General features: G+C 40.7%; 15 protein-coding genes across 19 annotated transcripts; 10 read left to right on the plus strand and 5 right to left on the minus strand.

Moving 5' to 3' along the window:
- Positions 1-216: 216 nt before the first annotated feature.
- Positions 217-8,040, minus strand: LOC119726706 (glycerate kinase-like). Its single transcript, XM_038198510.1, has 7 exons — positions 7,936-8,040; positions 6,499-6,750; positions 5,794-5,940; positions 4,442-4,590; positions 3,848-3,999; positions 2,677-2,852; positions 217-1,597 (listed from the first exon to the last, which is right to left on the minus strand). The coding sequence occupies exons 2-7, from the start codon at positions 6,619-6,621 to the stop codon at positions 671-673; spliced, it is 1,674 nt and encodes a 557-aa protein (XP_038054438.1). The 5' UTR covers positions 6,622-6,750; positions 7,936-8,040; the 3' UTR covers positions 217-670.
- Positions 8,041-8,164: 124 nt separating this feature from the next.
- LOC119726707 (WD repeat-containing protein 82-like) lies at positions 8,165-22,623 on the plus strand. Of its 2 annotated transcripts, XR_005270853.1 has the most exons (9): positions 8,165-8,539; positions 10,946-11,110; positions 12,411-12,510; positions 13,698-13,814; positions 16,813-16,968; positions 17,722-17,791; positions 18,546-18,691; positions 19,620-19,789; positions 19,938-22,623. XR_005270853.1 is itself a non-coding variant. In XM_038198511.1 (8 exons), exons 1-8 carry the CDS (start codon positions 8,376-8,378, stop codon positions 19,647-19,649), a joined length of 948 nt encoding a protein of 315 aa, XP_038054439.1. In that variant the 5' UTR covers positions 8,165-8,375; the 3' UTR covers positions 19,650-22,623. The 2 variants fall into 2 exon arrangements, 1 of the variants encoding a protein (XP_038054439.1); XM_038198511.1 differs by having other exon boundaries at positions 19,620-22,623.
- Positions 22,624-28,260: 5,637 nt separating this feature from the next.
- LOC119726708 (protein phosphatase 1H-like) lies at positions 28,261-42,667 on the minus strand. The gene is made up of 8 exons (XM_038198513.1): positions 41,746-42,667; positions 41,007-41,127; positions 39,972-40,238; positions 38,911-39,023; positions 35,487-35,690; positions 33,664-33,835; positions 31,580-31,731; positions 28,261-30,801 (listed from the first exon to the last, which is right to left on the minus strand). Exons 1-8 carry the CDS (start codon positions 41,997-41,999, stop codon positions 30,594-30,596), a joined length of 1,491 nt encoding a protein of 496 aa, XP_038054441.1. The 5' UTR covers positions 42,000-42,667; the 3' UTR covers positions 28,261-30,593.
- Positions 42,668-49,855: 7,188 nt separating this feature from the next.
- On the plus strand, positions 49,856-52,093 carry LOC119726413. Its single transcript, XM_038198068.1, has 2 exons — positions 49,856-50,716; positions 51,434-52,093. Exons 1-2 carry the CDS (start codon positions 49,856-49,858, stop codon positions 52,091-52,093), a joined length of 1,521 nt encoding a protein of 506 aa, XP_038053996.1.
- Positions 52,094-52,559: 466 nt separating this feature from the next.
- On the plus strand, positions 52,560-68,754 carry LOC119726709 (histone deacetylase 11-like). Of its 2 annotated transcripts, XM_038198514.1 has the most exons (11): positions 52,560-52,688; positions 54,041-54,294; positions 55,302-55,402; positions 57,751-57,777; positions 62,141-62,257; positions 63,300-63,419; positions 64,170-64,329; positions 65,019-65,088; positions 65,441-65,549; positions 66,443-66,632; positions 67,405-68,754. In XM_038198514.1, exons 1-11 carry the CDS (start codon positions 52,618-52,620, stop codon positions 67,506-67,508), a joined length of 1,323 nt encoding a protein of 440 aa, XP_038054442.1. In that variant the 5' UTR covers positions 52,560-52,617; the 3' UTR covers positions 67,509-68,754. The 2 variants fall into 2 exon arrangements, with proteins under 2 accessions (XP_038054442.1, XP_038054443.1); XM_038198515.1 differs by lacking the exon at positions 57,751-57,777 and having other exon boundaries at positions 67,405-68,753.
- Positions 68,755-74,097: 5,343 nt separating this feature from the next.
- LOC119726711 (RIB43A-like with coiled-coils protein 2) lies at positions 74,098-76,747 on the minus strand. Its single transcript, XM_038198518.1, has 5 exons — positions 76,492-76,747; positions 75,991-76,072; positions 75,394-75,857; positions 74,650-75,044; positions 74,098-74,185 (listed from the first exon to the last, which is right to left on the minus strand). Exons 1-5 carry the CDS (start codon positions 76,606-76,608, stop codon positions 74,104-74,106), a joined length of 1,140 nt encoding a protein of 379 aa, XP_038054446.1. The 5' UTR covers positions 76,609-76,747; the 3' UTR covers positions 74,098-74,103.
- A 185-nt stretch (positions 76,748-76,932) lies between these two features.
- Positions 76,933-97,022, plus strand: LOC119726710 (Bardet-Biedl syndrome 2 protein homolog). Of its 2 annotated transcripts, XM_038198517.1 has the most exons (19): positions 76,934-77,114; positions 78,041-78,211; positions 78,994-79,218; positions 80,231-80,356; positions 81,444-81,584; positions 81,895-81,999; positions 82,810-82,896; positions 83,537-83,672; positions 84,347-84,486; positions 84,917-85,039; positions 85,398-85,495; positions 86,474-86,581; positions 87,861-87,987; positions 89,621-89,749; positions 91,628-91,765; positions 92,425-92,537; positions 93,515-93,663; positions 94,602-94,715; positions 95,032-97,022. In XM_038198517.1, exons 2-18 carry the CDS (start codon positions 78,095-78,097, stop codon positions 94,700-94,702), a joined length of 2,163 nt encoding a protein of 720 aa, XP_038054445.1. In that variant the 5' UTR covers positions 76,934-77,114; positions 78,041-78,094; the 3' UTR covers positions 94,703-94,715; positions 95,032-97,022. The 2 variants fall into 2 exon arrangements, with proteins under 2 accessions (XP_038054444.1, XP_038054445.1); XM_038198516.1 differs by having other exon boundaries at positions 76,933-77,114; positions 94,602-97,022.
- Positions 97,023-98,188: 1,166 nt separating this feature from the next.
- On the plus strand, positions 98,189-104,889 carry LOC119726414 (bone morphogenetic protein 1-like). The gene is made up of 6 exons (XM_038198069.1): positions 98,189-98,703; positions 99,732-99,906; positions 100,810-101,378; positions 101,877-102,080; positions 104,465-104,602; positions 104,861-104,889. The coding sequence occupies exons 1-6, from the start codon at positions 98,604-98,606 to the stop codon at positions 104,887-104,889; spliced, it is 1,215 nt and encodes a 404-aa protein (XP_038053997.1). The 5' UTR covers positions 98,189-98,603.
- Positions 104,890-105,051: 162 nt separating this feature from the next.
- Positions 105,052-116,548, plus strand: LOC119726712. The gene is made up of 7 exons (XM_038198519.1): positions 105,052-105,166; positions 105,573-105,761; positions 108,129-108,278; positions 109,102-109,455; positions 109,806-110,597; positions 113,772-114,125; positions 114,474-116,548. Exons 1-7 carry the CDS (start codon positions 105,067-105,069, stop codon positions 115,295-115,297), a joined length of 2,763 nt encoding a protein of 920 aa, XP_038054447.1. The 5' UTR covers positions 105,052-105,066; the 3' UTR covers positions 115,298-116,548.
- An 877-nt stretch (positions 116,549-117,425) lies between these two features.
- Positions 117,426-132,513, minus strand: LOC119726714 (U3 small nucleolar RNA-interacting protein 2-like). 2 transcript variants are annotated; one of them, XM_038198520.1, is made up of 12 exons: positions 132,350-132,513; positions 127,505-127,620; positions 127,203-127,324; positions 126,074-126,141; positions 125,105-125,273; positions 123,051-123,268; positions 122,102-122,202; positions 121,160-121,294; positions 119,987-120,049; positions 119,643-119,824; positions 118,786-118,868; positions 117,426-117,918 (listed from the first exon to the last, which is right to left on the minus strand). In XM_038198520.1, the coding sequence occupies exons 1-12, from the start codon at positions 132,404-132,406 to the stop codon at positions 117,760-117,762; spliced, it is 1,473 nt and encodes a 490-aa protein (XP_038054448.1). In that variant the 5' UTR covers positions 132,407-132,513; the 3' UTR covers positions 117,426-117,759. The 2 variants fall into 2 exon arrangements, with proteins under 2 accessions (XP_038054448.1, XP_038054449.1); XM_038198521.1 differs by having other exon boundaries at positions 117,427-117,918; positions 118,786-118,865.
- A 16,766-nt stretch (positions 132,514-149,279) lies between these two features.
- On the plus strand, positions 149,280-150,074 carry LOC119726415 (angiopoietin-related protein 1-like). Its single transcript, XM_038198070.1, has 2 exons — positions 149,280-149,432; positions 149,595-150,074. The coding sequence occupies exons 1-2, from the start codon at positions 149,280-149,282 to the stop codon at positions 150,072-150,074; spliced, it is 633 nt and encodes a 210-aa protein (XP_038053998.1).
- Positions 150,075-166,714: 16,640 nt separating this feature from the next.
- LOC119726417 lies at positions 166,715-185,771 on the minus strand. The gene is made up of 2 exons (XM_038198071.1): positions 185,081-185,771; positions 166,715-167,710 (listed from the first exon to the last, which is right to left on the minus strand). The coding sequence occupies exons 1-2, from the start codon at positions 185,769-185,771 to the stop codon at positions 166,743-166,745; spliced, it is 1,659 nt and encodes a 552-aa protein (XP_038053999.1). The 3' UTR covers positions 166,715-166,742.
- A 19,116-nt stretch (positions 185,772-204,887) lies between these two features.
- Positions 204,888-206,224, plus strand: LOC119726773 (microfibril-associated glycoprotein 4-like). The gene has a single exon (XM_038198616.1). The coding sequence runs from the start codon at positions 205,145-205,147 to the stop codon at positions 206,189-206,191; it is 1,047 nt and encodes a 348-aa protein (XP_038054544.1). The 5' UTR covers positions 204,888-205,144; the 3' UTR covers positions 206,192-206,224.
- A 12,572-nt stretch (positions 206,225-218,796) lies between these two features.
- LOC119726418 (ficolin-2-like) lies at positions 218,797-219,636 on the plus strand. The gene is made up of 2 exons (XM_038198072.1): positions 218,797-218,963; positions 219,111-219,636. Exons 1-2 carry the CDS (start codon positions 218,797-218,799, stop codon positions 219,634-219,636), a joined length of 693 nt encoding a protein of 230 aa, XP_038054000.1.
- Positions 219,637-224,068: 4,432 nt separating this feature from the next.
- LOC119726717 lies at positions 224,069-225,754 on the plus strand. Its single transcript, XM_038198525.1, has 3 exons — positions 224,069-224,417; positions 225,113-225,300; positions 225,459-225,754. Exons 1-3 carry the CDS (start codon positions 224,174-224,176, stop codon positions 225,540-225,542), a joined length of 516 nt encoding a protein of 171 aa, XP_038054453.1. The 5' UTR covers positions 224,069-224,173; the 3' UTR covers positions 225,543-225,754.
- Positions 225,755-234,212: the final 8,458 nt, after the last annotated feature.

Consider the following 234,212-nt stretch of genomic DNA (forward strand, 5'->3'; position numbering starts at 1 on the left):
GAAAATGCAAAAATCTATGGGCCTTGAAGAGCCTTGACTCAAAATTGCAAGGCCCTGAACCCTCAAGGCCAAGGCCAAGGCCAAGGCTTTTGCCCTCAAGCCTCGAGGCCAAGGCCAAGGCCCTAAAATCCAGCCTTAAGGCAGCCTTAAGGCCAAGGCCCAGCATCAAGGCACTACATCACTGGCACACAGTTTGAAATGTCGAGTTAAAACAACTGGTTCTTCTCAGAACCACACAACTCAAAAGAGATATCATTCACATCGCGTTACCGCAAACTTTCCATTCAATGTTTCACTTACCATTCTGTCACAGTGTTGTGGTAAGATGAACAGTCCTTTTCATTTGCATTTCTTTTGACGAGAGATTCAAAAAAAATTTGCCTCAATATATCGTCATTGTTTGACAAAGTGACGCATCTGTGCACACAGCTGCCACCTTCTGAACATCCGTGTGCCTCACTGAATTAACCATTGACTGAAGAGTGTAATGAGGATTTACAAAGAAGCAATTTCCAAATTTATTGTTGCACCACAGCGAGACTTATCATGGATAGTTGCTGCAACATGAAGTAACTTCTCCTATGCACCAAGTCCGTAGACAATCTCTCACTTTTTGGTGTGTCAAACAATCATATCTGTTACTTCATGATGTACGTGAAAAATATGTTACCTATTTTTTAATTTGGTCAGGAGGGAGCACGAGCAGCACTTGGATATCCATCACATTTGTTCCCGTCAGACCAGTTTTTAGCAAATCCGTCCCATCATTCAGTCGACTGTAGAAAGAATAGGAGTTGTTATTCCGAAGGAAAGACTCGGCATCGATTCCTGATTGGCTGGCCAGAGTCACCTGACTTGGGTGGGCCAATGCGCCGGCGGCATCGGTCGGCCCATCTTGCCCATCGGTTCCTGCACTCAGGAACACAACATGATAGCCACCGTGAAGGAATCTGTTGAGATCTGATTGAGTTTTCATTGCCATGGCGGCAGCCAATGACATCTCTTGATTCCTTCCGCCCTTGCCTTTGCCTGTCACAGTCACCGTGGTTTCACCGGCACCAATCAAACAAATTGGGGCTTTGTTCTCGTATGCGGTGCCTACAACCGTTCTAATTTCTTCAAGAGTTTGTACTTTAAGCCCATGCAGCGTGACTAAATCTTGCCCAAGCTTTGATGCATTATGGTCTTCGCAAGTACTTTGCCTGGCATTGTACAATTCACAGGCATAAGCTGCGATGACAACAAACAACTCCCCTACTTTTCGAGCTTCGCCAGACAGCTCAGTCGAGAGCAACACGGCCGCATAGCCCAAGTCCTCTGCATGCTTTTTGGCCTGCTCCGCGGCCATTTGGTTGTGTCCGATGCAAACATTCAGCACATGGTCACATGCCGTGGGTTCTGTAGTCTCATTGGCTGTCTCCGTGTCAACCTTCTCTTGGAAGAAGTTGAGGGCTGATGTGGGGACGGAGTCCGTTGCTCCGAGATGTGAAATGATATCCAGGCAATCTTGCGGCGTGGTGTCGTCTCGTATGGTGGGCCCGCTGGCAATCATGTCTAGCTGGTTACCGATGATGTCAGACAAGATAAGACTGATCACCTGGATATAAAAATAAAAGCAAGGTTGTTTTGCACTTGAATTATAAGCGAAGCATAGTGTATTACAAATGTGTTTTTTGCAGTTACAATGGTTGAACAATGGAAAATTATATCTTCAGACCCCCTAAAAGGACTTGGTCCTACTTTGACGCACTCGCATTCAATTTGCAAGCGTTACCTGTGCCGATTATGGTGACTCGAGGATACTCAAGCTTTCTCAATTATTTTTTAGCTTTTTGTAAATTGATGATGATGACACAAACTAATTAAGCCCATTCAGAAGATGGAAAGAATGTTGCATCTTGACGCCACTTTTTACATTATCTCAATGGAGGTCAGTCGTTGCAAAAATGTTGAAAAGACATAAATCTGGGACTGAGAAACATTTCCAATTTTCTTGGAAAATACTTTGAAAATGTACTGGACTCTCCATAGACTTTGTACACAACCAAAGAAATGGCATCTGGATACTATACTCTTTCCCAGAAGACATTCACTGTCAATGGAGGTTGCCTATAACTAACAGACTAACAGATCCCGACGGCTTTGACAATCCTTATACAGCAAGAAGGCTACTAGGGGAGTTCACCAAGCAGTGCCTTTGTCTCTGGTTCTTGTCCCAGCTTCATGATTTTTGGCCTCTGTCTGCAGGGGGGGGGGGGGGGCAATTTCAGCTCAACCCAAGTCCGTTTTCTGCTTCAGAAATGTCCAAGTTTATAATATGGGAGAATCATTTCCATTGGCTTTGATGTATTTCAAGGTTTCTGAATGAGACAAAGTTGAAACTGAAACCAGTCACAAAGCAATACATTTGGGTATTAAATTCCCTCAAATTGACAACAGAGTCTTTTTATTGCGTGAAATCACAAAGAGACTGGCCATATTCCGTAGCCAGTAGGATACTATGGCTTAAAGTGTTTCTCTGGAGTCCAAATGGGTCCCATCAAAAGTAAATTACAAGTCAAGTAACAAGTAACAGGGGATGAACAATAACATAGTAATGCTTTTGTCAAGCTTGAGACTCGATATGAGGCAGAAGGACTTGTGACAGATAGACCAGACAACAACACAGCTGCCCACCTGTGCAGGATAGGCAAGCTTAGCCAGCCCGCCGCCTTTCAGCAGCGACAGGTGTTTCCTAACGGTGTTCAGCTCGGCGATAGTGGACCCATGTCTGGCCAGAGTCCTTGACACCTCGTATATGTCCTGTAGGGCGATTGGCGGAGTGGGTGCAGGGAGAAGGGCCGAACCTCCACCTGTATGAATGGAAATATCGGTCCAATTTTAATTATGGAGTTATTGCTATCCAAATTTCCTATTTTCAGGGATGTGATTTCTCCGTTTTTTCCAGAAATCCGTTTTTTTGCAGCTCGACAATAATACAGTTTAGCATGGTACACTGTTTCTCACTCTTTTATCGGGTTCGATAGTTTAGTGACTGGAAATCAGTCTACTAGGAAAGTGTGCACAAGTAACCTAAAATAAAATCCATTTTTCCCCCCAGAAAATTGCAGATACCCAAAACAGGGGGAAAAGGCAAAATTGCATCGCATGACCGCCATTTTGTTTTACGTTTTAACACATTTCGAGCTGAGATCCGACGACTCTTTGTTGAATATCAGACGAGTATTTACAGTACGCTGACTAAATACATAAAACAGTCACCGAGTTGTGCTATAAATACACCTACGACACGTCGCACTTACGACGTGTTTTGTGAAATGGACCGCAGGACGCGTCGCAGCTGCGACGCATCATAGGGTTACGACGGGTCGCAGTGCTGCGATGCGTCATAAGTTACGATGAGTTTCATGAAATCGGGTTCAGGACAATTAGTAAGTCCCCCTTCCCTAGCCCCTGGGTCAGCTCTGTGATCCTCTTGGCTGCTCACCCAACCACCCCATAAGCCGACCCCTGACCCCTCACCTGAGACCAGGACAATCAGTAAGTCCCCTCCCCTAGCCCCTGGGTCAGCTCTGTGATCCTCTTGGCTGCTCACCCAACCATCCCATAAGCTGACCCCTGACCCCTCACCTGAGACCAGGACAATTAGTAAGTCCCCCTCCCCTAGCCCCTGGGTCAGCTCTGTGATCCTCTTGGCTGCTCACCCAACCACCCCATAAGCCGACCCCTGACCCCTCACCTGAGACCAGGGCAATCAGTAAGTCCCCTCCCCTAGCCCCTGGGTCAGCTCTGTGATCCTCTTGGCTGCTCACCCAACCAACCCATAAGCCGACCCCTGACCCCTCACCTGAGACCAGGACAATCAGTACGTCCCCCTCCCCTAGCCCCTGGGTCAGCTCTGTGATCCTCTCGGCTGCTCTCTGGGAGTCTTCATCTGGAAGGTTGTTCTTGGCTCCCTCCAGGATGGAAACTTTGGAAGCATCGGAGGGTAGTAGATAACTGGAAAAGAGGTAACACATACACTTGCTGTGTTATTAGTGAATCCATTACAGGTCCCTCGCAAGACCCATTCAAATCGTTTCTTTTTCATCGTCTGATGAGAAGTTACTAAGTAATGTTAAAAGTTGGTTACGGGTACCCGATCCCATAATCTGGAACCGGTTTCTGACATTAGCGGTCGTGTACTCGGGTATCCAGGTACCGGGTTCCGATGCACACTCCTAGGTTCAAGGAGAAGACAGGGAGGGATATTCCAGTGCATTGCTGAGGACGCCCGACACTCATGCGAAGATGCCACAGGTTTGTGCACACTTGGAATAAAATAGGTCGTGCATACTTCGCGTCATGAAAAATCACCACTCTTAAAACTATAAAGCAAGGATCCACTTGCAGTGTTTTAATAAATTAGAAAGTCAAGTCAATGGGAACAATCCCTACATACCTTCTGCCAGCCTTCCTGAGGGCATCTTGTATACCGAAGGGAACACTGGCAATGCCGCGTTGGACATGTTCCCCAAGGATATCATCCACAGCTCCCACCATGCCAATGACTGCTTTGCCAAAGCCTACCACTGAGACATTGTGGTCAACCTGTAGAAAAATGAGTACAGTCGACTCTCGTTATTATACAAACACTGTAAATACAAATTCTTCAACATAATGTCTTTGTCCCAACGTGCATTTGAACGGCACTCCAAAATTCCGATGTAACAAACATTTTTGCTAGGTCCGGCTGAGTTTGTATTAACGAGAGTCGGCTGTATAATCAAATACCGTATGCAGTAATAAGCTGCTAATAACTGCTTACTGTCTTGGCTGGTTTTCATGACTGTGCTTACCACTAGCCAAAATATCGCCACTAATTGTGGCAGAAAATTACACGCTTACGGTTAGCATATTTCACAGGTTAGCAAGGAATTTTGGCTTGAGAGCATGCGTGCATCCCGTAACTAAGGATTCATTGCTTACAGGATTAGCACAGAATTTTTCTGTTGGCGCTGTTAGCACAGAATGGTGACCATACGCGTGGAGTGCTGTGGCCTCGTGGTCTGGAGCATTGAATTCGTGGTCAAGTTGATAATTCTGCTGGTTGTGGGTTCGAGTCCAGCCTGGGGCTATGGTGCGTGTGCCCTTGGGCAAGACACTTAGTCACTCATTGCTTCTCCCCACCCAGGAGTAAATTGGGTACCTGTGAGGGCAGAGCTAGATGGTTATTGTGGTTGATTTTAGCTGCTTTGCGCCGAAATGGCAGCATCAAGCTGTATACTCCCCAGGGAGCTGAGATGGTATTTGCAGATTTCAAATATTCGGTCAAGGGCAGTTTCGAATAATCGAATACTAAATTAAACAAAATTGGACAGCCCTAACAATGCATATTCACAGGGGCGGGTGATGGATTAAACCATCAAGCTTTTCGCGAGTCTCTGGAGGTGGACGTGTGTACATGTCAGTGGTTCCCATTAGTTTTGTACACACCGTGTGTTGAACTTAAACTTGGCCTGTACACGGCCTGTTGTTGCAGCATACATCGCTCCATGGCGGGGCCTCGGGGTGTTGCAAAATATGAAGTTACGGTGAGAAGTATCGTACAAATATTGTAGAAGTCACTCTCAAGTGTCAGTATTTGTGGTGTTTGACTTAATTTTATAATTTTGCTGATATATTTTGTGTTTTAAAAAAATGGTGTTTTTCGGCCAAAATAAAAATCCCATCATCAAGTGGTTTAGAAACCAATGCACTTTGAAATCACGCAGATTTTGATTTTACGTTTTGTAACATTTATGTCGATATTACCTTATACTGTTTCCCGCTGACGGTCAGGCAGTTGCCATGGTAACAGAGGGCCTTGGCAACCATGCGATGAGGCAACACAGCATCCACACCGGCAGCAAAGATGCTTTTTGCATCTTGCTTCAGTTTGTCTGTAGGCCTACTGGTATCCTAGGGAAAGAAAACCAGGAAGCAACTCTGATAAGACACTTTGGTAAATGATATTTAATGCTAAAAACAAAACTCCCACTCTTCTAAGTTCTAGTTCGACTCAATCAAAGCAATTACAATTTGACAACAGAGTAAGACTTGTTCTCAAATCATATTTTTTTAACTCATTATTTCTGTTTTATCCTTCTTTTTTGGGGGGGGGGTTAAGAATTATTTCAAATAATTTTATGTTGCTCTTTTATTTATTTTAGGCCTACTTATTCAAATTGATTTTTTTTGTTTTACCCTTTTTATTTTAATATTTGTATTATTTATTCGACCCAAACGACATTATAAAATTACAACATAACACATAAAGGGAAAACACTGAAGCATAAACACTCAAATAAAAAAAAAACCCAGAAAACAAAACAAACTTAATTATACAAAAAAGATAAAACAAATAACATTTTGTACTACCTTCCTCAAACCTATGAAATCTTCCAAAACCTCTTGGTAGAATTTGTAAGAATGAGTGGGTTAGCCTAGGGATGCAAGTCCCCAGGTTAGTTACTTTACCATGTTTAGTTTGTTGCTTGTGCTGAGATTCCGTGACATGGAAGTCATGTTTCGGTACGAGAACAAATCGTTCAGTGCTGTCCTTCTAAGATGGATTCCTGAGATGAAACGCAGGGTTGCCATTTATTCCCCAACGTAGGTCCTCTTGAAATGCTTTGTCCATCCATGGAGGAAGGAACATCGAACGGGGCAAGGGGATGCCTCTGTCCTCAGCATCAGAAACTTTGTTTTACTGTTTGGCAGATAGTGTACCTGTTTTTGAAAAAAGAAGAAGTTTGTTTTCAGAAAAAGCAGCTGCACATTACACTTCTGTTAACTCCGATTAAATTCGCTCCTCCTTATGTTCAGTTTAGCCATGGAGGAAGGCCCCTCCATGGTTTAGCGAAGTGACATTTTAATTTATATGTAATATAGTAATATATAAATATGAAATATAATTATTTGTGACCAGGTTCCCAACTGCCAAAGAACCAGGGTTTCCACAAATTTTACCAAAGTGACACATCTGTTAACCTTGATTAGAGTTCAACATATCAGAGTTCAACAAATTTAGAGTTATGTAATCTGAACAAAACAAAAGACTGCTTGAGGCTTCAAAAGTCAGTTGGGAAAAAAATGTTGCAACCTGACGCCACTTTCTTCTTTATATATCATCTCCATAAGGTCATTCATTGCAAAAATGATGATAAGACATGAACTGGGACTGAAAAAATAATTCCAATTTTGTTAGGAAATACTTCGAACATTTTCTTGACTCTCCAAAGACTTTGTAAACAATCGCAGAAGTGGTGTCAGGTTGCAACGTTTTTTTCCGTCATTTTAGAATTGACATATTTTCCTTTGCAAAAGTCATTTTCGAGCAAAACTTGTAAAAAACAGGTGTCCTAAACTAGTTTTACCAAAATAAAACAAAAACACATTCCAAAACTAAATAGGGGGGGGGGGGGGCCTAAATATTCTATCCCGAGTCATCATAATTGGCGCAGGTAACGCTTGCATTGTGCGCGCGTTGTCCAATGCAAATTGAATGCGAACGCGGCAAAATAGGACGTCATCGTTTCAGGGAGTCCGACGATATGCAAATATGCATTTGCCAAATTGTATTTTATGATGGAATATCCACCATATCCCCACCCCACTATATGGTTCATGCACTAATCAATATGCAGCAATGTAACCTCACCCAGCCAGCCACAGCAGTGGCACAGAACAATAACATTTATGTCTTATTTTCTTTTAATAATATGTGTAGCCGGCTGCCTCAGGCTATCTGCCCTAATGAAGTGAAACCCTCCTGCCCCTCCCCCTATACTATCATAGCCTTGTACTTTGTAGTAATTTGGAACGATTTATTATTGTTCACTACTGGCTGGCACTGCCAGTGCCATCGATGACTGCTACATTATTAAACTAGAACAGGCATTATGATCTTATTACTTCAACCATGGAGGAATAAACAAACACATGACATGTATGATGTAGGAATCGGCATGGTGAGTACGACCTGTGAAATGTTCGTAAAAATGTAAATTAACGACGTACGCGTACACGTACATGTACAGTACATGTACACGTGGATGGGAACAATGCAACGAAGTCTAGGATCCAGGCCATCTCCATTTTAGAACCAGACTAAACGTATTTCCTGTGAGGGCGCTCTTTGACACACATGGGTACAAATTTTCATTTACCCGAAAAGGTTTGGTGCTCAACATGTACGCGGAGTTGCTGCAGGATCAATAAGCAAATTTAATGGAAATTTGGCACGAATGTGGATCATCTTTTCAACGTATTTACCCGTAAATAGGCAGGTGCTTTACCGAGGATAGCTTGAGGTAGCAACTTTGTGGTCGACGGGGTCTACAAGAGGGGGGAAAATGAAGCTTTCGGACTCGGTGATGCGAAGTTTTCGCGTGGCAAAATTATACAAGGATCAAAACACCGAACGCATAAACAGCATTGACTTTTCGCACAATGGAGAGACGATGATATCGAGCAGTGAAGATGATTCCATCGTCATTTATGACTGCTTGGAGGGAAAGTATGTCTTTGTGTGGAAGGATTGGATGCTATTTTGTTGCAAGTCGTGGTCTAAACTTCGTAGTGCAGCAGGGAAGCTTATTTAACATGCACTGCAGTTGAACTAATGAACTATAAAATTATTCATTTATTGGCATTCAATTTTTGGACATGTACATGTATTGTTGAAGTTCCCTTGATATTGAAACAAGGGTTGGAGTTTCCCCTAGCTACAATTGTACTGATTTTTCTCAGTCTTATGCAATGAACAGTCATTGCAAATCTTTTGGAAATAATCTTTAACGATTACGAAGTGGCTATCGATACGGCAGCATTTTCATTACTTTCATGTTTTTAATCAAATCTTTCTTTTTATTTAAGTAGATTTCATGATTTCATTTTTTTCGTAATCCATGGCTTTGGAGGATTTTTTTTAAAAAGGGAAATAAAGTCAGAGAACCATTTGGTTGAATGATAGTCTGGTTTCAAATAGTCCGAGTAAGTAGGAGTAGGACTCTACGGATCGCCTTTTTTAACATTTGGACATGGTCGGGAGATAGTACTATCGCCCAACCATGTCCAAATTAAAAAAAAAAAAAACGATCCATAGAGTCCTAGTCACTCGGACTAGGTTCCAACAGCCAAAGATCCTGACGTTGAATACTATTAGGTCAGGGAACCAGACGGTTCCATATCGATAGCAGTTGAAAATCACATTATGGCTGCCTTATTGATAGCCACTGCGAATCATGAATACAGCTCAGATACTTCTAGAACTGGAAGTAGAAGGCATCTGGATTTCCATCGAAAATATAAAGAAAAAGATGAGCAATCTGTTAACCGAAGGCATTCACCCTTCACCAACTGATTTACATATTGTAGCCGTGTGAGGTCGCTGTTCGCACTTCAGGCAGTGTATAGCGCGCAGCTAGTGCTGTTGGCAGCCAGATACCACTATGGACACCATCTATTGACAAACGCCTTGACCAAGGCTAGCAATTGCATTGAGCTTATACACGCTCTATCGTTTGCAGAAGCACTGTTCAATCGTGCAAGCGTGGGTCGATCGTGCAGGGGCAAAGTTTGTGCAACCTTCTAATCTCACAACCTGAATGGCCAATCTTGCAGCGCTTAAAGGGAATATACATCATTTGCTTTTGCTGTAATTTTCAGAAATGGATGGAATTGGGGGGTTGGAAATATAAAGCAAATATAGTAACACTGACTTTTTTGAGGTTTTGGGTTCGAAAATGCTATAAAAACCAAGAAAAACGATCATTTTCCTGTAGTCTGGTTCCCTGACTCCATATCAGAAGAAACAGAGCAGTTTACATACATTGTAAGGTCAGGGAACCAGTCTAGCTGGCTCGTACCCGTTCATAGGTTTGTAATCGATTGCAAACAAGTGCAATGGTCAATTGGGGCCAGTATTTGAAAAAAAGCCAGTTATTTCCAACGCTGATCGGCCGATCAGCGTTGGAAATTGATACAAAAATACCACTTTTCTTGAAAATGACAGTATACCAGGTGCCATAATTTTACAGGATGCTTTAGACTGTCATTTACCAACATCCTATTAAGGTATTTCGCAAAAACTTGGTAGTTTTATTTTTCGATGTTTGCAAATGTTGTATATTCCCTTTAACTATCATGATTGGACAATAGAGCATGAATGTGTTTGAGCAATCTACCTGATCTTGTGTGATCAACCTATCTATGTTGAAAACCCGTTTCAGGGTTTTCACCAGACTGGGACCTCGAGTGCAAAAAAAAACTACACAAACAAAATCGGGCTAACATTACTCGCTCTTTTAGCCGACAAATATCTCCAAAACTTGCATGAGGCAAAGACATGGTCCTCAGTATTTCACCAGCCAAGTTTGAGGTCTCACATCAATTTTTGAAGGAGACCTTTCTTCAACATTTTGCACCTGAGAGCGATGCAAAGTGATTTCAATTTGAAGCCTGAGACTAGCCGGGAACATATCCAATATTTTGAAAATATGGACCCTTCAGTAGTCTGGTAGCAGACTATGGAGAGAATGTGTAGAATGGTGACTATGTACGTTGTACCAGATGTTTCTTTTGACACAGTTGATTGATGCAGTACTGAAGGGGTGTTGGACTGGTATACTGGTTGTTTCATGTGCCAGTCTATTTTCTAGTGAACATTGCATGTATTCAATACATGTTTTGGGACTCGCCTACACAGCACTGAGTCCCAAACATGCCAAATGTTTGGACTAAGTTTTCATCATAGATTGATCACACAAAGTTGTTTTGTTTGTTTGTTTGTATTTTACTTCTTGTTTTACTGTCTCAAGGAGGAAAGAGATGAATAGATGTCTGAATCATTTTTTTTGTTTTCTCACGCATATTTCAGACAGATATGTTCAGGATATATACCTCTGTGTCCTTAATTCCACAGGCCAAAGAAAACACTCTACAGTAAGAAGTATGGTGTGGATATGATCCGGTTTACCCACGCAGTCAACACGGTCATCTATACCTCTAATAAGATGGATGACAACATCCGATATCTCTCCCTGCATGACAATAAGTACATCCGGTATTTCTCCGGCCACACCAAAAAGTAAGTCTGAAATGTCTCATACTCTTTAACCCAAACTCTCCAGGCTGGATCGTTGGCATAGAAACCCTTCCCAGTGCAACAATATGCAACACTTGACCAGCCTGCCCAGTGTAAAAAAGACCAACAGTTCAAAATTCCTAAGGCCAAAGTGCCTCAGAGTCTGGTTGCCAACTGGAGCAGGATACAACTGTGGCATTGTTCAATGGGACTAGCTCGCATGGTTTCGGAATTGGCTGTTTGTGCACTGGTGTTGATGGCCAATGCAGCAAGGTCCCACAGACTTCTACACGTGATGCACCATGCTGCGTCTGGCAGGGTTAGGATGGAAATGGTCTCGTTTGTGGACCCTTGCTCCAGACAGGGCTCTGGAGTGCTCTGAACGTGCAAAACTAAATCATGCCAACTTTACTCACTCTTTAGCCAGCAAATTTCTCCAAAAATTCCATTGGGCAAAGAAAAGGTCCTCAGTATTTCACCAACCAAATTTGCAGACTCGATTCAATTTTTACAGGAGACTTTTCTTCAATATTTTGCACATGAGAGGGCAGGCAAGTGATTTCAAAATGAGGCTAAAGACTAGACTTGTACATGTCCAACCATTGTCCAACTATTTGAAAAGACTGACCTCTTCATTTAGTGTCATTAGTCTGGTGGCTGACTATGGAGAAATGTGGAGTAAATGGAGACTAGTTCCCAGTTCATGCCACATGTTTCTTAAATTCTTTTGGCGTGGTTGATTGATGCAAAACTGAAGCGTTGGACTGGTGGTTTCAGGTGCCAGTCTATTTTCTTGTTTTGCATGTTCTCAATACCTTAAGTTTTGGGACTCTCATACAGAGTATTGAGAGTCCCACATTTTCGGACTACCCTTGCTCTATTACACCCTCCAAAACGCCTCATTACTTGCTTTCAGAAAAGGCCTCTTTATAAGCATTACTACCGAGTTGAGCAGCCAGAACATCCAGAAATACTAAGCCAATCCTCAGATTATTAAAATGAGCACCCTCCAAATCACTCCATTGAGATTGGAGTTTAAAAATAACTCTTTAGTAAAAGTGCAAAGTCTTTTAAGTAATAATCCTTTAGCATTTGGAATAAATTTTATAACATTATAATTACTCCTCTGTGAATTCATTAAACCATAGAGTGTGGGGCGGTTTGGGGCAGTACAAGGGCTAAAGAGATGTAATTATGATTGATAAATTATCGTGTTTATAACAATCTTAATGTTCAATCTTAATATTCTAATCTTACTAGAGAGCTCATCTGCCATAAAAAAAACCACTTTTCATCTTTTCAGAGTCGTCAGTTTAAGTATGTCACCGATTGATGATAGTTTCCTGTCGGGTTCATTGGATAAGACGGTCAGATTGTGGGATCTTAGGTCACCAAATTGTCAGGTAAAACTTACAGACTAACACCAAAAAACTGATGTCGAATGCAAGTTATTTTTTGATGTTTTAATTCATTCATTGTTTTGTATTTTTGCCTTTTTAATCATCCATTCCCGGTTTAGTCATTTTATGTGTTTTTTAATCTCGATAATCTCCCTCAATTTTTGGGTTCATGTTTAAATTCATTGTTTTTTTCTCTGTCAGTGTCTTGTCTTATGAACGTTTTAGTGCATGTTTAATGTACTTGCTTTTTTATGTATTAATATGCTTTTTATAAAGCTTTTTATTTATTTGTTATCTATAATAGAGCTCTTGTTTTATCGGTGCAGCAGGTCCTCGGACCACGGTACTTGTACTTTTGCTGTTCCTTGCCTTTCTTTATAATGTTGTGAGAATAGCTAAAGAAATAAATAATAATAATAATAATAATAATAAGTAGGAATAAAAAATGTGTCTTTCCGACCATTGTACAAAGCTAGTATTAATCCTATTCCCGCCCTCCCTGAACATTTAAAAAAAAAAAATTTATTCAAGTATCTGTAAACCTAACCCTCCAAGATGTTTCAAAATCAACCCCGGCGGAAGGAGGATTTCTGTTTAAAACGCTTCAGGATTTAGGGTTAATCTAGCAAAATCAAACTGCTGTGAAACACTGCATTGTAGTGCACACCCACTCCCACCGGTGCTAAGAAACATATTGTGGGGAGACTACCATATACTCATTTAGTATGAATGATCTTTTCTTTGCATTTGTACTTTTAACAGACTCCATGCATCAACAGATGGCCCTTTGTCACTATTTACCAGAGCTGCAGTTGGGGAGACATATGGCATGTTTGCCCTAGATCCTGTATGCTTGACTAATTATATTCTGAAAACGCACAAACCCCAATCATTATCAGGTGGGATGGGAAATGCGTTCAAGAGTTCCTCCCAATGGTCCTTCCCAACTTTCTCTTAGGAACCGTTGAGGGGGGTACTTTTGTGCGAAGTCCATGCAGCATTCATCAACTTCAGTTTAAAAGAAAACCCTTTTTTTTCCTTCAGAATACTTTTTGTTCCGACACTTGCTTCTTTCTTGAGTCACCAATGCAATCTCTAAACATTTTCCTTATTTATAAGCACCAACTTCTTTACTTTTTGTGACACCTCTTTCTTGAAAACCTTCATTATTCTCCCCCCCCCCCCCCCAGGGTCTAATGCATTTACAAGGGAGGCCTGTTGCTTCATTTGACCCGGAGGGTCTCATCTTTGCATGTGGCGTCAACTCAGAGCTCATCAAGCTTTACGACTTAAGATCCTTTGACAAGGTACGTGTCCATACTCCAGACTTGTTGCATTATCAGATACAGTAGAATGCAGCCACAGTGATCACTACTGTACAAAACGTTCAGCTGTGATAAACATCCGTTTTGGCTCTCAAATTTTAGGTACAGTTATTTAGTGTTGGTTGATAAAAAAATCAGTGTTATGGATGACCATTAATACCGAATAGTCTTTTTGTATTTTTTTTGGGTTGAATATTGAGAATGAATTCTGGAGATTTGAGAATACAGGGTGCCACAAAGCCTTTGTGCCCAGAGGCTACTATTCAATTTCACGGTTGATTTCCTGTCTGTGTTGTCCTATAGTTAATAAACCTTTATTGTTTGTGTGCAATATTACACACACACGCACACGTGTGTTCACCGTCGATCATGGACGTCGTAATGTCCCTCTTTTGTTTGTACTTTTTAGAAAGACTTCCATAGGTTTAGTACACAACCCCAATCGCGGACGATTGCTGGGAATCGTGGACGATATTGTTCTCTTTTGTTCTCTGGTACATGTTTTTTTTCGTCCACAGTTTGAAAATATGAACACGTGCACACACAGTAGCCTCATAAATGAGGAAAAAAAACTAGTGCAAAATAAATACAGTTCAGCAATGTCTACCAACATATGTTGACATTTTCCATTGATCCAGTTATGCGTTTGCTGCTTTGTGAATTGCTGGAATTTGAAGCCTGTGGACACTTGTGCCCTTAAGCAAGGCACTTAACCATTATTGCTTCGTTCTTCAGATGGGACATAAAGCTGTAGGTCCCATGTGTTGTGTAATGCACACGTAAAAGAACCCAGTAACACTTATCCCTAAGAGAAAGGGTTTGCCCTGGTGTTTCTGGCCTGTTTAAACTCCCACGCGGAGTATTTAGGAGAAGAATCAACCAAGGCACGCTCTGGTTAAAGGCATACAGAATCATTTGAATTTATCCCAAAAGTACCCTATTGAATTATTATAAAGAAGCATACTTGGATTGAAGATCATACTGGTATCTAAACACCCCCTGAAATTATTCTGTCTGGCTTGCTGTCATTTAGAAGAATCAAGAAATGTAGGTGATACAACGTTCAGTCAATGGTCTGAATTTTTGGATATACAGTAAAGAGTTCCATTGACGAAATAGTGTTTTCTGATCAAAAGGTTGTGCATGTTTTTTAACTGCTTTCTCAAAACATGTAATAGCCACTGAGCTTCATTTTGAACATTCATCTTGGGATTTTGAGTGGTTTTATTATCGGAAACTAACAAAATGCATGAAAAGCAAATGTGGCTCTAACAGTGGTCTGTGCTCAGTGACTGTTGTTGTGCTTTCAAGCACATGAATAAGAAATTTGCTGCAGATTTTCATGATATCACTTCTCTCCATACTAACATAGTAACATGTATTAGGCCTACTTCCTTCAGAAAAGAAAGGAAAAATGACTTTCACTTCCGTTTTCTTTTCTTCATTTCCTGTACTTTCTGGGGGTGAAACATAAGGCCAGCATTGTACACTATGAATGATGTTTCTCTTTGATGGAAGGTTAAATGTCACAGTTTTCTAAAAAAAAAATGGGGATTTTTTTTAACCCTCCTGCTATTTAAACAGTCTCAGACCAGTTTCACTTTCACTTCCCCTGCTATACTTATAACAAAGACTTATAGTCGCCGGCTGTCAGAGCATATGTCAAGCAGGCACTGTGACTTGTCAAACGGGGTCAACAGACAAAGCAGGCGAGTTGTGGTCCCAGCTGTTTTATCACTCAACGGGAGTCAAAGCATAGCTGTATCAAGTTACTTAAACAGTCCCAGCCAGTCAATCTTGCGTTATGTACATGTAGGCTGGGAATTCGTACCTGTTGAAAACAGTCACTTGATTGATTGATTTGGACTGAAATGACTACTTGACACAAAATGTATGTTTGCATAGGAGGGTATATGATTTTTTTTGGGGGGGGGAGAGTACAGGTTGATATTTATAAAGGGATGAGGCGGAATCCGTCTTTCTCTTTTATGCACATCACTGCCACACATTGTTTTGTTTTCTGTGAGAGTTTTTCTGCTGAAATTTGTTGCACATTTTGACACAAGTCTTAAAAAATCTGCTCTCCCTGTTGTGAGGGGTAAAACAAACATCTATCACTTTTAGGGTAAAGATGGTTATGTGGCCAATTCCAGTGTTATGTAATGTCCGTGACAGAGCTTTCAAGAGCTCAGTGAATAAACCTGAAAATATATTATTTTTTTTCAAATCTTAGGCCTATACGTCTGAATCATTAACCCTAGGATGCAACCTCAATCCTGCAAAATCCTCCAACTGCCTCCATGTAAAAAGAGCATACAGCCTCCATCCTCCCAAATCCTCCGTAATTTCTTGAATGTGGTCCTTGGAGGGGTGACCACTGCCTCAATCCTGCAAAATCCTCCAGCAATCACTGTCAATATGCTGAGGCAGAGCCAGTGACATCCTGGAGCAGTGCGGAGGATTTCAAATTCATGCAATAGCTGAGCATAAACAACACAAGGTCCAGCCCAAGACCTTGATCCAGTGCATCCTCCAAAATCAGCCACACATTTTTGCCATGTAGCCTGTAAAATCCCCCAGTTTGCAAAGAGGATTATGGAGGATTTGGAAAAGTTAGGGTTAACAAGATGTTATGGTTAATTGGATTTGTCACAAACATTGCACTTCCTCTCATAAGGCTAGAATTGCCCATACCGGTCTTTGAATTTGTCTATTGTCCATTTCCTTTTTTGCTCAAAAAATTTGCCCTTTGGCATTATCGATTTTTGCCTGCAGCTCAAAGATCAATGTTTTTAACAGTTGTGCCTGTTGGGGATTGATTTCACCCACAACCTCTAAATGTAAATTTGTCGAGAACTTCCAAAAGGGACTGTGTATTTTGGTCAGTGGAGACAAGGGGATGCAAGCACGTCAAAAAGTGACGACCGCAGAGCTGTTCCTGTTGTTTCTCTCATGTTTCGTCTCTGTATTCTCCATTCAGGGTCCGTTTACAACCTTCAGACTACAGCAGGACCGCGACTGCGACTGGACGTCGCTCAAGTTCAGCGCCGACGGCAAGTTGATCCTTATATCCACCAACGGCGCGGTCATCCGGTTGGTGGATGCGTTCAGCGGACAACCCAAGCAGACCTTCATGGTGAGTGAGCTTCAAGCTGACAGTCCTTCTGATTTGAAAATCACAGGTGTGTGGAAAAAAGCACACCTGGATTTTTTTAGGCGTGTGATTTTTCTAGGCGTGTGATTTTCTAGGTGAGTGATTTTTCTAGGTGTGTGATTCTATGGTCCAAGTTGGGATATTATTTCATAATATATTCATCTTGGTTTATAATAAAGCCGTTTTCTCTTCACTGACGTAATTTATTTTTCACAAATTATGAAGTAAAATTATGTCGTAAATGTATGCCGAGGTGTGCGGTACTGAGGGATTCAGGCGTGCGATTATTCGCACTTCTCAGGAAGCTTTTAGGTGTGTGATGGCGTGGGGGTGTGATCACACGCCTCAAAACAGAAGGACTGAAGCAGTTCTTGTAGAAGTCGAAGAAGCAGGGTGGAAAATCCCAACATCTTCACTTAAGTGCGACTAAGAAGAATCTTTTGATTTGTACCATTGGAAAGCAATTGCTGCCAAAGTAGTTTGATCAATACCGCTATGTGTGAGTAAATTTTCTGAATTAATATGCACATTAAGTGCAAATCGCAAGGCATATAATGAATTTTTCTGAAGACTGTGAAACAACACGATGCTTCATAAACGGTTAAGTAATCATTATTTTTGCCAGCAGGTAGTTACTGTTTCCCCCTTCCCCTTTTTTATTTAAAGTGACTTGAGAAGTTATTGACTTTCAGACCTTTATATTTATTAATTGATTTCTTAATTTTGCCCTCACAGGGTCATCTCAATCAGAAGGGTTTGTTATTAGAGTCTTCGTTCAGTCCAGATGCAAAGTATGTCCTGTCAGGTAAGAACTTCAGATCAATGAATGCTTTGGCCCAGGGATGTATTCGAGTCCAGTCACAAGTATCAGTAGATGAACAATAAAAAAGGAATGCCTTTGTTACAACTTGTTGGAATTCCCAGTGTCTCTCAGGGGATCTTCCCCCCACACACAAATTTTTTCAAAATTTTCAACTTGCCCAGTAATTGTCTCTTTTACAGGAAATTCACCAAAAGGGGAATGTAGAAGAAAAGTTTTTAACTTGATGCTAATTCCCTTCACCCTTTCACTGTATGAAATATTAATATGAATAAAGAGATAAGAAAACTGTCAACCACTAGCATCAAATGAGGTCAAGCCCCTCCCCCCTCCCCTCCCCCACTGTGAAAGGCCCCCCCCCCACCCTCCCCTCCCCCACTGTGATAAGCTGGTGCCCCCCCCCCCATACCCACTGAAAGAAAGTCCTGGCTACGCCACCGTTTGAGTTGGATCTGGAGGACTTGTGATTCACTCGACTACATCCTGCTTTGGCCAGGACGACTTTATAACAAGCCTCTCATCCATTCTTTGTCCTGGTTGGCTAAATACGGTCACTCAGTGGTCACTATCATAGGCTTGTATGGACAGTAAAAAAAATTTAAAAAAATAATAATGGTAGCCAGGCGAGTCAACTCTGCTGCATACAGACGTGTGGACTACATGCAGTGCCCATGCATGTGATGTGTACTTGCATTTGTATTTAACATTAACTCTAGTTTCTTATTGTTTTCATTCTCAGGATCGCAGGATGGCAAAGTGCACGTGTGGAATGCAGAGAACGGCACCAAGACGGCCGTCTTAGAATCCAAGCATTGTGAATCACCCATGCACTGCGTCCAATTCAACCCCAAATTCATGATGCTGGCCACGGCAGCACAACACATGGTATGTATGCCGGCCACTGTCGTAACCAAACACTAAAACAGACATTTCCTGCCTCATCTACTACCAAGGGACCCCGCTGGAAATAAGTCAGAAGACTTTCACGGGCTGTCCTGGCCGATTACCAGAAAATAGTCATAATTACCTGAGACAGTTAACCCATTCCTATTGGCTGCGAGCCCGTCCCGTGGTTAGTTTTGAACCGCCGATAAAATAGTGATCAGTGATTAAACAGCGATGTTTAAAACCAGTCGCAAGCATGTGCTCTCCGTGCCACCATGTGCTCTCCGCGCCACCTGAGTGCAATGCGCGCTCCGCCAACTTGAGAGCCATTGAAATGATCTCCATATAAGGAGAGGTGTCTGCACGCGCTGCCCACACCATAGAAAAGTCCCGGACACGGAGTAAAATGGTAGAACAAAACCTGTCGAAGTTTATCAACTTTATGAATGGGTAAAATAGTGTGATGGAGCAGTTATAAACGTGATGTGTAAAACCGGCTAGGGGCTTGGTTCTAACCAGTTTTTTAAACCACACGTTTGTAACTGCTCCAGAAAAGAATGTTGCATCCTGACACCACTTCAGCAGTTGTGTAGTTATGGAGAGTCAAGACAATTTTGAAGTATTTCCTAACAAAATCGGAAATGTTTCTCAGTCCCAGATTCATGTCTTTTCAACATTTCTGCAATGACTGACCTTAATTGAGATGATATATTAAGAACAAAGTGGTGTCAGGTTGCAACATTCTTTCCCTGCTCCATTGCCCTATTATCCCCTTAATAAATAACAAGTGATCTTCACTGTTTGCTGACATCTTGAAGATTTGAGGGCCAATCAAAGAGCAATCTGTATTTCTCATCCGTAGTAGATTTTGCAGGATCTGGGAAGCCTTTTTGGTGAACATGTGTTTTTGTGTGTATTTGTTCTGCAGGCATTCTGGTTACCAAGCATAGATGAATGAAGACACCCGAGCCTGACCGAGACCCAGTAGTAGTCCAAGACAGAGCAATTGCTGCAGTGTGCTGACTGACCGAAGTGTGTTGAAAAAAGCTGTGCCGTGGTCCTTGCTATGTAGAGCCTGAATGCTATGGTGGTAGAGCTATGGAGTACCGAAGTGAATATGTCACGCGCACAAAATGCATGTAAAAGACATTAGCGCGTGAATCAGCCTGTGAACCAACACTCGCGCGTACTCCATTCGCTTGCTCTACACTTTCTGGTTCTAAATGACGTCACACTTCGGTACTCCATAAAGCAATTGCATGACACCTCGCGATGTTGGACAAGACAAAGAATGGTGTACAGACAAAGCAGAGTCATAGAGTTATACAGTTGACTCTCGTTAATACAAACACTGTTAATACCAATTCTGGTTATAACAAACATAGACCCTTGGCCCCGGCTGTGCTTTATGTGCACAACAAATGGGACCGGCACTTCACTTAATACAAAATTCTGATATAACAAACATTTTGGCTAGGTCTGACTGAGTTTGTATTAATGAGAGTCGACTGTATTTAACCAAGAGATTGCACTCGCTGTACGCACACGTGCCGACGTGGACGCGCAGCTGCCATTCTTTAGGTGGACAATTTTTGAATTCTTTCCAAATGTAGCTCTCTGTGCATGCGTGCATACGTACGTACGTACTTGTATGCGGAGACTGAGTGCACACACAGAATCACGATGTTGCTCAGATGAAGGCAAACATTGATGTCTAATGATCTTTATTCTCATCCAAATAAATAGTCAATGAATATTGTTTAAAAAAAGCAGATTGGATTAACAAAACTGCCGGTGGTTTCTGCCACTGTTAACTGAAAGTGGGCACATCCTGGTACTTTACAATCGTGCCATGTTCTGATTATTACTCTCTTGAGGTTTTTATTCCCCTAAACAATGGCGGCCGCACGTCCATTTCGGCACGTGCGCGTAGTATAGCGAGTGCGCTTTCTAGTTAAAAAAAAAATATAACTCTTGTGGTGAAACTAGACACGAAAACTGCATTTAAGTACGAACCAACCCTTAGGTTATGCGAGGCATGTGTCAAGAAATTCTGGAACCAAACAACCTGCCTTTGCAACGGAAAAGTTTTCTCTGTTGGGCAACTGTAACCCCATCCATGAACTGAACTGTATTAAATGAACCGGTTAAAATTGCTTACTTCAGCTGAGGTGATGTCCGAGTTGTCGTGTCCTCACTCTCAAGTCGGTCACAAGACATCCAGTCTCAAGTCAAGTCACAATCTGAGCTGCTGTATTGAAATAACTTGTTCATTCTCGGTTCCTTCTTCCTGGACTTGACCACTACTCTTGGTGATGTACACATGGGTGATGTACTCGTGCGTTGATGTCGTTAGTAAGTCAGGCGTGATGTAAATAATGTAAAGTGTAGTCTAGAGATAACTAAAGTGAAACCGTTTTAGTAAGCACAGGATGGCAGTATGCACAAAAAAAGGAGGCCATGCTCTGTTGAATATAATGAGCTCGATTGTGACACCCCATGCCAAATGCCTGCATTCCCTCTAATTTCTACGTATGAAGTGTTCCATTCTGAAATGTTTCCAAGACTGTTTGTTGATTGTATGACTGTTTACATACGCAAGACAAATGGGTTACGATGCCACTTTTTATTGGTTTGTATTTTTTTTATTACTTAAATTTTTGGGATGGGGCAGGAAGTATTTTGTATCGGCATGGGGTGTCGCCGTTTGTTTTTGTGACGTGATGTATTTTAGTGATAGAATGTGATATATTATCTGAGCATCAGTGACAAAGTAACAGAAATCATCGATAGATATCTCCCCCCCCCCCCCCCTTTTTACTATCAAAATGTAAATTATATTAGAATCAGATATTGATTGGACAGGTATTATAGACCCGCATGCATTGGTAACATTTCGTGTTTCGCTATTAGTTCCAATTGAATAATCACAGTGAAAAACAGGCTCCATTCAATTTCTGTTGTTGCCATTACAATTTTCTGGGAGATTTTTTTTAAAAGAGCTTTTCAGCTTCCACACCAAAGCCCTATTGTTGCATCTCTGCCATTCACAGGTAAATTGCTTTCCCTTAAAGCTACAGTCCATCATTTGCAGCTATCCAAAAAGTAACTGACGTAATTATTGTTGCAAAACATACTTGGTTGCACTCCCTCTGAAATTAGTCTTTCTGGCAAGCTGTCATTTTAAAGAATTCAATGAAAGAAGGCCTTTCCAACTTTGTTTTTTTTTTATTCGGCGAAGTTAGTTACAACGCACATGTGTGCGCGCGGTTGTTATAATTCGTCAGTTCAGTGCGCGACATTGCGTACCTGCAATCGGCTCAGTGAGAACGTGTCTCGGACGCTGAATTCAGGTCCAATTAAAAACACGACTCGGCAACTTTCGATTTGAAATCGAGATCCTAGAATATTGTTTTCTCAGAATATACAGCATTAACTGAGCTGAAACTTCGTCATGTTAGTTTTTAAGCACCCTTCTTTAGATTTTGAGCATTTTTGTTGCTTCAAACGAACATAATGCACAAATTACAAATGATGGACTGTACCTTTAATGGCGGGCGCGGACTTCCAGGGATTGGCTTATCTAGCCCCAAGAACTCAATGGTTCTCGAGTCTGGAGTGCTGAATGGTAACACATAGCAACCGATTATAAACCCACATGCTGAGGAAAAGATGTTTTCATCGGCTCGGCTGATTATGAATAATGCCGCCCACGCTTATATACAGAAGGTTATTGGAAAAAGGACATGGATTTCTATTTTTTAGTCTTTCGGTGCAAGTAACAAAATAATATTATCACTTTTTTTTTTTTCATTGAAATGCAATCCAATCCACATTTTTTTACATGTAAATAAATACACTGTCTCTTTTGTATTTAGAATGTCTTGTCTGGTGACTTTTGTAAAATAAAGACATTGAAACCTGAGAAGAGAGTTTGTGATGATGTGTCCGAATTCGTTGTAGACCACTTGATCTGTAGCTTCATTAATTACATTAATTAGTAAAACAACTGTCCCACGTTACCTTGTAAGAAAAACACAAAAGGAAAACCAGAGAAAACATCGCAGGGAAGTAAACTGGAACAAAAAAAACATAGACAAAACCCTGGACTCAAAATTTTGTAATGTAAATTTCAATCCATTTTTTTGGTTGGCCCAAGTTTTTTTGATTTTTTTTTTTACAATATGGTAGGTCTTAAATATTGCCAGATCATCCTTTTCGCCTATTTAGAAGTTCAAATACATTGTTGTTTTTTTAACTCACTATACACTATGTATTATAATTATGTTTTCTCAGTGCTTTATTCCATGCAAGCGTTTTTTTTTTAATGACATATTTGGGTCTTCTTCAGTTTGTTCACACACAAAAAACCTGGAAACTATATTTCTACAAGGAAAAAGAAATCTGCAAAAAAGCACTTCATTTTGAGCATCGTTTGCATCTTTATTTTGAACTAATGTCCGACTGTACAAAGTACGTTTTTTTTATTTTTAAATTTTAAATCAATGATTTCAAATATTTCCTTTGGCAAAGTGAGGAAAAAAGAAAGAAAAAAAAAGTGTTTTTAATACAATTTTTAAAAGACATACAAATTAAAAATAGTGAAACAGATTTTACTCTGAGTACTTTCAGTACTAGAAACTGGTAATTACGATTAGTGAGTGATTAGGCTTTTAAGGCTTTGAATTATAATATTACAAAATATAATCAGATGAAATATGGCAAAAATTGTCAAAAACTAACAATTGAATATGTAAATTAAATACACATTTAAACATATTTTCTAAGAATCTGTGCAAGTACCTACAGGCTATATTGCTACTGTATTGCAATTCACAAAAATTCCACATAGTTTGTACTGTTCCGTGGCGAACCTAAATTCAAAAGTCCAATAAACGAATATATTCATTCTTTGAAAAAAAAATAATCCATACATAGAACCTTTACAAATGTACCCACCGATTCGTGGACATTAAAGAGTCCAATAAAATTTCACGAAGACTTGCGATCTTTGATTGGAATTTATTTTCCACAAAGCTGTTTAAAATAAACCTTTCCCTTGACTTCCGAAACTTTCTCCATTTGCACCTCATATCTGAAATAAAAGTTTTCTGGTTCTAGCTAGCTATTAGCATGGAAACCCCATCATTGAACTTACTTATAAAATTCATTACACAAAAATTTCAATAATAATTTAATGACAGAAATTCCGTACGCAGTTAGAGAGAAATTCATTAAGCTGTTTAACAGCCAAGGTTTGAGATTTTCAACCCGATTTAGATCTTCAATTGTGTGGGCTCTGTGCACAATTACCCCCTCAACGGTAAGGAAGGGAGAGTTGGGGGAGGCATTGCCGATGATGCCTGACGCTCACACGAAGGTTTGAGCAATATTCAGAATAAAATAAGTCGTGCGTACTTCGCGTGTGAACCAGTACGCGCATGCTGTGTGTCTCATCCAAGGCTCTTAAAAGGGGTAAAAATGCGCCCTCTCTTGTTTGTGCACGGAATCCATACCAACTTATCACTACCCAGGCAACATACTTATCCCCCATTTGGAAGCAATTGTGGCAAAGTATCTTGCTTATAGACACAAGCAACACGATCCCAAGGTTGGGTTCAAACCTAGTCTTGATCAGACTGCAACATTTCATGGGAGCAATTGCGGCAAAGTATCTTGCTTACAGACACAAGCAACACGATCCCAAGGTTGGGTTCAAACCTAGTCTTGATCAGACTGCAACATTTCATGGAAGCAATTGCGGCAAAGTATCTTGCTTACAGACACAAGCAACACGATCCCAAGGTTGGGTTCAAACGTAGTCTTGATCAGACTGCAACATTTCATGGAAGCAATTGCGGCCATGAAAGCAATTTACGATAAATGCCTTGTTAACAGACACAAGTGTCACAATCCTTGGAAACTGATAATCCCACATTTGTGTACAGGAACCACACAGTTCGAAAAAGACTGAACCACTACAGTAATGCATCAAATGGCAAAAAAAAAAACCAAAAAAAAACCAGAGAGTAAAAATGCAGCTGCTTACAAATGAGTTGTAGTTGTAGGCCTAGTTGAATTCTGTTCACACTGGCAAGCAGTAAGGGACAGAGTTGTGGTAATCATTATTTCCTTAATTTAATGAAATTGATATCATGCACCAAAAATATATGTTGCTTCCAAGGAACGGTAGTACTTTTTCATGTACTTGTTCTCATCAAATGTACTGAAAAACACAAGAGGTATACATGTAGTCATATTGATGTTCAATGGAGTACCGAAGTGTGACGTCATTTAAAACCAGGAAGTGTAGGGCAAACGAATGGAGCACGCGCGCTTGATGGTTCACAGGCTGAATCACGCGCGTTTTGTGCGCGTGACGTACATGTATTTACTTCGGTACTCCATATTCTTTACTCAGGGACCAAACCCATACACTGGTAAAACTCTTTGTTCGTGCTCATAACAAAATTCATAATTGATGTACTACTGTTTGTACCATGCGTTTGGGCGTACAAAGTAACCATTGTTGATCCAGTGTGATTTAAATTCAATATTAGATAAGGTTTTGCCCTTCATGGTTTTTTTTTTTGAATTTTGGAATGTTCAATTATCCACAGGATATGAAAGCCAAAACAACACCAGGAAGCCCATGTCGAAATACACTCAACCAAAAAAGAAAGTCCCCCCTTCAAATACTTTTTGTCTAACTCAAAAACTACTGAGCACCTCTAGCTCAAATAACGACTAATCAGTACAACAAATCCTTAGCAATCCAGCCATACTCTTTATTTGGCCCAAAACAGTGATAATGTGTATGAATTTATGCAATTTATGACAAATGGTACCCAAAACAGTTGCACTTTGTATACGTGCAAGTTGTGGTTCACACTCACCTTGCACGTATACAAAAGTGCAACTTTTTTTCAGAACCATTTCTCATAAATTGCATAATGAATTTCTGCACTGATCAGTCATAATTTGAGCAAGATGTGCCCAGTAGTTTTTGAGTTAGACAAAAAAGTATTAAGGGGGACTTTCTTTTTTGGTTGAGTGTACTTTCCCAAAATATTTATTCAATAAGCTATAAGTACTAAATCATACATACATATGCATGAAGTATTTATTTATACCAGTACATTTACACCATGCCGATGCATTAAGTGTAATCATGCGTAAAGTAAGCAAATGCTTACTTAAAACACCTGTTCTTAATAATTTTATTCCCAACAGAATGTTCACATGTCCAGTCGTCATTCATTATGTATGTGAATACATCAGCAATCCCTGATCATCCCTAAGACTCCAGTCAAAGCAAAACATATTTGACTAGCCTGTATTAAAATGTTGACAATATCATTTGGCCCTCTTTTTTTAAACTCATTACGTCTCCTTTTTATTAATGGCAAGGTGAATCCTTTTTTTTTTCCAATGGCAACAATTGATTCCCATACATTTCCCACATTAATCACTGCTCACTAAAAGCCTATTGCAAAATAGTGCACAAAAAGAACTCTTATAACACATTTAGGTAAAGATCCTACCTTTTAACTACTTGGTAGTGGATTTTAAATATTTCTTTTCCTATAACATAGTATAATATTGCCTACTGAATTTATATGTTTTTGGTTGAGAATAACTTTGGAATACAGTGAACATATTGTAACATTCCAGTTACTTTAACCAGTTAATGCCGTGGGTCGTGTAAACACGATCCGGCAATGTACATTCCCATCGGAGGGTGAGGGGTTAAATCTCCGGCGGTAGACATGTATACACGGCAGTGGTTCCCATTGGTTTTGTACACACCATGTTTTGAACTTGAGCTTGGCCGCTATACACGGCCTGTCATCCTAGCAAATATTGCTTCGTGGCCGGGCCTTGGAGTGTTGCAAAATATGAAGTTACGGTGAGAAGTATCGTACAAATATTGTACACATGTCTCACAAGAGTCAGTATTTGTGATGTTTGACTTAACTTTAAAATTTAGCTGACATATCTTGTCTTTTTTTCAAAAATGGTGTTTTTCAGTCAAAAATAATCCCAGCATCAAGTGATTAAAACCGTCCTAAGCAAACATACATTCTGTACAAAGTTGTCCAATAAAGTCAAAATCGATCAAGTGACTGTTTTAACAGTTAAGAGCTCCCAGCCTACATACAGCAGGATTGACTGGCCGTGACTGTTTATGTAGCTTGATATAGCTATACTTTGACTGTAGGTGATCGATAAGCCAACTGTGCCTACCACTTGCCTGCTTTTGTCTGTTGACTGAATTTGACTAGTCACAGTGCTTGCTTGAATTGTGATCTGACTGTTGGTGACAAGCTTGTGTAAAAGGCACGGCAGGGGAACAGGATCGACTTTTTGGACTGTCTGTGGTTGTTCAGATCAGTGGGGGTTATAGGGGGAGGGGGGGCTAGGGGGTGCTTTAGCCCCCCCAAAATGTTGTCTTGCCCCCCAAAAAATAAATTCCATAAAAAAAAATGCACTAGAAAAATGTAACAATTTGACGTACATGGGAACGGTCTGCCCCTAAATGAGAAGGGTGCATTTGTTCACTTTTAGTTATATAAAGAGTGCCTGATTGTAGGATTTTATCAGCGCTCCCCATTGAAAATAGGGCACGAGGGAGAGGTAGTTTCAGAAATGAGAGGGCTAAATTAAAATGGAATATTGACTGAGTACGACACTTGTTTTCACTTATTTGCAGCATGCTCTGCTGATATACATGTAGCACGCCGACAACTGCATTTTGTTTTCAGATTTCAATATTTATCAAGGTCATTTTTTTTATTCATAATTACTGGAATACATACAATACGGCAGATAGGTGATGAGATTGTGCCTTTAATGATACAAGCATGGAATTTGGCGCACAGTCAGAGTATGTCATGAGAAAGATATTTGGCTACAGGGCCATCGCAGAGTTGTCCTTTGAAAAAAAATATACCTAGAACAACAAGCAATGGCAGCCATTTTGACAATTTTGAAAGTTATTCTACCGATATTTTCAAAGGACAAATCTGCGATGGCCCTATAGCCCAATATCTTTCTTAAAACATACTTTGACTATGTGCCGAATTACATGCTTGTATCTTCAAAGGCACAATTCCCCTAATATTTTCCCTATCTGCCGACGAACAATGCCCACTTAAGTGACTGATTGGCTGAAGTGATGATCCACCTATAGACTATATGCGTACAGCAGCCATCTTGAGGTTATTTATTTGACTATCAATGAATTCACAAGAGGTCTATTTAATTGCGTATCCAGCATTGTAAAGGATATATCCACACGCTTGTGTTTCCGACTCTGGTGAACAGACATATCTGTCTAACAACAATTGACCAATCGCCGTTTGCGAGTTTCCACGCCCCTGAGGCCCGGTTCATACTCTGCGCGAAAGCAAAAGCGAATGCGAATTTGTGACGTCGTGGCAAGTATTCGCGCTGCGAATTCGTAAAAGTTAAACATATTTCAACTCGGGCAAATTTCGCAGAGAATGTTTTAAGACGTCAAATTCGCTTCGCATTCGCTTTCGCATGAAGTATGAACCGGGCTTTAGACAACCCTATGAAATTTTTGTACGCTAGCTTTCGCATCCATTTGTTTATCATATAATTAGACATTATTTCACAAGCTGCGTTGACGCAATTCTAACGCGATTCTACTGCGACAGGTCAATTCACTACAGTCAGGCATGAGGCACGGGCTAATAGTGATCCTCATACACGTACCGGTACGTGCCGTTAAAAACAAAAAAGAATATACTGGCCAATGGGCATGTCATATTCACCAAGACAACGGGGCCCATTTTCGTGGAGCTCCTAATGTGTGCTTAGCAAAAATCGGCAGGGAACCAGTCCCATCAATATACTCTGCATGGGTTGAACCGGTAACCCAATCTCGCTTAGCGAATATTTTCTAAGCTTAGCAAGTTCCTGAGCTACGAGAAAATGACCCCAGAACTTGAAAGAGTGGTGAAGCCCTGTCTTTATGAAGGAATACGGACTTCATATGTGGGTACCCGCTCACAAAAAGATTATCGGTACTGAAGGTCACTTGTGAGCCACTGACACTATTCGCTCACACTCACTTGCTCTATCACCTCGCGCAAAAACGCCACAGCTTAGTATGCACACTGCAGTTGAACATTGGATAACAGTACCTCCGCACTGCACACACACACACACATGTACAAGTGTGTGCACAATTTTTATTATTAATTAGAAGTCACCTCTATAACGAGGTTAAAGCCACTCAGGGTTCAGAGACTTAAAAGCATTGAAACACAAACAGAGACGCAGGTACATATTTACAAAGGTGGCATCATAATGTCAATGCTGAGGTAAGCAACCACCTCACTGAACACAGACAGTACTGCTTAGGAAGGATTCAATATCTTAGTATTTCTAACGTATTATGGGCTCTTTAACTACCACAGACAAAACGCCTTTTCACACTATGAACGCCTGATCTGTGTCAAAATCTACGTGGTTCCAACCCGTGTCGACCTCTTAAAATTTCAGCACGGTTCAATTTCACTTCGTTTTAACACTACTCAACGCAACACCAGCATTTGTGCCACACATGTTATGTTTTGACCCATGTATTGTGCGATCGTTTTATACTACACACACGGCCGGCCGCCTCACACGGATCTGTATAAAGCTTCAATAGCCAGCAATGCCTACACCTCCTACTCACTAGCACTCCATGTGGGTCTTTTTTTCTGACCTCTGGCCGTTTTTCTCGGACATGTCGCGTCGGACGAAGAACGCGCGAAAAAGCAGGCGAGGGCGTAGCCGTGGCAGGGCAGCAGGTCAAAGGTTATTCGTTTGTTCGTTGCTAACAACTACAGTGTGTGATGCTGCTGTGCACTGGTCCGATCCGTGGTTACACGGGGCGAACTTAACCCAGAAGTGTTCATACTACGGCTTTCAACACGTGTCGGACGTCTCCACACGGATCGAGAGTTCTCAACCCACCTCCCGAGCAGTGTTAGTTTTGACACGGATCGAGCGCTCTACACGGTTCAGTGCCGTGTTAAATTTTGTAGTGTGAAAAGGTCAGTCTAGTTTACACGTGTCGGACCTGTGTACAACACAGAGATTTTTTGTAGTGTGAAAGTGCCTATAAACCTAGACCTGACGTGTGCCTTAACTCTCTAACCATGAATTTGAACGCATCAACGTGCAATACAGCAGTCTCATGATGCGAGGCATAGATAATAGTACGACATTCGCACAACATGATAAAATTACAGGACGCAGCGTTTTGTGGCAGGAAACACACGACATCCATGCACAGATAACCTGAGCATGGGCGTTTCACACATTGTCATAGTATCTACAGTTCATGCACGGAGCTTTCAGCAATAACCCAATCCTAAACACAGACAACCACTGTAGACTATATTATGCACAACTCTGACAGCCAGTGGTTAGACAAAAATGGTTGAAAGCCCCGTTAGGTGCAGGCAACTTAGCACCAAGTTTTCCATATCGCACCACTGCATAAGTGCGCCCTTATAATACAAACACTACCGGAGAAATAGCGCACGTGCTGTATGCATTGTGTGCCGTTCACCACATATGTAGAGTTTAACTTTCATGCCAACACTGTCAAGAAAGCGCCCTCATTTGGCTCATGTGAGTAAGGCACACACCGCCCTCTACTGTCCCTCCACATACCCTTTAATAAGCCAATTTGGCAACAACGAGCGTTTTCACTTTTACTGGACTTTATTCCGATTACTCTGTGCATTGTAATCTTCAACTTGATTTCCCACATTTTGCGATTAGACTGCTTAACAATTACAGGCTGTACTGATTTCTAACTTTTACAGGCACACCTGAATTTTTTTGTTTCGGCTCACCGTGAAAATATTCCCAGAATTCACTGCGGACTGTCAGAGCAGAGGCCCGAGGTTTCCTGGGATTCCGTCCAGCTGTTCTGGGGTGACACGCCGACGTGATGACACAGGGGGACTATAAACACGGAGATATCGTCGCCAGAGCCCTGTCGGCCATCTTTGGTCCGCCAGCCGTTGGCTTTGAGGATGCCTCTGGCAGCCATGATCAGCTCCTGGGCTGCAGAGGCGTACCTGACAAAACAAATAAATAAAAATTGATAACAACGCATTTTATTTATCTCCAAGCCATGTCACAGATCCTGTGCAAGTACTTCCTGCTAAACAGGTGCTATATCAGCTCAGAAAGCGCAGCAAGAAATAGCAGTGAAAACAGAAAATCTTGACGTTTCGCTGACGGCGGTGCTACGTGTATTAAACTAACACGGAAACTTCAGTTCCAACACTGGTTTTGGGCTTTATTTTGATAAGATCCTTCTTCAAAATGCAAAGAAACATGACCTCTCTAGAATGTGGATCGATGCTTCGATGAAATCGAGCTTTCCATCCAATTGTAAGATTGTCAATCTGCTCTAACTTTGCGAGAGTCACTCATTCATCGCACGCACCATTGACGCCGCCATGTTTGTTTGCGTTATATGCCTTTCTTTAGTTTTCAAGATGGCGTACCCAGAGAAACGTCTAATGCACTGAACAAAATTCAACTGCATGGGACTTTCAACAGTTCCAGCCAGAGAGCCCATAGCAGTCTAACTTGAAAGCCCGGAGAAGCCAGCTTACAGAAGACAAGCAAGAAAACAGGGGCCGATTTCACAAAGCTGCTAAGCGCAGAAAATATTCGCTTAGCAGAAACAGGTTACCAGCTAAAATGTCACACAACATATATTGCCTATGACTGGTTCTCAAATGTGTTTTGCTTAGTACACAAATTAACTAAGCAGATATTTTCTGTGCTTAGCCAATTTCTGCGTTTAGCAGTTCCACAAAATTGGCCAAAAACATTTTTTGTTACCTTTTGTAATCTCCTGGAGGGAAGCTAAGCATAACCTCCATGACAATCTCCAGCACCTTCTCATTGCTGAGGATGTCCCATAAGCCGTCTGTGGCCATGACTAAGACGTCGTTCTCGTTGTGTTCCTGGTCAAACAGGTTGTACACTTTGACCTGTAGGGAGTAAAAAGAAATTATACCGTGTGAAAAAAAATTATATCTTTCTTTGGCTATGGATGTTCAGTTTGGGGTTCCAATGCCAAAAATGTATGTACAAATCTCGTATGAGGTATTAAGCTGCCAATATATATGCCAGTTCGGTATTTCAATTGCGTATTCGCACACTGATATGGGTCAAAGGTCATTCGGGATAATCATGTGCTCATCAAAGGTGCATGAACACGCAAGGAGACAGTCGCATGAGGCTTGTGCGTTGATTACGAGCAGAATCACGTAACATTGCGTAACATCGTGTCTGCGATTTTATCCCGAATGACTTTTGACCTGAACTACTTGATCGAGATACCCAACTGGCTTATTCAACTGGTATCAAAGAAAGCCTGCAAGTTTTTCCTTTTATTACAGGATGAAGTTAAAGGATTTACCTTCATTAAAATCCTGGAAAACTCTACTATTGGAATTTAAAGCTACAGTCCATCATTTGCAGCTTTCCAAAAAGTATCTGATGTAATTATTGTTGAAAGGGGACTAAACTCCCTGTGAAATTATTCTTTCTGGCAAGCTGTCATTTTGAAGAAATCAACGAAAGAAGGCCTTTTCAATGGTGTATCTAAAGACGCACCGTTGGAAATTTCCATTAGTAGTTTGTTTTTTTTTATATTTGGCACATCGCACACGCGTGCGCGGTTGCTATAATTTGTCGGATCAGTGCGCGACATCGCGTAGCTGCAATCGGCTCAGTGAGAACGTATCTCGGACACTGAATTCAGGCCCAATTCAAAACATGATTCAGCAACTTTTGATTTAAAATCGAGATCCTAGAATGCTGTTTTTCTTGGAATATACAGCTGAAGCTGAGCTGAAACTTCATCAGGTTTGTTGTTCAGTATCCTTCTTTAGATTTTGAGCACCTTTGTTGCTTCAAATGAACAAAATGCACAAATTACAAATGATGGACTGTACCTTTAAAGGACCTAAGATTTTGAGGTTATGTAAAGAGCTACAATTGCTATAGCTACGCTCTATGAACAAGGAAGTCCTTTCCGAAAAACCAAGATCTGCAACAAGATATCTAAACTCATATCTAAAATCAATTATTTCCTTTAATTCAATAACCAGCATAAGTGGCAACAATGCAAAACCATGCAAACCCGTACGTAATTCTATAACCAGAGAATGCCAATATATCATCTCTTGTAATTTGACTATGGAGGCGAGGTCTTGGTACAAAGTCATTATCAGAGATGTAAAACCACCATTAAATCATTCAACAATGACACAAATAGCAATCTTAAGAAGTTCAGATGTTTAAAAGACTGCCTTGCGCTATTAACACACCACCAAGCCTGTATACAACCCCCCCCCCCCCTCCCAAGGGGAAGGGGGGAGGGAAGATGGATTCCAAGAATGATTCATAGAGCTATCGCTAATGCTATATCCATTTCAAGCAGTAAGCGTCATGCTTGGTAGACTCCAGTGCAATCAACACACATCTATTATTGATGTTGTTATGATGCCATATAAACCATCAGCTTGGTGTTTGGTCAGTATCAAATGAGGGGAATAATGCTCATTGTGATTCTGGTAACGTATGCATCCCAGTAGTTGGAAAATATGTGATAGCATTGCAGCGGGGGCAGCTTTTTCGGTGCTATCACTTTTTTTTTAAATGACAGTCAAAACATGCTTGTCACCACATATAATTAATCTGGTAACAAGCATATTGGCGGCCATTTTGAAAAAAAAATTAAAAGTTATAACACCAAAAAAAACTGCCACCGCTCACACTGCAAAGCTGTCACACATTTTCCAACTCTAGATGTGCATACCTTGCCAAAAAATGCTATGAGCGTTGCTCCTTTCGATCGTTTGATACTGGCGGCCCAATTTTTGGACCGAAGCTGATAGTCTAATACATTGTCTAACCTCTGGCACGGCCGTCAGGAAGGGCTTGATGGCAATATCAGTGCCGTGGACTTTGAGGTCGTGGTCTCCGAACCCTCTGGTCACCCCGATCGTGGCCAATAGGCGTGCCTTCTTGCCCTCGCCGACCACGAGGGGGAACTTCAGGTCCTCTTCTGTCACCAGTTTGTACGTCCTGGCAAAGAAACATTAATGTATTTAATAGTAAGAAATGTACTGACTTCAGTGAGCTTCAAAGATGAGACTGCTGTGATTAAAACACTACAGACTAACAGTTGCACTAACTGTAAAAAGTTGGAAAGGATGCTGAAGAATGTGCTTCTTCAGAAGTGTTATGTTAGAAATTTTATTTTAAAAAATTTATAAACAGAAGTATGAGTGACCACTGATAAAAATAACTGAAAACAGCTGAAAAAGGTGTAAAAAGCTAACTTTGGAAATCTCCTATTCTTATGTACACAGCAAGTGAGGGAAAAAAGCTGAAATCAAAAAAAAAAAAAGAGCTGAAATCAGCTTTAAAGCTGATATTTCACACCCCTGATAAAGCATGACGATCCACCAGAATTGGTGCTCAAGGCACTGCATCATTATTACCCTTGCTCATTGGGCCTGTCAAACATTCCAAAGACCAAGTGTTCACTATGTTTTATACAGGGAATCTGTTTTTTTTTCTCTTAAATATTTCACCTCCTTTGGAGACAAGAATTCAAATGGTTGAAGTTTTGAAATGCTGCAATACAAGGATGTTTACTCTCCGGAACTGGGAAACGTGCGAATGCCTCTTTAAAGGTAACGAATAGCATTTTGAGAAAGAATGTGTTACTTTGATGTAGTTTAAAAAATATCACAAATTATCAACTAATTGTGAGTGATATAAGAGTAACAAAATATGCCATGCTCTTTGCACCTCAACCTAAAATGACATTACAAACTTCGAAACAAATCTATGAATCTGCTTAGAATCAAGACACATTCATCAAGATAAGTATTACAGAACAGAATGAATTTAATTATCTTTTAAACGTGAATTATTACAATAATTCCCACATTAATTTATGGTATAAATAAAAAGAAAAGAAATGGATGGGTTGGGCAGATAGCTAGCGCAAATTGCATAGACCTGCTATGGTGTAATTCGCCGAACAAAATTAGGAGCCATTTTCGAGGGTGCACTACTTTTGCGCATGCGCATGCTGCACGCATTCTTAAAGACAAGGCGTGTGTGCATTTTGGTCAAACGAGTGCATGCATATTACCTGATGAGCGCAACTCGCGCGAACCTGGTGCCAACGCAGAAAATGGCTGTCGCTATTAAATTAGTCTATAACTGCAGAAAATATTGCTTATGTATGTGCTTAACAGAAGTGCTGCTGAGAAGCAGTGAAAGCAATGTCTATTGATGACATTTTGGCTGGTAACCTTTTTGTGCTAAGTCGAAAGTTCTCTCTGCTTAGAACATTTCTGTGCTCAGAATCTCCATGAAATGGAGATAACTAATGTTACTTATGTTTTTAGTGTAAACCTGCCCACAATTCAGCCTTCGGGCTGCGACGGGAGAGTTAAATAAACCATTTAATAAATAAAATAAAAATAAGAAATCTGCAAAATGAGATCCAATTTGAGAACACATGTACATGTATGATAGACCATTATCATGTTGCGGCCATCTTGATTTTTTCCCATTCAAATCAACATAACCAAAGCAAGGCTGGAAGGAAAAATAGTCTGGTTCCTTTTTGCACGAAAAATTATCATCATTCAGTATTGATATTGGGTACAGGGAACATGACTGAAATGGTGGCAGCACGATAAAGGTCTATACTCACCATCCTGTCATGGTGCAATCCCTGTACATCACTTTCTTGCCCAGGTCTTTCCGGTGGACCCGCTTCTGGAATTCCAAGGAGGAGAACTCACCGCCCAGCAGCTCTGGTTTCACAGACGCTAAATATTGCACTCTCTGTCTCTCGGTTACCGGGTTGAAGTCGGTCGTCATGGGAATGACCTCTGACCCCTTACATATGATGGCCCTGATGGGGGATTTGGGAAAAGTGCAGAAAGAGTGGCAATGTTTGATTAATGATAAAAATCAAATAAATAAAACCTTTAAACCATTATTCAAGGGGCCGTAAAAGCTGAAGTTGAAGGTTGCAGTGTACAAACAACCTAAGTTGACCTAAGGTTCTCAGATTGTTGATAGGTGTATGATACATATAGGACTTAGACCCAAAGTGCAGAAAAAAAACATGCAAAACAAACCTGGCCAACTTTACTTACTCATTTTTTGGCAAACAATATTCTCAAAAGTTTCCGCAAAAAAGAGATAAAATTTCATGAGTCAAATTGAGACACTGAGGTAATTCAAACAGTAAAGGAGTCCTTTTCTGTCAATCTTTTTGTACAAGAGAGTATTAAAAGCTAAGTTATTTTAAGTTGCAGCCTAAGACTCGACTTGTTCATGTCAATCTTTTGCAAAAGATGGAACACTAACAGTGGTATTACTGTGGTAAAATTATATAGGTACCGGTACCAGATTTTTTTGTTGTTGACATACTTTACTCAGTTACTATTAAAGATGTGTTGGACTGGATGTTTCATGTGCCAGTCTATATCTTCTTGTTTTGCAAGTTTTCCCCACAGCACTGTAAGTCCAACAGAATACATTATGTGGCTTGTAATCATTTGGCCTTTTTTAATAATCATATGAACATCTACATTGTAGTCCAAAAATTTGGGACTCTCGATACTGTGTGTGAGAATCGAAACGTTAGGTATTGAAAACATGCAACACAAGAAAAGAGACTGGCACCTGAAACAACCAGTCCAACACCCCCTTTAGTAATGCATCAATCAACTGTGTCAAAAGAATTGTCTGGTACCTACATGTAGCTCTATTTCTACACATCTCTCTATAGTCTGCCTCCAGGCCACTAAAGGGTGGTTTTCAAACAGTTGAACATGTGCCAGTCTAGTCTTAGGCTTCAAATTGAAATCACTTGGCTTCACTCTCAGGTGCAAAATATTAAAGAAAAGTCTCCTTTACAAATTGAATTGAGACTTCAAACTTGGCTGGTGAAATACTGAGGACCTTGTCTTTGCCTCAAGAAAAATTTGGAGAATTTTGTTGGCTAAAGAGTGAGTAACGTCGGCCTAAATTGGTTTTGCATGTTATTCTGATAAACATCCACGATGTCACTTGTAAACATGAACATAACCTATATTATGTATGATCACATACATAATGTATGTATGTGATCACATACATAATGTATGTGATCATACATAATGTATGTAACTATGATCACATAGACCTGGAGCTAATTGTTCTCAGATTTTTTTCGCCACTGTACATAAATTAGCAGAACAGGAACTGTAAAAATTTGTTTTTGTGAGGTTATTAGTGTTACATTGTAGGTTTACCATATAGAGTTATATTAAATTACTAGAGTATTGTATAATGCTCTCCCCTGTGGAGATACTTTGAAGCCGTCCTGGTGTGTGTTCGTAGAGCATAATGAAATCAGATGAAATGAATTTTCGAATAATGTACTCTAAATGCAACACATTTTTGTTTGTGCAGAGCAAAATGAAAGGCTCATTTGCTGATTGTGTGTTTTGGTTTCGGGCGTCTCGGCCTCGCAGATCAAATAGCCGTGCTAAAACTGTACTAATTATCAAGTTTCCCATAGGTTTGTGCACAAACATAGATGCGCTTAGCAGGCTTCACTTTAATATAGCTCTATGTGGTTTACATGTACCTACATGTACATGAATTGTTATGTGAGCACGTCTGTTGTATGCACATTTGGATGCACTTGAACTTTGCTTCATTGGAATGAAGGGCACATTTATTATCACCACTGATGTTATCAACTACATACTTATGAAATTACAAGCTGATATTGGTGCAAACAGAGTAAATATCTCACTGTAATGGCAAGAGTAACTAGACAAGTTACAGTTGGGGAAAAACCCAAATTTGTTTTGGGGTAAAAATATACTCCATGGTGGAAAAACCCAGAGTTTGTATCCAATGTTAAGGTATTTTGGCAAAGCTCATTTCAAAATAGTTATTTATGCTAAGATAAAAAAAATAAAAAAATAATTTTACTATGGTTGTCACCCTTGACAAATGTATGTTTTATAGCCATTGTCACAATGATATATTGGAAAAACCTTTTTAACATTTTAGACACTGTAGTGCTCAAAACCGCCCCGCCTTTTACTCACTGTAGCGCCCGAAACCGCCTGAACATGCACTCTATGGTTGTATAGATTCTTCAATGAATTAAACACAATGTAATACATTGGTTTTTTCCCCACCAAGGAGTGTATTTTTACCCAAAAACAAATTGGGGTTTTTCCCCAAACTGTAACATATGTAGTTACTCTTGCCATTACAATGTATTACAATGTAATACAATGTACAATGTAATACAATGTACTAGTGCAGGTGCTTGTTGTTAATTCTATGACTGCACTAACATTTGCCAAACAGTTGTGATAGAAACCACAAGCAATTCCTCACACTTTATTTTGGTTATTGTGTAGACTGTTTTGGTTTCATACTAGTTTTTTTATTGCACAGTTAAAATCACTACTCCAAACCCACCTGAAACCCTGAAAGTACATTCCATTTAAAAAAAAAAGAAAAAAACATTTTCAAGGTTGTCGTTAATGTACTACTCAAACATGTGTGTTGTATTTTGGAGCAGAGTATTTTGAAAAAGTTTAATGCAGTAACACATTTTGAATTCTTCAAACCAGACAATTTGGTTGTTGCTATGTACACTTGTTGGAAATCTTGAGAGAAGAAATTCCTTCACAACATTTAAACAAATTAATACTCCTATTTTTTCAATAATTCTTTTCAAACTTCTCATTGTCTGACAAGTTTCAGTGCACACACTAAGAACAACCAATTGTCAAAGAATGCTCATACTACAACGCGTCAAACTCCCAGTTCCACTTCAACTAAGGAATTCCTAAATTATGTCAACATTCTGCAGTAGTGCTAAATTCTTAGCCTTTAATAACCGTTTCCAAATCAGCTGGCTAGTGGCTACGACTTCAGGTTTTACTATTGATACTGCTACTCAGGGTATCCATAGCCACAGGGCAAAAGGTGAAATGGCTAATAATAACCGTTTCCAAATCAGCTGGCTAGTGACTACGGCTTCAGGTTTTACTATTGATACTGCTACTCAGGGTATCCATAGCCACAGGGCAGAAGGTGAAATGGCTAAATACCTGCTATCTCCTGCATTGGCTATGTACAGTTTTCCCAGGAGGAATAAAGCCACTAGTGAAGTGCAGCCTCCTGATACCGAGAAGTAGAGTTTCTCTTGCCTTATTTGGTCATCCTGAGTGTCAAAAAGAAAAAGTTAACATATTTTTGGTTTCATTCGCCAGGAAAATGTGGTTAATTGATTTCACTCTTGCAAAATCCAACACCATATGGTAAACTCTACACCCAAACTGTTGGACTCTGATTATGGTGGTATGCCTGACCCCATGTAAAGCGTTATCAGTTTACCGGTGCAGTACTAACTCCAACAGATTCCAACAAAACCTGCAGTTGGATTTTGAAGGGTTTTGGGTGGCTAGGGTTAATGACGAAGGGTTAATTCTCAAATAATGTTGTCATCAGAATTCAAATTGACTTCAGCTCATAGACGGGTCCCTTCCGAAAAAGGGCTGTTGTCAATAAAAACACCCTTAAATTACAATTTCAAACTATCACAGAACAGTGCCGAATGTATAGACATGGCAAAACTGGGCTTTGGTGACTTGGATGTTACATCTGGGCCAGAATTTGATGATAAATTCCACACTCAGCATGGAATATCTTTTCCCACTTTTTTTGAGGAATCATCTATCTAGGAGTCACTTCTAGTTCAAAGTGAGTCCAGTATAGGTGGCCACTAACAGGATCTGCAACGGATTTGTGATGACTTGTGATGGACTTGTGAGGACTTGTGATGGACTTGTGATGGACATGTGATGGACCTGCAAGGACGTGTGATGACTTGTAATTGACTTGTGAGGACTTATGATGGACCTGTGATGACTTGTGAGGACTTGTGATGGACTTGTGATGGACTTGTGAGGACTAGTGATGACTTGTGATGGACTTGTGAGGACTTGTGATGGACTTGTGATGGACTTGTGAGGACTTGTGATGGACTTCTACTGACTTGTAAGGACTTGTGATGGACTTGTGATGGAGTTGTGACGGAGTTGTAAGGACTTTTGAGGACTTTTGAGGACTTATGATCCGTGGACATGAGTACAGAACTGCACACACCTACCATATCAACAAACGATGCCTCCAGTGCTCCAGTCACCAGGCTCTCCACCGACACCTCTTTCTCCGCGAAGGGCCACTTGCTGGGTCTCAGGTCCCCCCGGCGTGAGAACTGCCGATGCTCAGGCGAACTGTTGATGAGGAGCTCGTAGACTCGGTCTAGCTTCTCTAGGATTTGGTAGTGGAGGGTGTTGACAGACATGAGGGCAGCCCCAGCCCCCGCATGGCCGTCGAAAATGGCAAAGTAGGTCATCGGGATGTCATCTGGGTCCTGGTGTTGGGAATAAATTTGAAAATTGAACAAAAAATACATAAATTTATTACCATGTCGGTTCAAAATCAAATATACCGGTGTGTGCAGCAGCAAGAAAGATGTGAACATTTAATAATAATAATAATAATAATTTGGGAGGCTAATCATCCTTACTCGCAGCTGGTATGCTGAATTGCGAAGGACGTGGCTACAACGTGGTCGGGCCGCTGGCACGTAAAGGCGCCTATGGCTGCCGGCCACATCGACCCATATATGACCACGGAGCACAGCCTGAGATCGAAAGTGTTTGATTTTTCCGGAGGGAGGAAAACCGGAGGGCCCGGAGAAAAACCCACGTGGCACAGGAGAGAACCAACGCACAACTCTACTCACATGCAATCTGCAGCCAGGATGCGAACCGTGGTCACCTTGGTGAGAGGCGAGCGCTTTACGCACAAGCCACCCATGCCACCCATGCCACCCGAATATTGGATTTGCCCTTAAATATTTACATCTCCCGAAAGGAAAAATTTCTTCGCACGTCTCAGTGCCAGGATCAGTAGAACTGAGTGTTGTAATCTAGTCCATGACAGGACCTCACATATTCCATCACAAGTCCAGACCATGTCCTCTGGTCTCAACTCACATCACAAACTATTGAAATGAACCGTGTCAAAAGATTCTTTTGTAATTGTTCAATCACCTGTTGCACGTGACTGGACTTGTGTTTTTGCATGTGACCGGACTTGTGATTGACTGGACTACAGCACTGGTGTCCATACTTACTCCAGTTGTGGGTCTATCGTCTGCCCCAACTTCCACTTTCTCCTGGTTGTGACCCTTGAGGACAAAATGTCCGGCAGCTGCTTGATCTTCGTTGTGTTTGCTCTTGCCTCCATTCATTACTCTGAGGAGATGCAGAGAAGGATACTTATATTTGTTTTCTTCAATTTTCCCCCTCTTTTAATACTAAAACAAACGAAGAGAGATAAGACTCTAGTACATCTAAGATTACATAATTCAGTGTTAATCAAAAAAAGATATAGATGTATATCAAACATACTAATTCAACAGTGACATTCCAACTGCAGGATGATCCCAACTACAGATAGGATCGTCCCAACTGCAGGCAGGACTTAGGGAATTCCCCAACTATTGTTGGGAACTTGGGACTGCCCCAACTATAGTTGGGGCAATTGCTATAGTTGGGTCGTAACACAACCCACTGTAAGTCAGTCAATGAAATATTCCTCACGTAGGTTCTCAAATATTTTTAAATTCTAATACAAAATATCCCTGGAAAAAAAATGTTGCAACCTGATGCCACCTCTTTTCTTCATAGGCCTATAATCATCTCAATGAAGGTCAGTCATTCCAAAAATAATGATAATACATGAATCTGGGACTGAGAAACATTTCCAATTTTGTTAGGAAATACTTTGAAAATTTTCGTGACTCTCCATAAGACTTTGTACACAACCGCTGAAGTGTCGTCAGGTTGCAACATTTTTTCCATATCCCTTACTCTGCATATCCACAATGCCACGGTAACTTGGATAGATCCCTGGGAACCATGATAGGTCTGATGATCGAGTCCGAGGCTATGGAGACTTCCTCGGAGCTCAAGTGGAGAAATTCGGGCCTGGTGTAGGAATACTTCTCCGGCAGGCCCCGCCCACTGGTTTTGTCCATATCCTCCACATCTTTGAGGTTACGGTTCTGTTGCATGTTAGTCATCACATTGTTGACGACTTGGCGGAAGCGGTTGAGCATGGCCATGATTACAAATCACTGGGTTCAAGCTCATGTTGCATTCACTAAGCCCACAAGAATCTGCCTTTCTCAAACATCCGCATCACTGTGATGATTTGTGGAGGAGACTTAATTGAGAGTCATTGCTGTTGTAAGGTGAAATTCAGTTTTGGGCTGAGATGATGCTGAATTCCTTTGAAAATAATTCTTGTCAGTCACTGAGTGTACAGTCATGACAGTACAGTTCCTCACTTTAGTACTGAAGCTGACCCTAACTAACACGCAAAGCACGAAGGTCAAGTCGCTATATTTATAAATAGGAGAAACATCTGAACATAACGAATAGGCCCTCACTGTCTCATGTGTGCATCAGCGCACTACGCAGTAACAAGTTGCTACATGTAAGTGTTTTTAAAGATAGGCCTAGTCGACGATCACTGAGTTTGCTTTCGACGTCAAGTCTGACTTTGTTATTGCACATGTAGCTCCGGCATGACTTATTTTTTTACATGATTTTTCAGACTTGATCGACAAGACATGACAACATATGCAAGTTTATCGGGGCATGACACTTCTCTTCTAAAAAGTTCTATCCTGCATCCGCTCACACTATACTGGGCGATACGATATCGCGAGGCCAGGCCGGCTGGCTGAGCTGAGCTGAGCTGATCAGTCGCGCAAATTCTGTGGCTGGGCTATAGATGTTGTGCCCATTCTTGAAAATCACGCATTCTCGAAAATGGGCATGCACATTCTCGAGAATGGGCGCGCATTCTAAGAATGAGCGCCCATTCTTAAGAACGAGCACGCGTTCTTAAGAGTGAGCGCTCATTCTTAAGATTGGTTGGGAATATCACGTGCACAATTTATGAATTTTGCCCAATCTTAACAAACATTGCACGACATAATTATGTTAAATGAATTGTATAGCGGTTAAAAGGGAAACAATTCATATAAAGAGGAAAGAAAATGTGCTATGCTTCTGTACTCGTATAATTACGATAATTTGAATCAAATTAAACCTGTTATTATTGCTTTTTTCTGCCCACTATGGGAAGTTTTGTAATAACGGAGGACTGGGAACTAGTCTGGGAAGTGCTTTGTTTAGGCTAGACAAGTTACAAGTCCCTGCATGTATCATATGCGTGCCACAAAAAAAAAAACGATGTCCAGAAGCTGCCAAAATTGCTCTTTTGACTAGATAGAATCCAGCTCTGCGACGTTATGGTGGGATGTGAACAATAAATTGGTGGCAATTTAAATGGGAAATAGCATTAGCACTATGGGATGTCGTAGTATCATTCTCATTCTTCACATTCTTCATTCTTACGTCCCCCCCCCCCCGCTTTTATTATCCCAAAAATCAGAATTCTTTGCACTAGTATTATTATGTCTCTTATATTTTCCCGGTCCCCCCCCCCCATATTAATACGCCTTTACTTATCATATCCACTCTACTTTTCAGAGCCTTGCGTTGCAACAGTATAATTATTGAGAATCAGTGAACGAGGATTCAGCTAGACTTGCCAAGCGCAGCCGGTGCTCGGCATCGACAAGACCGTTATCTTGTCGCGCATTCTCGAGAATGTGCGCTCAATCTGGAAGAGTTATTTTTTGCCAAGATTGAGCAAGGATCCAGTTGCACATTCTCAAGAATGTGCATGCCCATTCTCGAGAATGCGTGATTTTCAAGAATGGGCACAACATAGATATCGATGACATCAAGGATCGTTCGTGAGGAAGGTCGGACACTCGGTATCTTGTTGTACAGTGACCTATGAAACACAATGACGTCATTAATTTGGCCCGTGGGGAAGGACGCCCCTTAGCGTTGGATAGGTAAACACATGTGAGGCTGCGCAGCATCTCACGTCCTCCGGTGTAAAATGCTAGCGGGATTTTCACTGATGTCAAGGCGAAAAAAACTTTAAAAATATTATTATTATTATAAGTCATTTCTAGTAATGAAACCAATGATTCCTCAAAAGTGCCATAAGCACTGTAGCTCGCAAGCCTGAAAAACCTGTGGAGAGAAGACAATGAGAAGTTTTAGAGGTGAGAGGAAAAGCCCAGAAGAATATTCTGGGGGAAAACCCACGGAACCAGGCAGGGACTCGAACCCGGGTCACTAGCGGTGGAAGGCGAGGAAAGTTCCGTTATGCCAGCCTGACTCCCAAGCATTATATAAAAAATATAACTAAATCAGGAAATGGTGAGACGAATACAGGAATAAATACTTGAATGAATATCTGAATAAAAGGGGGATAAAAGTAGATGTGACAGTAAAACTCGTAACATGCGGAGATTTAGGAATAATAATAATAAAGAACATTAATATAGCGCCAAAATCCGCCTAAACGAGACACTCAAGGCGCTTTACAACTTTAAAAATAAACCATTACCGCTTCATCAATATCAGAGAATGCAAGTTTAATTATTACTGGGGGCGGGCCGGGCAATGTAACCAATGATATGCGGCGATTGTAGAACTTTCATGAAGTTGTTCAAATATTGAAACCAGCCAAGTTTTTTGCCTTGAAAAGAAAAAAACCTCAGCATGTTATTTTTTATTATGCATACAATCAGTTTCCAAGTATAGAACCCATTGCTCATAACATGAATAGAAATTAATGCTTGTATAATATGATTCCCCAGTCAAATTTTTTAATGGATAATAATTCATATTATTTTTTAAAACGCTTCAGCTGTACAATAATAAAAAAAAACTACTCAAATTCTTAAGGAAGAACAAATAAAATCATTAATAATGTAACGTTTGGAATGTTTGGCAATAGTATTGTGAATGTTTGATTATACCAAGGGCGGATCCAGGGGGGGGCCAAAGGGGGCCATGCCCCCCCCCCAAAAAAAAAAACGAAACCATTTTTTTTTTAATGTGACATCGCAATAAAGGCAGGCAATGAGTACACCACCATCTTTTCCTCAAAATAAATTGCTTAAAGTGGTCAGAAATTGCCTCAGATCGCACCACAGAGCCTCAGATCGCACCACAGAGCACCACAGAGCATCTTAAGCGGGCCCCGAAACCCCACGCCGTAATTTTTTAGACCCACTTTTTGGGCCCCCAAAAAAATGTGTTCTGGATCCGCCCTTGGATTATACTGATATTGCTATGTTACGGTAGCTGTGGCTTTGATGAGTGGGTTGAACGGTGAACACGGAGAAACGAAAACACACTGGTATGAGCTCAGCTATATGGAGAAACTATTTTATTCTCAAGAACTCAATTCTACCGGGTCTTGTATAATATAGAAGTATAAGGTCAGACCATACGGCTGCAACAGCTATGGGTAAGGCTGCGCTGGGTACCAGAATACAGAATATTAGGAGACAGAAGATGACTGAAGTGGAAAATGTGGACATTTTATACTGTTTAAGAGGGGCAACTTTGGGTGAAAATAGGATATGATGTCATATAGGGAAAACATAGCTTATATGATATCATTTCTGAGTAAAGGTAGACTGACCATGGACTGACGAAATGGTCAGTCTGGGGAATTACCCTTATGAGGTCATTTTCCCCTGTACAAGAGTGGAATCACAGTCTAGGTATCCTGTTGCTTGGAAAAGAGTGACGCGAAGACCTTGGGGTGTAATGTGGAACGTGGTAGTGTGGGTGCTCGGGGAGAGTCTAAATTTCAGTCTAATTTAATAAATTATTTAACAAATAATTGAAAACATGGTTTACCTAAAAACAACTTGTTGAGAGTAAGCCATCAATAATAATACACATAATGAAAAGTGGACGAAATTGTCCATATGGACCATCCCCATCTCTAAATCTTGCATAATTTATACAGGTACATACAGTTATACAGTCAGCTCATCATAATACTGCACACTCATATTTTTAATATTTTTTTCGGAGGCACCTTTGGCATTTCTCCATGAAGCACATGAATGGCGCTATTAATCAGAGAATAAAATGCTTTAAAATGTTACATAATCTGCATGATTTATAGAAAAAGAAAGTTTAGTAGCTTTGCACAACTTAATATCGTCCTTCCTTCCTTCTGTCCCTTGGCGTTACGGCGGTAGGGGCGACGTTATGATGGCACGGTCACACAGTTCCTCCATTTGTTTCGGTCTTCTGCAGTTCTAAGAAGATGTGCCCAGCAGTCCAATCCTTGATGTTGTCTGCCCACATTTTCTGCTGTCTTCCTCTTTTGCGGCTGTCCCACCCTCCAGGATTGTGTTTGCGAGACTCCCCTTCCATCAGACCGGTGTCCAAACCACAGCAGTTTTCTCTTTTTGTGACGATTGTGAATAATCTCTCTTGTTTGCCAGTAATGTACTGTCCCTTAGCTAACGCACAGCTTGGTTAGTGGTGTAGCTTGAGTAATGAACTTGTAGCAGTCTCCACGTACAATTCATCTCAAAGGCGTCGATTCTCTTCTCAATCTCTGCTGTTCATTGGTCCAGGTCTCACATCCATACAAGAAGATAGATGTTCATGATCTGGGCCCGCAGTAACTGCATTTTTGATGCCATCGATGTTCTTGTCACGCCAGATCGGTTTCAGTTTAGCTAAGGCTGAGGTGGCAGTTTCAATCCTTATTTTGATTTCAGCTACAGATCTTGCATCCTCCGTGATTGTTGAGCCAAGGTACTACAAACTGGGTGACGGAATCCAGCTTCTCTCTGTCTACTAAGACTTCGATTTCTTCATCTGGCCCCATCTTCATAGCTTTGCTCTTGGCTGCGCTAATCTTCACCCAATAATTCCTTGCACTTCGCTCCAACCTTGTTATCTCTCTCAAAATATCTACAGATGATGAATGCCGGTAACCTCTCTGTAGTACGCAACTATCAATACCTGGAGTTGAATGAAAAAGATTTGTTATGGTCTTATATCACATTAACCAAATAGCAAGCAGAGCTAGAACACTTGGATTTGTGAGACGGTAAACATCTCCAGATGTGATGCCCCCCAAAAAACAGTTAGAGAACAGGAGAAGCAGCCTACAAAACTTTGATTCGACCACAGAGCCACAGTTTGGTATCCCCATCGATCAAACCACATCAACAAACTGGAAAAAAGTTAAGGGGCAACTGAGCAGCAAGATTCAGGTGACCGCCGAAGAACATCCAGTGTCACAGACATGCAGCAAAATCTTCAATGACCATCCCTCCAACATCGCAGAAAAGTCAGTAGGCTCACTATTGTGACGGAAAGTGTAGTTTTTATGCCCTTGTTCATGTTATTGTATTCTAATCTTATGAATGAACTGTAGTATAGTACGCCCGTGACTGGGCGTGGCTTAGCAGTCAGGGTGTGCGTGTATGTACGCACGCGATTGGTTAACAAAGCCCCATATGTTTAGTGCATCATAATGGTTTAGTGCATGTGCTATGTATGCGCGTAGGTAGATTGCTACGTACGTACGCGCGGGGTTTCTGGCAAGTGGCAGCGAGCTGTTCAAACGTGAGTTGAGTGTGCTCTCGCTGTGGCGTGTATTGCTATATGGTGATTTGCGCTATATGCTAGCTACGCGCGGGCGAACTGTTGGACAGTTTAGCCGTACACTTGTGGGTGCATTGTGGTTGATTGGGGCTGGGCCCATGGTTTCATAGTGCTACGTGCGCACAAACCATATCTCCACAGTGGCACTGAGCTATGCAATGCGATATTGTTTAGGCAGTGCAGCATTGGTTGTTGCGTTGCTGTAGTGACTCTATATTGCAGCATCGGTCTGTGCATTGCTATAACGTTCATGTATTGCAGCATTTGTTGTGCATTGCTATAGCGTTCTTGTAATGCAGCATTGGTTTGTGCAGTGATTATTGGAGTGAGCAGTGCGATATTAGTTGTGTATTGCAAATAGGGCTCATATTCGAAAACCACAGGTTGTAATAAAGCTACCCAAGACAATTACTCCCAAATCATTGAATATTTTAATTGTTGTCTCTGAAATAAATCATCGTGTTACTTGAGATTACCGACCATTCAGTTGCCAGTTGTCCTTGTTACTGTGTTATTGCCTAGTTAACGGAAGGTTTAGGGATCAATTCCTGCGGCGCGGGTAGATTTCCACCCAAAACGAGCCTGCATCCTTAGCCTTTAGACTGCTTTGTGTAGTCCCTGGTCCGAGGAATAACTTGGTTCAGGAACAGTCCCGCCACAAATGGTGTCAGAAGTGGGATTGGAATTGATTAAGGTGACTTCTCTGTTGACTAATAGAATTGCTCAATTGGTCTTCACGTGTTGTTGATTTCGGGGTTGAGATGAGCGATCCAGGCTCGAAAGGTCGAATTGGCACCTCGAGTGCTGAGGTCGAGGTGCAACGACTGCGGATGGAAAACCAAATACTGCAGTGGGAAAAGGGCCTCACTGAAAAGAAGTTGGCGCTAGCTGCCATGGACTTGCAGTCGGGTGATTCCCCAAATGGAGGAAACGGGGGTACGCAAGCCGAGAGTGGGCGTGTGCGCCGTCGTGTTGATTCCGATGTTGAGTTTAGGTTGCCCGAAGAGACATCTGGGTATGTCTCTGGAGCGATGGGGAGAGAGTCAGATGCAGGTGTGGTGCCTGAGTTGGCCCCTAAAGTGGGGAGGGGGGTGAGCTTTATTGAAAGTACACCTCAGAAAGGACAAAGCTCAGGGGTGTTCCCCCGAGCGCAGTCGACGCCTATTTCTAGGGAGACGGAGGGTCCTAATGGGGATCTGTTGTCGTTCACGCCTGAGGTTGGTGTGAGACGGGGTAGGGCGAGTACCAACCCGTTCGTTGAAGATAAGGAATTGTGTACCCCTAAACAGGTTCATAGTGAACTGTTGAGTTTCGCGACTCGACCAGTCGAGGCAAAGAACGACAGTTCAGCTCAAGTTGACAAGTCGGTGGGTCCGTGGCCACTGAAAAGAGAGGCACGGGTCCATGGTGGTGTGGGTCAGATGGGTAGTTTGGAGCGACCAAATCGCAGGCCAAACATAACCCCTGATCGGTACAGTGGGAAGGTACTCTGGAAGGAGTACTTCCGCCATTTTGAGTCATGTCATGAGGTGAATATGTGGAGCGAGGAGCAGGCTGCGAGGTGGTTAGCCGCAAGCTTGCAGGGAGACGCTCTACGGTTGTTGGGTGACTCAGGCCACAAGTACAAGTACAGTGCACTTGTTAAGCTGCTGGAGCGCAGGTTTGGGTCGGCTCGACAGAGTGAAAATTATCTTGTCGAATTGAGACATCGACGCCAAAAGCCAAAGGAGGGCTTGCAGGAATTAGGGCAAGCGATTCACGAGTTAACAGCAAGAGCATACCCTGAGTTGCAGGAGGATGCTCGGGAGAAGTTGGCTAAGAACCACTTCATAGACGCCGTTGATTGTCATTCAGTCAGGGAGGGCATTCATCGGGCTCGTCCAAAGACTTTGGATGAAGCGGTCCAGGCTGCCCTAGAGACAGAGAACTTTGATAAGGTCGAACAGCAAAGGTTGTTTGACCGGAAGCCCGCCAAGCTGGCGAGAGCTGTTGACTCCGGAACAGAGCAGAGGTTTGAGACTTTAGAGAAAAATATCGGTGAACAGGCCCAGGCATTGAAGTCTGTGGCTGAATTGGTAAAGTCGTTGTCGACTCAGATTAAGGGTCAGGTTCAGGGCATGCCCCCCAAAACGAACAATCCCAGTACCCTGAAGTGCTTCAGGTGTGGTGAGATAGGGCATTTCGCCCGGGAGTGTCAGAGACATCCACAACAGGGAAACGGCAGTCAGCCCCCCGTAGGACCCGCGGGAAGGCTGAGTGGACAAAAGGGTCCAAAAGACAACAAAGTGACAGCGAGGGTAGTAGTAGAGCGAAGATGTCAAAGTATGGGGATGGGCAACGAGTAATAACTCTGCCCGACCCAAGTCGCGGCCCTCGTTATGGTTTATTTGTTGATGGAATGGTGAGAGGGACCAAGTGTCGGTTTTTGATTGACACGGGGTCCACCGACACCTTGATCAGTAGTACGGTGTACTATCAAATTCCAAAGGAGAAGAGACCCATCTTAGAGACGGAGGAGGTCCAGGTGAAGCAAGTAGACGGTAGTCGATTGCCCGTGCTTGGCATAGCTTGGGTGGAGGTGCAAGTTGGTCGAACCACGCACCAAGTAAGGGCGGTGTTTACCGAAATGAAGTATAGTGGCATCCTGTGCATGGATTTTCTCGTGCCAACAGGTGGAAACATAGACTTCCAGTCAAGAGATTGGAGGCTCAATGGTGAGCGAATCAGGTGCACAAACGGTGCCGGTGAGCCCTTTGTTGGTCGTGTTGTAGTTTCTAGAACTACGGTGATTCCGTCAGGTCATGAGGCCGTGGTCCCGGGTATAATTGCTCGGAAGGGTGCCGACTTGGTCGGGCCAGCCATGGTGGAACCAATGGAAGGTGGCGGTGACCTAGCTAAGAAGGGTTTGGTTTTGGCCAGATCTCTGGTTGAGACTGAAGCAGAGGTTATTCCGTTGCGGGTCTTCAATCCCGGAAGGGAGAAAAGAGTTGCACGTGAGGGGACGACAGCGGGAACGATCTCCCAGGTAGAGGTTGGTTCAATTCATGGTGAGTTGGATGTGGTGGCAAATGCTGGTGAGGAGTTACCCAAGCACTTGCAAGATTTGTTTGAGAGGGGTACAGCCAAGGTAGAGGCTACGTACCATGAGGATGTCCGGAAATGTTTAGTTGACTTTCAGGATGTATTGTCTAAGGGTGACCACGACATTGGTCGCACGGACGTGGTCCAGCATCACATAAGCACTGGTGATGCTAAACCGGTGAGAGAACGGATGAGGCGTCATCCGTATTGCCATCAGGAGGAAATCCAGAGACAAGTCGGTGATTTGGGAAAGAGGGGGGTGATTGAACCTTCCGACAGTCCATGGGCTGCAAATGTTGTTTTGGTTGACAAAAAGGATGGTACGAAACGCTTCTGTATTGATTATAGAAAGTTGAATTCCTTGACCATCAAGGATGCCTATCCTGTGCCGCGCATTGATGAAACATTCGATGCGTTGAGTTTTGTACACTTGACTTGGCGTCGGGGTACTGGCAAGTCGCTCTGGATGAGGACGCCAGCCAAAAGTCAACATTTGTTGTGAGAAGCGGGTTGTACCGGTGGAAATGCATGCCTTTTGGGCTGTGCAATGCCCCGGCAACATTTGAGCGGCTCATGGAAAAGGTTATGGCCGGCTTGCAATGGGAAATCCTACTGATTTATTTGGATGACATCATCGTGTTTGGTCGATCGGTGCCGGAGACCCTAGAACGTCTCCGAGTTGTGTTGGGAAGGCTTAGAGACGCTGGGCTCAAACTCAAGCCCAGCAAGTGTCATTTGTTTCAGAGGTCAGTGACTTACCTCGGGCACATTGTGTCCTCAGAAGGGGTAGCCACGGATCCTCAGAAGACCGAGGCAGTCGCAAAGTGGCCGGTCCCGAGGTGTGTACGTACGAGATGTTAGAAGCTTTTTGGGCCTCGCATCGTACTACCGGAAGTTCATAAAGGGGTTTGCAGAAGTGGCAAGTCCACTTCATGCCTTGACCGAGAAATCAAGAGAGTTTGTGTGGACTGAGAGTTGTCAGGAGGCATTTGACGAGCTGAAGGGCAGGCTTCAGGCCGCCCCAGTTCTGTCATACCCAATGCCCGAGGGCGACTTTATCTTGGACACTGATGCCAGCGGTGAAGGTATCAGGGCGGTGTTGTCGCAGGTCCAGGGTGGTCACGAAAAAGTGCTTGCGTACGCGAGCCGGAAGCTCAGCAAACCTGAGCGAAATTACTGTGTCACTCGTAAAGAGTTGTTGGCCGTGGTTGTGTACTTGAAATATTTCAAAAAATACTTGTACGGCCGCAGGGTGACGGTCAGAACTGACCATGCCGCATTGCGGTGGGTACTTAATTTCAAGAACCCCGAGGGTCAGCTGGCGAGGTGGATGGAAGTCCTGTCCCAGTACGACTTAGTGGTTGAGCACAGAAGCGGCAAGAAGCATGGTAATGCTGATGGGTTGTCGAGGCGGCAATGCAAACAGTGCGGCCGGGAGGAGGTGGTCGACGAGGCATTTGGTGTTCCTGTTCCTGTTCGGGAACAGTCCCGCCACACTATGCTTTATCGCGATACATCCATAAAGGAATTGCCGTTCACATCATCACCCCAGTAGAAAGTTGAGCTGAGAAAGTCAGTGCTACGCTTCCTTGCAATGCCGCACGCAATTCGCAAGCGTACCAAAACATTTTTTCCTATACAGACGATTGTAGACTGGAACAAGCTCCCTGATGAACTTATTCATCAAACATCATCATCCCAATTTAAGACAGCCCTAGGAAAACAGCGACTCAAAACCATGATTTCATGCTTGCACGCGGATCCTGCGTGAAGTCAAACTGGACTGACGATGATGCCTAGCGCTAGCGCTGTACTAGCGGCGATGTCCAGTAGTAATCAACTTTGTGAGATAGAGCTATATTAAATTGGTTATCGCGTTCGCTCGTACCCGTCCCGCCCTGCAAACAGGAGGGCGGGGGGTTCGAGCGAAGTTATCGCGTTGGGTGCAAGGAGCAAATCTGTTTTTTTACCTACTCAACACTAGGGGCGCCCTTCCCCAGCATTACCGCTGAAGCAAGTACTTCCTGTTCACTTTTTTTAGCAGAGTGTCCGATCTCTTTTGATTTACCGCAAAAAGAAATGGAGTCCGGGGAATCACAACAGGACGAAGGAGGCGTCGACGTTGATACGGGGAAGACTTACTGTGGCAGGTAACATAAGATTTCTTTACGAAATTGCATTTTGAAACACAAAAATGACTCTTATGTAAATGGGCCTACTTGTTATTTTTGGATTTTTGGTTGTAGGCTCCATTCTTGGGTTAACTTAAATCCCCTATTAAGATCGGAAAACTACATTGCATCTAATTCGTAAAAAATTATATAAAATAATAAAGAAATACTGGCCTAGAGGCGATCATGTAGGCCTAGTCAGTAGAGTAGGGCCCGGTTCCTATAAGGGAACAAATACATTTGGAAATTATTAGACCTACCAAACTAGTTTGCGACATTCTCATTTCTCAATAAACGGGTGGGCCTAGCTTGCTCATATTCATTCACATTCAACGACCCCCCTGGGCCCCTGCTACACTTTTTTCACCGTTTTTTTAGTAAGATTCCCATATCTGGACATCACTAATTTTTCCCTTTAGCGACCTATCAGCTATTAGAAAATGATAATATGCCCTATTGCGCATTGATCATTAATTTGGAACTGCGCTATATAAGCACCGGTATTAATTATTATTAAAAAGTCAAATTTAGCAGGGACAACATTGAAGGTTTTACTAAGAAAACACTTTCAGACCAGTCTCATACTACTATTACTAGGTTTGTGCAGAGAGTGACAAGTGATGGCCAGATATGGGAATCGTTTTCTTTCTTTTTTCTTCTTTTATTAATAGTTGTCCTTCATTTTATGTTTTTAATTCAATTGTTCTTTCTATTTAAGTTTATTTCTTTTTCTTCTGTGTAATTAAATCGGTGTCCTTTGGGAGGAATTTTTTTAAAAGGGAACTTAAGTTCAAGAACCATTCAGTTGATAGTCTGGTTCCAGCACCAGCAGTCAAAAAGGTTGACATTGAATACTTCCCTTTAAAAAAAAATCCTCCAGAGCCACGAATCAGAAAAAGAAAATACTCTGCAATTAAACATAGGAGTCAATTTCAAATAATAAAAGAAGAATATTCAAAACTTTTTGGGGGATGAAATAATTTGTCTTTGAAAATGTCGTACGGGCACAACATGGCAGCTGGAACCCGGAATCTGTCACTTACGTTACAGGTCAGGCACGCAATCCACTCAGCCACTCCGACTCGTGATCCTTAAAACAATGGTGGTCATTTAATACCTGGGCCTGTCCCAGCTTGGGCGATCAAGTTGGGCAGGCCCAACATGTGCAGCAACTTTTTTCGCACATGTATGTACGAACAGGTCAGTAGCAGCACCCAACCCAGGGTAGTCCTGCCCAACTTTGAACGATCTACTTTAGCCCAAGCTGGGACAGGCACATTACAAGCAAATCTTTCCTCTTCAAAGTTCTGTGTTAAATTTCCCTTTAACAGTGAAACCCTCGGAAAGCCGACAGATGCAGCCAATGTGAGCGATGATCATTCCCAACAGAGACCCCCTGACAGCAGACCAACGGACCAGCCCACCCCTCAGAGTCAGCCACACAAGACAACGCTTTTTGTCCAAGTGAAGGAGACACAATGGCCGATCATCTACTCGCCGGACTACAACATCGGGTTCTTAGGACTTGAGAAACTCCACCCCTTTGATTCGGGAAAATGGGGCAAAGTTTTCAACTTCTTAAAAGGTGACTTAAATGTTACCCACAGGAGTCTCTTATGGGCTCCGTGCACAGACAAGCGAGGGCGCTTCTTTACCACCGTTGCACCGCGTGCGCGCACATGCGTATATGGCGCGAAGTGTATATACGCGAGACTAACTTTATTCTGAAAGTACACAAAGTCATAGTGTCATCACGTGAGCGTCAGGCGCCGTCGGCAATACGTTGAAATGTGTCTCAGTGGTCTCACACAACTCTCTCTTCTGTACCGTTGAGGGGGTACTTGTGCATGGAGCAAATAAGGTGGTTTGGATAATTTCATGTAGGGCCAAGTTCGCGCAAGGACTATAGTTGACCAATGGTTAACTAACGTTTGCCCAAACTCTGTCTAGTCGATGGTGGTTGACTATGCTAGTCGACTATTTGGAACCAGCCTACTGGGGTTGGTTGCTTCGCTGGTAACCAATAGCTGCGCGCATTCATAACGCTAGCAGAGAGCCAGGATCCAGAAGTTTTGCGATGACATTTTGACCAGCGTTTGACTAGAGACGTTCGCACGTTGCTATCAGTGCGCAGGCGTAAGGTACGTCACAAATCAACCACTAGTCGACTAATGGTCCTTGCCCGAACTTTGCCTAATATTCAAGATGCATGTACTAGCAACATGATCTTTTTATACTATAGTTTGCATGGTTGTATGAAAAGTGTTTGTTGAAACAATCCTCAAAAATCCTCAATCGTCCAAAATCAACCAGGCGGTTTATGGTTTGGGTTTGAAGGATTGAAGCTGAAGTGCAAAATTGTGTCCACTAGCTCGACAAATTCAAGATATAGGCCTAACGGATGATGTTGGAAGATTGAGGCTGCATCCAATTTTGACATGGTGGCAGTTGGAGGATTGAGGATGGTTCTTAGCAAAATCGGCCTAGAGTAAAGTAGCACAGTTATGCATGGTCCATCTCCTGTTGTGTTTTCTTAATAGTAGTGTTATTTTTTGTTAAGCTTATTTCTTTTGGTTTGATTTTTTTTCACAGCGGATGGCATGGTGAGCGACGAAACGATAGTGCGCCCTCAAGAGGCAACGACGGAAGACCTACTAGTAGTTCACACCAAGAAATACCTGGACAGTTTAAGGGTATGCAGATTTTTAAAAAAGTCATTCTCTCAATTCTCAAAAATACACCCTCCGACTTACCCGTGTCTCCATCTGAGTTACTTGCTGTCTGTCTGTCAGTCTCCCTTTAATTTGTCTGTTGGTTGATCTGTCTGCCTTGCTCTGGGTTCAGGTTGATCCATTTTTTTGTGTGTCACTCATCGCATCATAATCAGTGTTGCGCAACTTCTTCACAAACTTTGTGAAAAGACACATTTGCTCTGAATTGGGTATACATGTATGTTGTAAAGGTGGGATTTAAATCCGTATTTTTAATATTTTGGTTTGAATTCCACTATTCGGTTTTCAATTTTGGAAACCGGATATTGGAAAACAAAGTTTAAAAAAAATTAAGCCTTCCATTTTTTTGTGACACGGGCTAAAAAAACAAAACAAATGGAAAATCCCCCAATTTGCTCCCTGGTCTCTGATTGTAACTGCATTCACTTGCTACTGGTCTTCTTGGTATATGAATAGCCTGCCCATTCGACTTATCAGAGTGTTCCCATCCATGTTTTCAACATTACAGCTCTGGAGTGTTTTTGTAAAGGCCCAGTGGTCATTGAATCCTGCAAACTATACCTAGTCATTGGGAGGGCATTTCATGCGGCACCTCACTTTTCGTTGGCATCTCTGTGACTATGGCTTGTTTTTGTTTTGTAGACATAAACAGCAATGCTTGTTTCAAACACAGCTGTATTGCCCTATTTATTTGGGGGTACAGAGGTTTTTTTTATACACATTGCCTCACTTTACACTCATTATTTTTATGGAGAGGCGCTCATTGAAGTTTTGGGTGAATTGAGGATTGGGCCAAAATAAAAAGTCTCCGGTTTCTGGTATGGAGCTTGTCCAAAAAGTGGTGCGGCGACGCGGCTTTTTAAAAAATTTTACCTGACTTTTTTGCTTCAAATGTCGACTGGTGACTGCAATTGGTGCCCGACTAAACTTAGTGCAAATATATGGGAGTCCAGAGAGGCCACATAAAGCTTATTCTCGATTATAACCCCATCTAAAAACACGTTAAAATTGTGCAGCAGCAGGATTCCAGTCAAACCAGTGAGTTTGGCGGTTTTGAGACATCATCTTTCATTGAAAAAAAACTTTTTCATTTTGCCGACGCACATGGCTACGGCGACGCGCGCGCATACCAGAAACCGGATACTTTTTTTTTTTGGCTTTGGGTGTAGTTTTTCATTGTTTCAATTCAGAGCACTGTTGTCTCTGGGCCTTTTTCTTTCATCATTATGTACCCTTGGAAAAAGAAAAATGATCTTATTATTTTTTGTTTCCATTTCAATTTCCACCTTCAACTGCTATCTCTCTCATTGCAACATAATCTCTCCTGTACTTGCACCCCATGTCGTATTGAGAATTCCCCATTATTTTTTTGTGCCACATGCAACTATATTCCAACATCTCAAAATTCTCAATTTTTAGATTCTGTTGAATATCAAAATATGTTTTCCTGAAAGCATCAAATATACAATTTGAATGAGAGCAAATGTTTTTTTTTTAGGTGCACAGTGGAGTTCATATGGGTTAGACTTGTCTACAAATAACTTTACTTGTGTAATCCGTCCTTGAAAATATGCAGTCCAAGTTTATTCTTATAAAACCATTTTTCTACTCAAAGAGGGTAAAATAAAATTAAACTGATTGTTCTTTGTTGTTTAAAATATTTTTTTGGTGGAGGAAGTTTGGCATGTGCACTAATTTTTTACATGCAATGAAAAGCTTCTGCAGTCTATGTTCAAAGGCTTTGTTTTGGCACTGGGGTTTCCCTTAATAGGCTGGCTTCTAGAGCTCCCAGTTAAAAACAAAAATGAACGATAGAGGATGCATTAACCAGCAGTGAAAAACAAACAGAAAGCAAATTGAAGTTTGTCACAAGCCAATGGCCCATCAGGCCGGCGGTTATCTCTGGTTTCAGTAGCATGAAACGTCTGAGAATATTTCTATTCCCCCTGGATGGGATGCTAGTCCATGGCAGGGTACTTCGCGGTTAAAGCCGGTGACCATTTACACTCCTGGGTGGAGAGAGGCAAGTGGAGGCAAAGTGGCTTGCCCAAGGACACAATATGTGACCAGCAGCTGGATTCAAACCCCTGACCCTCTGATCATGAGTCACGAACCCTAACTACTAGTCCACACTCCCCACAAAAAGACCGATTTAAAAAAAAAAAAATTTCCTAGCCACTTTTTCCAAGCTGGTCATTCTTCACTGCACATGTAAGCTGCGCACAACAACTGCTCAAAACAGTCACATTGGTGATATTTGTTTTCCTTTCCATTTTGGCTGATTCCATTGTATTTTTTTGCTTCAACAGGAAAACATTGCTGTAGCTATTCCTGAGGTACATGTACCATCTTCTCCCTTAAATACTTTGTGCTCAGTGTGTCTTCTTGTACTCTGTAATTTATTTATTGGTTAAATGTATTACTTTCGATTTTTCTTCTTCTTTTTTTCCCCTTTTGGCCCAGGAATACTAATTTTACATTAAGTAACCCTCCTTTTGTTTCATCAGTCACAGACAGTCAAAAATTCATTCCACTTCCCCTTCCTTGCCTTTGAGGCAGGCTAGTCACCAACAGTCAGATCATATTTCTTGTAGGCACAAGACAAATAAATTTATCATTTTTTTTGCCTCTCGTTTATAATGAAATTCAGCATTCTTCCTTGCATGCTGCTTATTAGCTACTGAAGCAAAAGTACAATCATTTGCACGACGTGCTCACTCATATCACAGGATAATCAACTTTCACTGGAACTGAAATTTGAAAACAACCAAAACTAAGTAATGAAACAATAATTGTAGTTGGCAAAGGTATTTCCGAGCCAGCTGTTATTTCTGTGTGTTATCTCGTGTACTGGTGGCTTTGACTGGTGTACCTGTCTTTGTTTACATTTGTGCATTTTTTAACCTTCCTTGCAGCCTTTTTGGTCAATGTTCTATCTTCAATGAAAATATCTCAAAACATTTTTGATTTTTTTTTCACAGAAAGAACTGGTCAAAAAGTGCATTACAACATTGTAGGGAAAATGACTTCTCAGTGCTAGCGAAGGTTTGCGGTGACACCATGTGGAAATCTCTTTTCGGAAGGTGTGTGGTTCTGAAAAGAACCGGTTGGTTGGTTGGACATTCCGATCAGTATGCTCTGATCGTCTTCAGGAGAATGCTTGATTTGTGGATGGGGCTCCACTTTGTGTGAAGGCGCGGGATGTCACAAGGGGACATCCTGTAGTCTGGCATCCACTAGTCTGGCATCCACTAGCCTTGCATCCACTAGTCTAGCATCCACTAGTCTGGCATCTGCTAGTCTGACATGTACTAGTCTGGCATCCACTAGTCTGGCATCCACTAGTCTGGCATCCACTAGTCCGGCATCCACTAGTCCGGCATTCACTAGTCCGGCATCCATAGTCTGGCATCCACTAGTCTGGCATCCACTAGTCTAGCATCCACTAGTCTGGCATTCACTAGTCTGGCATCCACTAGTCCGGCATCCACTAGTCTGGCATTCACTAGTCCGGCATCCATAGTCTGGCATCCACTAGTCTGGCATCCACTAGTCTAGCATCCACTAGTCTGGCATCCACTAGTCCGGCATTCACTAGTCTGGCATCCATAGTCTGGCATCCACTAGTCTGGCATCTGCTAGTGTAGCATCCACTAGTCGGGCATCCACTAGTCCGGCATTCACTAGTCTGGCATCCATAGTCTGGCGTCTTCTAGTCTGGGATCCACTTGTCTGGCATCCACTTGTCTGGCATCCACTTGTCTGGCATCCACTAATCTGGTATCCACTAGTCTGGCATCCGCTTGTCCGGCATTCTCCTGAAGACGATCAGAGCATACTGATCGGAACGTCAAGTTTTACAACCAACCGGTTCTTTTTGGAATCACATCACACAGAGATTTTTACATTACTGCAAACCTTCACTAGTTCAAAACACCATGCAAAGTTTCCAATCTTACTTACATCTCAGTGTCAAACGTTCTTTCGCTTTAATGCATGGTGCTGTACATATTGTTGTCATAAATTATTTTTATTTGCACCAATTTCCAAAGTAGCCCAAAACCTTTCATTTTCTTGGAACTGTTATTCTTTTGCTGGTATCTGTTCTGTTTTCCTGCTGAAACTATTATGTAAACATATCATCCTTTTGTTTCCTGCATATTTTGGCTTGCTGACTTCTTGTTTTCCCGACTTCATACATGTAGACTTTGCCTCAAATTGTAATTAAAGGTAATATACATGTTCAACATTTGCTTTTGCTGTAATTTTCAGAGAACTGGATAGATTTGGGGTTAGTATTTTAAAGCAACTTATGTTACACTGACCTGAAGTTTTGTGTTCATAGATGCTAGAAAAACCAAGAAAAAAAGTTGTTCTTGAAGTCTGGTATAGACGTCAGGGAATTGATCAGGTCAGGGAACCAGACTAGCTGGCTTGCACCCATTCATGAATGTGCAACCGATGGCAAATAAAATTTGGACTAAATACATTTGGTAAATTGGGGGGAAGTATTTGAAAAAGTTTCTTTTCCAATGATGGTCGACCATCGTTACAAATTGATACAAAATCCACTTTTCTTGGAAATGGCAGCACACCAGGTGCCATTATTTCACAGGATGCTTGAGACTATTATTCACTTGCAGTCAAGTAAGGTATTTCATAATAAGTTGGTAGTTTTGTGTTTTTGATGTTTGAATATGTTGTTTGTTACCTTTAAGTTGACCTGATCCCTTGGCCTTCCAATTTTTGCACAAACGTTTCCTGTTTTACCTGTCAGCCTGCTTATTGACAACACATACAGTGTACTTGTATATTGCCATGACTTTGTTACTTTGATATCAATGTACTTAATCTAGTCAGGAACGGAATCGGAATATCATTATTTTTTTATGAATTTCTGTGGGGGAAAAAGCCAAATTTTTGACAGAGCTGGTTTTTTTTACCCCCTCCCCCCCTCCCAGGATCCGCACCTGCCAGTATTCATGAATACCTAAGACAGTTTACCCATTCCCATTGGTCGAGAGCTGGTCAGGTGGCCGGTTTTTAACGGTTGATAAAGACATGGCTGGCAGTAGTGGCTGGTCTTAAACACTTTTCCAGTGTCACATGAAATTTGGACTTCTACGAAATCCGGTGCCAGCACCGTTTTGTTTGTTGAACGTTCACAATCCAGTCCTAAATTCACACTTCACTGGTACATATCTGCATTGTGGGCCACATCACACAGTACGCATGACGCGCCTGTCAATCTCCACATAAGTTGTTGTTTCCAGAGGGCATTACCATTGTATAGCTCGAGAGGTGTTCCCAAGTTCGCATTAAACTAAATGGAAAATACAAGTAAGGCAGAGATAAACCATTTGATAGTTTAGAAATTGGACACTACTCTTTTTTATTTATTTATATAAATCAAGTTGTTTTTGCTCACGAAATAAATAAGAATGTTTAATTAACATATTGTTGTTGTTTACATTAATCAGGATTACTTATTTCCAAGATTATGCCCTACAATTTGTGAAATAATTGGAGAGGGACGTTTGGCGACAGTGGCATTTTGGTAGTGTTGATTTTCTGTGTTAAGCAGTATATCCGTTTATACTGGCAAACTAGCAAAAGTTTCTTAGCAGTTTTATCCTGTCGAAAAGTTGCCCCGGTTCTCAAAAATTCCAGATTCATTTCCCCCACTGCTATTCCCTGTTTTTGTTTGGAGGGGGGGGGGGGGGTGTCTAGAACCGATGCCATGTCCTGAACTCTTGTATACATGCTCGAGTAAACCAACCTTCTGTGGTCTACATGTTTTGCGTTAATCACAATTTGAAAGTTGTTTTCTGCTCCCGCTGTTTGAAGTTGACTTTGTTTTTAACTATTGGTTAAATTTATATAGGAAGGCTCTACTGAAATCTGTACAGTCAAACAGCCTGGGGCACTTTCAAAATGACTTTCTCAAAATTAGTTTACATGTACATGTATTTGGTTGAAGCTAACATGCTGAAAGTGGGGGGGGGGGGGGGAACCCCAAAATAACGATGGCAAATAGTGGCAAATTCTCAATTCTTCATTCAATCAAGTGATTTTTAAGATACAGTGAAATCTTGACAAGTCAAACCTCAATTAACAGGTTTAAAATTTGACTTAAGCAGAGTTTTGAGTTAAGCAAGGTTGTATACATGTATCATTGTTATACTACTGAAGGGAATGGATTCTTTGTTTGAAAAGTTGTTTTGAGTTCTCAGAGTTTGACTTATCAAGATTTCACTCTGTATTTCCAGAAAAGTCCATAGAAAGGCTCTACTGTAAAGTCAAGCGACCTGCGGCACTTTCAAAATGACTTTCTCTAAATTAGTTTACAAATATTTGGTTGAAGCTAACATGCTGAAAGCAAGAAAAAAAAAACAAATATAACATTAACAAAAAAAGTCTTTTAATACACAACATGGCTAATACTTGATTTCCATTCAATCAAGGGATTCAGGTATTTCCAGAAAAGTCTGTCAAACTCAAGAAAATGACTAAAGAAGAAATGAGCTCTAATATTAATACATATTTCTAGATTTCACCAATCTTTTCCACTCACATTAACCAAACACATTAGAAACAACCAAAGGAAAACTAAATGTCTTGCTCATTGACGAAAAAACATAATGTCGATGTTTTTCAAAAATTGAACTTGTTTGAAATTGATTTCTGTCTTTGTTTCAGTGGAGTGTGACGGTCGCTAGCATCACTGAGGTGCCTCCTGTAGCCCTCCTGCCAAACCCGATCGTCCAGAGGAGAGTACTCAAACCGCTCAGAACGCAGACAGGAGGAACAATACTGGTGAGCAGACGTCTTCAACATATTACTGGTGAACTTTAGGGAAATAGCATGTCATTACAAGTCTGTGTAAAGTTAAATGGAAACAGTCTGTCTTTTGACAACGCAAACAGAAGTTTTGAACCCAAATTTATTCAGTTTCTTTCTCTGTGACCCTCTAGCGCAAAACCAGTCACTTGGACCAAGTTTTGAAAACTGGGATTTTGGGCTCATGGGAAAGGACATTGAATAAGCTTTCCAAATATGTGTAGAAAATGGGAATCAGAAAGAATCGATCATGGATTTTCAGTTCCCGAGTTTCGGGCCTCGAAATGGTTTCAAAAAATTTAGGTGCCCAAAATGAACTCCCTAGGAAATTTACAAAGTGTCACATATTTTCCCTTACCAGCTAAACTAAGAGCTTTTAGCTAATACAAAAAGTACAGTCTGTCCCAAGCTTTTATGGCTCATCTGGTTGAAACCTTGGCATGAAATGACTGAGAATATTTCTGTTCCCCTGGATGGGATGCCAGTCCATAGCAGGTTACTGCCAAGCTAATGCCGGTACCCATTTATACTCCTGGGTGGAGAGAGGCAAGTTGGGGTGAAGCGGCTTGCCCATGGACACAAATATGAACAGCAGCTGGATTTGAACCCCTGACCCTCTGATTGTACATGTAAATCAGGAACCCTAACCACTAGGCCACACTCTCCCCCCCCCCCCCCCCCCCCCATTGAGCTCATTGCTTCCAAATTTGTCATGTAAATGGGTGAATTGATCTGAAAAACTGCAGACAGTTTAAAAGCCAGGCATGCCATTTTTCCTCAGATCAGCTGATTTCCTCTTTTTACTTCCCACGTGCGTCAGTGAAATAGAAAAACACTGTACAAAGTCTTGGAAAGATTTGAATTTCCTCTTTTTTTGTAACTTCCCAGTTGCATGCCCGAAAAGTGTTTTCTTCCCGATATTTTACACCTAATATCTAAAAAGGCATGTGAAAAGTTGAATCTTGTACAGTATTACATGTTGTATACTGAGATGACCAATTTCTTCATTTTCTTACAGGCAGGCAAGTTAGCCATGGAGCGCGGCTGGGCTATCAACATCGGCGGTGGCTTCCATCATTGTTCAAGTGAGAGAGGGGGTGGCTTCTGTGCCTTTGCAGACATCACTCTTGCCATAAAGGTACAATCAGAACAAAGTTTTCCTCGTTTTTTTCGGGGCAGGGGGACGTAAGAAGTCAATGGCTTCATTAATGCTGGCATTGGGGATTTGTTGGTCCTAAGTCTTATATAAGGGCCCAATTTCAAAATTTTTGTTTAGCAACAAAAAAAGCCTGACTTATAAAAGCAGTTTACCAGCCAAAACTCCACGTGATTTTCATGCTATAGCAAACAACAGCTGAATACTAATCACGAGCAATATACATCGCCTGGAGTTTTGGCTGGAAATCTGCTTTTATAAGCCAGACTTTTTCGTGCTAAGCAAATTTTTGTGCTTAGCAGCATCGTGAAATTGGCCCCAGACTCCCTGCACCTTGAGTAACCCCTAAAATATTGTCAGTATAAAGACAATATTGGACACCGTCTCTATAGTAACAGCATACCGAGATCAGTGGAGTGGAATGAATTACAAAACTAGTACAACAAATGACATCACATTCTAAATGGGTTTTCGTATGCTGTGTTGTCTTCCTGTGAGACTTAAAGAGGAAATCAGCAATCAATTTGCTATTGAGCGACCGTAGACATTAAAATAAAGGTTTAGCAAAACCAAAAAATTTGACGATCAATTGGTTTCTATTTTATTTGAAAATTGGCATGGCTTAGAGACTTTTAAAACCTAAAATTACTGCAGCTTTAACAGTTTCTGGTTCTGCAATATTTCAAAGAGACAAAAATAGGGTAAACATCTACGCTGTTTTTATATTTCCAGTTTCTCTTGGACCTTCGTATGGTGGAGAAGGTCATGATCGTGGACCTGGACGCTCACCAGGGTAACGGCCATGAGAGAGACTTCATGGATATGCGGGAAACCGTCTTTATCCTGGATATGTTCAACCGAAGTATCTACCCTCACGACGGGTACGCCAAACGTGAGTATCAACGGATGTTTAATATTATAAGCTATCCCGCAAGCGCGAGTGGAACACGGAATAATGTAGTGCGTCTGTGTCTTGTCCTCGTGGTATGTTGGACACAGACGCACTACATTATTCTGTGTTCCACCAGCGCAAGTGTGCTAACAAATTTATCTTCAAGCAAACTTGACGCACCGTGAAGATGAACTAGCACGCTTGCGGATGCGATATGGACCGTGCGATACAGTATAATATCACACTGTTGTTGCCATGGATCAACCAATCAGCATCAAGGATACAAGTTTGCTTGAAGTTAATGGCTTTTGTATTTCACCAACTGAAAGGGATCATGACACGAGTATTTTTTGTGTAGCTTTCTACTCCTCTTAAATGTATGAAAACTATTTGACATCACTTCTTGGTTTAACTTTATTGAAAAGTACACTCCTTTCAACATTGTCCATGCTTTTCTGGACAACTGAGGATGCGCTGTTTGCTGTGATGTCATTTCAGGAAGACAGTGTTCAGTTTAGAAAGTTTAAGGTCACATTTAAAACAAACACTTGCGTGAAAAGTTTGCTCATTGGCCTACTGTCATGTGCTGAAACAACAACAAATCGCTGAAAATAGAAAACTTGCAAAATTGAAATTTCATTCCCTTGCAGTTGGCTAGTCAATGCAATATGTTCTTCTTTTATTTTTAGGAGGAATCAGTCGGAAAGTGGAGCTGGATTTTAACACGGAAGATGGACCATTCCTGAGAGCTGTTGAAAGGTAGCTATTCAGACTCTGAGTTAATGGTACCATTGATCTGTTGACAATCACTGCTGCTTATGTTTTTGTTGCATCTTCGCATATAAATGTAAGAGGAACACTAAGAATGAGATTGCAGTTGCACTGTGTGACATAATAAACCATAGAACGCCATGGTCCAGTGATTAGGGTGTTTGACTCATGTACGATGGTGCTTGGGTTCGAACCCTGCCAGGAACATGGTGTTTGAGCACTTGGGCAAGACACATGACTACAATTGGCTTTCTCCACCCAGAAGTAGGTAGAGGGTAGAGGACCCCTGTTTTGTGCCCTGTTCTCGCAATCTGATTCTACCCATCTCTTTCTGTTTCAGACATTTAAAACAAGCTTTAGAGGAATTCCGACCAGATCTAATTGTCTACAATGCCGGCACGGACATACTCGAGGGAGACCCTCTTGGAGCGCTGTCAATCACACCAGAGGTAAACTTGCTACTTACAAAGCTATCTGTGTTCCATTTACCCTCTTTCAAATTTCTTCCTTCACCTCAACCCAAAGTAGTCAGCGATTCATTTTTTTTTTATTTGTAAGGGGGCTCAGTCTCTTGAAGCCCTGATCACTTTTACACAATACACTCTTATACGCTGAGAAAGTGTGACCTCACCTCCTCCCCAAGCGCATTCCATTACGACAAATTTCATGTATGTTTAACTCGCACAGTCTCAGACATCAATTATACAATCCTACTTTTCTTGAATATTTTTATTAAAATTAGCAACTGAAAATGGTTCACTACCTTTCAAGGGCGTCGATTGCTTCTCAATAGTGGGGGGGGGGGGATACCTTGATCAGCACTGATGTGATAGCAAAGCGCAAAGCCCTAACGGTGGGGGGTTGGGGCCTGCTTGAGGGCCCCAAAAAATGTTTGGATTGTCAAGTTTGGAGTCTTTGATTCAGGTATTCTGAGCTATGAAATCATTATGTTGGCTACAATATTTATTCAGGTACGAAAAAAGTAGAAGGGGGGAGGGACAAGCGATATGACATTCCCCCCTCCCCACTTCCCCCACCGATTGTCACCTATGCTCTTTTTCCAGCAGATTGTCACAACACCAATTACTTTCACCGTTGTGCTTATTTTTTTTGCTTCAAAGAGGAGAATCCAGTAATATCAAAGCCACAGTGTTCTTTGGGATGTTGCTGTGTGAGCGAACCAATAACCATAGTTGCACTGAGTTGACCTCTGAGTGACGTCAAGATTATTTCAGCAAATTGTAAACATGTTTCCTGTATATTTAGAGCTCACAATGTTTCCTAATTTTCCACACAGGCAAAATTTGAGATTTGTGTGGATTTGTGTTGGTTCTTTCCTCAGGGCATTGTGCAGAGAGACCAGATGGTCTTCGAGATAGCAAAGAACAGAACGAAACCCATTCCAATCCTGATGGTCACATCCGGAGGATACCAGAAGAACAATGCTCGCATCATTGCAGACTCCATCCTGAATCTAAAAAAACAGAGGCTTATACAATGCCAAGAAGCTGAGGAGTACCTCAAGAACAAAGGTAATAAGAAGCTTGACAAGAAATCGCTTTTGTGAGTTTGTGCGAATCTGAAAAGAAACGGCGAAAAGTCAACGTTTCGGACAGTGTGCTCTGCCCATCGTCTGAAGATATTAATAAATAAGATGCAGGTAAGAGGTACATGGATTGCAACTCTTGCCAGGGAACATGATGTTTGTGTCCTTGGGAAAGACTCTTTACTACAGTTATTTCTCTTCACCCAGGAGTATAAATTGGTACCTTTGTGGGTAGAGACCGGATTGCACTGATTTTAAACAGACTTGAAAACGTGAAGCACTCTGAGACATTAGTATGAAGAGATATACATTGCATGAGGGCCTCATTATTTTATTATTATAATAATTACAATTATTTCAGCCTTACCCTCCCTTGGTTTATTTTTTCAATTCTGCCCAAAAGGGTACAATGTATACATTTTGACAATTTAAGAATGTACAGACCAGCAGCTTGATTTGGAACCCCCGAAAGTTGAAATACACGTTCAAAAAATGAGATTAGGTTGATGAGGATTTGAAGAAAGCTCCTGGCAAAAATGCTTTGGGGAGGTATGGGTAATTATTTTATAATCCTTTGGACCAATTGCAGCTCCTGCAGTACAATATAACTGGTTTTCACCTTTGCTAAGAATATTGTACAATTTACTACTGTCATTTATACCTCTTGAAGTCAGTGTATACTATGCTAAAATGTGACTTGTTTTTGCGTGTGAATATTTGAAGACATTTTGAAATTCTTGTTGTCTTGCTTTTGATAGCCAAACAATCTCCAAGTCAAGAGTCCTCTGTTGATACCGGAGCAGCCAACGCAAACCCAACAAGCAGGAGATCCTGGAGTTCAATTTTCGGTTTCAAGAAATAATACCATTAGATAGACAACAGATATTTTTCTAATCTGCTGTTGCTATTTTTGCGGAAGTCAACTTTCGCGCGCATGCGTCAGTTGGTAACCGATCGGTTCTCAGACTTTTAAAACTACCCTTTAAAAAAGCAGTTCTTCCGAGCCATTGATCGGAAAGAAAAGTTAAATCATCTTTAATAAAAAGTGGGATTTGATGTAGAACAATAAAAGTAAGAAAAAATATTTTTTGGGAAACTATAAAATAAAATGGTTTCGGCGAGATTTAAACCCCGCTCCTTCGGCAGACGAAAGCACTTGTTGATCTGATCTAGCTGCTGAATTTTTATTCAATTCCTGAGGGGATTTAAAAATTGTTTTGATTCGAAAACTTTTGCAATTCTGTGACTACATGATGAAACATGTGCTACCGTTTCTGTAAAAATAGCTACTGTGTTTCTTGCAAGTCAACACAGGTGAAAATCAGAATCTTTTACTGCATGGAGTTGTAGAAGTCTTTTGCTGTGGGTTGCAGGATGTGGGATATTTATGCACACTTATTTGCCTATCTGGTGTTATAAATGTGAGAAATAATTGACATAAATATCCCACTTCCTGTTTGTAAATAAGGGAATAAAATATGTGCTTGGCTGGGTTTAACCACTTCGCGCCGGGATTATTTTTGCTGAAAAATTCGATTTTCGCAACAGGCAAAATTTTCCAACCAACATCTGATATACAGCCAAATGCCACAAATACTGAATCGCAAGAGTCATTTCAACAGTATTTGTACGATATTTCTTGCTGAAACCTCATATGTTTCAATACTCCGGGTGTGCACTGGAGCGTTAACTATAGAACAATAGGCCATGCACAATGGCCAATTCAAGATCCACACATGGTCCGCCTCCACAGACTTCACGGACATTTTGTGCGTGTACAAAAGACACCAGGGATTAGCGTGTTTAGAAGTCAACCGGAGGTGAGTGGAGGCAATCTTAACCTATCAGCCGTGTCTGTGTATAAAAACAGCCAGTGTGTGCTATCACGTCCTCCAACGTGAACTGGTTAAACAAGTACGTTTCAAACCTGCTAGGGGCCTGGTTGCCGATATTTGGCTCGGGCCATTATCCCCGGCCAGGCCCCCAGCCGGTTTTTAATGTACTCGTTTAAAACCAGCTGATTAATCACATATTTATTCCAATTCATAAATACCTTGCGGTCAAAAAGTCAAAACAAGTAAAAAAAAATCACAAATTTCCAACGATTTTGTTCAACAATTTACGGTGTTGTGAAACACCCCTCTTGCTATTTCTATGGTATGTGCCTCGTGCACATAGTTCTAAAAAATCTCCTTATATGGAAATTGGCGCACGCGCGGCGTGTATTGCGTGATGTGGCGTGGAACGCAGCGGTACAGGAATAAAGTGTTTAAAACTAGTTGGTGTTTTATCAACCGTATAAAAACTACCCATGTGACAGGCTCTTGACCAATAGGAACTGTCCAAGCTATTTATGGATTATAATTAATACAGGATATTACTCAATTTTTGAACACATATATACGCCTTGCTTTATAATTTACATTGGGTGAGCATTTTGCTGGTTCGCTTTGCAATAATCATGGTCTCTGTCTTAAAATCAAATTCAGTGTGTAATTATGTAATATAATGATGATCTTCTCCTAATTTACAAATTTTCCTATGCACGCCGCTTCTCTGCCTGTAACATGTCAACTCAAATATTTCATATTGTTTTAAGATTTTTTTAAAGGAGGGTGTGGTTGAAATAACAATAGTTGCAGGTACTTGAATATATAATGAAAGAAAAAAGCCGCCTCCCCGCATAGCGGGTGAGGCAAGGCTTCCTTGTATTTAAAGGGAATGTACAGCATTTGCTTTTGCTGCAATTACATGTAAATGGATTTGGGGAATTACTGTGTTATAGCAAATATTGTTAAAATGACTGGTTTCATGTTTTGGGCTGGTACATGCTGGAAAACCAATGATGTTCTTGTATTCTGGTTCCCTGACCCCACTTAAGATGAAACAGAGAAATGTATAGACTTTGGGGAATTGTAAGGTCAGAGAATCAGTCTGGCAGGCTTGTACCCCTTCACAAGTGTGTAATCAAGTGCAAAGGAGATGCGGAACAACTGTTATGAAAAATTCAGAGCGGTTTTTGAAAAAAAAGCCAGTTTTCTCCAACACTGGTCGGCTGACCAGCGTTGGCAAAATAAACATTTTCTTGAAAATGTCAGCACACCAGGAGCTACGATTTTACAGGATGCTTTAAACAGTCATTCCCCAACAATCCATTAACTTATTTCGTGATAATTTGATCATTTCGTGTTTGATGTTTGCAAATGTTGTATCTTCCCTTTAAACTAAACATGTTGATAATGTTGACTAACTGATAGTGGATGTGGATAGGTGTATGAAATATTATAGTCACATGTAAGGGAATGTTTATACATGTACATGGATTTGTGGAACCCTTTCGTCCCTGTATTGCCTCAAACCATCCTGCCTGTTACTCCATGTAAAACCCAAAACTGCCTGAGCACTCTGTGGTTTTACTGATTCATCAATGTATACATTGTATACATTGTATACAGTGTACAGGTGTTAAAGGTAGAGTACATGTATATCAATTGCAGCTATCCAAAGTAACTGATGAAATTATTGTTTAAACGCTCACTTGGATTAAAGATAGTAATGACACTAAACTCCTTCTGAAATTATCCTTCCTGGCAGCTGTCATTTTGAAGAAAACAAAAAAACTTGAGAAGGTCATTTCCAAAGATGCGTCTAAAGACGTTTTTGGGGAAATTTCTGAGTAGTTCTTGTTTAATTCGGTAAAGCCGTGAATGGGTGTGCGTAAGCGTTGACACGAGGCACTCACGCGCACAGTTGCTATAATTCGTCGGTTCAGGGCGTGACATCGCGTACCTGTAATCGGCTGAATGACAGCGTGTCGCAGACACTAATTTCGGGTGCAATTCTAAACACAACTCTGTAAATTTGAATTGAAATCGAGATCCTAGGATATTGTTTTCTCGGAGTATACAGCATTCACTGAGCTAAAACTTCTTCATGTTAGTTGTTAAGTACCCTTCTTCAGATTTTGAGCACTTTTGTTGCTTCAAACCAAAAAAAATTGCACAAATGATATACTCTACCTTTAATGGGTTTATAATAAGATTTTGAGGTCAGTGTATACATGTACTTCACTGGACAGTGGAAGCAAACGTTCACGACATCGGTTGATGAAGTCAAATTGTGTACAATTCCTTGTAGCTAATTCACTCTGCTTTATAAACAGGGCTTTAATCTTGCCATATTCAAGAAAATGTTCTGAGAATATCACAAATATCAGTAACATTTCAATTGCTTTGTGTTATATATTATGTATCAGAAGAAATTTTGTGGAAAATTGTATAGAGACGTAAACATGTAATGTACATAATCTAAATGTAAATTATTTAATCGTAAATCTTAAATAAATAAACATGGTTTACTTGGGGAGGTACTTAATGATGTTGTAACTCATACTGGGATCGAGATATAAACTTCTGTTTGTGTTTTGCCATAATTTGTTTTGACTGCAATATGTGAGAATTTTTATCTTTTGTGTTTGTGGTCCATTTGTTAATGATCTTTTGTGCATGATCATTTGCTATTCCTGCGATCATTTAAAAATAGTATACAAAGATTGAGTGGCTCAGAGTGGAATGGGAGGAACATTAGTGAAATGGAAAAGTCAAGATTTCACCAAGCGAAATATTCCTCCCATTTTACAATTTAATCAATATTTGTGTTTTTATCACTGACATATACATGTACATGTAGATCCTTGTCATTTGATATACAGTTAAAATGAACTTCTGTTACAATACAGAATTGGTGGAAAATGTATTTCTCTCTTCCAAACCAACCCCTTCTCGAAATGTTTAAACCCAACTCCATAGCTACTGGCTCTTGGGAACAACATGCTCTACGCGCAACGCTCAACATGCACACCAGCATGCACTTGCACACAAATACCGCACCATGGGACTAGGATGATCCTAACTGTTGAATTGTAAATCCCATTCACCATGGGCGAATGGGATATTTTTAGACCTGGCATGAATGGGAAAAATAATGAATGTCACGTGATGTGAGTTCCACCAATCAAATGACAAGGATCTGCATGTCAGTTATGTAATAACTTATCATTTTATGCTAATTTTGAGACTCTTTACAATTGTGTATGTCCTCAGACTTCTTTCTTCCTTTGCAATAGTAAATCATTTTTAGTGGCTTTTAGCATCTTGCGTCTCCACATTCTGTGCTTTGTAGTTCAAATGGTCATTTTACTTTCACAAATTTGAGATTTAATTTCAGTTGTGAAGTGCAGTACATTGTAAATGCTTTGTGCATGTTAGTACATGTATGCTTTTGTACAAAATACATGTAATCATGAGAATAAAATTTGTGATCCATACAAGGCATGTACTATCATCTGGTAGTGTTTGCATTTTTGCTGTTAAATATAAAAAAACAACCGAGGCTTCACCTCACCCATTGCAGGGAAGGTGATTTCACTGCCCCTCACCTACGAAGCAGGCGATCAACTAATGAATACATGTACTCAACTTGTGAACACAACCACACACATGCGTCTTGGTAAACGCCTTCAATCGTGGACCCCCTATTGTTCCTCTTTTGTTAATAACTTTTTAGAAAAACCTCCCATATGTTTTGTACACACAACTCAAAAGTGGACCTTCGGTCAGCCATGGACCCTACTGTCCTCTATTGTTCAAGGTCCATGATTTGAATATGTGTACATTGTACATGTACGCACATTTTTTTTGCTGCAGTTGTGGGGACTACACACGTGTTGTCCCATGGTACTATGGGGACCGAAGATGCTTTAGGGACCGCAGAAAGTCCCCACAACTCGGTCCTTATTACCCTAACAATGAAAAACTTCCCCATAACGCAGTGACGGCCCGCCCACATGTATACACACGGGTTGCCCCATGGTACCGTGGGGACCAAAGACTGTGGGGATAGCAGAAAGTCCCACTAACTCGGTCCTAATTTGCCCAACAATAAAACACTTCCCCATAATGCGGTGACGGCCCGCAGGTAATGGAATACTGTACATGTACATGTAGACATTCATCCAAATTTTCAATAAACTTTCACAAGATTGCCTAGACCAGCCAAATTGCATGTGCAACAAGAATTGATACAAAGAACAAAACAGGAAAAAGACTTCAAACTTCAACATTTGAACATTGTAAAGTATTTTACTGTTTGCGTGTTCTTCAGAGAGTTGACTGGACGGTGTTTAGATTAAATAAACAAGGACACAATGCATTAGAATCTTTCATCACTTTTACTTTAATATGCTTCTATTTACAGAATACGAAGACTTGCATTAAAAACTTATACATGTACATGTATTAAAATTACAACGTAATGGAAAGTATACAGTTGTAGATGGACGATACAGCTTTGAAAATTAATTTGGGACGGAACTTCTTGGAGTACACTTATATTGTACAATGTACATGTACGTATTTGTGTTAAGGTTCAACACGTCTTTTTTGGTGATGACAATTTTACAAAATCAACTTTCATCTTAAACTCGCACCGTTGGAAGCAATATCGTATTTCAATATTCAAACTAACATACTTTTAAAAAGATTAACGGCTGCTAACCAAATCTAAACTCCACATTGTTCAGTATTGGATCTCATGACCCCACCTTGAGCTTCAACTACTGTTCATTTTTACATTGTTTGTTGGAATACATTTTAAAAGATTTATTTTGAAACAAGTGGATTTTTACAGCTTGGCCTTTATTGGGGAAGAAAGTTGTGAACCCTAAAATAAAAAAAAAAAACATTTTGGGTCGTCAGTTTGAGGAAATGCCGACTTTTCACATTGCTTGCACTACGTACTTCAAAATGCCAACAGAAATTCCTAGAAAAAAGTCTTGCAAAACAACTTGTTGCTTAACAGGTCTGTTATTTCCTTAAAAAAAAGTCCTGATGTGAAACACTTCTCTTGAAAATGAATACAGTGGAACGCCACTATAACGAACATCGCAGGATCCACAGAAATTGTTCGTAATAGCGATCGTTCGGTATAGTGATTTTAAGCTGCCGGTGCTCTGGTACTCATTTTTCAATTAATAGCGCCCTTCAGAACTTAACCCTGCACGTTCTGGTACTTCTAGTTACTGAAAGACGACTTTGAACACGTGCTGACTATTGAATAACGTAATTACAGGTACATGTACACAGATTGTGAGCTTACTACCTACAGCAATGGGTGGCTTTCCTTGGGGAAATAAAAGCCACTTTTCGCTCTTCTGTTGATATTTTTCAACAACAATATTTGTACACAAAAATCGAGAGCCAAGGACGATGTTTGGTATAGCTGAATGATCGGTATAGCGGTGTTCGGTATAGCGACGTTCCACTGTACTGAGATTTTGAAGATTTCAAAGATGAGCTTCATGTGTTTGTCCTCCACACGGATACAGTGGGTGGGGAGGTCTGTCCAGACAGTGTACACTTTGCATCTACGTTTGATGAGGATTGTTGTGCTGGCTACTTCTACCGGCTTGTTGTGTTCCACTGCTGGAAGTATGCCGCCGTTGGTCTGTTGGTGTACACCTCACTGTCCATGTACTCTTGACTGTAAAGAACACGGTAAAAAAAAAAAAAGGAACATTTTAATGTCACTGAAAATTACACAGTATGGAGTTAGAGCTGTAAAGAGAGCTGGCTTAATATTGGTATTGTAAAACCTTCCTAACTGAGTGCGAACAGACAAAAGTGAAAATTCAGGAAATTAACTTCGTAACCAGGATTGTTCTTCAATGAAGTAATTTGTCTGAACTGCTCAAGACTTCAAAGAAAACATCTTGGTATTAAACCAGCATGAAAGACCTTGCATATATGACCTTATGAAATTTCGTAGAAACTTTTGTTCTTCGAAATTTTTAAAAAAGCATTCAATGCTTTCACTTGTGAGATAAACATTTTACTCGGGTGGGACTTGAACCCATGACCTCCTCCATGACCACCGAGCTTGCTGGGTCAGTTAGCTGATTCAATTCTGATAGAGCAGTGGATATGACAGGTTTTGCAAGAACTTACTTTGATTTTTGTTCGGCGGCAAGTCTGGTGTTGGAAGCAACCTGTTCCTTCTCCAGTCCCTTCCTGATTCTGTCCCCTTCCCTCTCCATCAGCAGACCGCTCCTGGCATCAAACAGCCGTTGTTTCTCCCACTCCTTATCCCGTTCCTCCTCGTCTTCCTTGATGCGCTTCTTCTCTTGCCTCTGCAGCTCTTGGATGCGGCGGATCTCCTCCAGTTGCTCGGGGGACATGCCCTTCCAGCGGTCGGTGATCACGCGGTGGGGGCCGAAGGCACTCTCGGCCACGTCCGGGTTCTCGGTCAGCATGTCCCCGTTGACCTGGTTGGCCATCTCGGTGAAATTGTCGTCCAGCGCTTGCTGCTCTGCTAGGCGGGCTTTCTCGGCCTGTTCATCAGCCTAAAACAAATTCAAGATGGGCATTAAACAAATTAGCTGTTAAAAATGATCATCACCAAGGATCTATAGGGCAATACGCTGCTCTTGCTAATATAGAGCTAAGCTTTGCACACAACTTTGCTCAGCATAAACAAAAACTTCTACTTAGAAACACAACGTTACCAACCAATATATCATACAAAGTACATTGGTTGTGACTGCTTCCAAGCTGATTTCGGCATGGTAAGAAACTTGGCATTCTAACATTTCTGCTCAGTAGCTCCAGGGTGCCGCTCCATGCATTTGCCCGGATCACAAATCCAAACTCCTGAAGGGTTCTGGTGGGGAAGGGTCATGCTTAAATACTCACCAGTGATTTGTTATAATCCCTCATAGCCTCATTGATAGCTCGGCGACAGTCTTCTTCAGCCGTAGCCAGAGCCATAGCCCTTTCGTCTGCCTCCCGCCGGTGCAGGTCATACAATCTGTCGGCCTCTTTCTGATGAGCCTTCTGCCTCTTCTTTTCCTCGGCCTGCCTCCGTGTCCACTCCCTCATCTGCTCCTGCATCAGCTTCTGGCGGGCTTTGGAGTTGAGGTCCTCCCCGTCGAACTTCTGAGCACCCGAGATGCCGCAGCGTGGGTCGTCGTCGGATACTCGGGCGGGCTTGTCTTTCTTCTTGGCCTCCGGGTCGTTCAGATCCCATTCCCGTCTTGCGTCTGGCTGCTGATGTAAATCACGGAACTCATTGAGGGCCTTGTTGAGGTTGTGTTGGTCTTGCTCTCGTCGGCGTGTTAGGAGCTCAGAAATTTTGTCGTTGCGGATCATATCACTGGCTGTAGGGATAAGAAAAGAAAATTAATGGGTTAAAATATAAAATAAACATAGGTCTTCAGGAAAATAAAAAACCGTTGATGCCTGTAAAATCATGAAAAAGTCCTGGCAATTAATTCACTTAGAAGTTCATACCAAAAGCTTCATGTCTATGTTGTTCCCTTTGCTCCTGCAGACCTCTGTCATGGACTTGCTCTTTGATGGCTTGAACATCAATCTGTGTAAGAAAAAGATACATATTCTTGATATTGATACTCTAATAAAATATTACCTGCAAGGCTACATTCCACTTTAGGATAATTTTAGTTTAGTAGGCCAACACTCCTACAGTTTAAACTTTAATTTGGCATCATTTTTAAACATTACAAGGTTTTTTTTATCATTCAAATTCATACTGCCATTTCTGGTTTTCACAACACAACTTTTTTACTAAGTTGGTTGATTAAGACAGAAAAAAACTTCTTTTAAAATAATTAATAACCAACATCATTTATTTCTTGGGTTTGAAAATATATTTGACCTTTAATAAAAGTATTTTTTCCGTATTTTATTGTAATTTTAACAGTGACAACATGGAACCAACTAAGTTTTAACAAAAAAATAACTGCGGTTTCGATAGTCTCAATCTGAACTCACCCCGATTGTGCGAACTTTGGAGTTGAAAATTCTGTTTTGGCGTTCCAATTCCTTGTTTCTTCTCCGCTCAATCGCGGCTGCCTCCTTCAGATCGATCGGTAAGTCAAGCTTATACATGTTGATTTGTCACAAACGTCAGATTAATACAAGTTTTCTGTGTAAAAACGTGGACGGTGAAAATCCGCTGCTTGGCGATTCGCGGACGGATTGTGTATGCGAGTTTTGCTATGGGACGTCATGCTTTATGCTGTTGTCAGGGGCGTTGCTACGTTCATTTCCGATAAACAGTCAAACATCGGCCCAAGTCAACATGCGGCTCAAGTGAAACGGGTCGTGATTGGATAGATCTCGTTCCTTTTGCTCAGATAAACCAATGGACGTCGATGTTCTATAAAAAAAACAGAACAAAAGACGACGGCGCTATTTCGATAGGACGCCCTCTTGTGAGTGAAAAAGAGGCAAATTGTTTCGCACAAATTTTGGTTCTCATCGGCGCTGCGCCGAGTGAAAAGCATGCAGAGAATGGGATCGGTTATGTTAATATTGTAAGCCCTAACTTTAGCTACAACGTGATTTCAATACAGAGCAACATGCTGTTGTTGTAAAGGCTTCATATTTAAGTGGTATGTATCGGGCAGGTTGCCCCTAAATAAAATTGCCGACACTGACAGTGAACCACAAGTCAAGAGCAAGTTGATGAGTTGTGCATCTGTGCATGTGGGATGGGCTGGGAAAAAGAAGGGGGGGGGGGGAGGCAGTTAAACGTCACACTGTTGTGCTCCTCCCCATGCCACTCCCCCCCCCCCCCCTCCCCCTGTTGACATGGTTGAGGAGGGGTGAGCATGTCTGGACTGGACACTGGAGCGCTAATTGTAAATTGGTAATCAAAGATTAGGCGCTTCTTCAGTTCTTTTAATTTTAATTTTTAATTTATAATAAATTAAAAATTAAAATTTTAAATTTAAATTAAAATTTTAAATTATAAATTTTATTGGAATTTTGGAAAGAATGTTGCATCCTGACGACACTTTTTTCATCATCTCAATGAAGATCTGTCGTTGCAAAAATGTTGAAAAGACATGAATCTGGGACTACAAAAATATTTTCAATTTTGCAAAAAAATTCTTTGTTGAAAAATGCACTCAAATTAATCCTCCATAGACTTTGTACACAACCCAGCCCAGGTTGGAGGACGTCTTCATTGCATTACGACACCAAAAAAGTGGCGCCAGGATACTACCTGTCCTGGTAACCAGGTACATTCTTTCCAAACATTGGGCACTAACGACTACGAGCAATGATGAGTAACGTTATTTAGCCTTTAGGCCTAATTTATCCATTTATTGGAGTTAGAAGATTTTTTTTTTCTTATGCACTTTGAGTGGTGTTCAAGAGTGGTATTTTTACTAGGCCTAATAAGAGTTTTGTGCAGCTGAACTTGGTTGGACAGTTTTTAAGACAAATTACATGTACGATTAACTTGTTTGAAAAATATACTTATTCATAAATAATTTTTTTATTTGATGAGTTGATGTGATTATTTTGGCAGAAATACAAGCTGACTTTGATGCTTTGCTTGTGTCCCTGGTGATCCTACGTCAAGATGTTGGTTCCCATCTTCACCCTGAAGCTCAACCACAAGATCAACCCTCGTATGGTGACACTCGGCAAGTATGACGGCAAACATCCAAATCTCACAGCAGCCACCACCGCTGGAAAGGTAACGAAGAACGCAGAATCCAGACTTCGCTTTGCTGCTTATTTTTCTGTACCTAGGACATGCAACGTCATGATTCACAGCTTTGGATACCTCTTCTTCTTTGCAAGTGCTGCCTTCATGTGGTTGAAGATAAATGCACTGCCAGAAACATCGGACCAAACCCCTTGCATTACACAACGCACGGGACCTAGGGCTTTACATCTTATCTGAAGGACGGGAAGCAATAATGGCTGGAAAGAATGTTGCAACCTGACGCCACTTCAGCGGTTGTGTACAAAGTCTATGGAGAGTCAAGAAAATTTAAGTATTTCCTAACAAAATTGGAAAGGTTTCTCAGTCCCAAATTTATGTCATCATTTTTGCAATGACTGATTTTCATTGAGATGATATGCGAAGAAAAAGTGACGTCAGGTTGCAATGTTTTTTCCTAATGGTTAAGTGTCTTGCTTAAGGACACAAGTGTCAAGACCGGGACTCGTACCCACACTCTGCTGATCAGAAACACCAGAGCTTGAGTCGGTGCTGTTAACCACTCGGCCATGACACTCCATACTGATACTTGGATACAGAGCGGCTTCTAGAACACAGAATAGTCCGAGTAACCATGACTCTTCAAATTGCTTTTTATTAAACATTTGGTCAGGCCCCCTTTGCGACTGGCCTGGGCCTTCCTCAACTTTTATTACAGAAAAAAATTTACTGCAGAGATTTTTTAATGCTAAACAGACTTTTTCTAGTTCAGGGAAGCCTGCCTGAACTGATCACACGTCCTTTATTTCCAGGTTTTTGTCCACAACCCCCACACCCGTATGGCCAACGCCAGCGGCCGAGCCATCGAAGCCAGTGTCGACTCGGACGTCAGCTTGCTCAGCATCAACCAGCAGGTCAGCGCGGTGTGCGCGGGGTCACTAGACTCCCTCGGGGTCAATGATGTCCTGATGGTGGGGACCCAGACCAACCTGCTGGCTTATGATGTGCAGAACAACACTGACGTCTTCTACAAAGATGTGAGTTTATAAATTTGTCGCGTCAGTGCAACAAGGTCGTAACTCCATTCTGCAACAAAGTCGTATCTCGCGCGAATACACTCCGTGCAACAAGTTCATATCTCGACATCCATTGACTTTGTGTGTACGTCCGGGCTATTTTAAGTGAGATACGACCATTTGACATTCTGAACTCGCGTTTCACGTTGGAGATACGACCTTGTTGCACGGACGCAACGACTTGTGAGCGTAGGAGTCATCGCATCATCACAGATCGTCACAAGTCAATCACAAGTCTGTCATCGGTCAAACGCAAGTCATTCAGTCTCAAGTCAATGGGAGACTTTTGAGACGTTGGTGGCAGCAAACACACTGGTCATTTTTCCATAGTTTGCGTCATATTGAGCATGAACCCTTCAGCTTAAACATGACGTAAACAATTGAATAGGACCGGTGTGTTTGCTGCCACCAACATCTCAAAAGTTTCCCATTGACAGTCTATTAAATGAACTGAGTCAGAGGCAGTACGAGTCTTGGCAGAGGTCGCCCTAAGCAGCGCTGGGTAGTCAATGTGACAAAGTGGAGTGGCAGAAGTGTGGAAGAGCTGAGAACAGCAGCTATTGAAAGAGAGCAGGTGATGGCAGCGACCCAAGGGATACGCCCCCATTACAATCTGAGGAAGAGTTGGCCACGGACGCAAGTCTATGCCAAATGATGATGATGAGAGGCAGTTCTTGGTGTTCGTACCTGTTACTTTTGACGTTACTTCTGATGGTTTTTGACTTTCTTTTGATTTGACTTGTCATTGACTTTTGAGTTTAAAATGGCAAAGTAATTATTCCATAAACATGGGCCAATTTGTTCTTTCAATGTCTCATTCAGAAGTGAATAACTTGACTATTGCTAGAAAAACTGCAATTTTGAAGAAGAATCTCACAATACATCTTAAATACATCTTTTCATTAAATCAAAACTAATGCAAATGTACTTCTGTGTCTAATTTAAAGTTGACCCTCTTTTTTTCCCCATCTAGGCACCAGATGGCGTGAATGCCATTGCCGTTGGACAGTTAGGTGACATTGAGACGCCATTGGCAATTATCGGTGGCAACTGCTCACTACAAGGCTATGACAGTGAGGGAAATGATCTGTTTTGGACGGTAAGTGACCAACTCTTTCCTTGGAAATTCTGTAAGAGGTGAAAAGCCTGCCTCGTGTTCAAACTGCCTTTAAATCCGTGGTAGCCAACTGCAACTGTGGCATTGTTCAATGGGACTAGCTCCCATTGTTTCAGAATTGTTTGTTTATGTTCTGGTGTTGATGGCCCAAAGCAGCAAGGTCCCACAGACTTTTACACCTGAAGCACTGTGTTGTTTCTGGCAGGGTTAGGCCGATAAACCATTTGTCCGTCTAGTAGCGGATCTAGAGGGGGGGGGGGGGGAAGTGGGGTTCGGCACGCCTTAAGCCCGGTTCATACTTCATGCGAATGCGAATGCGAAGCGAATTTGATGTCATGAAACATTCGCTGCGAAATTCGCCCGAGTTGAAATGTGTTCAACTTTTACAAATTCGCAGCGCGAATACTCCCCATGACGTCACAAATTCGCATTCGCTTTCGTGCCGAGTATGAACCGGGTTTTAGACTCAACCCCCCCCCCCCCTATATATCAACCCTCCCGTTTCCTGAAAGCAAGATCCACCCTTGCCGTCTTCCCTTATGTGTAGAGCTTGATGTAAGCAATCTGCTTACATTCATGAATCCTGCATTGTGTATTAGGTTATCTGTATAGCAGTATCCATTTAAATTTGATGACGGACATCACATCCATCAGACGTACGGTTTTTGTGTGTAACTTAAAAAATACAATGTAGTGGTGGGTTGACCAGTACGTGCCGGATGACGTGTATACACGCAAAGGTTTTTCGGTATTCGGAATGGATGATGGGTAAACACGCAGGGAGCAAGGCCGGAAATATCAGTCAGCGACCCGCTCGCAGCGAGCGAGGCAGGAAATATGAGGGGGCTGCCTGAGGGTGATGGCTTTAACCCGCCTGGCTTGAGATCGAGATAAAAGTAATCCTGCGCCTCGTTCTGTTTTTGTCAAAATAATCACGGCGCAGACTGGTTAAAAAGATAAACGTTAATGGTGGAAACCCATTTGTAATTGCATTATATTGAAATGTACTTAATAACGCTAAAGTCTACCTCGCTATTAATCTTTTGGTCTGTTACATTGGTATTCTCAGGTGACTGGAGACAATGTCTGCTCCCTGGTTCTCTGCGACGTCACCAATGACGGGGACAAGGAACTCATTGTCGGCTCGGAGGATTTCGACATCCGTGTCTTCAGAAAGGACGAGATCATCTCTGAAATGACGGAAACGGAGGTGGGTTGATACTAAAACGTGTCACTTGACGCATCTTTGGAAATGGCCTTCATGTATTGCTTTCTTCAAAACAACAGCATGCCAGAAAGAATAATTTCACTGGGACTTTAGTGTCATTACTATCGTTAACCCAAGTATGCTTTCCAACAATAATTTTGTCAGTTACTTTTTGGATAGCTGCAAATGATCTACTCGAACTTTAATACACAAGTGTAAGTTACCTGACAAGTCATCCACTAGTCAACCAATGGTCCCTGATCGTACTTGTACCTTACTGCAGTGGTTTGTATTTTGTTTTTTGTTTATCCAGGCAATCACAGCTCTGTGTTCAATGGCCAACAACCGCTTTGGCTATGCCCTGGCCAACGGAACTGTGGGCGTGTACGAAAACAACTCTCGCTACTGGAGAATTAAGGTTGGTTGTTGTTTTTTCTCGGGTGCTTTAAGTTATGAGGTATTGTATTTTCCTACTTGAGAATTTTAGATTTTGGATAACGCCTCTCCTGGTAAGAAATCCTGAAATACCTAATAGTTTTTTGTATCTACAGTGTTAATTGTTTTTAGTCAAAATTTCACATTTCTTTTTTTCTTTTGTATTTGAGAATAATCCTGCTGAGTTTGAAATATAAGGCCCTATAACATTTATGATTTGAACTTTTCATTTAACACAATCTTCAGAAAGGATGTTTTAGGCAAAAAAGAGTCCCACAATTTTTATTTTAGGCCAAAAAAAAAATTAGTCGGTCTCTGGTCAGACCGAAGTTCCGGAATTGATGCGGCGACGGGTTTTTTTTTTTTTTGGGTGGCTTTTTTTTTTCAAGCTTGTATTGTACAGACAAGGTGGGTACTTTTTGGGTCCTCATTATACATTGGTGTCCTCCATAATTTGCCTTGGTGCCCTTTATCATTTGCCTTGGTGCAATTCCCCCATTCCTTGGTGCTCCTTGGTACAAAAATTTGAGACGGCGCGGCAATAGAGGGCGCTGTTGTAGCTTCCGTGTTAATTTGAACAAAAAAAAGGTTGACGCGCATGATTAAAATCGACGCGCGCGCTGACCAGAGACCGAGTTTTTTTTTTTTTGGCTTGTAGCAAGGCAAAGAACATGAACACTTGTGATCCATTCTGTTAATGTATTCTGGTATGTCTAAAATGGGTTTACAGTGGCCTCTGTATAGAAGTTTTTAGTTTACAATAGAGTTATATTGACAACTTTTCTCCATTTAGTCCAAGAACCAGGCTGTTAGTATCCATAGTTTCGACCTGAATGGAGACGGGGTACCAGAGCTGATAACTGGATGGAGCAATGGCAAGGTAATGTTTTTTTAATATGTGCATTTTTTTAACTTGTATTTGAAGGTGGCCTCTGTACCCATCCAGACAAATAAAACAGATACAAAATAACAATTACTTGAAGTAATTGTTCATCATATCCTTTGAATAGTCGTGATTTGTGGCTCGGTATACCTTCAAACAGTTCATGGTGTGTTTTGTATCCTAAACCATCATAATGTTTTGGCTAAAAAGATTTTGTCCTATCTAATAATCTCCAGGAAAACTTACAAAAGGTGCATTTATCAGTTTTTATGGAATGTAAAAGAAACATTATTTGAGGAGGAATAAAATCTTCAACCTCTTGACCACGTGACCTATGCTTTACCTAAGTAGCCCAGTAGGGAGTATTTTTGTTTAGGAGACATGAGTTTTAAAAAAATTTTGCTTAGCGAATTTATGTGCTAAGCATGATGCAACTGGGAACCAGTCACACACCATAAACATTGCATGGCAGTTTGGCCGGTGACCTGTTTTTGCTCAGCAAATTATTTCTGTGCTGAGCCAAACCGGTGCCCGAATATGGGTTTAGATTTATAACGCTACAAGCACAATTTGGATAAATCAGGATTTTGACTACAAAATTGCAAAGTTTTGGATCTTATTTGCATATCTGTGTCAGGTGGACGCCCGTAGTGACCGGACCGGTGAGGTCATCTTCAAGGACAATCTGTCCTCGTCTGTGGCCGGAATCGTGGAAGGAGACTACAGAATGGATGGTCACAGTGAACTCATCTGCTGCTCGGTGGAGGGAGAGGGTGAGATATGAATATTCATAAGATCAATGGGTCCAATTTCGTAGCACTGCTAACACAGCCTCCCTTCATTTCAGAGACTGTAAGCAGTAAGCACAGTAAAGAGCATGCCAACTTTTGAGGAAGATTGGTAATAGTTTCCCAATTATAGAAAATTTCAAGGCATTATCTCTGTGCCAAGAAATATCCTTAATGATAAGTTTTCTGCTTGTTAAAGGTACTACAACTGTTTGTCCACCATTAAAAGGCACATTCTTTATACTTTCAAGGGGCATCAAGCCATTTGTTAAGTAAAAGTGGCTAAAGTCTACCTTCCCTAGTCATACAAACTCCTCTAAAAATCACCCGATAGATTTCAGAATTTTGCTGCACTTGTTGCTCGCGGCCTTCGTGAAAGACTAATTCTTTTGTGAGTGGAAAAATTGTACTTGTCGTCTAGTTTTCACACGTCATCACAAGTCTTTACAAGTCAATTACATATAGTTCAGCGTCAAGTCCAGGCACAAGCTTTTAAATGAACTTTGACAACGGCATTCCTTCTACATTGTCCTGTCCATCCCTGTTACTTGCAACCTGACTTGTGATTTGACTTGTGACTGATTCATTTACAACTCTGAGCAGTGCAGTGAAACTGGCCTAATGACTTACGAAAACGGTGAACATTTTTGGTCCTATAGTGCGTGGTTATCTCCCAGCATCGCAGGAACAGAAGGGTAACCTGATGGACACCAACGTGGAGCAGGAAACCATCCGAGAACTGAGTCAGAGGAAACAGAATCTCCTACTGGAACTCAAGAACTACGAGGAAAATGCCAAGGTCTGACCAAGGAGAAAATTGAATTATATTTTGTTGATTTTATCAGTTTTTCAATCCTCAATTCTGATGCTTGTATTAAAAAAACAAGATTTACTGTCTTGGGCAGGAAAGGTGCATGCCATTATAAATCATAAAAACGGGCACGGACCACATACCCTTTTTCATTTCTGTACAACAATTTTTTTTTAAAATTGGCGCAACTTATTCTACTATCAGATTGTGATACTAAATGAGATGGCACTAATATGTCAGTGACCTTGTTAACCCAATGACTTGACTCAACTTGAGTCACTACTTAAGAATTACTCAACTCGACTCGAGTCACACAAAAAACAGTAACTCATTACAACTCTTGATTGGGGAGGATTAGAGTTGATCCTAGGCTTTTACCGATTGTTGTTCATATGTTTGTTTGTTTGTTTGTTGACAGGCAGGGCAGGCGGAGCGACCGTCTGGCATGGGGGAGTTAGACAAGGCCCAGATGGGTATCATACCTGCCAATACACAGCTACAGACATCGCTCACGGTCAATCCTGGGGATGCTAACAAACCTGTGAGTACAAAAGGCAGCTGAAAGTTCCCATCCTTTTGATTGCATGAACAATTACAGAGTGCAGATCAGATTGCCACTCTCTCCCATAGACTTGTGTGCAGTTTCTGCTGTGTTTATGCCAAAGTAAAATGTTGGTTTGCACATGCACAGTTAGAATATTAAACTGGCTTAGTAAAACAAATGCACACATAAAAGCATGGCAGAGTACTGGATTTTGTTTTCCCAGTATACGTTCCCAGTGTCTGCTACCCAGATTCCACGTATTGCAAGATGGACGTTTTTTTTACCCAGGAGATGATAATATTAATATTGATATTTCCCCTTCAATGATGTAATTCCCTCTCTTTTCGTTTTTCAGCCCCACGTGGAGTTATCAGTCTCCACCACCAATGACACCATTGTCAGGTCTGTGCTCATCTTTGCAGAGGGAATCTTTGAAGGAGAGAGTCATGTCGTGTAAGTTGAACCGACCAATCGAGACTTAGGTCCAAGTGTTTTCAGATATTTATTGCTTGTGTCAATATTAACAAGGCTTTGTCTGTGCGAGGACTTTAGCATTGATATTTAAAGCTTTAGGTACTCCAGGGCCTCTCAAGTAAATTAATACGATAAAAACAAACAAGCAAATACATCTTTCTTTCTTGGTTGGTCTGGTCTGCAGTGGTACTTTTCCCTTGTTTTAAAAAAATATTTCCATGTTTATTTTCTGATTGTAACTTTACTAAAAGAAAAGTAAGTGAAGTCTTTCAAGAGTCAGTGTTGCCCATCAGGCCGGTGTTTATCTCCGGTTTCAGTAGCATGAAACGACTGAGAATAGTTCAACTCCCCCTGGACGGGATGCTAGTCCATCGCTGGTTACTCCCCAGCTAATGCCGGTACCCATTTATACTCCTGAGTGGAGAGAGGCAAGTGGGGGTGAAGTGGCTTGCCCAAGGACACAATATATGACCAATGCTGGATTCGAACCCCTGAACCCTAACCACTAGGCCACACTCCCCACGATTGTAACGTTAAAGCAACACTAACATAAAGTCCAGATCGTACAGCACCACTTTCCAGATGGTGTTGCAAATAATAACGTTTGTTGTTAAATGCGGCCCTCCTGCGTTAGCACAGCACTTACATATTGCTTACATGTAGGTGTACCATGTCCATGCACATCAATTTTGTACAAATATAATCAGACTCGGACTTGAACCATAATGACTCGTGACTCGTACTAGAATCAAATGACCCGAGTCACAGACTTGACCCAAGCGACTCGTGACTTGGAATTGGACTCGACTCAAGTGACTCCACTACAACACTGTTAACTGGCCTCTGGGAAATTTCAATTAGCGGTCACTTTCTACCTTTTTGTACATGCAGAACTACTAGGAAACTGACTAGACCAGATCAGTCTTATAATGTTGTTGCTTCTTTTTTCTTTGCCAGTCATCCGAGTGTTCAGAATCTCAGCAACTGCCTGAAAGTGCAGGTGGTGCCTCCCAAGGACGTTCCCGTTGACTTGCACATCAAGGCGTTTGTCGGCGGCAAATCAAGGTCTGTTTGTCCAGTTGTCATTTTCTATACAAAGAGTCTGTATATGTAATGCAATCAAGCTAAATGAGTTGTTTTGTCAGGAATTTTCATTTGGAGATTCAGGCCAAAATAGGTCCACTTCATTACATCACTTCATCACGTCTCTTGGTGTTCCAACTTGAACTAACCATGGTATCAGCATCGGTTTTCACAGCAGTAATGCTGAGATTGTGCTCTTTTCGAATCTATAAAAAATAAAATTGACCAGGGTCAACAAACGACTCCTTTAGCTTGATTGCATCACATATCTTCATAAAACTAACAAACAAAAACCAGAATTTGGTGTGTTGTGTATCAGTTTAGTGTAGAGGAAGTTCAACAGAGAAAGAGCATCAGACGGTTTCCTTGTTTTTTTTTATGGAAGTTGCATTACGAGGCTGCAAGCCACTCGACTAATTAAATGGCTTAAAAGATGGGTGCAAGTCGAAAGGGTCAATTCCCTGTACCATCCCCCCACCAAAAAGAGCACCGCCTAAGTGGCCCAGTAAAGGTACATGCTATATTCGTAAGTACATGAGACAGTTTACCCGTTCCTATTGGTCATGAGCCCATCCCATGGGTTGCTTTAAACCGCTGATAGAACACAGCTGCGTTATGCGCCACACAGCACTGTAAGTGCTGCACGCGCCAATTTCCATATAAAGAGATATATTCATAGCCAAAGGGTTGTTTCACAATACACAGTCATGAGATTTTTCAGAGTTTTGTCTGAAATCAGACTTTTTGAATCTGAGAGAAAGAGAATGAAATGCACCTTACAGACCTTTCATCCAATTTACAGACTTTTTTATTGAAAATCTCATCCCTGAAGTAAAATCCCAGAACAAAATTGTTGGAAATTTGAAAATTTTTGACTTGTTTTGACTTTTTGACTGAAAGTTATTTATAAATGGGAATAAATACGTGCTTAGCCGGTATTCAACAAAGTACGATCAAAACTGTCTTAGGGGCCTGGTTGCGAATAACGGCCCTCGCCTATGGCTCGGGTCATTACCCGCGTCCAGGCCCCTAGCCGGTTTTAAACTTGTTTTAAAAATGCCTAGCACTTATTTATTCCTTCAGAACTAATCCAAAATCATCCACAGAGCTTTCACGACAAATCCTGTTCATAACAGATCATGTTCAATGAAGAACCACTTGGTCAAGGACAGGGAGATCATCTCAGATGTGATATGTGTACCTCTACTACTCCAGTTGAGGAATTTATAAACATGTTGTGATGCAATTTTTGTTTTTGCAGTAATCAGTACCACGTGTTTGAGCTGACGAGGCAATTACCGCGATTCTCCATGTACCTGCCATGCCCTGACGACACACCGGAGCCCAAGAGCAGCGTGGCATTCACAGTCAACGAACGAGTCCAAAGGGTAAACTTATCTACTGGTGTTCTTTGGGGGAATGGGTTTTTACAGTCTTTACACAGTTTTTTTTATTCTCTACATTGATTTTTTTTATAGCATGCAATTGAAATGTTTTGATGTTGTGGCCTGTCAAGGCATCAGGGGACTTGCACGCACAGTGGATAACTGCTTTTGAAAGCCTCAGTGGGGGAACACACTGTGTGTGTGTCCATGTATGGGTTCACGATAGAGGACAGACACACAAAGGAGAGCAAAAGATCCTTTCAGTCCTCGAGCGTTGGGTCTTTTGTTAAAAACGGTCCTCGATCATACGGTTATGTGCTATGGGAGAGTGTTATATTACAGGGACAAAGGGAAACACAAAGCATTGTCCTCAAGAGTATAGAAATTCACGACTGTGTACACAGGTGCATGTTTATGGTGTAAATCGAGGACACACATGTGAAGCATCATCGAGTAATTGACGACAGGAGTCAAATCGAGGACGACCTCGGTTAGAAAACACGTACAAAACCAATGTGAGCTATTGCGATGATAAGGAACAATAGAAAATCCTTGATTTACACCATATACAAACCTGCTGATTTGGGCATTCGTGTGGTGCAAAGTACACACAGCTATTTATTTTCTGAGGTTGCACAAGCCTGAAGCGTCTTCACGTGAGCTTCAAGTGCCGATGGTAATATGTTTGACTGTCCGTTCCAGTGGTCTCCCCCAACTCAGAGGGAATACTTGTGTAATGGAGTCGAATTTGACCATAGAATAAAAATATTTTACAATTGTTTTGTTCCAGCGGCTGTACTCTGAAACATATTAGGGGTGTGCGTTTACGGGTAGTATCGGAACCAGTTACCCGATTGAAAACATGGGTACCCATTAAAGAAATCCAATGCCAAACATGCAAACATTCAAATCTCGGAAGTTGCTGTTGAGATTGTTTACAAAGGTCCGCACGATAAACTACCGCCTCGGTGCATCAATACAGCAAGGCACAAGTGTGTACAGTGAGCTTTATACCTTAGTTTTCACGAACATCATAAATGTGAAATATTTTTTGTTTTCCCATGTGGCCTGGTTTTAATTTTGAAAATTGCCCACAAATGACTTCAAAACCTTTCTTTTTCATTGTCTGAGGAGTAACTAAGTAATTTTTGAAGTTGGTTATGGATACCCGATCCCATAATCTAGAACTGGCTCCTGACATAACGGTTGGGTACTCGGGTAACCTGTTCCAATGCACAGCCCTAAAACATATTTCAAAGTAAAAGGCAAATCGTTCTTGTGAATATAGAGTGTATAACAATGTCAACAGTAGTAGGTTCATTCTGATGTTTCCCTAAGTGCTGCCTTAACATTCCCTTTACTCTAAATTTTGTTCAGTCTAAAGTGTGAACCTGCCTTTAGATGTACTGCTTATGGAAATGGACAAAGGAAAATGGGCATTTGCTTATAAACCAAAATGTATGGGTAATATGAGGTTTGAAAATGAAGGGAATCAGTGCAATTGAGGGATACAGTTGAAAGGATGTGTCCAAAATGGTTATTTTTTTGGCTGTGGATTTGATGTTTGCCATTGGGGCACTACAGTGAATAGCCACAGCCCCTAGCCTGATTGCAGATTAACCTTTGACCTTTCCAGGTGTTGATGTGGATCAACCAGAATTTCCTGCTGAATGAGGACATCACGTGTAAAGGTGACCTGAACATCGGCTTCATATCGCTACGTGGCTCGGGACCGGTGTTCATCAACATGCAGGCTAACGGCCAGGTGAAGACCTAAAAATCCCAAATAACAAAATCACTCATTTGTAGTTCCATCCATGTATGCTCTTACAAGTTGGAAAAATCTGTAGAATATCAGCATTGCAATTGAAATAGACAGATCCATTAAGGGTAGAGAAGATCATTTGCAGCTATCCAAAAAGTAACTGAGGAAATTATTGTTGAAAAACATACTTGGTTAAGAGATAGTCATGGGACTAAACTTCCTGTGAAATTATTCTTTCTGATATGCTGTCAGTTTGAAGAAAACAGTTCAAGAAGGCCAATTCCAAATTTTATTTAGTACTTGATTTGTAATTGGGTGCGCGCTAGTGTTGACATGATGTGCGCGCAGTTGCTATTATTCGTTAGTTCAGTGCGTGATGTGGCGTAGCTGCAATCGGCTGAATGAGGGCATGTCCCGGACGCTGATTTCGGGCGCAATTCAAAATACGACTCGGCAACTTATGAATTAAACGCGAGATCCTAGAATATTGTTTGCTCGGAATATACAGCATGCACAGAGTTAAAACTTTACCAGGTTAGTTGTTAAGCACCCGTCTTTAGATTTTCAAACGAAAAACATGCACAAATGACAAATGATTTACCCTACCTTTGAGCCCTGGCCTTTTCACACATCAGCAACATCACATGCGCCTCTCCATTGCCGCACTGCACGTTCCAGATGTATACAACTTTTTGCGCACGGCGCATGTCGGACATTAATTACAGTTGTGATTGGTCAAACCATCTTTGGGCAGGGCTTAAAGGCACAGTCCATCATTTGTAATTTGTGCATTTTGTTTGTTGAAGTAACAAAAGTGCTCAAGATCTAAAGAAGGGTGCTGAACTAACCTGATGAAGTTTTAGCTCAGCTTTAGCTGTATATTTCGAGAAAAACAACATTCTAGGATCTCGATTTCAAATCAAAAGTTGCTGATCATGTTTTGAATTGGGCCTGAATTCAGAGTCCGAGACACGTTCTCACTGAGCCGATTGCAGCTACGCGATGTCGCGCACTGATCCGACGAATTGTAGCAACCGCACGCGTGTGTTAGTCATGCCAATGCTTGCGCGCGCTTTGCGGAATAACAGAACGAACTACTAATTTGAATTTCCTACAGCTGCTTCTTAAGAAGCACCGTTGGAAAGGCCTGTTGTTGATTTCTTCAAAATGACAGCTTGCCAGAAAGAATAATTTCACAGGGAGTTTAGTTCCCTTACTATCTTTCAACCAAGTATGTTTTTCAACAATAATTAGGCCAGTTACTTTTTGGATAGCTGCAAATTATGGACTCTGGCTTTAAAGGTACAGTCCATCATTTGCAGCTTTCCAAAAAAATAACTGACAAAATTATTGTTGAAAAGCATACTTGGTTTAAAGATAGTAATGATACTAAACTCCTTTCTATTTTTGTTGCTTCAAACGAACAAATTACAAATGATGCACTCTTCCTTTAACCCTAGCTCCCTACTTAGTTTCACTAAGTAGAGGATCAGTCCGTCACAATCCATCACTCACTCTGCTTCACATAATGACCAAATCCGTTGAAATCCACCACTGGTGCTGGTGGATTTTGATGGACTTGGTACTCATGGCTTATCTGCCTAAATCCCCTAAAATGGGGGTATGGATTTTGATGGAGTAGGGAAGGTTATAGGTTGATATAATGGATCGGTCTAGTGGCTGTCTCTAAAAAGAAATTACAGTCAGCTATCTCTGAAAGGATAGTGGTTGGAAAATTGGTTCTGAGAAGAACAGTTTTCCTTTAAATCTGGAAAGTCTGCCAAGGAAAGGATCTCAATGAAGCAGCTAGATTCTTTGAGCATTTTTTTTTGGCAAATGAAAGGTCAGATTCCCTGACTTCTTTTTCCACAACACCAGGTGACAATCAAGACCGATGATCTGGACCTGGCAGGGGACCTGATTCAAGCCATCGCCAACTTCCTAGGAATTGAAGACCTGCAAGTCACCGCCGATTTCCCCATGCACATGGAGGAACTCAAGAACGTGCTACACAAAGTCAGTGAAACTTGCATTCCTTGTGGTGTATTTTTGGGAAGAAAGTGTAGGATTTGGGGGATTTTTGGACTATATATTTCTAAGCAAATGTGCATTATGTTGTTGTTGTTTTTTTGGCCATGCAAATATGTACAGAACAGACGGAAAATATTTAAGTGTTTGAAACCAAACCCTACTGAAAGTGAGAATCCTCGAAAAAGTAACATTACAAGACCATTTGAAGGACGCATGTTGTTCGGTGTTTTATATAGTTTACATATACTGGCCTGCGCTAGGCAGGATGATGCCCAATTGTCCTTCAGTATTTGGGGTGCATTCCACTCAAGCAAACGTGCCAACGTTCATGATCTTTTGCTGCATAGCCAACGGGAAATCATTGGCAGCCTTTTGCGTTGTTCGCATAAGTGGAATGTACTACTGTGCTCTTTGCCAAAAATCGTTAAAAAAAATAGACTGTACCAGAACCACTGAGCCACAAGTTGGAAGCCAGGAAGGTCCTTAATGCCAAACCATTGTAGAAATCTTTCACATACAAAAACAGTTCCACTAAGTCAAAGCAGTCAAATCATAGTGTTCTGGTATTCTTTTGGAGGGGAGGAATATTAGGAATCTTGCCTTTCATTCAACCCCCTCCACCTTCACGTTGTTTTTGCTGACAGGTGGATGAGTTTCACTCAGTGAGGCAGAAGTTGACAGCAGAGATGGCGGATCATTCTAATCTGATCCGAAGCCTGGTAGTCAGAGCGGAAGACGCTCGTCTCATGGGGGACATGTAAGTTAATGGTTCGGACATTGTTTTCTGAAGGTAGAAGATGAAACACATTGATAGTGAGTCGAGTTGGTCATGCGTTACGAGCTTATTACTACAGTGTTATGGTGAACTCGGCAGGAATGGCACGCCCTGCTTTGGCAAATAATTCCATCCAAAATTATGTTTTGCTTTCTAAATAAGAATCTACTGCAATAGGGTACATTTCAAATATGGCTGATACTATGGAAGTAATGACATGTGTCGTGTGAACTCTGAAAAAAGGCTGTTCATGTTCCCCTTAGGGACTTTTACTAGGAATGTATGGCTTTGTGAAAGATATGCCATTCGTCCTTTTTAAAAAATATATATGGTTTTTAAATTGCTATTTTGCCAGCCATTGATTCAGAAGTTGTTCGTTATAGTACAACTAATTTTCAAATTTCATACTTGTTGTAGCTCGACAATAATTCCGTTCTCACCGGGTAGACTGATACTCGCCCCTTCTCAAGAATTGATAATGTAGGGACCAGGAACCAGTCTACTGGTAGTGTGGATTTAATTGTGCATAAAAGCAACAATAGAATTAATATTAACCTTCCTAACCAAAAAAAATATTCTGTGCAAAGTTGTCCTTTCAGTCAAATCAGTCAAGTGTTTTTATGAGAGCTCCCTGCCTACATAAAGCAGGTTCGGACTGTTTATGTAACTTGATACAGCTATGTTTTGACTGTAGGTGATTGATAAGCCAGCTATGCCTACCACTTGCCTGCTTTTGTCTACTGACTGAATGTGACTAGTCACAGTGCTTCTTGAAATATGATCTGACTGTTGGTGACTAGCCAGTGTAAAATGCATGGCTGGGGAAAAGGATAGATTTTTTGACTGTCTGACTGTTCAGACAGGAGGGTTAAAAGGTCAAATTTGTCAGGAGAGAAAAAAAGCTCCTACAGTGCATCATGGCAATTAATAGCATGGACTACCGGTATATAACGTTGCAGGCGGAACATGCGACGGGGCTACATGGAGCTGTTTGACCTGAACCGTGACCTGATCAACGGTTACAAGATCCGCTGCACCAATCATCAGGAGTTACTGAACTGCCTCAAGCTGGTCAACCAGACCATCCAGAAAGCTGGCCAACTCAGAGGTCAGTCAAGTCACTGCTTATTTACCATTAAGCCCTGTTCATACTTCATGCGAATGACGTCATGAAACATTCGCTGCAAAAGTCCCCCGAGTTGAAATATGTTCCCCATGATGTCACAAATTCTCATTCGCTTTGGCTTTCGCGCCGAGTATGAACCGGCCTTTACACTTCCAGAATTTGTAGCATTGAGGAAGAAACTGCATTACTGTCAAATGCTGTGACTTTCTGCACGTGTCATTTTTTTCACCGTAATATTTAAGGCAGTTGTGTAAGGTGCGAGAAAGGTTCTCAAATTTGTTTCTTTTGGAAAAAATTTCCTCAAAATCCAAAATTAGACTGAGAGAAATTTTTAAGTTTGCTAAAAAAAAGTGTTGTAAAAAAAAAAAGGGAAAGAGAAACATTGTTTTAAAAAGGGTTTTGTAGTGGATATGTATTTGAGACATAGGGTAAAAGGGGAGTATTCAACCACATGGGGAAAACTGGCACTGCCTAGTGTAAATCAGAGAATGAGATCTAACCATAATCACACATGACATGATCATGTACTTGCTATGTTTGCAGCATAGCATCAACCCTAGTCAGACCCAAGGTTTTTGCTTGGTAACGATTGGTGGGATTCTGCCTCCGGTCGAATATAGCCCCACTTACTGGCAAACAGATGGGATGGGGGAGGATTTGACCAGATAAGGAAAACCAGCACTGCCTGTGTAACTGAGACAGTGAAATGTTAACTGTAACTACTTGTAATTGTAATTACTTGTAATTACTCGTTTGCATCATCAAGTTGCCTGCTTCAAAGAGAGCTGAGAGGTGTTTCTTTCTTCAATTTTGTAATAAAATTCGGAGGTTGAAGACCAAATTAAAAACTTAAAATTAGCATTTCCGTAATTTCTAGATGACGTCTAACCGTTTTCGTTTTTACCTTTTGTATTCATCAGTTGGGAAATTCAAGACCCAAGTGGTGTCGTCCTGCCGGGAAGCCATCAAGACAAACAACATCAGCGCTCTCTTTAAGATCATCAAGACTGGAGCATCTTGAAAATAGAAATCAGGTAGGCACAAGCTAGATTGGGCAAAAAGGGATAATGCCATATCACTTGAAAGGAGGTTCCATATTAACTGGATCGAAGGGTCTTTATTTAAAAACTCAATGCCTACAGTACAGCAGTTTTCTCCAACTTTTAATTTGACATCCCTTGACACATGAAGACACTATGCAAAACTATGCATACTAACTAGTGCATACTAAGTACTATGTAACCACATTTTCCCAAACAAGGTTATTTCGTGACCAAAGAAAGTTTTTTTGAGAGCATGGCATATTTTCTATGGTAAACGTGAAGTCCATTTTTTGTTTTAAATTTGCAGCTTGATTTGAAAGCTTGGCAGCAAATGTCAAAACGCGGTGGGAGTCGCATAAAGCTTTGCGATCCACCAAGCTAGAATGTTGCTACAGGTAGATTGAAAGGAGCCACAGTGGCTAAAACTCGGACACAGTGGAGGCCACGGTACCCGTAACATTCCAAGCATGAATAGAACAAAATTGTATAAATGTAACTATGTTTTCAAATAGAATGTGTACAAAAGTGTTTTAATTATTAAGAGATATACATTTTTATTCTTGAAAGGCAGGTATATAGGTCTCTCTCAAATGACGTCACTTCATACAGATTTGCCGCATGCATCGGCATTTTGGGCGTCAAATTTTCATGACGTGCATCTGCTGCGCCATATTTGGAAAAAATTTCGAGCACCATGCGCGCGTGTTAAGAAACATTTTGCACACTGTGCGCACACGCACCTGATGTAATTTTCCTACGAAGATGGCGTCCTATGAGAGAGATCTATTTAACTGCATGTATTATTGTCGCAAGCTGGAGTCATGGATTATTTTTGTTTTGTCAGACTCAAGTCTGTTTGAAAAAGCCCACAGGGCTTTTCAGAATGTGGAATACCTTGTCTTTAAGTTTGGTTTTAAATTGTATTTCGTATTGTGCCTGCAGTTTATATAATGAGATATATCAAGGCTCAGAGTGTGTGCATTACTTAGATTGTATTTGTTGTTCAATTAGGATGAGATGGATTCTGATTTTGATATTATGTAAACTTTTGTAGATAAGGGGGTGGTCCTACTAGGCCATGGGCCAAAATCTGTATCAGGTCTAGAATTTGAGGTTCGTCTTAACTTTCTGGTGTCAACTTGCAATAAGTTCAACTTTACTAATTTGATAGTGCTGAATCTGAATCTGGTTGTTCACAGTTGCCCAAATTGCACTTTAACCTTGTGAAAAAAATGTTGTCATTATTTTGCCCATTTTTGGTCAAAAATAGTATTTTTGCCATAACTTCTATGTTTTAAGTTCAAATGCTTTCCAGCTTGACACAACAGATAAATAGGAAATCGGCATGAACAATAGAAGTCGTTATTTAACGCGTGACACGGAGCTTAAATTTGTGAAAGTTTTTTTTGTAGAATCAATCAGACAACGCGCGAGGGCATATAGGGCGCACAGTCTTCGAAATACGCGCGCAGTACGCTCTGAGTAGCCAGTCAGCATCACCGCTTACGTATTCCCCACGGCCAGGCGTTGATGGAGGAACGCGTACGCGCCCATGGAGGCAAGGCTGGTGCGCAATAGCAGGGATGCATCGTGATCGCCCTCATGTAGTATAGTAACATTGGGGAAACAGTCCCCTTTATTTCTAATTTGTGCAAACGATGTGATGTGCACATTGTAAAATATCAATTAACATGTTCCAAACTGCTTATAACTGAGAAATGAAGTTGCCACTAAAAAGTTAAGATGAGATTGCACGTTACAGGCTTTGGCCCATGGCCTATAACCCTAACTCCCTAGCATAATTTACTAGGAACCATACCCATCCTGGCAAATTCCAACACCATTTGGGAAACTGCACACACATATTTCTGACTTTGATTCTGGAGGTGTGCCAACCCAATGTAAAAGACTGTCGGTTTAGGGGTACTGTACCCATCCTGACAGATTCCAACAAAACATGCTGCTGGGGTTTGGCGGGTTGAGTTCCGTTAGGGCTAATGGCTCAGTCCATTCTTATTATAAGTCTCTTCTTATGACAATGCAGTTTATTATTGACCTCCCGACCCACACGTTCAGATGTTATCACTGTAATTGTTTATACTGTATGTGTTTCCTGGTCTTTCATCAATCCAGGATATTCGTTCGATATATCTCCCCGTCCCTTTTGGGCTTATCTGGAGTGTGTGTGTATTTTCATATGTTGGTAAGAAAAATAAACAGGAAACCCATCCTGTATTGCACAAATTTAGAAAGAGAATTTGCAAACGAAATAAAAGGAAGCAAGTGAAAAGAATCTAAGTCTGTGTAGAGGTAATTATATTTTGTGCTGTTATGATTTTATTCAGATTTGAGTGAGTACTCCTTTCGGTTGTTGTAGTCTTGATAAATTTGCATTCCCCTCGCTCCTCAACAGATTCAATGTGTTTTTCTATTAATACATTTTCAACTTCTATGTTTTATTCCAACAAAAAAAAATCTGGTTTTTCCCGCTTTTCTTTTTTGGACGTCTTCACTTCTGTCACAAACAGATCCACGTTGCGAGCAGACTGGTTCCCGGTCGGTACATTATCGATACTGATTGTGGGGGGCTGGAACCAGCCTACCCCATGAGAATGGAATTATTGTCTGGCGGCCAATAATGCGAAATTTAAAGTAATGATTCAATAAATAAACACTGGCCGATTAGTTTTTTTGGGGGGGGGGGGTCGATCGATGTCTCATTTCTAAGTGAATACCTTTTTTTATTGCTAGAAAAACAGGAGTTTAGAAAGTAATATATTTTGGGGGTGAAATTTTAAAAATAGCACGGTAAAATTGCATTTTTAAAACCCAGGATCAGCAGATTGGTTGATTCATGGATCACCTCGGGAGGCTAGTTTTACTACACCACTCGAAGCAGTCAACATTTGTATATTATGGCATTGCTGTAATAGTTTTCCTTGCTTTCAACCAATGTTCATTGGTAGGATAGTTTTCTAGTCCAGTCCTTTTCAAGTCGACCAAGTATACTGATATATTACGTTACTTAGGAATTAAATCAGAGATACTAGACTGTGTGGTTTGATACTTAAGCTTTTGGTTGTAGTGGGAATCTGGGGAAAAAAACGGAAAAAGAAAGGTGTGCTGGAACTTTCCAAGCATTTAAAAAAAACTTGGTCTCGATTTTGAGACTTTCCTTTTGCAGGGATTTGAAAAAGAATGTAGTATCCAGACGCCACTTCAGCGGTTGTGTACAAAGCCTATATATGGAGAGTCAAGAACATTTTCTAAGTATTTCCTAACAAAATTGAAAATGTTTCTCAGTCCCAGGTTCATGTCTTTTCAACATTTTTGCAATTACTGACCTTTATTGAGATGACACATGAAGAAAAAAGTGGCACCAGGTTGCAACATTCTTCCGGTATTTGTGATTTTGTTGCATACCTGTGACATGCTTCTGCTTATTTAATTTACTCTGCAAACAAAGCCTTTTTTTCTTAGCCTTGATTTCTGCTGCTACAACCTTACATTTCAGTTTACTTGGGGATTTTGAACAGGGCTAGATTTGGATAATTAGTCCAGAAGTTTCCTCAGTACATGCATCACTTTTTGTGGCAGTGAACCACAGACATTGAACACAAGGACAAAACAAGGAAATCCTTGTGGGACATCCCCCGAACTGTCTGCCAATCAACTATAACTTCCTTCCTCCACTAAAAGCCACAGGGTTTTTGTGGCAGCGTGCCATTTGGCATGTGTCAATATTTCCACCAATACAACTTTTCTTGTGCGCCGACAGTCAAAAGTCGTCTTCGAAATTGTGCTGCCAAGCAAAAATTGTGACATACCTGCTATCATTTCTCCCTGATAAACCACAAAGTTTATCACATCGGGAAAATCATGTTTCAGTTATTATTCAATTGCTGTCTCTTAGCCAGCTTTCTGTTCCTGACGACAGCAAATGTTGGCATGATTAGACATATTCTGAAACGACAAACTGGTAAGTGTTTTTAATTCTGTCTCTTAGCTTTTATTCAGTGGAATTTTTTTCTCCAAAATTCTTGATTCCAAATACAGTTTTGCATGTTTGGAGAAACTTACAAACACAATCAAAAGACAAGAATTAGCATGAATGGTGGCAAGTTTTGCTCTTTTTTTGGCAAAATAAAATATGTACCTAATCAAAACTGAGGTGCCTGTACAAATGTGATGCGATCAAGCAACATGAGTCGTTTGTTGACCCTGGTTAAAAAAAAAAAATTATTACAGATTTGAAAAGAGCACAATCTCAGCATTACTGCTGTGAAAACCTCATGATGATAATATTTTTAGTTAAAAAATTATGGAAGTTGGAACACCAAGAGATGTAAATTAAACACCAAGAGATGTAAATGAAGTGGCCCTATTTTGGCCTGTATCTCCAAATAAAAATTCCCGACAAATGACTCATCATCACAAATATTTATTTAAGTAGTGCTGATTAAAACATGGGCCAGGCCATACTTCGTGCAAAAAAAAAGAGAAAGAAAAAAGAATTTAGTCCTGAAATGTTGGTAGCTATAATATCAATATTGGGTTTTTCCCTTCACCAACCTAAACATTATATTTAAAAAGTGACTGATGGCAGAACTCGCAGCTGTATATCAGATTCGAACCAGCCAACTGACACTGGCAAGCACAGTGGTCGAGTGGTAAGACTTCTACACTAGTAAGCAGGAGGTCATGGGTTCGAGTCCCACCCTAGTAAGCTGGTGAATATATTCTTGCAAGCCTGTGGACTTTACTGATATACTGAATTCACATTTCCTCAACACAAAACTTCCATCATAAATAATGGTAGCTATAATAATTTTTAAGACATTTTATCTTAGACAAATTTAACAAACCTCTGCAAATTCCAAGTGCCAGTATTATATGTTGGCCTTGCATGTGAAATACAAACAAGGAATATTTTAGAGAACACACTCTTTTTGATTTCTTACAGACCAATTTTTATCTGAACGTTGTGGATTTGTTCCCCCTTTGCAGACACCTGTGCAAGTGAATTGGTTGCTAGGCAACACGCCCAATCGTTCACTAGCCCCGGCTTTCCATCGGACTACCCCAACAATGCAGACTGCAGTTGGAGGATGAGAACGTCACCTGGCAACCAGATCGTTGTCAGCTTTGTCTCAATTGATGTGGAGTTTGAACGGAATTGCCAGTGAGTTTGTATTATTTTTAAAAATGTATTTGCAGTATTGTAGTACTCGTACTCGGTACTCGTACCCGAGTACTACTCCAGTACTTTTTTTTCGAGTACTCGTACTTGAATGTCAAAGTACTCATACTTGAAATGAAGGTACTCGTACTCGGGCAGCAAAGTACTCATACTCGACATGTCAAAATTGTACTCGATCATCAAAGTACTCGTACTCGAATAGCAGTACTCGGGGAAAAGAATGGTAAAGCTCGACTTACCACGGCCATATTTTTATTGATACTTTCAGTTTGAAATGGTTGATTGACTTGCGGAGAAATCAAAGCGTCCTGATTTTCCTCTGTGCACGTCCGTCCGGACAAACACATTTAACAACTAGCCATGAGTGGGTCTGTTTATCGGTCTGACTGGGCCTGGGCCAATTACGCACAATGAACCAGTTTGCCTTTTGGCTGTATTCGGAAATAAGGGTACTCGTACTCGTACTCAGAAGTACAAGTACTCGTACTCGGAGACCTGTTCTTGTACTCGGAAGTACAAGTACTCATACTCGTACTCATACTCGTACTCGGTAATAAACCTAAGTACTCGGCAGTACTCGGTACTCGGAAAAAGTACTGGACTACAACACTGTTTATTTGCCCTTGTATTTTACCAGGGTAGCCCAATCATTTGTCTTAGAACTGTTCTCTCTAGGGGCCCTGGGTGAGAACACAAAAATTAGAAAGTTAAACAATACATAAATGTGCTGGTTTAACAGACAGCAATGATTAGATAGAAACCAATACACAATGGTACAGTGCAAACAAAATCACAATATCGTAAACCAAAACAACTAAGAATACTCAGTTTTTAGCTTTTCCTAGTTCACAGTAATCCCCATGTTTTGGGTGCTGTTGCATATAGGTACGATTATCTCATCATCTACGATGGTCCTGATGACACAAACCCTCAAATCGGACGTTACTGCGGGCGCGCCTCACCGGCAGACTTCACTTCAACCAGTCCGCATGTCTTCGTCAAGTTCCGCAGCGATTCTTCGGACACGGGGGGAGGTTTTGAGATTCACTTTCGGGGAATTGGGAACTTTGGGGGTGATGGTGGTGAGGATTTACAAGGTGTGGATGGTCAAGGTGGTGACTTGGGAGGTGTTGGTGGTGGTTTGGGTGGTGGTGGGAGTTTGGGTGGGGGTGCGGGTGGGGGTGCGGGTGGGGCTGATGGGGGTGGGGCTGACGGGGGTGGGGTTGGTGGGGATGGGGGTGGTGTTGATGGTGATTTAGGTCATGGTGGTGATGATGGTCGAGGTGGTGAACCAGACTGGATTCAGAATGGGGGGATTAGTGGTGATGGTGATGCAGTGGTGATCAGTGGTGACAACTCCGGAGGCGAAGTCGCGGTGCGAGCGGACAGCAACAATGGCAACACAGATCCTGCAGTGAATGCAGACGATGATCAGCAGACTGTTGAAGTTAATGGTGAGTTGGTCAAACAGCTACTTTAAAGATGTACACCCGTTATTCTCTTGAAAAAAAATTGATTTTCTTTCTCCATAAAGAATGTTCAATTTGTATGTTTTGTTTTAACAAAAAAACTACTGTATTCCAATTTTGGGGATCCGCAACCCTCTAAAAAGGACTTTCATTTTGCGCACCCATGACGTGCCCTGCGAGAGCCAAATTATTTGTCTTATCTAACTTAACATTGGTGCATTTTATCGTTCAATGATCTCATTTAAGAGTGAATATCTTTTATATTTCTAGGAAAATAGCTATTGGAAAAAAAAAAATCTGTTTTTCGAGATGAAACTCGATATTAGAATGGGGAATGCATCTTTAATTACCAAAAATTGTGAGTATTCACTGACATATGATTATGAAGCTCAAGTGCAAAAAGATCAGTTCATCTATATCCAGGCAAATGGTCTTACCTTTTTTAATTTCTTAGTTTTGTTTCTTCATATCTTGATGATGCAGGCTGCAATCAAGTATGGCACAATGCTCGTCATGGCGACATCACTTCGCCGGGATACCCTAGCCCGTATCCTAGCAACGCTGACTGCACCATAGTGATCAACGCCCCGTCCAATCATCACATCGACCTTACATTTCACTCCTTTGATCTCGAGGAATTCTTCTGCGTCTTCGATTATGTTCTGATAAAGGACAGCACTGCACGTGGTATGTTTAGCATTACAGAAAAAATAGTACATCTTCCTGCAAAAGTGATTTGCTCAAGTGATTTGCTCAAGTTAAAATTTGGCAAGAACTCAAGGTTTCCTTTTGAGATAAGGCCCTAACTTCTGAAGGAAGTTTTGGAAAGAAGTTGATATCCTTTGAATATGACTGCAAAACATCAAATGAATTCAGCACTGAATGTGCATTTTAACAAATCCAAATCTCAAGCCGTTTGTGAATTGTGACACTTGGAATCAGTGGCGTACGCAGGACTTTTTCAAGGGGGGTGTTTCAAAATTGGATGTCATCATTTGTGACGCTAGAAATGAAGATGGTACATTGTGTTGTCGCCCGAAATAAAAATAGTATCAGTGGGCTAAACTTAACGCTAAAATAAAAGTCAGGAGTTTGTGTTGGCGCCAAACATAGTAAATTGAAAAAAAAAAACAACATGTTCTGTGTCTTATGATGAACATATGAGTACGGGGTCAATGTGGGCAGTCCCCTCCCTCAACAGCATTTAAACAAAAAAAAGAAGAAATTCAAGAAAAAAAGTGACACGGGCTGCGGAAGTGCTAGGATCTGTTCTTGTAATTGGCTAAAATTACTCAGCTTCGTCCCCTGGATCTCATGATTCTCATCCGTTGGAAATCTAATTCTTTGTGTAAACCGCCCCCACCCCTAAGGCCAAACTCCAGATACAGGATACAAATGCGCTCTGGTCACAGGGGCGGATTCAGACTGCCATTTGCCGGGGGGGGGCCTAGAATTGTAATGAAGCCCCTACGGCGTGGGGTCCGGGGCCCGCTTAAGGAGCCCGGGGAAAAAATTGGATTTTAGATGCTCTGTGGTGCAATCTGAGGCGATTCCTGGCCACTTCCACCGTTTAGAAAACATTTTAAACATCGAAAATTCCATTAAAATTTGTTATTTTTTTTTGTTCTTCATAAAGTTTGTTATGTACTCAAAGTTGAGAACCATGTTCCATCTCCGTATTTTTTTCACAATTTTCTATTTTGGAAAGGGATTTAGGCCACTTGTAGTCCGAGCCTCAGCCATTCGCTGAATGAGGTACAAATAAGGTGGGGGCACCGCTAGGGTGAAATTAGCATAGAGGGAATTTGGCCGGAGGACTAATGCGAGCGCGGAGCGCGAAGCACTTACGGCGTGGGGTCCGGGGCCCGCTTAACCCTAAAGGGGCCGGGTGATTTTGACCATCTCTCAGCCGGGGGGGGGGGGGGGCGGCCCCCCTAAAATCTCGGCCATCGAGTGACGAAAATTTTGAAACTCGGCACATGCATAGAGCAACTCTTCCTAAACATACCAAAGAAATGTCATGACTATAGGTCAAAGGGTTTTGGAATTATGGCTAATTAATTATTCATATGTACGAATGGCAATTCTGCTCTGTGTACACGACGTATATGCGAAAATTCAATTTTCACGGCGCGTAGCGCCGGAAAATTTTTCGCTACGCGGCAACACGTTGTCCGATTTTTATGTTTTTGGTATCAAAAGATGCGCAAAGCTCGAGGCTAAAAAGTCATAACAGCTCGGGTCGCGAAAAAATTTTTTCAGAGGCTATCACGGAAAATGTTGAGGGGGGGGGCGGATTCCGCCCCCCCCCGCCCCCTTTAGGGTTAAGGGCCCCGGGAAATTTTGGATCGTAGATGCTCTGTGGTGCAATCTGAGGCGTTTCCTGGCCACTTTTCCCCTGATTTTTTTAGCAGAAGTTTTTAAAATTGAGGGGATAGTTTGTTTCATTTGTTTCAAATACATATAGGCCTATGTATTCTTGCTCTTATAAAGTGTCTTCTGTATTCAAAGCTTAAAGTTGAGAACATGCACATAATTTGTAACTGTTCCGCGCTCGGTCACATAACTCTCTTTTCCCTCCATATTTTTACATGGCAAAGGGGGGTGTTTAACAGCCAAAACACCCCCCCTGCGTACGCGCCTGCTTGGAATTGACACACTTTGATTTTTTAATATTATTTTTTTGTAAAAAAACTGTCAATTTTTGATGTTGGTATCTTTTTGTTCCCACACATACAACGTTTGCTTCCACAATGCTGATTTTTATTTCTTATGAGCAATGAATCAATTATCTCTATCTGGCTTTGTTCCCTGGAATGTTACTGCAGTTTTATAGGAATTCTCTAGCAAAGGAGCTAAAGGAACATAGCCGCACACAAATTTAAAAGTGTTGGCTAACAAACAGTGTTAATAAGGTTTTGATTTGTTGTTGGTATTACATCATCTTTGGAGTGACATTTAGCATATGCCTGTACCCCACATACTCACATGTGTACTACTTTTTGTTCACTGCCCTGCAACTTAACATGAGACATAACAATCGATGCGACACTGTGAATTTCCATTTGTAGACGCTGATCCTCTAGTGAGGCTCTGTGGCGCGGACCTCCCGGATGACGTCCAGTCAACCACCGGTGTGTTAGTGATTAGTTTCGTCTCTGATGCTGCGGATGAGAGGGGCGGCTTCCGTGCATCATTTGTGAGTCAAGGTAAAATTAGAAGCAATGCTTATATAGCGCTCTTTATAAACCAAAGGTCTCAAAAAAAGTCTTCACAATTATTACCCCTGTTCATCAGGCCTCAAGACCATTTTTCTGCAGCAGTTCGAGATCAGCCCAATGTGGTCTCTTACATGTTCCTCACAGATACCAATTTATACTCCCATTCACAAATACCTTTTCGGTCCAAAAATCAGAACTTTTCCGTCCAAAAGTCAAAAATAAAATGTTGTCAACAATTTCGATCAGCAAAACATCCCTCGGCCATACAATGGTAAGGTCCTCTGGTAAACAACTCCTTATATGGAGATTGACGCACGTGTCAAGCGTGCTGCGTGATGTGGTGCACAGGACTAGAAATACTGACTCACAGGTAGTATTGGGCATGCCTATGTGAGGACTGTGAACGTTCAACCAATAAAATAGTGCTGGCACCGGATTTCATAGGAGTCACAATGTCATGTGACACTGGAAAGGTGTTTAAGACCAGCCAGCTATGTCTTTATCAACTGTTTAAAACTGGCCACGTGACAGGCTCTCAACCAACTGTCTTAGGTATTTATGAATAATTTTTAAAAGTTGAAAAAGAAATATTGACTAGAGCTGGGTTTGAACCTGCGACCTCTGGATTGCCATTATAGCTGGTGCTCTTATTAATTGAGCTATCCAGCCCTGTATTGGCAGTTCCCCATTTTGTCAATGTCTTTGTTCAAAAGGAACGCTAGTCAGAAGCCATAAACATGATGCATATATGCACTGTATGCCATGTAGCTTGGGATCACGTCCAAAGTCAAAATGCTAGTATTAACTCTAGTAATCCTGCAAACCTGGGATATAACAAACAAGGATCACTCAGATGCAGAAAGGATATGTATTTTAAAAACAAAGTTTCAAATAAACCAAGAAGAGGAAAATAATTAGGTTCATTATAAAAATTTTTTTAAATGAACAATTTTTGTAGCTTTAGAAGTCAGCACAGCCAGCTATGAACCAGAAGTGACCACTGCTCCAGCGGCGTTACTGGAGTTTGTCAACAAACCCGTGGACGTGACCAACTTACAGCTAGGGGACCCTGTCAAGCAACAGTGCAGCGTCAACCTAGAGGGCGCTACGGTCAAGTGGTTTAAGGAAAACAGAGAACTACCAGCAGGTATGCCAAGAAATAATAACCAACAAATTCAACTTCAATATTGCATAATACAAAATTGCAGACTGTTATTGTGCATTGACTTTTTTTTTTTTATGAACAAACAAATATGAGACCATTTTCTTCCCCAGTTTTTTATCCATTTTGCCCCACCTGGACTCAAAAGCAGGTAATGCCACTGTGGCCTTGTGTGATGGTAAGGCCAAAAAAAAAAAAATATTCGGTCTCTGGTCAGACCAAAGTTCCGGAATTGACGCGGCCACGTGGCTTTTTTTTTTTTTTTTGCTTTTTTTCTTTTTTTTCTTCAAGCTTGGATTGTACAGACAAGGTGGGGTACTATTTTGCTTTTTTGGTGTCTTCATGTACATTGGTGTCCTCCATAATTTGCCTTGGTGCTTTCGATCATTTGCCTTGGTGCAATTTCCCATTCCTTGGTGCTCTTTGGTAAAAAAAATTGAGGAGGTGCGGAAATAGAGGGCACTGTTGGAGCTACCGCGGAACATTTTGGAAAAAAAAAAGATCGACGCGCATGATTAAAATCGACGCGCGCGCTGACCAGAGACCGACTTATTTTTTTTTTTGGCCTAATACTAAATTCTTAATTGCAAGGTATATGTGTCAATATCTGTTAAAGGGAATGTACATCATTGGTTTTTGCTGTAATTTTCAGAAATGGAGTATTTGAGGGGTTAGTTTAAATCAAATATTGTTACACTGACATGTTTGAAGTTTTATGTTCGGAAATGCTGGAAAAACCAAGAAAAACAAAATTTTTCAAGTAGTCTGGCTCCCTGACTCCACTAAAAATGAAATGGATCAATTTACAGTTGCTAGAAAATTGTAAGGTAAGGGAACCAGTCTAGCTGGCCTGCACCCGTTCGTGAACATGTAACCAATACCAAACAAAATTTGGACTGAAAAAGGGTAAATTTGGAGCAGTAGTTGAAATATAGCTGGGTTTTTCCAACGGTGGTCGGCCGGTCACCGTTGGAAATTTATACAAAAATACCATTTTCTTGAAAATGACTTCACACCAGGTACGTGCCATAATTTTACAGGATGCTTTAGACTCGCGCATTTACCAACATCCTATTAAGCTATTTCTTAAAAACTTGGTAGTTTTATTTTTCGATGTTTGCAAATGTTGTATATTCCCTTTAATGATTACAATTTTTCTTTTATCTTTATAATTATTTACTTAATCTCTTGATTTGGAGTTAAAGCATAAATCTGGTTCAAAAAAAGACAATTCTATTTAATGATTTGTGTGTTTTGCTGATAGTCACGAATGCATTCAACCCATTATGAGTTTCGTGTAATTGTTTATTTAAAGTTGCCATAGTAATGAAGTTACAATAAATTATCCACTGTAAGTGAGTTTATAATGTACCCAAGGTAAAATAATTAATAACTGAATACCGTCCATCAAGGAATCTTTGCTCCAGCGCAAAACATCATTTAACTCTTATGTCTTATGGCCGACAGACGTTTCAATATGCAGCACCGAAAGAATGGAATAACCTCCATCCTTTTTGGAACATTTCAAATCACAGCTTAAGACACACTCATGTTTGTTAATTTCTCTATGTACATAGAGAAATTTTTGTATAATGCGCCATATAAGAACTGTTTAAAGGGAATATACAACATTTGCAAACATCAAAAACAAAACTACAACATTTTTACAAAATACCTTTTACTAGGATGTTGGTAAATGACAGTCTAAATCATCCTGTAAAATTATGGCACCTGGTGTGAAGTCATTTTTAAGAAAAGTGGTAATTTGTATAGATTATCAACTATTTTTCAACTACTGTTCCAAGTTTACCATTTTTTAGTCCAAGTTTTGTTTGATATTGGTTACATGTTCACGAACGGGTGCAGGCCAGCTACACTGGTTCCCTTACCTTACAATTTTCCGGCATCTATAAATTGATCCATTTCATCTTTAGTGGAGTCAGGAAGCCAGACTACTTGAAGGTTTTTTTGTTTTCTTGGTGATTCCAGTATTTTCGAACTCAAAACTTCAAATATGTCAGTGGTTACAATATTTTATTTCTTATATTAACCCCTCAAATAGTTCATTTCTGTAAATTACAGCAAAAGCCAATGATGTACATTCCCTTTAATATTATTGGTAAGATTAACCCATCAGCATTCAGCACCTGTAATACATTGTATTACATTGTATTTATTCCATTATGAATCCATAATATGGATTCATGATAACCATAGAATGCTCGGTTGGTTTGAGGCAGTGCATGGAATAACCAGCTTGAAACAGTACAGGGACTATAATAAAAGCTAGATCTGTAGAAATAATTTCATTCACAAACTTACTACTTTGTTTTGTTTTTGTTTTTTATTCAGGTGAATCCACTGAGGGAGTTTACATCGCAGAGGTTCCCGGGGGAAGCACCCTGATTATCCCAGTCTTTGAGGCAGAACATGAAGGCATCTACTCGTGCCAGGCGCAACTGCATGAGCAACCCGCCATAAAGGCTCCTATAGTGCTTCGAAGTGAGTCAGCTGGTAGTCTTAAGGTCTTTTCACAATTTTGTCTTTCCTGGCAGTGTGGAAAATAAACACGGGTCAACCCTGAGCAGAACCAGGTTAATTATGTCAAACATGGGTAGGCAAGGCATATCGTTCACGCTTACACCGGTGTGTGCACAGTTCGGCTATAGATTTTGTATTTTCTACCCGAGTACAGCCTCTTAACCCTGGGCCCATACAGGGTTGGATTTTACCCATGCATGTACATGTAAGCACTGGATCTGCGTATAGACAGTGGTGGATCCAGGGGGGTGTGAAGGGAGTGCCCCCCCCCCCCCCATGGCAGTGACCAATTTCTCAAATAAGGTCACTTTTCACTTGAGAGAGCCCTTCCATCCCCCCAGCACACCCTCCACTCCCCCGGCAGTAACCTCTCTGAATCCGCCCTTGATGGAAGCTGCGTTGGATTCTTGCTAGTGTGAAAAGGGTTCCCGAAATTTGTGTGTTGGACCTGGGTCCAACACACAAATTTTGGACAGCACTGGGTGTTGGCTCTGCATTTTTCTCACAATTCTTGCCGTCCATCACAACTTTGAAGGCTTGCCCACTAATGCCCACGGCACTATACGATCTTTTCCTACTACAATGGCTTTCCAGAGGCCAAATGTAGGCTGGGTCATGTGGGTCAATGAGAGCCCTCTACGTGCACAAGAAATTTGAATTGAAAAGAACAGCTCATTTGCAGAAACTAAAAGTCTCTCATCCAAATTGTGTATGTCTTGTATCTCGAAATACTTCCACGTCGTTATTTGAAATAATTGTCTGTGATAATTCTCTATTGCTGTAGTTGGTGAAGAGTCGTCAAACGTGGAGTCCATATCCCCAGACTACATCAGCAGTGAAGCCGAGGGATTTGTTGACTTTCTGACCACGCCTGAGGACGCTACCGTCACGGACGGCGCGGATCACGTCCTGTCCTGCTCAGCCGCAGGAAGTCCTCACATCATCTGGGAGAAAGACGGTACGGGAGTCGTCTACAATGAGAGAATCTACCCCATCTTCGCGGACAACCTGTTGGTCGGCGACGCCAGGGTGACTGACAGTGGGACGTACTCCTGCGTGGTGTACAGCGAAGAGGATGTCAAGCTCGGCTCGGTCTCGGCCCAACTGACAGTCAGATCCAGTCTGGATGTGTCAGATGGTAAGTTAATTGTTGTCTGAGTGGCAGACATATTGGTCAAGTTTCCTTTTCAAGACGTGGCGAGGGATGGAATAAGTGAGCCAGTACCCAAGACACCAGTCTATTTTAGATACAGCTTTTTAGGAATTTTTACAATATGATTCCATGCTTGTTTTAATACAGTTACCTTGCAAAGATGGATTGGGTTCACTACAACATCTTAGAAACCCCTGGATCCACGACTGTATTTAGTATACAGATGAACAATCACTGTACCAAAAAATTTGATGCTAAGTTGCTTGCAATATTATTGTTATTTTTAATGTGGAACAATTGTTATCATTTGTTTTTCCTTTCTGACTTTCAAACAGTCTGTGGTCTTGTGACGGCCAGGGAGGCTGCAAACTCTACAAAGCCAAAGGACAAATTCCGTATCGTAAACGGCGAGGTTGCCCAGAAGGGATCATCCCCATGGATTGCCCGGCTTTGGCATCGACATCATACCGAACACTTCTGCGGCGGATCCCTGATCAACTATCGCTGGGTGGTCACTGCAGCACACTGCATCAAGGGGCCAGATCATTACTACCAGGCCGAGCAAATCGAGGTCCGTTTGGGCGATCACGATTCGATGAATATCGAAGACAGTGAGATGAAGTTCCGAGTCTCTCGGATTGTGCTTCATGAGGACTATCGAAGGGATTCCTTCGACAACGACATCGCCTTGCTGGAGTTAGATCCAAGGGTACCAGAGTTTACGGAGTACGTCTGCCCGATTTGCCTGCCCAAGTTGCGGCTCTCGGAGAGGTTACTGGTGCCTGGGGAGGATGCCCGTATCGTTGGCTGGGGTAGGATCATCTCTCGAGGAAGTTACCCGAGGTATCTACGGGAAGTCTACGTTCCCATTGTCCCTGAGGTGACATGTCGAGAGTCAGCAGGCAGTTACCTGACTGGTAACATGTTCTGCGCCGGGTTTCGGCAGGCTGCGCAAGGTGACGCATGCCAGGGGGACAGCGGGGGACCTCTGGCAATGAAGAAGGGCAACAAGTGGCACCTGCTGGGGGTTATTAGCTGGGGTGAGGGGTGCTCCCAGGCTGAGAAGTATGGATTCTACAGCAAAGTCGTCAATTATGTCACCTGGATGAGAGATGTTATGACTGAAGGCACGTAATCATTCCAGAAAGGAAAGTTTGCCTTTTCCAAAAAGAATTTTGCCTTATATTGCCAAGCTAGGTTTAGTCAGCGTTTCAGTATGCCACCGCCTCTAGTTGCCAAAAACATAACATGGCCATTAATGGAAAGCGCGCTTTATTTTCTTGAACAGTTTAAAAGACTGTTTTCCCAAAACCAATAGTCTGTCACAGGTTCTGTAAAAATGTCAGTCTGAGCTTTATGAAATGGCCCACAATGAAAGAGAATTGAATCAGTTACGTCTGTGCCCATGTTTTGGGAACTGCTTGGCAAATATACACAGTCAAACACTGTAAATACAAGCTCAATCATATTATCCTGTACCTTATAATATGTGAAGTGATGGTTCCCATTCCAGGCGGTCATTGTTATTAAACCGCAGCACAGATTAATGAGCAGGTTAGTGTTTTAATAGCGCGACATTATTGGCACCTCTCTCCTGGATTTAGAGAGAATAAGTTATGAGGTCTTGAGGTCTTTTCATACTATTGTCTTTCCTAGCCCGGGTTGGAAATAAACACGGGTCAACCCTGAACAGGAGCAGGGAGGTTATGTTGAACATGGGTAGGCAAGGCATACCGTTTACGCTTACACCGGTGTGTTCACAGGTTGGCTGTAGATTTTTTATATATCAGCCGTGCAAAGCACGCTGATATACTGTGATCGTCCAATTTCTTTCTTTCTTTCTTTCTTTCTTCGGGCAAACGGTCACGTGACCAATGGAAAAAATGGCCATAACTCCTCAACTATTCAGCCGATTTCAAATAAACTTGGTCAAATCAAACATTGACACATGCCCTACCTATAGCCATGTTCATAAAATCCAGCCAATGGTCATCCACTGGTCAGTATATAGTGGTCATTTAATGAACTAAATGCTTCTTCTCCCACAGTCTTAACCCAATTGATGTAAAAGTTGGCCAGTTGCCTGTCTTTGGACCAAGCCTCACAAAAGTTGTTCACAGAATTTTGCCAGTGGTCACCTATTGGTCAGTAGGGGTCATTTTAAGAAAAAAATTAAAAAGCTGTTTACATTTTAAATCTTTGCAGCCCTGTTTAGTGTATTTTTTTTCTCTTATTCTCAAATTTTTATATTCCTGACTTATTTGGTTGTCGAGTTATTTCAAGTTTATCATTTTGTAAACGTACGTAAAAACAATATAAAAACATAGGAATTCTGAGGTTTTAAACCACCATGCATGATACTGTGGATGTTTTGTGGCATGCAAAAACGATATCACCCATGCGCACATCCTATGACAGGCAATTGCACGCACAGTGCCGCACTCTTCATAGACTTTCACGCAACCACTGTAGTGGTGTTTGGATACTGCATTCTTTCGCTTTGTTTAACGGCAGTGCCACCGTACCTGCGTAAAGCTGGCCGTGTATTCGGCCAGATACTCCGCCCCGTATTCAAAAGCACGGAGGCCAATCAACACCACTATTGCTGTGACTAATTTTTGATGTTTAATGCGGATTCATCTACAGGCATTATCTATTGTTTCATGTATTGTCTAGGCGGCTATTGTATGTCATGTTTCGGCGGACCTTAATGTCAAATGTTCATAGTAATGCTTCTCATACAGTCTTTTGCCGATTTCAGCCACATGTAGCAATGGTCACCTTGTGGTCAGTGCGAGTCAGTATTCAGACAAACCGTTAAAACGGCTATTTAGGCTGATATCGGTGCTTTGGGAAGCACATTAGCTCTAGTGGATTTTCTACCCAGGTAGAGCCTCTGAACCTTGGTCCCGACCAGGCTTGGATTTTACTCATGTATGTAGCTAGAGCACTGGACCTGCGTATAGACAGACGATCCAAGGGGTGCGAAGGGAGCGCCCGCCCCATGGCAGTGACCGAGAATTTTCTTTTCACAATTGAGAGAGCCCTTCCGTCCCCCGGCACACCCTCTGCTCCCCTGGCAGTAACCTCTCTGGATCCGCCCTTGATGGAAGCTGTGTTGGATTCTTGCTAGTGTGAAAATTAGTGTTCCTAAAATCTGTGTGTTGGACCCCGGATCCTACACACAAGGATGAACGTCTCTGCCAAACTCCTGGTTAGACGCTTGATAACGACCCGTACAGGTGGCAATTACCATGAATATTTTGTCAACAAAGACCCAGACAGCTTAACCGCTTCACTGCGCGTGCTAGCTTTCAAATTTGCAGGGCTCTGCGCTCGATCTGCTGTCGAGTTCTGTCAAGCCAGCTACCTATATTTTTGAATATTCATGATCCTACGTTTTTGGCCTTTATTATTGAAATCTGATTAGTGATAACTACATAACCATGTTAACGCTGAGCACAATATCTTTAGCTTTAAAATGAACTATGAAATGTCGCATATGTTATATCGGTTTGGGACCATATCTCTCTAAAACTTTTTAAAGAAAGCCTAATTAAAAATGAGATTTGGGTATAAAACGGTGTTCTCCTCGAAAAAGGTGTTACATTTGATGTTTATTTCCTGGGTAAATACTTCATCCATGATGACAAAACTGCACAAGTTTGTTTTATCCTGAAGTATTTATTTGTAACAATTTTGGAACAAGTCTATCTTACATATTAAGGAGTGGTTTTGCTTAAAGGTTAAGACTATTTCCGTTTTAGATGTCATGGGGGCGAAAACCGACAAAATGGCACAACATGCGAACGGGCGGGGTCTTGCCTAATTAATCAGCGAATCTGCTCACATTATCATAGACCCATGGCATTGGCCATGGGTCTACTACATAGACTATGCATTTCGTATAGGAGCTCAGAACAGTCGTTCATCCTTGTGTGTAGGATCCGTGGTTGGACCTCGGTCCGACACGGAGAGTTTGGACAGTGCCGGGTGTTGGCTCTGTGTTTTTCTCAGTTCTTGCCGTCCATCGCAACTTTGAAGGCTTGCCTACTAATGCCCACGGCACCATACGATCTTTACCTACTACAATGGCAACGCTGACTTTCCAGTGGCCCAATGTAGGCTGGGTCTCGTGGGTCAATAAGAGCCCTCTACATGCACAAGAAATTTGAATTGAAAAGAACAGCTCATTTGCAGAAACTAAAAGTCTCTCCAAACTGTGTATCTCTTGTGTATCTCGAAATACTTCCATGTTGTGATTTAAAATAACTGTCTGTGATAATTCTCTATTGCTGCAGTTGGTGAAGAGTTGTCAAGCATTGAGTCCATACCCTTAGACTACATCAGCAGTGAGGTTGAGGAATCTGTTGACTTTCTGACCACGCCTGAGGACGCTACCATCACGGACGGCGCGGATCACGTCCTGTCCTGCTCAGCCGCAGGAAGTCCTCACATCATCTGGGAGAAAGACGGTACGACAGTCATCTACAATGAGAGAATCTACCCCATCTTTGCAGACAACCTGGTGGTCGGCGGCGCCAGGGTGACTGACAGTGGGACGTACTCCTGCGTGGTGTACAGCGAAGAGGATGTCAAGCTTGACTCGGTCTCGGCCCAACTGACAGTCAGATCCAGTCTGGATGTGTCAGATGGTAAGTTAATTGTTGTCTGAGTGACAGACATTTGGTCAAGTTTCCTTTTCAGGACGTGGTGAGGGGTGGAATAAGTGAGCCAGGACCCAAGACACCAGTCTATGTTAGATACAGCTTTTTAGGAATTTGTACAATATGATTCCATGCTTGTTTTAATACAGTTACCTTGCAAAGATGGATTGGGTTCACTACAACATCTTAGAAACCCCTGGATCCATGACTGTATTTAGTATACAGATAGATAATCACTGTAGCAAAAGTTTGATGCTAAGTTGCTTGCAATATTATTGTGATATTTAATGTGGAACAATTGTTATTATTTGTTTTTCCTTTCTGACTTTCAAACAGTCTGTGGCCTTGTGACGGCCAGGGAGGCTGCAAACTCTACAAAGCCAAAGGACAAATTCCGCATCGTAAACGGCGAGGTTGCCCAGAAGGGATCATCCCCGTGGATTGCCCGGCTTTGGCATCGTCATCTTGCCAAACACTTCTGCGGCGGATCCCTGATCAACTATCGCTGGGTGGTCACTGCAGCACACTGCATCAAGGGGCCAGATCATTACTACCAGACTGAGCAAATCGAGGTCCGTTTGGGCGATCACGATTCGACAGTTATCGAAGACAGCGAGATGAAGTTCCGAGTCTCTCGGATTGTGCTTCATGAGGACTATCGAAGGGATTCCTTCGACAACGACTTCGCCTTCGACAACGACAACGACATCGCCTTGCTGGAGTTAGATCCAAGGGTACCAGAGTTTACGGAGTACATCTGCCCGATTTGCCTGCCCAAGTTGCGGCTCTCGGAGAGGTTACTGGTGCCTGGGGAGGATGCCCGTATCGCTGGCTGGGGTAGGATCATCTTTCGAGGAAGTTACCCGAGGTATCTACGGGAAGTCTACGTTCCCATTGTCCCTGAGGTGACATGTCGAGAGTCGGCAGGCAGTCTCCTGACTGGTAACATGTTCTGCGCCGGGTTTCGGCAGGCTGCGCAAGGTGACGCATGCCAGGGGGACAGCGGGGGACCTCTGGCAATGAAGAAGGGCAACAAGTGGCACCTGCTGGGGGTTATTAGCTGGGGTGACGGGTGCTCCCAGGCTGAGAAGTATGGATTCTACAGCAAAGTCGTCAATTATGTCACCTGGATGAGAGATGTTATGACTGAAGGCATGTAATCATTCCAGAAAGGAAAGTTTGCCTTTTTCAAAAATAATTTCGCCTTATATTGCCAAGCTAGGATTAGACATTGTTGTGTGCGTTCTAGTATGCCCCCGCCTCTAGTTGCCAAAAACATAACGTGGCCATGAATGGAAAGCGCTTTTTTTTCTTGAACAGTTGAAGAGACTGCTTTCCCCAAACCAATATTCATGTCACAGGTTCTGTAAAAATGTCAGTCTGAGCTTTATGAAATGGCCCAAAATGAAAGAGAATTGAATCAGTTACGTCTGTGCCCATGTTTTGGGAACTGCTTGGCAAATATACACAGTCAAACACTGTAAATACAAGCTCAATCATATTATCCTGTATTTTACAATATGTGAAGTGATGGTTTTTCCCATTCCAGATTTTCATTGTTATTAAACCGCAGCACAGATTTATGAGCAGGTTTGCGTTTTAATAGCGCGACAATTATTGGCACCTTACTCCTGGATTTAGTGAGAATGAGTAATTGAAGAGACACTTTCAAAATGTACTCATTGTAACGTTGTTGATAATGCTGCAACCAGGCCGATGTACACGCTCGTCGTACTCATGCTACCACTGCTCGTATTAAGCAGATTTCCTCTCATAGATATGTGTACGTTTTGGTCGGGACTGACGAAATGTGTACGTTGCAAATGTTATCTCGTTCAAACCACTTTGTGTAATAATTGTGCTTGACTGTAATGCTTTTGGCAATTTTGACAAATTTAGTAGAAAAGCAGATATCATTTTGGCTTCTTTTATCCTAAAATCACATTAACTGTATCAATATAATAAAACTAGTGCGTGTATGCTTATACTGCTTAGGTTTTTTATATACATGTACTGTAAAACATGCGCCAAAAATATGTATTTGTAATCTGCAGTTGCTTTACATGTCTTGCCTTCTGAAAGTGTTATTTCTTTGTACTAGAATACACGTCAACTTCTTGTGCATGTTTCTTGAAAATGTTTATAATGTTGAACACGTGGAATAAAATGCAATTATGGAAAGAAAACTTTAGGCATGTAGAAAGTATATTCCGTACCCGTTTGGACAAAATTAAAAAACCAAAAAGGGAGAAACTCAAATTTGTGTTCATATGTTCACTTTATGTAAATTTATTCAGTGTGCATGATTGACCAGTAATGCGAACAGGTTTGTAATTGTATTATTAAAATAAAATTATGAACAAAGACATATTGTAAGCAGAGTTAGCGTGAATCAATTGAATTTAAATATATCAAACAAACTTTTCGCTAGCTTCAGCAGTGTAATAATTACATTGAATGAACTCAAAGTCAAATTCCTAAAAACTACTGTTTCCAAAAAGTCTCTTTGGCATTTTCAAAAATAAAAATGCAGCAAATGCTTTTACATCTGTTTGTAAATTTTTTATATCATATTTTTGTTGTCATACTTGCTCTTTACCTAGGCAATGTTAATGCACTTTCCTCAGTGCTTTTCGAGATCTAGTGGGACGAATATCGGAGTAATTGCAGAATACCCCGCCACTAAAATCTCTGGCTATGCAGTTGGAATCACTGGAAAAGAACAACTGAAAAAATGCCAAGTTAAAACCAACTACCCTGTTGCCGGCTACGCGGATACTAAGTGGGAGTCCCCTTGACAATGATTGATAACGAAGCATTACAAAAGGAATGGGAGTTGCTGAAAAAATTCCGAGTCCAAACCAACTACCCTGTTGCTGGCTACGCGGATACGGAGTGGGAGTGCAGTGGGGCATGACGTGTGTATAGGCCAAGTACGTACAGGTACATGTAGCGCTGAGAAGGTTTATTGAGGGCAATCAACCGTGACTCCGTAGCCGGCTATGAGGTGCATAGATTGAGTGGCGGGGTATTCTGCAATTGTGCCCAAATATCCACAGCCGAACTCAGATGGGACTCGCCCCACATTCCTAGCTTACTAGTGCAAAAGTCAAATCCTTTTTAATTGTTTTCCTGAAGAAGTCTTTTTTTTTTTTTCACGTTTTTCCAACAAGGAAATTCCTGTTTTCCTACAAATGTTTTTTTTGTCGGGTTATTAAAGGCCATAGGATCATTTGCAGTTTACAAAAATATCCTACAGAATTATTGTTGAAAAACTTACTTGGGTTAAAGATTATACTGGTACTAAACACCCTGTGAAATTATTCATCTGGCTTGCTGTTGTTTAGAAGAAATCAAGAAACGTAGGCGATTTCCAATGATCAGTCAATGGACTGATTTTGGGAAATACATACAGAGTGCTATGGACGAAATCGCGTTGTGCATGATTTTTGCACTGTTTTCTCAAAAAGCGTAAAAGCCGCTTAGCTGAAACTTCATCAGGTTAGGTTTTCAACATTCTTCATTAAATTTTGAAGTGATGTTATTTTTGGAAATAACTAAAATATGAGTAAAGCGAATGATCATATATGCCTTGAAGATTCCTACAACCCCTGGTTGCCCGTCACTGTTTCCCGTCGGCTTTTTTCTTCAGTTTAATGATGACAATGCTATTCCTGGCATTTTTCAGCCGCCACCATCTTCCTAGTCGGTGCTCCTGCCCCACACCGGCCACAAGTAGACTACCGTCGCTGGTAAACTGCATCGCGTTGACAAAGCCGACCTGCACAAGTAGGGAAAACAATTATTCATAAGATTGAATCTGCGTCAGAGTGATGTAAATTCAACATTGGGTTTTGCCCTTAGCCGACATATTTTCATAAACAATGTATAACTCAGTGTTGTCCCGAGTGATTGTGAGAATTTTTTTTTGCAAAACTACTTGAGTGGGACTCGAACCCACGACCTCCTGCTTACTAGCGCAGAATAACATTGAAACAAAGTTCACACACAAAGGCAAATGAAGACCTTAAAATATAGATTTGTTTTAATAAAATTTTTGACATGTACTTTGATTATACTATCACTGTCCGTCTCTGAATCGCCATTTGCGAGGGTGTATCTAGCCCTTTTGGGTTTTTTAAACAAATGCAAATTCCCATATTCATGAGCCAAACAATAATGTTTTCATTTATACGTTTATGGCAACCAGTCCAAACTCTGCTCACAAATGTTACACTAAAGGTTCATTGTTTTTCACAGTCTAACTTATCAAGTGGGTGTGCGGCATCACAGAAATAGAACTGGCAGACGTCAAGAAATAAAAGGTCCATAAAATATAAACAAGTGTCTATTTTCGACAGCCAAGACTGGATTCCAAAACTCAACAACTCAAGCTTATAAGAGTAAGTTTCCCACCGGTACTTTTTCAGAACCACACAAACTTACTCCTACCGCTGTAGTCACCAGGCAAACATTCAAATTTTACCTGAATCAAGCTCAAGTGCGAAGTTTACACTGAGAGTGCGAGACAGACCTAGCAAAATGAGAGTTAAAAGTCTTGGGAAGGACCCCAATACCACTGTGTAATAGTACATATTGTTGAAGCCATCCCAATTCTGTCTTTCGTTGGATTTTCTTTAATACTCACAATGTCTATGCTAGCAAGGGGCTGTAAGGACCGGTAGCCGTCCGAACACTGCCAAAGGCGGATCTTGGAATCTTTAGAACCTGCTGGTCACAATAAAAACACAACCGTCTAAATTACAAATTGACACAACCGTTTTATAGAGTACCGAAGTGTAGGATCCCTTCTGTGTTACCTGAAGCTATACGTCAGTGTATGCATTTCATGTGGTATTCTGTTTGTCTCCAAGGCAAATATTTTCTATACTTAACAAAGTTCCGTGCTGAACAAACAGTTTGAATGGAGTGGGACATGAACCTTGGACCTTCAGAAAATTGACAATAAACAAATAGGATTCCTTCTTTGTTTCCAGTAAATCAGTGCGTGACATTTTATGTGGTAAACTGTTTTTCCTAAGCAACTATTTTCTGTGCTAAGCCATTTTTTTGTGCTTAACAATGGAATTGACTGGAGTGGGAACTGAACCTGGGACCTCCAAAATACAAAAATTATAAATAGGATCCACTCTGCGTTACCTGGAACCAGTAGATCAGTGCAAGATATAATGTATGGTAACCTGTTTTTCCCTAAGCAAATATTTTGTGTGCTCAAGCAATTTCGGTGCTGCACAAAGTAATTGAGGGGAGTTGGAACTGAACCTGGGACCTGTAGAAAAATTGACATAAAAAAAGATCCAATTTTGTTACCTAAAGCCAGTAGATCAGTGCATGACATTTTATGTGGCAACCCTGTTTTTTTAGGCAAACATTTTTAATCAAGATTTTTAAACAATTTTCTGTGCTTAAATAATTGGACCAGAGTGGGATCTGAACCGAAGACCTCCAAAAAATAGCCAACCAAAAAAATGCTTTCTGTGTTACCTGAAGCCAGCAAATCACTACTCTGTAATGCAGCAACAGATGAAATCCAGTTCTCTTCCTTGGGATAGACAGTGTTTTGCGTCTGCGACTGACCGTTGGTGATGGTGTCAAAGCGTTTGGAGTGAGCATTCTTCACCACTGCAGCCGGCTTCTTCTTCAGAACGCTCCATAACGAAATGGACCTGTAATAGACAAAATATTAAAGCAGCGAAGAAATAAAACCCCTCAAAATGAGGCCTTTATTTCAAAAAACTTTTTGTACACGAAAGGAACATAGACACATGAAACCTGAACCTGCAAAATTTGAACAGCAAAACTTGATAAAAAAAAACCCACATTCTTACCCGTCATCACTTCCGCTGATAAAATGTTCCTCGTTGATGAGCTTTATGCAGTCTACAGAACCCCTGGAAATATAGGACGAGAATTTTGAAAAAACTTCAGCTCATCCCAAATGCGAACTGTTAAGTGTAGCTTAACTTTCTGAGGAATAGACTCTCCAACATGAGTTCAAAGGTCACATAATTCTGGGAGGAACCAAGATACAGAGATCTTAAACCAGGGGTGAGATTAGGAGAGAGGGGGGAAGGAAAAACCCGCAAGATAATCGGCAGAGGATTTGAGGGTTGCCGAGGGCCCAGAGCAACGTAGGGTCTATGATATATGTTTGGGTTTTACTAAAGGCACCCCTTACGATACCCATATCTTTTGTTTCATATGAGCTTGTAAAGGTAAAAACACTTTTTTAATACAGTAAAACCTCAGAAATTCAAGATTTCAAAATTGTTCTTTAAAAATCCTGAAATCAGGAAAAAATCCTGACATAAAATCCAGAAATCAGGAAAAAATCCTGAAAAAATGTTTCAGAAATCAGCAAAAATTCGGACAAATAATCCAGAAATCGAGAAAAATCCTGACCTAAAAATCCAGAAATCAGGAAAAAACCTGACAAAAGATCCAGAAATAATCCCGACAAAAAATCCAGAAATCGGAAAAAATCCTGACAAATCTCACCCCTGTTAAACTAATCTGTTTTCATGTGAAACTGTTGACTCCCAAAACATATTAGGTGGACAATTATGATCTTAAAATAAAAAAAAAAAACAGTTGAAGTCGCCCTGTTTTTTTTGCAGCATACATCATATTTTAACCAATCACATCGCGCACCCTAACATGAATATTTATCACGCTGTGTGAATGGAAGACACCTAGGCTCTGGTAGTGTCTTCCCTTCAATTAAACATGGGAAAGTTAAGCTGCAGATAAAAACACCGAGCCCTGTCCTACAGAGGAGAAAAAAACGTGGCCATCAGGGGACATTTTTACTATGGAGCTGCTTAACGTATAAACCTGCTAAGCAAAGAAAATATTTACTTAGCAAAAAAGAAAACGGTTACCAGCCACAATGCCATGCAATGTCTATCGCTTGCGACTGGTTCCCGGCCGATATCTGCTTAGTCCATTAATTGCTAAGCAGTATTTTTCCTGCTTAGTAGCTGTGAGAAATCAGTACTGACCCTGGGCTGTTATAGATGAGCTGTGATTCTTCAATGATCTTCCAGACACGTAGCGTGTTGTCTCTCCCTCCTGCTGTGACTGCTCGCTCTCTGGTCAGACTGTCAATGGCCATGATACTGTCCTGATGTCCAAATCTGTCAACGGTATACAACGTAAGATTTCAGCTTTAAGGGGCCAAATGTTTTTCAATTTCGTTTCCAATTGATTAATCAATTCCTTTTCGGTTTACAATTCCAGTGAGTCAAATGGTCGCAATGATGTCAAACGTCAAATAGTCTGCTAAGCATGTTGAGTGCTAAGAAATGATTAGTTGAGCACTAGTCACAAGCAATGCGTATCACATAACATTTTGGACTAGTGAGCTTTTTTTGCTTAGTAAATATTGTCCACCTTCAGAAAATTTCCCTGCTCAGCAAATACGCCAAAAAGTCCCTGATTTAAGGTGTTGAATTGAGGAGACATACAAGTATTTGTACAGTCTCAACAGGAGAATTTAACACTTTAGAGTGTTGATATTCTTAGGAAAGTGTTCAAAGAATTCAGGAGGTGGAGGGTGGCAAATAAGGTAAAGTGGCTTGCCCAAGGACACAGCATATGCCTAGCAACTGAATTTGAACATAAACCCTAACCACTAGACAACACTCTACTTGTTTTAGTTTGTGCAATGGTACATAGTTTTTACCCTGACGGGGAGGTATGGTACATGTACTTGTGTTCTTTGGCAAGACACTTTACTACAACTGCCTCTATTAACTGAGGAACATAGGTGTAAATGGTACATGTGAGGGCAGAGACCAGATGGTGCTAATCTCAATCTGCTGCAGATTATCTCGGAAGTCATATTTATAATTGTGACGTACTTTGGGAGTTTGATATAAAGCGCTATGCGAGCACCACTTTATTATTATAATGACATAAATCAAGACATGTTAAGTACTCACAATGTTTCCACGTAAGCCATTTCATCTAGATTCCACACTTTGACGGAGCGGTCGTGTGAGGCACTGTATAATGTGTGAGTCCCTTTTCGAAATGACAGACCCTGAGGGGAAAAGAAAAAGAAACGTTAAAACTGCATTTTCCACAAGAATTGTTGATGATTTTATGTTATGCAGCCGAGCTGGAATAAGTCAACCGAACCTTTGTTTTAAGGGAGATAAAATGCTTGATTGTGAGTCAATACTGATGACAATTCAGCAACATGCACTTTATTGTAACAAAGCAGATCACAATGAACACAGCTGTCATGTACTTTAAACTGTTCTCTTTAGCAATATGTATGATTGTACCTCATACAAATTTATGAACCAAAAGCCAAACCAATGCCTTCAACTCCTGCCATCAAATCTCCCAACCATGGAAAATCAACGTCCAAAAGGAGTTGTACTCAACTGATTCTGCATCTCTGTGGCCCCTGAACATGTGTAGAAGCTTGAATTGCCTCCCCTTCCCCCAAAAAAGTGAATGTCCAAAAAGATTTCTATTAATTGAAGGCCAATTTACACATGCGCGACATTGTCATTTTTATAAATACGTACAAATGAGTAAGTGATAAGACGCATGACTTACAGTTGCGTATCAGAACACGTTCATTGAATTGTACATACTTTGAAACACGCACAACATTGTCGTGCTACGAAGTCGCAAAGTGGCGTATGTGTAAATTGGCCTTCATACAGCATCTCTGTGGCCCCTGAACGGGTGTAAAAGCTTGCTATTACTTCCCCTCCTCCCCCCAGAAAGCCAATGTCCAAGAGGAGTATTACTCACTGACACAGCATCTCTATGGTCCCTGAACGTGTGTGAAAGCTCACTGTTCCTTCCTTCCCCCCCCCCTTTCCTCTGTCCCTCCCTCTCGGAAAGCCAATGTCCGAAAGGACTTCTACTCACTGATACAGCATCTCTGTGGCCCCTGAAGGTGTGTAAAAGCTCGCCGTTCCCCGGGTTCCATACATGGATGATTTTACTCCGGCAACCAGAGGCTAGGAAACTATTGTCGCTGGAGATTGCTAGAGCTAGGACGTGGGTCGTATGGCCTTTGTGTGTGTCTTCGGTCCCCTTTCTGCCCCCCGGTATGACAAACTCCTTGCGACATGACTCAAGATTCCCTAAAAAGAAAAAGGATTCACAGTAAACAAAGTAATCCTCCAAATTTCAACATTGTTCAGTAAAACACTGGTTTGGAAAATCAAGTGCTTGTACAGCTTCAAATCCATCCAAATCATGCAAAATATGTGTTTGATATTGAAGGTTTTGGCTGATAAAGGTTATCTAATTAATAGTAACGGCGATTTTGTAACAATGTTTCAATAATCCTTCACAATCCTCAAAAATATATAAAAAAAATTATAAATAAATAAATAAAATACAAATATAAAAAAGTTAATTTGAAATACTTTACTTTATTGAAAATCAACGGAATTTTCACAATCACGTCCATCTCACTTTTGATTACAGGACAGCTATTTTCTTCTGTTTGGAGCTTTGAGCTTATAATCTCAAATTCGGAAACACTTGTTAAAATATCTTAGGCAAAAAAAAAAACTATTCGGTCTCTGGTCAGACCAAAGTTCCGGAATTGACGCGGCCACTCGGCTTCTTTTTTTTTTTTTCTTTTCTTTTCTTCAAGCTTGGATTGTACAGACAAGGTGGGGTACTATTTTGCTTTTTTTGTGTCCTCATGTACATTGGTGTCCTCCATAATTTGCCTTGGTGCTTTCGGTCATTTGCCTTGGTGCAATTTCCCATTCCTTGGTGCTCTTTTGTACAAAAAATTGAGGTGCGGAAATAGAGGGCGCTGTTGGAGCTACCGCGGAACATTTTGGAAAAAAAAAGATCGACGCGCATGATTAAAATCGACGTTCGCGCTGACCAGAGACCGACTTATTTTTTTTTTGGCCTTAGAGAGGTAGGCCTATATTGCTGATGTGGTAATTTTGGAATTATAACTAAACTGTGGGTCAAACTGATTCTTAAAATTTGCTTAAGCCATTGTTGAAATGTATGCCTATATTTGTATCGGTTATATAATTTACTTTAAAAACAACCTAGGCTCCCAAGTTGAAATATAGGTTTCTTAGGTTGTAAAGGTTTTGCTGTGAGGCCTGCTTTGGGTTAACCCTAACCCCCAGGCCCTCTGGCTAGGATGCAACCTCAATCCTGCAAAATCCTCCAATTGCCACCAAGAATACAATTGGATTCAGCCTCAATCCTCCAAAATCATCCATTATTTCTTGAATTTAGTCTGTGGCAAGTGACCACTGCCTCAATCCTCCAAAATCCTCTGCCAATTACTGCTATGGTCTGAGGCAGTGCGAATTGGCGTTTTTCTTTCGAATTTTCTGTAACTGTTTGCTATTTATTGTGAGGCACTGTGATCTTTGTAGAGTGGCATAATATGCTTAGTATTATACGTGTAATGGTACCATTAGGGAGACATGGTATCGTAATTTCTTCGAACGGTGGGAGACATCTGTCATTATTCATGTCTCCCTAATGTCACAGCCCCCCTTTAGAGGCACAATTTTATTGCTGCAATTAGGTTATATTTGTTGCTCGTGGTCTAATTGGTAAGCATACCGTAATTCGTAGAAAAAGGACAAGGGAATATTGGGTTAGGACACATTGAAGTTTGAAAATTTTTGTGCACAAGTCTTTTGGGATGTCTCCCAAATGTCCAATCCAGGGTAATAAGTATTATTATTATTATTATTAAGAAATGTGGATGAAATACAAGAAAAAAACCTGGCTGATTTATGCATGGCTTAACATAACCAATGCAGGATATGGCCTTCTGGCTTGATGTAATGCATCCTCCTCAAAAAAGCAATACATCTTTGCCATTCATCCTCAATCCTCTAAAATCATCCCAAAACCAGCAGGAGGATTTTGAGGGATTGAGGAGGGTTAGGGTTTTAATCAACGGTTGCAAGGATACGACTTACATTTGATAATGGAGCAGTCCTTTGAGCCACTGTATGCGTGTTTGTTGTCCGACGAGATGACCAGACAGGTTACCGATAGCTGGTGACCTCTGAGTACGGCCATCTCGGGGGTAGCTTGGAAGTCATAATCTTGGGCCACCTTCTTCTGAAGCTTACCACTCTGCTCAAGCTAGGACCATGGAGAAAAGAAAATACAGTATAAGTTATTAGTTATCAAATTTGAAAAGATTTACAATACACATGTCGTTAACCGTAACCTTCCCAAAGGCTCTTTGCAAAATGGAGGATTTTGCAGTATTGAGGCTATATGGCAAAAGTGTGTTGCTGATTTTGGAGAATGCACTGTGTCAAGGTCTTGGCCACATGTTTATGCTCAGTCATGCATGAGTTTCGGCCTAGATTATACTTGAAATCCTCCGCACAGCTCCAGGATGTCGCTGGCTCTGCATCAACATATTGGCAGTGATTGCCGGGGATTTGGCAGGATTGAGGCAGTGGTCACCCCTCCAAGGACCACATTCAAGAAATAATGGATGATTTTGGAGGATTGAAGCTGTATGCAATATTTACATGGAGGCAGTTGGAGGATTTTGCAGGATGGAGGTTGCATCCCAGCGAAAATGCCTCTAGAGGGAGTTAGGGTTAGCATTTAGCAATCTATGCATTTTTAATAATCAAAAGGAAATCAACAACACATCTTTCACTGATACAACAGGCCTGAAATAACAAAAAAGGGGCAAAGTGATTTTATAACATGGACATTCTTGTCAGACTTTTTAGTGAAAATATTTATTACACATTGTTATCGAGATCATGAACATCCCCTAAGATAACAAAGCATCAGGCCTATTTACTTTGACTTTTGTATTATTCTTGGATTCTGTAAAGTCCAATTAAAATATCTTACGTTTGATTGGATAAAACATGCATGAAATTTGCACAATATTTGCATTTAATTTGCATACTTACCACCTCCTCCCGGAGCCTGTGTGAGATGGCATCTCTATCAATGTCTTTGGTCTCCTCATTGTCTTTTTCTAGAGTCACAAAAACCAAAAAAAAAAAGGAATGCTTGTATGACCCAAAATATTTCAACCTTGTTTGCAATTGTCTAGTAACAAATACACTTTGCTTGATAAGGATAATTATTTTATCCTGCAAAATTAAAAAAAAAAATTATTTCATTCATGACCAAAACTCAGTATGCGTCTTCTGTAATGCTATTTCAAAAGCAAAATTATTGTCAGAATTTGCATCACCTGCCAAAATCATCCATCAATAATCCCGATTTTTGCAAATGAAGCCCGTTAGACCTGTTACATGTTTCTACAAAAGCCTCGTATCACATCCTTCCCTTTTCTGTACACTCCCCTCCTTACTTGATACATTTGTAACCTTTCTAGATACGTCCCGTCTTAGGAACACATTTGTAGATATGCCCCCTTCCTCGCATTCCCCTCCCCCAACTATATAGACACGCCCCTTTCTTTACATGTTCCGTCCTAAAACATGCCCCTTTCTTGAGATGCCCCTTCTTCACAGGTCCTCCTCCATGACAAACCCCCTTTGTAGACACACCTCTTTCCCTTTCTTGACACACCCCCTTCTTGACATGTCCTGGTCTTTACCCACCCCCTCCTAGACATGCCTCCTCCTTCCATCATTACTAACACGCGCCCTTCTGTACACAACTCCTTCTTTACATATCTGTGTTTACATGCCCCCTTCCTAAACAACCCTCCTACTTCCAATTAAGACATACCTCCTTACTACTGGCACCCTTCCACCTACTACACACACCTCCTTCTTGACGTAGCCGTCTTGGCACACTTTTCTTGACAAAGCTGTCTCTACACACCCCTTCCAAGACAACCCTGCCACTTCCAAGACACACCTCCTTCCTAGACACACCCCTCTTTGAAATAACCCCTTCTTGACATGCCCCCTGTCTCTACGTATACCCTTTTAAGACATGCCCCCTTCCAGAACACGCCTCATATTTCCTAGACAGGCCCCTTCAAAGACACATCCCCCTCCTTGAAACGCTCCCTTTTGACACATCTCCTTTTCTAGACACGCCTTCTACCCAGATACCAACCTTCTTCCTCAAGCTGTGCCAAGTACTGCTTGGTCAGTCGTAGCCGCTTTTCTTGAGCCGTCTCCTCCTCCTCTGATTCGGAAGACGAAGGTTCCAACTTCCTCTTGCTAGCTGGGGTTTCACTATGTTTCAGATTTTTAGTCATCAAATAAGAAATTTATACGTTTTGAATACAGAGTCGTATTGTTTACAAAACACACCTTCACCATGTTCACTATGATTTGCCAATGTCTACGGCACATTATTTTGGTAGACAAAAATTTACAGTACACACGTATGTACTTGGCTGACAAAATACTTACATTTCATCTTCAGAAGAATCGCTGACAATCTCTTCACTCAGTTTCGACTTCTTTTTCCTAATCTTGTTGCTGGCAGCAATGCTCATATCTCGCTTGGGCTTGCCATTATTGGAATCCTTTAGGACAAATAATTAATAAGCTCTATTTTAGAAAGTGAAAATAACATTCCACAAATTGTACCTTTAGGCATATTATACTTGTCGTAGAGACACCATGCATGACAGCATGACTATACCTGAGAAAAGTATCAGGTGAGCAATTCCAGCGTTATGAAAGGCAGTGTACTGTCCGTGACAGTCAATTAACCATGATATCTAACAAATGAATCACAGGAATTATCCAAAACTCCTAGTCTGTAATCTCCTTGACCATTGCTAGGTGATGGATGTATAAGATTTGAACACATTTTCAGGTTTATTCACTGAGCTCTTTAATTAAAGCTCTTTCTTGGACATTACATAATGCTGGAATTAACCAGGTACAAAAGTAGAAGATACCAACTTTGTAAATGAAAGTGTCTTTGAGCAACACTCCCTTTTATCCAAGCCCATTGCCCAACACAACCATCAGATTTCTCCCCGAAAACTGTTGTAAAACTGCCTGACAGTGACAGTCTTGACAGTGACACATTGCATCAGATATCACGGCGATCGTGTAGTGTAGGGCCCCTGTGTTGTTTTGATCGAATTGGGTCAAAAATGTTTTTTTATTGCTCAAAAATCACCTTTATAATTAAAGCAGACTTTTCTCAATTTTAATGACACCCGTTTCGTAATTTTGAACAGTTTCTTGGGGTAAAAATCATGATTTTCCTACGCGGTTTGTGCCTTGCGATTCAGCGAGCCGTGCGTGCTCACGGTACATCGCGCAATGATCGCCATCTTTATTTTTGGGTTGCGTGTTGTCGCCGCGCTGTCATTATTATTTCATCCCCAAATTTGCCTCAAAAAACCAAAACCCTGCCCTCTATCTATGAGTGACACACCTGTTTATTGAGAATGTCACAAACTAGTTTGGTCGGTCTAATATCTTAGAGTGGATTTTGTTCCCTTATACAATGTAGGAACCGGGCCCTAAACTACACGATTGCCGATATCACTATCACTAAAGCTAGCTGGAGTTACCTCAGCCCTAAATTTTATCATTGGGTTGTCATTTTGGGCTGGAGGAAGTTATTAACTTGGACTAGCAGATACACAAATGAAATCGAAAATGTGCCATTTTGCCCCCGTAACACAATAATTCCAACTTGGACTCACCCAAGCCTTGCCTGGCATAACCACTACACAGGTCCTTGAAGAAAAAAAACGATCCACAATGAAGATTCAGCCTACAATTGCAGTGAAAAAAGGAAGCATAACCAACAGCCGTGCGGCCATGATGATGCCGGGCGTAGATTTGTGCACAAACAAACTTCGTGTACAAAGGAATGGCAATGCGCGGTCGATTACCATGCACAGCGCGCATACCAGTCACACTTGCCAACTGCATGGCGCGGCGCGGCATGGCGCTGAAGCGCACACCCGACTATTGTTTTATGCACTACTGCTGCACTAACTATGAGGCTTCACTCGAATCATGGCTGAGGTAGAACTGCAGCCGAAGTTGGCTGACAAACAGTCGTCAGTTTCATTCATTCATTCATTCATTCTTTATTATTTTTACCACATCTCATTTCATTAAGTGACATGGCATAAATACATACATGTAGTTTTGGGTATTATAAAGTTCGAGCTTGTTTTACAAAATATATATATTTATACACTTTTGGCGCATTATTTTCTAATTAGAGATGGTGGAAGGGGATCTCCAAAAAGCAGAGCTTGTCGAGTAGGGATCCCCTCTAACATGGATTAATATAAACATTTAACCCTAACTCCCTAGGCCTTTTTGCTAGGATGTAGCCTCAATCCTGCAAAATCCTCCAATTGGCCCTCATGGAAAAATAGCATATAGCCTCAATCCTGCAAATTCCTCTGTTATTTCTTGAATATGGTCCATGGAGGGATGACCACTGCCTGAATCCTGCAAAATCCTTCGGCTATGTCTGTCAATAGGCTGAGGCAGAGGCAGTGACATCCTGAAGCAGTGCGGAGGATGTCAAGTATAATCAAGGACTAAATTTATGCACGGCTGAGCATAAACAACACAAGGTCCGGCCCAAGACCTTGACACAGTGCGTACTCCGAAATCAGCAACGCACTTTTGCCATGTAACCTCAATCCTGCAAATTCCTCCAATTTGCAAAAAGGATTTTGGAGGATTCAGGGCGGTCTGAAAAACAATTGAACGTATAAATTTTAAATTGTACATAACACACGGAAAAGCATAATATTGCTGATCAGAAAAAAAGAAATACAGAGTAGTAACCCAGTAAGAAGATTAATCTGAGCTACCGGTATTATAATTTGATAGTAAATTCGATTTAAGTTTGGATTTAAATAATGGAAGGCTACGAATGCCCTGGAGTGATTTATGTAAGGACTTCCAGTACTTAGGGCCTTCAGTTGAGCGCTTCAGCGCCATGCCGCGCCGTGCAGTTGGCAAGTGTGACTGGTTCGCCCGCTGTGCATGGTAATTCACCGCGCACTGCCATTCCTTTGTACACGAAGACTACTCTGGTCATCATCATGGCCGCACGGCTGTCGGTTGTGCCTCCGTTTTTCACTGCAATTGTAGGCTGAATCTTCATCGTGGATCGATAACTGCACTATGAATGTATGATAACCGGCCAACCTCGGCTGCCATTCCAGTACCACAGCAAGAGCAAGAGCGACTGGTTCGCGCGCTGTGCATGGTAATCAACCGCGCATTGCCATTCCTTAATTGTACACGCAGTTTGTTTGTGCACAAATCTAGCTCCGGGCATCATCATGACCGCACAGTTGTCGGTTATGCCTCCTTTTTTCACTTCAATTATAGGTTGAATCTTCATCGTGGATCGTTTTCACTTCAAGGTCCTGTGTAGTGGTTATGCCAGGCAAGATTTGGGTGAGTTCCAGTTGAAATTAGTGTGTCATGTGTGTTACGCCTTACGGGGACAAAATTGCACATTTTCAAATGTTTTTGGAAGGACCTGCCAATGCTGCAGGTTCAAGTGAAAAACTTCCTCCAGCCAGAAATGACAACCCAATAATACAATTTAGGGCTGGGTAACTCCAGCTACTCTAGCCCTAAATGACAACCCAATGATTTAGGGCTGAGGTAACTCCAGCTACCGGTCCTACTAAAGTGCGTCAACAACCGTCAACAAGCCTCAACGGTCGTCAACGAGCATCAACAAATTTTGTACATGCTTTTGAACATTAAAAGTAGCTTTATATGGTAGAAAAAGCAACAAAGAACATTTTCTGCATATCAATTAAAGTTAAAATTATTTAAAAACTTGTTTTTTTTAACGGTGTTGACGCTTGTTGACGCACTTTAGTACTTAGTAGGACCCCCAGCTACAATATAACATGTATAAAGGGTTTCGATCCAACTCGGACCCAAACCAACTCGGACCCAAGCCAACTCGGACCCATGCCAACTCGGACCCACTACCAACTCGGACCCATGCCAACTCGGACCCACTACCAACTCGGACCCAAGACCAACTCGGACCCACTACCAACTCGGACCCATGCATGACCAGCTCGGACCCATCGTTTTCAATCATTCGAAATCGTTTTCAATCATTCATTTCAAAAAGTTTGTCCACTTCTCATCTGTTATTACAGTGATGCTGTTTAGTATAAATTTTCATTGTAATTGTAAGGTAAATTATCTCATATCTGTATTGCAGCAGTATAACATTTTTAAGCGCATTAAAATGCTATTTAGAAATGCACTTTAACTTGAAGTGTAATTAATTATTTATTATTTTCATTTGTTTTTCATTAAAACATATTGCGCTTTAAAAGTTTAACCAATTGTTTATTTTCATTAAAACATATTAATTGACATCGTTCACACCATCTTGCTAAATTTAACAGCTATTATTACATTTTTAATCCAAACTTCAACGTAACAAGTATACAAATTAAGAACAGATCTTCATAGAAAAATAAAATTGGAAAGTATGGCATTAAAACATAAACACTTTCAAACATAACATCATTAACTCAATAAATATAAGTAAACATAAGTCACTAAATAAAATAAATAAGATATAAAAACGAATGAGTGTTTAAAAATGAGTGTTTAGCAACAGTATTTACTGTACGCATCATAAAATAGCGCTCCACACAGCGGCAATACAAGAAAACAACAAAACTAAAAGCCCCATTCTGCCCAATGTAATTACAGAATATCTTCACTTTATAAGCACTAACATTAAGATCACCTATAACTATAATCTCTGAAACTAAAATGATTGAGTCATTGTTGGGTCCGAGTTGGTCGTGCTTGGGTCCGAGTTGGTCGTGAGTCCGAGTTGGTCGTGGGTCCGAGTTGGTAGTGGGTCCGAGTTGGTAGTGGGTCCGAGTTGGCGTGGGTCCGAGTTGGCATGGGTCCGACTTGGCATGGGTCCGACTTGGTTTGGGTCCGAGTTGACCTGATACCGTATAAAGCAGTAAGTCATAAACATGATAAATCCAACAAAAACAACATGAAACTATAAAATGAAAACTTGACAAAGTTCTACATTTTCGGGTACATGTTCCAACTGTGGCTTTTATTTAGGGAGGTAATCCAGTAAATTGGCCACATTTATGGGGCTAAAACTTAAAAGCTAAAAAGCGGCGTGGCCAAGTCTTAAGACCAAGGTGTCTGAAATACACATCGAACAGGTAGCCCATGCATGAACGATTACAACGTGCGTAGAAATTTCGTGGGGAGAGTGGAAGTTTTGTTTGCGGTTCTCACCTTTTTGCCCAGGGGTTTCTTTTTCTTAGATGGTGCGCCTCTGATGAAGAAGGACATGACTGCAATAACGAAGAATTCCCTCAAATAAAACTATAAAGATGGGAGAGAGAACTGAAACAAGTTGCACACATATCCACGTGCGCGCTGACAACCGAACTATTGGTGGCGCTGTCACGCCCCAACTATCGCATTGGTCCCAACTATAGTTGGGCCTGTCCCAACTATAGTTGGGCCTGTCCCAACTGTAGTTCCACAGTTGGGCTGGCCCAACTATAGTTGGGCCTGTCCCAACTATAGTTAGGACGGTCCCAACTGTAAGTTCCACTGTTGGGCTGGCCCATCTATAGTTGGGCCACTCCGATCTTTTTATTTTGCGGTGTCCCAACTATAGTTTACATTGATGTACAACTGTAAAACGTTCCCTACAGCTCTGATACACGTCTGACTTTACTGGGGACCACTGAAATTAGCTATTGATGGGGCGAATCTATAGTTGGGCCACTCCAATCTTTTTATTTTGCGGTCCCAACTATAGTGTACATTGTTGTACGATTATAAAACATTCCCTACAACTCTAATACACATCTGACTTTACTTGGGACCAATGAAATTATCTATGGGTGGGGACCATCTGTAGTTGGGCCACCGCAATATTTTTATTTGGCGGTCCCAACTATAGTTTACATTGATGTACGACGACTATAAAACATTCCCTACAGCTCTGTTACATACTGTCCGACTTTACTTGGGACCTTTGACATTAGCTATGGGTGGGGCCCATCTATAGTTGGCCGGCCATGGCAATCTTTGAATTTTGCAAAATGTTGCTGGACAATCCGCCACCCTCTAGTGTCGTCCCACCATTTCCTACCTCCATGGTCCCACTTACCGATGATATCACATTTAACAAGTCCTCTTTCTCTACTGTCGCGCCGCCAACCTCTAGTGTCGTCCCACTTACCGATGATATCACATTTAACAAGTCCTCTTTCTCTACTGTCGCGCCGCCACCCTCTCGTGTCGCCCCACTTGATGATCATCGGTAAGTGGGGCAACAGTAGAGGGTGGTGGCGCGACAGTAGAAAGAGGACTTGTTAAAATGTGATGATCATCGGTAAGTAAGACGACACTAGAGGGTGGTGGCGCGACAGTAGAAAGAGGACTTGTTAAATGTGATATCATCGGTAAGTGGGACGACACTAGAGGGTGGCGGCGCGACAGTAGAAAGAGGACTTTGTTAAATGTGATATCATCGGTAAGTGGGATGCAGAACATACAGTGTGCATCTACATGTATATCCTGGGTCCTTGCTCTATGGTATATCTATCAGTACCGTGCGTGATATACTACTCATGAGCTTCTAGTGACGTCATAGTCATGCATATTCATTACGCGCTGTACTGTCGTACCATTTTATGCTACCAAAATGGTCATGTTCCAAGCGGGGCGGTAATTATGACGGTACCGTACGTGTGTGATGATAAAGCGAGGCCGGTAGATATGTCAACAAAAAGAGAGAAAAAAAGCGAAAACCCATTTTTGCCTTGTAATAAAACAACTTCAACGGTACAAATTCTTGCAGGATATTAACCCTAAAGGGCCGGCCGGAACCCAACCCCCCCCCCTCAATTTTTCCGCGATAGCCTTGAAAAAAAATTTCGCGACCCGAGCTGTTCTGACTTTTTAGCCTCGAGCCTTGCGCATCTTTTGATACCAAAAACATAAAAGTCGGACCACGGGTTGCCGCGTAGCGAAAAAAATTCCGGCGCTATGCGCCGTGAAAACTGAATTCCCATATATACATATTTAGTTTAGTAGGAAGAAGGGGTTATCGTGCACCCTCTGAAATCAGTTTCTAATTGACGTCTCTAGATCAGAAAAAAATGCATAGAAAACGATTTGCTATGTTAAAAAAATCAACCAATGTCCCACGTATTGTTTTTATGCAAATTATGCCGCCGATTACCGAAAAATCCATTGTTCAGCCAATGTTGCAGATATCATAACCGGAACGAATAAGGTGTCTAAACCCATGTTTTCAGGGTCAAAGATCACAATAAAACTATTCTGGAAGTGACCACATGTGTCTGTGGCATAGGAATATGCAAATTAGTGCCGCCATTACCGAAAAATCATGTTTGTGGCATATCTCGGCCAATATTGCTCGTAACTTCACAAGTAAGGTGTCTAAACCCATGTTTTGAGTGTCAAGTATCATTCTTAGATCATTCCTGAAGTATATGCGTGTCATGTGTGTCCTTAGCATACGGTATATGTACATTCTAAAGTGACGGTTTATCAGAAATTTGCTTTTTAGCCAAAACGATTTCTCAGTCATTTGCAGCTAGCTAATGTTCACAGAGGGGTTTTTGAGGGCGATACTTTCGCAATTGTATCTTCAATTATTTCCCATTCTTTTTCCCATTCCAGATAAGCAGTAGTGATAAAAGTTGATTTTAAGCCATCGGACATCTGCGCTCGAGATTCGTTTGCATATGATGGCTTAAAATCAACTTTTATCAGTACTGCTTATCAGGAATGGGGAAAATGGGAAATGAAAGATATCCTTGCGAAAGAATCGCCCCAAAAAAAACCTCTGTCAATATTAGCCGCAATATTGGATGAGATATTGGCTAAAAATCAAATTTCAAACTAGAGGTTCGCGTTTGTTGTTACAAACGCAGAGTGGTCGGTTAGACAACCATTTCATTAGACATTGTCCAGTTAAGTTATGAATATGTTTATGTCAGAAAAAAAGGACCAAGAAATTCAACATTTCCAGTACCAATTATTTTGTACAAAAAGAATGGGTCTTTTTAAGGTATGATAAATTTCAGTAGTTGGGTACACGTTGGGTGTGATGACGTCATCAGTCAAAACAGGGAAGGGAAGACACTTGTTTATCATTAAGTAAAAATAACCCATGGGAATATGGAAATTAAGTGTATGTAATAATAACAGCTAACTTCCAGTTTGATGACGTCACAGTATTTGGAAGCAAAAGGTCAACATTAAGTGCAACAGATGTCATTTTTTGGGGGGCAAAAAACAAAGTCATGAGACAGGGATCAAATGATGGATTTAAATTAAAAAATAAAATGGTCATTGTTGAATTCTCCCTACAGTAACTTCCGGTCTGATGACGTCATGATTATGAAACCTTACAAATTCATTTGTGGTTGCTCACGGGATATTATAAGGGCAATATATCATTAAAAATTTGGTTGAGGGTTTTAACATTTTAAAAGATTAAACTGTTTTCTATGTGCCTCTGGAGGGCGCCCGTTCATGGATGACGTCAAAATAATGTTTTTGTGATTGGCATTCATCACTTAACACTTCCATAATGTATTTGTCTGTAGTAAAATGCTTCCGTTTTAGAGTTAGATTCAGTTTCTATTGCACTTCCGGTAACACCGGAAGTAAAGGTCAAGCAGTTTTGTGCCCGGGAATAAGAAATGTTGCTCAAGGCACCGTCTACAACCTCACGAAAAAACGAACACGATACTCTATCTAGTTCAAGAGATATAGGTCAAAGTATTTTGTCAAATCGTGCAATCAAATCGCTTGTAATTTGATACCTGATGACGTCATGATAACGTAACAACAGTTATAACATCTTTGTAACATGGTACAAGTTCACACTAGGTTTTATGATCATACCGTAAACCGTTTGGAAGAAATTGTGCTTTGTTTCGATTTCAGGCAAATGTCTTCATTTTGAATTTACCTAAATTTGACCTTCCGGTGGACCCGGAAGTAAAGGTCAAGCGAGTTCACGTACACGACAAAAAAAATGTTTATCAATTTATGGTCTATCTGATTACAAGGTTGGAGCATAATTGATCATTTTGTTGAAGAGTTATAGATGAAAGAAGATCGTTTTTTTCAACGAAAATCGCTTGTAATTTGACAACCGATGACGTCATAATGACGTCAGTGTAATATGCACCACTCGGAATGAGGGTCAATATATGTTAAAAGTTACAAGTTCATATCATATACCGTTCATATAGGAGAAAACCAGCGGAAACGTGCTATGCAGAAAAAAAGAAGAAAAAAAAAGATTAATCGCAACAAATCCAAAGAGTGGTCGGGTTGTGCCCGACCACTCAACTAGAAAACACTCAGAGAGCGCAAACCTCTAGTCTGAGTATCACCCGGAGCCAAGAGTCTCCTGTATACGTCCTATATGTATAGACATGCAGACATATGCAAGCCACATGCCAGCCAATCGGAATAGACTTTACTAAATCGTTACGTCATTTCATTCCCAAATCAGGACTAAATGGATTGATTGGTCAATTCGAATGCAGTGTTTTGTAATGCAAAAACAGCCGGGCGCATTATCACGAACATGATTCAGAGCGCGTGACAGGTTTTTTTTTACATCCATTGTCTATGGCGCGCAACGGGTGAATGAAATAGCCTAGCGGTTAAATTGCTGACCCACGGGTGGAGAATTGGTGGTTCTAATCCCGGCACATGTGTCATTTTAGTTTTCAACGCGCGCTGTCCGACACTTCTTATAGCTATAAAGGATTTAATATACCGTCCTCAAATACCAACAGTACCTTAGCTAAATCGGTAAGCACTGCTGCTGGTACTGTCCGCGAATTCCAGGTAGGCATCTTCGTACAGGTTCAAGGCATGGTCTACTCGGGGGATCAGGACTTAGGATAGCTCCTCCCTGTAGCTCTTTGGTTATACATGGTGCCTGGCCCTCGGGTTATATGGATGGACAGGGAAAGAAGTGTGTGTGCCGGGACCTCATGAGATCCCAGAAGACTCCTATAAGGGTCGGCATGGGCTTATTGGGATGGCTTATTCGGTCCCTGAATGCTTGGTCAGCACATAACTTTTTTGTTTTATTCACCACAGTTTTTTTTAAACACTTGCAAGTATTAATTAATCGAATATATGTTTACCTTTTTTTTTTTTAGGAAAGTAACAAAATACAGTCTCCACGTCCAATGAGAGACAACATTTTTTGGCCGGGGCCGGGGGTGGGGGCCCAGCGAGATTTGGCAGGGCTTGCAGACCCAGATCCGGATCACTTCCAAAATCTAATCGATTTGTACATGTACCAAGGACAAACCCCTAAAATAATTAATGAAAATCCATCCATAACTTTTGAGTTATCTTGTTATCAGACAAGCCAACAAACAACCGCCGCTTACCAGCTTACAAACTCATGGGACATCTGTGGTTTTCATAGTATAAACAAAAACAAAGAAATTTGGATCCTTATGAATTGCCTCTCTATACCGGTATAAGTGAATGTAAATACGTTTGCGGTACATTTAGAAAGGTGTAAATTTAGGTGAAACTTCACAAATTGACTTGATGCATCTAAATTATTTAATAGCATATAGAAGCTAATTCCGACGCTGAGACTGAAAAAGACAGTTTATCAAATGCGGTGCGCAGAGGCAATTAATGGTTGTGTCTCTTTTGTTGACGTTTATAAAATATGCAAGACTTCAGCTCGTTTATTTCATTTCTACATGTAGCGGTACAAAGAAGGATGTGTAATGATATCATTAGAGTGGTTTTCAATGAAAGGGTATTGTTGCTGTGATGCAAAGTGTATGGCAATTTTTATATCCTTCATTTATCACCATGTATGAAGTGCATAACGATGACCTTTCACAGCATAAAACTGGCTAACTCGACAAGATGATATATTAACATTGCGCAAAAGGACCGTTTACCCTATAGAATGTTGTCAGTCTCTCTTTTTCAAAAGCCGAAAACTTGGCCGAAGGAACACGTTGCAAACCGCCATGCGACTGGTCGGTTCGGAGTAGGTATCGACGGTTTAGGTTTCAGGTGCTCTTTTTATCAATAATGGGCCCACCTGTTTTTAAAGTGTTATCACTGATGAAGCTACCCTGTTTAACCTATCAATTCCCCAAAAGCATACAATCGCGCGCTGCATGCTCAGCCGATACCGTTTCCTCAAGCTTTCTACCAGCTTCTCCACAGATGATAATTTATTGTTGACACACAATGGCATTAAAATTTAATTTTCAAAGCCTTCTACCATTCTAGTCTTCAGTTCTTGAAACAGGAAGGTACAGCCTTGTTAGTACCAACTACCAAGTAAACACATTTGTCACTTTTAACGTGTTATGAGTATTTTGCTTGTTGAGGAGGGAAGTATCTTTAAATTAATAATGGGAACACAAAAAGAGTAAACAAAAACAAAGAAATGTGGATCCTGATGAATTGCCTGTCTATACGGGTATAAGTGAATGTTTATGCGTTTGTGGTACATCTCGAAAGGGTGTAAATTTAGGTGAAACTTCACAAATTGACTTGATGCATCTAAACTATTAGATAGCATTGATATAGAAGCTAATAATTCCGACACTTAGACTGAAAAAGACAGTTTCTCAAAATACGGCGCGCAGAGGCAATTAATGGTCGTGTCTCTTTTGTAGATGTTCATAAAATATGCAAAACTTCAGGTCGTTTATTTCATTTCTACACGCAGCGGCACAAAGACGGATGGATAATGATATCATTAGAGTGGTTTTCAATGAAAAGGTATTGTTGTGATGCAAAGCGTACGGTAATTATATTGAGAAGCTGGTAGAAAGCTTGACGAATCGGTATCGGCTGCATGAACAGCGCATAGCTTCATTATTATAATCAGTATAATCATTATAAACCCACTTTTGACAGAAATTGTAACCTACTAACTTAACTTATTTGAATTTTTTTTTTATAATGTACGTGGTGAAAAAACTTAATTTGTATGCAAGTCACCAAAATCACTGTTGTCCACGTGTAAGTCTAGTGTAGTGAGTTTTTTGGTCTACAAATCAAGCACCGGAGCTCATAGCTCAGTCAAGCGGATGGAAAACAGCCGTCCGTGGACAAACAGGTTTTGCCATGACATTTTTATACCATACCATATCATAGGCGTAGCTAGTGGGGGGTGGAGGGGGTGGGGTGGGGTTAAGGGGGTATTTCCCCCCCCCCCAATATTTTGTCACCAGCGCTTACCGCCCCCCCCCCCAATATTTGTAAATAGTGCCCTTCTTTTATTAACAAGTGCCTTTTTTCTGAACAAGTGCCCTTTAAGAACAAAATAAAAGTCGTGCCCTTTTCTGTGGCATAGTCCTTTTTTTTTTTATTTCGCACACGTATCGCCCTGAAAAGCACCATTATAGTGTGCATAATCGTCGGTTTTGAATAGCCCCCCCCCCCCCACTATTTTATTTTACTGAGGCCAAGTGCCCGAAGAAAAAAACGTGTCTACATTTCAGCACGGATGTGTAGGTGCCCCTTTTAAGACATCCCCCCCCCCAATAAAAATGACCTTGCTACGCGGTACGCCACTGCCACAGAGACAAATATGCTTTCGCAATAATATTGTCGTCACTTATGTTTAAAGATCAATATTTTAGTACATGTACCAATAAATTAAATTTTTTAAATATGCTCATGTAGGTGAAAATTGCTGTCAAAAGTGGGTTTCCCTTTTTTTGCACCATGCACCCTGTGTATAGAACTTACATTCCGAACCGACCTCCGACCACTCACGCGCATGGCGGTTCGTGTCTCTTCGGCCAAATTTCCGGCTTTTAAGAGGGAAAGTCTGACAACAAAATTCCAAAATGTGAACGTTCCTTTTGCGCAACTGCCAGGCAGATGTAACAAAAACACTAGAGGTTCGCGTTTGTTGTTACAAACGCAGAGTGATCAGGCAGGCAATTTGTTCATTAAACACTGCCGAGTTGAGTTATGAATATGTTTATGTAAGAACAAGGGTCACGAAATTAAATCCTTTCCAGTACAATCAATTATTTTGTTTTAAAAAATGCATCTTTAACGGTGTGATAAATTTAAGTGAACATTCTATGTACACATACAAGTTATTTCTGGCTTAATGACGTCATTATTCAAAAACGGGAAGTGAATACTGATTTAGTTCAGAGTGGATAAATGTTCTTTGTGAAGTTAAATAACGTATGAAAATATGGAAAATATAACTGTATGTGTTCATAACACCTAACTCCGGTTTGATGACGTCACAGTATTTGGAAGCAAAAGGTAAACATTGTAAGGGATATCGTTATTTGGGCTACCAAGATATACGACATGAATCAAATGATAGAATTAAATTTAAAATATTATCGTTTTCAAATTCTCATAGAAGTAACTTCCGGTCTCATAATGGGAACACAAAAAGAGTAAACAAAAACAAAGAAATGTGGATCCTGATGAATTGCCTGTCTATACGGGTATAAGTGAATGTTTATGCGTTTGTGGTACATCTCGAAAGGTGTAAATTTAGGTGAAACTTCACAAATTGACTTGATGCATCTAAATTATTTAATAGCATATAGAAGCTAATAATTCCGACACTGAGACTGAAAAAGACAGTTTATCAAAATGCGGTGCGCAGAGGCAATTAATGGTCGTGTCTCTTTTGTTGACGTTTATAAAATATGCAAGACTTCGGCTCGTTTATTTCATTTCTACATGCAGCGGTACAAAGAAGGATGTGTAATGATATCATTAGAGTGGTTTTCAATGAAAGGGTATTGTTGCTGTGATGCAAAGTGTATGGCAATTTTTATATCCTTCATTTATCACCATGTATGAAGTGCATAACGATGACCTTTCACAGCATAAAACTGGCTAACTCGACAAGATGATATATTAACATTGCGCAAAAGGACCGTTTTCCCTATAGAATGTTGTCAGTCTCTCTTTTTCAAAAGCCGAAAACTTGGCCGAAGGAACACGTTGCAAACCCCCATGCGACTGGTCGGTTCGGAGTAGGTATCGACGGTTTAGGTTTCAGGTGCTCTTTTTATCAATAATGGGCCCACCTGTTTTTAAAGTGTTATTACTGATTAAGCTACCCTGTACCTTTCAATTCCCCAAAAGCATACAATCGCGCGCTGCATGCTCAGCCGATACCGGTTCCTCAAGCTTTCTACCAGCTTGTCCACAGATGATAATTCATTGTTGACACACAATGGCATTTAATTTAAATTTCAAAGCCTTCTACCATTCTTGTCTTCAGTTCTTGAAACAGGAAGGTACAACCTTGTTAGTATTGTATTGTATTGTTTTTATTTCCATTTGTCACAAATTAATATAATGCAAATGCAACAGATTATTTACTACAACAATAACTTAACTTACTAGAATAATAATACATGTACAACACTTTGATCAATTTAACATAAATGGTGACAGATGGGGGAACCAGGAAAAAAGCCTAAGCTTATACAGAGCCTGGTCCCGTTAATGAATAACTTATGAAATAAACAACAATTATAGATATAATTTAAAACAGTGGTCAATAAATTAATTAATTAATTATTTACTTGGCATAATAGTCGAAAAACTGATGGAAATTGAAATATGCATGTATTTATTTACAATATAACATTTGATTATGATGGAGTGTGACTTGTACAAATGCGAATTATGGGTGCACGTCTTATATAATACCGGAAATTAGTAGGTTTTTTTAAATATCTTTTGAATTTATGCACAGTCCGAAAAAAAGGTATAGGGGTAAGCTGATTCCAAAGAAGAGGGCCTTGGTGTCTAACTGTTTTCATGAATAATGTGGTCCTAGCCTTGCCAATGTGAATTTTTTTGGCTGATCTTGTGTTATGTAAATGGCATCTAGATTCCTCACAAACATGGACCTGATATTTGTAGGTAGTAGTTTGCCTTCGAATTTAAACATTAGGATTCCTAGATGGTATTTGTACAGTTCAAATATATTCAGTGTTTTATATTGTCTAAAAAGGGGCGCAGAGTGTTCTCTGAAACCGGAGTTTGTGATGACTCTCATCAGCTTCTTCTGTACTATTAATAATTTATTTAAATAAGTACTATGGGTATTTCCCCATGCTAGAATTCCATATTGAAGATGGGGTAATGCAAGTGTATTATAAATAGAGAAGAGGACATTTCTAGGTAGTGTATGTCGAAGCTTACGTAGTACACCCAATAACTGGGAAATGGATGTGTGAACCTTTTGGCACTGTAATTTCCATGAAAGGTTACAGTCAATTATGACACCTAAAAATTTGAAATGATCTACTTGGCTTATCTTAGATTTATTAATATAAATATTAATGTCAACATCAATGTACTTTTTTGAAAATAACATAAAACATGTTTTCTTTTCATTTACCGACAATTTGTTACATTCAAACCACATGGAGACATTCTTAAGTTCTTTGTTTATAATTAAAGGGAATATACAACATTTGCAAACATCGAAAAATAAAACTACCAAGTTTTTGCGAAATACCTTAATAGGATGTTGGTAAATGACAGTCTAAAGCATCCTGTAAAATTATGGCACCTGGTATACTGTCATTTTCAAGAAAAGTGGTATTTTTGTATCAATTTCCAACGCTGATCGGCCGATCAGCGTTGGAAACAACTGGCTTTTTTTTTCAAATACTGGCCCCAATTGACCATTGCACTTGTTTGCAATCGATTACAAACCTATGAACGGGTACGAGCCAGCTAGACTGGTTCCCTGACCTTACAATTCCCCAATGTGTGTAAACTGCTCTGTTTCTTCTTATATGGAGTCAGGGGACCAGACTACAGGAAAATGATCGTTTTTCTTGGTTTTTATAGCACTTTCGAACCCAAAACCTCCAAAAAGTCAGTGTAACTATATTTGCTTTATATTTCCAACCCCCCAATTCCATCCATTTCTGAAAATTACAGCAAAAGCAAATGATGTATATTCCCTTTAAAACAAGCTCATTTAAATTAGAGTGACTAAGGAAAACGGTTGTGTCATCCGCAAATAAAATAAAAGATAACAATTTCGAAGAGTTACAAATATCGTTTACATATATAAGGAAGAGTAATGGACCTAAGATTGAGCCTTGTGGTACGCCACAAGTAACTGACTGAAGGGTTGATTTATTATTTTTCCATTCAACAAACTGTTTCCTGTCACAAAGATAATTTCTAAACTAGTCCAGGGTCTTCCCCCTAACACCATACCTGTTAAGTTTTGAAAGTAAAATGTCATGGTTAATAGTGTCAAAGGCCTTAGAAAGGTCTAAGAACAAGCCTATGGTGTGATTTGATTTGTCTATGGATGAGCTGATTTTGTCAACAAGGTCAATAAGGGCCATCTGAGTTGAGAAGTTAGCACGGAAACCGTACTGAGAGTCACATAGAATATTGTACTTAGTTATAAAGATTTCTAGGCGATGTGCAACTAGTCTCTCAAGTACCTTGGAGAGACATGGTAAAATTGAAATAGGGCGGTAGTTGCAAATTAATTGAGGGTCACCGTTTTTGAATACAGGCATTACTTTTGCAATTTTTAATTCATTTGGTACAATTCCAGTCGATAAAGATAAATTAAAAACTTTCAACAAGGGCTCAGCAATAAAACCGCAAATTTGTTGAATGAGGTAAGTGTCTAAGTTATCGTGACCTGGACTTTTTTTAGCGGGCAACCCGTTGATACACTTCAAAAGTTCATCGTTTGTTATTGGAGTCATAAAAAAAGAATTCGGGAAATCACCTTCAATAAAATCAGTAGGGTTTAATTGGGAATTAGGAATCTTGGATGCTAAATTAGGACCAATGTTTGTAAAGAATTCGTTAAAGTGTTCAGCAATTTGTTCTGGATCATCTAGTACAGTATTATTTATAAGAAATGAATCGGGACCCAACGACTTCTTTTTGTTTTTGTTTAATACATTGTTAATAATTTTCCAGGTATTTTGAATATTACATTTTACCTTTTCGAATGAAGCAGAGTAGTAGTTTTTCTTTGCTATCCGTATGAGTTTTGTTAACCTGTTCCTAAAGTTATTATATTTCTTTTTATTGCTTTCGTTTGGGTTATGTAAATAACACTTATAAAGTTTGTTTTTTCGCCTAATTGATTTCAGTAATCCCTTGGTTATCCAGGGGTTGTTCATTGTCTTCTTAGTTTTAAATCTCTTATAAGGAACATATATATCTATTTCCTCATTTAATTTGGTAATTAACTGCAAATAAGAATCATTCACATTTTCAGCTGTAACAATTTCATTCCACTGAACTGCATGAAGCTTATTTTTCAATGATGAGATATTGTAATCACTAGTGTCTCTTTTCCAATAATACGTTTTAGATTTGTTGACTTTTGTGAGACTCGAACCAAACAAGACAATAGGCAGGTGGTCGCTCAGTTCAGAGGTGATGATTGCTGCCTGATGATTATCTACGCTGTTAGTGAAAATGTTATCAATAAGGGTAGCTGTGTTACGCGTTATTCTTGTTGGTTTGTCTATTGTAGGGCGAAAGGAGTGGGAATACTCGCGCGTTGGGTTGTGAGAATCACAATTGAGCAAACTGATATTGAAATCTCCTAAAATATAACAGATCTTGTTTTCTAAGGTTATTTTTTATTAGTATTTCATCCATTTCCTCTGTAAAATTAGAAACAGAAAGACCAGGCGGTCTGTAAACTAAACCTATGATAACATTTTTCTTGTGGGGAATTCTTATTTCAATGAATATGGATTCAAAACATCCAGAAGTACTAACTAAATCCGACCTTACAGTTTATTGTAATGAGTCTTTTATATATAACATGATGCCTCCACCGTTTTGAATCTTCCTGTTTTTATGTTCACATACATATCCGGGAATAGATAATATCGTATGAGGGATACCTTTAAGTGACGTTTCAGTTAAACCGATACCAACTACCAAGTAAACACATTTGTCACTTTTAACGTGTTATTAGTAATTTGCTTATTTAGGTGGGAAGTATCTTTAAATTAATAATGGGAATACAAAAAGAGTAAACAAAAACAAAGAAATGTGGATCCTGATGAATTGCCTGTCTATACGGGTATAAGTGAATGTTTATGCGTTTGTGGTACATCTCGAATGGTGTAAATTTAGGTGAAACTTCACAAATTGACTTGATGCATCTAAACTATTAGATAGCATTGCTATAGAAGTTAATAATTCCGACACTGAGACTGAAAAAGACAGTTTCTCAAAATGCGGCGCGCAGAGGCAATTAATGGTCGTGTCTCTTTTGTAGATGTTCATAAAATATGCAAAACTTCAGGTCGTTTATTTCATTTCTACACGCAGCGGCAAAAGACGGATGAATAATGATATAACTAGAGTGGTTTTCAATGAAAAGGTATTGTTGTGATGCAAAGCGTACGGTAATTATATTGAGAAGCTGGTAAAAAAGCCGTCCGTGTACAAACAGGTTTTGCACTTGACATTTTATTACTATACCATATCAAAGGCGTAGCCAGTGGGGGGTGGAGGGGTGGGGTGGGGGGGGGGGGTTAAGGGGGTATTTAACCCCCCCCCCCCCCCCCCCCATTTTGTCACCAGCGCTTACTGGCCCCCCCCCCCACAATATTTGTATATAGTGCCCTTTTTTTATTAACAAGTGCTTTTTTTTCTGAACAAGTGCCCTTTAAAAACAAAACAAAATGTCGTGCCCTTTTTTGTGGCATAGTCCTTTTTTTTTATTTCGTACACGTATCGCCCTGAAAAGCACCATTATAGTGTGCATAATCGTCGGTTTTGAATAGCCCCCCCCCCCCACTATTTTATTTTACTGAGGCCAAGTGCCCGAGGAAAAAAACATGTCTACATTTCATAATTCAGCACGGATGTGTAGGTGCCCCTTTTAAGACATCCCCCCCCCCCCCCAATAAAAATGACCTTGCTACGCGGTACGCCCCTGCCTCAGAGACAAATATGCTTTCGCAATAATATTGTCGTCACTTATGTTTAAAGATCAATACTTTAGTACATGTACCAATAAATTTAATTTTTTAAATATGCTCGTGTAGGTGAAAATTGCTGTCAAAAGTGGGTTTCCCTTTTTTTGCACCATGCACCCTGTGTATAGAACTTACATTCCGAACCGACCTCCGACCACTCACGCGCATGGCGGTTCGTGTCTCTTCGGCCAAATTTCCGGCTTTTAAGAGGGGAAGTCTGACAACAAAATTCCAAAATGTGAACGTTCCTTTTGCGCAACTGCCAGGCAGATGTAATAAAAACACTAGAGGTTCGCGTTTGTTGTTACAAACGCAGAGTGATCAGGCAGGCAATTTGTTCATTAAACACTGCCGAGTTGAGTTATGAATATGTTTATGTAAGAACAAGGGTCACGAAATTAAATCCTTTCCAGTACAATCAATTATTTTGTTTAAAAAAAATGCATCTTTAACGGTGTGATAAATTTAAGTGAACATTCTATGTACACATACAAGTTATTTCTGGCTTAATGACGTCATTATTCAAAAATGGGAAGTGAATACTGATTTAGTTCGGAGTGGATAATGTTCGTTGTGAAGTTATGAAAATATGGAAAATATAACTGTATGTGTTCATAACACCTAACTCCGGTTTGATGACGTCACAGTATTTGGAAGCAAAAGGTAAACATTGTAAGGGATATCGTTATTTGGGCTACCAAGATATACGACATGAATCAAATGATAGAATTAAAATTTAAAATATTATCGTTTTCAAATTCTCATAGAAGTAACTTCCGGTCTCATAATGGGAACACAAAAAGAGTAAACAAAAACAAAGAAATGTGGATCCTGATGAATTGCCTGTCTATACGGGTATAAGTGAATGTTTATGCGTTTGTGGTACATCTCGAAAGGTGTAAATTTAGGTGAAACTTCACAAATTGACTTGATGCATCTAAACTATTAGATAGCATTGATATAGAAGTTAATAATTCCGACACTGAGACTGAAAAAGACAGTTTCTCAAAATGCGGCGCGCAGAGGCAATTAATGGTCGTGTCTCTTTTGTAGATGTTCATAAAATATGCAAAACTTCAGGTCGTTTATTTCATTTCTACACGCAGCGGCACAAAGACGGATGAATAATGATATCATTAGAGTAGTTTTCAATGAAAAGGTATTGTTGTGATGCAAAGCGTACGGTAATTATATTGAGAAGCTGGTAGAAAGCTTGACGAATCGGTATCGGCTGCATGAACAGCGCATAGCTTCATTATTATAATCAGTAATAATCATTATAAACCCACTTTTGACAGAAATTGTAACCTACTAACTTAACTTATTATGAATTTTTTTTATAATGTACGTGGTGAAAAAAACTTAATTTGTATGCAAGTCACCAAAATCACTGTTGTCCACGTGTAAGTCTAGTGTAGTGGGTTTTTTGGTCTACAAATCAAGCACCGGAGCTCATAGCTCAGTCAAGCGGATGGAAAACAGCCGTCCGTGGACAAACAGGTTTTGCCATGACATTTTTATACCATACCATATCATAGGCGTAGCTAGTGGGGGGTGGAGGGGGTGGGGTGGGGTTAAGGGGGTATTTCCCCCCCCCCCCAATATTTTGTCACCAGCGCTTACCGCCCCCCCCCCCCCCAATATTTGTAAATAGTGCCCTTCTTTTATTAACAAGTGCCTTTTTTTCTGAACAAGTGCCCTTTAAAAACAAAATAAAAGTCGTGCCCTTTTTGTGGCATAGTCCCTTTTTTTCGCACACGTATCGCCCTGAAAAGCACCATTATAGTGTGCATAATCGTCGGTTTTGAATAGCCCCCCCCCCCTATTTTATTTTACTGAGGCCAAGTGCCCGAAGAAAAAACGTGTCTACATTTCAGCACGGATGTGTAGGTGCCCTTTTAAAGACATATCCCCCCAATAAAAATGACCTTGCTACGCGGTACGCCCCTGCCTCAGAGACAAATATGCTTTCGCAATAATATTGTCGTCACTTATGTTTAAAGATCAATATTTTAGTACATGTACCAATACATTTAATTTTTTTAATATGCTCATGTAGGTGAAAATTGCTGTCAAAAGTGGGTTTCCCTTTTTTTCAACAATAATTACGCCAGTTACTTTTCGGAAGGCTGCAAATGATGGACTGTAGCTTTAAAACGGCGGATTTTAAAAGCAATTTGTACTTTGTTTCTCGACATATCTTGGTGGTTGGGTTGTTCGAAAAATGCCTCGAAATCCACATTTTTTCTTCTCATCATGTAAAAGTGAGGAGGGGGATGATTCAATAGCCCCCCAGTCAAAAAGTAGGGGGATATTTATCCCATCCCCCCCCCCCGGATTCATACGCCCGGGCTGCATGCTGTAAAAACGTCCATTGTAGGGGCCTACATCTATAAATAAGTTTGGGCATTTTCTTCTTTCCTCGACAACAGCACCGTTTTTAAAGGATACAAGTGTGTCTGGTTTTGAGTTTAATACTGCAGGTACTATAGTAAAAAGATGTACATGATTGCTCGTGCGGACCTCATATCCAATCAGAAGCCGTGGTACTTCCATGACAGGAAGAACGCCACTCAATTACCAAATCAGCGAATTACACGTCATAATTATGCATACGCATACGTGCAGGCCAAAGTATACAAGCACTGAGGATTTGCTTGTTACGACCAGTCGAACAGCATTATTTGGTGTTATAACACGGAAGCAATATATCCACTTTACAAATTGAGAGGAAGCCTGATCAGCATCACACATGAGTGACCTTCTTGAGGATGCTGATGTTTTGCTCCAGATCAAATGACATCTTTGGCTCAAGATCGCAGCTACGTTTTCTGATAATCAGTGTCCATAAAATATATTTTGTGAAATGATTTAAGGCTGGCTCCTTCACGTGACAAACGTTCCAACTAGATCATCATAAATCGACTATAAAGCTTTCAGACCACGGAGATCCAATGGCAACACTAAACGCTGGTATGAAACTGTTCCCTATTTTATTTCTAACATTTCTGACAGCTGTCATTGCTGGGCTGCGATGTAATAACTCATTCGGCCCTCAGCAATATGCGTTTCATTCGGCGGAAAATCGCGCCCTGGAACGCTTTGTCTATGCGAACAAATCTGTGCGATCTCGCGTCATCTGCGGACGAGAATGCAGCATGGATGACCGCTGCAAGTCGTTCAACTACAACGACTGCAACGAAAAGTGCGAGTTGAACCTTGCCACAAGACGAGAGCATCCCGAAGACTTCAATGCAACTCAAGGGAGTGTGTACTTTGATGCAGATGAGGACACACCTCTCTACTCGATGGCTGATAGCTCCTTTAGTTACTACCAAAGTTGCAAAAGGCTCTTAGATGCTGGTTATCGTTCAAGCGGTATCTACACAATCTACCCAGACGGATTGGGCAATTGCGGTCTTCGCGTCTACTGTGACATGGAAACTGACGGCGGGGGATGGATCGTGTTTCAGAGGCGACAAGATGGCAGCGTGGACTTCTGGCGTAACTGGGACGAGTACCAGTCTGGCTTTGGCGATCTGTCCGGTGAGTTCTGGTTGGGCAACGACAACTTGGTGACTCTGACGTCTGATGATTTACAAGGAACATGGGAGCTACAAGTTGATTTAGGGGACTGGGAGAACAACACAGTTTGGGCAAAGTACACCGATTTCAAACTATCCCCTGGTGAGTACCGTCTGAATTATGACTGTTACGATATGAAGAGCACCGCTGGTGACTCTATGCGGATCAGCAAGGGTTTTCCCTTTACTACAAAGGACAAGGACAATGATGTCTATGGCAGAAATTGTGCTCGTATCCATAAAGGAGCCTGGTGGTTTAATGCGTGTATGGAGTGTCACTTGAATGGTATCTATTACCCAGAGAAGATACCGGGTATTGACTGGGGCATTTATTGGTGGCATTGGAAAAAACTATCAGTTACTCCTTGAAAAAATGTGCATGAAAATACGCGAAATATGAATTAACAAATATAACACTCTTCAAAACACATAACCCTCAAAATACCATCGGTAAAACCTGTTAAATTATTCAAGAGAACATGAATTAACTTGTGACGGTTTGGCAAAAAAAAATGTGTAATGAACTTTATGGAACTGTATGGAAGTTGCGCATGTAATGACTTTGTATTCATGTACTTCTAATAATTGTGATGTCTAGCTGATCATAATGTGGCTGCGTGGTAATAAGGCATTGTATTTTCGCATGGAAGCGAATGTTAATGGTATTGATGAATATAGGTGTAAAATGCAAACTGGTTTTGCAGATCTCGAGTTTGATGCGTTTAGAAGCCTAAAATGCTTTCAATGTGAATGCTTTCTCCTAGGAATTAACGTTTATTCGCAAAAGTAAACCTCTGGCAACGCCGTACGTTTATCCTTACTGATGAAACTGGGACTTTGTTATGAACACTGTTGAAACTTTACCATCATGATTTGCGAAACTTGTTTTTGTAAAATATTAGTAAAAATATTATTAGATTGGTGGTAACAGTCTTGAACTGATTTTGCTCCTCATCAAGAGAGTCAATTGAAACTATTTATTTAAATATGATAACATTCCTTGTTAATATAAAGGAAAACGTAGTAGTTTTGGGGATGCACGGTCGTCCAATGATGTGATAACCTGGCATGTGGATTTGTCGAATATATATTGTCAAAGTTAGATTCATTCGTGTGGGGAAAAAAACGTCGTTACACATGTCCCTGGTAGTATATTCGTAGGGGAAAATGGGGAAAATAAATAAACAATTAAATAAATAAATTAATTAATATTAATTAATTAATTAATAAGTAGTTAGGCCTATATCTAAGAATGTGAAGTTTTGCAAAGCAAACGTGTTGTAAATGTAGCAGGCATTGCTCAATTCAGTCAATAGTTGTGTGGAATAAAACAAAGTTTTGAGTGTGTGTTCAACAACACGGATGCCTCATGGTCGTAGTTTGTGGAGTGAGTGTTTTTGTTTGTTCTTCAGTTGAAATAATTGGTCAATTGCCAATTGTCCAGACTGGTACCAGACCCCGAGAGGAACGTGGTGAAGGGTGGATTGGAAGGATGGGGTCGGTGGGAAAGCGGTGGAACTAATTATCAATCTGCCACCAGGGGGCGCCGATTAAGGTCGACTGGACTGATCACCATCCGGGATTTTGCTGACACGAGTGAATAAAACGGGAAGTGCGCTACGGTGACGTCGCATTTAATTATTACTTTTACCGATAACCCAGGTGGTTCCTTTTATCTATTCTGTGTTACTTATAAATAAATAAAAGCCTTACTTAATTTTCACTGGCAAAAATACTGCCCAGGTTATCTTATTATTTATAGAGAAAAGCCTGTCAAATTGTATTTCCCTTTTGGCAAAGATAGCCACAGAAACTTAGTCTTTTACGGAAAGTTAGCCACTGAAAATTTTATTTATTATTCATTTAACTAATCTGGCACACACTAAAATCTCATTGTATTGTATTGTATTGTGTTTGTAATGTATTGTATTTGTATACATGTTTGGAGTCATTTTTTATTGAATGCAGGGCCCCAATGGAAACCAGTTTTGAACTGTTTGGGCATATACCCTGGGTAAAGAAATGTAATAAATAAATAGAATAAAACCATTAGGATAGATTGCAGAAAAGACAAGTTAAAGTCGGGTTAACAATAATGGTGGAGACACGATAGGAGGCGCTATCTATTGAGTAAACTCTTTTATAGTTTACTAAAATTTAGGCCACTCCAAATAGCACCATCCTAAATAAGCCTCTTTACTGATGACGTCACAATACGTGTGTGCCTTCCTTTGGTGCTCAGTGGACCGTGGGCCCCCACTGGCTCCCTAGGAAAGTGCACATATAAACAAAGTATGACGTCACCAGTGCAGAGGCTTGTTGTTTCAGCCATTAGGCATATGTCGGAAAAGCTTACGGAGTGAAAATGAACCTAATATTGTGCCAATGAACACGATTGGTGGCAGCAGACGTGTTTGTGATCGCCTGCGGCCACCGTGACCGACGAAGGATATGAACCTATATAGAACCCCTGGCGATTCATTGACATAGTTCTTGTATAAATAATGACAACAGAGACAAAGAATATCATCAAAAGATTTTAAAAAAAATCATAGTAATTCACTCTTCTAAATTGAATTTGAATTTTAGCAGTAACGAAATACTCGTTGTCAAACACTACTTTGTTGTGCGAAACGCGATTTCTTTCAAATCCTTGCTTTTTATTTTCCATGTCCAAAAAGCATAGGCCTACACAATTACTTTTTTTGTTAATATAAAACACGTTTTCTTTCAAAAAGGCTTGGTTGCGCTTATTTCATTAGTGATCTAGACCTAATCTTTGTGTTTTGTAAAACCGCGACCTTGTAGAAAATGTGGAGCGTATTTAAGCCGATACGACTACTCACCGTCGTTAATAAGCGCGGTTTTGTACGTCAAATTGCAAAATGCACACGTTTGAATCGTGGCAGTAATATATTACGGTCACACATGACGTGGGCCTAATTTACACACTAATAAGTGCGGCCCATATTATCGAAAATGTAAGGGAAGGGCTAATCTCTTTCACACAATTTTGTGCAGGAAGCGTACATGTAGGCGCGCAGAGCATTGTGGGCAGCTTAATGCCTCATGCACGTACATTCAGCGCGCACGTGTTACGCTCATATGTACGTGAACGTGTTACGCTCAGCCAGTCGTGTTTTACTATACTCTCGAGGACAATTCTCTGTCTTTTCCTTTGTCCCTGTAATATAACACTCTCCTATAGACTAAGCACACAAACGCACGACCGAGGACCGATTTAAACAAAAGATGAACTCTTGAGGACAACAAAGAATTTGTTGTTCTCCCTTTGTCTGTCTGTCCTCGGGGTGTATATAGTTCACGTACATATGTGTTGACATGTGTTATTGTTTAAACTAATTCTAATGAAGGCTCGAAGAAATGACGTTATGCATCCTGAAGATATTAGCCGTTCCCGGCATCATATATGGAGTTGATGGGTACAAGCGAACCCATGCATGGGTGTGAAACTTGATTCCTACACCCTGATTCGAAACAGAAATGGATTTATATCGTGTATTTGGTGTTTTTTTTATTTCCAACGGGTAGCCTATTATGCATTTTAATGTTCAATGTGATTTATTACGTCCACCACACATAAACAACACACACCCCCCTCTTCCATTTCGGCTTAATAACAATATTTAATGTGATACTGCATTATTTGTATGAGACTGTAACATTTTAGCATTGAAGAAAATCGCGTTTTCGGATCTGTTTACCCCATACACCAAATACAATCAGGCACCAGACTGTTCCTATTTAGCATATATGTGCAAGATTTTTGGACATATAAAAGGGTAAGCACTTATGGAGAACCACCAAAATGACATCGTCATACCTTGTGCATATTCAAATATGATAATTTACATGTCGTCATGTGTGAATATTTATAACGTAAAATTTGCTGTACAGATATTGTACATGTATGGTATGGTGTTCCTGGCTTCCTGATCGATGATCCTCCACATACTGCACTGAACTACGGACCTTTTCTCCGTGACTGAACGAGTCCGAATGAAATAGAAGTAATGACTTTAGGCCCATTAAATGTTAAAGGGAATTGGCCTGTCTGCCTGTAATATTGTACCGGTATATTGCCTAATATTACAAAATTGTCTAATAAAGAAGTTAATCAAATCCAGAGGTGGCAGCAAGTCATTTTTTGCAAGTCCAAGTCAAGTCACAAGTCATTGTTTGCAAGTCCAAGTCAAGTCACAAGTCATTGTTTGCAAGTCCAAGTCAAGTCACAAGTCATTAGGTCCAGTCACAAGTCAAGTCACAAGTCATTAGGTCCAGTCACAAGTCAAGTCACAAGTCATTTGGTCTAAACACAAGTCAAGTCACAAGTATCAGTTTGTCCAAGAACACGTCAAGTTGCACATTATTTTGTCCAGCTGTAATAAGCTAAAAGAACCTGGCGTCAACTTCCGAGTTATTTTGAACATGCCTCCTTAATTCCCCCTTTTCAATGTGTTGCAATTACTATTCTTGTAGTTTATCACATATCTGTCGGATATTAGCCCTTTGTATACTTTAATAAATTTACTTTACATTGTAGAAATAAATGTTGGGATGACATGAAAAAAAGACTTTGTATTGTTACCATGAAGCTTTACATGCAGACATGCCCAATCTGGAATTAGGGAAAATATACATTCTGTCTAGGGCAGATTTTCAAGTACTAGAGGCTAGAACTTATTTAGATTCAATAGCCATATGAAGCAAGAGTTTGTACACAGCCCAGAATGACCGAAAATCTATTCGCGGTTAAGCCCCCCCCCCCCCGAAAAAAAGTCACAGCGCGACTACTCACCGCTCATCGTGGGTTTTAAGGTGCCGCACGAAATTGCTCGTTGTGTTTGGGCCATCAGTGACAGTGGATCCACATATTTTACAAACAGCAGACCTAGCGTCTGACTTGGGTTGGTAACAAGTCATCTTTTGCAATCCCAAGTCAAGTCACAAGTCATTGTTTGCAAGTCCAAGTCAAGTCACAAGTCAAAGCTGGTATTTACAAGTCAAGTCACAAGTCACAAAAATGGCGACTCGAGTCCGACTCGAGTCCAAGTCACATGACTCGAGTCAGCAACTCTGATAAAATCCAACCTATAATTGGCACTGGGTTTTGCGTTTGAGACCATTCCTCCATGCATGACGACACGTCATTTTGGTGGACGTACAACACGTACGTCATTTTGGTTGGCGAAATGTCATTTTGGTTGGCGACACATCAATTTTGTGGAACACGTCGTCTTGGTGGGTGAAACGTCATTTTGGTTGGTGATATATGTCATCTTGGTTGGCGACACCGCATTTTTAGGGGCTACATGTCATTTTGTGGAACATGTCATCTTGGTTGACGACAGGTACGTACGTCATTTTGGTGGAATTACATCATGTCATTTTGGTTGGCGACACGTCATTTTGATGGGCGACATGTCATTTTGGTGGAAGACACGTCATTTTGGTTGGCGACACTTCATTTTGGTGGGCGACACGTCATTTTGGTGGGCTACATGTCATTTTGGTGGAAGATACGTCATTTTGGTGGGCGACAACATTTTGGTGGAAGACACATTTTGGTGGAAGACATGTCATTTTGGTTGACGACACTTCATTTGGGTTGGCGACATGTCATTTTGGTGGCGGCTACATATTTCATTTTGGTGGAACACGTCATTTTGGTGGGCGACACGTCATTTTGGTGGGCTACACATTTTTTTTTGGTGGAATAAAACGCGTCATTTTGGTTGACAACACATCATTTTGGTTGGCGGATGACATGTCATTTTGGTGGACGGACATGTTTTTTTGATGGATTATTCGTGATTTTGGTTGGGTAAAAACATGTGGGGAATATGTCATTTTGGTGGAAAAACAAGTCATTTTGGTTGCAAATGCAGCCTTTCGGTGGGAAAACAGGGGTATAGGCCTACTTATTATGGACTACATGTACGTGTCATGTCACTGTTGAACCGGTACGTTAAAGATATTGTCATTGTCGTTTATACAAAAATTTTTAACTAAGTTTAATTTTTTTTTTTTTACAATACCTGGTACAAAAATTGTTCCTGTTTAATTTTTTTTTTTACAGCTAACCCTGGTGCATTTATTTTTCCGAACAATTTTGCAGCTTGTTCATTTAATCGGATGCACGAAATAAATGTCACAGAACTGAATTGAAGTGAGTGGGCTGGTACGTTTAAAGGGCTCGTATTTTATGCATATACTTTTGTTAATATCTTCACAAGAACACAATAATTCTTCCTGTTTGAAAGTTAATTTTAAAAAACCCCCCCCCCCTCAAATTATAATAATAATAGGGCCTAAATAAATACTATAAAACTTGAGAAACGTTTTACATGTACTTAACCTTACAAACAGAAAATAATTGGTCATAGTTTTGTCATCTTTAAAATTACAGCAACCGTGTAAGTTGAAAAATTCCTTGGCCCTAGACTACATGTACATGTACATTATGTATGTCATCATGGTCATGTGCAAACCTAGTATTAAACGTGCTAAATTTTAAAAAATGGCTACCTACAAAATGGTCCGATTGAATTATCTTGCGAACATGAGTGAACGGAAATACACTGCAAGCAAATAATATTTGATACACAGTCAGTAACAGATCGTCCTTAGTCTAGTAAAACCACTCCCAGGATACCGTCAATTTGACAGCGGACTCGGGATTACTTTCAGCATGATGATCTTCCAGATTACAGGTACCGCACAATACGATGTCAGCACATAGCCTAGTCGTTAAAATTCGCGGCGAAACTGTATGGGCGGATCCATCTTGTAAATGAATATTCAAGATCAAATCCAATATTCATGATGTATGACGATGTCATTTTGGTTGTTCTCGAACAGTGCCTTCCATATAAAAGATCCAATACCAATACCAGGGTGAGAGAGCAGGTAGTGATGAGAACGTATTGCTCGACAACTTTGACAGAGGAACGATGTCGAAGTGTATACTTGTACATCATATAGATGCTACGATGGTTCGTGGTATTCATTTTCATCTTGACTCTAACGTCGCTAGAGGGGGTATGAAATGCCTCCTCCATTCGTTCTTTTCAACAAAATAGGGTATAACTGTCGGCAAAATGCCGCGATAAACAGCGCCATCACCAAATGCTTTGTGGTATTCATTTGGGACCGGGTTCCTCGTCTCTGAATTAGCCTTTTTGATATATAAGGGCGGCGATCACGGGGTGGGTGGGTGGGGTGGTGGTGGGGTTGGACGCTCATGGCGTTGTCCACCCGAATTATTTATCCCAGTGCGCATAGCGTCTAACCCAATACACTACCAACATTTGCACTGTATTTTTCCTAAATAGTGTTATAGCTGTTAGATACTGCTTGTGCATGTGCATGCACCACCCTTTGCATGGAAATTGCACACAATGGGCGGAAATACGCATGTGCATACATACATCTTTGAGCAGCGCCCTCTACAGTCGGATGGTGTCCACCCACCCCACCCCCATTTTTCTAACATTCAAGCTACTGGTTCCCCCCCCCCCCCTTCAAGTGAACAAGAAATCGCCCTGATGTTGATATAGCACCTCCCACAGTATTGAAGGAAATGTTTGGGTGGGTCAATGTTTGTAAGTTCAAAAATTGTAGGCCTATCCACTCCAAATAGCGCCATCCTCAACAATACAATTAACCAGCCTTCAATTCGTCGTGTTTCTGAGTAGCCTATGGCTATTGTCCGTATGTAAGCAAATCATAAATGTGTATTGAACAGCCTAATATGAACACCGCCACCTAGTGACAGATGGTATCCAACTAGTCGACCTTGATCGGCGCCCCCATGTGCCAGAATGATGTTTAGACACCCTAACCCCATTTTGCCTATCGACTCCATCCTCCCAACTCCATCCTTCATCGGCTCCTCTGCAGGTCTGTTTTCAACCTGACCAATTATCAACTAACCAACTAATTATTTCAAATAAAGAAAAACACATTCACTCAACAAAACTATGACCACAAGGCACCCATGTTGTTGACCACACACTCAAAGCTTCGTTTTAATCTACTCAACCATTAACTGAATTCGAAGCTATACAATACATGTAAAGAGTACACCACGTTGACATAGGCCTAACCACTTTTTTTTTTTAACGAATAATGAAAAATTCTTCCAGCAGTTCGGTGAAAACGGAGCCAGAATTTCACATCAGGGTGCAGTGAGCAAATACATTGCAGTAGGTGCATAATTGTACTTTAACACGGCTTGCGCTCTCATCGAGCGCAGGCCCCTTTGTGAAAGGTCACACCGCGGTCACACATTGAGTGTAGAGTGGGCGAAGTAACTTGAGTGCGCGCTGGGAGTCAGCTAGTGGATGTCTGGTCTGCATCGGTTGTCAGGCGGCCTGAGGAGTTCATTGCTCAAGTTGCCAGAGCGCGCGCAATGCCAGAGCACTGGCACAAAGACCGCTCAGTTTCGGTTTGGTTTTCGCTTGATACAGTCAATGGTTGTCGGGGCTCTCGTTCACGCTATGTGCTTCAGGATTTTAGTGTTCAGAAAATCGACTTATTTAATTGCTACTCTTTAACTGTAATCGGAATGACAACAGCAATAACATGGAACGAGAAGTTGCCCGACTTGAGGTAGTTCGATAAAAACGCAGATCGCCCCGTTTAATCGCTTAGGCGACCGCCCAACTGGGAGGTGGTGGAGTCCCAGACGTATCGAAACGTTTTGGCCGAGGCGACGATTCCGAAAGCTTGACATGATGATGATCCGGTCTGGAACGATATTGCGTAGGGGCTAGACGAGCGAGCATGGGCTAGCAATGCCGACAGAGAGTTGTTGGCCGGACGGACCGGCCAAACTCCGGAGTGGGTCAAGGTACTGGACTCGGACATCACGACATCGAGTCTGCCTTTAGCAGTGTAGTGTGCTTTCCCCTCCCCGGCCGAGCACGGGAGCCCGAGACAAACGGCGTGCTCACCGTTCCACCGGAATCGGGCGTGACCGGACCACGGCGTTACTTTGACAACCGGCGGCGGGCCACATGTCCTGAAGTCCGTGGAGTGTCTTCTCATGCATACCGGGTGAGCAGATTCCTTTACCACTGTGTAATACCTGAAGCTCAGATAACAATGGGTGTTGGGCCGAGTTGACTGGGCATGTTCGTGAGTTTCCGAGTGTCCTAGAATTAGCGCACACTCCAATTATTAAGCAACAGGTTCAGACCTACCCTCCTTTTAGTGGAGCTAGGGAGCGTTTTGCATGCAGCTTTGCTTAGTACTTGCTGGTTCCCCCGTTAGTGTCTTGTCGAAATTCCAGGTAGAATCAAGGATTGCAAATCTTACCACAATCAGAATAACGTAGAGCAGACGTTAAGATGTAGGGGATTGTGGGGATTTTATTAGGCCATGTTGTGAGCGCTCGTAGTCGTAAGTTGTAAGTGTAGGCATGGAGGAAGAAATCATGGAGGAAGAAATCCTTCCTCTATGGGTAGGGCAGACAAACTACGGGTATCCCTATAGAGAAAGGCGTAGGTTTCAACACAACTTGAATGCCGCATACCAATGTATGAGACATACATGACATAACGTCACCAAAAGTTACACTTTATCAACGACGATGAGAAGTGAAAAATTGTAGAGCATGGCAAGTTTGAGAATGAGAGGGAGTTAGATGGACACAACTAAATGCCAGGTTCCATAACATTAACACTTTACTAAGATAGTACCTAAGCAAAAACTGCCAGCAACAAATTGGATTTGGTTGTCGGATAGTTGCTGCAGGCGGGCTGGGGTGTTGTAGCTTGGGGCTGCAAGCCACAGAGAGCAACCGTTTCTCACTAGGTACCATTGAGCAAACGGTTGGGAGCATAGTCTGATAGGGACGTATGCAGAAATAAAACGCGTAAATAGCACAATGTCTGCCCATTGATGCCGCCTCAACACCATCAACATGGTTTTGTCAGGGAAAACAGGACATTATGTGTGTGGGGAGAGAGCTCAAGAGGGGCACATTTAAAAATAAATAAATTAATTAATTAGTAAATAAAAGAAGAAAAAAAAAATGTCCCCAACAGGGATGCCGAAAGCTTTCGCGTGCAGTTCTTTGAGGACTGCCTCAAAAGGTAGCAGAAGAATTATTTGAAAAAACTATTGTTGCCAATTTTATTGCTCCCATAATTGCAAAGGCCATGGTGCCAATGGCGTAGGCTATAAGGAGGCGGGAGGGGCGCCACCAAACACGAATACGTGTCACTTTGCCCAGTTCCTGGCTAGTAGTTTCAGATGGAAACAGGCACGCGGGAGCCCCCGGCCCCTTCCCTTTGGTGGGTGAAATCCACGGTCGCGGAAGATTAACTACATAAGTACATAAATAGATAAATAAATAAATGAATCAATACATAGGCCCTACATACGAGCAGTTGTCATTAGCGTGTGCACATTTTGGCGCCACTCACGTGTCAGTCAAGGTGCTGCCTAAGCAAATTAATGGAACAGAGTATTAAAGTGAGTAGGGCACTGCAACTGGCCATATTGTGGGTCATAGTCAACGATGGGTTATTAAGGTTAATCTGTGACAAGATGTGAATTGCCGTAATGGTTACTAGGTCCCTCACAAAAGCTCTGTTTTTGATCCACATACAGGGTGCACCCCGAGGATATGGCAAGCGCCTGGCAGCCTCATCCCGATGAGTTAAGGTCGGCGGGGGCGGCCACAGGATCGGTGACCTGGGAACCACTAGTGCAGTCTGCAGATTCCTTGCTTTGGAAGGAGTGGTGGGCGTGTCACCAGCACTTTACACAGAACTTGCAGACCAGGCTGTGGGGAGTCGAGGCAAAGCGTTGCCGTCAGATTGTCGGACATATTTTGTGCGGACAGTATTGTGTCGTTGCCCAATCGCCACATACACGGTGGTTTTCGAATGTTGCGGGCGATTGACGGACAGCCCCTGCCAAAAAAGCCCCGGGGCTTAACCGGACATGTCTACGGAGGAGTCGGACATTTTTCATCACGGTTTGATTGGTTGCACGCCGCGCAACAAACCCTCCTCAAGTCGAACTCTTAAAGGGGCTTACGGACTTGTGCAGCCCATGCGACAGACTATTACATAAACTGTTTTAGCCCAAACACGTCCGGTACCCTTCAGCACCGGCAAATTTGGGGCACGGTGAAGGGGACATTGAACAAACCAAAACAGGCAATTGTTATTCCGTAATTCAGCGGTTTGTAACACTCTATACGGAGTATCGAGTGGTTGTTGAATGTAGGGACAACGGGGTGTCCATGGGGGTAACTTATTTTGTTTCAAGGCTAACGTGTGCTAAAGCAAGATCACCCACACGCACACTTACACATCACAGGACGGGCAGTTGAACCGGCTAGTATTATGTTGAAGCCTTACGATTATTGTAAATGCAGGAATGGTGTTCGCATCCAATATTGTATGAAGCCCAAGCATGGCGGTGAGCCGCCCGGTCGAAGTTCGTTGACTGAGATACATGTAGTAGCTTAAGAGGTATATAGGGGCGATATGGAACTAAATACTTAAGACTATTACCGCACACGTTCATTAAGGGCATACAGTCACAGATATTCACCAGATTGTCAATGTATATAGTAGCGGCATCATACGAGTATATGCCACATGTTATTAACAGTATTGTGGGTTGCTCCCGAAACACGTTATCATATGAACCATACTTGTGAATGGGTGCCTGCAGTACACTTAACTTAAAGGGAATGTACATCATTGGCTTTTGCTGTAATTTTCAGAAATTAACTATTTGAGGGGTTAGTATATTAGATCAAATATTGTTACACTGATATGTTTGAAATTTTGTGTTCGAAAATGCTGGAAAAACCAAGACAAACAAAAATGTTCAAGTAGTCTGGTTCCCTGACTCCACTAAAGACAAAATGGATCAATTTATAGATGCCAGAAAATTGTAAGGTAAGGGAACCAGTCTAGCTGCTCTGCACCCGTTAATGAACATGTAACAAATAGCAAACACAATTTAGACTGAAAAAAGGTAATTTTGGAGCAGTAGTTGAAAAATAGTTAGGTTTTTCCAACGGTCCTGACGGTGGTCGGCCGACCACCGTTGGAAATGTATACAAAAATACAATTTTCTTGAAAATGATTTCACACCTGGTGCCATAATTTAACAGGATGCTTTAGACTGTCATTTACCAACATCCCAGTAAGCTATTTTGTAAAAACTTGGTAGTTTTATTTTTCGATGTTTGCAAATGTTGTATATTCCCTTTAAGGGGAGTACAAGTCATAATGTGCGGGTTACAAACACGGTCGTTTATGGTTTAATTAAGTGTTGTCTTCAAAGGAGTCACATACTCACGTTGTAAACGCACACCAGGTTGATTGCATTACTGCTTGTAGTCGATCATTTATGGATACCAGGCTGGTTAGAGACAAGTCGTAGTGTAGTAGGGCATATGACTAGTGAAGGGATTATACTTCTTTTGCTACTGAATGGTGATTAATTGGCAAACCAGCCGATTGGCGACAAAACATGGTAGTTGATCATGCGGAAATGGTATTACTCACAAGAGGTGTAACACATAATTGCATTTGCAGTCGATCGTGACTTAGTGGTAAACCAGGTTCAAGTTGTAGTCAATCCCGACTTATTGGGTAAACCCAGGCTTGTTACGCCATCAATCGAGCAGGTATTACGGTTACACTTGCTGTCGATCATTTGACTGATTAATGAATTATTCGGAACAGTCGTTCAGGATTTGATGGCAAACCAAATTATAACAAAATTGTATTCGAAGTCAATCAGGAGGCATTGCTGAACCAGGTTGATTAAAAACAAGTGGTACGTTGCCGTTCAGGCATTAGGGGTATTGGTTGTTATACAATATTCGGTATCTGCTCATGTCGTAATTGTGAAGTGGACAAGGAATTTCATAAAACACAACCCGATCAACTCCTGGCTATAATCACATATCATGCGGTTGAGCGCCTTCGATGACTTATCAGTATAGTTGTTTTTTTCCCGGATTTACGATTGTATAGGCGTTCTGGTTCTGGCGTGAACTGCACTTCACGTTGGCTTGCGCCACTGAGTGGACACCCATTTAAATTAGACATAAAAAGGGTCATAGGAAAAGTAACCTCGTAATGCAGTCGGTAAATGGGAATCCAATCTTCAGGTTGGCATGAGATAGCAAGCTTGGGGCCAAAAATAGGTTCTCATTTTTCTCAACGAGTTTTGAGTTTTCGTAGCCGGCGACGATATCTCGATTGGCTACCCGAGAGTTACGTGAGCGGGAAGAGAAAGGCTGGAAAACTGATGTGGATATTCAATGATGCGAAGGTTTAATTAATCCCAGACACGTGACATTGTCAAGTTGGCAAATTAGATAAAGCAAAGTTTGTGTTAATAATTATCCACAGTAGGCTGTAACATATAAGGACCCGTGGTGCGAAATCAGACACCAGCACGATCCAAATTATTGGGTAATGTGTATATTATTAATTTACTAGATTTTGGGTTTATCCAAGGATTTAGTGGAGAACGGTATTTAGTTGATCACATGTCTTAAGGTTTTCGTATAGCCTCCAGTAAATTACCAGTCGGCCACAACTGGTTCACCAGGCCACAAAAAAAAAAAAAAAAAAAATAAAAAAATAATAATGGAGGTATGGGTGTTTGGATGGTTTGAGCCCAGGGAGAGAGAGGTGAGATGGTCCATTTGTCAAATTTTGAGTGGTAGGCCAAGGGTCAGCACAAACGGACGAGCCACTATCGCAGGGGGTGCTGGCTCACGTCCATTATCCTTGGAATGATGGATCTCAGCCAATCTCCCTCCATGGGCTCTTGTGCTGCGGATAAGTGATTTATCCGCAGCGTTTATCAGCTTGCGAAAAGCGATGGCGCTTCTAAGTGTGAGAAGCGATTGCGCTTATTTTTGCGACAAGCGACTGCGCTTCTAAATGTAGGGACATCTATAGTCCCCTGGGACTTGTGAGAAGCGATTGCGTTTCTAACTGCATGTACGGATATCCGTAGTCCATTGGGACTTTTGGAGAAGCGATTGCGCTTCTAACTGGACGGATATCCGTAGTCCATTGGGACTTGTGAGAAGTGATTGCGCTTCTAAATTAGTGTAGGGATAGCCGTATAGTCCCTTGGGACTTGGGTGAAGCAATTGCGCTTCTAGGTGTAGGGATAGCCGTAGTATTGGAATGTTATAACCGTTAGCATGTAAGTGGTAACTATGGGAATTTATTTAGCCATGCTGGTAGTTACATGGACCTGTCTTTTATTAGAACTGGTAGCAGGTAAATTGTACATGTGATTGTTAAACCATGCTTGTTGGACTGTTTCAAGCGAATAAATGGTTGCCGAGTGACCACAGTGCTTTTCTCCGGTGTGATTCTCTTCACAACACGGCTTGCGCTCTCATCGAGCGCAGGCCCCTTTGTGAAAGGTCACACCGCGGTCACACATTGAGTGTAGAGTGGGCGAAGTAACTTGAGTGCGCGCTGGGAGTCAGCTAGTGGATGTCTGGTCTGCATCGGTTGTCAGGCGGCCTGAGGAGTTCATTGCTCAAGTTGCCAGAGCGCGCGCAATGCCAGAGCACTGGCACAAAGACCGCTCAGTTTCGGTTTGGTTTTCGCTTGATACAGTCAATGGCCCTCCTCCCACCCCGATCTCCTAATGCAGGGTTGTTGCTTTGAAACAATGGACCCTCTGTAATCTCAGATAGGTATTGAAAGGAATTTTTTACCGAGTTTAAATGATATTTTTGAATTCAATGGGAACGTGTACAGTATGTTTTGGATGACGGGGAAAGGGTTCGGTTCGGTATGAGTAGCGGGCCGGATGGTTTGAGCCCAGGGAGAGAGAGGTGAGATGGTCCATTTGTCAAATTTCGAGTGGTAGGCCAAGGGTCAGCACAAACGGACGAGCCACTATCGCAGGGGGTGCTGGCTCACGTCCATTATCCTTGGAATGATGGATCTCAGCCAATCTCCCTCCATGGGCTCTTGTGCTGCGGATAAGTGATTTATCCGCAGCGTTTATCAGCTTGCGAAAAGCGATGGCGCTTCTAAGTGTGAGAAGCGATTGCGCTTATTTTTGCGACAAGCGACTGCGCTTCTAAATGTAGGGACATCTATAGTCCCCTGGGACTTGTGAGAAGCGATTGCGTTTCTAACTGCATGTACGGATATCCGTAGTCCATTGGGACTTTTGGAGAAGCGATTGCGCTTCTAACTGGACGGATATCCGTAGTCCATTGGGACTTGTGAGAAGTGATTGCGCTTCTAAATTAGTGTAGGGATAGCCGTATAGTCCCTTGGGACTTGGGTGAAGCAATTGCGCTTCTAGGTGTAGGGATAGCCGTAGTATTGGAATGTTATAACCGTTAGCATGTAAGTGGTAACTATGGGAATTTATTTAGCCATGCTGGTAGTTACATGGACCTGTCTTTTATTAGAACTGGTAGCAGGTAAATTGTACATGTGATTGTTAAACCATGCTTGTTGGACTGTTTCAAGCGAATAAATGGTTGCCGAGTGACCACAGTGCTTCTCTCCGGTGTGATTCTCTTCACAAGCGCTGTTACGTAGCTTTTTTTTAACTAGGAGAAATTTCGAGTTATTATTATCATTACCAAAAAAATGGTACACTAGTGAGACATTCCCGTAGAGTTGTGCACAAACAACTTAACCCTTCCATAACCCACATTCTAAAAAACTTTCCTCAACAAAATTGTTCCATTATACTATTCTCGACCTGAGGAATCGTTTTATGTGACTTTGGACATTAAACTTCCTTCGACTAACTACCAAATGAATAATTTTAACAATTTGCTGAACAAGAATGAATTTAAATTAGACAATATCACTTTGACAAAACCAAATAAGATGATGAACGTTACCAAAAATCTAATAATATTTTTTATTTAATTGTGACAAGTTTCGCAAATCAGGATTTATCCATTAAGTATTAAAAATTAAGTCCCAATTTTATCATTCAACCTTCAGTTATTAAAAGCTCGCCGTTACCAGAAGTTTAGTTTTGGGAAATAAAACTTTATTTCCAGGAGAAAACATTCATGGTGAAAGTATTTTAGGCGTCCAAACGCACCAAACTTGAGATATGCAAATCAATTTGTATTTTACACCTAAAGTCATTAACACCATAAATGTAAAGCTCTTTCGTGCCAAAAAAAGACGATTATTGTCAAAATTCTCTAGACAACTAGATCACAATTACAACTACAAATTCGTTACAAGTACAACTTCTATATACAGATGCTACTTTTTTCTTTGCTAAAACATCAAAAGTTAATTCGTGTGATCTTGAATAATTTATTTAGCCGATGTCACAGACGACATTTTGAGGTGCATATATTTTGAGGAATGAATGTTAATTAAACAATAATATCACTTCAACAAAGCCAAGTGCCAGATGATCACATCACGGTAATTATTGCAATAGACGGTTCTGCTTTATATTAACGCGGGCATATTCCATCATTTTGAAATAAATTGTTTGAATTGACTCTCTTAATGGGGAGCAAAATAAGTTTGACTGTTACAGCAAAAATTGTGTCAACTTTCGTAAATCATGATCGTATCTTTTACCATTGTTCAAATGTAAATTCCATTGTTATCATTCACCCTTAAGTTAGCGTACTTTAAAAGCAGGTTGTTACCAGAAGTTTATTTTTGCGAAAAAACAACAACCTTACTTTCCAGGAAAAAGCATTCACACTGAAAGCATTTCATAGGCGTCCATACCATGCGCACCAAACTTGAGATATCCACAAATCGATTTGTATCATTAACACCGTATAAACATACATTTCATGCCAATTATATATACGATTATTGTCAGAATTCTCCTGACAGCTAAATCACAATTACAACTACAAATTCGTTACAAGTAAGACTTCGGTATGATTTTTGTTCTCGTTCATTTCTCTTGAATAATTTAATATTTAGCCGTTGTCACAGATGGTATTTTGAGGGGTATATAATTTGAAGGGCAATATCTCTTTATTCATATTTCACGTATTTTCATGCTGCATTTTTTCAAGGAGTACTCAGTAGTATATTTCCAACGATACCAATAAATTCCCCAGTCATTACCAGGTATCTGCTCTGGGTAATATATACCATTCAAGTGACAGGACATACACGCATTAAACCACCAGGCTCCTTTGTGGATATCTGCACAATTCCTTTCCCAGATATCATTGTCCTTGTCTTTTGTTGAAAAGGGCAAACCCTTGCTGATCCGCATAGAGTCACCAGCGGTGCTGCTTATATCGTAAAAGTCATAATTCAGACGATACTCACCAGGAGATAGTTTGAAATCGGTGTACTTTGCCCAAACTGTGTTGTCCTCCCAGTCCCCTAAATCAACTCGTAGCTCCCATGTTCCTTGTGAATTATCAGACGTCAGAGTCACCAAGTTGTCGTTGCCCAACCAGAACTCACCGGACATATTGCCAAAGCCAGATTGGTACTCGTCCCAGTTACGCCAGAAGTCCACGCTGCCATCTTGTCGCCTCTGAAACACGATCCATCCCCCGCCGTCAGTTTCCATGTCACAGTAGACGCGAAGACCGCCATTGCCGAATCCCTCTGGGTAGATTGTGTAGATACCGCTTGAACGATAACCGGCATCTAAGAGCCTTTTGCAACTTTGGTAGTAACTAAAGGAGTGATCAGCCAGCGAGTAGAGAGGTGTGTCCTCATCTGCATCAAAGTACACACTCCCTTGAGTTGCATTGAAGTCTTCGGGATGCTCTCGTCTTGTGGCAAGGTTCAACTCGCACTTTTCGCTGCAGTCGTTGTAGTTGAACGACTTGCAGCGGTCATCCATGCTGCATTCTCGTCCGCAGATGACGGGAGATCGCACAGATTTGTCCACATAGACGAAGCGTTCCAGGGCGCGATTTTCCGCGTTATAAAATGCATATTGCTGTGCTGCAAAGGAGTTACATCGAAGCCCAGCAATGACAGCTGTCAGAAATGTTAGAAATAAAATAGGGAACAGTTTTATACCGAAGTTTAGTGCTGCCATTAGATCTCCGTCATCTGAAAGCTTTACAGTCTTCTTAATTTGGTCGAATTGTGATGATCTAGTTGGAAAGTCTAGCGCGTAAATGAGCCAGCATTATTAAGTCATGTCAAAAATGTATTTTAGGGACACTGACTATCATATTATAGCTGCGATCTTGAGCCAAAGATGTAATATGATCTGGAAGCCGCTCAACATCAGCAAAACATCGGATCCCCAGGAAGTCCATTCGTATAATTTTGATGCGTGGTGCTAACCAGGCTTCCTCTTAACACGTGGTGGAATGTGGGCATATTGCTTCCGTAAAACTCCATATATTATATCATTCGCCTGATCGTGACCAGCAAATTCTCAGTGCTTATATTGTGGCCCGATTATGCATGTTCACGCATGCATAATTATGACGTGTAATTCGCTGATTTGGTATTTGAGCAGCGTTCTTCCTGTCTCGCCTTCTGATTGGATGAGGTCGATCCAAGTAGACGCACCACAAGCATACGCCTTTCTACCTGCATTAAATTGACACCAGACACGCTGTCATCCTTGGCAATTTTGTGTTGTTGCCGGGAAAACGAGAAAATGACAAACAGATACAGATGCTTAATGGCCGCATGAATTTTTAAAAGCATGGAATCGCTCATCTGTTCAAGGATGCTACTGGGGCAGGTCGAAAGGCGAGTTCTCTCTCGGCTTTTATGTTTGCGGCTGGGGGAGAATGTAGAGGGGAAATAAAACATATCTAGCATCAAGTACGTCATAAATCAATACATTGCAGACAATAAAAGTAGGGGGAAATGAAATCCATATAGTTTTTGGTACCAGGGTTTGCCCTTCAGAAGATAATACGTCGTAAATGAAGGGTAAAACTAGACATTTCAAAATTAACAACGCCCGTTATGCCAAGGCAAGAGTCACGCTAGGTCATGGTTTGTTTTCAAGAAGCCTGCCGCGTCTTCGGTGTACGTAAAATGCTCGCCGTTACCAGAAGTTTAGTTTTGGGAAATAAAACTTAATTTCCAGGAGAAAACATTCCCAGTAAAAGCATTTCAGGCGTCCAAACGCACCAAACTTGAGACATGCAAAACACTTTGTATTTATCCTAAAGTCATTAACACCATCGACGTAAATATCTTTCATGCCAAAAAAATACGATTATTGATCACAATTACAACTACAAATTCGTTACAAGTACAACTTCTATATACAGATGCTACTTTTTTTTCTTAACCAAACCATCAACAATCAATTCGTGTTATCTTGAATACTTTATTCAGCCGGTTTCATATTCGACGGGTTTATGTTTTGAAGGATTATATTTTGTTAATTCATATTTCGCGTATTTTCATGCTGCAAATTTTCAAGGAGTAATCAGTAGTATGTTTCCGATGAAACCAATAAATGCCCCAGTCAATACCCGGTATCTGCTCTGGGTAATAGATACCATTCAAGTGACAGGCCATACACTTCGCAAATCACCGGGCTGCTTTGTGGATATCTGCACAATTCCTGTCATAATTATACATCATTGTCCTTATCCTTTGTAGTGAAGGGCAAACCCTTTATAATAACGAGGAATTTTATCCTTTAAAAAAAATAATTTCAATTGACTCTCTTGATGGTGAGCAAATCAGTTCAAGACTGTTACCACAAATCAAATAATATTTTTACTAATATTTTAACTAATATTTTTACAAAAAAAGGTTCGCAAATCATGCTGGTAAGGTTTCACCAGTGTTCATAATGAAGTCCCAATTTTATCATTAAGCCTTGACGTGCATAAAAGTACAGCGTTACCAAAGGTTTACTTTCGCGAAAAACTTGAGTAAATTTCTGGGAAAAGCATTCACATTGTAAGCATTTTAGGCGTCTAAACGCACCAAACTTGAGATTGGCAAAACCAGTTTGCATCTTGCACCTATATCCATCAATACCATTAACGTAAATCGTTTCCACGCGAAAATACAGAGCCCTATTAGTAGCCACATTATGATCAGCTAGACATCACAATTATAAGAAGTACATGTATATATACAAAGTCATAAAACGTGCAACTTAAAGTTCCATAAAGTTCAGCCAGTAAACGTAACCAGATTTTCACATTGCAGTGAGCGAATAGATGCAGTAGATGCATAATACAGCATTGAAAGTTCACCCCTGATGGCGCGCTTTCCAACCCCTCGAATAGGAACATTCTACGTGCAAAATTCTAAACAAATTCCAACTACTTGTTGGTACATTGATTTCTTAGGAAAATTATCCTCGAAAAGGGCATTTTTAAAATTGTAACTAGTATCTGAATTTATGGAAACTGAAGACTTGGCGGACGCGAAAGAGAAATATCTTAAAAATAAAAATTGACCTCTCACTTCCGAAAATCTAAAATACATGTAGACTAGTGGAACTCGGTGTACTCGAACAAAGACGAAAATTTATTAAATAATTTTGTGGTGGTCATTGGATGAAAACTGAAACTGAATTTGGAGTCTAAAATGTCTTTTAGTATATACATTTACTTTTTTAGAAATACATTTGAAGGATTTATTAGCATTCACAAACAAAATCTTAAGTGACCGCTGATAAGAACTGCATTCGAGCCAGCCCGACTAAATCTAGAACCCATCGGCTGCAGGGAAGGTAAATCTTTTTGTTGTTATACATTTTCGTTCTCACGCTGCGATGTCATAACAAACGTGAACGAACAAGGAGACCTGAGAACGAAAATGGCGGATGTGAATTAAGGTTGTAAGTAAAATTCTTTTTTACCCATCTCCAACTTTCCTTTTTTTAAACTTTTTTTCTTGAGGAATACCAAAATAAAATTTCAACATGAATGTTTCTTTTGGAAATGGCGGTTGGAAATAACTCTGTCAAAAAAAAAAAAGCAGTGAAAGGGTAACCCAGTGTGAAATGCCTATAAGTGGGCTGCGCAAGGGGTCCGGGAGCTCGCCATGTGACCTTTTACTTTCAGGCTCTATTGTACTTTAAAGGGCCCATGAAATGTAATTTTATTTAAATGCAATCCTGGAAACTGCACCTTTGTGTCCCCTTGACCTTATTTTCAATTTTCATTTTGCCATTTTCAAGGGTATTTTGGTGCCTTTTTGTTTTTATGCTAATGCGGATTACCATATTCATGAGCAAAAGTGTGATGTCGTATCAGGCAGAAACCTCAATGTTGCAATAATAGTTTGTGCACAAAAAGTTGCCAAATTTGTGGATATTTCGCTGTCGTAAACTTTCTTTTAATTAGTGATTCGATGTTATGTCAGTTCATGGCAGTAAGCCAATGAGCAAACTTTTCTCACAAATGTTTTCAATGAGCATTTTCTTGGGTTCACTATTTTTAACAGAAAAACACCTAATATGAACAGTGTCTCCCTGAAATGACATCACGTTATCAGCGCCCTCAGCTGTCCGGAAAAGCATGGATACTTTTAAATGTTTAAAGAAGTGCACTTTTCAACAAAAATTAACCAAAAAGGAATCTCAATTAGTTTTCATACACTGAAGCGGATTAGTTTTTACATTTTCGATAATAGCTTGTGTAGGCCTAAAGTTGTTTCTAATTAGTGTTGAACTGCAAACCATTATGTACCAAATAACAAAAACAGGCTATCAGCCGAAACTCTAAACGTAAACCTGTATCATGACGGATTTCAAATGAGTTCCACGTTTCTTTTTGATTGCGGGACACAAACTTGCTGAGCAGTATTTCCTGCTGAGCTACTCAGTGCACGAAAACAAACCGGCAGTGTTTGTAAATGCTACATCAGAATTCGACATATTTAAATTAAGCCATCAGATAAAAATAATGTACACAAAGATTATCATTAAAAAGGTACAATGTAACGGAACCGTAAATGCGTATTTTTTGTCATGAAAAAAAAAGAAGAAGATGAAATAAGATGGACTCATGTACTTCGCAGGTATACGTTGGAGCAAAGTGCAGTGCGGAAATTCGGTTATAACATTTTTGTTGTAATTAGAAAAAAAATATTCAACGTTTATCAGTGCATAATGTCGAAAATAAGTCACTTTGAGACTATTGGTGGCAGCACACATGTTTGTGGTCGCCTGCGGTTTCCGATTATTCAGTGTCGCATTATGTCCGACGAGGAATATGAAACTGTACAACTCAAGCGATTCATTGACATAGTTCTTGTACTGATGATGTTATGACAAAAGAGACATCAAAGAACGCTTCTTAAACAATGAACTTAAACATCAGTTATGAAAAACGTGTTGTTTTGTTGTGCTGAACTATTTCTTTCAAATCTATTTTCATTCCCTTTCAAACCAGAATACACAATTCCCTTTTCTTCTTCTTTTTAAAAAACCCAATAATATCTTTTTCAAAAAAAGTTATAAGCCTAGATTTAGCCGTAAGTGATTAGATCCTTGAGGTTTCATTTAATTTTTTTTAAACGTGACCTTTTGTATCGTCACTATTATCACAAACAGCCACATAATCGATTTTGATTTTTTTCACTTTTTCACTCTAAAACAATGTACTTTACCATTTTGACATGTTTCTGTAAGCATTACATCATTCATTTCCAAATAACATTTATGATGCAAGGGGCAGATATCTCAAAAACTGAGTTTTGCGTTTCCACGAAGAGCAACATATCTTTAATAATTAATTTTCACTAATTAACTAATTAATACAGGAGTATTAATTCTAATTACTGGGTTCACGTAAAAATTTAGCTCTCATAGAACCATGTGAAGGTTTTTTTACTGCACAAAGTTGTTGCAAAGTAGTATTTCTTGCAGTTTTAAAATATGAGAAACGTCTTTTGCGATTATCTCCAAAACACTTTTCTTCAAAATTATCATAATAGTCTGTGGCTGTTCGTAAAAATGGTGACGATTATAAAAGCCACGATTGAAACCTGGCAACTTGGTGACAAAAGCTCGCTCGTTACAAGGACGGCGGGTAGTCGAGTCGGCTGCGGCGCACTGGAATTGATGGTTAGCCAGTCAGTTAGGCCAAAAAAAAAAATATTCGGTCTCTCGTCAGACCAAAGTTCCGGAATTGACGCGGGGACGCGGCTTTTTTTTTTTTTTTGCTTTTTTTTTTTCTTCAAGCTTCGATTGTACAGACAAGGTGGGGTACTATTTTGCTTTTTTGGTGTCCTCATGTACATTGGTGTCCTCCATAACTTGCCTTGGTGCTCTTGATCATTTGCCTTGGTGCAATTTCCCATATCTTGGTGCTCTTTGGGGAAAATTGAGGAGGTGCGGCAATAGAGGGCGCTGTTGGAGCTACCGCGCAACATTTTGGGAAAAACAGATTGACGCGCATGATTAAAATCGACGCGCGCGCTGACCAGAGACCGACTTATTTTTTTTTGGCCTTAGACTGCGTATTATAATCAATACATTTATTGGCTGTTTCGGCACTTTTGCCGAAACAGCCTTTGTTTTCGTTAAAGTTTTTTTTTTGTTTTCTTTGTTTTTTTTCCCCTTCTTTTTCAGCCATTCCTCATTGCATTTGTACACGTGTTTACAGTGGAACGCACTTTGGGCAATAAAATCAATCCCATTGACTTTATACTTGGCACACACTTAGACCAGCACCTGAAGTTGTGTGCCGAACATTGACGTCATCGTGACGTCATCACGAGTCACGTGAAGTCACATAATATGCGATTTTTCTATTGTGACCGTTTTCTAGCAGAATTCAGCTAGATCTGACAGATTGGGCTATATCTCCAGAACTATAGGTCCGATTGGGTTGAAAGTTGGTATGTACCTAGACCGAGATGTATTATAGATGAAAATTAACTTGACGTCATGATAACGTCATCACGTGACATATGACGTCATATAAAATAAACATATTTTGAAGGCCTATATCTCCTGAACTACAGGTCCGATTGGGTTGAAAGTTGGTATGTACCTAGACAGGGATATGTTATAGATGAAAATTGAAGTGACGTCACGATTACGTCATCATGGGTCACGTGACATCATGTTAAAGATTAATAGGTCTTTGAAAATCAATATAAATTCAACCGTGAGAAACCTGAGCTTGACGTTTGCAGGAATCGATAGAATAATCCAGGGTCTTAATTTTTATATATTATGTGCAAAATCACGTGACCCTTTCTTCCGGTTGAAACTGGAAGTGCCTTGTAATTTAAATATTGGTGAAAGATGTGAACTTGCTTTCAACGATGTATGCTATGGCTAAGTTGTTATTTACAAGGAAAAATAAAGTTATAGATGAAAATTGTTTGTGACGTCATCATGACGTCATTACGTCACATGTGACGTCATAATTCAAAGCCCAATGGGAATGTAATCACATATTGTATGCCACCAGCTATTATCAACAGAACTACACATTATTCCTGGAGAGAACTTGTACTTCAAACTTTACATGTCACATGTCACAAAAAAAACACCGAAACAGCCCTATGTTTGTCCACAAACATAAGTCTAGTTGAATAGGCTATTATGGCCGTGCGCGAGCAGGATTGATAGGCCTACATGTGCGTAGGGATATCGTATGCAGTTGGTCGAATTCCAGTCGTCCACGCGCGTGTGCACACAAGTGTGTATTTGCCTGCAATCGGGGACCCCCTATTCATGCCGCATAGGCTATGTGTGTGTCAGCTTTGATCTTAGGCATGCATGCCAACTCGTTACTTGATGTAATAAATAGTATTCACTCAGTCTAGGCATAGATCGCAAGTTAGTCTGGTTCCCAGACCTGACAATATTCCCGACGTTCACGTCTAAATTGTAGGTCAGGCAGTCTCCGTGGTTAAAAGTAAACATGACGAAATTGACGGCCCTTTCTCAAAGCTCGGCTTCGTTTCCGAATTCGCTTTACTATAAGTGCACTTATAGGTTTTAATGTTCCGATCAAAGTTTTAAATAAATAACTTGCTGCATAATATCTTACAGTTAGACAATACAGTTTGATATATCTAAGAAAACACTGACTAATGTTGACCTGGAATCTTCAAAGTTAGGCACCAAAATAGCACTGTTAGCAGGCGGAGCCGATCGGAGACCACGCCGAGTTTCGGAAAATCCCGGTAACGGTCGTCCCTCGTATACGACCCGAGTGTACTTGATGCACAAAATCGTCGTTAAATTTCAAGATTTCTAAATGAAAGCAATGAATTGTAATTATCAACCAATTTTATTTTAAAGCAATTCGCAGTTATTCAAACCTAATATTGTACTCGGAAATACTCGGGCGCTGTCCGACTGTCGACGAAATAAACTCCGGCAAACTTCGGACATTTTCGGAAAAAGGAGAAATTCCTCCCGTTTTAGTCACGTGACGTATATTTGTATATAAATACACTGTATTACTGACGGCTACCTGACTTCATTAGATTCATCAGGAATAGTCAGAATCTTTTTGGTCTGGGAACCAGACTAATCGCAAGTGACATCCGAACGTTGACTCCCCCATACGCATGTAGGGGTGCAATAAAATCAACCCCTATAGGCACCAATGATTAACAAAACTCGCTCTTCAAAACAAAAGTGCTCAATATCTGAAGAAGGATGCTGAACAACCAATCTGATGAAGTTTCAGCTTAGCTTCAGCTGCAATTTCGAGAGAAACAACATTCTAGGGTCTCGATTTCAAAACAAATGTTGCTGAATCATGTTTTGAATTGGGCATGAATCCAGCGTCCGAGACACGTTCTCACTAGCAAATAAGAAGCACCGTTGGAAAGGCCTTCTTTCGTTGATTTCTTCAACATGACAGCTTGCCAGAAAGAATAATTTCACAAGGAGTTTAGTCCCCTTACTATCTTTCAACCAAGTATGTTTTTCAACAATAAATACGCCAGTTACTTTTTGGATAGCTGCAAATGATGGACTCTGGCTTAACGCTTTAAAGCCCTCTTTCAATTCAATGACTTTTTGAGTGATTTTTCCCTTTTAAGTTAAAATGACCACCCACAAAAACCAATACAGACGTCTATTTTCAAATGTTTCATCAACCCATTGCACAATAAAACGACATTCCGGTCCAACTTCATCAAAAATATTCTCAGAAATGTAATCTCACTTGGATCTAATTGCTTGGTACAATCCCTCAGTGCAATGCCTACAAAACTACCATTAATAGTGATGGCATACAAATGGTGGTCGAGTAAGTTAAACATACCATACATGCCAGCGCGTGCGCAATATCTTCATGTGTATGGTCAAGGGCATCGGGGAAATCAATTACAGGGCTATGTGCACGTTAGTGTGTACCGTCATTCACGGCCAGTAGGAGAATCGTTACGAGCTTCAAGATACAAAACAAGCATTATGTTTCATACGTCCAAAATTAGGGTGAAGTGGGGGAGTATATCTTTCTCGTTAACGGGCGTACGAGTTAAAAAAAAATCGTCAAGAGGAAGCATCATCCGTCAAGAGCACAAACGTAACATATTAAAGATTCATAAGCATAGAAAAACAAGGGACACACCATCTGACCCGCAATGTCGGTACACCGAAGTAGTTCATTGAATGTTCTTCTTGAAAACAAACTGTTGCCTTGGCATAATGCCTTGGCAAAATGTTCATATTTTGCGTTTTATCCTTCATTTGGTGACGTTCCACTTTCATTCTCTGCAACGATTACGGATTGATGGTACGTCGATGTACGTCGTGCTTTTTTTTTTTTAAATTTCCTGTCTATGCATGTCTCCCCTGCAGGCTCAATCAAACAGCTTGTGTTTATCGACCTGCCGCATGTACCACCATTGAACGGATGAGGCTATTAGCAACGGTCCATTGCATGTTTGTTTGCATTTGGTCATCAGTTTTCAGTTTTCCTGGCAACAGCACGATTGCCTAGGTAACAAGGCGTATGCTTGTTGTACGTCTACTTAGATCGACCTCGTCCAATCAGAAACCGAGGAGACGCTGCTCAAAATAATAACAAACCAGCGAATTAGGGCATGAACGTCACAATCACATATATGCGTCGGGCTACGTCAGGGATACGTCGGCCCACGGTATACAAGCTCTGACTATTTTACAGGTTACGATCTGCCAGGCGAACGACACTTTATATGTTATGGTTTACGGAAGCATTGCCCTTCTACATTCCAGTCGGATTAGCATCAGACATCATTCAAATGTGCCTTCTAATGGAGCACATGTTCTGCTGATGTTTTGCTGCATCCTGATCAATACGTCTTTGGCTCAAGATCGCAGCTACATGTGTATCTTTTGATAATCAAGGCTAAAATACTATGTTGACATTTTGATTTAGTGCTGGCTCCTTCAGAGGACAAACGTTCCAACTAGATCATCATAAATAAACTTCTGAATAAAGCTTTCAGAAGACGGAGATCCAATGGCAACAGTAAACGTTGGTATGAAACTGCTCCCTATTTTATTTCTATCATTTCTGACAGCTGTCATTGCTGGGCTTCGATGTAACCCATTCGCAACACAGCAATATGCGTTTTATGCCGCAGAAAATCGCGCCCTGGAACACTTTGTCTATGCGAGCAAATCTGTGCGATCTCGCGTCATCTGCGGACGGGAATGCAGCATGGATGACCGCTGCAAGTCATTCAACTACAATGGCTGCAACAAAAGGTGCGAGCTGAACTTTGCCACAATACGTGAGCATCCCGAAGACTTCAATACAACTCAAGGGAGTGTGTACTTTGATGCAGATGAGGACACACCTATCTACTCGCTGGCTGATCGCTCCTTTAGTTACTACCAAAGTTGCAAAAGGCTCTTAGATGCTGGTTATCGTTCAAGCGGTATCTACACAATCTACCCAGACGGATTGGGCAACTGCGGTCTTCGCGTCTACTGTGACATGGAAACTGACGGCGGAGGATGGATCGTGTTTCAGAGGCGACAAGATGGCAGCGTGGACTTCTGGCGTAACTGGGACGAGTACCAATCTGGCTTTGGCAATATGTCCGGTGAGTTCTGGTTGGGCAACGACAACTTGGTGACTCTGACGTCTGATGATTCACAAGGAACATGGGAACTACGAGTTGATTTAGGGGACTGGGAGAACAACACAGTTTGGGCAAAGTACACCGATTTCAAACTATCCCCTGGTGAGTACCGTCTGAATTATGACTTTTACGATAGGAAGAGCACCGCTGGTAACTCTATGCGGATCAGCAAGGGTTTTCCCTTTACTACAAAGGACAAGGACAATGATGTCTATGGCAGAAATTGTGCTCGTATCCATAAAGGAGCCTGGTGGTTTAATGCGTGTATGGAGTGTCACTTGAATGGTATCTATTACCCAGAGAAGATACCGGGTATTGACTGGGGCATTTATTGGTGGCGTTGGAAAAAAACTATCAGTTACTCCTTGAAAAAATGTAGCATGAAAATACGCGAAATATGAATTAACAAATATAACACTCTTCAAAACACATACCCCTCAAAATACCATCGGTAAAACCTGTTAAATTATTCAAGAGAACATGAATTAACTTGTGACGGTTTGGCAAAAAAAAATGTGTAATGAACTTTATGGAACTGTATGGAAGTTGCGCATGTAATGACTTCGTATACATGTACTTCTAATAATTGTGATGTCTAGCTGATCATAATGTGGCTGTGTGGTAATAGGGCATTGTATTTCCGCATGGAAGCGATTTATGTTAATCGTATTGATGAATATAGGTGTAAAATGCAAACTGGTTTTGCAGATCTCGAGTTTGATGCGTTTAGACGCCTAAAATGCTTTCAATGTGAATGCTTTCTCGTAGGAATTAACGTTTATTCGCAAAAGTAAACCTCTGGCAACACCGTACGTTTATCCTTACTGATTAAACTGGGACTTTATTATGAACACTGTTGAAACTTTACCATCATGATTTGCGAAACTTGTTTTTGTAAAATATTAGTAAAAATATTATTAGATTTGTGGTAACAGTCTTAAGTTGATTTTGCTCCCCATCAAGAGAGTCAATTGAATCTATTTATTTAAATAGTATATATATATATGTATATATATGTAATATAATTATGTATATATATGTTTTTTGTTGTGTTTAAGGCATTCCGTTTATAAGCTCCGGCTTCTTGTGTAATGCCTCCACTTAGTAGTTTTTATGTAGCAATTGTTTTGTTTTCTAAAGTGCTTATTCATGTGGAAATAAATGTTTTGAAATGAAATGAAATGAAATATGATAACATTCCTTGTTAATATAAAGGAGAACGTAGTAGTTTTGGGGATGCACGATCGTCCAATGATGTGATAATCTGACATGTGGATTTGTCGAATTTATATATTGTCAAAGTTAGATTCATTCGTGTGGAAAAAAAACGTCGTTACACATGTCCCTGGTAGTATTTTGACTTGTTGAACATATTATTTGGTATATGCAATTAGCTTTCTTGTGAGTCTATACAAACGTCATCAGATAATAACAAGTCGAATTCGTCTATTGGAATCTATTCGTTCGCCGAACTCTGATATGCAGATCCAACAACATTTTTACCAAACTGCGAAAAAAACTTTCATTATTCGTAGGGGAAAAGGGGGAAATAAAAAAATAATTAAATAAATTAATTAATTAATTAATTAATAAGTAGTTAGGCCTATATCGAAGAATGTGAAGTTTTGCAAAGCAAACGTGTTGTAAATGTAGCAGGTATTGCTCAATTCAGTCAATAGTTGAGTGGAATAAAACAAAGCTTTGAGTGTGTGTTCAACAACACGGATGCCTCATGGTCGTAGTTTGTTGAGTTAGTGTTTTGTTTCTTCTTTAGGTGAAATAATTGGTCAATTGCTAATTGTCCAGACTGGTACCAGACCCCGAGAGGAACGTGGTGAAGGGTGGATTGGAAGGATGTGGTCGTCGGGAAAGCGGTGGAACTAAACATCAATCTGCCACCAGGGGGCGCCGATTAAGGTCGACTGGACTGGTCACCATCCGGGATTTTGCTGACACGAGTAAATAAAACGGGAGGTGCGCTACGGTCACGTCGCATTTAATTATTACTTTTACCGATAACCCAGGTGGTTCCATTTATCTATTCTGTGTTACTTATAATAAATATAAGCCTTACTTAATTTTCAGTGGCAAAAATACTGCCCAGGTTATCTTATTATTTATAGAGAAAAGCCTGTCAAATTGTATTTCCATTTTGGCAAAGATAGTCACAGAAACTTAATCTTTTACGGAAAGTTAGCCACTGAAATTATTCAATTTATTATTCAATTAACTAATCTGGCACACACTAAAATCTCATTGTATTGTATTGTATTGTATTGTGTTTGTAATGTATTGTATTTGTATACCTGTTTGTAGTCATTTTTTATTGAATGCAGGGCCCCAATGGAAACCAGTTTTGAACTGTTTGGGTATACCCTGGGTAAAGAAATGTAATAAATAAATAAATAGAATAAAACCATTAGGATAGATTGCAGAAAAGACAAGTTAAAGTCGGGTTAACAATAATGGTGGGGACACAATAGGAGGTGCTATCTATTGGGTAAACTCTTTTATATTTACTCCAATTTAGGCCACTCCAAATAGCACCATCCTAAATAAGCCTCTGTACTGATGACGTCACAATACGTGTGTGCTTTCCTTTGGTGCTCAGTGGACCGTGGGCCCCCACTGGCTCCCTAGGAAAGTGGACATATAAACAAGGTATGACGTCATCAGTACAGAGGCTTGTTGTTTCAGCCATTAGGCATATGTCGGAAAAGCTTACGGAGTGAAAATGAACCTAATATTGTGCCAATGAACACGATTGGTGGCAGCAGACGTGTTTGTGATCGCCTGCGGCCACCGTGACCGACGAAGGATATGAAACTATAGAACCCCTGGCGATTCATTGACATAGTTCTTGTATAAATATGACAACAGAGACAAAGAATATCATCAGAGGATGTTTAAAAAAAATCATAGTAATTCACTCTTCTAAATTGAATTTGAATTTTAGCAGTAACGAAATACTCGTTGTCAAACACAACTTTGTTGTGCGAAACGCGATTTCTTTCAAATCCTTGCTTTTCATTTTCCCTGTCCAAAAAAGCATAGGCCTACACAATTACTTTTTTTGTTAAAATAAAACACGTTTTCTTTCAAAAAGGCTAGGTTGCACTTACTTCCTTAGTGATCTAGACCTATTCTTTGTGTTTTGTAAAACCGCGACCTTGTAGAAAACGTGGAGCGTATTTAAGCTGATACGACTACTCACCGTCGTTAATAAGCGCGGTTTTGTACGTCAAAATGCACACGTTTGAATCGTGGCAGTAATATATTACGGTCACACATGACGTGGGCCTAATTTACACACTAATAAGTGAGGCCCATATTATCGAAAATGTAATAACTGAACCTGGCACCTAAAACTCCTCATAAAGTATTGAGCACCAGGAAAATGAGCTTATCTGGTAACAAGACTGTGTTGCTCTAATAATAATGGTGACTTGTTTTAACCGAGAGATAAACTTAAGGTCAAACAACGTTTACTATACCTTTCACCAACATAGCCCCAAAAGACATGACCAACTTTTAGGAAAATATCGATCTCTTTATCGGTAGGGTAAGAAAACTTGGCCCAATCCTTAAGGAAAAAGTTCCCAACAATTGGGTTTTGCAGTTGCCCATCTTCAGGAATGAACAATTGGGTAAAAAAATCGAAATATTTGGACTAAAACACGTGGCTCAATCCTTTAAGTAAATAATCCCAACCCTTGCTCAACGTCAGGAGCAGACACTTGGGTAAACTGTGTTTCAATTCTTGGTAAAACAGTTTGTTCATTTTCGTTTACCCACCTTTTGTTCAGTATACCACATGACCCAGGGCAACACTTCCTTGTGGGCATGGCACGTCTTCACGGAACTATGCAACTTCGTCCCCATGTGTTACTTCCTTCAATCTCGTTTCCAATAGTAAAATATGGGTTTCGCTCGTACCCATCGCCCTCAAACAGGACGCTGGAAAGGCAGGCTCGGATCCAGAGGGGGGTTTTGGGGGTCAACCCCCCCCCCCCCCCGCAGCTCTGTCCCAAAAAAAAATTATCATACAAATTCCTAAAAAACAAGTCGAAACACACACCCCCCCCTGCTGTGACACCCCCCCCCCCCCCCAATTATACTGGTCTAATGTCCGCCTGTTCAAAATACAGTACACCATTCTGTAATGAGTGTTAATAATCGTCGAATTTGAACAGCGCCCCCTATTGAAATTGATTCCTACATCCTGATTCGAAACAGCAAAGGATTTATATCGTGTATTTGGTGTTTTTATTTCCAACCGGGTAGCCTATTATGCATTTTAATGTTCAATGTGATTTATTACGTCCACCACACATACAAAACACACACCCCCCTCTTCCATTTCGGCTTAATAACAAGATTTAATGTGATACTGCATAATTTGTATGAGACTGTAACATTTTAGCATTGACGAAAATCGCGTTTTCGGATCTGTTACCCCATACACCAAATACAATCAGGCACCAGACTGTTCCTAATTAGCATATATGTGCAAGATTTTTGGACATGTAAAAAAAGATCCAATACCAATATACCAAGGTGAGAGAAAAGTATTGATGGGAACGTATTGCTCGACAATTGTGACAGAGGAACGATGTCGGAGTGTATACTTGTACATCATAATAGATGCTACGATGGTTCATCTTGACTCTAACGTCGCTAGAGGGGGTATGAAATGCCTCCTCCGTTCGTTCTTTTCAACAAAATCGGGTAGCTGTCTGCAAAATGCCGCGATGAACAGCGCCATCACCTAATGTTTTGTGGTATTCATTTGGGACCGGGTTCGTCTCTGAATTAGCCTTTTTGATATATAAGGGCGGCAATCACGGGGTGGGTGGGTGGGATGGGGTGGGGTTGGACGCTCATGGCGTTGTCCACCCGAATTATTTATCCCAGTGCGTATAGCGTCTAACCCAATACACTACCAACATTTGTACTGTATGTTTCCTAAATAGTGTTATAGCTGTAAGATATTGCTTGTGTGCATGCATCACCCTTTGCATGGAAATTGCACACAATGGGCAGAAATACGCACACGCATACATACATCTTTGAGCAGCGCCCTCTACAGGCGGATGGTATCCACCCACCCCACCCCCATTTTTCTAACATTCAAGTTACTGGTTCCCTCCCCCCCCCCCTTCATGTTAACCCTGATGTTGATATAGCACCTCCCACAGTATGGAAGGAATGTTTGGGTGGGTCAATGTTTGTAAGTTCAAAAATTGTAGGCCATTCCACTCCAAATAGCGCCATCCTCAACAATACAATTAACCAGCCTTCAATTCGTCGTGTTTCTGAGTAGCCTATGGTTATTGTCCGTACGTAAGCAAATCATAAATGTGTATTAAACAGCCCAATATGAACACCGCCACCTAGTGACAGATGGTATCCAACTAGTCGACCTTGATCGGCGCCCCCATGTGCCAGAATGATGTTTAGTCACCCTAACCCCATTTTGCCTATCGACTCCATCCTCCCAACTCCATCCTTCACCGGCTCCTCTGCAGGTCTGTTTTCAACCTGACCAGTTATCAACTAAATCAACTAATTATTTCTAATAAAGAAAAACACATTCACTCAACAAAACTATGACCACAAGGCACCCATGTTGTTGACCACACACTCAAAGCTTCGTTTTAATCTACTCGACTATTAACTGAATTCGAAGCTATACAATACATGTAAAGAGTGCACCACGTTGACATAGGCCTAACCACTTTTTTTTTTCATTTTTTTTAAAACGAATAATGAAAATTTCTTCCAGCAGTTCGGTGAAAACGGAGCCAGAATTTCACATCAGGGTGCAGTGAGCAAATACATTGCAAAGGCTGAATAATTGTACTTTAAGCGCTGCAGCTTTTTACTAGGAGAAATTTCGAGTTTATTATTATCATTACCAAAAAAATGGTACATCAGTGAGACATTCCCGTAGAGTTGTGCACAAACAAAAACCCTTCCTTAACCCAAATTCTACAAAACTTTCCTCAACAAAATTGTTCCATTATACTATTCTCGACCTGAGGAATCGTTTTATGTGACTTTGGACATTAAACTTCCTTCGGCTAATTAGAACATTGGAATGGCATTCAATGTCTCCCTTTTGTCAAATAATCTACTGAAAAGTGTCTCCAAGGTACCATTTGAATTTAATAATGTGTAGACTAACACAAAGACTAACTACCAAATGAATAATTTTAACAATTTGCTGAACAAGAATGAATTTAAATTTGACAATATCACTTTGACAAAACCAAATAAGTTGATGAATGTAACCACAAATCTAATTTTTTTTTAAATTTAATTGTGACAAGTTTCGCAAATCAGGATTTATCCTTTAGGTGTTAAAAATTAAGTTCCAATTGTATCATTCAGCCTTCAGTTATTAAAAGCTCGCCGTTACCAGAAGTTTAGTTTTGGGAAATAAAACTTTATTTCCAGAAGGAAACATTCACAATGAAAGCATTTTAGGCGTCCAAACGCACCAAACTTGAGATATGCAAAACAATTTGTATTTTACACATAAAGTCATTAACACCATAAATGTAAATCTCTTTCGTGCCAAAAAAGACGATTATTGTCAAAATTCTCGAGACAACTAGATCACAATTACATTTACAAATTCGTTACAAGTACAACTTCTATATACAGATGTTGTTTTTTTTTTCTTTACTAAATCCTCGAAAGTTAATTCGTGTGATCTTGAATAATTATTTAGCCGGTGTCACAGACGCCATTTTGAGTGGCATATGTTTTGAAGGATTATATTTTCATGCTACATTTTTTCAAGGAGTAATCATTAAGATGATTCCAACGAAACCAATAAATGCCCCAGTCAATACCCGGTATCTGCCGTTCAAGTGACAGGCCATACACGCATTTAACCACCAGGCTCCTTTATGGATATAAGCACAATTTCTGTCATAGACATCATTGTCCTTTATTGAACAGGTTTTCTGATGGCATTTTGAGGGGTATAATGTTTTGAAGAGTATAATATTTATTCATAAGATGGGATTTTTGCGTCGGGATGATGTAAACCAAATTAGGTTTTGCCCTTCACCGACGTATAAACACTGTAGGCCTATACTCAGTGGGTTACCTCCAACTTTCACTCGGGAGTTAACACACTGAGTATACAGTGTTTGTACGTCGGTGAAGGGCAAAACGTAATTGTAGTATAATTTTTGTTTATTCATATTTCGCGTATTTTCATGCTGCATTTTTTCAAGGAGTAATCAATAGTATGTTTCCAACGAAACCAATAAATGCCCCAGTCATCACCCGCTAATGTCTGGTTTGGGTAATAGATACCATTCAAGTGACAGGCCATACACTTCGCAAACCACCAGGCTCCTTTGTGGATATAAGCACAATTTCTGTCATAGACATCATTGTCCTTGTCCTTTGTAGTAAAGGGAAAACCCTTGCTCTCGGCAAGAGAGTCGCCAGCGGTGCTGCTTATATCGTAAAAGTCATAATTCAGACGGTACTCACCAGGAGATAGTTTGAAATCGGTGTACTTTGCCCAAACTGTTTTGTTCTCCCAGTCCCCTAAATCAACTCGCAGCTCCCATGTTCCTTGTGAATCATCAGATGTCAGAGTCACCAAGTTGTCGTTGCCCAACCAGAACTCACTGGGCAGATCGCCAAAGCCAGACTGGTACTCGGTCCAGTTACGCCAGAAGTCTACGCTGCCATCTTGTCGCCTTTGAAACACGATCCATCCCCCGCCGTCAGTTTCCATGTCACAGTAGACGCGAAGACCGCAATTACCGAACCCCTCTGGGTAGATTGTGTAGATACCGCTTGAACGATAACCGGCATCTAAGAACCTTTTGCAACTTTGGTAGTAACTAAAGGAGCTATCATCCAGTGAGTAGAGAGGTGTGTCCTCATCTGCATCAAAGTACACACTCCCTTGAGTTGCATTGAAGTCTTTGGGATGCTCTCGTCTTGTGGCAAAGTTCAACTCGCACTTTTTGTTGCAGTCGTTGAAGTTGAACGACTTGCAACGTTCATCCATGCTGCATTCTCGTCCACAAATTACGCGAGATTGTACTGTTATATTGGCATAAGCAAAATGTCCCAGGGCGCGATTTTCTGCGGCATGAAACGTACACTGCCATGTTTGGCGCGAGTAACCACATGGAACTAACCAAGCAATGGCAGCTGTCAGGAAAGTAACATACAACACGTAAATCACTTCCATACCAAAATTCAGTGTTGCCATCAATGCCGTTGTCTAAAATCGATCGTCGTCTTAAAGTCGTAGACGATCTCGTTGTAAGTTCTGGTCTCATGCAATTGAATGCAGTATATATTTTGTGGTTTGCTCGTCGATCTAAAATGTTTCAAACTACATGTGAAATTTTCATCTGTTTACAGTAAGTTAAAACGCCTGCTAAACCTCCTTTACGAGACACAACGCATACAACGTAGTGTGCCTGTTGTTTAATTCGAGAGGCCAGGGTGTAGAGGCGTTATGATGTGGGATTCGCTGATTGGTTATCTATTTCAGTATTAATACGATAGCTCTTCAGATAATTCCCTTTACGTCACGAAGATCCCAGCTCCTGATTGGATGAGGATATTGGAAGCATAATTATAAACGCAGATAATCAAATTAGCTGCCTGTACGGCTTGAACTATACGGTTCAAAATAGACCTGAACGTACAATGAAATGTTATTCACAGGATCTAATTAAGCAAGTTCAACGGAGGAACGAGGGAGTGAACGGCGTAAAACTGTGAATAGGGTTGTCGTGGCACCAGTAGGCCTACCGTGAAATTGCCAATATAAAACCAAGCTATAATATCGATTGAGTGCTGTTCTGCAGGCCGTATAACAATAACCCAAACTATTTTTAGGCCGTGTCTGAGCTAATTGGCTTCGACTGGAAATTACAGCGGATGGAGAAACTGCATTCTTTGATGGGCGTCCATCTCGAGGGAATGGGGAGGCTATATACCCCTCCCACACTTTTTTGACCGGGGATACGCCATGGGATCATCATCCTACACAGGTGGTTTTTTTTGGTGAGACACAAAAAAACTCTCACCGTTGAAAAATACGGATTATAAACTTTTATCTTAATATTCTTTGAACCTAAACTGAAGCACGATGGTCACTTAAGTAATCCTGCATAGACTTGCGTTCATTTATCGTATTTACGCGTCGATGTGGAGGTGCCTATCCGCGTTTATAAATATCCACGTAAAGTCAGTGATGAGTAAGTATCCATCTATTACTGATAACCATTAATAAGCGTGTCCACGTTTTGGGTTCGGGTGCAAAATGCGTAATTTTTGGGATAAGTGAGATGGTAGCTAAAACTACTGTAGTAGCGGCTGTGATGTGTTGGCACTTCGTTTCCTTAAAAAAAATGACAAAATGTCGCAGGGAGATTCTACGTCCCCATTTCCCGGCTAGATACGCCTCTGCATGCTGATGGCTTCAACAATATTCGGATCTTGCTGAGCACTTTCTTACAATCTTTCCTAGCTGAATCGTCTGTTTGCAAGTCCGCATGAGCAGGATAGTAAGCAGCGTGGGAAGCAGGCCAGCAAAACCGTAAGCCAGCCTCACAAAATCCCTTATCGATGTTTATATAACGCCATAAAACGAAGCAATTTCCATGGCAAAGGTAGCCAAGTCAACAGGAACACCACGCTGGTGATGAAGAGCATCCTTGTTTTCTTACGCGATAGGACCGCAGCAGTTTGAGGGGCGTGTTCGTTAGCTGGTCCTTGGTGATAACTTCCCACCACTCGCAATATACAGGCATGTCTCTGCCGTGGCACCTTTTCCTGGTCCGGACTGGTGATCCAAGGAATTCCTTTGTGACGAACACTGGCCAGTTTGGTTCGTCATGGATTCATCGCTCTATTGCACGAGGTTGCGAGATCTTGAGTTGGGTTCGTTGACAGCTGTCAGTATACATCAACCTTATCGCCAGTTACAATTTGAAGTTCATTGGTTCCTGGGGAAATTGGAACGGGCTGTGTGGGTAGGGTTGGCAGTCGGATGTCCCGGTGCATGGATCCTCTCTCGTCTCCGGTGGACCTTCGGACAGCCGCACCGACTCTAACGTGCTTCCTGACGCATGGCAAAGGCAGTAAACGATCATCATTTGTCACTTTTATTGACGGTTTGCTATGACTACCAATCGTTACCAAGGTTTGACGTTTGAAAAATACGGTACACTTCTGGGGGAAAAAGATGGATTTTTGTTTTTGAATCTGAAGTTAGTGTTCCTTAATTTGTGTTGAAATTTGTGCATTGTTTGCAACATTTGTAGCATGATACCAGAAGATTGAATGTCGCTCGGCGAATTTCCCCATTCCTGAGGTAATAGATGACGACGTTTACCCAACTGTTTGTCAGTACAGGTAGCACAAACAGAAAGCAGGCGATCATTGCCCTGTCATTAGGTGTATTAATCACGAAAAATATGATGGGCAGAAGATTGAAAGGAAATGCACTCAATGCAACGGGCAGCGTGGTGTGTAGAGTCTTCGTAGCAGGCCTCGCGAGTCGGTTTCCCTGTCCAGCAGGCTGGTTCTCGACGTGAATGCGACGTGCGTGCTGGTGCGAAATCAGAAAAAGTCTGGTGTACACGACCGAAAGTGTCAGCATACAGCTCAGCAAAATGAGCAGGTAGACAACTTGCATGTAGGTGAAGGAACCCACACCATTTGAGTGAAAAACGCACCCCAGTGCATGCGAATTGTACTTGGCTTGCCAACTGCTGAGAAGACCATACCCTGTTACTATGCACAAGACAACTGCCCATGCAGTACAGGCCGTGATTCGTGCTCGCTTCACTGTCATTAAGGAATGATAACGGAGCGCGTACACCACGGAAATGTACCTGTCTACGGATAGCAAGTACAGCGACAGAAGGGATCCTAGGATGCAGCAGGTGAACAGAAAGGACTGCATACCACACAGTGCTTCCACAAACACCCTCTCCCCATAAATTACCGAAGGTATCATTGGGGTGGCCCCAAAAATCCCCACCCCCAAATCGGCAGCCGTCATGGACCGTGTCGTGGACATTGCTTAGCGCCAGGAGACAAAGTGGGTTCAGTGTTAGGAGTAGAACGGTTTCTGTGATGACAAAGATGAGTTTTATAACGTACGTGTAAGTAAGGTAATTGCTGGTCTCAGTTTCCGGTTCCTTTGATACATTGAATGGAGAGGCATTGTAAAAACCCAAATCCATCGTCGTTTGCGTTGAAGTTACTGCAGTCATCCTGGATACAGACTACGACAAGAAAAAACACGATGACTCGGGAGTTGTCGCCAAGCAGAACTGCAAATTATTTTGTGTCTGAATTTTAAGGCTAGGATGTTTTTTTATAGAAAAACTGACAGAGTGTGCTGAGCGAACGACACACGTTCAACAACAAAAAAATTCTTGGCGATATGAAATGTTTTATCGGACTTGATACAAACTTCAATATAAAATGTGGTTAGCTTCCAGAATCGACGACCACTCTTCAACCACTGTGGTGAACATCGCATGGTCTGCTTTAATTATGGATGCATCATCCGCACACTCTGATTTTGTGACGAAAACAAAAAGAGGAGCGGCTCCTTACTTGTAATTATATTTGTATCTTGTGCTGCCAAGGTCTCTGATTGGTTCCTAAACCGCCGGCTAATGGAGAAAAGCGTCAAATTCAAGCCAAGTTGACGTCTACCTTTAATGAAGCATGGATTAAAAAGTAATGTTGTCAGTGAAGTTGTCACTTGATGCCACCTTTCATTTGGAGGAAGCAACCACACTACTCTTCACTGTCACTTGATTATAGGCGTGGACTTTGACGTGTTGACTTGAGAGCAGTGCAATATATGAGGACAAACCTGGACGGATATTTGCTTGTCAGCAACCGGCAGTCATGACATAAAAGTGAAATGGTCCATAGACACGCCTTTTTGCTGGACCCATGAGGGCCAGCTTACGGTCTTCTTTGCAACTATCTCACTGACTGACTGACTGACTGACTCCCCGACACTCGTGAATTAGACTTTCTTAAGTCCCCCAAACATTTGACTCGGAGAACTACGTAGACACCTTGGACCAAATTGGTCCGGAACCAACTTTACAAGGCTTGCCTACTCATGCTGTATTGATTGAGATATAATCCCTACATGTAATTGTCTTCTTATGACCAACTCTTTGATTTTGGCTGGCTAGCATTGAACTAAATTAGAACTTTAAAGGACTTTGTGGGTTTGATAAATACTCTACTCAGTTCATCACAAACGTGTGGACACGCTGTTCTAGCTGCCCGAGAGGTAACACATTTTTGATGGGAACTTAATCAAGTTGCTGATCTTTATATTTAACCTAGGAGGTCTCTTCTAACTGTCTACCAAAATGTAATCTAGTGTGAGTGGCATGTTAGTACAAACAGTTTGGTGACTGCTCTATGTTCCGACACCCCTATGTTCCGACAACCTAGATTGTGTTACCCCCGGTTAGGGTTAGGGTTAGGGTTAGGGTTAGGGTTAGGGTTAGGAATAGGAATATGTGCAGTCGGAACATAGGGGTGTCGGAACATAGAGGTGTAACCAACAGTTTGATCACTCTCAGTCAATAACAATGGTTTTCCCCATATTACCAATTAAACTTATCACCTGCCAGCTTAACATGTCGACTGTCAATTTGTCGGCTCCACACTAATAGGTCCTTATTGGAAAATATGGTTTCAAGGTACATCTAATCTACATGTATAAGAATCGTTCAAATGCTTTTTTTGCAACAAAATTGCCCAAAGATTAAGTAGTTTGCATAACAACCAACCTGTTGAAGTTTCAGCCTTGTGGATACTTACATTTGGGGGCGGGGGGGGGGGGAGGAGAACAGAGAAAACGTATAATACACAATTTGTTAATAACACACCTTAAAACCACATTCAATTATCGTTTTCTTCCGAACGATACCATTTCATGTGTAAATATTTCACAGGATATTTGGTGCCAGCCCTACCTTCACTTTGAGCAAACCTTTTCTCATTAAATATGTTAGTTCGTTTCCGGGATATTACGAGTGTTTCTACTTGCTTTTATAAGCAGAAAAAATGGGAGCTCTTCTTTATGGTGTTCTATAGAAGCGAACACAACATCGTGAATACAATTTATTCATTACTTCTGGTACTGAAACCAAGGATTCCCCAAATAAATCTACGGCGTTATGACGCCTTTATTTATACGGCGTTATAACACCGTATTTAAGGCGTTATAACGCCGCAATAAAAAAACCGACTTATTCTTGGCGGAAATCAGCCACCGTAGGAACTAGATTCATTGGCACATGCCAGTTTGACGGCTGAAGTCACATATAGGCCCAATTCGCAGCTGGTAGGTTACGATGGTTCGTGGTAGTCATTATTACCTTGACTCTTGCGTCACTAGAGGGGGTATGGACATGCGAGCATATGCAGCCTCCATAATTCGTTCTTGTCAAGAAATAGGATAGCTGTTGGCAAAAGGCGGCAATGAATAGCGCCACCTGGTGTTAAGTGGTCTTCATTTGGCACTATAAGGTTCGTCATCTCTGAACAAGGGCGGATCCAGGGGGAGGGGGGGGTGGGAGCGGGGGCCATACCCTCCCCCCCCCCAAAAAAAAAAAAAAAACCGAGGCCGGGTTTTCGTCCAATGACGTCCAATGAAGGCAGGCACTGCGCACACAACCATCGTTTCCTCAAACAAACAAAATGATTAAAGTGGTCAGAAATTGCCTCAGATCGCATCACAGAGCATCTAGAATCCAAAAATGTTTAACCACAATTAAGGCACTGATGTTGTTGAACACACATTCAAAGCTTTGTTTTAATATGATCAACTATTATCTGAATTTGAAGCTAACTAAACAATATGCCTACGTGTTACACCACGTTTGCTTTGCGAAACTCTTAGCTTTTTCGTATTTAATTAGTTTTCACATTTTTCCCATCGAATAATGACAGTTTCTTCTCGCAGTTTGAAACAAACGTAGCCAGATTTTCACACCAGTGTGCAGTGAGCGAATAGATGCAAAAGATGCCTAATAGAGCCTGAAATTTCACCCCAGATGTCGTGCTTTCTGAATTTATGGAAACTGAAAACTCGTCTGACGTGAAAGAGAAATATCGTGCCAAAAATTGACCTTTCACCTCCGAAAATCCAAAACACATGTGGATTAGTGGAACTTGGTGTACTCGAACAAAGACGATAATTTATTAAATAATTTTGTGGTGGTCATTGGGTGAGAACTGAAACTAAATTTGGAGTCTAAAATGACTTTTATTAGGATATACAACTTTTTTTAGAAATAAATTTGAAGGATTCGACTGCATTCGAGCCAGCCCGACTAAATCTAGAGCCCATCGGCTGTAGGAAGGTAAATCTTCCTGTCTTTATACATTCTCGTTCTCACGCCGCGATGTGAAAACAAACGTGAACGAACAAGGGGACCTAAGAACGAAAATGTCGGATGTAGTTTAGGTCGTAAGTTTTAAGTTTTACGGGTAAGGTCGTTAGTTTTACCCATCTCCAAGTTATTCCTATTACTTAACCTTTGTCTTGAGAAACACCAAGATAAAATTCGAACATGAATGTTGCTTTTGGTAATTGCGGTTGGAAATAACTTTGTCCAAAAAAAACCAGTAAAAGGTAACACAGTGTAAAATGGCTTTTAGCGGCCTGCGCAAGGGGACGGAAGCTCGCCCCGTGACCTTTTACTTTTAGGCTCTATTGTACTTCAAGCGCTGGTGCTTCTTTTTTTAACACTAAGGAGAGATTTCGAGTTATTATTATTATCATTGCCAAATATGGTACATTAGGGTGACATTTCCATAGACATGTGCACAAACAAAACCCCTCCCATAACCCCAAATCTAAAAACTTTACTAAACTTTATTACATGTACTAATCTCGACCGGAGGTTTCGTTTTGATACAACTTTCAACACGGTAAAACTCATTTTATGGCAATTAAAACATGTCAAGTAAGATACTGCAAAGTGTTTTCCTAAGGTACCATTTTGGATGAATTGAATAACGTCTATAGACTAACAAGAAGGCTAATTACCAAATGATAAATTTAAACTATAACTATTTTGTTTTAAAAAGAATGAATCTTAAACAATAATATCACTTCAACAAAGCCAAGTGCCAGATGATCACATCACGGTGATTATTGCAATAGACGAATGCACCTCAAGTTTCTCCTTTATTAACGCGGGCATATTCCATCATTTTTAAGTAAATTGTTTGAATTGACTCTCTTAATGGGGAGCAAGTAGTATAGGCGGAGCAGCTCGACCCCCGTTGAGGTGGGATTTGGGTGGGATGAGGTGGGAGGTGTGAGGTGGGATGAGGTGGGATGAGGTGGGATGAGGTGGAGGTGTGAGGTGGTAGTATGAGGTGGAGGTGGTATGAGGTGGAGGTGGTATGAGGTGGAGGTGGTATGAGGTGGAGGTGGGATGAGGTGGAGGTGGGATGAGGTAAAGGTGTAATTTTTTTTTTTTTAATTAAAAAAAATATTTTTGTTTTATTTAATTTATTTATTGTTTTTTTTTTTATGTTGTTTTAGTTTATTATCATTTTTTTTCATTAACGGAGCCACGTTAGTGGCGACATTGGCCTTACGCTAGTAACCCGAACGGAGTGGAACTGTAGCGTACGTCTCGAGACTTGTCTCGAGGCTAGCGTGTGAGCGATGAAGTCGCGAGCACGGCTCTAGTGCTGTTTTATTTTATTTATTTATGTATTTATTTATTTATATATTTACTTCTTTTTATTTTAATTTTATGTCTTCAAAGATAGACTGTTGAACTAATCTAAGAAAATTTGTCATGAACACGAAGTTAAAACGTTTGAACAGTGTGAAGTCCAGAACCCCAATGGCTTTTTCAATTTCTAAAGTCGGGCTTTCTCAATTTCTAAAGACGGGCTGCAAATCACCTTGATTAAAACGAAGTTAAAACGTTATGTAGTCTAAATACACTTCCTATATGGTCTTTCCTAATTTCTAAAGATGAGCTTTCTTAATTTCTTAGATGAGCTGTCCGTCACATTGGCCTCTGTTCTAATTCTAAGACTGGTGCCAGTGGTCCGTGGCAAGGCCCCGTGGTTGCCGGAGAAACTTCCACAACAAACATCACATGGGCTTTCCTAATTTTTAAAGATGAGCTTTCTCAATTTCTAAGATGAGCTGTCCGTCACATAGGCCTCTGTTCTAATTCTAAGACTGGTGCCAGTAGTCCGTGGCAAGGCCCCGTGGTTGCCGGAGAAACTTCCACAACAAACATCACACGGGCTTTCCTAATTTCTAAAGATGAGCTTTCTTAATTTTTAAGATGAGGTGTCCATAACATTGGCCTCTGTTCTTATCTTGTTCTTAAGACTGGTGCCAGTGTTCCGTGGCACGGCCCCGTGGTTGTCGTAGAGACTTCATAAACAAACACGGGCTTTCCTAATTTCTAAGATGATTTATTTATTTATTTTTTCTTATTTACGGACCCACGACAGTGGCGACATTGACCTTACGCTAGTAACCCGAACGGAGTGGACTGTTCGCTAAGTCTCGAGACTTGTCTTGAGACTTGCGTGTGAGCGACGAAGTCGCGAGCAGGGCCCATACAGAGCCACGTTAGTGGCGACATTGAGCTCACGCCAGTGAACCCTAACGGAGTGGGGAATTCGCAAGTCTCGAGCAGCGCTCTAGGTCTCTGGTGCCCTGGACCCTTCATCGCTAGCAATTCAATTCGATTCATTTCAATTCAGTTCAATATTTTATTTTGCTCGCCCCTTACTCTATTCGTGCTCCTTTGCTCGCCCCTTACTCTTTTCTTGCTCCTTTGCTCGCCCCTTACTCTATTCGTGCTCCTTTGCTCACCCCTCACTCTATTCTTGCTCCTTTGCGCATTTCTTGCTCGTTTTTGGCTCATTTCTGGCTCTTCTTTGTTTGCTCCCTACCTGCAAGTGCTGGCTAAGGGAAGCGACATGCAACGCCACGGTGTGATACAAGGAGCAAGAAATGAGCCAAAAACGAGCAAGAAATGCGCAAAGGAGCAAGAATAGAGTGAGGGGTGAGCAAAGGAGCACGAATAGAGTAAGGGGCGAGCAAAGGAGCAAGAAAAGAGTAAGGGGCGAGCAAAGGAGCACGAATAGAGTAAGGGGTGAGCAAAGGAGCAAGAATAGAGTAAGGGGCGAGCAAAGGAGCAAGAATAGAGTAAGGGGTGAGTAACTGAGCAAGAATAGAGTAAGGGGTGAGTAACTGAGCAATGAAAGAGCAAGGCGTGATCAACTGAGCAATAAAAGAGCAAGGCGTGAGCAAAAGAGCACGAGCAGCGAAATTAGTGAAATGAGTAGCTACATATCAAATGTTTTCATCCGTTTCTTGCCATTTGGAGATTAACCATCAAACACTCAACATGAATGTTATTTCTGCAGTCAAATCCCATGTTTGTCACAAGTGTGAGAAAAGCTTTGGACGGAGATATAACCTACGGAGGCATATAGAAAATGTACATGCTGAAGAGGAAGGTAAAGTGGAGGACGTTGATGTGGATAATTCTGAACCTGATTTTAAAAAGCGTAGATTTGAAGATTCGGAAATAGAAAACTGTAGAACTGAATCTACGCAGGATGAAGACGAAGATTTCGATGAAGAGTATTCGGAGTCCGAAACGGAGATAAAAGATGACAATTTATCGGACGAAGAAGAGTCATTTGAAGATTCGGAAATAGAAAACCGTGAAGCTGAATCTTCGGAGAACTCTTCTTCGTCCGATAAATTGTCATCTTTTATCTTCGTTTCGGACTCCGAATACTCTTCATCGAAATCATAATTTAATATTTAGCCGTTGTCACAGATGGTATTTTGAGGGGTATATAATTTGAAAGGCAATATCTCTTTATTCATATTTCACGTATTTTCATGCTGCATTTTTTCAAGGAGTACTCAGTAGTATATTTCCAACGATAAGATGTGTCCTCATCTGCATCAAAGTACACACTCCCTTGTGGCAAGGTTCAGCTCGCACATTTTAGTACAGTCGTTGTAGTTGAACGACTTGCAGCGGTCATCCATGCTGCATTCCCGTCCGCAGATGACGCGAGATCGCACAGATTTGTTCGCATAGACGAAGCGTTCCAGGGCGCGATTTTCCGCCTTATAAAATGCATCTTGCTGAGTTGCGAATGAGTTACATCGAAGCCCAGCAATGACAGCTGTCAGAAATGTTAGATATAAAATAGGGAGCAGTTTCATACCAAAGTTTAGTGCTGACATTAGATCTCCGTCGTCTGAAAGCTTTATAGTCTTCTTAATTTGGTCGAATTATGATGATATAGTTGGAACGTTTGTCACGTGAAGGAGCCAGCATTAAGTCATGTCAAAAATGTATTTTAGGGACACTGATTATCATATTATAGCTGCGATCTTGAGCCAAAGATGTGATATGATCTGGAAGCCGCTCAACATCAGCAAAACATCGGATCCCCAGGAAGCCCATTCGTATAATTTTGATGCGTGGTGCTAACCAGGCTTCCTCTTAACAGGTGGTGGAATGTAGGCATATTGCTTCTGTAAAACTCCATATAATAACTGTCATTCCCCTGATCGTGACCAGCAAATTCTCAGTGCTTATATTGTGGCCCGATTATGCATGTTCACGCATGCATAATTATGACGTGTAATTCGCTGATTTGGTATTTCAGCAGCGTTCTTCCCGTCTCGCCTTCTGATGAGGTCGATCCAAGTAGACGCGCCACAAGCATACGCCTTTCTACCTGCATTAAATCGACACCAGACTGACACACTGGCATCCTTGGCAATTTTGTGCTGTTGCCGGGAAAACGAGAAAATGACAAACAGATACAGATGCTTAATGGCCGCATGAATTTTTAAAAGCATGGAATCGCTCATCTGTTCAAGGATGCTAGTATGGCAAGCAGGTCGAAAGGCGAGTTCTCTCTCGGCTTTTATGTTTGCGGCTGGGGGAAAATGTAGAGAGGAAATTAATAATACCTAGCACAAAGTACGTCATGAATTAATACATTGCAGACAATGAAAGTAGGGGGAAATGAAATCCATATAGTTTTTGGTACCAGGGTTTGCCCTTCAGACGGTAATACGTCGTAAATGAAGGGTAAAACTAGACATTTCAAAATTAACAACGCCCGTTATGCCCAGTGGCGTCGCCAAAGGGGGGCCAGGGGGGGCACGTGCCCCCCTGGAAAACCTAGTGCCCCCCGAGTGCCCCCCATCAAATGCTGGTGCCCACCTATCCTTTGCAAAATTCTGCGCGTTGTTAAAATCATTACCTCAAAAATAGCAATTTCTGGAGATATCTTCAGATCGAATTTAGCATCAAATGTGGCACCATTTTGCATCTAGCCCATCCTCCGTATGCGAAAATTTTCCAAAGGGGAGGGGGGTACCCCCTCCCCTTTGACCCCTCCCCCAGGACGGCGATCCGTATCCACCTAAGTGCCCCCCCCCCCATCAAATGCTGATGCCCCCCTATCATCTGCAAAATTCTGCGCGTTGTTAAAATCATTACCTCAAAAATAGCAATTTCTGGAGATATCTTCAGATCGAATTTAGCATCAAATGTGGCACCATTTTGCATCTAGCCCATCCTCCGTATGCGAAAATTTTCCAAAGGGGAGGGGGGCCCTTAGACCCCTCCCCAGGACGGCGATCCGTATCCACCTAAGTGCCCCCCCCCCCCATCAAATGCTGGTGCCCCCCCCCCCTGTGCCCCCCCCCCCCCAGACTGAAAAGTCTGGTGACGCCACTGGTTATGCCAAGGCAAGAGTCACGCTAGGTCATGGTTTGTTTTCAAGAAGCCTGCCGCTTCTTCGGTGTCCGTAAAAAGCTCGCCGTTACCAGAAGTTTAGTTTTGGGAAATAAAACTTAATTTCCAGGAGAAAACATTCCCAGTTAAAGCATTTCAGGCGTCCAAACGCACCAAACTTGAGACATGCAAAACACTTTGTATTTATCCTAAAGTCATTAACACCATCGACGTAAATATTTTTCATGCCAAAAACTACGATTATTGATCACAATTACAACTACAAATTCGTTACAAGTACAACTTCTATATACAGATGCTACTTTTTTTTATTTACCAAACCACCAACAATTAATTCGTGTTATATTTGACGGGTTTAATGTTTTGAAGGATTATATTTTGTTAATTCATTTTTCAAAACCTAATTGTAGTATAATTTTTGTTTATTCATATTTCGCGTATTTTCATGCTGCATTTTTTTCAAGGAGTAATCAATAGTGCGTTTCCAATGAAACCTATAAATGCCCCAGTCAATACCCGCTGATATGGTTTGGGTAATAGATACCATTCAAGTGACAGGCCATACACTTCGCAAATCACCGGGATGCTTTGTGGATATCTGCACAATTCCTGTCATATACATCATTGTCCTTGTCCTTTGTAGTGAAGGGAAAACCCTATATATTAACGAGGAATTTTATAATTTAAAAAAATATAATTTCAATTGACTCTCTTGATGGTGAGCAAATCAGTTCAAGACTGTTACCACAAATCTAATAATATTTTTACTAATATTTTTACAAATATTTTAACTAATATTTTTACAAAAAAGGTTCGCAAATCATGCTGGTAAGGTTTCACCAGTGTTCATAATGAAGTCCCAATTTTATCATTAAGCCTTGACCAGTGTTGACGTGCATAAAAGTACAGCGTTACCAAAGGTTTACTTTCGCGAAAAACTTGAGTAAATTTCTGGGAGAAAGCATTCACATTGTAAGCATTTAAGGTGTCTAAACGCACCAAACTTGAAATTGGCAAAACCAGTTTGCATCTTACACCTATATCCATCAATACCATTAACGTCAATCGTTTCCACGCGAAAATACAGGGCCCTATTAGTGGCCACATTATGATCAGCTAGACATTACAATTATAAGAAGTACATGTATATATACAAAGTCATAAAACGTGCAAAATAAAGTTCCATAAAGTTCAGCCAGTAAACGTATCCAGATGTTCACATTGCAGTGAGCGAATAGATGCAAAATATGCATAATACAGCCTGAAAGTTCACCCCTGATGGCGCGCTTTCCAACCCCTCGAATAGGAACATTTTACGTGCAAAATTCTAAAAAAATTCAAACTACTTGTTGGTACATTGATTTCTTAGGAAAATTTTCCTCGAAAAGGGCATTTTTTAAATTGTAACTAGAATCTGAATTTATGGAAACTGAAGACTTGGCGGACGCGAAAGAGAAATATCTTAAAAATAAAAATTGACCTCTCACTTCCGAAAATCTAAAATACATGTGGACCTCGGTGTACTCGAACAAAGACGATAATTTAATAAATAATTTTGTGGTGGTCATTGGATGAAAACTGAAACTGAATTTGGAGTCTAAAATGTCTTTTAGGATATACATGTACTTTTTTAGAAATATATTTGAAGGATTCATTAGCATTCACAAACAAAATCTAAAGTGACCGATGATAAGAACTGCATTCGAGCCAGCCCGACTAAAATCTAGAACGCATCGGCTGCAGGGAAGGTAAATCTTTTTGTCGTTATACATTTTCGTTCTCACGCTGCGATGTGAAAACAAACGTGAACGAACAAGGAGACCTGAGAACGAAAATGGCAGATGTGAATTAAGGTCGTAAGTAAAATTCTTTTTTACCCATCTCCAACTTTTTTTTTTTTTTACTGTTTTTTCTTGAGGAATACCAAGATAAAATTTCAACATGAATGTTTCTTTTGGAAATGGCGGTTGGAAATAACTCTGTCAAAAAGAAAGAAAGCAGTGAAAGGGTAACCCAGTGTGAAATGCCTATAAGTGGGCTGCGCAAGGGGTCCGGGAGCTCGCCATGTGACCTTTTAATACTTTCAGGCTCTATTGTACTTTAAAGGGCCCATGAAATGTAATTTTTTTAAATGCAATCCTGGAAACTGCACCTTTGTGTCCCTTTGACCTTATTTTCAATTTTCATTTTGCCATTTTCAAGGGTATTTTGGTGCCTTTTTGTTTTTATGCTAATGCGGATTACCATATTCATGAGCAAAAGTGTGATGTCGTATCAGGCAGAAACCTCAATGTTGCAATTAATTTGTGCACAAAAAGTTGCCAAATTTGTGGATATTTCGCTGTCGTAAACTTTCTTTTCATTAGTGATTCGATGTTATGTCAGTTCATGGCAGTAAGCCTATGAGCAAACTTTTCTCACAAATGTTTTCAATGAGCATTTTCTTTGGTTCACCATTTTCAACGGAAAAACACCTAATATGAACAGTGTCTCCCTGAAATCAGCGCCCTCAGCTGTCCGGAAAAGCATGGATACATTTAAATGTTTAAAGAAGTGCACTTTTCAACGAAATGAATCTCAATTAGTTTTCATACACTTAAGCGGATTAGTTATTACATTTTCGATAATAGCTTGTGTAGGCCTAAAGTTGTTTCTGATAAGTGTTGAACTGCAAACCCTTCTGTGCCAAATAACAAAAACAGACTATCTGCCGAAACTCTAAACGTAAACCTGTATTATGATGGATTTCAAATGAGTTCCACGTTTCTCTTTGATTGCGGGACACAACCTTGCTGAGCAGTATTTCCTGCTGAGCTACTCAGTGCACGAAAACAAACCGGCAGTGTTTGTAAATGCTACATCAGAAAGCGACATATTTAAATTAAGCACATGATATAAAATGTACACAAAGATTATCATCAAAAAGGTACAATGTAACGGAACCGTAAATGCGTATTTTTTTGTCATGAAAAAAAGAAGATGAAATAAGATGGACTCATGTACTTCGCAGGTGTACGTTGGAGCAAAGTGCAGTGCGGAATTTCGGTTATAACATTTTTGCTGTAATTAGAAAAAAAATATTCAACGTTTATCAGTGCATTATGTCGAAAATAAGTCACTTTGAGTATTGGTGGCAGCAGACATGTTTGTGGTCGCCTGCGGTTTCCGATTATTCAGTGTCGCATTATGTCCGACGAGGGATATGAAACTGTACAACTCAAGCGATTCATTGACATAGTTCTTGTACCGATGATATTATGACAAAAAGAGACATCAAACAACGCTTCTTAAAAAATGAACTTAAACATCAGTTATGAAAAACGTGTTGTTTTGTTGTGCTAAACTTTTTCTTTGAAATCTATTTTCATTTCCCTTTCAAACCAGAATACACAATTTCTTTTTCTTCTTCTTCTTAAAAAAAAACCCCAATAATATGTTTTTCAAAAAAAGCTATAAGCCTAGATTTAGCCTAGTTCGTAAGTGATTAAATCCTTGAGGTTTCATTTAAAGTTTTTTTAAACGTGACCTTTTATATCGTCACCTTATCACAAACAGCCACATATTATGTCAAAAATTACCATTTTTTTCGATTTTGATTTGTTTTCCACTTTTTTGCGCTAAAACAATACTTTTTGACATGTTTCTGTAAGCATTTCATCACTATTTTCCAAATAACATTCATGATGCAAGGGGCAGATATCTCGAAAACTGAGTTTTGCGTTTTCACGAAGAGCCACATATCTTTAATAATTAATTTTCACTAATTAACTAATTTATACAGGAGGATTAATTCTAATTACTGGGTTCACGTAAAAATTCAGCTCTCATAGAATCATGTGAAGTTTTTTTACTATTAAAAATCAATATATAATCAATATAAATTAATAATAATAAAAATCAGTATTATAATCAATACATTTATTGAATAGGCTATTATTGCCGTGTGCGAGCAGGATTGATAGGCCTACATGTGCGTAGGGATATCGTATGCAGAATTCCAGTCGTACACGCGGGTGTGCGTGTACAAACACTGCCTTGTGGGGTACCGGAACAATGGGAGGTACCCCACAAGGAATGCCCACCGACTTGCGGGGTACCGTTTTTGGTACCCCACAAGTTTTTCACAAAATAGATATTTGGATTTTACTCAAAAACTAGGAATTTCCAAGGTGGGTTGATCCGTCGCAAATGGAAGAGTTTTAGAAAAGGGATATTAAGTCCGAATTTCAGCCCAGGAAATTAATTCGGGTTAAAATAAGAGTATTCTGAAATTAGTTTAGTACACGAGAACAAAGGAAGTACCCCACTTCCATGCCTATGTAAGCGTGGGTGTGCACACAAGTGTGTATTTGCCTGCAATCGGGGACCCCCTATTCATGCCGCATAGGCTATGTGTGTGTCAGCTTTGATCTTAGGCATGCATGCCAACTCGTTACTTGATGTAATCAATAGTATTCACTCAGTCTAGGCATAGATCGCAAGTTAGTCTGGTTCCCAGACCTGACAATATTCCCGACGCTCACGTCTAAATTGTAGGTCAGGCAGCCTCCGTGGCAAAAAAGTAAACATGACGAAATTGACGGCCCTTTCTCAAAGCTCGGCTTCGTTTCCGAATTCGCTTTATCACTTATATAGGTTTAAATGTTCCGATTAAATAATTACTTGCTGCATAATATCTTACAGTTATGATAATACAGTTTGATATATCTTTAGAAAACATTGACTAATGTTGACCTGGAATCTTCAAAATTAGGCACCAAAATAGCACTGTTAGCAGGCGGAGCCGATCGGAGACCACGCCGAGTTTCGGAAAATTCCGGTAACGGTCGTCCCTCGTATACGATCCGAGTGTACTTGATGCACAAAATCGTCGTTGAATTTCAAGATTTCTAAATGAAAGCAACGAATTGTAATAATCAACCAATTTTTTTTAACAAGTTTTTAACAAGCAATTAGCAGTTATTCAAACCTATATTGTACTCAGAAACACTCGGGCGCTGTTCGACTGTCGACGAAATTAACTCCGGCAAACTTCGGACATTTTCGGAAAAAGGAGGAATTCCTCCCGTTTTAGTCACGTGACGTATATTTGTTTATAAATACACTGTATTACTGTCGGCTACCTGACTTCAATAGATTCATCAGGAATAGTCACAATCTTTTTGGTCTGGGAAGCAGACTAATTGCTAGTGACATCCGAACGTTGACTCCCCCATACGCATGTAGGGGTGCAATAAAATCAACCCCATAGGCACCAATGATAAACAAAACTCCCTCTTCAAAACATCGAGGAAAATGCTCATAACTCCAAGGTGGTAAAGACGCTTAGGCCTACATCAAATTAAAGGTATAGTCATTTGTAATTTGTGCATTTTGTTCGTTTGAAGTAACAAAAGTGCTCAATATCCGAAGAAGGATGCTGAACAACCAATCTGATGAAGTTTCAGCTTAGCTTCAGCTGCAATTTCGAGAGAAACAACATTCTAGGGTCTCGATTTCAAAACAAATGTTGCCTAATCATGTTTTGATTTGGGCATGAATCCAGCGTCCGAGACACGTTCTCACATTTTCAAATGTTTCATCAACCCAACTGCACAATAAAACAACATTCCGGTCCAACTTCATCAAAAATATTCTCAGAAATGTAATTTCACTTGGATCTAATTGCTTGCTACAATCCCTCAGTGCAATACCTACAAAACTACCATTAAAACTTACCGCATACAAAAGGTGGTCGGGTAACAGTTAAACTACCATAATTGCCAGCACGTGCGCAATATCTTGATGCGTATGGTCAAGGGCATTGGGAAAATCAATTACAGGCCTATGCGCACGTTAGTGTATACCGTCATTCACAGCCAGTAGGAGAATCCTTGAAGCCTGCCGGTAATGCTGAGCCTGCATACTACCAAAGTTACCAGTGGCATCCCTACATTTTCTCGTGCAAATAGGACCCATTTTTGGACCCTAATTTTATCAAATCTGCTCTTAGATAATAGCCCAAAAGCTAGGGAGATGATCCTCGGCTATATTCGCACGATTCCACCGATTTTTAAACTAGACGGTCTCGTTTTTTACAAAAAATTGTGGGGGCACTTTTTATGCAAATGAACGACTCGCGTAGAAATTGTTGAAACCCTAATCAAAATAATTGCGCCCGCTGTCCTTCTTATTGCGCTATTCTGATATATCTTCTGTCTAGCCCCCCCCCCCCCCCCACCACCACCCCCCCCCCACCACCACCACCACCACACCGAAAAATAATAGTAATTAAATACTGTTTAAAAAATGTGCTCGTTTATTTAGAAATTCATGAAGCATATTCAAACTGATTGTATGTTTCCAAAGTGCCTTTTCCATTTGCAAAAGTTCTTTTTAAAAGCCCATCAGCCATTAGAGACACACTCAATTGAGCGTGATCGGCTGACTGATAAGGTTACGTACAAAACCCCGAGCCAACGAGGTTTTTATATAAAAAAAGCTGCCGGACCACATTTTTTCAAGAGTGTGTCCGTAATGTCGTTACGAGCTTCAAGCTACAAAACAAGCATTATGTTTCATACGTCCAAAATGAGGGTGGGGTGGGGGAGTATATCTTTCTCGTTAACACGGGCATACGCGTTGGGAAAAAAACGTCAAAAGGAAGCAATATCGAATTCGTTCAAGAGCACAAACATAACATAATTATTTAAGATTAATTAGCATAGAAAAACAAGGGACACACCATCTGACCCGGAATGTCGGTACACCGAACTTGACCGAAGTAGTTCAGTGAATGTCCTTCTTGAATACAAACTGTTGCCTTGGCATAATGCCTTGGCAAAATGTTCATATTTTGAGTTTTATCCTTCATTGATGACGTTCCACTTTAATTCTCTGCAATGATTACGAATTGATGATCACGTATTGATGAATGATGTACGTCGTGCTTTTTTTTTATTTTCCTGTCTATAATGCATGTCTCCCCAGGCTCTATCAAAAAGCTTGTGTTTATGGACCTGCCGCAGTATCACCGTTGAACGGATGACCGATTAAATTCTGGCATGAGGCTATTAGCAACGGTCCATTGCATGTAGGTTTGCATTTGGGCATCAATTTTTCAGTTTTCCTGGCAACAGCACGATTGCCTAGGTAACAAAGCGTATGCTTGTTGTACGTCTACTTGGATCAGCCTCATCCAATCAAAAGCCGAGGTGACAAGAAAGACGCTGCTCAAAATAATTACAAACCAGCGAAAAAGGGCATGCACGTCACAATTAGATATATGCGTCGGGCTACGTCAGGGATACGTCGGCCCACGGTATGCAAGCTCTGACTATTTTACAGGTTACGATCTGCCAGGCGAACGACACTTTATATGTTATGGTTTACGGAAGCACACCCTTCTACATTTGTTTTGCTGCCTCCTGATAAATACGTCTTTGCTCAAGATCGCAGCTACATGTGTATGTTTTGATAATCAAGGCGAAAATACTATGTTGACAAAATTATTTAGTGCTGGCTCCTTCAAGAGACAAACGTTCCCACTAGATCATCATAGATCAACTACTGTATAAAGCTTTCAGACGACGGAGATCCAATGGCAACAGAAAACGTTGGTATGAAACTGCTCCCTATTTTATTTCTAACATTTCTGACAGCTGTCATTGCTGGGCTTCGATGTAGTAACCCATTCGCAACTCAGCAATATGCGTTTTATGCCGCAAAAAATCGCACACTGGAACATTTTGCTTATGCCAATAAAACAGTGCGATCTCGCGTCATCTGTGGACGAGAATGCAGCATGGATGAACGTTGCAAGTCGTTCAACTACAACGACTGCAACAACAAGTGCGAGTTGAACCTTGCCACACGACGTGAGCATCCCGAAGACTTCAGTGCAACTCAAGGGAGTGTGTACTTTGATGCAGATGAGGACACACCTCTCTACTCACTGGCTGATGGCTCATTTGGTTACTACCAAAGTTGCAAAAGGCTCTTAGATGGCTGTTATCGTTCGAGCGGTATCTACACAATCTACCCAGAGGGGTTCAGCAATGGCGGTCTTCGTGTCTACTGTGACATGAAAACTGACGGCGGGGGATGGATCGTGTTTCAGAGGCGACAAGATGGCAGCGTGGACTTCTGGCGTAACTGGGACGAGTACCAGTCTGGCTTTGGCGATCTGTCCGGTGAGTTCTGGTTGGGCAACGACAACTTGGTGACTCTGACGTCTGATGATTCACAAGGAACATGGGAGCTGCGAGTTGATTTAGGGGACTGGGAGGACAACACAGTTTGGGCAAAGTACTCCGATTTCAAACTATCTCCTGGTGAGTACCGTCTGAATTATGACTTTTACAATATGAACAGCACCGCTGGCGACTCTCTTGCCTACAGCAAGGGTCTGGCTTTTACAACAAAGGATAAAGACAACGATAACTGGCCGTACAACTGTGCAGATTACCACAGAGGAGCCTGGTGGTTTGATGGAGCGCGTGCTACGGACTGTATGAGGTCTCACTTAAATGGTATCTATTACCCAGATCAACAAAAACCGGGTGCTGACTGGGGAGTCCATTGGTTTCATTGGAAACTTAGAGATTACTCCTTGAAAACCTGCGGCATGAAAATACGTGAAGCATAACTGTACAAAGATATTGATAATCGGAATACTCAAATCCAGCTTAGTTCATTTTTTTCCCAACCTAATTTTGTCTGATTAAAAGTATCAAACCAAACATTTGTCAGAGTTTGAACTGTAACTGAGTTTGAACATTTGAACTGTAATCTGTGTTCCGTTTCGTCGAACATTTGTCTGAGTTACATCATTTTTTTTCAAATTTGCGGAATGTTTTAACATGATTGTGCTTGTTTGGCAAGTTTTTTCTGCATCATAAAGGGCCCCGAATGTGCATGTGCTTACTTATCCTTACAATACTACACATGAACATTCATGTTTGTATAGACATCACAACAGTGTTTATTGTAGCTCTTAAGTTGAATGGAAGAAAACTTGTGTATTTTATGTAAAATGATTTTAAAGCGCTTTTCTGTGCGTTCCGACATGGAAACACTAAGCTATCAAATTACTCAATTTTGCGGTCATATCTTATTTTGTAGTGATATATTGAAAGCCTAGTACGTTCCATATACCCATGGAACGTGTAAGTGCCCTTCAACACATTCAATGTGTTTTTTTCTCCTCATGAATTTATATGTTTTATTCAATTTCTATGTTTTATTTAAACGGAAAAAAAGCTATTTGTTTTCTATTTTGGACGATGTATTGTCGGGCCTCATATAATTTGAAATTTTATAAATAACTATTTCATAACTAAACGTGGATGAATTTTTTCTTGATGTCTCATTCCAAAGTGAATTATGTTTGTATTGCTAGAAAAATGAAAAAAAAAAAGCAATTTCAAAACATTTTTTTTTTGGCCGGGGTGAAAGTCGACAATAGCACTGAGAGATCAACTAAAAGAAGATACTTTCATATTTGTTGTTGAAGTTGTAACGTGGCTTAAACATTGTTATGGACACATATATTTATGCTTAGAACTCACTTTAGTTGTGTAGAATAAAACAAAGCTTCTGAGCTTAAGGAAAATACGGAAATTTGCTTAGCACTGAAAATATGTGCTTAACAAAAACAGGCTTCCAGCCAAAACTTTAAACGTATTCATTGAGTCTGTGATGTTTTGCCGAAAATCATAGGCATATTTAACCTATTGGTGGCAGCAGACATGTTTGTGATGGTAGTTTGCGAATGTAAAGACATCGTGACTGACGAAAGATAATGATAGAACGATTCATTGTCATAGTTTTTGTACAAATTTGACAAAAGAGACATCAAAGAATATCACCACAGTGCTCTTCAAAAATCAATCAATTAACAATTCCAATTTTATTTGATTTTCAGCAGTAACAAAATACGCATTGTCAATCACGTAAGATTTTGTTGTGCAAAACTCGATTTCTTTCAAATCTCTTCATTTTCCGTTCAAACTAATTTACATCAGTCCTTTTACTCGTAAAAGCCCATTACATGATTTTCAAAAGGGCTAGGTGTAGCCGACTTCATTAATGATCTAAGGTTTGTGTTTTACTTTGAATTGAAACCCCATGCGTACGGGAAGCGGTCATGGCCGCGGCCGCTAATCCTCATTGGAATGCAGTTGCCAGCTGTGGTATGCCGTGGCACACGGCTAGTGGGTAGTTCCACAGCTTCTGCTTTTGTGCAGTCCCGCTACCACACAAAGGCTGTGCTGTCATGCGGGCCACTTGCTCTATGTGTGGAGGAATGTCCCCATTACACCCCGTCCTTAAGGGGTTAATTAAAACCGTGTCCTTGTACAAAAATGAAGCGAATTTCAGCAGATCTGAAAAATAGCTTGGTGCCGTTTATGTCGCCTTGCAATTGCCAGTCTCGGGATTGCGGGTATTATACCAGTCGCAATTAAATTAGGCTTATAATTGAGAACACTCACAAAAACCACCTATTTTACTGGCTCCTAGATGGAACAGTGGAGCACTATAATATAATGAATTAGACAGTTGATCATGCGGAGACTTGTCAGCAATTGTCTGTTTCAGGTTCCGGCTCCAATGAAACAATATTAACGCCGCTGATTTAGGACAAAACTAGTGAAAACAATGGCTGATGCTTTAGCGTCAAATGCAACCAGTGAGATTCTGGAAAGCACATGGGCATCAATGGGCTCAGATCTTGTTCAGTTCCTTTTTTTTTTAGGTCGCAGGCTCAGATCTTGTTCAGTTCCGTTTATTAGGTCGCAGGCTCAGATCTTGTTCAGTTCGGTATATTTTTTGAGGTCGCAAGCTCAGATCTTGTTCAGTTCCGTTTTTTACGTTGGTATTAGTGGTGGACAGCTTAATTTTGTTATCTCTTTATTAAAATAGACACGACTTGGGAATAGAGTATGCAAATTACGTGAAATTTTCACAGTTACTACTCAATAAAATGTTCTTTATCCCAATTATATATTTTTACAAAATCGAGCGTGCCATTTCTTTTTTTTTTTTATCATACGGTCACTTTCTTTTTGACTCGCAATGTATTCATCTTTTCATCTGTGATAAACACAAATTGAGCTACTGCCAAAGTCACACATAAAATAGAGTCTAATTGCCTGCATTCGTCTCCTTCCTAAATGTCAATTGCATTTGCATGAGTCGAGAAGAATTGTGTTCCATTAATCACTATATGCTGTTTACGGCCATCACAATAAATTATTAATATATTGGCAATATGTCGTACTTGTTAATCACTAAAATATTCAAGTAAATTGCCCAGCAAAGTAACCGATGCGGGTGATACGATGGCACGGTACAAAACACAGAGAGGCGTGCGCACTGAGCCATGAATCCTAAAAGTACATCTCGCCCACCACATTCAGTTTGTTACAGCGCCTTTCTGTTGTGTCGGCCATATTCTCAAATAGGCTAATGACGATGATGACGGCGGGCACATTAACAGAAGATATAGGCCCTATTAGGCAAATATGGTTCATCGATCTTCTATAGTACATGTAATGGTATTGACATTAAACAAAAATAAAGTGGCATTACATTTCAGCCTTAGCCAGGCCTTCTTCAGAGGTAAATGACAAAGGAACAAGACACAAACATGTAGGGGACACACAAACATGCAGGGTTGGAAGGAGAATCACAAAGAGGGATGGGGGCGGACCAATCCATATCTGGCTACCACCTCACATTTTTGGGTCTACATGAACAAGTCTATATTCCATGACTGAAATTTAACACACACACACAAAAGTGGCAACAATATATAAAGTTCATCAAATTAGGTTTTCCCCTTCTTAATAACTTGGGTTCTTTCCATTTTTTTTTAAATTGTTGGTGATAATAACAAATTCTGTTGCCATATTGTAATTTATGGTATGAAGCAAACATGAAGAGCACTCGCATGACACAATTAAGCAGGCACAAGTGATTCCTAGCTTTCAATCACCTCCTTCACATCCCCATCAACATCATCATCTCAAGGACGGACTGTTCAGCTCTAATTAGTGTCTTGTTTTATATTTAGATTATTGCTATTTATTATCCGCGGTCTCGGTCTCGGTCTCGGACCATTTCGGTCTCGGTCTCGGTCCGCCTTGAAGGGGTTGGTTTCGGTCTCGGTCTCGGTCTCGCAACTTCAGGTCTCGTTCTTGGTCTCGGTCTCGGACTATCCGGTCTCAACTGCAACACTGTTGTTCAGTTCCGTTTTTTGGAGGAAGCAGGCTCAGATCTTGTTCAGTTCCGTTTTTTGAGGTCGCAGGCTCGGATCTTGTTCACTTTATTAATGGATATTCATCAATTCGTAGACCGTTAAATTGGTATTAGTGGTGGACAGCTGAATTTTGTTATCTCTTTATTAAAATAGACACGACTTGGGAATAGAGTATGCAAATTTCGTGAAATTTTTACAGTCACTACTCAATAACATGTTCTTTATCCCAATTATATTTGTTACAAAATGGAGCCTGCCTTTTTTATTTTTTATCATACGGTCACTTTCTTTTTTACTCGCCATGTATTCATCTTTTCATCTGTGATAAACACAAATTGAGCTACTGCCATGGTCACACATAAAATAGAGTCTAATTGCCTGGTAGCCAGATATGGATTGGTCTGCCCCCATCCCTCTTTGTGATTCTCCTGCCAACCCTGCATGTTTGTGTGTCCCCTACATGTTTGTTTCTTGTTCCTCTGTCATTTACCTCTGAAGAAGGCCTGGCTAAGGCTGAAATGTAATGTCACTTTATTTTTGTTTAATGTCAATACCATAACATGTACTATAGAAGATCGATGAACCACATTTGCCTAATAGGGCCTATATCTTCTGTTAATGTGCCCGCCGTCATCATCGTCATTAGCCTATTTGAGAATATGGCCGACACAATAGAAGGGCGCTGTAACAAACTGAATGTGGTGGGCGAGATGTACTTTTAGGATTCATGGCTCAGTGCGCACGCCTCTCTGTGTTTTGTACCGTGCCAGCGTATCGCCCGCATCGGTTACTTTGCTGGGCAATTTACTTGAATATTTTAGTGATTAACAAGTACGACATATTGCCAATATATTAATAGTTAATTGTGATGGCCGTAAACAGCATATAGCGATTAATGGAACACAATTCTTCTCGACTCATGCAAATGCAATTGACATTTAGGAAGGAGACGAGACAGGCAATTAGACTCTATTTTATGGAAATATCCCCTTTTTAAATGTCAACCATTCTCTGAAGATCAGATCCTTAAATACTGACAAGATTTAACCTTGTTTTCAGCACAACACTCCCCTTTCAATCAAAATCATGGCAAAATAATCTGAGCGCATTAAGCAAAACAGCAATGACGGACTCGTTTTACTCATTTTGTTTCTCAGCTACTCATTTCCTTCTCTTTTGATTCTTTCATTTTATTGCCCATTTACTGAACAATAAAATGAGCAGGAAATGAGCAGATGACCAGTGAAATGAGTAAATGAGTAATCAAAAGAGCAGGAAATAAGCAGCTAAGCAGTGAAATGAGTAGTTATAAATCAAACGATTTTACCCGTTTCTTGCCATTGGAAGATTCACCTTCAAAGCTTCAACATGAATGTTTTTTTCTGCAGTCAAACCCCATGCTTGTCACCTGTGTGACAAAAAAATTCGGAAAGAGATATAACCTACGGAGACATGCAGAACTAAATGTACATGCTGTAGAGGAATCTTAATTCTGAACCTGATTTTTATAAGCCGTGGACTTGAAGATCCTAAGATTTTGGGAAGATGATTTGGAATCCGAAATGGAGGTGGAAGATGACAAATTATCGGATGAAGGACATAATTATAATACACATTTCCCTACTTGTAATGATTTTACTTTCGGTAAACAACCAAGCACAAGTGTATGCATGATAATGACAAATACATTCTAGCATAATCCCTGAAAAATACAGTGTGAATTGACTTCCTTATGATTATCTTAATATCTATTTCTTAAAATGTACTTGATTATGTGGACTACCCTGGCCCTGTACATCGCTGAACATTTCCTCTCTCCACAATGCTCACAGAGCGTGCACAGAATGGCCAAGCAAGTCCGATAAAATGTTAAAGCCTGAATCCTTTCGACGCTGGGATACCATTGATATTAACAGTGCAGGTCATTGAAGCGATTATTTAACGGTAACGAAATCCCTTTTGTAAGCTTGCCATGCGTTGTTTGGTATAAACGAAATGATCTGAATCATCTGATGCACTTATTGCAGGCGATAGCCCCAGTGAGTTTCCAATTTTTTCCCCAACTGAATTCAGACACATTTTGTTATATTACATCAGTATACAAATTCGAAGTTAAAATCACGATCGCATTTATATCTATTTGCATACGTACGTGTAGGCATACACGCGTTATTTTTTTTCGTTTATGACGATAAACCAAATACAGTTTTAATATAAGTCCACAACATCGATACCGCGTATTACACCAAATAAGCTTAGGAAAATAAATACGGTACTCACCTGTAAACTCAATCGGCCATATTCTTCGAAATTCAATCAAAATAATCTGCTCAAACTTGTTTCTCAGCACCGCTATATCCTCACGCTCAGCATCGATGCACATCCATCGTTCCTCTAACCAATGCGGCCATAGACAACGATTGCATATAGGGAGATTTTAAAAACGCCGCGGACAATGCAAATGACCGGACTCGAACTGGCTCACAGAGTATGCTAATGAGGCAAAATGCAGCGTTGTGATTGGTCAAGAGGCTAAAATGATTACGTCATACCGACTATGTACAGACGAGATGCACTAGTTTGGGTAACTGTAACAACCAGTTGATGGGATAATTTACCTCAATGATTGGGCCCGGCCACGTGTTCTAGCCCAGTTATTGTTTTCTTTTTACCCAACTATTCAATCCTGAAACTGGCAGCTTTAGAAACCAGTTGTTGGGCAATTTTAGCTCAAGAATTGGGTCACGTTGTCTAGCCCGACCATTAAAAAAGGCGACATTTTCCTAAAAATTGGTAAAGTCTTTTTGGGCCATGTTGGTGAAAGGTGTAGTTCATGCTGTTTGACCATAAGTTGATCTGTCGGTAAAAATAATTCACATTACAGGATCACCAGTCTAATATCCTAATAAGCCAATTTTCCTGGTGCCGTATACTTTATGAGGAGTTGCAGATGCCAGTTTGAGTTAATACATTTTCGATAACAGCTTTGCGTAGGCCTACAGTTGTATCTAATTAGTATTGAACTGCAAACCGCTCTGTGCCAATCTGCCGAAACTCTAAACGTAAACCTGTATGATGACGGATTTCAAATAAGTTCCACGGTTTTTTTTGATTGCGGGACACAAACTTGCTGAGCAGTATTTCCTGCTGAGCTACTCAGTGCATGAAAACAAACCGGCAGTGTTTGTAAATGCTACATCAAAAAGCGACATATTTAAATTAAACACATCAGATAAAATGTACACAAAGATTATCATCAAAAAGGTACAATGTAACGGAACCGTAAATGCGTATTTTGAAAAATGAAAAGAAGAAGAAGATGAAATAAGATGGACTCATGTACTTTGCAGGTATACGTTGGAGCAAAGTGCAGTGCGGAATTTCGGTTATAACATTTTTGTTGTAATTACTAAAAAATATTCAACGTTTATCAGTGCATTATGTCGAAAATAAGTCACTTTGAGACTATTGGTGGCAGCAGACATGTTTGTGGTCGCCTGCGGTTTCCGATTATTCAGTGTCGCATTATGTCCGACGAGGGATATATGTAGAACTCAAGCGATTCATTGACAATTTTTTTGTACTGATGATGTTATGACAAAAAAAGACATCAAAGAACGCTTCTTTAAAAATGAACTTAAACATCAGTTTAATGAAAAACGTGTTGTTTTGTTGTGCAAAACCATTAAGATGTTTTTCAAAAAAAGATAATCCTAGATTTAGACTAGTTCGTAAGTGATTAAATCCTTAAGGTCTCATTTAAATTGTTTTAAACGTGACCTTTTATATCGTCAGCATTATCACGAACAGCCACATATTAAGTAAAAAATTACAATTTTTTTCGATTTTGATTTTTTTTCACTTTTTCACTCTAAAACAATGTACTTTACCATTTTGATATGTTTCTGTAAGCATTACATCATTAATTTCCAAATAACATTTATGATGCAAGGGGCAGATATTTCGAAAACTGAGTTTTGCGTTTTCACGAAGAGCCACATATCTTTAATAATTAATTTTCACTAATTAACTAATTAATACAGGAGTATTTAATTCTAATTACTGGGTTCACGTAAAAATTCAGCTCTCATAGAATCATTCGAAGTTTTTTGTAATGCACGAAGTTGTTGCAAATTAGTATTTCTTGCAGTTTTAAAATATGAGAAACTTCTTTTGCGATTATCTCCAAAACACTTTTCTTCAAAATTATCATAATAGTCTGTGGCTGTTCGTAAAAATTAAACGATTATGAATGCCACGCTTGAAACCTGGCAACTTGGTGACAAAAGCTCGCTCGTTACAAGGACGGCGGGTAGTCGAGTCGGCTGTTGATGGGTAATTGGAGTGTAGGCGATGCTTTGTTGGCGGGAATTCGCGGGAAGCTGCGGCGCACTGGAATTGATGGTTAGCCAGTCAGTTAGGCCAAAAAAAAAAATATTCGGTCTCTCGTCAGACCAAAGTTCCGGAATTGACGCGGGGACGCGGCTTTTTTTTTTTTTTTTCTTTTTTCTTCAAGCTTCGATTGTACAGACAAGGTGGGGTACTATTTCGCTTTTTTTGGTGTCCTCATGTACATTGGATTCCTCCATAACTTGCCTTGGTGCTCTTGATCATTTGCCTTGGTGCAATTTCCCATATCTTGGTTTTCTTTGGGAAAAAAAAATTGAGGAGGTGCAGCAATAGAGGGCGCTGTTGGAGCTACCGCGGAACATTTTAGGAAAAAACAGATTGACGCGCATGATTAAAATCGACGCGCGCGCTGACCAGAGACCGACTTATTTTTTTTTTGGCCTTAGACTGCGTATTATAATCAATACATTTATTGGCTGTTTCGGCACTTTTGCCGAAACAGCCTTTGTTTTCGTTAAAGTTATTTATTTATTTTTTTCCTTTTTTGTTCTTCTTTTTCAGCCATTCCTCATTGCATTTGTACACGTGTTTACAGTGGAAGGCACTTCGGGCAATACAATCAATCCGATTGACTTTATACTTGGCACACACTTAGACCAGCACCTGAAGTTGTGTGCCGAACATTGACGTCATCGTGACGTCATCACGAGTCACGTGAAGTCACATAATATGCGATTTTTCTATTGTGACCGTTTTCTAGCAGAATTCAGCTAGATCTGACAGATTGGGCTATATCTCCAGAACTATAGTTTCGATTGGGTTGAAAGTTGGTATGTACCTAGACCGAGATGTCTTATAGATGAAAATTAACTTGATGTCATGATAACGTCATCACGTGACATATGACGTCATATAAAATAAACATATTTTGATGGCCTATATCTCCTGAACTACAGGTCCGCTTGGGTTGAAAGTTGGTATGTACCTAGACAGGGATGTGTTATAGATGAAAATTAAAGTGACGTCACGATTACGTCATCATGAGTCACGTGACATCATGTTAAAGATTAATAGGTCTTTGAAAATCAATATAAATTCAACCGTGAGAAACCTGAGCTTGACGTTTGCAGGAATCGATAGAATAATCCAGGGTCTTAATTTTTATATATTATGTGCAAAATCACGTGACCCTTTCTTCCGGTTGAAACTGGAAGTGCCTTGTAATTTAAAATTGATGAAAGATGTGAACTTACTTTCAACGATGTATGCTATGGCTAAGTTGTTATTTACAAGGAAAATGTAATCACATATTGTATGCCACCAGCTATTATCAACAGAACTACACATTCTTCCAGGATGGTACTTGTACTTCAAACTTTACATGTCACATGTCACAAAAAACACCGAAACAGCCATATGTTTGTCCACAAACATAAGTTAGTTGAATAGGCTATTATGGCCGTGCGCGAGCAGGATTGATAGGCCTACATGTGCGTAGGGATATCGTATGCAGTTGGTCGAATTCCAGTCGTCCACGCGCTTGTGCACACAATTGTGTATTTGCCTGCAATCGGGGACCCCCTATTCATGCCGCATAGGCTATGTGTGTGTCAGCTTTGATCTTAGGCATGCATGCCAACTCGTTACTTGATGTAATAAATAGTATTCACTCAGTCTAGGCATAGGTCGCAAGTTAGTCTGGTTCCCAGACCTGACAATATTCCCGACGTTCACGTCTAAATTGTAGGTCAGGCAGTCGCCGTGGTTAAAAGTAAACATGACGAAATTGACGGCCCTTTCTCAAAGCTCGGCTTCGTTTCCGAATTCGCTTTACTATAAGTGCACTTATAGAGTTTAATGTTCCGATCAAAGTTTTAAATAAATTACTTGCTGCATAATATCATACAGTTAGATAATACAGTTTGATATATCTAAGAAAACATTGACTAATGTTGACCTGGAATCTTCAAAGTTAGGCACCAAAATAGCACTGTTAGCAGGCGGAACCGATCGGAGACCACGCCGAGTTTCGGAAAATCCCGGTAACGGTCGTCCCTCGTATACGATCCGAGTGTACTTGATGCACAAAATCGTCGTTGAATTTCAAGATTTCTAAATGAAAGCAATGAATTGTAATTATCAACCAATTTTATTTTAAAGTTTTTAATAAGCAATTCGCAGTTATTCAAACCTATATTGTACTCGGAAATACTCGGGCGCTGTCCGACTGTCGACGAAATAAACTCCGGCAAACTTCGGACATTTTCGGAAAAAGGAGAAATTCCTCCCGTTTTAGTCACGTGACGTATATTTGTATATAAATACACTGTATTACTGACGGCTACCTGATTGCATTAGATTCATTAGGAATAGTCAGAATCTTTTTGGTCTGGGAACCAGAGTAATCGCATGTCACATTCGAACGTTGACTCCCCCATACGCATGTAGGGGTGCAATAAAATCAACCTCATAGGCACTAATGATAAACAAAACTCGCTCTCCAAAACATCGAGGAAAATGCTCATAACTCCAAGGTGGTAAAGACACTTAGGCCTACATCAAATTAAAGGTACAGTCATTTGTAAGTTGTGCATTTTGTTCGTTTGAAGTAACAAAAGTGCTCAATATCTGAAGAAGGATGCTGAACAACCAATCTGATGAAGTTTCAGCTTAGCTTCAGCTGCAATTTCGAGAGAAACAACATTCTAGGGTCTCGATTTCAAAACAAATGTTGTTGAATCATGTTTTGAATTGGGCATGAATCCAGCGTCCGAGACACGTTCTCACTAGCAAATAAGAAGCACCGTTGGAAAGGCCTTCTTTCGTTGATTTCTTCAAAATCACAGCTTGCCAGAAAGAATAATTTCACAGGGAGTTTAGTCCCCTTACTATCTTTCAACCAAGTATGTTTTTCAACAATAATTATGCCAGTTACTTTTTGGATAGCTGCAAATGATGGACTCTGGCTTAACGCTTTAAAGCCCTCTTTCAATTCTTTTCATGACCAATGACTTTTTGAGTGATTTTTCCCTTTTAAGTTAAAATGACCACCCACAAAAACCAATACAGACGTCCATTTTCAAATGTTTCATCAACCCAATTGCACAATAAAAAGACATTCCGGTCCAACTTCATCAAAAATATTCTCAGAAATGTAATCGCACTTGGATCTAATTGCTTGCTACAATCCCTCAGTGCAATGCCTACAAAACTACCAGTAATAGTGATGGCATACAAACGGTGGTCGAGTAACAGTTAAACAAACCATATATGCCAGCGCGTGCGCAATATCCTCATGTGTATGGTCAAGGGCATCGGGGAAATCAATTCGTTAGTGTATACCGTCATTCACGGCCAGTAGGAGAATCGTTACGAGCTTCAAGATACAAAACAAGCAATTTGTTTCATACGTCCAAAATGAGGGTGAGGTGGGGGAGTATATCTTTGTCGTTAACGGGCGTACGAGTTAAAAAAAATCATCAAGAGGAAGCATCATCGAATTCGTTCAAGAGCACAAACGTAACATATTAAAGATTCATCAGCATAAAAAAACAAGGGACACACCATCTGACCCGGAATGTCGGTACACCGAAGTAGTTCAGTGAATGTCCTTCTTGAAAACAAACTGTTGCCTTGGCATAATGCCTTGGCAAAATGTTCATATTTTGCGTTTTATCCTTCATTTGGTGACGTTCCACTTTAATTCTCTGCAACGATTACGGATTGATGTTACGTCGATGTACGTCGTGCTTTTTTTATTTCCTGTCTATGCATGTCTCCCCTGCAGGCTCAATCAAACTAGCTTGTGTTTATCGACCTGGTACCCCCATTGAACGGATGAGGCTATTAGCAACGGTCCATTGCATGCCCCGGGTTTGTTTGCATTTGGTCATCAGTTTTTCAGTTTTCCTGGCAACAGCACGATTGCCTAGGTAACAAGGCGTATGCTTGTTGTACGTCTACTTAGATCGACTTCGTCCAATCAGAAACCGAGGAGACGCTGCTCAAAATAATAACAAACCAGCGAATTAGGGCATGCACGTCACAATCACATATATGCATCGGGCTACGTCAGGGATACGTCGGCCCACGGTATGCAAGCTCTGACTATTTTACAGGTTACGATCTGCCAGGCGAACGACACTTCATATGTTATGGTTTACGGAAGCATTGCCCTTCTACATTCCAGTCGGATTTGCATCAGACATCATTTAAATGTGCCTTCTAGTGGAGCACATGTTCTGCTGATGTTTTGCTGCATCCTGATCAATACGTCTTTGGCTCAAGATCGCAGCTACATGTGTATGTTTTGATAATCAAGGCTAAAATACTATGTTGACAAAATGATTTAGTGCTGGCTCCTTCAAGAGACAAACGTTCCAACTAGATCATCATAAATCAACTACTGTATAAAGCTTTCAGACGACGGAGATCCAATGGCAACAGAAAACGTTGGTATGAAACTGTTCCCTATTTTATTTCTAACATTTCTGACAGCTGTCATTGCTGGGTTTCAATGTAGTAACTCATTCGGCCCTCAGCAATATGCGTTTTATGCCGCAGAAAATCGCGCACTGGAACGCTTTGCATATGCAAACAAATCTGTGCGATCTCGCGTCATCTGCGGACGGGAATGCAGCATGGATGACCGCTGCAAGTCGTTCAACTACAACGACTGCAACAACAAGTGCGAGTTGAACCTTGCCACAAGACGAGAGCATCCCGAAGACTTCAATGCAACTCAAGGGAGTGTGTACTTTGATGCAGATGAGGACACACCTCTCTACTCATTGGCTGATAACTCATTGTACTACCAAAGTTGCAAAAGGCTCTTAGATGCCAGTTATCGTTCAAGCGGTATCTACACAATCTTCCCAGAGGGATTGGGCAATTGCGGTCTTCGCGTCTACTGTGACATGGAAACTGACGGCGGAGGATGGATCGTGTTTCAGAGGCGACAAGATGGCAGCGTGGACTTCTGGCGTAACTGGGACGAGTACCAGTCTGGCTTTGGCGATCTGTCCGGTGAGTTCTGGTTGGGCAACGACAACTTGGTGACTCTGACGTCTGATGATTCACAAGGAACATGGGAGCTGCGAGTTGATTTAGGGGACTGGGAGGACAACACAGTTTGGGCAAAGTACTCCGATTTCAAACTATCTCCTGGCGAGTACCGTCTAAATTATGACTTTTACGATATGAACAGCACCGCTGGCGACTCTCTTGCCTACAGCAAGGGTCTGGCTTTTACAACAAAGGATAAAGACAACGATAACTGGCCGTGGAACTGTGCAGATTACCACAGAGGAGCCTGGTGGTTTGAAGGAGAGCGTGCTACAAACTGTATGATGTCTCACTTAAATGGTATCTATTACCCAGATCAACAAAAACCGGGTGTTGACTGGGGAGTCCATTGGTTTCATTGGAAACTTAGAGATTACTCCTTGAAAACTTGCAGCATGAAAATACGTGAAGCATAGCTGTACAAAGTCTTGAGACATTGATAATCGGAATACGCAAATCAGGCTTAGTTCATTTTTTCCCAACCATATTTTGTCTGAATAAAAGTATCCAAAAAAAAAATGTTCAGAAACATTTGAAAAATAGAACTGTAATCCGTGTTTCGTTCCTTCGAACATTAAATTTTGTCTGAGTTACATAATTTTTTCAAATTTGAGGAATGTTTTAACATAATTGAACTTGTTTGGCAAGTTCTGTATCATAAAGGGCCCCGAATGTGCATGTGCTTACTTATCCTTACAATACTACACATGAACATTCATGTTTGTATAGACAGCACAACACTGTTTTTTATAGCTCTTAAGTTGAATGAAATAAAACTTGTGCGTTTGATGTTAGATGATTTGAAAGCGCTTTGCGTTCCGATATGGAAGCATCCAGCTATCAAATTACTCAATTTTGTGGTCATATCATATTTTGTAGTTGTAAATTGAAAGCTTATAACGTTCCATATAACCATAGAATATGGAAGTGCCCTTCAATATATTCGATGTGTTTGTTCTCCTAACGAAGTTTCAATTTCTATGTTTTATACGGATCTCATATAATTCGAAATTTTATAAGTAACTATTTCATAACTAAACGTGGGGGATATTTTTTTCTTGATGTCTCATTCCAAAGTGGCTAATGTTTGTATTGCTAGAAAAATGAAAAAAAAACAATTTAAAAACAAAATCTTTTTTTTTTGTCGGGGTTAAAGTCGAAAATAGCACTGAGAGATCAACTAAAAGAAGATACTTTCTATTTGTTGGGGACGAAGGAAAAACCTTGAAATAGTTGTATCTTATCATGTGAAGTTGTAACGTGGTTTAAACATTATTATAGACACATATATTTCTGCTTAGTATTCACTTCAGTTGTGTAGAATAAAACAAAGCTTCTGAGCGTAAGGAGCAGAAAATACCGAAATTTGCCAAGCACTGTAAATATCTGCTTAACAATAACAGGCTTCCGGCCAAAATTCTAAATGTATATATTGAGTCTGTAATGCTGTGCCGAAAATCCTAGCCATAATTAAACTGTTGGTGTTAGCAGGCATATTTGTGATGGTCGTTTGCGAATGTAAAGACATCGTGACTGACGAAGGATAATGATAGAACGATTCATTGTCATAGTTCTTGTACAAATTTGACAAAAGAGACATCAAAGAATATCACCACAGTGCTCTTTAAAAATCAATCAATTAACAATTCCAATTTTATTTGATTTTCAGCAGTAACACAATACGCAATGCCAATCACTTAAGATTCTGTTGTGCAAAACTCGATTTCTTTCAAATCTCTTCATATTCCGTTCAAACTAATTTACATCAGTCCTTTTACTCGTAAAAGCCCATTACATGATTTTCAAAAGGGCTAGGTTTAGCCTACTTCGTTAATGATCTAAGGTTCGTGTTTTACCTTGAATTGTATTAAAACCGTGTCCTTGTACAAACGTGGAGCGAATTTCAGCAGATCTAAAAACAGCTTTGGTCAGTCTGGGGATCGCGGGTATTATACCAGTCGCAATTAAATTAGGCTTCTCACAAAATAGCGTTTTGGGTGGGAAACCACCTATTTTACTGGCTCCTAGATGGAACAGTGGAGCACTATAATATAATGAATTAGACAGTTGATCATGCGGAGACTTGTCAGCAAGTGTCTGTTTCAGGTTTTGGCTCCAATGAAACAATATTAACGCCGCTGATTTAGGACAAAACTAGTGAAAACAATGACTGATGCTTTAGCGTCAAATGCAACCAGTGAGGTTCTGGAAGGCACATGGGCATCAAAGAACCATTTAGATGTGACTGCGTCCATGATGCGTCTGGTCCTGACCATCATAATGGTTGAATAGCTTGTGCAGTTCAAGCTCGGTGATACATGGTGATCTTGAGGTCGCAGGCTCAGATCTTGTTCAGTTCCGTTTTTTGAGGTCGCAGGCTCAGATCTAGTTCAGTTCCGTTTTTTTGAGGTCGCAGGCTCAGATCTTGTTCAATTCCAGGCTTTTTTTTTTAGGTCGCAGGCTTAAATCTTGTGCAGTTCCGTTTTGAGGTCGCAGGCTCAAATCTTGTAAAGTTCCGGGTTTTTTAGGTCGCAGGCTCAGATCTTGTTCAGTTCCGTTTTTTGAGGTCGCAGGCTCAGATCTTGTTCAGTTCCGTTTTTTTGAGGTCGCAGGCTCAGATCTTGTTCAGTTCCGGTTTTTTTAGGTTGCAGGCTCAGATCTTGTTCAGTTCCATTTTTTGAGGTCACAGACTCAGATCTTGTTCAGTTCCGGTTTTTTTCAGGTCGCCGACTCAGATCTTGTTCAGTTCAGTTTTTTGAGGTCGCAGGCTCAGATCTTGTTCAGTTCCGTTTTTTGAGGTCGCAGGCTCAGATCTTGTTCAGTTCCGTTGTTTTAAGGTTGCAGGCTCAGATCTTGTTCAGTTTTGTTATTTTAGGTCGCTGCCTCAGATCTTGTGCAGTTCCGGGTTTTTTTTTAGGTCGCAGGCTCAGATCTTGTTCAGTTCCGTTTTTTGAGGTCGCAGGCTCAGATCTTGTTCAGTTCCGTTTTTTGAGGTCGCAGGCTCTGATCTTGTTCAGTTCGGTTTTTTTAGGTCGCAGGTTCTGATCTTGTTCAGTTCCGGGTTTTTAGTTTTTTTTAGGTCGCAGGCTCAGATCATGTTCAGTTCCGTTATTTTAGGCCGCAGGCTCAGATCTTGTGCAGTTCCGGGTTTGTTTTAGGTCGCAGGCTCAGATCTTGTTCAGTTCCGGGTTTTTTTGGTCGCAGGCTCAGATCTTGTCCAGTTCCGTTTTTTGAGGTCGTAGGCTCAAGTCTTGTTCAGTTCCGGTTTTTTTTAACCTTGCATGGGCTTGTTTGTCTATCTGAGCAAAGAAAGGAACTGTTGTTTTGGAACTGTCAATTAGAAATTCATCTGTAGGAACATTTATCGAAATATTTTATTTTGTCGAATTTGCAGAATGTTTTAACATTATGCATTATTTTTGGGACAATTTATTTTGGGGCCCATACATTTCGATTTTTTTAAGGTAAATAAATTCAGTAACTAAACGTGGGTCGAGTTTTTTATTTCTCATTCAAAAATTTCGTATTGCTACAAAAGTAAAAGCAATTTAAAAGCAATCTTAAAGGGAAAATACAACATTTGCAAACATCAAAAAATAAAAATACCAAATCATTTTGAAATACCTTGCTGGACTGTTAGTGAATGACAGTGTAAAGCATCCTGTAAAATCATGGCACCTGGTATACTGTCATTTTCAAGAAAAGTGGTATTTTTGTATCAATTTCCAACGCTGATCGGCCGATCAGCGTTGGAAACAACTGGCTTTTTTTCAAATACTGGCCCCAATTGACCATCGCACTTGTTTGCAATCGATTACAAACCTATGAATGGGTACGAGCCAGCTAGACTGGTTCCCTGACCTTACAATTCCCCAATGTATGTAAACTGCTCTGTTTCTTCTTATATGGAGTCAGGGAACCAGACTACAGGAAACTGATCGTTTTTCTTGGTTTTTATAGCATTTTCGAACCCAAAACCTCAAAAAAGTCTGTGTAACTATATTTGCTATATATTTCCAACCCCCCAATTCCATCCATTTCTGAAAATTACAGCAAAAGCAAATGATGTATATTCCCTTTAAAGCAATATTTTTCGCGGTTAAAGTCGAAAATAGCACCAGCAGAGCATCTTAGATCTAGAGATACTAGCTTTTATTAATATTTGTTGAGGAAGGAGGGAGAAACTATGAATAGTTGTACTTAAGTGTGCGTTTATGAGAAGACCATGCAAAATCTTGAAAAATCGACAAGGTGGGGGGTCGGCGAATTAAGTTCAAATCTTAGCCATTTGATCCCCACCTGAGACGATACCACTCGGTGGAGTAGCTCGATAAATAATCACACGATGGCCGAGTACGGGGCACCAACAATTTTGAGCAAAAAAGGGTGACTTCCGGGGAGTAGAGGAACTTAGAGGAAATATAGTTCAGATATCCGACTACAATAATAAAAAATAAAACAACTGTCAGCTCTTCCTGTTTTTGTTTGCTCACGGTCAACAAAGTCGAAAAATTCCTATTTTTCAAGACCAAACCTACATAGCCCCCTAGACAGTTCCGAGTGCAATTGGTTGCCCTTAATTGACATTTTGCAGGAATTGTTGTTAGAAAGAGCGTAACAAAATCTACATTTTGCAGACTTCACCTATTGGGTGGGTGGGTGAGTGGGCTACCTTTGGTGGTGCGCACTGATCCGGTAGGAGGGGAACGTCCTGTTGCCGCCCACCCAGTTAGCGCGCGGTATCGAAAGAGGGCGCCCTCGCATCACATCACCGTCAAAATGGCTGCCATGGACATGCCGTCTGTGATTTTAGTAATTTTGAGTATTGCAAAGCCATCACATGTGGTGTAAATCCCTCTTATCCGCGCGAACTAAATACAGTGCAACTTAATCGATTCACAAAAAACATACGGAGCCATTTGCAGAAGTGGAAAGTCGCTGCATATGATGTGAATGTCGAGTGCATGGAAACTGATCCTCCTGCGATGTGGTTTGTTCGACGTCGATGCATACACTGATAAGACAATACGTCCAGCGCATAGATACAAGTTAGGGTTGAGTTGGACATCATCAAGGAAATGTTGTCATCTACTCCATAAAGTGAAAGGCAAACCATTCCGTGGTGGGAATAAAGCAACTAGCCGTGAGATGTTTGATCGATGGGGTATCCTGATCATAGTTGGAACAGGCATGACAGGTAAGACTAAGAAGACAGAAATCAAACAAAAACACATTTCTGAAATGAATCAATCATGGTCATGGTCCATTTCTGATCAACTGATTTTGTTTCTGGGAAGGTTATATCAATTAAATCCCTTATCATGCAGTTGACTTGGGACATCACCAGTGAAATGTATTATTGTGTGAAAAATTAATACTGGTTGTCACAGCTCTGGACCACACACATGGTTTTCGGCAGTGGACACACGTGGTGGATATTTTGATTTTTTTTATATAAAGAAAGTTGGAGCTGCACTGAACATGCGCAGTTTGGGGAATAAAACAAATATTTGTTTTGCACTTACATTGTTGTTTTGACTTTTATTCACGAGATGTGACTCATCAGACCATTTACAAGAACAATTTCAGATTTGTTTTCCCTTTTATACAAATCCTCCAGCGCCAGCCACATCAGAAAATGAAAAAGTAATAATTGTAATTAAATACAGTCAATCTAAAATAATAAAAGAAGATTTTTTTTTTTTTTTATTATTTTATTTTATTTTATTTTTTTTTTTTTTTTGGGGGGGGAGATTTATAACATTGGTTTCGTTCAAGGGATCTATTGCTCAATATTGTTGGCTACATCTTTATATCTTTTACGTTTAAAAAATATTAAGCCTGCTGCAGCCTTAACACTTTGTTAATTCTCACTGTTCATATGACTTTCAGGTATCTGTAGAGGTTGTCTATCTAAGCACAAACAAGCAGTTACGCACCAGACAGCGGAACAATTACCACCTAGCGATGTGCTCTCTAGGGAACAAGAAGAGCATCAGTGTACAATCAGTGATTTCACATCGCCGGCTGGTGTACCATCTCTCCAACCCACCGACACAGAGTGCACTTCAGTTCATGAGGTAATGAGAGTGAACTAAGAATGGACCTTGACACATTGCATCTCATTTATCACAGATGAATTGTAAGTACTCTTCTTTGAGTATATCAATTTGGATTTCAACCCTGCTATATGTAGCACGCATCTCACTGTTTTTATTTTCCTCATGATTATTTCTAGCATACATCTGGGTCCTCATCAACTGATGGAGATATTACACAGGATGTAGGTGCACTTGAATCTTCTTGGGCTCCAACCCCCTGACCAAAGAATGTGGAGCTGCAATCCCTGAACACGTTCCTTACTCAGGGTGGAATATCTGCTGTTGATGGGCAGCTTCGTCTGTCATTAGAAGAAGCATCTGATAGCACCATCCGTTATTATAGAAGGAAGGCAAAGGAAGCCTTTGGTTTAGTTCTTCATTGTTTAGCACCAGGTCAAGAAGATGGGCTCATGAAGAATTGAAGATTACCATCGGTGAAAAAACTGCTGAATCATCCCAAAGTAGTCAAGATTTTGATAGTAGTACCCGTTTTCATTTTATTTTATTGCATCCTTTTTTACCAACATTTTTGCATTACTGGTTCTATGTTCTCTTCCTTTACGTATTTTGTGTTTAAACAAAGGGTTATCATGGCTTGTTATTGGAAGACAGTGACTGTTCTTGTTTTTTAATGTTAAGTTAAGAAGGAAAACGATTTTCTTGATTTATATTCAATTGTTTTTTCGAGTTTGATCGTTAGGTTGTTCCATGTGTCATTCTATTTTGATACTGTGTTGGTTCAGTTTTGTTCTTTTAACTTCCATTTAAGTTTAAAGTTCAATTTAGTTTTGTACAGTTGACTCTCGTTATAGCAAGGTCGGTGAGACAGAAATGTTGCTTTAAAAGGACAGCGAAACAAAGAGACACAAAGAGAACTAGAGATTTGAGACCTCAGAATTTGCTCTTTATAAGCAGAAGTAGGACATCTTTATAAAAGTGCTCTTTATAACAAAAGTCGACTGTAGTACTACCATTTTACTTATTTGGTTGTGTGGATAACAGGTTTAAGGTTTAGGAAAAAGCTAATTTGGATCCTTTTTGATTATTGGTTTTTTGAATGGTTTTCTTCAAATTTTGGTTGGTAAAATAAATCATTCTTTTGTTGTTGTCATTCTAAAAATGTGTTTGTCACTGTTTCTATTTATTCAAATTCCTCTCTACTTGTTCCTATCCCATCTAGGTCTATCTAATTTTTGACAGCGAGTACCCAAACATTTAGCGTTTTTCTCATTCAATTAATTTTTTTCCAAGTTTATTAATTTTCCGGGTTACATTAACAAGCCAAAAAATAACAGAATTGTCATCCAAGCCTCGTCATTCCCACATTTGGTGCACGATATGTGGCAGGGTGTAACACCCCCCCCCCACTCCCATTGTGTCTTCATTATGTTCTGGTAATCTCAGGAATTCTTTAGATGATTATTGGGGGATACTTCTGTTAACAAAAAGACAAGTGTGTGTTGAGTATAGGAACATTTGTGGGGTTTCCCTCTGCCACAAATCGGGCAGGGTATACATTCATCCTGGACTCTGAAAGGGGGCGGCCATATTGATTTAAGATGACCCCCCCCCCCCACACCCTAAAAATGGGATTAATTAAGGGATTATAGCACCCCTAATGGCGTCTCCAGTATTAAAATAGGTTTTAATTTTATTGATCATGAAAAAATAAACACGTTTGCCAATTTTCATAACATTCAAGCAAAAAAGACAAAAATTATGTGAAAAATACATTTTTTGACCAAAAAGGTGCCCCAAAAAACGCCCTCTTTTAAAAAATTAAAAAAATATTTTTGACGTCATTATTTACAAATTGGAAAAATAAAACTTGGTGGCAAATTTCATGAAAATTGGTTGTCGACTTTTGAAAATACAGAAAAGGGGGGGGGGCACTGTATTCCCCTCCCCCGTCCCTTTACTAGCGAAAAATAGGGGTAAAACAGGCTCCTGCCATTTCATACTAAAAACTGCTGACAATGTTTTTATTCTTGATACTTAAAGACCATGATAAGAACTCTCTTTCACCTGAGTGTCATTGTTCAAAGACCTGCACTAATGACGCTACGGCGACTTAAAGATTGCTATACAACTTTGGGGGTACCCTTAGTGCCGTTGCCTCCTAAAAGCAATTTTTTTTCTAAATTTTGAGTTCCTGATTTAGGTCAGGATACAACCTCAAGACCCTGCAAATTTCCTTTCTCTGCTGCTTTCCCCTGTTGAGCAGCAAGCGTTTAAACTTTTGTACCCCAAAATCATAAAAATCACCATTTTTCACTAATAAAAACACATTTTTGGCTCTTTTTTTCTGCTACGGTGGTCAGATTGGCCAAATATTTTGTACAACCTCAAGGCTACCTATGACCCACCTACCCCCCAAATTTTAACCAAATCCGCCGACCCCCACCTTGTCACGGTCTGCATGGTCCTCTCGTGGACATACTCTTAATAATGAAAAGATGTAACGTGGAAATCACTGTAGGCTTTGTAGAAAAATAAAGTTTTGAGATTGTGGTCAACAACTTGGGTGTCTCGTGGTCGTAGTTATTTGAGTGAATGTGCTTTTGAGTTCAGACCAACAGAGGAACTTGGTGAAGAGTACAGTTGGGAGGGAGGTGTTCAGAAGGAAAAAGTTCAAATCTGTTCCGGATCCGGGTCGAATATAACCCAGGACTTTTGAGAGTGTATAGCGCCCCCTGGCATAAGGATCTGGAACCGGCCCTTTCTCAGGCTGTGTCCATTGCTTGGCTGCAAGACGTGCGTCTATGAGAGCCACTGAATCAAATTGTCCATAGACACATGCGTAATATTTCCCGCCATCAGACCATCAGACAACAAAGGATGCTCTTCACCACCACACTGGTGTGGTGTCCTGTTGACCTGGCTTCCTTATTGGGTCTACGTTGCCATGGAAATTGCTGCTTTTTAGGCGTTAACATCGACCCAGGTTCTGTGACGCTGACTTACGGTTTTGCTGGCCTGCTTTTCGCCAACCACGCTGCTAACCCGCTTGTTTACGGACTTGCAAACAGACGATTCAGGAAAGATTGCCAGAAAGTGTTTGCAAGATCAGATGTTGTTGAAGCCATCACCGCGCGTATCTAGCCGGGGACTGGGACGTAGAACTGTCAGGGTTCGCCCTTAACTTTTTTTGTTTCACTAGCCAACCGGACTAGTGAACCAGACTCTTATCTAGCCCGTGGGCCTTTTCACTAGTAAGCAATTGAATTTTGACTAGCAGGCAGCTATGCTACTTAGACAATATTTTTGACTAGCCAACCGCTGTTTTTACTCAGATTTGGCTATTTACATGTGGAACATTTGAACTGATAGGCATTTTTTGTGTCTGGCCATAAAAATCTGGGTAAAAGGATTACCCAATGGCCCAACCCCTCGGTGAAAAAAACTAGGGAGGGGCATAGCCTCCCTATTCCTTTCGGTTCCCATCACGTCCCCCATAGAGACTTTAGTAATGTGTGCAAGTTTCTGCAGCCGCTGTTTCTGCGGTGCAATTTGCAGCCGTAGCCAATTGAGTCAGACACGGCATATTATGGGTATTATTACACCGCCTGCAGCTCTACCTCCAGCACCAAATCGATATCACGGTTTGGTTTTTATTGGCAATTTTACGGTAGGCCTACCGTTGCATATGGAAACGTTTGCCCGGTTTAATTGTCTCATATTTTTTTCCCGTGTTTGTGTGTGTGGCCGCACGCACAAATGCAAACACCGTTTTGTTCGGACATTCTGAAATTTGTATCCTTGGGCCAAAAAAAGTCTCCGGTTTCTGGTATGCGCGCGCGTTGCCGTAGCCATGCGCGTCGGCAAAATGAAAAAGTTTTTTTCATGTCTCAAAACCGCCAAACTGGTATCTGGTATCCTGCTGCTGCACAATTTTAACGTGTTTTTAGATGGGGTTATGATCGAGAATATGCTTTATGTGGCCTCTCTCGACTCCCATATATTTGCACTAAGTTTAGTCGGGCACGATTTGCAGTCATCATCAGCCGACATTTGAAGCCAAAAAAAAAAAAAAAAAAACAGGTAAAAAAAAAAGCCGCGTCGCCGCACCACTTTTGGGGCAAGCTCCATACCAGAAACCGGAGACTTTTTTGGGGGGGGGGCCTTAGACAATATTTTTGAATAGCCAACCGCTGTTTTTACTCAGATTTGGCTAGTGGGCTACCGCTAAGGTCGAACCATAGTGTTTGTTCTTCCTTTTTTTCACATCTGTTTAAAAAATTTGGAGTGATGGGCATATTTTGTGTCTGGTCATAAAAATATGGGTGGATGGATTACCCAATGGCCCAACCACTCGGTTCACCAAAAAGTCGCATTTTTAAAAGTTAATTTTCCGACGAATGTGTACATTGCTTCAGTTTTCTTTGCAGGTTTTGGTTTCGACGAATAGTGTAAGTGAAACCCGTTTGCGCCAGTGCTGTTTTTGTAAGAGCTTTTTTAGAAACATGGGTCATAAAAATCTGGGTGGATGGATTACCCAATGGCCCAACCACTCGGTGAAAAAAACGAGGGAGGGATATATAGCCTCCCTATTCCTCCGGTTACCACGTCCCCCATATAGACTTTAATAATGTGGGCAAGTTTCTGCAGCCGCTGTTTCTGCAGTGCAATTTCCAGCAATAGCCCATTAAGTCAGACACGGCCTATTATGGGGTATTATTACACCGCCTGCAGGTCTACCTCCAGCACCAAATCGATATCACGGTTTGGTTTTTATTGGCAATTTTACGTTATGCCTACCGTTGCTTATGGAAACGTTTGCCAGGTTTAATAGTCTCATATTTATTTTTTCCGCGTTAACTTTGTGTGTGTGTGGCCGCACGCACAAACGCATATACCGTTTTGTTCAGACATTCTGGAATATCCTTGTGGAGTCATTTCTTTGTTCTCGTGTACTAAAGTTTTCGAGTTTGAGAGTGTACGTTCAAAATGCTCCTATTAAACCAAAATTAAGTGTCTGGGCTGAAACTCGGGCTTAAAATCCCTTACATAAAATACTTCAATTTTTGACACATCAACACAGCTTGAAAACTCCCGGTTTTTGAGTAAAATTTATATCTATTTCGTGATAACCTCGTGAAGACAGATAGATTACCTTTGCAATCGTTCGTTTCCTATTGTACATACGTATAATGTAGTGAATTACGAAACGTGGTATCAAGACTATAGTGAGTAACCAGCAACGGTCAACAGACACTGGATATTATGATTGGTGAACAATTCTAAATAATTCCTTTTCCCGATAACACTGAGAAACCAATGACAACAAGTTATACATCGAATGAAAGCTAAGGAAAAGACAATTTCTATTCCGTTCGCGCCAATGATACTCGACCACTGGGAAGTCAGCAATGACTCCCAGAAGAGGCCGTGGGACTGTTAAACGTCCCGGCCATTTTCGTCCAAAGTTCACCAAAAAGTCGCATTTTTTAAAAGTTAATTTTCCGACGAATGTGTACATTGCTTCAGTTTTCTTTGCAGGTTTTGGTTTCGACGAATAGTGTAAGTGAAACCCGTTTGCGCCAGTGCTGTTTTTGTAAGAACTTTTTTAGAAACATGGGTCATAAAAATCTGGGTGGATGGATTACCCAATGGCCCAACCACTCGGTAAAAAAAAACGAGGGAGGGATATATAGCCTCCCTATTCCTCCGGTTACCACGTCCCCCATATAGACTTTAATAATGTGGGCAAGTTTCTGCAGCCGCAGTTTCTGCAGTGCAATTTCCAGCAATAGCCCATTATGTCAGACATAATGGGGTATTATTACACCGCCTGCAGGTCTACCTCCAGCACCAAATCGATATCACGGTTTGGTTTTTATTGGCAATTTTACGTTATGCCTACCGTTGCTTATGGAAACGTTTGTCAGGTTTCCGCGTTAACTTTGTGTGTGTGTGGCCTCACACACAAACGCATATACCGTTTTGTTCAGACATTCTGGAATATCCTTGTGGAGTCATTTCTTTGTTCTCGTGTACTAAAGTTTTCGAGTTTGAGAGTGTACGTTCAAAATGCTCCTATTAAACCAAAATTAAGTGTCTGGGCTGAAACTCAGGCTTAAAATCCCTTACATAAAATACTTCAATTTTTGACACATCAACACAGCATGAAAACTCCCGGTTTTTGAGTAAAATTTATATCTATTTCGTGATAACCTCGTGAAGACAGATAGATTACCTTTGCAATCGTTCGTTTCCTATTGTACATACGTATAATGTAGTGAATTACGAAACGTGGTATCAAGACTATAGTGAGTAACCAGCAACGGTCAACAGACACTGGATATTATGATTGGTGAACAATTCTAAATAATTCCTTTTTCCCGATAACACTGAGAAACCAATGACAACAAGTTATACATCGAATGAAAGCCAAGGAGAAGACAATTTCTATTCCGTTCGCGCCAATGCTACTCGACCACTGGGAAGTCAGCTATGACTCCCAGAAGAGGCCGAGGGACTGTTAAACGTCCCGGCCATTTTCGTCCAAAGTTCACCAAAAAGTCGCATTTTTAAAAGTTAATTTTCCGACGAATGTGTACATTGCTTCAGTTTTCTTTTCAGGTTTTGGTTTCGACGAATAGTGTAAGTGAAACTCGTTTGCGCCAGTGCTGTTTTTGTAAGAGCTTTTTTAGAAACATGGGTCATAAAAATCTGGGTGGATGGATTACCCAATGGCCCAACCACTCGATGAAAAAAAACGAGGGAGGGATATATAGCCTCCCTATTCCTCCGGTTACCACGTCCCCCATATAGACTTTAATAATGTGGGCAAGTTTCTGCAGCCGCTGTTTCTGCAATGCAATTTCCAGCAATAGCCCATTATGTCAGACATAATGGGGTATTATTACACCGCCTGCAGGTCTACCTCCAGCACCAAATCGATATCACGGTTTGGTTTTTATTGGCAATTTTACGTTATGCCTACCGTTGCTTATGGAAACGTTTGCCAGGTTTAATTGTCTCATATTTGTTTTTTCCGCGTTAACTTTGTGTGTGTGTGGCCGCACGCACAAACGCATATACCGTTTTGTTCAGACATTCTGGAATATCCTTGTGGAGTCATTTTTTTGTTTTCGTGTACTAAAGTTTTCGAGTTTGAGAGTGTACGTTCAAAATGCTCCTATTAAACCAAAATTAAGTGTCTGGGCTGAAACTCGGGCTTAAAATCCCTTACATAAAATACTTCAATTTTTGACACATCAACACAGCTTGAAAACTCCCGGTTTTTGAGTAAAATTTATATCTATTTCGTGATAACCTCGTGAAGACAGATAGATTACCTTTGCAATCGTTCGTTTCCTATTGTACATACGTATAATGTAGTGAATTACGAAACGTGGTATCAAGACTATAGTGAGTAACCAGCAACGGTCAACAGACACTGGATATTATGATTGGTGAACAATTCTAAATAATTCCTTTTCCCGATAACACTGAGAAACCAATGACAACAAGTTATACATCGAATGAAAGCTAAGGAAAAGGCAATTTCTATTCCGTTCGCGCCAATGCTACTCGACCACTGGGAAGTCAGCAATGACTCCCAGAAGAGGCCGAGGGACTGTTAAACGTCCCGGCCATTTTCGTCCAAAGTTCACCAAAAAGTCGCATTTTTTAAAAGTTAATTTTCCGACGAATGTGTACATTGCTTCAGTTTTCTTTGCAGGTTTTGGTTTCGACGAATAGTGTAAGTGAAACCCGTTTGCGCCAGTGCTATTTTTGTAAGAGCTTTTTTAGAAACATGGGTCATAAAAATCTGGGTGGATGGATTACCCAATGGCCCAACCACTCGGTGAAAAAAACGAGGGAGGGATATATAGCCTCCCTATTCCTCCGGTTACCACGTCCCCCATATAGACTTTAATAATGTGTGCAGGTTTCTGCAGCCGCTGTTTCTGCAGTGCAATTTCCAGCAATAGCCCATTAAGTCAGACACGGCCTATTATGGGGTATTATTACACCGCCTGCAGGTCTACCTCCAGCACCAAATCGATATCACGGTTTGGTTTTTATTGGCAATTTTACGTTATGCCTACCATTGCTTATGGAAACGTTTGCCAGGTTTAATAGTCTCATATTTATTTTTTCCGCGTTAACTTTGTGTGTGTGTGGCCGCACGCACAAACGCATATACCGTTTTGTTCAGACATTCTGGAATATCCTTGTGGAGTCATTTCTTTGTTCTCGTGTACTAAAGTTTTCGAGTTTGAGTGTGTACGTTCAAAATGCTCCTATTAAACCAAAATGAAGTGTCTGGGCTGAAACTCGGGCTTAAAATCCCTTACATAAAATACTTCAATTTTTGACACATCAACACAGCTTGAAAACTCCCAGTTTTTGAGTAAAATTTATATCTATTTCGTGATAACCTCGTGAAGACGGATAGATTGCCTTGTGTAGACCTTTGCAATCTTTCGTTTCCTATTGTACATACGTATAATGTAGTGAATTACAAAACGTATACTGGTATCAAGACTCTAGTGAGTAACCAGCAACGGTCAACAGACACTGGATATTATGATTGGTGAACAATTCTAAATAATTCCTTTTCCCGATAACACTGAGAAACCAATGACAACAAGTTATACATCGAATGAAAGCTAAGGAAAAGACAATTTCTATTCCGTTCGCGCCAATGATACTCGACCACTGGGAAGTCAGCAATGACTCCCAGAAGAGGCCGTGGGACTGTTAAACGTCCCAGCCATTTTCGTCCAAAGTTCACCAAAAAGTCGCATTTTTTAAAAGTTAATTTTCCGACGAATGTGTACATTGCTTCAGTTTTCTTTGCAGGTTTTGGTTTCGACGAATAGTGTAAGTGAAACCCGTTTGCGCCAGTGCTGTTTTTGTAAGAACTTTTTTAGAAACAT

The sequence above is a fragment of the Patiria miniata genome, unplaced genomic scaffold (genome assembly GCF_015706575.1).
Source record: "Patiria miniata isolate m_02_andy unplaced genomic scaffold, ASM1570657v1 HiC_scaffold_2, whole genome shotgun sequence".
In the NCBI taxonomy this organism is placed as follows: Eukaryota; Metazoa; Echinodermata; class Asteroidea; order Valvatida; family Asterinidae; genus Patiria; species Patiria miniata.

Coding starts and splice junctions, on each gene's coding strand:
- LOC119726706 (XM_038198510.1), bottom strand. CDS start 6,621: ATGGCAACCCTGCGTTTCATCTCAGGAATCCATCTTAGAAGGACAGCA. Junction 5,941..6,498: donor CAAGCAACAAACTAAACATG/GTAAAGTAACTA, acceptor TTCTTTCCCTAG/GATACCAGTAGGCCTACAGA. Junction 4,000..4,441: donor CTCAGGAAGGCTGGCAGAAG/GTATGTAGGGAT, acceptor CCTCTTTTCCAG/TTATCTACTACCCTCCGATG.
- LOC119726707 (XM_038198511.1), top strand. CDS start 8,376: ATGAAGCTTTCGGACTCGGTGATGCGAAGTTTTCGCGTGGCAAAATTA. Junction 13,815..16,812: donor ACTTAAGATCCTTTGACAAG/GTACGTGTCCAT, acceptor TTCTCCATTCAG/GGTCCGTTTACAACCTTCAG. Junction 18,692..19,619: donor CCACGGCAGCACAACACATG/GTATGTATGCCG, acceptor TTTGTTCTGCAG/GCATTCTGGTTACCAAGCAT.
- LOC119726708 (XM_038198513.1), bottom strand. CDS start 41,999: ATGGCCATGCTCAACCGCTTCCGCCAAGTCGTCAACAATGTGATGACT. Junction 41,128..41,745: donor TGGCATTGTGGATATGCAGA/GTAAGGGATATG, acceptor GCATCTCCTCAG/AGTAATGAATGGAGGCAAGA. Junction 40,239..41,006: donor ACGATAGACCCACAACTGGA/GTAAGTATGGAC, acceptor TCCCAACACCAG/GACCCAGATGACATCCCGAT.
- LOC119726413 (XM_038198068.1), top strand. CDS start 49,856: ATGGTGAGAGGGACCAAGTGTCGGTTTTTGATTGACACGGGGTCCACC. Junction 50,717..51,433: donor GCACTGGTGATGCTAAACCG/GTGAGAGAACGG, acceptor TACTACCGGAAG/TTCATAAAGGGGTTTGCAGA.
- LOC119726709 (XM_038198514.1), top strand. CDS start 52,618: ATGGAGTCCGGGGAATCACAACAGGACGAAGGAGGCGTCGACGTTGAT. Junction 62,258..63,299: donor AGACAGGAGGAACAATACTG/GTGAGCAGACGT, acceptor ATTTTCTTACAG/GCAGGCAAGTTAGCCATGGA. Junction 64,330..65,018: donor TCACGACGGGTACGCCAAAC/GTGAGTATCAAC, acceptor TTTTATTTTTAG/GAGGAATCAGTCGGAAAGTG.
- LOC119726711 (XM_038198518.1), bottom strand. CDS start 76,608: ATGTATAAGCTTGACTTACCGATCGATCTGAAGGAGGCAGCCGCGATT. Junction 75,045..75,393: donor GGGATTATAACAAATCACTG/GTGAGTATTTAA, acceptor AATTTGTTTTAG/GCTGATGAACAGGCCGAGAA. Junction 74,186..74,649: donor GCCGCCGAACAAAAATCAAA/GTAAGTTCTTGC, acceptor TGTTCTTTACAG/TCAAGAGTACATGGACAGTG.
- LOC119726710 (XM_038198516.1), top strand. CDS start 78,095: ATGTTGGTTCCCATCTTCACCCTGAAGCTCAACCACAAGATCAACCCT. Junction 78,212..78,993: donor CAGCCACCACCGCTGGAAAG/GTAACGAAGAAC, acceptor CTTTATTTCCAG/GTTTTTGTCCACAACCCCCA. Junction 91,766..92,424: donor TCAAGAACGTGCTACACAAA/GTCAGTGAAACT, acceptor TTTTGCTGACAG/GTGGATGAGTTTCACTCAGT.
- LOC119726414 (XM_038198069.1), top strand. CDS start 98,604: ATGTTTCAGTTATTATTCAATTGCTGTCTCTTAGCCAGCTTTCTGTTC. Junction 98,704..99,731: donor TATTCTGAAACGACAAACTG/GTAAGTGTTTTT, acceptor CCCCCTTTGCAG/ACACCTGTGCAAGTGAATTG. Junction 104,603..104,860: donor TGCATCATTTGTGAGTCAAG/GTAAAATTAGAA, acceptor AATTTCGATCAG/CAAAACATCCCTCGGCCATA.
- LOC119726712 (XM_038198519.1), top strand. CDS start 105,067: ATGTCATGTGACACTGGAAAGGTGTTTAAGACCAGCCAGCTATGTCTT. Junction 105,762..108,128: donor AAACAGAGAACTACCAGCAG/GTATGCCAAGAA, acceptor TTTTTTATTCAG/GTGAATCCACTGAGGGAGTT. Junction 109,456..109,805: donor CAGTCTGGATGTGTCAGATG/GTAAGTTAATTG, acceptor ACTTTCAAACAG/TCTGTGGTCTTGTGACGGCC.
- LOC119726714 (XM_038198520.1), bottom strand. CDS start 132,406: ATGTCCTTCTTCATCAGAGGCGCACCATCTAAGAAAAAGAAACCCCTG. Junction 126,142..127,202: donor GGCACAGCTTGAGGAAGAAG/GTTGGTATCTGG, acceptor TTGTGACTCTAG/AAAAAGACAATGAGGAGACC. Junction 125,274..126,073: donor ACAGGCTCCGGGAGGAGGTG/GTAAGTATGCAA, acceptor CCATGGTCCTAG/CTTGAGCAGAGTGGTAAGCT.
- LOC119726415 (XM_038198070.1), top strand. CDS start 149,280: ATGGATGACCGCTGCAAGTCGTTCAACTACAACGACTGCAACGAAAAG. Junction 149,433..149,594: donor ACACACCTCTCTACTCGATG/GCTGATAGCTCC, acceptor ATCGTGTTTCAG/AGGCGACAAGATGGCAGCGT.
- LOC119726417 (XM_038198071.1), bottom strand. CDS start 185,771: ATGGATGAACGTTGCAAGTCGTTCAACTTCAACGACTGCAACAAAAAG. Junction 167,711..185,080: donor AGCCTGGTGGTTTGCGAAGT/GTATGGCCTGTC, acceptor CATTTCTGACAG/CTGTCATTGCTGGGCTTCGA.
- LOC119726773 (XM_038198616.1), top strand. CDS start 205,145: ATGGCAACAGAAAACGTTGGTATGAAACTGCTCCCTATTTTATTTCTA.
- LOC119726418 (XM_038198072.1), top strand. CDS start 218,797: ATGGATGACCGCTGCAAGTCGTTCAACTACAACGACTGCAACAACAAG. Junction 218,964..219,110: donor TCATTGGCTGATAACTCATT/GTACTACCAAAG, acceptor CGTGTTTCAGAG/GCGACAAGATGGCAGCGTGG.
- LOC119726717 (XM_038198525.1), top strand. CDS start 224,174: ATGTCGAGTGCATGGAAACTGATCCTCCTGCGATGTGGTTTGTTCGAC. Junction 224,418..225,112: donor AGTTGGAACAGGCATGACAG/GTAAGACTAAGA, acceptor TATGACTTTCAG/GTATCTGTAGAGGTTGTCTA. Junction 225,301..225,458: donor AGTGCACTTCAGTTCATGAG/GTAATGAGAGTG, acceptor GATTATTTCTAG/CATACATCTGGGTCCTCATC.